Source organism: Leopardus geoffroyi, chromosome D1 (genome assembly GCF_018350155.1).
Source record: "Leopardus geoffroyi isolate Oge1 chromosome D1, O.geoffroyi_Oge1_pat1.0, whole genome shotgun sequence".
In the NCBI taxonomy this organism is placed as follows: Eukaryota; Metazoa; Chordata; class Mammalia; order Carnivora; family Felidae; genus Leopardus; species Leopardus geoffroyi.
The window spans coordinates 43,082,350-43,336,017 of record NC_059329.1 but is presented as its reverse complement, the minus strand read 5'-3'; the positions used below and the strand labels follow the sequence as shown (position 1 = coordinate 43,336,017).

At 38.6% G+C, this 253,668-nt stretch overlaps 6 protein-coding genes, 2 long non-coding RNA genes and 2 pseudogenes across 11 annotated transcripts; 5 read left to right on the top strand and 5 right to left on the bottom strand.

Annotated features, from left to right (window-relative positions):
- Positions 1-846: 846 nt before the first annotated feature.
- Positions 847-7,263, top strand: LOC123602403 (tripartite motif-containing protein 64-like). The gene is made up of 6 exons (XM_045486899.1): positions 847-1,284; positions 1,850-1,945; positions 3,106-3,336; positions 4,110-4,132; positions 5,335-5,432; positions 6,559-7,263. Exons 1-6 carry the CDS (start codon positions 862-864, stop codon positions 7,050-7,052), a joined length of 1,365 nt encoding a protein of 454 aa, XP_045342855.1. The 5' UTR covers positions 847-861; the 3' UTR covers positions 7,053-7,263.
- Positions 7,264-38,398: 31,135 nt separating this feature from the next.
- Positions 38,399-46,264, top strand: LOC123600393 (tripartite motif-containing protein 43-like). The gene is given in 6 exon segments (XM_045482461.1): positions 38,399-38,800; positions 39,467-39,562; positions 42,905-43,135; positions 44,476-44,669; positions 44,890-44,927; positions 45,608-46,264. Coding segments are annotated over 6 exon segments (1,455 nt in total). The 3' UTR covers positions 46,102-46,264.
- Positions 46,265-62,798: 16,534 nt separating this feature from the next.
- On the bottom strand, positions 62,799-85,687 carry LOC123600392 (annotated as a pseudogene).
- A 9,931-nt stretch (positions 85,688-95,618) lies between these two features.
- LOC123600391 lies at positions 95,619-102,594 on the bottom strand (annotated as a pseudogene).
- A 151-nt stretch (positions 102,595-102,745) lies between these two features.
- TRIM77 (tripartite motif containing 77) lies at positions 102,746-110,932 on the top strand. The gene is made up of 6 exons (XM_045482459.1): positions 102,746-103,156; positions 103,815-103,910; positions 106,479-106,709; positions 107,652-107,674; positions 108,600-108,697; positions 110,216-110,932. Exons 1-6 carry the CDS (start codon positions 102,746-102,748, stop codon positions 110,707-110,709), a joined length of 1,353 nt encoding a protein of 450 aa, XP_045338415.1. The 3' UTR covers positions 110,710-110,932.
- Positions 110,933-119,806: 8,874 nt separating this feature from the next.
- LOC123601038 (tripartite motif-containing protein 77-like) lies at positions 119,807-123,798 on the bottom strand. The gene is made up of 4 exons (XM_045483665.1): positions 122,959-123,798; positions 122,471-122,493; positions 121,497-121,594; positions 119,807-120,484 (listed from the first exon to the last, which is right to left on the bottom strand). The coding sequence occupies exons 1-4, from the start codon at positions 123,163-123,165 to the stop codon at positions 119,991-119,993; spliced, it is 822 nt and encodes a 273-aa protein (XP_045339621.1). The 5' UTR covers positions 123,166-123,798; the 3' UTR covers positions 119,807-119,990.
- Positions 123,799-139,380: 15,582 nt separating this feature from the next.
- Positions 139,381-180,446, bottom strand: LOC123601037. Its single transcript, XR_006713946.1, has 5 exons — positions 180,345-180,446; positions 163,260-163,364; positions 160,442-160,564; positions 151,768-151,822; positions 139,381-139,764 (listed from the first exon to the last, which is right to left on the bottom strand). It is a non-coding gene; the product is annotated as an uncharacterized LOC123601037 (long non-coding RNA).
- Positions 144,818-146,285, top strand: UBTFL1 (upstream binding transcription factor like 1). The gene has a single exon (XM_045483664.1). It carries the CDS (start codon positions 144,994-144,996, stop codon positions 146,227-146,229), a length of 1,236 nt encoding a protein of 411 aa, XP_045339620.1. The 5' UTR covers positions 144,818-144,993; the 3' UTR covers positions 146,230-146,285.
- A 3,981-nt stretch (positions 180,447-184,427) lies between the features above and the next one.
- NAALAD2 (N-acetylated alpha-linked acidic dipeptidase 2) lies at positions 184,428-253,279 on the top strand. Of its 4 annotated transcripts, XM_045483660.1 has the most exons (22): positions 184,428-184,668; positions 187,392-187,527; positions 191,814-191,944; positions 192,695-192,803; positions 202,782-202,968; positions 204,461-204,562; positions 207,153-207,278; positions 208,983-209,169; positions 213,003-213,096; positions 214,334-214,432; positions 218,957-219,042; positions 219,333-219,452; positions 219,558-219,640; positions 229,758-229,821; positions 230,518-230,585; positions 233,935-234,026; positions 235,223-235,313; positions 236,750-237,014; positions 239,535-239,616; positions 240,697-240,789; positions 240,886-240,924; positions 251,623-251,733. In XM_045483660.1, the coding sequence occupies exons 1-21, from the start codon at positions 184,557-184,559 to the stop codon at positions 240,887-240,889; spliced, it is 2,331 nt and encodes a 776-aa protein (XP_045339616.1). In that variant the 5' UTR covers positions 184,428-184,556; the 3' UTR covers positions 240,890-240,924; positions 251,623-251,733. The 4 variants fall into 4 exon arrangements, with proteins under 4 accessions (XP_045339616.1, XP_045339615.1, XP_045339618.1 ...); XM_045483659.1 differs by lacking the exon at positions 240,886-240,924 and having other exon boundaries at positions 251,623-253,279; XM_045483662.1 differs by lacking the exons at positions 187,392-187,527; positions 240,886-240,924 and having other exon boundaries at positions 184,557-184,668; positions 251,623-253,279.
- LOC123601035 lies at positions 244,057-250,637 on the bottom strand. The gene is made up of 2 exons (XR_006713945.1): positions 250,319-250,637; positions 244,057-245,570 (listed from the first exon to the last, which is right to left on the bottom strand). It is a non-coding gene; the product is annotated as an uncharacterized LOC123601035 (long non-coding RNA).
- Positions 253,280-253,668: the final 389 nt, after the last annotated feature.

Genomic DNA, 253,668 nt, shown 5'->3' with positions numbered 1-253,668 from the left:
CGCCCCTAGACTTTATTTCCTGAAAGGAGGAGTTTTGCTATTAAAGTTAGAAGCACAAATTCAACTGCTTACAGTTGCAGGAGTCAAAGTTGAAGGCAACACTGATTAAATTAAACAAGCTTAAATTAAACCTAATCAGTTTTATTTATTTTTAGAAAAGTACACCTGTCAGTTTGGAGACAGTATACATGGAGGCTGTTAGCATAGAGATGAAGTGTCTATGTGTATATGTGTGCCCGTGTTACAGTCATGAAGAGAGAGAGAGTCAGGGTGGAGAGAGGGGGAGATTGAGATTCTATATAGGCTTCTGCACCAATCAGCTAAGAAATGTAACTCTGTAATTATCCTTTCACTCCCTGTCCCAGTCTTTGAGGGGCAGTAGTTTAGCTCTGATTGGGAAATTGACTGTCTATTTGACATTTATTTATTTTTGAGAGGCAGAGACAGAGTGTGAGTGGGGAAGGGGCAGAGAGAGAGGGAGGAACACAGAATCTGAAGCAGACCCAGGCTCTGAGCTGTCAGCACAGAGCCCTACACGGGGTTTGAGTTCACAGACCGTAAGATCATGACCTGAACCAAAGTCAGATGCTTGACAAACTGAGCCACCCAGGAGCCCCAAGAACATTGTCTATTTGAAACCAAAAAGATGGTGAGGACACTTTTGTCCCATTTTTTCATTTGTAGCATAGCATAAACCCAACGTATCTATATCTACCATGCCTCCCTTTGTGCTGGAGTTAAATTAATAGGTGGATTAGATAGAACTCAAGCAGACAAGCTTTTGTCTAAAGGCTTTCCCCCACCTCATCAGGACAGAAGAATGACTTTTTCTCTCTCTCTCTCTTTTTTTTTTTTTTAAAGATGTACAGAAATATGGATTTGGACACCTTGCAAGCCTTGCACAATGAACTCATCTGCTCCATTTGTATGAACTACTACATAGACCCTGTCACCATTGACTGTGGGCACAGCTTTTGCAGTCCCTGCCTGCACCTCTGCTGGGAGGAAGCCCAGACCCTAATGTCCTGCCCTGAGTGCAGGGGAATTTCAGAGAAATCAGACTTCAAAACCAATATTGCGCTCAAGAAACTGACATCCCTTGCCAGACGGGCCAGAGTTTACCACGCCAACAGCTCCAATGAGCAGATCTGTGTGATACACAAGAAAGCAAAGGAGTTCTTCTGTGAGGCTGACAAAAGCCTGCTGTGTGGGCTCTGCTCTGAAACACCGGAGCATGTGGCTCATGGCCACAGTCCAGTCCAGTGGGCTGCTGAGGAACACAGGGTAAGTGGTGGCTCTAGAGCAGTTTGGACTCATAGGCTTCTAAGTCTGAGAGAAAGATGAGGAAAATGATCATGAAGTTGATGTGAGTGGAGATAGTGAAGGTGGTGATTTTTCAATATAAACACCAAGACCAATATCCTTTCAGTGTGTTGACCAATTTTGACACTATAATCATAGCTACGTTGAGCCTTTAGTAAGGGAAATTTCCTTAGAAACATTGTCCAAATCTGTGTGTCTGATGTAATTGTGGGGTAAGTGGCTACTACCAGGAACACTGGCTTCTGATGCAAGCTTGATGCCTTCATAGTCAGGTTACATAAAAATTTGAGTGCCAGTTTCTCAGGAAATGGATAATATTATCTATAGACTACCCTCAAATCTCTATTATGTTTGTCACCTCTGATATCACAAATATTAGAATCAAATTAGATAATGCAGAGAAATCTGGCCACTCCATGCTAACTCGAGATTACTGGTTTCTCAGCCACTGACTTTTCCCATAGATAAGGGGATGAAATCTATAATATTATCTTCTGTGTTGCTAAAGCTCATGGTTATTTTGCAGGAGAAATTTTTGAAGAGAATGGGTTCTTTATGGAACATGACTCAAGAAATGCAAAATGATCTGAATCAAGAAGCTAACAAAATCCAGTCATTTGAGGTAAGAATGAAAATGTTCTATCTGTTTTTATGCAGATTGACATAATGGTGGTTTAGATTTTTGGCTACATTTAAGTTGCCAATTAAAGGATCATTTTTTTTTTCCATGAAAAAGTAATGGTTTCAAATGATAGATCAGTAATCACAGATATACAGGCCAATAAAAGCTAGTGCAAAGAATTCTGGTATATGGGATACCCAGGGCATGCGAGATATTCCTAGTTCAACCCTACAGGTTTAGATAAACCTCCTCAGACACTGGGTTTAAGAAAACATTGTAATAGGGGTGCCTGGTGATTCAGTTGGTTAAGTGTCCAACTCTTTTTTTCTTAATTTTTTAAAATATTTATTTATTTTAGAGTGAGAGAGAGAGAGACAGAGTGCTAGCTAGCAGGGGAGGGGCAAAGGGAGAGGGAGACACAGAATTCGAAGCAGGCTCCAGGCTCCGAGCTGTCAGCACAGAGTCTGACGTGGAGCTGGAACTCATGAACCATGAGATCATGACCTGATCCGAAGTTGGATGCTTAACCGAGTGAGCCACCCAGGCACCCCAAGCATCCAACTCTTGATTTTAGCTCAGGTCATAATCTCTTGGTTTGTAAGATCGAGTCCCGCATCAGGCTCTATGCTGAAAGCTCAGAGCCTGCTGGGGATTCTCTCCTTCTCTCTCTGCCCTTCCCCTGCTCCTGCGTGCTCTCTCTCTCTCTCTCTCTCTCTCTCAAAATAAATAAACTTAAAAATAAAATAAAACATTGCAGTGAATTTGGCTGTGAAGAAGAGGAGAGCCATAGGGTAGCACCGAGAGGAAAAGTAGAGAATTTAAAGATCTGTAAAGTGTGGTGTATACATAAGTATTTTTAAACATTTAGAAAAATCAGACAAAGGAAAAAAAGAAAAGGAGGTTCAGGTAAGAGAGAAAATAATTGATGGAGCATCACAGCAAGAGAGCCTGGGACCTCTTAGCTTGATTTGAACAGGGAAGGCATCTAAGAACATAGACAAAGGGTGAACATAAAGGACTAGCAAATATTCCAGACGTTTGGAGATATGAGGTACGAAGTTTGTCAAGTACTTTCTCAATGACACCAAAGAAATAGGATTTGAAGGTTGAGGTTTTCTGTTGTGAGTGAGGCTAACCCTTTACACCTACCATCTCCTCAGGACTATGTGCTTTTAAGGAAAGTGATGATCAAAATGCAGTATCAGAAGATGCATCTGTTTCTCCGCGAGGAGGAGCAACTCCATCTGGAGACACTGGAGAAAGAGGCGGAGGAGATTTTGCAACAACTCCAGGAAAGTGCATTCAGAATGACCCAACAGAAAGCAAGCCTGAAAGAAATGTACAAAGAGCTGACTGAGATGTGCCACAAGCCTGACCTGGAGCTGCTCCAGGTGAGAAGGCAGGGTTCATCCTCAGAGACAGGAATCCTTTTTTGGGCAATGTTGCCATGACATTGAAATGCTAATAGCATATACCATTACTCTCAGCAAAGTCATGATGCTTATTGACTCCCATCATTCTGTTTGTCCAACCATTTATTTCTTCATATCCTAGTAATCTTTGGGAGATTTTTTCCCATTTAGGAGCTAACCTACGGCAAAATTATTGCTGTGTAATCAGAAGTACTAATCACATGGATAAATGATCCAAAATCAGAAAAACCCTATAACCAGAGGAAGGTTAGCTATGTTGGAGTAATTCTCAATTTATGTTCCCCTAATCCATTGTCACTCTCTGTTTCCCCCACTCCAGAAATAACTTGCTGAAGACACTGAGATTTTGCCCTCTGCCTAGGCAAGGGTTGTAGAATTTGGCAATTTTACTGCACTCCATAACTTTTTAAAATGTAATTTCTCTGTTTTGCTTTCATTGTTATCGCAAATGATCAGATCTCTTCTTGGGAATAAGACTGGGCTCTGAGTGACAGTGGAAACCTAGATCGTGTTGCATCTCTGCACAGCCCCTTCCTGACCTCCTTCTTTCCTTAATATATCCTGAAGAACTCTGTCATGCTTTAGTTTAGGTTCTATTAAGGTAGTCTCTGATTGTTCCTTAGAGGGGAATGAGAGAAAAAAATACATTATTTAAGCAAACAAACAAGAATACTAGAGAAGCAAAAAAACAAAACTCTTATGAGTAACATTACTTTTTTTTCCCCTTACAGGACTTGGAAAATGTATTGCAAAGGTGAGTTTCCACTAATGGTTACTGATTGCTGAGCAAGCCTCTTGTTCTTATTGATAAAGTGGATGGACATGTTTTGAGCTCTTAAAATCATTCTCTGTGGCTACTTTCTGTTGTTGTTGTTGTTGTTTGTTGTTGTTGAAGCTTATTTATTTATATTTGAGAGAGTGAGAGCGAGCACACAAGCAGGGGAAGGACAGAGAGAAAGAGGGAGAGAGAGAATCCCAAGTAGGCTCCACACTGTCAACATGGAGCCCGGTGTGGGGCTCAATCCCACAATCTGAGATTGCGACCTGTGTAGAAACCAAGAGTCAGACGCTTAACTGACTGAGCCACCCAGGTGCCCCTCTGTGGCTACTTTCTATTTGTTTTTAAAGAAGCCTAAAGACCTTCTGCTCCTTGGACTCAGTTTTCTTTTTGTGTGGATGAATTAAAATATACTTCAAACCATGCAACATTCTGGGCTCTGTTCCACTCACTGCTCCCAAATCCTCTCCCACCTCACCACAGTAAAACTTACCGAAGGAATTTTTCTAAGGTGTAACAGAAGGGGTTCCCACCCTAGAGAGTTGGAGGTGAAAAAGACAAGAAAGACGGATATTCCCCAAGAATGGATAGGAGGGGAGTGTGATTTTGTTCCCAGCAGTAGTAATGATCTCACCTATTCCATCACAACATATCCGGTGGTAGGCAGGGCCTCACAGGAAATGGCTTCCTGGTGCCCATTGAGGGGGGTCAGACCCTGGGGACCAAAGCTGCCAGGCTGAAAGTAGATTCTCTTGCTGGACAGAAAAGAACAAAACTGTCTGACTCAGTGGGCTCTCCCCTTTTAGACACTGAATATATCATTAGTGACTGTGCAGACCGACCTCCCAAAGGCTTTGCCTGAACATTGTGCTCTCTGTAAGACCTCAGGATCTTTGCTTTGCCTGAGGTGGAATAGAGGGAGGGAATGATCCTCAGTAATTTGCGAAATGGAATAATATCTGAGAATAATGGAGAAGTTGGAGTTTGATATAATTTAAATTTAGAAAAAAAGGTAAAGTAACATTTCTCATATTCCCAAGAGCATGGAATACAATGTATTCCCAACAAACCAAAATGGGAGAATTCTGAGGAAAACTCTTTGAGTAAACACTGCTGCTTTTGTAATCTAGTGCAATTGACCTTTGGCCCAGAAGTGTAACTGATGTCATTCTTTACAGGACTGAATTGGTGCAGGTGCAAAAGCCTCAGCCCATGATTCCAGAGCTCACCTCGCATGGCATCACAGGAATCCTAGACATACTGAACAACTTCAGAGGTAAGAATCAGCCCTTTGGCAATCAGGCCTCAATTTCTTTAGTGGTTCTTGGGGATGATTCTCCTTTCTCTTTTAATTTTGTTTTTTCTGACATGAAGGTAGTGTATGACTTTCCAAACTTGTTATCTCTTTTCTCTCTAAATAGTCATGTTACAATGATAAAGACTAAATTTTCCAACTTACACTTTACTGAAAATGCAAAGCACGATACATATTTTTTAGTTGTTTCTGATACAAACAGAGCAAGAGAAGAGTAATCAGGTTGGTCGTGTAGTTATGAAGAGCTAGAATATTTAGTTCTCAGAGTAACAATCAATATGTATGTTTATTCAGTTTACTCCAGTCTTGAAAGCTTAAATATGGCATTGGTGGTTTTTAATTTTTTCTGTATTCCAAGTGCCTTTATCACGCATTGTACAAAGACTATTACTTATAAAATCAGAAAGCTTTGACAGAGAAAGACCAAAATTGTCATTGGCAGAATAATTTTAATGTTATTAGAGCAATCTCAAAGCCACTGAAAGGCAAGGGATGTGTGAACAGGGCTGAAACAGAGTGGGCCCACAACAGAGAGTAGGTCTAGACAGCAGAGGGCTAAAATTGGGATTTGACTAAATCCACGGTCTGAACAGATAATGTAAAGCCACAACATTCTTTTCAGAAGCTTCTAAACTAAGCATACGTGGATTTCTATAAAATGTTTGACATTTGAAAATGTCACGGGTACCAGTTATATGCCAGTCAATACCCACATAATAGCTAGGTGCTATTTATTTATTAAATAGTATTAAAGATAAACAACACAGGAAGAGTTTTCTGAAGTAAAGACAAAAAATGAGGTGTGTCCTGAAATAAATTATCCAGACTGACATTAAATGACTGCTTCACACAGTTCACAATATGTCTGGATGTTTTTCCTTTTTCTGTATGATTTGAAGGGTTTCTGTGCTATAGAGGCAGTCACAACTCTTGCTCTTCATAGATAAGCCATCTGAACTCTCTTCACTCTTTTCTTTTATATTTCCTTGAAGGAGGAGAAATGAAGAGGTCATTGGTGGGTAGAAAATCTTTGCCCCTCAGGACATGGAAACCCATTCGCTGACCTAATTTTTGCCTCTCTTTGTAGTGGGTAATGTGCTGAGTCAGGAAGCCACCGGTCGTTACATGTGCGTTTCTGAGGATGCTGGAAGTGTGATGTTTGGAGTCACCCATCCTGGTGTGTCCAGAGAGCCTGAGAGCCTGGCGAGCTTTGCAGCCTGGGGACCTCAGGTCTTCACCTCTGGTAAACATTACTGGGAGGTGGATGTCACATGCTCCCCAAATTGGATTCTGGGAGTCTGTAAAGATTCCTTGATGAGTGATACTGATATCATTAGTGATCCTGAGGCAGCATTTCTTCTGTTTTCTTTGAAGATAAACAATCGTTATAGTCTCTCCACCAACTCCCCGCCATTAATTCAGTATGTGGAAAGGCCTCTGGGTCAGATTGGAGTATTTCTGGATTACGACAACGGAACTGTGAGCTTCTATGATGTTTGCAAAAGTTCCCTCATATACAGTTTCCTTCCTTCCTCCTTCTCTTTCCCTCTGAAGCCTTTCCTTTGCTTTGGTTCCCTCTGAAAAAACAAGTTTTGTGAGCATTTATTTGATGAATTCCCATGTCTGAGGAAATTCCTATCATGAAATCTTTTCATGTAAAACAACAGGATAATAAGGGTCTTGGAGCACACCGACTTAAGGGAACAGAACCATTGTACGTTTATAAAATGGCATTAACTATGTTGACTATATAAATTTGTGTATTAAATTTTCTTTTAATAAAAAATTGTTTATTTTGGAGCATTTTCTGGAATATAATCAATGCCTTTTCTTCTTTCTTTCTTTATTTTTATTTAACTTGTTTTATTTTTTATTTTTTTAAATTTACATACAAATTAGCATATAGTGCAACAATGATTTCAGGAGTAGATTCCTTAGTGCCCCTTCCCCCATTTAGCCCATCCCCCCCTCCCACAACCGTTCCCAGAACCCTCAGTTTGTTCTCCATATTTATGAGTCTCTTCTGTTTTGTCCCCCTCCCTGTTTTTATATTATTTTTGTTTCCCTTCCCTTATGTTCATCTGTTTTGTCTCTTCAACTCCTCATATGAGTGAAGTAATATTATTTTTGTCTTTCTCTGACTGACTAATTTCACTTAGCATACATAATACCCTCCAGTTCCATCCATGTCATTGCAAATGGCATGATTTCATTCTTTTTGATTGCCAAGTAATACTCCATTGTGTGTGTGTGTGTGTATATATATATATATATATATATATATATATACACCACATCTTCCTTATCCATTCATCCATGGATGGACATTTGGGCTCTTCCCGTACTTTGGTTACTGTTGATAGTGCTGCCATAAACATGGGGGTGCATGTGTCCCTTCAAAACAGCATACTTGTAACCCTTGGATAAATGCCTAGTATTGCAATTGCTGGGTCAGAGGGTAGTTCTATTTTTAGTTTTTTGAGAAACCTCCATACTGTTTCCCAGAGTGGCTGCACCAGCTTGCATTCCCACCAACAATGCAAAAGAGATCCTCTTTCTCCGCATCCTCCCCAACATCTGTTGTTGCCTGAGTTGTTAATGTTAACCATTCTGACAGGTGTCAGGTGGTATCTCATGGTAGTTTTGATTTGTATTCCCCTGATGATGAATGATGTGGAGCATTTTTTCGTGTGTCGGTTGGCCATCTGGATGTCTGCTTTGGAGAAGTGTCTATTCATGTCTTTTGCCCATTTCTTCACTGGATTATTTGTTTTTTGGGTGTTGAGTTTGATAAGTTCTTTACAGATTTTGGATACTAACCCTTTATCTGATATGTCATTTGCAAATATCTTCTCCCATTCTGTCAGTTGCCTTTTAGTTTTGCTGTTTGTTTCCTTTGCTGTGCAGAAGCTTTTTATTTTGATGAGGTCCCAATAGTTCATTTTTGCTTTTGTTTCCCTTGCCTCCAGAGATGTGTTGAGTAAGAAGTTGCTGTGGCCAAGGTCAAAGAGGTTTTTGCCTGCTTTCTCCTCGAGGATTTCAATGGCTTCCTGTCTCACGTTTAGGTCTTTCAGCCATCTTGAGTTTATTTTTGATTGTGGTGTAAGAAGCTGGTCCAGGTTCATTCTTCTGCACATCGCTGTACAGTTTTCACAGCACCACCTGCTGAAGATACTGTGTTTATTCCATTGGATATTCTTTCCTGCTTTGTCAAAGATTAGTTGGCCACACGTTTATGGGTCCATTTCTGGGCTCTCTATTCTGTTCCATTGATCTGAGTGTCTGTTCTTGTGCCAGCCTTTTCTTCTTCTTTTTTTAATAACAGTTTTAGTAAGATGAAATTTACATACCATAAAAGTCATTCCTCTAAAGTATATACATAAATCAGAGGCACCTGGGTGACTCAGTCGGTTACCCGTCCAACTCTTGATTTCGGCTCAGGTCACGATCTCACGGTTTGTGAAATTGAGGCCCACATGGGGCTTCGTGCTGACAACGTGGAGATTGCTTGGGATTCTCTGTCTCTCCATCTCTCTCTGCCCCTCCCCCTCTCTTTCTTTCAAAAATAAAAAAATATATAAAGTACATAATTCAGTGGCTTTTAGTAATATCCCAAGAGTTGTGCAACTATCATAACGATTTAATCCCAGGACATTTCCATCACCCCCAAAAGAAATAAATACCCTTTAATACTTACTCCCTTTTCACCCTCTCATCCCTTGTCAACCTCAACTCTCCTTGCAGTCTGTATGGATTTGACTATCATATACATTTCATGCAAAGTCAGTCACACACAGCATGTGGCTTTTTGTATTTTTATTTTTGTATTTTGTAAACATTCACATAATGTTTTCAAGGCTCCTTTGCATTGTGAGCAATGTGTTTTACTTGCATGTTTGAACCAGATTGGGGTAGAAGAAATGAAGTGGTATATATCTTAGCTTAGTATGCAAAAGGAATGATGCTTAATCTTCTCTTCAAGGCTGACCTAGTTGGATAAATCCAACTATCTGACAGGCATTATCATTCCTCTAAACCTTAGTCATTCATCGAATCTTGACTGAAACAAAAGCTTTTTAGGGAAGTCCTTCTGACTCCACAGATCAGGGTAGTTCCTCTTGTTCCATACCCTCTAAGCATATTATATTACCTTATTATAATTGTCAACAAACTTTCATCAAATTGGTAGACACTTATTAGATTGAAACTTATTAGACTGATACTTATTAGGTTGAAAATTCTAAGAGAGTAGAGGCAGTATTTGTCTCACTTACAACTCTATTCCCACTATTCAATGCAGTACTTAGACCATAAAATACAATAAATTAAACATGAATAAATAAATGAGCAAAAGAGTTAATGTAAGCAAATATTATTTCAGCATTGAAACATGATTTTTCAGAATACAGCTAACATAATAGGACAAAAAATACTAATGGGAAATGTCAACAACAGACAAGAAATAGATTAATTTCCAGATTCATAGACTAAGAAAAGTCCATTATTTTAAGGTATGAAATACCAACAGCATAATTTTATTCTGTAGTGTTGATTTTGAGATTTCCCTAGGATAATCAATATAATCTAGTAGAAGATGAAGACCCTACATAAAGTGATAAAGTGATAGGGAAACAAGAAATAACACTTTGAATAATGGAGACTATCAGTTTCTAAACTGACATATGTGTTAAATTACTTACTAAACATAAAGTGGTATTAACTTCTCTAAGCAGTGCATAAAACAAAACCTGTTTAGATTTGAAAAAATAATACAGATGATAGAGAATAGAGAATTCTATAATACCATGTGATATCTGTATCTTGTAAAAAAAATTTTAAGAAAGAAAGAAATACTTTGGAGTACAGTCATAGGGTAAATAATGACTGAAATATGAAGCAACCACATAATCACTAATGTGCTTAATCCCATGACATTGAGGGTTCACTTCTCATGGGTAGTTGGTGCAAGTGAAATCCTCTCTTAGGACCAGTTAGGGGATAGACTAATCTGATCTAACAAGAGCCTCCACATTGAAATGAGTTGGAAGATGTGCTCTCTCACATGGCTGCCCAAATAGCAGAGGTGGTCAAGAGGTAGACTGACATAGTCAACCACGGGCTGTTATCTAGGTGTATGTAAAATTCCAATTTGTGGCCTTGTCCCATCCAGCAGGAAAGCTGCAAAAAATATCTGGGGCAAAGGGATCTGACTTTCAGGAAATGAGTAGGTGTTTTCTACAGCTCTTGTGTTCCATTCTTATTGGTTTATGCTTAGGCATTGGAGCATACCAAGCTGTGAGAAATATCCGAGAATTCTGGATACACAGTGAAAAGGAGATCAGTTTTTATTGTTTCAGAAGAAAATATTGAAATGATTGGCAAAGTAGGAGAAATTCCAAAAGGTTGTGATTAATGAAACACAGGGGAGCCTCAACAAAAGAGATATGGTGTTGTTCAAGGTTAGGTCCAAGTCCAGTGTTCAAGAAGGTATAAACTCTGCTCTTCACATTTTCCAAGTGACAAGTGTTTACCTACTCAAAGCCTGGCTAACTGAGAGCCATGAGACAAGGAGCCTCTTTTTTGCCTTTTACTCCCTTAAATGGGTGACTAAGACAGAAATGATTCTCCAAATTTTGAAAATAGTTATCAGAAATGTTCCATTATTTTTTCACCCTAACACCCAGATTCTGTAGTTAACTTTCTTCCCCTCCCACATCTTTCATGCAGCACTGTGTTGACTAATAAAGAGACTCTATTGCGAGTTTTTTCCTGACTTGCTGCCTCTTTCCAAGTGATCTTAGATTGTATAATCTTATCTGCTGGAGCTTCAATCTAACACTCCTTTTCTATTTTTGCCTGTGGTTCCTGAGATTTTTTTACAGATGCTAACATTTTGCTGAGTAACAGCAAATACATCTGAAGTTTGACAATATTAAGTTTTCTTCCTTTTCAAAGAAAATTTTATAGCTAGCATTCTTCTTATTTCTCTCAGATTTCCTTGTATCTCCAGGCAGAATTAGCTACTTTAAAGACATTCAATATTTGCCTTCGATATTAGAAGATGGGACAGTTTGCATTTCTTTTTTTTTTAATATGAAATTTATTGTCAAATTGGTTTCTATACAACACCCAGTGCTCATCCCAACAGGTGCCCTCCTCAATTCCCATCACCTACCCTTCCCTCCCTCCCACCCCCCATCAACCCTCAGTTTGTTCTCAGTTTTTAAGAATCTCTTATGTTTTGGCTCCCTCCCTCTCTAACCTTTTTTTATTTTTATTTCCTTCCCCCCACCCCCACCATGGTCTTCTGTTAAGTTTCTCAGGATCCACATAGGAGTGAAAACATATGGTATCTGTCTCTGTATGACTTATTTCACTTAACATAACACTCTCCAGTTCCATCCACGTTGCTACAAAAGGCCATATTCATTCTTTCTCATTGTCACGTAGTATTCCATTGTGTATATAAACCACAACTTCTAATAATCCAGTGAAAAAATGGGCAGAAAACATAAATAGACACTTCTCTAAAGAAGACATCCAGATGGCCAACAGGCACATGAAAAGATGCTCAACATCACTCCTCATCAGGAAAATACAAATCAAAACCACACTCAGATACCACCTCACGCCAGTCAGAGTGGCTAAAATGAACAAATCAGGAGACTATAGATGCTGGAGAGGATGTGGAGAAACGGGAACCCTCTTATGCTGTTGGTGAGAATGCAGACTGGTGCAGCCGCTCTGGAAAACAGTGTGGAGATTCCTGAAAAAATTAGAAACAGATCTACCCTATGACCCAGCAATTGCACTGCTAGGAATTTACCCAAGGGATACAGGAGTACTGATGCATAGGGGCACTTGTACCCCAATATTTATAGCAGCACTCTCAACAATAGCCAAATTATGGAAAGAGCCTAAATGTCCATCAACTGATGAATGTTTGCATTTCTATTTGGTACATTTTCTCAGCCCTCACATCAAAAGTATCTTATTCTTGATAGTCCTGGAGATGTTTATCACATTCACTCTATCTACCTCTTAGGTTTGATTACTTATATAGAATTAATATAACCTGATGGGGCTCCTGGGTGGCTCAGTCAGTTGAGCGTCCGACTTTGGCTCAAATCGTGATCTCATGGGTCGTGAGTTCAAGCCCCATGTCGGGCTCTGTGCTGACAGCTCAGAGCCTGGATCCTACTTCAGATTGTGTATCTCTCACTCTCTCTGCCCCTCCTCCACTTGTGTTCTTTCTTTCTCTGCCTCTCAAAAATAAAGAAACGTAAGAAAAAAATTAAAAAAAAAAAAAGAATTAATATAACCTGAAACTTATGACTGAAATGAAATCAAAGTGAGGCCATTAGAAAACTTCCCAATTATTACACTCACCATCTGGGACTTCCTTGGTATCTTATCCATGAAAATAAGATATTTATTCCTTTACCTGGCCACATTTTTTTATATGGCAAGAATTTTTATTCTCTTATAAAACAAAAAGTAAAAATGACATGAAAGAAAATATGGAAAGAAAATGCTCTTATAAAACACATAGCCTTGGAGGTGCCTGAGTGGCTCAGTCGGTTAAGCAACCAACTTCCGGCTCAGGTCATGATCTCACGGTTTGTGAGTTCAAGCCCCCGTCAGACTCTGTGCTGACTGCTCAGAGCCTGGAGCCTGCTTCGTATTCTGTGTCTCCCTCTCTCTCTGTCCCTCCCCTGCTCACGTTCTGTGGGTGTCTCTCTCTGTGTGTCAAAAGTAAACATTAAAAAAATTTAAAAACAAACTGTAATTGGATAATTGTATCTTCTACAATTAACAAATGAGTTGGTGCTGCCACTCGTGCCCAAACTTGATATATCAGGCAGAGCTTGTTCTCATGTTCCTAAAGTTCCAGAAATGAGAAAGATAATTATGAGTAGACTCCAAGAAAAACTTTCTTTTTGAAAGGGGACGGGATTTTGAGTTTTGACATTATAAATTTTTAGGCTGTTTGTTTTCCCTTCTCAGTGGTAGGTATCACTGTGTAACTGAACTGCTCCAAACACTTTCATCACCTGAGATTTTAAGAAGGGACTAGTTTTTTTGCTTGTTTGTTTTGTTCTGTTTTGAGAAAGAGACAGCACAATCTGGAAGGGGAGAGAGAATCCCAAAGCAGGCTCCCTGCTGACAGAGGGAGTTCCAATTCAGGAACTGTTGAGATCATGACCTGAACCTGAACGGAAACCAAGAGTCAGATGTTTAACGGACTGAGCCACCCAGGCACCCCAGAATGGGACATATTTCAGTGATGTATATTCTCTCCTGTCCACTTAAGGAATAACTTATAGATCCTTGTACTGGAGCCAAGATCTTATCAATTAAAACTTCTTTATTTATTTAAAGTTTTTTTTTAATTCTAAAATACTTTAATAATATTGATAGGAAGACTGATATAGAATGCAATTATGCATTTTACAAGGAGACTCTGTACATCAGGGAAGCATCCTGAAGCATCAGACTTTTATTTATTTACATTTTAATTGTGAATTGTTACACAAAAGAGAACACAAAATCTCCTATATCAATGTAAATAAATATAATATTTGTAATGTATTACAAATGTAATAAATGTAAATAAGTAAATAAACTGAAAAGACTTGAGCCCCAAAGCATCTTGTTTCAAAAGAACACGAATGAGATGAAAGATGAACTAAATTCCTTAGTGGCATGGACAAAGCAGATGAGCAGTTCAGGAAATCAAATCCTGTTTCCAGCTTAGCACATTAAAAGAAAGTCAGGCAGTAAAAGCCAGGCTTGAAAATTTCATCTCAAGCCATAGAGAATGTTGCATAAGCCTAGATAACAGTCTCCAAATCAACGAGATAGAAAGGTTAGAAGTCAAGTGAGCAGGTTATGTGTGGCCACCTTACATACAGACCTCTAGCAACTTTGCAAAATTGTCAATTGTCTCCCTGAGGTCACTCAAATGTCATGAACTTCAAGGAGCTTGGACCCACTACATCTCTGTAGCCATGATGCATTTGACAGTAACTGAGAAATCTAAATACCTCCCTTTTTCCCAAACAGAGAGAAGGCACTACCTTTTTAAGGTCACTTTAGTTCTTTTGTTTTGACCAGATATTCTGATTCTTCAGCACTGCTTTCATGGACATTGAAGGAGAAAATGAGAAAAATCTACTTAACGATTACAAGTATGGGACTGCAGAAGAAATAGAAGAAATCCATGAAACAGCCATAATTTTCTTAACATTAAAGAGTAAAAGCCACATTCATCAGTTAAACAGAAACTATCTTTTTTTTTCTTCCACTTAGCGCAGATAGGAATTAGAGGGGAAAATGGCTCGTCTGCATAATTTTCAAAATAAAAATTCAAAGAAAGTAACTGAATCTTCTGTTTTAGGAAATCATGTCAATGTATGTTACCAATACACAAAGGGGTAGGGGCTGACTCAGTGCCCAGGACCCCACTACACTGGCCACAACTTGGGGGAGGAGGGGTGAGATGGAAGCTGCCAGAAAGGGTAGAGAGGGTCAGCAGGAGGATCAGCATTTGGAGGTCAGCAAGAGAGGGCAAGCAGCATGGAGGAGAAGGGAAGAAGAGGGTCATGAATACACTCCTCCCCCACTACTTCCTTCTCCAAAGACCTTTTAGGATCTGGCACCCCATGTCCCTAGGACCTTATGAGGAGCCAGCAGCATACATGTGCTCCCACAAAATTGCTACAAATCTGCTTTAAGGAGAAAGATACGTCTATTGGTCAGAATGATTTAGAATATCATTTGATACGACAAAGGCACAATTGCCTATAAAATTTAAGCCATGAGTTAGTTTTCTGCCAAGTTGCCATTGACATAAAAGCCTATATTGGTTTTGTTTTTTAAAATTTATTTTGAAAGAGAGTAGCAGAGAGAGAGAAAGAAAGCAGGGGAGGGGCAGAGAAAGAGGCAGACAGAATCCCAAGCAAGCTCCACACTGTGAGCACAGAGCCCCACACAGGGCTTAAACCCTGGAACCATGAGATCATGACCTGAGCCAAAGTCAAGAGTCAGAAGCTTAACCCAATGAGCCACCCAGGTGCTTCAGTTTTATTTTTATGTATAGAAAATATATATACTTTTTCATTTTCCCAACCTGGAATTTAGTTGCATCTCAGATTGCTTAATAAACAGAAAAACATAAGTTTCCATCCCTTCCTCAAGATTTTTTTTAACATTTACTTATTTATTTTGTGAGAGAGAAAAAGAGGGTGGGGGAAGGGCAGAGAGAGAGAGAGAGAGAGAGGAAGACAGAATCCCAAGCAGGCTCTGCACTGTCAATGCAGAGCCTTCGGGCACCCCTCGCAAGATTTTTTTTTTTTTTTCCTAAAAAATTAAAAATCAGTATGACTTGTGCCAAAAAGGAAGAGCATATCAGATCCTGAGCTGGACTGCCCGAAGAGGACTAATTTGCTGTGTTACAAATAGACTGCAATGCTTTCAACTGACCTGTCAGTGTGGTATGGAGGCGTCCCTGGGGAGGGGGCTCTTTGCTGGAAGGCTAGGAACCTCCGGAAAGTTTTCTCTGTTCAGTTTCTTTTTTATCACTTCTGAACCTAAATGGAGTAAAACAAACTCTAGAGGAAACTGGGAAATTAATAGATATGTTTTAAATCTTGAGAAATCTTAACTCCAGTTTGGAGAGATTAGGGAGGAGTTTGTGATAGGTTTATAGAAAGCCATGACAGTAAAATTTTATAAAGGCCAGTGGAAATAAAGATATTATAATAAAAAAGAATTATAATTACAATACAATTTATGACTCATCTATGATTTTAATTTTCCACAGGGGTTAGTTAACAAAATGTAAGAAAAATTATGATGCGACCATATGAGGAAAGAAGGGAATACAAATATGTGTGAAGGACGAAGGAATTAGCTAAATTTTTATTTCTCTTAAAGTTAAAAGACATTTTATTCAAAAGTGCCAAAATAAGCTTATTATTTAGTATCATGTACAGAACAACAGAGACTTACCTTTTTTGGTAGAGATACAAAGATATAGAAGACAATATATCTGTCATCAAAAGCTTACAGATATAAACAAATAAAATCTTCACAAACCAAAATTACTTCAAATATTTTGTTTGATTCTATATAACCTTCTCCCATCCATTCTTTTTTTTTTTCCAACGTTTATTTATTTTTGGGACAGAGAGAGACAGAGCATGACCGGGGGAGGGGCAGAGAGAGAGGGAGACACAGAATGGGAAACAGGCTCCAGGCTCTGAGCCATCAGCCCAGAGCCGACGCGGGGCTCGAACTCACAGACCGCGAGATCGTGACCTGGCTGAAGTCGGACGCTTAACCGACTGCGCCACCCAGGCGCCCCTCCCATCCATTCTTAATACAAGATTTCTCTTCAGTGTCAACACTTGCACATTTAAGAAATCTTAATGTAAAGGGGATCTATTGTTTAAAATAGAATATATACGCCTCAATATATTCCTCAATCATATCATACATACTATCATCCACATTTGAAAATACATAAAGCCCAAATTTAAAAGACAACTAGTTTCATTTAATAGAGTATGCTTTAAAATAAATGACCAGGGGCGCCTGGGTGGTGCAGTCGGTTAAACGTCCGACTTCAGCCAGGTCACGATCTCGCGGTCCGTGAGTTCGAGCCCCGCGTCGAGCTCTGGGCTGATGGCTCAGAGCCTGGAGCCTGTTTCCCATTCTGTGTCTCCCTCTCTCTCTGCCCCTCCCCCGTTCATGCTCTGTCTCTCTCTGTCCCAAAAATAAATAAACGTTGAAAAAAAAAATTAAAAAAAAAATAAAATAAATGACCAGAGGTAATCAGCATCCTGATTTTTAGACAAGAGTGAATTCAAAAGTCCTCATTTACAATACTCCAACATGTCACAAATGACATCTTCCCACATCACCAATTTTTGGGTAGCTATTGGCCACTTTTAAAAGGCCACAATCTGAAAAATGAGAAATCATTTTTCACATTCTATAACAAGATTTTCCAAGAAAATTCTACAGAAATTCAGTCTATTTTTACACACGTGGAACCATAAATAACAGAGTCTTATTAATTTATAAAATTCTAAAATTCTAAGCAATAGTACAGATTATTATTCCATAGTTCCAGTGAAAACTGAAAATAATAGTATATAGATACACACATAATATATACATATGTATTAGGCATTTTACCATTGGCTTTAAGAAAGATGCAAACTTCCTGGTGGTTAAATTGAAATTCTTTTTTAGAATCTTTAAGTTAAAGATAAATGAATTCTTCCCCTTGGAACTCTGTACCCACTTGAAGATTCTATAATTGGTCTCATCAACACTTGAAAGAAAAGACACCCAGTTGGATAAGTGGCTCTGTGTTCTCGGTTCAGTGGACAGAAGCTGAAATTTTCAGGTCTCCATGGTCCAGCCAATGCTTCTGAACAGACCAAATTTGATCTGAAGACTATCTTTATATCAAGATTCTTGAAGCTTCCCTGGATTAGGCTTCTGCAGTACAGAAGACCAGCAGGATATACTTTCCCATTGTTCAATGAGATTAATTCCCTTCCTAATCTCTAAAAATACTGACTACAAACACCTCTTAGTGCTGATTCAATCTTGTAGTTAATTTTTACAAAAATAATGTCTGCATGATAAATTCATGTCCTACGTTCTCTTGTTTTTACCCTTACATCTAACTGTATTTGAATATGGTATTTGAATCCTTCCCTTGTTTGATAATTTCTGCCCTCTCCTCATAAAAACTTAGGCTCTAATGTCATTGTATCTTGAAAACAGCTATTTAAATCCCTTCATTCTGATCACTTTCTAGCCACTCTTTAGAAGTTAAATTGGCATTTGAGATCAAAATATGAATGATTCTTATGGCTGGTTTGGCAAAATGAAAGTGTAAGGTCACATGCCTGTCATCCTGGATGATTTAATTATAGGTTTAGGGAAAGGGACATAGGGAATAGGCGGGAAAAAGAAAAAAAGAATTCTAGATGATTTGGTTAAGAACAATTTGTCAAACTCAAGTTACTGGAAAGGATATCTTGACTGAAACAAAGAATTACTTGAGAAATTACATTTGACATTACCTGATTTCTAACTACTAATTATCTATATACACTTAATAATAAGATGTTATTTATAAAAGCCTGTATCAGTGGAGTGCTTAAAAAATATTAGTATCTTTACAAATTGGTACATAACATAGGATTTAATTTAGGGCTTTTAAAATTATGGATATAGATGAACATAGTGAAAAACGTGTACAGAAGAGTATCTGGAGAGCTGAAACTCTTAGGATTAAGTTTGATAATAGCTTATTGGTATTCTTTTTATTAATTTATTGTCTTCTTTGTTTATGTTTTAGAATTTGTATTAGCAACAATTAACTGCTCATGTGAAAAGAAATTGTATTTTTAGACATCACATAGCTCTCATAAACTCATGTAAATATTTCAGTGCACCTAGGAATAGTTTTAAACAAAAAAGGAATATGTGTATGCTATTTAGTCAACTTAAAAATTACTAGAACAGAGGGGCACTTGGGTGGCTCAGTCATTTAAGTGACTGATTTTGACTCTTGATTTCAACTCAGATCATGATCTCATGGTTCATGAGACTGAGCCTTGCATCAGGCTTTGGGCTGACAGTGTGGAGCCTGCTTGGGACTCTCTCTCTCTCCTTCTCTCTCTGCCCCTCCCCACCTCTCTCTCTCTGCCTCTCCCCGCATGTACTCTCTCTCTCTCTCAAAATAAATAAACATTTTTAAAAAATCAAAGAAACTATGTTTCTAAATTAAACAGATAAAAAGATAATAAATACAAATAATAAATCTAATCTTTTTAGGAAAAGCATAGAGTACCATAAACTCATGAATGGGGACACCGGAATCATTTATGACAAGACAGTCAGAAATAATAAAATGATTTCTCTCTACATATTCTAGAGAGAATAATATTTCCTTCTTTATTAAAAAAAAAAAACCTAATGTAGAGGGGTGCCTGGGTGGCTCAGTCAGTTAAGCATCTGTCTCTTGATTTCAGCTCCTGTCAGGATCTCATAGTTCATGAGTTTGAGCCTCGTGTTGGGCTCTGCACTGACAGTGTGGAGCTTGCTTGGGATTCTCTCTCTCTTTCTCAAAATAAAATAAACTTAAAAAAAAAATCTAACGTAGAAATATGCTCAAACTCTAGCAAAAGGAGGACAAGATATAAACTGTCCTGTAATCCATTTCTAAGCTCTGTCATTTTGGACAGAACTTGCCATCTTTCTTTTCCATGCACGTTCCCATGAGGTAATTTATGGCAATGAGTTATAGAGTTATAAGTCTTGCTCTATGTAGGAGAAAAATCAGGCTATAATTTCTTCTTTTTTTTTTAATGTTTATTATTTAGTTTTGGGATAGGGAGAGAGAGAGAGAAAGCATAAGTGGGGGAGGGTTAGAGAGAGAAGGAGATACAGAATCTGACGCAGGCTCCAGGCTCTGAGTTGTCAGCACAGAGTCCTATGCAGGGCCCGAACTCATGAACTGTGAGATCATGACCTGAGCCAAAGTCTGACACTTAACCCACTGAACCACCCAGCGCCCCTCAGGCTATAATTTCTCACCAATTGACTATTTTCTCATCACTCAGAATTCCCGATGTAGTTGTCTAATTGAAATCTTTCAGGGGCACCTGGGTGGCTCAGTCAGTAGAGAATCCCGCTTCAGCTCAGGTCATGATCTCACGGTTTGGTTCATGAGTTGGAGCCCTACCTGTGGCTCACTACCATCAGTGCAGAGCCTGCTTTGGATCCTCTGTCCCTGTTTCTCTTCCCCTCCCCCACTCATGCTCTCTCTCTCTCTCTCTCTCTCTCAAAATTGAGTAAACATTTATAAAAAAATAAAAATAAAAACTTTCATAACTTAGATTATTTATATGAAACCAGATTAGATCTTCTCAAGTGGTTTCCTATGTAAGAAGTACAGTAGTTACTTTTGGCCTCAGTCTCCAGAGCAAGGGTTCTCAGATCTTCCTCTTACTGATTCAGAAAGAAAAAACATAAATTGAGGATTTTCCTACCCACCAAATTCAGGTGGTTTCAGTTTTATTGGGAACTGACAGTAAGATTATTAAAGGAAGAGAGACTGGGAACAGTGCGCTGGAACATGGGGATGTGGGGGATGGGGGAGGGGAAGGAGGATCTCCTGGATATTTAAACACGCCACTGGCCCCTTGGCTTTTTGGCATTTACCCTCCTGGTCCCACTTCATTCTGGTTACTATCTTCCTTTTTTCATCTAGACTTCTTATTAGCACCCTTGGTAGATTGTGATTCTCTAAGTGTGCTTTGCATGGCCTCCCTCAATGAGCTCCACATCCCTACGGCTTTAACCACAACTCTCTAACCTAAATTTCCCAATAGAAGATATCCCCCATGTTCCACATTGGTATTTCTAAATATCTAGCAGGCAATGAAATGAAATGTTTATAGATGGCTCACTCCCAATTTATTCTATAATGTCCCCAATATTTTCACCCCATCTCCACCTTCAATCATCCTCCAAATCTGTTTCTTTTTGAAGATTATGTGCAATACATTTAAATTCTAACTTTACTTTGTCAAGTATTTATGTCAAAGAAGAGCAACCAAAACACTAACAGAATGATGAAAATAACAATTTACTGTTTAAATTTTTTTTTAACATTTATTTATTATTGAAAGACAGAGCATGAGCAGGGGAGGAGCCGAGAGACGGGGAGACACAGAATATGAAGCAGGCTCCAGGCTCTAAGCTGTCAGCACAGAGCCCGACGCAGGGCTCGAACTCACCAACTGTGAGATCATGACCTGAGCCGAAGTCGGACGCTCAACCGACTGAGCCACCCAGGTTCCCCACAATTTACTGTTTTATAGTATAGAATCAACATGCTGTTTAACTAAAAGATGATTGATAGATTATCTGCAAACAAAGATCTCATGACTCTCTCCAGGCACACAGTGATGTCCTGGAAAAGGTCCCCTGTCACCTCTGGTACCTCTGGACTAGGGTGGACGGTCCAAGCATAAAGACATAGAATAAAAGGCAATTCATAGAAGATTTGGGTCAGCCTCCTGGAATTTGATAAGTGTCAGAATAACCTGATAGGTAAGAGTAGGGATTCTTTCTTCTTGCTTGTATTAAGGAGAACACTCATTATAATCTCTTCCCCACACGCCCACTTTCATCAATAGGTATCAAAACCTATTAGCTTCATAAGAGCATTCCAGGATTATAAAAGTAGAACTGTGAGCTTTGCAATTGTTGCCCAAGTTCCCTTATATGCAGCCACTCATCTTGCACCTTCCCTGTCCATCTCATGCCTATCTTTTCCATAATCACATTTGACCAGGGGCAAATCAGGAATTAGAAGGAAATCTGAGATGCGGCGCCTGGATGACTGGGTCGGTTAAGTGACTTCGGCTCAGGTCATGATCTCACGGTTCATGGGTTCAAGCCCTGTATCAGGCTCTCATTGTCAGCGCAGAGCCTGCTTTGGACCCTTGGTCTCTCTCTCTTTCCCCCTGCTCTGCTCTCTCTCTCTTTCCCTCTCTCTCTTTCAAAAGTAAGTAAACATTAAAAAAAAAATTTTTTTTTAAAGAGGAATCTGAAAAACCTCTACTTCTTGTGCAATCTTGAACCAGACAAGCAGATGATATCTGTCTTCAGATTCTCTCTAATGTAAAACAAAGTACCATTTTATATGAAGTATCATGGTTTTGGGTGGTGATATGAAGGTATGTATTTGAATTGTTTACTTAATTATAATGAAAATCATAATCTATTATATAATGCATAGAATATATGCAGTGGTTCTCATCTTAATTTCCAGACTACAAGTAGGTAAAAATAAAAATGCATGGGGGGCGCCTGGGTGGCTCAGTCAGTTAAGCATCTGACTTCCGCTCAGGTCATGGGTTTGAGCCCCTCATTGGGCTCTGTGCTGACAGCTCAGAGCCTGGAAGCTGCTTCAGATCCTGTGTTTCCCTCTCTCTCTGCTCCTCCCCTGCTCATGCTCTGTCTCTCTCTGTCTCTCAAAAATGAATAAAAGTTAATTTTTTTTAATGCATGGCTCTTTTAATTAAATTTAATGTCTAATATAAATACAATGCTCTTTTCTTTGCAAAAATACTGTCACCAGAAAGTTTTTACTTATTTTTTTCCTACTTAAATCCTACTTATCCATCACACCCCGAATTTAATAATCCATTTTGTGAAGGCTAATTTGATCACTTGTGTAGTATTTTCATTGTAATTTGCATCATAGAAATAAATACTCACTATTAGTGTTATGTAGTAATCTGTGAGTTACAACAGAGTAAGGGTAGTACTGAATATTGATAATAAAATAATGAATATTAACTCCTATCTCATGGCATAGAAATTATTTCCACACTATTGTAGTTATCATTGTGGAAAGAGTAATAAAGAAAAAAAATCTCAGAAAATTTTTGGACTATATAATCTCAGAGGAAGTTTTCCTAAGTGGGACACATAAGTTACTAAACATACAAAAAATGAATTGGAATGAATGAAAATTAGTAACTTTTGTACATCAAGACACCATTCAAAGTGAAAGGCAATAATGGGAGAACATATTTGACATTTTTTTGGAGAGAACTCCAAAAATCAGTAAGAACAAGACAAGTCAACTTGTTTGAAAAATGGGGGGGGGGGAGGGATGATTTGAACAGGTAGTTCACCAACGAGAATATCCATATATACCCCTATGCTAAAGTGTTTCACTGCATCTGTCATCAGGTAAATGCAAATTAACACCACAATGTCAACCACAAAATGACAAAAAATATCAAAACAGGTAATGGCAAATGTTGGCAAAAGAATGGAGGAAACAACACAATTATCTGTGTCAGGATATATGAATCACCAGGATGTGGTTACCGCTATGGTAACCTCTATGGTTAGAGTTGGGGTAGGGTAGACAATACTGGGGGCTGGATGTGGGAGTATCTTTACTTTGTGTTATGAAATACAGTTTTCTTTGACAATGTCCTCACCATGTTCCAAATGTTCAGAGACCTCTCTGCAGGAAGGTGTAATCTTGGGTCAGAAAGGCAGAACTGTATATTTCCACCCTGTTCACAAATATTCCTGCCGTATGGATTCCAGGGAACTCTGAGGGCATTATTTTCCTCACATGATCTATAAAAAGAGAAAGGAACACTGAACTGCATTCAGTGAACAGCGTTTTCTAAGACTTGGGAAGTCAGCTCAAGGAATCTCTTCTAATTATTTTGTTCCTCTGTGGTACATCTTTATTTTCCTTATTAAATGTGACACTTCAAAGCCACTTTCATAAATATGCTCTTTCTCAAGTGATAATAATCTTTAGATGTTACCTAAATATCAGCTGGTTTGTCCTTTGCTTTTCAACATGACTCCACTGATCTATCAAAACATTAAATTGTATGCTTAAAGTTGGTTAAATGATATGTAAATTATGCATCAAAAAAGCTAACAAAAAGCATGTCTCTACAGTAAAAACCTATAAGAACATAAGAATAAAGATACAGAGGGAATAAAAGAATGGAGATGCAGAAAAAAATGGAAAGAATAGAGAGCAAGTGTATTAACGTTTCAGGGCTACTACGAGATTCTGGACTTTCTGCAATTTTCAAGTTGATAAAATAAATTTTCTAAAAAGGAGGATGCTGGGGGCACATGAGTAGCTTAGTCAGTTGAGAATCTGACTCTTGGCTCAGATAGACATAATATAAAAAAGAAGGATGCTGGCCGTAGAGGGACGTGTTCATAGAAGTGAACAGCAATTGTGCAGCTTTTCCAGATGTGCAGGAGAAAGCCTGCCTCCTCCCATCAGCCGGAGAGTCTGCGAAGACTTGTGAGGAAGGTTTGCATATTTTGTGTAGTGTCTCTTCAGTGTTATTTTTCTCCTCTCGTATTATAATATCCTCTTGTGTCTTCTTTCTCTCTGATCCAGCATTTGCAAGACCTTCAGCCCTTTGCTAAAGGAGATGGAAATTCCAGCCCAGCAGGTATGGACTCTCAGGAACACCTGGTGATGTCAGGAGCTGAGACCACCCAGGCTTCTGCATCTGCCTCTTGGAGAACAGACCTGTTTTCCTTTCCCTGTTTGGCAGTTTTATTATTTTCCCTATGGCTTAGAGGAACCAGTCATTCTCTCCCCTGTATTTGTTAGAGAATTTGCATCAAAAACGTTGCCAGCGGGGCTACAGTACCTCTGTGGCTTCTGTCCTTCCATCCTTTCGTTTTATTCTCCCCCGCCGGACCTCAAAGGTGGAATTCTGCGTGTTCTCAACCCAGTAGCTGGAATCCAGCGCCCAAAGGGCCCAGGAGGAGGAGTAATCCTTCTGAAGCCCATGCACTTCCTCGTGTAATGTGAGGAGCTGTGAGGACCAGTGAGCTCCTCCTAATTCCGCGGGTGGGATGAGGTCAGAGGGAGCTGGCGCGCTTCTGGGCCGCGCCTTCTACAAGGTCTTAGAAAACCCGAGCAGAGGCTCCGTGGGGACGGGGGGGATGGGGAGGGGGGAGCCGCATCAGGGACTCGAGTGGGTTTCGCTTTGTTTTGACCACGCCCCGCGCTGCATTCCTCCCGCGATCTCCCGGCTTCGGTTCGGGTCTTGAGCCACGTCCCGGGGTCGCATTCCGACCCGAATGCAATCACCACCCGCACCCGCACCCGCACCTGTTCTACATCACCCCTGCCTTCAGCACCCAGAGAAAGGCTCCCGGCCGGGCGGCCGGCTGCGCGGACCCCGTCTCCCCCTAAGGCTGGTGCGCAGAGCCCGGAGGGTCCCCGAGGCTGGAAGCGCTTGGCGACGCCTCTTCGCTCCAGTCCCTCTGGCCCCGCTCGCTCTCGGGCTCCCTCCTGTGGGCCCTTATTTCCACCCCCGTCCTGTCGCCTCTTGGGTCTGTTCCCGAGGCTCCGCTTCACTTTTATGGGGTTTTTTGTTTGTTTGTTATTTGTTTTTTTTCCCTCGGAAACCGCGCCACTACCTCTAGTCGCCCCGTGCGGGTTCCCGGCCTCAGCGGGACGAGTCAGTAGGCCGAGCGAGCACCCCAGAGTCCGCGTGCAAAGGAGCCTTGGCTTCGGGACCGTTCGGGGCCGGCCCTGCGCGGTGGTAGGTGTGGTCGCCGCCGCCCTGCAACCCTGGCGGGAAAGGGTAGAGATGCTCAGCCTTTGCCTGGGGGGTTTCAGATCCAGTTTGAATCTCCAGGAATTGCAGTGTTGGTTTAGGGACCCTGGCCTTCTAGGCTTTTCTTTCACCCTGGCGACAGGGTGCCCTCCACTGCAGTGCCCTCCACTGCTCTCGAGGCGCCTAGAGTATGAACTGGGAAGCCTTAGCCTTGGGGACAGTGGGTCCCGTTCCCTCCAGGGTAGGCGACAGGTGGGCCCCACGGAACCCCAGCTTCCTCTGTAGGTGGTTCAGATGATTTTCTCGAAAATTGTGCAGTCCGTTTCAGATCACACATTTTCACCCACGCACTGCCTTTTTCATAGACACAAAGGGGAGTGCGCAGAGAGGATGTAGAATCCCCTTTAATCCTGGGGCTCTGGATTAACAAGGGAAACAAGTCTCTGCTCTGAAGAAGTTTGAGCCCCACCCTGTCCCTGAGGACCTTCTGATGTCAGGATTTCTCCGCTGACACTGGGGCTGTCCCAATGACCAGAGTTCCCTACCATTTAGCCCTAGAGGAATAGGGGAGGGTCCACCTTCTGTACAGCATCCTGTCTTCTCCCCCAGGGTAAGATGACCCCAGACATCCTCGTGCCTCCATGTTTTTTGTTTTTGTTTTTGTTTTTGTTTTTGTTTTTGTTTGGTTTTTCCCACCAGTAATGAGTAAAGATCAAATCATTTGGACCTTTGTTCCCTCCCTCCCCACTTCCCAGTGGCTGCCTTACTTGAGTCACCGCCCAAGTCCAAAACCTTTCTCTTCAGTTAATTAATTAGTTTGTTTGAGAGAGAGAGAGAGAGAGAGAGAGAGCGCTTGTACAAGCAGGGAGAAGACTAGAGGGAGAAAGAGAGGATCGTAAGCAGGCTCCATGCTCATCATGGAGCCCCACTCAGGGACTGGATCCCATGACCCTGGGACCATGACTTCTGCCAAGATCAAGAGTCAGATGCTCAACCAGCTGAGACACCCAGCCCCCTTTCCCCAAAAGCTTGCACTTTAAATCACTGACGAGGTGTTGGAGCTGCCCTGTGGTTCTCAGCGCCATATCTGAGTCTTTCATATCTCATTCTGTGTGACAACTGGTAGAGCCTGAAGAAGTTTGAACCAGCCAAGAGAATTTAGGAAAATTCCATTAGAGCTCGGCAGGCCTCCTGGAGCTCCCGTTTACAATTGTGTGCTGAGAAGATGGATCACCTGCTCTGTGCTGGTGAAGATGAGGCAGAAGATCATCGGTGAATATGGAACGGAAGGATTTGGACAATTGGATGATGGGTGGGATCATCCCAAGAGAGGAGCAGGTTTTGGGTTTGGGATGAATTCTGCCTTTGACACTTGAAGAATGGTGTGCCAGAGGAAAACTGTAATGGAGATGTCAGTGAGATCATTGATTTGTGATATGACTTTTGCAGAAATATATGGACTTAATTAATATGGGAATAACAGATAGACACGTGGGACATGATGGGTTCATGCTGGAAAGGCATATAGGCTACATGAGAATATGCAGATTTCCAAGACAGAGACAGCAGTGAAGGGAAACCAGGAGTTTATGGTACTTGAAGGAAAGGAATGCCCAATGATAAGGGTGGTAAATGTAGGAAGCAACTAATTCTACAGTCTCCTGGCCTCCCTTTGACTTGCTGCCTCCTGAGACTCAGGTCAAGAGTCACTGATATGAGGGGATGGTGTTTCAGATTCCAGGCACATAACAGCACACAGGTGACTCCTTGATATTTCCCATTCAATTTTTGTCCAATTTATGCAAAATGAAAGAGCCTAAATGCTAATCCAGCCCAGTCTATGTGTCTGCAACAGTTCTGAGGAGATTTTCCTCCCTGGTTCTTCTCCCTAACTACATTTTGTTTCAGTTTGCTAAGGAAGAGCCTGGGGAAGTCCTTCAGCTTTAATGTAATAATTAATGAGTCTTGTTCCCTCACCCTGCTGTCCCCTCTCAGGCCTTACTATTCTGGAAAAAAAAAATGAATTCAAATCTAGATCATGATAAACACTGAGTGAAGGTAACAATGTCAACATCGTTAATCATATATTAAGCTTCATTATAATTAAAACATTGAAATAATTAACTTTGGCTGCTTCCCAAAGTGGTAGTATGGAAGCTTTGTGTAAATGTCATATTTCCAACATAAAAAAGGCTGGAAAATTTGCCTAAACTCTAGTCACCATTTCAATACAACCTCAGAAAGTGGGTTTATTTCTAATAAGATGTGAGCTTAATGTTAGGTAATTCAGTAATCCAATCCCCAAATGATTCCATTCCTTCATCTTTTTCATAACTTAAGCTATTTTTACATCTGATTTTGCTATATATTTTTGGAATAATTTGGTGATTAAGTTTTGATCTGTTGTTTTATTCATTGTTGGCTGTTTATATGACTATAAAGACTCATAAATTAGTTTCTAGTCTTGTAATTTTTTAGTCTGTGTAGATCATAAAAATGAGTTAGGACAATCATATCTTCTTTGTATAAATATATTATGTTCTATTCTACAAATGACAATATGCAAGTATGTTAGAGGAAATATTTGGTAATTTATAAGTATATAAAGCACTGGATAATTTGGAAAATAACTTGTATTTGACTCTTGGCAAATGATTTCAGAAAACTCAGTTTTCTGGCATAAAGTTAGAGATGGCAAAAACGAATGGGCTTGCAGAAAAGTGACACTGGTAACTGTGAAGAAATGTGAGAAATTAGAGGGTCAGTGTGTTCATGTACAATCGAAATGAATGAATGTTTTTGCAAAACACAATTTTAAATTATGATGTTTTCTGGTGCTGATTGTAATTACATGATAGTGAAATCTTTTCACCATGACAAGGAATGCTTGGAAATAGTTCCAAAGGATTTAGAATATGTTTCTATTCTCTTCTCCTTAATGATTTTTTTTTTAATGCAGCTGTGTCTATAATGAAGACAGGAAGGCAAATTTAAAAACTTAGCATATTCCTATAAAAATATGCTGGGTGAAATCTGGTCTAATTTTACAAAGTTTATCCTGTTAACTCTCATATATTCAGAAAATGTTTTCACTGATGGATTCTGTTTGAAATAAAGAACATCAGAGGAGAAAATTTCGTTTTATGTCCATGTCTTATGTATGCACATTTTTGTGCATTTTAGTCAACACATTGCAATAAAAACATTTTTCTGGATCATGAATGAGGGACAGAAGATATACAGATCAGTGGCATTATATATATTTCATTTTATCGATTGTGGGATTTTTTTTTGTTTTTTTTTTTTAAGTTTATTTATTTTGAGAGAGAAGAGCATGCATAAGCTGTGGGAGTTGGGGAGATGGAGAGAGGATCCCAAGAGGCTCCACTGACAGCATGGAACCTGATGTGCGGAGCTTGATCCCATGAACCCCAAAATGACCTGAGCTGAAATCAGGAGTCGGACGCTTAACTGACTGAGCCACACAGGCACCCCTCAATGTTATTTTTTTTTTCTTTTACTATCCATTATATCCCCAAGCTGACAGACTGTTCCTGGAACCGTAAACTTATCAGAAAAATCTTGTTGATTGAATTAATAAAGTTGCTTAGGAAGCACAGGTTGCTTGTTTTTCCTGTTGTAGAGTCTTAGAGACTAATAGCTTGCTGATTTTAATTGGGTCAAAGGTGGGACTTCTGGCTCTGACATTTAGTAGCAGAGTGATTTGGGGCAAGAAATCATGACAGGATGGTTTTGACACTTAAATCAAATAATGAAAGTAGAAGCCTAGTGAACTGCCCTTTGTTAAACCACTTGCTGACTAGTCACATTATTGATTGATTTTTCAGACCAATTGATTTTTGGAGGAAATGAACACGTCAACAAAACTGAGGTTCTTTTAAACAGGAGGAAGAGGGGTGGAAAGGTAGATGCTTGTTGGTTAGGCAAACAAAAGAGTTTTCTTATAGGAATTTTATTTATTTATTGCAAGTAAACAAATATATTTGGCAACTGGAACCCATATCACTAGTAAGCATGGATTTAACTCATAAGGTAATTAATATGGTAATGAGGTCACCATTTGATTACACATATAAGCAGCCACAATAGTGCTTAGGTTTTAGTTGCCTGGTATATATTATATTTAGTTATGGGACTTGCTTTCAAACATATGTACAAAAAATTTAATAACATTAAAATGAATCACTTTTTTATCAACATGCTTAAGACCATGAAATTCTTACAGTCTGTGCCTCACTGACTAAAGTATCTTATTACTAGAATAACTTTTGAAGTAGAGGAGATATTCTATTTTTATCTATATAAGCTTAGTTTGCAATGGCATAAGTGCTTTCTTGAACAGGTTTTTGGAATGAATTGCTGAACTACATGGCAAATCCACACCCCCACCTTTTTTGGGGGGAGCAGGAAATGAATACATTCCTTTAAAATATTCTTGCCCTTCTGTGCTGAGTGTGGAGCCTGTTTAAGATTCTCTCTCAGGGAGCATGGGTGGCTCAGTCACTTAAGTGTCCAACTTTGGCTCAGGTCATGATCTCTGGTTCGTGATTTCGAACCCCGTGTTTGTTCTGTACTGACAGCTTGGAGCCTAGACCTGCTTCAGGTTCTGTGTCTCCCTCTCTCTCTCCCTCTTTCCCACTCTCACTTTCTCTGTCTCGCAAAAAATAAATGAACACACAAAAAAAGATTCTCTTTTCCTCTGCCCCTCTCCCTCCTTCTTTCTTGCTCTCTCTCTCTAAAATAAATAAACAAACAAATTTTAAAAAATAAAAAAAAAATATTCTTGCCTATCTCAAAGAGCTGCTCTTTATGAAGTAACATAAATAATCCACAAACATCAGGATAAAACGTGCCCAAAAGCCTTATATGTGTATATAAATATATGCTCATGGCTACCATTGACAACAGTTTATTTTTTTGGTCCTATATCTTATTATTCCTTTATCCATTTTATCCTTTTTACTATCAACTGATTTTAAACAAAACTGATACTGACTTCATTAGAGTTGATGCACTTATTAGCACCTTCACAATATAAAAATGAAAATGTACAAGTAAAATTTGGGAGTGTTAAAGTTAGGGTTACAGGTGATCAAAAATTGAGACATAGTAATGGGCACAGTTTATTCAATTACAAAACATAATGTACTTTTCTATATCAGAATAACCTATGACTTCACCATCAAACTAGACTAACAGTCTTCTGTTGTCACTCATTTAGATTTATTTGTAGAACATGCAAGAAGAATAATATCATTGTTTAAATTCTGGAGGGGGGAATTTTAGTAATAGACACATTGACCAGCAGAGGAAATACAATATGTAAAATATATTTATACCATAGACAAGCAGAGGAATTGCTTAGTATTTTCCTGTGACTCCTTAAGAACTCCTCTTGGAATTTTCCTTTTGGCTTTAAAGTGGAGTCATTTAGGTCTGGGCATTCTTGGAAGCAAAATCACTTAGAAATTAATATTTCGTGCTAAGAGAAGAAATACTTCACAAGAACAAAAAGCTTGAATTTTTCCTCTTTTAAATTTTGAAGCCACAGTTTGTATCCAATCAGATATTAAATCAACTCAGAAATTGGCCAGGAATTTTAAAACTGGTTTTGACTGGACTATTCTTTTCATTCCACAGTAAAGAGATCCTTCAATAAAGAAATAACCAACCAGGATATCAAACTGTTTGACAATGTGAGATGTTTGAGGTGTAGACATGACCATCAAAATGCATCTTTGAATTCAGAAAGATCTAACTATTGTGCTGTGTGGAGAACATCAAGACATATTATGGATGATGATTTCACCTCTGGAAAACAGTATTGGGAGCTGGATGTGGGCCAGGTCTTGGGAGTAAGCTCTAGGAGTCTATAAGGATTTTTGGATAAGGAAGAATGACTTGCTGATGGAATCTGAGGATACATTTCTTCCTTTATATGTGAAAGAGAGTAATTGTTCCACTTTCCTGTCCAGTTTCCCAGTGTTTGTCAATAAAGAAATCTCTGGGCCAGTTGGTATATGTTCCTTGACTTTTCATTCCGTCTTCTCTTGTTCCATCTTCTTTAAATTAAAATCATCTCTGTGGCCCACTTACCTAGAATACATGCTGTGGTTGCACACCTGGTTTGGGAGTTTGCTGGGGTTACAAAAATGTATGAGTGTGTGATTCCAATTCAATCGTGTAATGTAGGGTTTGATTACTGTATGCTACCCAATGATCTTTGCTACAGTTAACATACTATATACTCTGTTTACCAAATTCCACTTCTGATATGGACGTAGTTTTGAAATGCATGTGATTCTACATATTTGTGATTAATAATTGAGAATAGCCAGTAGAAGAAATGCTATCTACCACTGAAGATGACACAGTTGAGGATAATAAAGGACAAAGAAGGGACTTGACTCATGTTTCTCAAAGTTTCATTCAGTTTCCCCACCATCATAATCACCTGAGCTTCAGGGCCATGGGTGGCTCAGTTCATTAAGTGTTTGACCCTTGATCTCAGTTCAGGTCTTGATCTCAGGGTCGTGAGCTCAAGCCCTGTATCAGGGTCCAAGTTGGGCATGAAGCTTACTTAGAAAAAAATAATAATTTACCTGAACTTTGGGTGAAATGCCAATTCTTGGCTCAAACCCAGGACCTAGAGAATCAAAAATGTTGCATGTCAGGGGCCAAAATTCATGGTTTGACAGTCATTCCAAGTAATTCAGATGAATGCTGGATTTTGAGAAACACTGAATGAATCTGGTTTATACCAGCAAACTTCTTAACATCTGAGAGCTAGAGTATCACTAGACACAATTTGATCCAGTAGCATTGATTACATATTCTTTTTTGTTAAGTTTATTTATTTATTTTGAGAGAGAGAGAGCATGAGCAAGCAGGGGAGGGGCTGAGATAGAGAGAGGAAAGAGAACCCAAAGCAGGCTGTACACAGTCAGTACAGAGCTGAACGTGGGGCTGGATCTCATAAATCATGAGATCATGACCTAAGCTGAAATCCAGAGTCAGATGCTTAACCGACTGAGTCACCCAGGCGCCCTGCTTTTTATCTGCTTTTAAGAAACTATAGGGGCGCCTGGGTGGCTTTGTTGGTTAAGCTTCCTACTCTTGGTTTTGGCTCAGGTCATGACCTCACAGTTGGTGAGTTGGAGCCCGACAGTGTGGAGCCGGTTTGGAATCTTCTCTCTCTCCCTCTCTCTCTCTGCCCCTCTCCTGCTCTCTCTCTCTCTCTCTCTCTCACACACACACACACACACACACAAGTAAAAAAAAAATTTAAAAGCAGATAAAAAGTTTATATTTGGGGGGTATTTATTTACTTATGTGGAGTTCATTTAAAACAAGACCCATATTGATCACGTAGGTTAACTCAAGGTGTGGCTTCTTACTAGAGAGCGAATGTGGAAGTTTGAATAAGTTGGTTTAAGAAGGTTTCCAATCAGCCATAATCTTCAGGGTGTGTTTACCAGGCTGCAAAAATCGAATCATGTAACCCAACACCTTTCCCAAGATTCAACAACTGAAGCACTTTGGGTAAATGGGCGTGGTCTTCAAAGACTATAAAGCGTCAGGCAAAGGGCCGAGTTCATTATTCTGTAGAATCTGTGTTTGGAGTTGGCTGGGCTGTGGAGACTTCAGAAATTTACTGCTACTGAAAGGTGAGCGCCTAATCCTTGAACCTACTTTAACAGAATCACTTACTGAACAAGAATGGAAATCTCCATTACCAGTAACCATGGGTGAGTACTCAAATTCATGAAAGCAACTTCTGTTATTTTCTCTTAAAATTAGGAACGATAATCCACATGTCCGTTTGTTTAGGTTGTTTCCAAAGAATTTAATAGTAGAAATTGTTTCATTACTTTAAATTTAGTCCATTATGAGGATGCAATCTCTTCTCTTTGTATTTATTTTTTGAGTTGGTATGATTATTTTTCCTCTGTTATTTTTGTGTACGTTGATTATTCATATATAATTGTGAAGTACAGAAAATAATTTGGCACCAGATAGCTTGCAGTGTGGTAGGTAAAGCAATAAATATATGCTAATTGTATTATTTTTCTGTAGATACTAAGTCATCTATCCATGCCTACCAAGCTGTTCATGTTATGCTCTGTGTATGTGCATATTTAAGTACATGTTTGTATCTCAGGTCTATTTAAAATGCCAGTCGATTCAATGTGCCGAATTATCCCACAAACATTCATTGTGAGGTTGAGTGTTTAAAATGTCTCTTAATGTTCTCAGCTTCAGACTTGGATTTCAGTTTTCAGAAGGACATTGTCAAGTGTTTGGAGTGACTCCAAGAATTGGAGTGACCTAGAGAAGACTGTTACTTTTCCCTATGAGGAAGTTTAGATACGGGAAGTTTCTCTGCATCCAATGAACATGAAAATAAGGACTCTTGAGTGCAGCCAAATCAATTTACGGACAGTCCCTGACTTAAGATGGTGGGACTTAATGATTTTTTGACTTCACAGTGATGAGAAAGTGTTGCACATCCAGTAGAAACTGAACTTCAAATTTTGTGTTTTGGTCTTTTCACGGGCCAGCAATGGAGCCCTACTGGTTCTCTGGTGACGTTGAGCAGCAGCAGAGGCAGCCGCAGTTCCCAGTCAGCCAGGGACCATGACGGTTGACCTCTGATGCACTTAAATCATTTGTACCTACACAACCATTCTGCTTCTCACTTTCAGTACAGTATTCAATACATTACAGCAGATTTTTGACATTTTATTCTAAAATGGACTTTGAATTAGCTGATTTGGCCCAGTTTTAAATGTGAGTGTTCTGAACACTTTTAAGGTGTGTGAGGCTAAGCTATGATGTTCAGTTGGTTAGGTGTATTAAATGTGTTTCCAACTAATGATATTTTCAGATTACAATAGATTTTTTTCAGATGTAACCCCATCATAAGTCAAGAAAAATCTGTATTTTAAAATTCTTTTTTTGGGGGGCGCCTGGGTGGCTCAGTCGGTTGAGCGGCTGACTTCCGCTCAGGTCATGATCTCGCGGTCCGTGAGTTCGAGCCCCGCGGCGGGCTCTGTGCTGACAGCTCAGAGCCTGGAGCCTGTTTCGGATTCTGTGTCTCCCTCTCTCTGACCCTCCCCCGTTCATGCTCTGTCTCTCTCCATCTCAAAAATCAATAAACGTTAAAAAAATTTTTTTTTAATTCTTTTTTTTTAAGTTTATTTTGAGAGACAGAGAGAAAAAGAGCAGGGGAGGGGCAGAGAGAAAGGGAGAGAGAGAGAATCCCAAGCAGCCTCCAAACTGTCGGGGCTTAAACTCACCTGAGCAAAAACCTGACCCAAAATTGAGAGTCTGACACTTAACCAACTGACCCAACCAAAATCCCCAAGAAAAATCTGTACTTTAAAACACAATTTTTATTTGCTGCTGACAACCATTTTAACCTGAGGTATATATCATTTCACAGAGAACTGGAATTCTAGATAATGAGTCTGAGTACATTATTAGTCTCTCTTTTTTTTTTTTTTAAGTTCTTCATCTTTTTTTTTTTAATGAAATTTATTGTCAAATTGGTTTCCATACAACACCCAGTGCTCATCCCAACAGATGCCCTCCTCAATACCCATCACCCACCCACCCCTCCCTCCCATCCCCCATAAACCCTCGGTTTGTTCTCAGTTTTTAGGAGTCTCTTATGTTTTGCCTCCCTCCCTCTCTAACCATTTTTTTTCCTTCCCCTCCCCCATGGTCTTCTGTTAAGTTTCTCAGGATCCACATAGGAGTGAAAACATATGGAATCTGTCTCTCTTTTTTTTTTTTTTTTTTTTTTGTCATTAAAATCTTGAACGCATCAGGGTTCATAGAGAAGATAAATTGACTTGTTTGAAAATTTCAAAATGAAGGGAAATAGATAAGATCTGAACAAAGTATACAATATTTAACTTTAAATAGGTCAGCTTTTTGTATTAAAAATAAGGTAGACTGGAAGAGAGGATGTTCCTTAAGAAATATGCTAGGCATTAAGACAAGTAGATTTGGTTGTATGCATTGAGTGTGTATTCGTGTAGCATGGTTGCATAACCAAAGGTGAACTATCTGATGGTTCTCTCTTCTCTGTTTCCATGGCACATTACATGTTTCTCATTATTACAACATCCTTTTCTAAAAACTAAACTAAACTACACTAAACTTGGTTATATCATCCTTCAAACTCTGACTCGCTGGCTGGTCCAAGTACAGATGTGTTTACAATTAATTAATTACAGCCAGTTACAGATTTCTCTGGAGTACCTGGGGGTTCAATAGGCTAAGCGTCTGACACTTGATTTGGATTCGGGTCATGATTTCATGGTTTCTGGGATTGAGTCTCATATGAGGCTCTGCATCGAGCCTGCAGACAACAGCACTGAGCCTGCTTGGGATTCTCTCTCTCTCTCTCTCTCTCTCTCTCTCTGCCCTTCCCCCACTCATGTGCTTGCTTGTTCTCTCTCTTTTTCTCTCTTTCTCTCTCTATCTCTCTCTCTCTCTCTCAATGAATAAACTTTTTAAAAAAAATTCAAACTCTGGGGCACCTGGGTGGCTCAGTCAGTTGAGTGTCCAACTTTGGCTTAGCTCATGATCTCACAGATAGTGAGTTCGAGCCCTGTATTGGACTTTGTGCTGACAGCTCAAAACCTGGAGCCTGCCTCAGATTCTGTGTCTTCCTCTCTCTCTGCCCCTTCCTTGCTCATGCTCTGTCTCTCTCTCTCTCTCTCAAAAAAAGATAAACATTAAAAAACAATTAAAAATTCAAACTCTGACCCACTGAGTACTAGAATATTGTCTTTTTTTTTTTATCATGATGAAACAGATTACTGTCATTACAATTCAGAGATCAGTAAATGCTGCTTGATTTAATATTAATCTTGGACACTACAGCTCAGAGTTGTCTTTTTTTCCATCAGTAAGATCTATATTTGAGTATTGGATCAGTCATTTATTCAATGTGTGACTTTTAGACAAGTAACTTATTTTACTCATACTATGTCAAGCTTATTCATTATAAAGTGTTGGTAAAAACAGAAAATAAGTTGCTACCATTATTAAGGAGACTAAAACAGGTAATCCAGGTAAGAGGAGTTAATCCATGCCTAGAATTGGAAAACAGTATTAGCTTCTACTATTATCACTTTAATATTATCATTAATGTTATCAGTCTAGAAATGATTATATTGGAATGAATTCTTGGCCAGTTTCTAGGCCATTCTACACAGGGCAAATTTAAACTTTCTTCCTGTCACTCAAACTATCTCCTCCACATGGGTGGGTTTGGGTAGAAGGCTTTATGTTCCATGTCACTGAAAATCGTGTGTTCATCAAGCAGAAAGCCATGAATCTCTTCCCACAAACTGTTATTCATAAATATATCTGTCAGCATTACTGCCTCGTTGCTACCTATTTTTCAAAGAGGTATTGTAAAGCTGGTTTTATAACTGTTCAGTAAAGCAATAATTCACCTCATGTCTAACTCCAACTTATTTTGGACCCAAAATGAGTTTTCAGCCTTGCACGTATACAGCCTCTCCCATTCAAGTCCTTCCAGATGGGAAAGATAACAGCAATCATATAATTAAATATTTAGTCACAATTTATGGTAACTAAAATCATGTATTTTTAAAAATTTCAATAAATGATTTAATATATTAGCTGGCAATAAAGTGAAGAACTTATTAATAAACAATCTTTGGATGAGTCCTGTTTTAACCAATGTTTTTCATATCCATTGATGATTCTTGCCAGAAAAGATGATCATCATGATTGTAAAATGATTTTTCTATTTCCTTAATTCCTCTTACATGTATTTATGGTCAGTCCCAGAGTGGCTTACTTTAATGCCTTGATGACATTGTCACACACCCAGGTCTTCCATTTCTGTCATCCTCAGGGTGTATGCTTTGGTCTCTAGGCAGGTGGACATTGTGGTAACAAAATGACAGTCTCATGCATCACATTCAAATACTGTCCAGAGGGGCATGAAACAGTTGACTCTTCCTTATGGTTCTTCTCAGGAACCAATAAATACTTCACAAAATCCTCATAATAGCATTTCCTTCAAATTGCATTGGCTAAATAGGGTCAAGCGGCCTATGACCAATCCCTGGCAAAGGGATAAGGATGATTGCATTAGGTGAAATCTGATCCACGCTCTGTTCTGGTGGTTGGATCTGTACTACATTCCCAGGTCCATTTAGAAGGGAAGACACAAATAAACAAATTTGGAATTGTACAAGGGAGCTGGAACTCTGGTATGAAGGCCATGTTTGACAAATCAATAATCTGACCTATATCATGAGGACTGTCTTTTCCTCAGCATCTGCTATATGCAATATATAGTGTGTCCTGCTATATACACTAGGATATTCGTACATAAAGGAAGGAAATAATTTTTACACCTTTTGGTATTTTTTAATATATTTTTAAACAATTTTAATGTTTATTTTTGAGAGAGAGAGCACAAGTGGGTAAGGGGCAGAGAGAGAGGGAGATGCAGAATCTGAAACAGTCTCCAGGCTCCAAGCTGTCGGCACAGAGCCCAACACAGACTCACACTGACAAACCGTGAGATCATGACCTGGGCCAAAGTCAGGTGCTTAACCAATTGAGCCACCCAGGCACCCCCACCTCTTGGTATTTTTTAAAGTTTTGAATATTCACTTCTTTAAAAGGCCTATGACAAACTAATTTCCTCTTTCTTTCCTTTGTCTCCTCAGAAATATGGATTCCAACATCTTCCAGAATGAATTCACTTGTTCCATATGTGTGAAGTACTTCATAGACCCGGTCACTATAGGCTGTGGGCACAGCTTTTGTATGCCTTGTCTTTGTATCTTCTGGGAGGAAGCCTATCATCCTCCTTCCTGCCCTGTCTGCAGGGAAACATCCCATCAAACGAACTTCAAAACCAACATTGTTTTGAAGACACGGGTATTCCTTGCCAGACGGGCAAGACCTTACCACTTACCGAGCTCTGCAGAACAGATGTGTGAGATACACATGAAAACTAAGAACTTCTTCTGTGAGGTTATGAAGGACCTGCTCTGTTTGCTGTGCTGTAAGTCAAAGGAGCATGAGGCCCACAGACATTGTTCCACTGACTGGACCGCTGAGGAATACCGGGTAAGCAATGGCTGAGACAGAATCTGGGGGATCTGATATTTGAGAGACTAGAAAAAAATAATTTATTCATCCATTCATCTTACTGAACAGGTATTAACTGGCATCATGTGCCCGACACTTGGATAACCTATTGAAAAAAGGATGTTCTCAGTCCTACAACATTTACATTTCCACAGTTAAAATCTTACAACTCAAGCTTGATGGTGATAATAATGTTTATCATAGTTGGAACTGTGAAGACCAAGGTAGACAAATCTGTTAGTTTCAGGAATGGTTATTGTCCATTATAACCATAATTACACAAAGCCTACTAATAGACTCTATTTAGAAACACTGTCTCTCCACTAAAGTAATAGGGTATTAGGAGATGATAACTGGTAACAGGACATTAAAAGGTGAGATAGGTTCATTTATTGAAAATTGGTTTTATGATGTAAAGTTTGACAGCCAGTGTCCTCCATGGTGAGACACCCTTTCCAACTGTAGCTTTACTATGTGGTTATAAAAGTCCTCCATATTTGACATTGAGCTTAGCAGTGAAATGCATTGGCACTTTGCTCTCTTTAATAATCATGTATTTTGCATTCCCTGCCCCTCTCTGTCTGTTATGACATGGAAGTTTCAATAACAGCGTTTCTGATGCTCACATTCATGGTTCTTTTGTAGCAAAAGCTCCTGAAAGAAATGAGGTCTGTGTGGGAAAAGACACAAGAAAATCGGAGAAATCAAAAAAGAGAGAGCAGCAAAATCAGAGCATGGGAGGTAAGCAAGGGATTCTTTTTTCTTTAGTACCAGCTTCAACCACACAGTGATTATACAATAAAAACTTGAGCTAAAATCATAATGTTAATAGTCTTCCATGTGTGAGTAACCAATAGCAAATCAGTTCCACCTAATCATGTACAGGGAAGTATGTCATTTTTGTGAGGCTTTCTTCCTAAAACCAAAAAACCCACCTAAAAGATTTTATTTCCTGGATAACACCGTAACACACCAACAGGTATAGGAAAATCACTATCATAATGGGAGACAATAATTGATACATGAGATAAATACAGGGTTTCTTAGAAGGAAAAAAATCTTTGAATGTGCAGAAGATACTCTCTGATTATATTAATGATTGGACAGTTTGATATTGTAAACTCATGAGAATATAAAGCAGATAAATATGTGAGGGTTGAGCCTAACAGCTAGAGGAATCCTGAAGAAGTTGATAGCCTAAAAAGTTCATGCTGGTTAACACATGTACTATAAGAGATGCAGTGTTGAGACATATGGCTTGAAACAGTAGCATTGGCTACTTCAAAATGTGACCTAATGAATGAGAGAGGAATGCAGATCTATCATTTGTGGATTCAAAAATATGGATTGAACACCACTAGTAGAAGATGTGAAACAAAAGCCTATCCGTATTTTTGAGGAAGTAAAGATTTCCTGATGGAAATATAAACAAACAGTATGAGGGAACCCTGTCAGCACTAATAAAGGAATCAAAATGGGGCTGTGTGGGGGCGCCTGGGTGGCGCAGTCGGTTAAGCGTCCGACTTCAGCCAGGTCACGATCTCGCGGTCCGTGAGTTCGAGCCCCACGTCGGGCTCTGGGCTGATGGCTCAGAGCCTGGAGCCTGTTTCCGATTCTGTGTCTCCCTCTCTCTCTGCCCCTCCCCCGTTCATGCTCTGTCTCTCTCTGTCCCAAAAATAAATAAACGTTGAAAAAAAAAAATAACAATCAAAATGGGGCTGTGTGAATGACAAGGTGATAAAACAAAATTATCTTCATTACTTAAAGGTGATATCATTAAGTATATAACCTACAATATTTTTTCTTTGAAATATCCAGTGCCTACTGTGTCTCAGTAACTGTTCCAAGACAACATAGAAATAGACAAAAGCAACAGATTTCTTTGCACTCAAGGAGCTCATGCAGTAGTTGGGGAAGGTATTTGACAAGTAAAAATATAAAACTTAGAGTATGAGTCATCATGATAACTGCTTTTTGAGAAAAATACAGTAGGAAAGTAAATAAGGAAAGTGGCTTTGACAAAATTGAGTTTTCAATACGGTGGTCAGAAAAGACTTACTATGGAATATCACTTTGGGCAGATACCAGCATGATGTCAGAAATCAAGGCATGTGGCTATTTGGGAAAATAGCTTTTAGGAAGAGGTAATTAAACACATCTCACACTAAACTTAGGATTTCCCCACACCTGCCTGTATTTCTCCATTATGAAGACAATAAAGGAAAGTGAGTAACAGTAGAGACATTTGAAGTCAGATCTAAATATTGAGTATGGCTTATTTATGAGAAGCACAGTTGAAGTAAGCATGCTAAGTGGGTGAACTGAATGTAAGATGAACCAAAAACTCATTTAAAATACTGAAGGTTAACTGGTGTAATGAGGAGAAGTATCCAAATGGATCATAGATAAAGGCACAGAGATAATTAGGTGTCATTTTACTGAAGGTTCATCTAATATATGCTAAGAAGTTGAAACATATTGAACGCAGTTAAAAGTTGCTGAAGGAGTTAAAGCAGAGATATCACAATTCTTTTTTTAGAAAGTTCATTCAGATAGCAATTTATAAAGAATAATGATTGACTGGAAGACCTCAAAATGAAAGTCAAGGAAGCAAGTAGGCTGTTTAGGAGCCTTGAAAGGAAATTTGGGGAGTGAATTGAACACAGATAATGGGAAATGGAAGGATTCAAAGGACAGTCCTTATGGTAGAGAAATGCCAGAAAATATTATCTGTTTGAGTGTAGAATGTTAAATGGATAAAATTGAAAAATGCAACAGATTTCCTTGAATTTGGAACATCACCAAGGTTAGAAATGGAGGAGGTATGGCTGGTCTGGGTTAAGACAATGTTAGTTTGAGAAATGTGCCACTGTAAGTTCCTGTGAGATATCCTAGAAGAAATGTGCAGTAGGTAGTTGGATGTGTAAGGTTGGAGTCTATGTGAAAGATTGGAATGGGACAGGGGCATTTCACAATTGTTGGAAAATTTTAGGCATTGGAGCAGAGGGTTTTCACATGGGAATTTTTAGAAAGAAAAGTAAAAAGTTTTCACATGGAAAGATAACTGGGGAAATCCCTGTATGAGTAACTCCAGCTGGGAAACAGTAGCTGGAGAAGGCAAATTGTTAGAAAGAAACCAGGAGACAAGGATTTCCTTGAAGCCCAGGGTATGCAGGGTTTATAGCAAGAAGGACTGATGAAATCTAAAGAACTTTGTAACATGCATGTAACAACTCATGTGGATTCAGCAAAGAAGGTTCTGGGGAGATAAAGAACAATCTCATTAAAACAGGAATAAAAGAGAGATTTCACTGATTGGAAGAATGATTGAGAGATCCATAAACAAGTCCAGTGAATGTATACCTGTGAACAAGAAGTAGGCTTTTTTGGAGTACAAATGACAGCACAAAAGCCAAGACATCGGGTCAACCGAGCACGTTGTTTTAATTTCAAAACTATGTGCATGAACAAACCACGTTTAAATGTTGGGAGGAAAATAGGGAAAGATAAAGTGACAAAAAGTGAGAAGAGAGGAATTAATACTGGAAGGTGGTTGTCTGTTGACCAACGTCTCTAAGGACATGTGGAAGTCAGCTAAGAAAGGGGGTGTAGAGCCTTGGGCAGGATGAGTTAAGCTGCACTCATACACACAAGGTTCTGGTCTGCTTGCAGTTTGTGGACGTGGAAGCAAACATTTTAGAAAGGTCTTATCTTATTCTAGGAAGTAATGTTTGCTATTATTTTCAGAAAGCGAGTTAGTCTGTAGCTAAAATATCTGGGCATACAAGAGATGAAATGGATTTAGTAATGAGGATTCTTAGCATATTAGGCAAGACAATTATTAAATCACAAGTACCTATTATTAAGAAAACGTAGATATTTGGGGGAAGGAGTTAGAGTCAAGTTTTCACTTCTAGTGCCAAAAAATAACCAAATGAGCAGAAAAGGGGATCAGGGGGCAGAAAGATGTCCCTAAATTTCTGTTTTCAAGAATGTGCCCAATTGCTAAATGTCAGAGGAGAAATAGTAGATGATAAGACAGGGAGAGCCTGCTCGGTGATCTAAACAATCCACTCACCGCAGGGTTATGTGTGTCTGCGGAGGGAGATGATCCGTGCTGAATATCGGAAGGTGTACCACTTGCTTTTTGAGGAAGAGAGACGTTATTTAGAGAGAATGGAAAAAGAAAGCAACGAGATTTTACAACAACTCAGAGCAAGTGAGGACAGCATGGACCAAAAGGGAAAACTCCTAAGAGGAATGTATGAGGACCTCAAGAAAACGTGTCATAAACCAGACGTGGAGCTGCTCCAGGTAAGGGCTGAGGAGAGTCACGGGGCTGCCTGGAGAACGTCCACAATCTCTTCGTCTACCGTCACGCGTTGGCAGTGATGCTTTGTGATGCTGTGGGAGGGGTTTTACCTGTCTCGGTGATGCACAAGTCCAAACGGTATTCTTGCCATACATAACAACCCAAGTCTGAAAAAGCAGGTTAAACACAATCCTAGAGAATACCTCCTTCTCAAGTTGTAATATACATTCACTTACTGATGGACAGCCCCGAGAAGCTTGTTTGAAGACTGTGGATTTGTATGTGGACCTGGCAAAAATGAGAAATTTCAGAATCTATACAATTCATTTTCTCTTTCTGTTTCCGTGTACATGATACAATTTGCTGGAATTGGGGCTTACCCACTCTTGGGAATAAGTAATGAGGTCTCTACTGCGAATCTTGCGGCATATACTGAGTTTTTTTTTTTTTTCTGTTTCTCTTTGCAGCATTTTGAAAACACTTTAAAAAGGTAAGTTTACGCCTATATTAAAAGTTTGAGAATTGTTTAAGAGTAATCAGGCTATTGGTGCTGAAATAGGAGCGTAATTTATTATGATAATAGAACCCATTTTATAATGTATTTATTTTTCCATGTCTCGAGACGCATTTGTCATTTTGTGTAAGGTGGAGCTGGACAGGGCTCTGTGGAAGCCCGTGCGGTTGGCAGTTCTGTGCACAAGCTGCGCGTAGACAAAGCGCCATTTGCGATTTTAGTGCTTAGAAACGTAAGAACACATTGAGGATGTGGCCCAAAGCTGTGACAGGCTTATGTGGGAGAAATAGGTGTTTCCGAGAAGCATAAAGTGGGAGAAGGGAGAGAAAGCCACGGGGGGGGGGGGTGCGGGGGGAGGACCATGTAGGGTTTGGGCTCCCACGTAGCACGTGGCTGACTCCAGCTTCACGTGGAAAGGCTGTCTGTGGCACTTACGGAAGCTGGGACCTGGAAGCAGAATCTCTGCCCGGGCTAAGCTCCTCACCCCCTTGCTGTGCTTATATGGACACAGCATCTCGGTGGTGACCAGTGTGGATTAAAAATCAAAGGGCCCTTCTGTAATGTCCTCAGTTTCCAGCCATTTTGCAGAACCCCTGCTTGGCTGTGAAGAACCAGATCCTGAAATATTATGCCAGGATCAAAGTGTTAGGAGGTAGAATTGGGTTTAGTTTGCTCTTCATAAAATAAATGGATATTTGTTAAGTTTCCTCGTTTGTGGAGTTACATTCATAACTATTTACGATGCTAACTATGAGGATTTTAATGAAGCATCTTCACGGGGATGTAGATTAAATATAACCATTGTAATGAAAACGAACTCAGAAAGAGTAACTGACTATTCTTTTTTGCAGGAGTGAGTCAGTGCAGCTGCACATGCCCCAACCTGTGGATCCACAGCTCAGTTCATGGCCCATCACGGGGCTGATAGAGAGACTCAACCATTTTCTTGGTAATAGACCGCCCTTTGGGGGGATAGCCGTACGTTCTCCTCAGCTAGTGTCTATGGGTTATGTTGCTCCATTGTACGATTGATGATTTCATATCTGGCATTTTGTAACCCAATTTGCCTTTGTGGAAAAACAATATATGTGGACCAACAAATAATATCTGGAGAAAAACCCAGTACAATAGTTTATGATAAGCTACCTGGAAGTAAGCAATAGGAAAAGATAGTTGATGTGTGCATCATGCTGAGGTTTGGTGTTAACTGTGTGAAGCATGTCAATCTGCATGAACATTCAGTATATTCCAGGTTTCGGGTTATGTGGTGATTACTGGCTGTGAGGTGAGTAGAGAGTTTTGTTTTCTAGAATGTTTCACAATAAACGCACTTTACACAGTACATCCTTTATTCACATAATACAAAAATACTTTGTATAAATCAATAGTGTTAAGAACAGAAAATGAATACTTCTACACAGCCCCACAAAGTAAGCTAACCACTTATTGCATAATTTTCTTCTCAAAAATTCCATTTGCTGAAAATTCTCACAAACATTCTACTTGTAAAAGATATGAATTTTTCTTTCCGGTTATTTTATCTTGATATATATTGGTAAAAAATACTTAAATACGAGGCAAAGTGACCACTCTTTAGGAATTACTATTATTTAGAGTTATTCTTATTTTCCGAGAAGAGAAGTTGGCTACTCCTTTCTGTTACTGTCAACTACTAATGATGTCCCAATTTTAAAAGTTTCAGAGGAAAAAAACCAGAGCTTAGCAATATCCCTCTTCTTTATACATTTTAAGAAAACTCATAAATGTCTTCTATTTTGTCTCATTAATGATTTGCTCATTATGAAGACAGGCCCTGGCATACAGTAGATTTCTAGAGCTTCCTCACTGCCCTGGCCCTTGTTTCCAGGGAAAGCTAGAAACCCAGACACGATATAAAGCCCACGTCCACCAGGAATTGGTAACACTCCATGTTAATGTGACTGTTTCCTTCCTCCTTCAGTGCCCTTTTTTTTTGAAAATGAAACAACGACCTGTCACATGCCGCTGTTTGAAGATCTGAGACGTTGGCTCTCCAGTCGCGATCATCCTGACGTTGTCACTAATGCAACAAGATCAAAATACTTTCTGGCATGGGGAGCCCAGACATTTACCTGTGGTCAGCATTACTGGGAGGTGGATGTGGGGAACTGTCAGAACTGGGCCCTTGGATTTTGCGATGATTCTTGGACAATGAGGAATGACATGGCGCTTGACTCAGAGGGGATTTTTCTACTCTTTTGTATCAAAGAGGACAACCAGTGTCATCTCTTTAGCTCCTCCCCACTGTCGCCTCAATATGTAGAAAGGCCTCTGGGCCACGTGGGGGTGTTCCTGGATTATGAGTGTGGTGTGGTGAGCTTTGTGAACGTGGCCAATTGCTCCCTCATTTGCAGTTTCCTCTCACGTTCCTTCTGTCTTCCTCTCCGACCCTTTCTATGCTCTGCACCCTCGTGAGGAGGGACATGTCAGAAAGTGACCGCAAGCGTCAGCTCAGCGAAGTGCCTGCTTGATGGTCTTCAACGTCTTCCTTTATCCAACCCATTGACTATTTTTAAAGGTTGATAATTACAAGCGTATACATTTGTTTCCATTGTATTTAAATAAAAACAATCTCTCTTAGAGGTTGATGCTATCTTTATTCTAGGTAGTGTCCTTTCACTTGATTCTAAGGTAGCTGGAGGCGAAGAATGCCTGAGTGGGTTTACTCGGCTGCATGGGTTAAAGCAAGAGCACAGGTTTCTTCTCACTGGCAGACCTGGAATTCTCTCCTCTTTGCTCTGCATCTGCTAAGGTGTGTTTCTTCACCAAGTGTCAGCTTTAAAATGTCTTCTTCATGGAACGGTTTTTTAAAGCTTCCGGACTAAATGAGGTCTCCTAATTGTATGGACTCAGAAGACCTTATACTCAGGAAAGTCCACAAGCTAATATTGTCCCTCTCCTCTTGTTTACCCATTATATGAGAAGATACATGCCAGGCTAATGTATAGATATATTTCAGCAGGTAGCACTAAGTTTGACATGTAATTGACATTTAATAAATGTTTGAGTAAATTCATACATATTACACAGTAGCAAATCAGGACATGGGGTACCACTGTCAAAAGCATACTAAATGTAACCAAAATTAAATGGGACTACTGAGGAGTATTATTTAAATGTATAGTGACCTATATCTTACGTTCACACACAGTATAAATCTGCCTCTCAGGCAGTAAGGCAAAGATTAAGCATCAATGCTACCTAGCCCTCTCTCTGAGAGACATGAAAATTATTGATCCTAATGAATCAGATTCCAGAGCATGAAAGTTGAAGTTCTTTAACAGACACACCATATCAATGCCAGTTGGGAAACAGAAGCAGGATGTTGTCACTTTTTCTTCAACTCAAAAAAGATTTATATATTGATGTGCCTGATAAAATTTGACGCTTAATGAAAGAAAGAAAATATCATGGCAGCCCATGTCATATATATGTTGGCATGGAACTATTTCAATTTTCACCTGTAACCTGTCTTCTTCTATATCAAGTTTTAAGTAATCTAATTTTAAAAACATTGTGGAATGATGAGCTGTACATATGAGAAAAGAATAACACTTTAGGTTTAAATTCAAACAATCATTCTCAAACTCAACTACACATTAGTATCACCTGGATAGATTTTAATTCTCTGGGATGTTGTTCAGGCAGTGGCACTCTTTAAAGTTCTTCAAGTGATTTCAATTTAGAGTCAAGTTTGAAAGTATTGATCGAGAGTAATAGTTCTTAAACTTGGCTATACATTAAATACACCTGGGGAGATCTCCAGAAGCTGGGTTGCAGACTTACATGGGAGTCTAATATAACCGTGCCTGTGCCTAATGTGCAAACCCCGTGCTCCTGTGTTCCCTGTGTTTGGCCATTCGGGTCCGATCACATACTCATGTATTTTGGTAACTCCCGCAGGCTCACAAAATAGGTGAGCAGTGATGACACAGTATTCCAGATAAGAGGCCCACAGGAGATGATTCTGATATCCAAGAAGGTGGAATGAAATGGCAAAATTCTGGGTTTCACGACCCCTTTATTTGAAGAGCAGTCAAATGAACTTATAAAGTAGAAAAGTAGAAAAGTCAATCAAGTATCATTGATTTGCTTTGATGGATGAGGGCTCCCTCAGGTACTAGGTTCCTGGTCCCCCAGGTCAGGCTAGTGACTTAGCCCAAATCTGTGACCAGAGAATATGAAGGACTTTACAGGACATTTCAAGAAGCCATCATTGTATGTCCAAATGATCCACTGCTTTGTCACATCCACAAAACTCAAACTTCCACTGTCAAAATCAAGGAACACACCAATGAACAAGTAGTTCAGTTTCTCATAAGTAGGAACAGTGAAGTTTCATGTTGATTCACAAAACACTGCAAGGACACCGATTAACTAAATCAAAATACTCAAGTCCATCTCACCGCTTGCCACTTAAAACAGCACCCAGATGGCTCTACCACTGAGTTCCATACATCCAAAAATTCATGAACTCCCCCTTCTCAGAAGCCTTTCATTCCTCTTTCCTTCATGTTTTGATTCTTCCAAAACTATATGAAAAGCCAAAACCACATTCCCTCAAACTACTTGCATCCACTTTATGAATTCCTGACACTAGTGAAAAGCTTGTCATTGATAATCTCTTTCAAACCCAACCTCTCACATCAGAAACTGGGCAAGAAATTGAAATGTATGAGTGATTCAAATCATGCAATATTCTGCTATGGGTTAGGTTAGGAAACTCACCTCCAGTCTCAAACCTCCCTCCTCCACAGCCTGACGTTTCTCTCTTCAGGGCAATGTTGCATTTGACTCTCTGGTTTGGAGGCCACCAGAAAGGATCTTCCTAAAATTCTCACTACCTGCTTTCAAAATGGATGTCTGGGGGCGCCTGGGTGGCGCAGTCGGTTAAGCGTCCGACTTCAGCCAGGTCACGATCTCGCGGTCCGTGAGTTCGAGCCCCGCGTCGGGCTCTGGGCTGATGGCTCAGAGCCTGGAGCCTGTTTCTGATTCTGTGTCTCCCTCTCTCTCTGCCCCTCCCCCTTTCATGCTCTGTCTCTCTCTGTCCCAAAAATAAATAAACGTTGAAAAAAAAAAAAAAAAAAGCTCTTCAAAATGGATGTCTGTCCTCATAGCTCTATCTTCTGCTGTCCACCTTCGAAGGAGAAGGCCCTCCGTATTCATTAAGGACACTAATCCTTACTCCACTGCATATTCTCTGCCGGGATTTAGGGTCTGTCTCCCATTCTGCATGTCAGCTTTTTCTTTCGCTTTTTTCCCTCATTTTTTAAGTTTTATTTTTAAACCTAACATTTTCTCCTATTTGACCTGTTGCATTCTCTACCTCCTACTGTTTTCACCATCAGGGGCACACTTGTTCCACTGCTGTTCATGTTTCCTTTTGATCCCCGGATCAAAGGTCCTCACTGGACTAATCAAATGGAAATACCTGCAGTTCCCAATGATACGCTCTTTAATACCTGGAGTGTATAAACGTAGAAATCTCTGCCTCAAATATCCAATGATTTTTCACATCTACTTGACCTTGAGAACTCAGATTGACCTTCAGCCTGAGGAATTTGTCCTGAGAGCCTGAATAATGGCTATTGAACTGATCTAGATCACGCTCTGTGCCTCCATCTTAACACTTGTTGAACATTCTTCTCATAGTTCTTTTTTGTAGTTACTGGGATAGTAGAGCCTAAAAATCCTAAGAGGCATGCTTGCTATCTTAGGTTCAATAGATGGCTGGATCATTTCTCCTGATGTTCTGTGGCAGAATTGCATGACACATGATTTCAGCTGAAGTTCCTAATGGCACAGTTTCTAGGTCATCTGTCTCACCCTGACTCAGAGGGAAATACAGTCTCATACTTACCATCCAAGGTACATTCATACTGCCATATTTATGGAGGCTCTCTTGGATTCCTTGAATCTTCTTCCATAAATATCTCATCTGGTTTGAGAGCTTATTCTGTAAAAGAACTATGGATTGTGGCAAATACATCCAAGTTTCAGAACTCCAATGGTGGGAAGGATGTAGGGATACTAGATACATATACTTCAGGGAGAGCAAAAGGATCATCACTTTTGCCTGTTTGCCCCCACTACTGATCAAAATTTAGGGGATTTCCAATTGCAGAACCATGCAATGTCAGGTTATCATTTGCCTGGTGAAACTGGTCAGCATCTTGCTTGGCAGGGTCAGTCTTCAGAACACATGGCATCTTCGATCCCAATATACTTCCAGTGATGCTTTTCCCCTGCTAATGCCAATGCACTTTATCCCACCTGTGCCCACTGTTGGGGATATATGTAGCCTATAAGAAAACCTTTCTGTACTTTTGTAGTTTTCACAGCCAGTGGCTCTTTCTCAAGGGGAGAGCTTTATAGTACCTTGAGCATGATGACATCTGTCTCACCGATGGACATCATGACCATTTACTTAACCACCCTGCCATGAGGAGCAGTAGACTGGTGTATGATTTTTTAAAGTTTATTTTGAGAAAGACAGAGAAAACATGATCAGGAAAGGGCAGATAAGGAGAGAGAGAATCCCAAGCAGGCTCTGCACTCTCAATGCAGAGCCCTGTGCAAAGCTTGATCTCACAACCTTGAGATCTGAGTCATGTTCAGTTAGATTTGAGGAACTGAGCCAACCAGGCGCCCCCTGGTGTCCTGGTGTATTTCCTTCACAGCCTCCTCCTGGGTACCCAGTACCTGGCATTCATGAAGGAGGACTCAGGCACCTTCATACCCCTTATGTCCTTACTAAAATCCCACCTGTCAAAGTGTTCCCAGTGCCATCACTTATGTGCTGTTCCTCAGCAGCCTTGTCAACAGAGCAGTATTTGTGAGCCTCATGCTCTGGAGAGTCAGAACAGAGTAAACAGTGCAGACTCTGCTCCTCACTACAGAAAATCATCTTTGTCTCTTTTTGGCCCCACACATCTGCTCCTCAGAGCACAAGAATTCCCTTAGACTGGCTTTTCTGGCAATGGACAGCAGATTCTTCAGAACAATATTGGTTTTGTACTCTGTTTGGAGAGTTCACTGCACACTGGGCACCTGGAAGGGAATTCATCTCCCCTCTAGGAAAGGCAGAAACAGGACCAACAGAAGCTGTGCCCACAGGATATGGTGACTGGGTCTGTAAAGGAATTCAGGAAGAGTGGGCAGATGAGTTTTTCATGATGGCGTCTGGGATATTGGACTCCAGGTTTCTGGGGGAAGAAAATCATATAGGTTATCTATTCCTCTTCCTTAGAGAAATAAAAGGTCCAAGCAAAATTTCACTCGGGGTGTTACTCTTATTACACTGGGTCTGGAGCATAATAGGTTTGATTTTGTAGAGGACACACAAATGGAAAACCAAGACTCAAGAGAGCTCTGAGATCTGTAGAAAACTGTCTTGGCTGCCTAGCCAAAACTATCCACTTCCAGCTCCCCTTCCTTTGCTCCTAAATTGAGAGAGGGACAGAGAATAGGAGAGGGAGAGCACACACAGTAACCCCAGTCTTGCCGAGGTCTCATTTTTCACCAAAGAGATGGAACTGGAGGAGGTTGACATAATTTATAGCTCCAGTAAAGGGTCCCGAATGCTATTAAAAAAAAAAAATGGTAATGCTCATTACCAGTCATTGATTTAGTTCAGGGTATCTAAGCCTGCATTTCCATTACCTTATGTAATTGTCAGGCAATTCTCCTAGTATGCCCTTCTCTTAATTAGAACCCACGTGTCACATCTGTCTTTCCACAACAATTTCTGAATGTTAAGTTAATGAAGAGGAACTAAACATTGTTGAGTGGGGCCTGATCCTAAATACAGTTTACCTTCATAAATAGACTCACCATGTGAAATTTTCCACCCTCATATTTTTGTTATCTGTACCACTCTAATAAAACAAATGGAGAATTAAACAGAATGGCTATCTCTTCCAGGTCTTTAAGACTATTGCCAAACAGCCCTTCACATTGTGATAAGATATAATCTAAATGAGGGGCGCCTGGGTGGCGCAGTCGGTTGAGCGTCCGACTTCAGCCAGGTCACGATCTCGCGGCCCGTGGGTTCGAGCCCCGCGTCAGGCTCTGGGCTGATGGCTCAGAGCCTGGAGCCTGTTTCCGATTCTGTGTCTCCCTCTCTCTCTGCCCCTCCCCCGTTCATGCTCTGTCTCTCTCTGTCCCAAAAGTGAATAAACGTTGAAAAAAAAAATTAAGATATAATCTAAATGAAACAATAATCAGTACCAAAAACAAATCCTTCCCCATGAAATTTATTCTGCATAAAATTTGGGTCCTTCTGTCTATATCAGTCAAATACAGATGTTCTTCAAATTTCTCATATTTCTATATACTCACCAATATCACTTTTCTATTTACCCAATCCTTTCCTAACTTCTTGAACATCAAAGTCAAGATAATTCATATGTTTCTTAAGAGACAAGCATTTACTTCACTTAAAAACAATATTCTCTTACAAATCATTGAATGCCCCATCTAGTCCCATATTATAGACTATTACCTCTGTTGTGAATCCAGGCATGCAGCAGAGTAGACCATCATAGGTACTCCATGTCTAATCAAACACTCCTAAAACCCTTTTTAGCATCCACCCAAGTACAAAACTACAAGACAGGTACAGCTTGGAAACTACTTTCTTAGTCTTTCTAGTATGTATAAATGACTAACGGATGCATAAAATAACAGAACTAAAACTAATCATCATATTAACTCCATATTAACACCCATAATGAGGCTAATAGAACACGGATGGCTCTAAGTAGGCAAACATCACTTCACAGATACACCTCAGGTCCCTCATAGGAAAACAGGAAATCTGATTTGTTTTCCTTTGGGAAAGTCGCTGCAACCAGCCAACCCTCTTCTGCTACCTTGTGTACTCACTTATAGAGCATGCCTCTGATCTCACAGATGCTTGCTGTATGTAGCAGTGCTGATAGGAAGTCAGCTTGAGGACCAGGGCTTCCAGGTGAGAGCTTTCAGAGGTCTCCACAGCCAGGTGAGCTCCAAACATATTCTCCTAGTTCTGGAGGAGAATGAGTCTGGCCCCTAGAATCTCCTCATAGTGAGTCTCTGAAGACCACCAATTTCTTCCAAGTGATAGCACTTCAGAGGTCTTCAGAGGGGTGTTCCTATGGATGATGGGATTTCTTCAAACCAGAGGAAAAAATGGATTTAACATCCTGGCTAATCTCCTCCTGGCTAATCTCCATAAACCCATCTCCCCAAATGTCATCTCACCAAGGGCCACCTGATTTCACAACAAGCCAACTGGTAAATGTGGTCTTCATATCTAAATTTCTGTACACCAATGGCTTTTGTTCTCAACTTGCAAAGAGATAGAGAGGATTAGTTTCATCAGTTGGTGATTTCATCCAATGTCTTTGAAAACTGGTTTGAAATTGGTTTCATGAGGTGTGTGCAAATATCTTCCTTTCCTCATGGAGGTAGTGCTTTCATTGATTGATTTACTGTTGTTGTTTTTTAAGGTCAGACTTTCATGTAGAACATCTCTGGCCACCGCTCCAGGATGGATGTTTCTTCTGTCCCTCACACTCCAGATCAAGCCCCCCTAGGCCTCCCAGCCGCAGCAGGACAGGAGCACTCTGCCTAGTGCTCCCCAGTCCAGTTCAAGGGAGACAGTAAAGAATGGCCCCAGATCAGACACCCCCTTAGGTCAACTTCATTCATAACTTGCATTGCAACAGAACATAAAAAAAACAACCAGGATGGATGGGAAAAGGACAGTAAAAAGAAATTTCTTCTTTTTTTTTAAATATTTGTTTATTTTTGAGAGGGAGAGACAGAGTGTGACCAGGGGAGGGGCAGAGAGAGAGGCACAGAATCTGAAGCAGGCTCCAGGCTCCAAGCTGTCAGCGCAGAGCATGACCCAGGGCTCGAAGTCAGGAGCCCTGAGATCATGACCTGAGCCAAAGTGGGTGGCTTAATGGACTGAGCCACCCAGGTGCTCCAAGAAGAAATTTCTTTTTAAGGAATAACTGATAGCCCCACTCTATCAGAACTGGATAATTCAATCTGAAAACCTAGCTTTTCTGATGTATTTCCCACCTAACAATCAGCCCGGCGATGCATTTCTGGAAAGAGTGGCAACTATGACCCAGTCTTCAAGTCTTACAAAGTATATGTTTATATACATGTGAAGAGGATGATGCTCCAAAGTGTTCATATGCATGGTTTTTAAAAATCATCTTGAATTCCAAAAGCACATGCACTCTCTCACTGGGGCCTACTATTGTCAAAAGCACCCCTAAGGGCTTAATTTCTCACTGCGTCACCAATTTGACAGCGCCCTCCAGTGCTCCCGGCAACATCGAAACATACGTCACTTAGGGCAATAATATCTCTTTACCCCAAATGGTCATAAAGTGTTGCCAGGAATGAGGACGTTAAAGGGATTTTGTTTTATTGTGGGTTCTTGCATGCTTCCCATGCTGGAAGTGGTGGAGACACTGGGGGCGCCCACACTGGCCCAGGCACACCCCTGCAGAAACTGGCGCTGTGCCGGGAGGCACGGGGGTGCCACCAAAATCACTTGCCCTAGCCATGCAGGTCCACAGAGAACATTAACCCTCTGTCCCTCAGGCAGCAGCTCTGCAGATCTGCTAGTTGAAACTCAGCAGTTTAACTGCAAATCTGCAGAATCCGTCAAGGTAGCCCTTACATTAGCAGCTGGATTCAATAACCAGGGGAAACTGGGTGTAGGCTAGGAAATGGCTGCCACCCTCTTTTCCCTCGGGGTAGTTTAGCCTAAGCCCCCTGGTATGTCAGAAAACCAGCATGATGTCGATGCCATTAAACCTGCAAAATATGAAAAGAGGACTCCTCCTTCTATTCCAGGTTGACCAGGCAGCAGCACCTACGGGGTGAATGCCCTGGATATATATTCTCTTTAATTCAACAGATTTCCATGTCAGTCAACATTTCAGATTCTCTGGTCAGAAATGGAAACTTTGGGCTTTAAGATCACTCACTGTGAATTTGAACTGAGGTCAGTGAATCTTTATTTTTCATGTTTTCTCAGTGGTGTGAATTGGCTTGGAGTGGTTTTGGGTTGTCAGGTGGAAGCATTTGTTTTTGAGTATTCATTGAATCCGTTAGCTAAGAACACACGAGATAGTGTGGGCCGAGTTTCTAATGACAGAATGCCATCACTTAATGAGTTGAACGATTTGTAGCCTATTTTATCAAATGATACCCCGAATTTCAGAACGTCTGTTTACTGTTAATTTATTTAGCCTTCGGAAATGCTCCACAGTACACCCTTGTGTGTATATCATTGTTTGTGAGAGAGATTGCTAGACGTGATGTTGCTCTGGTAAAGGACATGTGAATGCAAGATTTTGAGCGTTACCACTGCACTGTCCTCTTACGGAGTGGGATGGTCTGCTCTGGCTGGATGGATAGGGATGGGGGACGCTGAGCACGTTTCCTAAACCCCCGCTGAATGAGAAGTGTGTTGGGATGGACACAGCTCAGACCAGGGAAGGGGTGGGGCTACAGGGCTACAGAGGTTCTCTCACAGGGGCCCACTATTGTCCAAAGCAACCCCAAGGGCTTTATTTTCCTCCCAATGCTTCACAATTTCCCTGTTACCTCTGAGATTTTGGCATTTCCTCATTCTGCTCCTTTCTCAACTTTTTTTTTTTTTAATTTTTTTTTCAACGTTTATTTATTTTTGGGACAGAGAGAGACAGAGCATGAACGGGGGAGGGGCAGAGAGAGAGGGAGACACAGAATCGGAAACAGGCTCCAGGTTCTGAGCCATCAGCCCAGAGCCCGACGCGGGGCTCGAACTCACGGACCGCGAGATCGTGACCTGGCTGAAGTCGGACGCTTAACCGACTGCGCCACCCAGGCGCCCCCTTTCTCAACTTTTTAAATAAGGTTCCTTTTTTTAACTATTGTCCCAGCCTTGCTCAGTATGTATGTCATTCCCAATAAGGGAAGATTTTGGAAGGTTCTGGAAGGGAGTTCTGGCTGGTGATGTTTGAGAGTCAAAGGAAGCAAATGGTTCAAACCCCTTCACACATTATCATTAACTCCTTGCATTTAAAGTGTGCAAACTACCCTCTTCCCTAGTTTCAGCAGCTCTCCTTAAATTGACTTGCCACACTTCCTAATGAATCCCTGTTGATGACTTTTGGGGTTCTCAAGTTCATTTGATAGCCTTGTTTCCTTCTTCTGTTTCCCCCTACACTGAATTTGGTACCCTACAGATCATGTAGAGGTCTTGGTTTGTCTGTACCAGTTCCTTCTGGACATCACTGCTCCTTCCCCTTTTCTTATGTAACACTTATTTTTAAGACCAAACTCTAGAATAATTTCCTTCCAGTAAGTTTTTTACATTTTAAATAATGTGCTTCACTTCCTATCAAGTGCTTTGCAGCCAAGGACCTGTCCTGCTGTTATTACCTACAAGAATATATTAAAACAGACCCGATGATATTAAAAAAAATTGCTAGTGATATTTTGGGTGAAAGTTGCATCCAAATTCCAGCACGATTATAGACCTCTCTGATATATGCACTCTAATATATATATATATATATATATATATATATATATATATATATATATATATGTTTTTTGTTTGTTTTTTGGGTTTTTTTTGTTTTTTTAGAGAGAGAGGGAAAGGGGCAGAGAGAGAGGGGGACAGAGAGAATCCCAAGCAGGCTTCATGCTGTCACTGGAGGGGCTCAACTTACAAACTTACAAACCTGGAGATCATGACCAGTGCCAAAATCAGGAGGCAGATGCTTAACCAACTGAGCAACCCAGGTGCCCCTGATATGTACACTCTAGAGTAATTTTGTTAGTTGAACTTTTATTCATTTTAAAGTTATTAATTTTGTTATAAAAATTTCATTACATAAAGACTTTTTATTGGACTTAAAGAAAAATATAGCTGGGTGGAAAAAATAAAAGACAAAAATTAACCTACCATTATTCAAAAGTTCCTAGGAGGCATTTTATTTTTTAAATTTTATTATTATTTATTTTGTATACATGGTTCCATTTAATTATTTATTTATTTTTATTTTTTTCAGGAGTAGAATTTAGTGATTCATCACTTACATATAACACCCAGTGCTTATCCCAACAAGTGCCCTCCTTAATGCCTGTCACCCACTTAGCCCACCCCCACCCATCTCCCCTTCCAGCAACTCTCAGTTTGTTCTCTGTATTTAAGAGTCTCTTATGGTTTATCTTCCTCTTTGTTTTTTATCTTATTTTTGCTTCCCTTTCCCATGTTCATCTGTTGTGTTTCTTAAATTCCATATATGAGTGAAATCATATGATATTTGTCTTTCTCTGACTCATTTAACTTAGCACAATACACTCTAGTTCTATCCACATTGTTGCAAATGACAAGATTTCATTATTTTTTTATCACTAAGTAGTATTCCATTGTGTATGTGTTTGTGTGTGTGTGTGTGTGTGTGTGTGTGTGTGTATACATATACATACCACATCTTCTTTATCCATTCATCAGTTGATGGACATTTGGGCTTTTTCCATAATTTGGGCTATTATTCATTGCACTTCTATAAACATTGGGGTGTATGTGCCCCTTCAAATCAGCATTTTTGTATTCTTTGAATAAATACCTAGTAGTGCAAGTGCTGGGTCGTAGGGTAGTTCTATTTTTAATTTTTTGATGAACCTCCATACTGTTTTCCAGAATGGCTGCACCAGTTTGCATTCCCACCAGCAGTGCAAAAAATGTTCCCCTTCCTCTGCATGCTGGCCAACATCTTTTGTTTCCTGAGTTGTTAATTTTAGCCATTCTGACAGGTATGAGGTGGTATCTCATTGTGGTTTTGGTTTGTATTTCCCTGATAATGAGTGATGTTGAGTATCTTTTCATGTGTCTATTAGCCATCTGGATGTCTTCTTTGGAAAAGTGTCTATTCATGTCTTCTGCCCATTTCTTCACTTGATTATTTGTTTATTGGGTGTTGAGTTTGATAAGTTCTTTATAAGTTTTGGGTACTAGCCCTTTATCTGGTACATCGTTTGCAAATATCTTCTCCCATTTCATCACTTGCCTTTTAGTTTTCTTGATTGTTTCCTTCACTGGGAGGCATTTTATAAGTGCTAACTGCAATATTCACTTATAAGCTACATGAATGTGTAAACAATGAAATGGATATACAAAGAGGTAATTGTTTTTTTGTTTTGTTTTTTGTTGTTTATTTGTTTGTTTTGAGAGAGAGAGGTAATCTCTCTGGAGAATCTAGCTGGAGCAGGGGAGGAGCAGAGGGAGAAGGAGAGAATCTTAAGCAGGCTCAATGCCCAGTGCCAAGCCCTGTGTGAGGCTCAATCTTATCACCATGAAATCATGACCTTAGCAGTAATCAAGAGTTGGATGCCTAACTGATTGAGCCACCTTACATGCCCCAACAGGTAATTGTTTTAACTAGTGCCATCTTATTTTAGGAGAAAATTCAGAATTCCAGTCCACTTTTGTTGAAATCCAGCATTATTGCTTTTCTTGACCAAATTATGTAGCCTCTTGACATTTCCTGGTCAGTCTTTCCTGCTAGACTATGAGTGTCATGAAGTCAAGAATTGTAATTTTCATCTGTTACCCATGTAATTAGGACAAAGGTTAGAAAAAAGTATTAATTCAATTAATATTAATACAAACTAGATTGTTATGAACTAAATATTAATTATAATCCCCAGGACACCACCAAGGGAAATAACTCAAACATATGTAGCAAAATAAACAACAAGGAAATTAAAATGGTACACTAGAAAACTTTTACCATCTGAATAGATGAGTAAAATACATTTGACAAAATTCCGGAAACCATTAATGATAAGAACTTGTACCTGGCAAACTAGCAATAGAAAAGGAACTTCCTCAATGCAATAAAGGGAAACTTTAAAAAAACTACAGCTAACATAATAAAGATGAAATATTGAAGACTTTTCCTTGAAAAACAAGAATAAGACAAAGATGTAAGTTCTATTTTCTTTTTTTAGTTGACTATACACCCAATGAGGGGCCTAAAGTCACAACCCCTAGTTCAAGAGTCACACACTCCACCAACTGAGCCAGTCAAGCACTCCAAAGGTGTAAGTTTTCACCACTTTTATTTAATAGCATACCAGATTTCCTAGACATTGAAAAAAGGAATAAAAGAAAAGAAACAAAGATAGAACAAAAATAAATCATTTTTAATTATAATTGGCATGGGGCGCCTGGGTGGCGCAGTTGGTTAAGCATCCGACTTCAGCCAGGTCACGATCTCGCGGTCCGGGAGTTCGAGCCCCGCGTCGGGCTCTGGGCTGATGGTTCAGAGCCTGGAGCCTGTTTCCGATTCTGTGTCTCCCTCTCTCTCTGCCCCTCCCCCGTTCATGCTCTGTCTCTCTCTGTCCCAAAAAAAATAAATAAACGTTGAAAAAAAAATTTTTAATTATAATTGGCATGATTGTATACATTGAAAATATAGAGTATTCAAAAAACTTACTAGAATTAGTGTATAGAGTCAATATATGTAAAAAAAAATTTTTTCTCCCACTCCAACACAAAAATCATTTGTGTTTCTATAGAGCAGCAGGAAAAATGGGGGAAAACGTAAAATTTTTAAAATAACATCAAAAAGCATGAAATATTTAGGAGTAAATGAAACAAAAGACATGTAAGCCCTCTACTTTTACACTAAAAATTATTAAACATTACTAAAAACAACGAACATCTAAATTAATGGAGATACCATGTTCCTGCTTTGGAATACTCAATGTTGTTGTCATTCTCCACCAAAATAATCTATATGAATTCAATACAAATGTAGACAAAAATCTTGAAATCTTTATTGTACACATATATGTAAAAAAAAATTGTGGGAGGGGTGCCTGGATGGCTCAGTTGGTTAAGTGTCCAACTCTTTTTTTTTTTTTTTTTTCAACGTTTTTATTTATTTTTGGGACAGAGAGAGACAGAGCATGAACGGGGGAGGGGCAGAGAGAGAGGGAGACACAGAATCGGAAACAGGCTCCAGGCTCCGAGCCATCAGCCCAGAGCCTGACGCGGGGCTCGAACTCCAGGACCGCGAGATCGTGACCTGGCTGAAGTCGGACGCTTAGCCGACTGCGCCACCCAGGCGCCCCAAGTGTCCAACTCTTGATTTGAGCTCAGGTCATAATCTCATGATTCATGAGATCGAGCCCTGCATTAGGCTCTGTGCTGACAGTGTGGAGCCTGCTTGGGATACTCTTTCTCCCTCTCTCTTTCTGCCCCTCTGCCTCCCCTGCTCACTCTCACTCTCTCAAAAATAAATACATAAACTTTTTTAAAAAATTCATTTACTGTGCTTGAGAAGAATTGTTGTGCCCTCCATAGATGCATTCTCGAAAAATTACTTTTTTATAAAAGCTTTTAGTAGACAGAAATGAAAGATAAACATTCTTAGGGCTTTGTTGCAGTAGTAAATCAAGAACTTGGTTTGCAAAGAGAAGAGCTTCATTATATCAATTTGGTCTTTGTATTAATATATTTTAGTGAAGTTGAATATCCATATAAATTAACTGACTAATGCTTATTACTTACCTCTGTGTAATTTTAAGCTTGATAATTATTTAAGATGAGAGTGTAGTGAACTGACATTTTCAGGAAGTTCTGTGAAAATAGGGTGCCATTCCTAATACACTCAAAATAATCACTCACTAAAATCATGTGTGATGCATTAATATGATTTGGTCTGTGATGCTATTAGGTACTTCTAGGCACAATGAAGTCTGATTATCACTGAGCCAGAGCACAAGGAGGGAGAAAACAAACTACATGTGGGGATGTCTCATCATTATCCAAGCCTTCCAACTTTGAGGTGAGTAAGGGATGTGTGGAGAATTTTATAGTATTGGTTCTCAAACTTGCTCAAATGTTGGAATCATCTGAGGACTCCTGGGAATGGTAATGCCAGAGTTTCTCTCTGAGAATTTTTGGTAAGTTGTTCTGGGTTATAATCTTAAATTGGGGAGTTTCAGGATCTCCCCAGATGCATCTAATTTGTAGTCAAGCTTAAGAACTACTACTCTAAACCAATACTGTTCAAACCAATACTTGACTCTACATTGAAATCACCTGAAGACCTTTAAAGAGTGCCACTATCTGAGCAGCACCCCAGAGATTTAAAATCTATCCAGGTGATTCTAATGTGTAGTTGAGTTTGACAGCGATTGCTTGAATTAAACCTAAAGTGTTCTTCTTTTCTCATATGCACAGTTCATCATTCCACACTGTTTTTAAAATTAGATTACTCAGGGGGCGCCTGGGTGGCGCAGTCGGTTAAGTGTCCGACTTCAGCCAGGTCACGATCTCGCGGTCCGTGAGTTCGAGCCCCACGTCAGGCTCTGGGCTGATGGCTCAGAGCCTGGAGCCTGTTTCCGATTCTGTGTCTCCCTCTCTCTCTCTGCCCCTCCCCCGTTCATGCTCTGTCTCTCTCTGTCCCAAAAATAAATAAACGTTGAAAAAAAAAATAAAATAAAATAAAATTAGATTACTCAAAACTTCATATAGAAGAAAAAAAGGTTACAGGTGAAAATGGAAACAGTTCCATGCTGACATATATATGACATGGGCTGCCATGATATTTTATTTCTTTGATTAAGTGTCAAAAAATTTTTGTAAGAATTTATTTATTAATTTACATCCAATTTAGTTAGCATATAGTGCTACAATGATTTCAGGAGTAGATTCCTTAATGCCCCTTACACATTTAGCCCATCCCCCCTCCCACATCTGCTCCAGCAACCCTCTGTTTGTTCTCTGTATTTAAGAGTCTCTTATGTTTTGTCCCCCTCCCTGTTTTTATATTATTTTTGCTTCCCTTCCCTTATGTTGATCTGTTTTGTCTCTTAAAGTCCTCATATGAGTGAAGTCATATGATATTTGTCTTTTTCTGACTAATTTCGCTTAGCATAACACCCTCTAGTTAATTCCACATAGTTGCAAATTGCAAGATTTCATTCTTTTTTATTGCCAAGTAATACTCCATTGTATACATATACCACATCTTCTTTATCCATTATCCATCGATGGACATATGGGCTCTTTCCATACTTTTGTTATTGTTGATAGTGCTGCTATAAACATTGGGGTGCATGTGCCCCTTTGAAACAGCACACCTGTATCCCTTGGGTAAATACCTAGTAGTACAATTGCTGGGTCACAGAGTAGTTATATTTTCAACTTTTTGAGGAACCTCCATACTGTTTTCCAGAGTGGCTGCACCAGTTTGCATTCCCACCAGCAGTGCAAAAGAGATCCTCTTTTTCTGCATCCCCGCCAGCATCTGTTGTTGCCTGAGTTCTTAGTATTAGCCATTCTGACAGGTGTGAGGTGGTATCTCATTGTGGTTTCAATTTGTATTTCCCTGATAATGAGTGATGTGGAGCATTTTTTCGTGTGTCAGTTGGCCATCTGGATGTCTGCTTTGGAGAAGTGTCTATTCATGTCTTTTGCCCATTTCTTCACTGGATTATTTGTCTTTTGGGTGTTGAGTTTGGTAAGTTCTTTATAGATTTTGGATACTAACCCTTTATCTGATATGTCGTTTGCAAATATCTTCTCCCATTCTGTCAGTTGCCTTTTAGTTTTGCTGATTGTTTCCTTCACTGTGCAGAAGCTTTTTATTTTGATGAGGTCCCAATAGTTCATTTTTGCTTTTGTTTCCCTGGCCTCTGGAAACATATTGAGTAAGAAATTGCTGCAGCCAATGTCAAAGAGGTTTTTTCCTGCTTTCTCCTTGAGGATTTTGATGGCTACCTGTCTTACACTGAGGTCTTTCATCCATTTTGAGTTTCTTTTTGTGTATGGTGTAAGAAAGTGGTCCAGGTTGATTCTTCTGCCTGTTGCTGTCCAGTTTTCCCAGCACCACTTGTCTTTATTATGTTGGATATTCTTCTTTATTTCCAATTTTAAATACAGTTTTAAGACATTGCATTTTCCACTTAACGATACAGTGCTTATAAAGTGCAATGTTGTATTTCCTTTTCTTGTGCACATATTCCATATTCAAGTATCAAGAATGCCCAGTTTATTAACTATATCAGCTCAACTTCACTGCCATAGGATTTGTTACAAATTTGGGTCCTTCAAATGTTTTGTGTGGAACAATGCTAGACCTATTCTCAGGTTGGCTTAATCAACCTCTTCAATGGTGGGCCCAGAGGAGGCACCACCAGAGGGGGGAGCTCCACCACCAGCAAAACCTCCAGGCATTCCTCCAGGCATGCCTCCTGCACTCTGGTACAGCTTCATAATGATGGGATTGCAGAACTTCTCCAGCTCTTTCTGCTGATGTTCAAATTCTTTTTCTACAGTGTGGTTCTTATCCAGCCAGTTGATGATTTCATTACTCTTGTCCAGAATCTTCTGCTTGTCCTCATCATTGATTTTACCCTGAAGCTTTTCATCTTCAACAGTTGCTTTCATGTTGAATGCGTAAGATTCAAGTGAATTATTGGAGGACACCTTGTCTCACGGCTTCTCATCTTTAGCTTTGTACTTCTAAGCTTCCTGGACCATGCGCTCAATGTCTTCCTTGCTCAAGCGACCTTTGTCATTTGTGATGGTGATCTTGTTCTCTTTTCCTGTACTCTTATCCACAGCAGAGACATTGAGAATGCCATTAGCATCAATATCAAAGGTGACCTCAATCTGAGGAATGCCATGGGGGACAGGAGGTATGCCTGTGAGTTCAAACTTGCCAAGTAGGTTGTTACCCTTGGTCATGGCTCGCTCACCTTCATAAACCTGAATGAGCACACCAGGCTGGTTGTCAAAATAGGTAGTTAAAGTCTAGGTCTGTTTGGTAGGAATGGTAGTATTGCGCTTGATGAGAACAGTCATAACTCCACCAGCAGTTTCAATGCCAAGAGAAAGGGGAGTGACATCCAACAGCAGCAAATCTTGAACATTTTCAGATTTGTCTACAGAAAGGATGGCTGCCTGGACAGCTGCACCATAAGTGACAGCCTCATCAGGGTTGATGCTCTTATTCAGTTCCTTCCCATAGAAAAAGTCTTGTAGAAGTATTCCGTTGGATATTCTTTTCTGCTTTGTTAAAGATTAGTTGGCCACACATTTGTGGGTCCATTTCTGGTTTCTCTATTCTGTTCCGTTGATCTGAGTGTCTGTTCTTGTGCCAGTACCATACTGTCTTGATGATTACAGCTTTGTAATACAGCTTGAAGTTTGGGCTTGTGATGCCTCCTGCTTTGGTTTTCTTTTTCAAGATTGCTTTGGCTATTAGCAGTCTTTTCTGGTTCCATACAAATTTTAGGATTGTTTGTTCTAGCTCTATGAAGAATGCTGGTGTTATTTTGATAGGGATTGCATTGAATATGTAGATTCCTTTGGGTAGTACTTACATTTTAACAATATTTGTTCTTCCTATCCAGGAGCATAGAATATTTTTTCATTTTTTGGTGTCTTCTTCAACTTCTTTCATAAGCTTTCTATAGTTTTCAGTGTATAGATTTTTCAACTCTTTGGTTAGATTTATTCCTAGGTATTTTATGGGTTTTGGTGCAATTGTAAATGGGATTGATTCCTTGATTTCTCTTTCTGTTGCTTCATTATTGCATTGATTTCTGTGCATTGGTTTTATATCCTGTGACTTTGCTGAATTCATGGATCAGTTCTAGAAGTTTTTTGGTGGAATCATTTGGGTTTTCTGTATAGAGCATCATGTCATCTGTGAAGAGTGAAAGTTTGACCTCTTCCTGACCGATTTGGATGCCTTTCATTTATTTGTGTTGTCTGATTGCTGAGTCTAAGACTTCCAATACTATGTTGAATAATAGTGGTGACAGTGGACATCCCTGTTTCATTCCAGACATTAGGGGGAAAGCTCTCAGTTTTTCCCCATTGAGGATGATATTAGAGTTGGGTCTTTCATACATGGCTTTTATGAACTCGAGGTATGATCCTTCTATCCCTATTTTCTTGAGGGTTTTTATCAAGAAAGGATACTGTGTTTTGTCAAATGCTTTCTCTGCATCTATTGAAAGAATCATGTGGTTCTTGTACTTTCTTTTATTGATGTACTGTATCACATTGATTGTTTTGCGGATATTGAACCCAACCCTGCATCCCAGGTATAAATCTCACTTGGTCGTGGTGAATAATTTTTTAAAATGTATTATTGAATCCAGTTGGCTAGGATCTTGTTGAGGATTTTTGCATCCGTGTTCATCAGAGAAATTGGTCTATAGTACTCCTTTTTAGTGGGGTCTTTGTCTGGTTTTGGAGTCAAGGTAATGCTGGCTTCATAGAAAGAGTTTGGAAGTTTTCCTTCCATTTCTATTTTTTGGAACAGCTTCAAGAGAATAGATGTTAACTCTTCTTTAAAAGTTTGGTAGAATTCTCCTAGAAAGCCATCTGGTCCTGGACTCCTTTTTGGGGAGATTTTTGATTATTAATTCAATTTCCTTACTGGTTATGGGTCTGTTCAAATTTTCTATTTCTTCCTGTTTCATTTGTGATAGTTTATATGTTTCTAGGAATTTTTCCATGTCTTCCAGATTGCCCATTTTATTGGCATATAATTGCTCATAATATTTTCTTATTATTGTTGGTATTTCTGCTGTGTTCATTGTGATCTCTGTCCTCTCTCATTCTTGATTTTATTTATTTGGGTCCTTTCCTTTTTCTTTTTGATCAAACTGGCTAGGGGTTTATCAATTAAGAATTTTAATTCTTTGAAAGAATCAGCTTCTGGTTTCATTGATCTGTTCTACTGTTATTTTGGTTTCGATAGCATTTACTTCTGCTCTAATCTTTATTATTTCCTGTCGTCTGCTGGTTTTGGGTTTTATTTGTTGTCCTTTTTTCCAGCTCTTTAAAGTGTAAGGATAGGTCTTGTATCTGAGACCTTTCTTCTTTAGAAAGGCTTGGATTGCTACATACTTCCCTCTTATAACCACCTTTGCTGCGTCCCAGAGGTTTTGGGCTGTGGTGGGTGGTATCATTTTCCTTGCCTTCCATATATTTTTAATATCCTCTTTAACTTCTTGGTTAGCCCATTCATTCTTTACTAGGATGGTCTTTAGTCTCCAAGTATTTTTTATCTTTCCACATTTTTTCTTGTGGTTGATTTTGAGTTCTATAGCATTGTGGTCTGAAAATATGCACGGTGTGATCTTGATCTTTTTTACTTGTTGAGAGCTGATTTTTGTCCCAGTCTGTGATCTATTGTGGAGAACATTCCATGTGCACTGGAGAAGAATGTGTATTCTGCTGCTTTAGGGTGAAATGTTCTGAATATATCTGTTAAGTCCGTCTGGTCCAGTGTGTCATTCAAAGCCATTGTTCCCTTGTTGATTTTCTGTTTAGATGATCTGTCCATTGTTGTAAGTGGGGTGTTGAAGTCCCCTACTATTATGGTGTTATCATCAGTGAATTTATTTATGTTTGTAATTAATTGATTTATATATTTGAGTGCTTTCACATTTGGAGCATAAATGTTTACAATTGTTAGGTCTTCTTGGTGGATAGACCCCTTAATTATGATATAATGCCCTTCTTAATCTCTTGCTACAGTCTTTATTTTAAAGTCTAGATTGTCTAATATAAGTATGGCTACTCTGATTTCTTTTGTCGACCATTAGCATGATAGATGGGTCTCCATCCCCTTAATTTCAATCTGAAGGTGTCTTTAGGTCTAAAGTGGATGTCTTGCAAACAGCATATAGATGGATCTTGTTTTCTTATCCATTTTGTTACCCTATGTCTTTTGATTGGAGCATATAGTCCATTGATGTTTAGAGTGAGTACTGAAAGATATGAATTTATTGCCATTATGTTGCCTATAGAGATGAGTTTCTGGTGGTGTTCTCTGTCCTTTATAGTCTTTGTTGCTTTTGGTCTTTTTTTTTTTTTTTTTTTCATCTTTTCTCCCCTCAAAGAGTCCCCCTTAAAATTTCTTGCAGGGCTGGTTTAGTGGTCACAAAGTCCTTTAGTTTTTTGTTTGTCTGGGAAGTTTTATCTCTCCTTCTATTTTAAATGATAGCCTTCCTGGATAAAGAATTCTTGGATGCATATTTTTCCAATATACCACAGTGAATATATCCTACCACTCTTAGAATTCTGGCGTGCCACGTTTCTGTGGATAGGTCTGCTGTGAACCTGATCTGTCTTCCCTTGTAAGTTAAGGACTTTTTTTCCCTTACTGCTTTCATGATTCTTTCCTTGCCACAGTATTTTGTGAATTTGACTATGATATGCCTTGTTGGTGGTCAGTTTTTGTTGAATCTGATGAGAGTTCTCTGTACTTCATGGATTTTGATGTCTGTCTTTCCCCAGGTTAGGAAAGTTTTCTGCTATGATTTGCTCACATAACCCTTCTGCCCCTTTTTCTCTCTCTTCTTCTTCTGGGATGTCTATGATTCTGATGTTGTTTCTTTTTAATGAGTCACTGATTTCTCCAATTCTTAAATTATGCTCTTTTGCCTTAGTCTCCCTCTTTTTTTCAGCTTCATATTTCTCCATAGGTTTGTCCTCTATATTGCTGATTCACAGCTCTGCCTCATCCATCCTTGCCACTGTGGCATCCATTTGAGATTGCAGTTCAGTTATAGCTGATACATATAGCTAATTATATATATATATATAATTACATATATATAATTTATATATATATAATTTATATATATAATTTATATATAATATATATAATTTATATATTATATATAAATTATATATATAAATAATTATAAATATATATATATAATTAGCTATATATATATAATTATTTTTTATTTCATCCTGACTATATTTTACTTCTTTTATCTCTGCAGAAAAGGATTCTAATCTATTTTCAACCCCAACTAGTATTCTTATTATTGTGATTCTAAATTCTGGTTCAGACATCTTGCTTTAAGTCCCTGGCTGCCATTTTTTCCTGTTCTTTCTTTTGGGGTTAATTGCCTCATTTCATCATTTCCTTAATTTCATCATTTTGAAGGAAGAAAAGGAATTAATAAGGTAAAAAAATTAAAACTAAGAAATAAAAAACAACACACAAAAAACAAGTAAATGATGCTAGTTCCTAGTGTGTTTTGGTCTGCTTGTTGAAAAGAGCTTGATAGATTAGAGAAAAAAAGGTAAAGATAAAAAAAGAAAAAAAGAAAAAAGAAAAAAAAGGAAAATGTTTGAAAATTTGAAAAAATAAATACAATGAAATAGAATAAAATAAAATGATGGAAGTAAAGTAGAATTTGAGAATTTTACAAAACATATAGTAGAAAAAAATTAAAGAAACATATTTATTCTTTTTTAAATTTTTTTTTTAACGTTTATTTATTTTTGAGACAAAGAGAGACAGAGCATGAACGGGGGAGGGGCAGAGAGAGAGGGAGACGCAGAATCTGAAACAGGCTCCAGGGTCTGAGCGGTCAGCACAGAGCCTGACGCGGGGCTTGAACTCACAGACCGCGAGATCGTGACCTGAGCCGAAGTCGGACGCTTAACCGACTGAGCCACCCAGGCGCCCCAAAGAAACATATTTAATAAAAATGAAAAATAAAAATGAATATTTTATCTTTCTGTATCAAGAATAAGAAAAGAAAAAGAAAAAGAAAAAAATTGAATAGATGGACCAGCAAACAGACTGAAATATGATTGAAATTATATCAGTTTCCCCTAGAAGTCAAACTATGAAGCACTTTATAGTCCATAAACTAAGCAGGCAGAGAGACTTATGGTGTTCCTGAAGAACGAGTTTGGCCCAGTTGTGTGGGGCTCAGTGTAACGGCTCCATTCTCCACTAGATGGTGCTGTTAGCTTACTGGAGTGGATTGTTGTGGCACTTGTAGGTGTGTATACACATGTGCAGGGGTTGGGGGGTTGTGAAAATGGCATCACCTAGCTTACCCAGTCTCTAGTATCAGAATTCTGTTCTCCCTGACCAGTGATTGCGTACCCCTCCTTTGTCTCCAGCTTCTGTTCACTCCCTGCTTTTACACTGTCCATGACCAAGCCGTCAGGTTGCAGGTGGCACCTCCCTCCTGAGTTTTATCTCAGATGGGGCTGTTTCCCAACCCCTCACTTCTGAGGGACTGTGGCTTTGACCTGTTCTGTCCCTCTGGGGGAGGGTCTCACCGAGCAATGGCCAGGTGCTGGACGCACCCAGGAACATTCACGGGACTGTGCTGTTGCCGATGCCCAGAGACTGCAACTGGTTGCCAGCCCACCCCAGAAAATATTCACATGATATTGCAGCAGCAGCATTTCAGGGATTATAGAAAATCACCACACACGTCTGGCACCAGGCTTCACCATAGTGAATGGGGTTGTTTTCCAGGGTCCGCTGGGACCTTTGCCTGTGGGGTGGCCACACAGCCTCTACCAAATGTCCTCCCAGCAGGGGAACTGCCTCTTCCTGTGTGGCCCAAAGACCCCTTGGACCTTGCTCTCTGCTCTTGGGTATTTGTTCTTTCCACCAGAGCACCACCAGGTATCTAGCTGTGGAGTTGCAGACTCTGTGCTCCCCCTGTTTATAGAGTCTTAATTGAATTTAGACCCTCTCCTTTCTCCTTTTTACTTTCTCTCTTTTTTTGTTCAGTCCCTTGTGTATTTTCTCTCCAGCTGCTTCTGGGAGGGGTGGGGAATGCTTTCCCATACTCCCCTTCCCCCCACCACTCCATCTCCATCCTCTCTCCACAAGCAAAAACAGCTCCTTGCCTTCTGTGCCTCTCTCTCCCCTAGTTCACCTCTCCACACTGCATACCTGCCAAGTTCTGTGGTTCAGGTTGTGCAGATTGTTGTGTTAATCCTCAAATCAGTTTTCTAGGTGTGCAAGATGGTTTAGTGTTGATCTGGCTGTATTTCACAGACAAGAGAAGCAAAAAAAACTTCCATGCATTTCCACCATGTTGGCCCCTCCAAGTACCAAAAAATTTTTAAAGTTTATTTATGTATTTTGAGAGAGAGAGAAAAAGATCATGCACAAGGTGGGTTGGGGCAGGGAGAGAGACAGAGAGTGAGAGTGAGAGAATCCCTCTGTGCACTGTCAGCACAGAGCCTGATGCAGGACTTGAACTCACCTGAGCTCAAATCGTATGCTTAACCAACTGAGTCATCCAGGCAGCTAATTTTATGTGTCAAATTTTATCAAGCATACCTATGTATTATTCTTTTTTGAGTTGAAGAAAATGTGACAACATCCTGCTTCTGTTTCCAAATTGGCAATGACATGGTGTGTCTGTTAAAAGACTTCAACTTTTATGCTCTGGAATCTGACTCATTAGGTTCAATAATTTTCATATCTCCCAGAGAGAGGGGTAGGTAGCATTGGTGTTTATAAGAGAAAATGGCTGCTTCTACATCAGAAAACATTTCTGCTCTCAGCTCAACTCCTGATAGAGGTGTGTTTTGGTCAAATTTCCTCATATCTCTTTGATTTTTTATTGCCCGTTTGAATAGAATTTTAAAAATATCTATGTCTTTGAGGTCTATGATTTTATAAGATTTAACTTTCAGTCACCAAATACATATTGGTCTTTGAGACTTCTAAACCTTTTGAGCTGTTAGGGGCTCTGAAACCTATAAGCAAGCTCTTTTGTTAAGGTGGGGAGGGAGCTTAAATTCAACATCTCCTTACTTGAGAAAATCTGAAAGGAAATATTATGAGAAACAAAATATGAGCAGAAAATCTAGGGAAATCTGGGAGAGGAGGGGCATGTACTTTGAATATGGAAAGGTAACAATGTAACAGTAACAGTACTATGATTTCCTTCAATCCAATCATATTAGAAAGAAAAAGATCACTCCTCACTCAGCATTTATCATGGCACCTTGGAACTCTTCCTTTATGAGTCTTTCCCCTGACCTAAGTCCACTGCCAAAGGCATCTGGTAATCATGCATAACACTGCATTAGTCTAATCCTATGAAAAACAAAAATCACAGTTACAGAAAGAATGCAGCCTGCAAGAATCAAAAAGAATCAAGAAAAATCGTGTGATTTTTGTAGCCTTGTGCTTGGAAGATCTGTACAGTTTCAGAGAGCTAGGGTAGTCTAGGGATGCTCCTTATATGGAGGGAAGGGAACATTGCCTCATGAAGGTTCAGAGTAATCTGACACCCTTTCTCAATAAATTTGTACTAACATCATTCTTCAAATGATAGTAAGAGCAAACTGTAAAGGCTATTATTTCTCTCTGGCATCCTATCCTTAAATACTGATATGTAATTCTGTATATATCAACAAAAGTATCTTTTCCTAGAAAATGGGTACTAGACTATAGCTAATTTGTTCAAAATATTACCTATTCACTGGTATGCTTATATTTTCCAAAGCAAGTTTTCTATGGACTCTCTTTTATGTTACTCCCCCTTATATGTTCTAGATTTTCAACACCAGTTAGAATATCTAAACAATTTTAAAGATCTTATCCAATGTAATATATGTGTGTGTATATATATATATATATGTATATATATATATCTATATATATATATCTATATATGTATATGTATATAAAGTATGTATCCATATGTGTATATGTATATAGTTCCTAGTACAGTATTTCCGGGGGGGGGGGAGTTTTTCTTTCAGGGTACATTTGTTGATGTCTGGAAATATTTTTGGTTGTCACAGCTGGAGGTCACTACTAGCATTAGTGGGTAGAAGTGTCACAGATTCTTCAAACATCCTAAAAGACAAAGGACAGCCCCACCAGAATGAATGATCCCATTGCCAATGTTGATAGTTCTGATTTGAAAAATCCGTGGCTGGAGGATTAATAATAACACTTTTAACCATCCAGTAACTGGAGACAACAGGCAATAAGTGGAAGTCATGCACAAATGGAAAGCTAAGAATGAAAATTAAATGCCATAGGCTTAAGGTTTCTCTAGGATTCCCTGATGTTATAGATGATTAATTTCAATTCCAATCTACGAGAGGACAATATTTTGACCTGGGATTATTGTCACTATGATTTGAGATGTCTGGTCTTTCAATGTGTAAATATATTTTCAATGCTGCAAATAATACATCTGAGGGCATTCTTGGATTACTTCATTGCTTATTTCCTTATTAACAGTTTGTTCTGGGTACAGAGGGGTAGCCAGGATTGAGACAGGCTTCATTCCCACCCGCTAAAGGCTATCGCCAGGGAAGGAGGCACAGAACAGATAGCTACAGGAATTGTAGTTACAATTTGGGTTATGGCTATGAAGAATAAAACAGGGGGAAGGACTAAGGGAATGGATAATGAAGGACAATCTAAGACTAGGGTGAGGAAGTGGCCTTGGAAGGCAGACTCCAAAGGAAATTAGGGTGTAGTGGGTGGAGATGCTAAAGTGGGAAGACTAGTGATAAATTCAAGTTACTAAATCCAGTGGGAGCAAGCAATAAACGTGGAATGAAGTAAGCAAGGAGCAGAAATTGAGGGTTTTTAGGTTTCAAAAAATATTGAGTGCATTTTCCTACCCGTTTCCCATTTTTTCCATTGGTTTGTTGGTATATAGCTTGTTTTTGTTAATACAATCTTCTCCTAAAGATCTCATTGTATGAACAGTTTTATTGTCTTCCTGCCAGTCCTATACTTTTGTGTTCTTCACTCCTCCCACCAATATGTTTATAAATTGTGTGGGCTAAGACTTCCATCCAATATTGGGTGGAAGCGGTGATAGTGACTATCTTTGTCCTTTTGTCTCGTTTTAAAGAGAATGCTTCCAGGAATTCCCCCATTTACAATGGCATTGCTTATATTCATATAAAGAGTATGCTTTCTCAGATTAAAAATATTTCCTTTTAACCATGACTCTCTCCCTAATATTTTTATTGTGACAACACGTTGCATTATTTTTTACTTTCTTTAGGTCCTAGTGGTGTGTTTTGGAGTGTTGGGGTTCAAAGCCAATGGCTAAGAAAGATTTCTTGAGACATCTTCGGTGCAAAAAGATGGTTTTATTAAAGTACGGAGACAGGACCTGTGGACAGAAAGAGCTGTACTGAGGTTATGACAGGTGATTGATTATACATTTTCAGGTAGGGAGGGGGTTAGGGATAGCGTAAGTCTTCAAGGTATTTTGGAAGCAAGGTTTCCATGACCTTGAGGGGCTAGCTGTTAAGAAAGGTCATTTATGGGGCATTTATGGGACACCTGGGTGGCTCAGTTGATGAAGCATCTGACTCTTGATTTTGGCTCATGATCTCAGTTTTCATGAGTTTGAGCCCCCCATCGGCACTTCAAGGGCTCTGTACTGACAGTGCGAAGCCTGCTTGGGATTCTTTCTCTCTCCCTCTCTCTGATTCTCCCTCGCTCTCTCTTGCTTGCTCAAAATAAAGAAATAAACTTTTTTTTTTAAAAAAAGGAAGAAGTCATTTATTGCTTTTTTTAAATATGAAATTTATTGTCAAATTGGTTTCCATACAACACCCAGTGCTCATCCCAAAAGGTGCCCTCCTCAATACCCATCACCCACCCTCCCCTCCCTCCCGCCCCCCATCAACCCTCAGTTTATTCTCAGTTTTTAAGAGTCGCTTATGTTTTGGCTCTCTCCCTCTCTAACCTCTTTTTTTTTTTTCCTTCCCCTCCCCCGTGGACTTCTGTTAAGTTTCTCAGGATCCACATAAGAGTGAAAACATATGGTATCTGTCTTTCTCTGTATGGCTTATTTATTTCATTTAGCATAACACTCTCCAGTTCCATCCACGTTGCTACAAAAGGCCATATTTCATTTTTCTCATTGCCACATAGTATCCCAATGTGTATATAAACCACAATTTCTTTATCCATTCATCAGTTGATGGACATTTAGTCTCTTTCCATAATTTGGCTATTGTTGAGAGTGCTGCTATAAACATTGGGGTACAAGTGCCCCTATGCATCAGCACTCCTGTATCCCTTGGGTAAATTCCTAGCAGTGCTGTTGCTGGGTCATAGGGTAGGTCTATTTTTAATTTTTTGAGGAACCTCCACACTGTTTTCCAGAGTGGCTGCACCAGTTTGCATTCCCACCAACAATGCAAGAGGATTCCCGTTTCTCCACATCCTCTCCAGCATCTATAGTCTCCTGATTTGTTCATTTGGCCGCTCTGACTGGCGTGAGGTGATATCTGAGTGTGGTTTTGATTTGTATTTCCCTGATAAGGAGCGACGCTGAACATCTTTTCATGTGCCTGTTGGCCATCCGGATGTCTTCTTTAGAGAAGTGTCTATTCATGTTTTCTGCCCATTTCTTCACTGGATTATTTGTTTTCTGGGTGTGGAGTTTGGTGAGCTCTTTATAGATTTTGGATACTAGCCCTTTGTCCTATATGTCATTTGCAAATATCTTTTCCCATTCCGTTGGTTGTCTTTTAGTTTTGTTGATTGTTTCCTTTGCTTTTTATCTTCAAGAGGTCCCAATAGTTCATTTTTGCTTTTAATTCCCTTGCCCTTGGGGATGTGTTAAGTAAGAAATTTATTGCTTTTTAATAAAAACTCAGTCATGAGACCTGTGAGATGTATATCAGGGGACCATAAGCTTGGCGTATGATTGCCAACATATATCTTGGGGGGTGGGTGGTGATGGGGAGAGATAAATGAAGTTTCCAAAGGAATTTTTACATGTTAAAGTAGACTTCCAAGATTGCAGCAGTTGGGATAATGTTAAGCTAAGATTGCCTTTTGCCCTGAGCAAAGTGTCATTGTCCAGGCAGCTGAGGTCCCAAAGGAAGCTCACTCTCAAGGACTTGTCAATGAGCTGTAAGTTGTAAGGAAATTTAGTTTTTCATTTGCCTTTGTTTCACACATCATTCTCCCCTGCACAATTTTGACCCTTAAATCTTCAAGGTTGCTGAGGGTAGAAGGTCTCTTTTCATGTAACTTCTTCCTGGTGATGCGGAGCTTAGAGATGTCCCTAATTATGGGTCAACATTTGTCAGTGGGGGCTTATACATGTAAGAGTTATGAAAGGCAGAAGCAGTTGAATCCCAAGGAGACTGAATGTATGTATCTTCCCGAGTAGAAAGCATTCTCTGTCTGTTTGAAGTTATGGCAGTGAAGGAGTCTCAGCACCAAGGGAGAGACATAGGAGAAAACAGCAAAACATAATTAGAATAAGAAAAAGAAAAGCCCAGATACAAGTCCTTTGATAGTTGACAAAAATCCTCCTCCAGTCCAGGAGTTTAACAAATCAATAAAGGAAAGAGAGGGGTGGTTTTTGAGTATTCATGTCGGATAGAAACCCAGAATTATTTCTGTGGTTGTCTGGAATGTACACACAGCATTCTGTGTTTATGAGGGCAAGTTCCACCTTATGCTGCAGCTAAAGCATCTAATGCCATTCCATTTTGTAAAACTGCTTTATGCATTTGTGTTACTTTAGTGTTTATTAGGGAGATGTTATTTTGAGTGTCATCTAGGCCTTTGACTGTGTACAAATGAAGAGCTTCCTGTGCCAAACAACATCCTCTAATCCCAAAGAGGGAACAAAGATAGATACTAGGTGGTCATGCCAATGAAACACAGAACATGTCCATCGTTGTTTTAAGTGTGGAAGGTTGGCTGGCTGATAATGGTTTTAATAATGCATCTGTGCATCCAGGCAAAACCCAGAGGACAGCAGCCTATCCAGCCAGGGGGAGCTATGGCCACAAGTAAGAGCTGCATAGCCATTGGATCCCCTTAGGAGCCAGTCCATTAATTCTGGGCCTCCTTCACTGCAGTCAGGATATTGAAGGCCATTGGTTTTGGAGGGCCTCCTTTCCAGGGGATTGTGGATGCCAGGCTGAATGCAAATAGTCATTAATTTTTAAGGCCCTATCTATTTGCTGAGTTATGTTTACAATAAAAAGATGGTCCATTGTCATTCTGTAGGGACCAAGGGAGATCAAATCTAGGGGCAATTTTTCTTAGCAAGGTTTTTGTCACCTCAGTGGCCTTTTGGCTCAAATAAGTGAACTGGTATAAATCCTCTATTACCTTCCATTGGTTATTTTTTGGGTATAAAGATTTTCCCCTCATTATTAACAAGTCAGTCCTGTTCATTTTTTAATATCCTCATTCCTGCACTATGTGAATTTCTTGGTCTGAATAGACTGGAGTTATGGACTTTATTGGAGTTAAAACTGGTATAAGACTTAATATTTGCTATTTTGTGCTGTCTTCTGGGCTGCACAGTCTATAAAATATTGTTTCCTTTATATTCTAAGGTCATATTCTTTTGATGTCCTTTGAGGTGAATTATAGCTACCTCCTTAATTTGGTGTACAGCCACAAGAAGAGTGACAATTTTGGACCCATATTTGATTGGAGTGTTCAGGCTTGATTATAATCCCCTTTTCTTCCAAATTACCTCCTGGGCATGTAGGACTGGAAAGGCATATTTAGAGTCAGTACAGATATTAATTTTGAGGTCCTTTGCCAGTTGTAAAGCGCAAGTGGGTGTTATTAAGTCCGCTTTTGTGGGAGATATATTTTCTGGGAGGGCTTTGGCCTCAACTGTCTGAGTTAGACTGACTTTGGCATACCCAGAATTTCTAATCCCCTTTCGCCTAAACTATTGCCATCAGTAAACCAACTGTCATCTGCATTTTTAATAGGGGAGTCTTTTTAATTTGATTGCCTAGAATAAACAAGATCAGTAATCTCTGAGCAGTTATGTTCTAACATGGAATAATGATGGTCAGCCCCAGGCACAAGGGTAGCTGGATTTAAAGTTTGACAGTTTAATTTTTAATTCAGGCATACATATAGGCATAGCCTGCTATTTAATAAGTTGGCCTCCTATCATCCATTGGCGGCCTTTAGTCTCTAAGACACTTTGGAACAGATGTGAACTCATTATTCTTAGGGACTGTCCCATAGAAATTTTTGAAGCTTTGTCTATGGGGGGGGGGCTGTTATACACATGGCTAAGGCCTATATTTGCAATTGTACATCAATAGAGGTAGTTCGTGGGACAAATATGGCTAAGAGATAAAACCATCAAGAAGACCTCATTTTCGAGGCCTGATGCTAACAATATCCTAATTACAAGGAATCACTAGCAAATCACTTATCTTGAGAGACAAGGGCATCCCCAAGGCATCATCCCATCCAGTTATAAGGAAAGTGGGGTCACCCATTATCTCCACAAGTCCATAGTTAACCTGATGGAGTAGGGTATGCTCTGGCTTTTAAGGAACAAATTTATCATTCCAGCCACATAGAATTGGTCAAGGTGATAGTTGAATTATACGATTGTTGGAGAATACATCTCATTTTCCAGCTGTTCAAATAATCATATGTCCATAGGTCCTGTTAGTATCCCCACAGAATAACAAGCATGAAGATTGTCTATATATGAACCTTTGTAGCAATTTCTCTGAAGTTGACCTCAAATTGTCTAGTTTAGGCAAACAAGAAACACTCAAAAGATAATCAGAACTAGAATTTAACATCAGCAAAGGTGTGTTATTGAACCATAATTTTTCTCTCTATAAACACCATTATTTCCAGTGGTAGTCAAATCAAGACTAATTCATTTGTAAAATAAGTCCAGTTTTAGCAAACTTGGCCTAATTATTTACATAAGCTCAGCAAGAACACTGATTGGCCATATAGATCTTTTAAAATTTGCTTTGCTGGAATTTTTCATAAGGAATCTAGATTTAACTTTTAGTAGCTTCTCTAGGCCAGAAACCAAGCCAAGTACTTGCCACCAGACATGTCTGCAGTACCTGTAGATTTGGGCAAATTCCTCTTCACAAGGTCCCCATGATATCCAGACCTGCCAGGAAGTGACATTCTTTACTCACTTGGCATGGCTACTGGGTAAGCAACATATCAGGCCAACAATGGAATTTTATGGCTCCATTTCATAAAGCCAACCTCAATTCCTTAAAGCTGTCTGGTCATATCTGGGTCTATGCATGTCTCTCTCAACTATGACATTACAGTCAAAGCCTTGGTAAAATAGTCCGTGTTTCCAGTGGTGTCCTGTTGCAAAGAGAACTGGTTATTATTAACTTATGCAAATAACTGTGATTGCCATGGAAGAAGAATACTCACTGAGACTTTTTGAATTTCAGAGCATTCAGGTAGAGAGAAAAGTTAAATGCTTCAGTTTGTTCACAAATATTTTGTCACATTTTTATAAGTCTTAGATATCCTAAGAGAAATTTCCTTAATCTGGATGAACAAACATTATAGAACCAGCAATGTTTCAAACAAAAGTCACAAAACTATAATCATCTTCTGCAGTTCATTTAGTTCCATGTTACTAATTCCTGCTCAGTTTGAATGCAGCTTTTAGTTAGTTGTGGAAACTCTTACCCACTTCAGTTTTATGATCTTAAAGATATAAAAATAACTATAAATGATAAATAACTCAGAAATGGAGATAAGAGAGTTCATTATGATGCAGTTGACAAGGAAATTCAGTTATTTCTGTGACATTTAACATTTTATTTATTTAAAGTTTATTTATTTCAAGAGAGACACACTGCATGCAATCAAGGGAGGGGCAGAGACATAGGGGGACAGAGCATCCAAAACGAGCTCTGTGCTAACAGTGGAGAGCCCCATGTGGTGCTTGAACTCATTAACCGTGAGATTATGACCTGAGCCGAGGTCAGACAATTAACTGACTGAGCCACTCAGGAGCCTCTGTGACATAAAACATTTTAATATTCAGAATAGAGTGATGACCTTATACAAGAACATAACATACCAAATAAACAAGCCTAATTAGTCAGAGACTTCATTTACAATCTAAATCGGGGAAGTTTGTTAAAACCTTGGAAAGTTTTAAAGCACATGCCTAAATAGGATTACAGATCATTGAAAACCTGATAATGTCACACCATAGAAACTGGTTTTTCTGGTCAAAGAAAACACAATTTTGTTTACATTTTCTTGTCAAGAGCAGACCAATGATCCAAGAGCAGATCCAATGATCCAAAGCAGAATTTTGAGCTCTTAGAAACCTTAATCTCCAATGAAAACTAAGTAGTAACCAATTGTGAACTGTTAAACCAGAATTCTTTGGAAGGCAAATTTGTGAATCAAGTAAGCACAAAGCATGTTTTCCAATAGACCCAAATATCCTTAGTTTCTTTACAATAAGTCAAAAGTGCAAACCTCTGTTCAGTAATCAATGCTTTAGCACTTTATCCTATTTGGAAAATACCTAGAGGTCCAACTAATTCAATCCAATTTATTATCCAAGCAAAACTTTAAAGTTTCAGGTTCCAAAGACTATCTTAACAATCACCCATGAAAAATTTGAGAGAGGCAAAATTAGCCATTATTTTAAGTCATCATTTTGCTGACAAATTGCAAAAAAGATAACATGAGCTTATTTGACCTTCAGCAAACCTTGGTAGAATAAATGTTTCATTTAGATTAAATACCAAGATAGAATTCTTGAAGACGTCTTTGGTGCAAAAAGGTGATTTTATTACGGCATGGGGATAGGACCTGTGGGCAGAAAGAGCTGCACTGGGGTTGTGCAGAGTGACTGGTTATTTACTGTGGAGTTGGGGGAGGTAAAGTCAAAAGGAAGTTTCTTAAAGCGATTTCCATATGCTAAAAAAGATTCACAGATTACTGGAGGCATAGCTATTGTCAGGCTAAGGTTGTTTTTCCCTCTAGCAAAGCATTATCATTAAGACAGAGAGTTTCTGGAGATTAGGCTATTGATAAGATTGCCATTTTCTTGTAATATTACTAAAATATTTGTAAACTGATGGAGATTCTATCAGCTTAACCCTTTGTTTTCTGTCCTCTCCTTTTTTCTTGGGCAGCAAGGAATGCCTGAGAAATGTCACAAATATCCCACCTGGGAGAAGGGGGTTGTGCTAGCTTATGCTTGGCCCTCAGCTTGCCTTATGGTCCTTCATCAAATCTGTTCCCATGTCAGTTTTACCTGGCGCACCTGTGAGGAAATCTGAAGTGTACAGTGTAAGTCCAAGAGGGTGTTTTTTGCTCCTTGACAGCAAGGGTAGAAGGAAGAGTCAATGGCACCAGTTACCAAGGATGGTATAGTAACTGGTTATAGGCCACACCAAAGATGGTACAGAAAGAGGAGGAAAGAGAGGGGGAGGCAAAAGAGGCGAGGTGCCTCCAGAAGGCAGAGAAAGAGGGTTCCTGGTTCTAAACCTCACTGCTTGAACAGAGGAGCAGATGCCATTTTGTTTTTTTCCACAAAATTGGAAATATGCAGTCCATGTTGAGCCAGAGAAAACAGGGAATTTCCCCAAAACAAAGGGAGTCTCAGCAGCTGCTTCACAATGTTAACTAAAGTCCCTGTCCAAGGGAGACTAACCTCAGTTGGCTCCAGTTATAGCCATTCACCCAGGAAATGAATGAGGGAGAAGCCCCCACATCTATTAGAAGGAGGAACAGTGAGAGAGTCAACATCCTTTTTGCTAGGAATGGCCTGTATTTCCTCCAGCAACCTGGCTTCTATCAGGAGGAGGCCTATTTAGATAATTATCATCCAATATATCAGGGGGGGAGTTTACTGGTCTGGTTACTGACAAAATATGTTCTGCAAGAGGCCCTTAGGTCCAGGTCCTGATTTACAGCCCTGAAGGCCTGGACCTAGGGAACCTCCATCCATTTGCCCTGTTTCCTACAGAAGAGATCCATTGATAGATCTTACAGAGGTCGTGCAGTGTTGCAGAATATCAGTCTTTTTTTAAATTTTGCAATCTGAATTGTTTCCAGTGGGTTAAAAGACATTCCAAGGATGAGTACTCGAGAAATGAAGAAGAGAAGGTTCATTACCAAAAATCCCCTCCCCCCAACTCCTGGATGGTGTTCTGGCCTTCTGGAGGCACCTCGCCTCACACAAGATAGAGCAGAGGTTCTGTGTGTCAAAAATGACCAAAGGTGTCCCTTGGATGAAAATCACTATTGATCACATTCTGCCATAAAGCCTCCATAGGAGGGATGCTAGAGTCTCCCCAAACTTCCCCATGGCATCCTAGGCCTGGTGGGTGCCTGGTGAATGGAGTGAAATACCTTTCGGTTCGTGTCTAAGCCTTCCCATGAAAGCCTCACTATTGCCTTGCTGTGAAGGTTATGCTGTTTTTTAACACATGGAAAACACTAGAAAAGTTTTACAAGGAAAAATTACTCAATTTTGTAGGGGACATTGACAGAAAACAGTAAAGATAGAAATCCATTTTGGTCTAAGTGACATTCCAGCACATGTAGTCTTTATAGCCAACTCCTTAGGAAACATTCCCCATTTGGGTTTTAATTGAATCGGATACTGTTTTTGGCTGGCTCCCAGTGGAGGTCTCTTGGTCAGAAGTAGCTAGACCAGAGATGTGGAGGTGATCCACATTAGACCAATCAGGAGGACTCATCACATAGGAGTCTTAAGATTGGCAGTTATGCTGGTGACCTAGGTGGCTGCCCCATGCCCAAGACAGACAACATTGTATAAGGACAGGAATAAAAAGAGGACATCAAGTTTCTGGATATTATTATGATTCCAGCCATGGAACTAACTTCCAGCCAACAGGCAGCCTTTCCTTTCTGTAGAGTAGCCAGGGCTAGAGGACTGCAGCCTGAGCAATGGACATGAAAGTGTTCCAAGAAGACCATAGTCCTTGAAAAGCCCCTGAAATGAAAGTAAAGGAAGAGAAGAGAAAGCACTCACCAAGTTTGCACCAAGGCTCAGAGTCCAAATGAGAAGGCTCAACCCAACATTAGAACACCAAATGATATTGTTGGAGTGTTGGAGTTCAGGGTTGACAGCCAAAAAAGAATTCTTGAGACATCTTTGGTGTGAAAAGGTAGTTTTATTAAAGCAGAGGACAGGGCTCATAGGCAGAAAGAGCTGCACTGGGGTTGTGATGGGTGACTGATTATATACCTTCAGGTTTGGAGGGGGTTAGGGATAGCTTAAGTCTCTAAGGTATTTTAGAAGCAAGGTTTCCAGGACCTGGAGGGGCAAGTTGCTGTTAGGAAAGGGTCATTTATTACTGTTTAGGAAAAGCTCATTCATGAGACCCATCAGACATATATCAGGGGGGCATAAGCTGGGAGTATGATTGCCAACATGTATCTTTGAACAGGGTGGGGGTAGAGATAAAAGAAATTTCTGAAGGAATTTTTATATGTTCAAGTAGACTTACAGAATCCTGGGGTCAGGATAATGTTAAGCTAAGATTCCCTTTTGCTCTTATCAAAGTGTCATCATTGAAGCAGCTGAGCTCCCAGGGGAAGGTTACTCTTTCTGTCCAAGGACTTATCAATGGGCTCTAAGTTGAAAGGAAATTTAATTTTCCATTTTCCTTGTTTCCAACATCACTAGAAAATGACCAGCCTATGTTTGACAATAATGTGATTTGGTGTCTGATAATAAGCTTAATCTCATTAATGGAGTCCTTCAATTCCCTGACGTCCTTGCTGAACTTCCTGTGCACTTGACTTATCCATAGCTGAGATAAATGTTTACTGCTTCATGTAAATGTGTATATGTCGATGATCTCCAATGTTTCTTTTAATTCTGAAGCTTCCAGTTGTCTAAATGTTTAGATTTAGTACATATTATTGAACTGTTTTTTTTTTTTTTCATTTTTGAGACAGACAGAGGCAGCCTGAGTGGGGGAGAGCCAGAGAGAGGGAGAGAGAGAGAGAGAGAGAGAGAGAGAGAGAGAGAGAGAGAGAGAATCCTAAGCAGGCTTCGCACTGTCAGCACAGTGCCCAACACAGGGCTTGAAATCCTGAAACTATGAGATCATGACCTGAGCCCAAACCAAGAGTTGGACTCTTAACTGACTGAGCCACCCAGGCACCCCTGAATTGGATTTTTTTTTTTATTGTATATTGTCCCTCCAAACACACTGGAACTTTTCACTTAACTTTTTGTTTGAGAACAAGCCAAGGTTTCTTTCACTGAGTATTTTCTATTATTTCATTTTTTATTTTTTTATGATTATTTATCTTTGAGAAAGAGAGACAGAGTACAAGCAGGGGAGGGGCAGAGAGAGAGGGAGACGGAGAATATGAAGCAGGCTTCAGGTTCTGAGCTGTCAGCACAGAGCCCAACGCAGGGCTCAAAGTCACGAACCATGAGATCATGGCCTGAGCCAAAGTCAGATGTTCAACTGACTGAATCACCCAGGCAGCCCTCTATTATTTAATTTTCAAACTTCTCCTGTCATTATTTACTAGTGTCTCTTCTAAATAATAGCCCCCATTTATCCTCTTTTTGTCTAAGATGAAATATGTATTTCATAACTGGTAAACTGAATCCATTGATGTTAATTCCAATTAACATAAGCCTTTTCAGATTGACTTCTCTCACTTAGTAATCTGCATTTAAAGTCTCTGTCTACTGCCTGCTTGGCAGCGCATTTCATTTACTGTTAAATAATAATGCTAATCCATTCGTGGTAGTCATTGATTTTAGGTGTGAAATCACAGGAAAGTATTTGAAGATATTTTCAGAGAACAGCTTTATTGTGTTAATCTAATCATTAGGGACAGCCTTCTCAGGACATCACAAAGAAATCCAGTGTCTTAGGGCTTTCCGAAGAAATGGGTGTGGGAATTTGTATTTAAAAAAAAGATTGTAATCACTAGAAAGTTTACCAAAAAGTCATTCTTAAAAGAAACATTTTTCCAATTTTAATGGCCTTTTCAGATTCTTCAGATCAGGGTACTGTGAATCACAACAGCCTCTTGTCCTTCAGGGAGGCACAGCCTAAAGTGGCAAGACATGTGATGCCAACAAAGTTATTTCATTTTATTTTATTTTATTTTACTTTATTTTATTTTATTTTATTTATTTTTGCTTTAAATATTTATTTTTGCTTCAAATATTTATTTATTTTTGAGAGAGAAAGAGAGAGAGCATGAGCGAGTGGGGGAGAGGTTGGAAGAGAGGGGGGCAGATGATCCAAAGTGGGCTGCACAATGACAGCAGTGAGCCCAATGCAGGGCTCGAACTCTCCATCATGAGATCATGACCTGAGCCAAAGTCGGATGCTCAACTGACTGAGCCACCCAAGCACACCTATTTTATTTTCAAAGTTATTTATTTGTTTTGAGAGAGAGAGAGCAGGGGAGGGGCAGAGGTTGAAAGAGAGAGAGAGAGAAAGAGAGAGAGAGAGAGAGAGAGAGAGAGAGAAAGAGGATCCCAAGGAGGCTCCACACTTTCAGCACAGAGCCTGACTTGGGGCTCAATCTCATTACCTGTGAGATCATGACCTGAGCCAAAATCAAGAGTCAAATGCTTAACCAACTGAGCCACTCAGGAACCCCAAAAGGGTCCTTTTAGAACAAAGTTTGCTGCAATAATTTTCAAAGCCCGTCTGGCAAGCACCAAAGTTAAATAAATAATAAAAATTTACTCACAACCACTTACAAATGTTCTGTCATCTAGAATCAGTGTCTGCTGCACATCTCCCTCCAGCATATTAAAAGCTTGCCTAAATGCCACTAGTTTAATTAATATTTTGAACAGAATTATTTGTATTTTACTAATTCCAAGCACTGATTTTCATAGCCTTTGCTCACTGTTTGCCATATGCTCCATTTCTTACCCTATGTTCTACTTGCACTCTAGATTGTGAGATTTGGGAAGTGGACTATCCAGGCATTTTTGGTTTGTTTGTTTGATTGATTTTTTTTTTTTATATTCCCTGAAAAATACCCTTCTCTCAATCACAAAATGTCATTTATCGTGGCATGTCTTGTTCTCTCCAATTTACTACCTACAAATGAAGTTTTAAAAGCCTTCTAAAAAAATGCTAAGAGATCACACAGTTTCTACTGAAGGCCATGCTTTGAAGGAAACACACATGAGATTTCCTGATTTATTTATTTTTACTCTGGACTGTTTCATACTATTGAACTTTATCTACTTTCAAATAACTTGTTTCTTGAATCTCACTCATATGTGGAATTTAAGAAACAAAACAAACAAGCAAAGGGAGAAAAGAAAAGAGACAGAGAGAGAGGCAAACAAGAAACAGACTCTTCAGTATAGAGAATAAACTGATGGTTACCAGAGAGGGGGTGGGTGGAGGACGGGTCAAATTGGTGAATTTCTGGTTCTCCGATAAATTTATGTTGACATTTTAAGAAATGCAGAATTTCTTTTCCAAGGGTGCTGCATAGAAGCCATCCTGCACCCCTCCTAAGGCACTGGGGCCACATAGGCAAAAGGGCCTACATTTCCCTCCTCTCTCTTCTCCCCAACATAGACTTCAAGAAGCCACAGCAACAGATCCACAGCCTGAACTTCCATCCCTGTGCTTTCCGAGGTATACTCTAAAAGCATATTATTAATGAATATTGGCCTAAGTTAGAGGTTCTCAGACATCAATTACATTAAATCAGCACCAACACCAGCATCTTCCAACTTGTTAGACAGGCAAACTCTCCAGCCACACCCCAGACCTACTGAATCAAGAATCTCTGTGATGGAGGCCCAGAAATCTGTGTTCTAACAAGCCCTGCAGGTGATTCTGATCCACCTCCTAAGTTAAAGCAGTCTTGATGGTAATTGCTGAGAAGGGTTCTTGCTCAGAAAGGAAACAGCACAGATGAGAAGGGAAGCTTCTCTTGCCCTCTCCCACCCAAATCCTCCTCTTCCTGAACCTGGACAGTTTAGGTAGAGATACAGAACATCGGTTCTGGGTGGTGGGGGCAGACAGGAACAGGCAAGGGAGCTTCCCGGAGGAGAAGACCGACAAGAAGGTGAGAAAAGTTGAGTTGTGTAACACAAGATTACCTTGCTTCTGGTTACTATTTGCTTCTCTTTCTGTGTAGTTTTCCTGAAGCCTTTAATCAAACTTCTAGCCTCATCTCCACCCCCTGTTTGAAAAGAAATGGGACCAACTTCAATAAGCATATTAATGTGGAACACACACACCCATGGTCACCTCAGTGGTGACAGTGGTGATCCCGAACGCCTTCAAAGAATAGAACCGGAGAACCACCTTCTGCACCTGGAGACCTGCCTCCAGAACACCTTGCCAGGTTCTGAGTTTCATTTCTGCTAATGAAGGAGGCTTCATATTAGTCCCGCAAAGGTCTATGAATACTGTAGAGACAGCGGTCTACCTTCTGTCTCCTAACACAACTGTGCACACGTATTTTTGCTACTTGCAAAAAGTTCATAAAACATGCAACAAGAGGAAATCACATTAAATCACAGTAACCTATAATACAGAAAGTTTTTAATAATTTTGTTAATATTTGGAAGTAATTTTTTAAATTTTGTGATCCATTGAGAGGAAATGTTATTAAGGAAATTAACCAAAAAATTGGGATTGGTTGGTAAGATTGTTTTTATATATATTGAGAGAGGGACTGAGGGGCACAGAGAGTGAGAGAATATCCCCATGCTGTGAAATCGGTTGCACTTTTTTGCTAGCCTCCTTGGGAAAATGCAGAATGACAAAAATTTCTAGGGGATAAATAATGTTTTGAAATATATTTCACTATTCCCTAATCACAGCAGTGTGTATTTCCTCTTGAAAAAGTCTGAGAGTGAGTGTGTGAGTGTGCACATGCATGTGAGGAGAGAGAACAAAGACAGATATTCCCATCCCTCCCAAAAGATTTGTAATTTTTGAGGCGTTCTTGAACCTGGAGAAAAAAGGCAAGAAAAAGGCCATGTTTTTCAAGGCTGAATGAGATCCAGGGTTCTCTCTTTCTTACCTTTCATCATTGTGAGAAGCTGATTTGAAGTAAAGGCTGGGCTAAGCAGAAGTGAATATTGAAGAAGACTGTCCCTTAGTGGCTTTAAGAGGAACAGTACAGATGGTTATTTTGACTGTTACCTTTCACAGCTTTGGTTTATATAAATCAGTTGCTATAAGGGAGGCAATTCATCCCATTTCCTTTTGTTGCCGTTCCCTCCCTGCTTTTGAGAGGCTACTACTTCTCTCTGAGGGACAGAGGAGAGAAGTTCCCTCCCTAGAACCTTTGACCCTAGGAGGTTGCTTAAATGCCTATTTTCAGGAAAACTAAGATGGAGCCTGAGGGTGTGTGATTAGTACTCCACTTAGGAATATTACACTCATGCTGTGGGGGCCGCATCTCCCAGAAAACGAGGAAGGGGGGGGCAGGAACCTATGAGGAGCTCTGTTCTGTATGTCAGGTGCTTGCTCTCAAAGCTGGAACAGGGACTAATCTACATCCAGACCTCCCTAATCTAGGGAGCTATATTCCAAGGCACCTGACGAGCTATGGCTTCATTAAACAATGGGAACATTGAGTTCTGGATGTGTGCTTAGCTGGGTGCTTGGTGATAAAGAGGATCCCAGGACTCATGAACTCACTTCTCCATGCTTTACGATGCCTAGAGTCCTCAGACAGCCCCATTAATTTTCCCGTCCTTCTGTGGCTCCACTATGAACCTGACAGGAGTGCCTGATCTCAACTATATCTAAAGGCAGCTGACACCCTCTGTGACTCTTTTTAAAGGAGCCACAGGAAAGCTCCAGAGCATGAGGGAGCAATTATGGATTCATTCTAGGGGTTGTAGGAGCCCAAGGTAGCATTGTGCCCCAACCCACACGTTGAGAGGTAAATGAAAGAGGTCACACTGTCTAAACCCCAGCTTTCAGATTGTGAGTTTGTTAGCTGAGACCTTTGCCCATTCTCTGCTGTGATTTTTGCCAGGTTGGGGTGCTGCAGGTAGTGACACTTGAGACGTGTTACTATTGTGGGACGTGACCATGGTGGCGGGGGGGTGGGGTGTCTTGGAACCCTGAGTGTGAGAAACATATGAAATCTCCACCCTGAGTTACATCCAATGTGTCTGTTTTCCAACATCAGTTTTCCCTTACCAGTTTTAAAGTTAAAAAACCTTATAGGGTTTTTCCTGGCCCTTTCACTTATTACTGTCTCAAACGTGGATTTTCTCTCAATCTTATGCTAGATTTTTATTGTTCCCTACTTAAGTCTCTACTTTTCCTCTCATCCCTCTCTTTTTGCCCTTCTCTCAGATGCTCCCTCTCTCTTTTGTTGTCATCCTGTTCATGTACTTAACAACAGTGCTAGTGAACACTTGTGCAAGGCCCTGGTCCAGTTTCTCCCCCAAGACAGACACTTTGTTTTGCAAACAAGGTAACTGAGGGGTCTCCAGGTGTCTGGGCTGGTAAGCAGTGGGTCTGGGACTCAAACTCATTAGCTGGGTCTCAGGAACTGCACTCTCCATGACAGCACTATATTACTCTCAACTGTCTTGTCCCCTTTGGGTCTTAATGAACAGCAGAAGCTTTGTGCCAATTCTATGAAATAGAATTTTATACCACCTGAGAGTAATTTTGAAATATACATGAATGTTGTCTGTCGCTTCCTCTATCAGCATGCCATATCGTCTACAACTTGGCCACTGTTCCCCAAGGATTGTCTTCCTCCTGGATTCATGTGTACGTTCAGTTAAAGTAAGGGAAGTTTACTTTGTGTAGGCGCTGTTTGAACCTCTTTTTTTCTCTCTAGCTGCCCACAGTGTCACTGGAAGCCTTTTTGGCTCGAACTCCATTTCTCCTTGGCATTGCTTCCCCTAAGTTCCTCGCTAGTCCTGATGCTTCTCTTGTCCCACACTCAGTTTTATTTATTTACCTGGACATTACTTTCCTCTTCTTCTCTTCCTGTTAACACAATCCCACATACCTCCTGTCTTATTAGACATGATCTCCTTACATGTTTGTGGGATCAATCAGAACAGAAGAAACTTCATTCTAGTTATTTGCTTTTTTTTAAGTTTATTTATTTTGAGAGAGAGAGAAGGAGAATGGGGTGGGGGGCAGAGGGAGGGAGAGAGAATCTCAAGCGGGTTCCATGTTGTCAGCACAGATACTGATGCAGGGCTCAATTTCATGAACCGTGAGATCATGACCCAAGCTGAAATCAAAAGTCAGTTGCTTAATACCCAGACACCCCACACTCTAGCTATTTTGAAATGAAGTCATGCCATAGGAATAGGACTGAACATTTTGAGAACCCTCACCTTTTGCCTTGTCCTCCTCCCCTTAAGATCTTACTTTTTTTTTTTTTTATGTTTTTATTTATTTTTGAGTGAGAGCAAGACAAAGTGCAAGCAGGGGAGGGACAGAGAGAGAGAGAGAGAGAGAGACAAAGAATCTGAAGCAGCCTCCAGGCTCCAGGCTGTCAGCACAGAGCCTGATGTGGGGCTTGAACTCATGAACCACGAGATCATGACCTGAGCCAAAGTTGGACGCTTAACCAACTGAGCCACCCAGGCACCCCAGGATCTTACATTTTTATTGCTAGGTCTCACGCAAGAACAGCAGTTCCCATTTCGGGATATTTAGATGATCAACTCATCTCATGTCATGAATGTGAAGAGCAAGAACAGAGCCCTGGAATGTGGGTAGAGACACTCCAGACATTTACACCGGGATCTGGACTGAAGGAGAAGGACTTCAGTGTGATTCTATCAGGCATCATGGTTCAGTAGAACAAGAGGAGAGGTGAATATAGGGACACAGCCAGTGGACCATGGCAAGGACAGGGTCTTCTCCTTTAGAACAAACTCTTAATATAGACACTAGATGTTAGCAAATAAATGACATGTCTCTGAGCTAGCATCAAAAACCTTCATGATACAGCAGAGCTGGAGGTCACAGGAACTAACCTGATTGTCCCTTCAGTGTATGAGTGGCACAGGGACCATGAGAATAGAACACCACCGTCTGAGGGTGGGACCAAGTTTCTCTCTCTTCAGTCCACACTCACTGGTAAGGTCCAGAGTCCAGTAGTGTGATTTTTTTCCTCCATATCCTTGGCAGTGCCTGGCATGGGTCTGTTTTGTTGTTTTGGTTTGACTTTAATGTTAGCTATTCCCCTGGGTGTGTAGTTGGATCTCATTGTGGTTTTAATTTGCATTTCCTTAATATGATGTTTAGCTAATGTAAACTAGATGTAAATTAGATGTAAACTAAGTTTAGCATCCTTTCCTATGCTTATCTGCCCATTGTGTATTTTCTGGGGTGAAGTGTCTGTTGAATCTTTTGCCTACATTTTAATTGGTTTGTTGCCAGATTATTCAGGTTTGAAATTTTTTAACAGATTTTTGGACAGAAATCCTTTATCAGGTATATAATTTACAAATATTTATTTTTATGGAACATGATGTTGGTGTTGTAGCTAAGAAATCTTTGTGTAAATCAGAGTCACAAGGATTTTTAATCCACATCTTCTAAAAACGTTTAAAATAATTTTACATTTTACATCTCTATGATTCATTTTGAATTAATTTTTACATAAGGGGTAAACTCAGTTGGAAGTTAAGTTTTTCTTGTATTTGCACGCTCCATTATTCCAACATCATTTGTTGCAAAAACCTATCTCCATTGAGTTGATTTTACACCCTTGTTTGAAAGTCAACCATCCATATTTGTGTGAGTCTATGGACTCCAGTTTATGGACTCTATTCTGTTCCATTGATCTATGTGTGTGTCTCTTTACCAACACTACATTGTCTTGATTATCATAGCTTTATAGTCAGTTTTAAAATTACAAAGTATGAAAAAAATGAAATTAGAAAGTATGGTTCTAACTTTATTCTTTTTTTTTCAAAAATTATTATTGCTTTTAGTTACTTTGCCTTTCCACATAAATTTTAATAGCAGCTTATCTAAACTACAAACATCCTACTGAGACTTTTGTAGGAATTGTGTCATATCTATCGATCAAATTGAAAGGAATTGACATGTTTCCTATGTTGAGTCTTCCAACTACACGCCCCCCCCCAAAAAAAAAAAAAAAAGATCTCTCTCTCCATTTATTTTGGTCTTCTTTGATTTCTTTCATTAGGACTTTATAGATTACACCATACAGATTTCATATGTGTTGATAAATTTTCCTACGTTTTTTTTCTTTCTCTTTTTCTTTCTTTCTTCTCCTTTAACATAGTGCAAATGGTTACCTTTACTTTGGCTTTCAAATAATACACTGATGGCATATGGAAACGTGTTTTTGTTGTTGTTGTTGTTTGTTGTTATTGTTGTTGTTATTGTTTCTTTTATATAAACTTTCTATTTTGGACTTGAAGAAAAATTACATGGATACTTCTGAGAGCTCTTGTACACCCCTGAATTTGTTTTCTAGGGCTGGCATAGCAAAATATCACAAACTGAGGGGCTTAGAGCAAGAGAATCATATCGTCTTACACTTCTGGAGCAACTGAAATCAAGGTGTTCACAGGACCAAGCTACCTCTGAAACCTATAGGGAACAATTATTGGTTGCATCCTCCTACTTTCTGCTGTTGGCTGGCAATCTTTGGCATTCTGGTGTGTAGATCCTTGCCTCAATCCTTGGTCTTCACATGGCTGACCTCCCCCTGTGCATGCTTGTCCCTGTATCACATTTTACCTTTTTGTAAGGCCAGTATAATGTGGGGTGAGGACTTACCCTAATGACCTCTTTTTAACTTGATTTTCTCTGTAAAGACCCTATTTCCAAACGATCACATTCTGAGGTACTGAGGAATGGGATTTCAACATTTCTTCTTTAGAGGAGACACTTCAACCCAGAACAACCCAGCACCCAGGTGTCCCCATTGTTAGTGTTTTACATTGGCATGGTGCACGTGTCAAAACTAAGAAAAAACTGACGCTAGTACATTACTATCAATTATACTCCAGGCTTTATTTAGCTTTCATCAATTTCTCCATTATTATGCTTTATTTATTTTAGGATCCAATCCAGAGTACCATACCAAATTGAGATGTTAGGTCTCTCTATTGTCTTCTGATCTGTGGCATTTACTCAGTTTTTCCTTGTTTTGTTTTTTGTTTTGTTTTGCTTTTAAGTTTATTTATTTATTTTGAGGGGGCAGGGAGAGAGAATCCCAAGCAACCTCTGTGCCATCAACATAGAGCCAACACAGGGCTCAATCTCACTAACCTTGAGATTATAAACTGAGCCAAATCAAGAGTCAGATGCTTAACCCACTCAGTCCCATCTTTCCTTGTTTTTAATGATCTTGACAATTTTGAGGTATGATGGCCAGGTGTACTATAACAGTGTCCTCACATTAGGGTTTGTCTGAGTTTTTATTTCATGATTAGGCTGTGGTTATGGGTTTGGGGAAAGAATACCACAGAGTTTAAGTTCCTTTTCATCTCATCATATAATGCTCTATATGATATCAACAGGGTTTTATCATTGATAAGTTAACTTTCATCACTTGGTGAAGGTAATTTTTACTTACTGTAGAGTAAGTTTTTCTCTTCCCCTACTCTATTCTTTGTAAGTAAATCACAGAGGGGAGGAAGGGAGGAAGGGAGGAGAGGAGGAGGGGAGGGAGAACTGCCAAATTGTCTTCCAAATTAACTGGTACTGTTCATTCTCAACAGCACTAAATGGGAGTTCCTGTCACTCTGCATTGTCACCAGCATTTGGTGTTATCAGTTTTATTTTATTTTATTTTAGCCATTGTACTAGATACATAGTAATATGTAATTATGGTTTTAATTCCAATGTCTCTGATGATTACTGATTCAGAATATTTACATATGCCTATGTGCCATCCAGATATCTGCTTTGGTGAAATGTTTGTATCTTTTGCCCATTTTAAAAATTGGGTTAGTTACTTTCTTATTTTTGAGCTTTAAATGTTTTTTGTGTGTATCTCCTGAATACAAATATTTTATCAGTTGTTTGCAAATATTTTCTCACAGGATGTGTCTTGGTTTATATTCTTACAATGATATCTTTCAGAAAGCAAAAGTTCTTATTTTGTATAAAGTCAGATTTAACAATTTCCTTTCATGAAGTGAGCTTTTTTTTTTTTTTTTAAAGAGAGGTGACTTTATTTATTTATTTATTTATTTATTTATTTATACATGTTTGTTTATTTTGAGAGAGAAAGAGCATGAGCAGGGGAAGGACAGAAGGAGACAGAGAATCCCAAAGCAGCCTCCACACTGTCAGTGCGGAGTCCAACACAGGGCTCAGTCCCACAAACTGAACCCAGAGATCATGACCTGAGCCAAAATCAAGAGTCAGGCGTTTAACCGACTGAGCCACCCAGGTGCCCCAGAGCTTTTGGTGTTTTATCTAAAGTTGTTCTTTCTCCATTGAAGTGCCTTTATACTTTTGTGACAAATCAGCTGACCCTCCTGGGCAGGTCTCTGTTCCACCTTCTCTCTGGTTCTGATGATCCCTATGCCTATCTTTTTGTCAATACCACATTGTTATTGTCCTTGTCCTGACTACTGAGCAATTCTAGTGCTTCTTGAAATCTAATCATGTATTTGGATATTTTTATTTTTAAGATTGTTTCAAGCTATTCTATTGCTTTGGTGTACTATAATACACTTGATTTTTAAAAACTATTAAAATAAATTTTTCAATAATATACTTTAGAGCCAGCTTATTTATAACTACAGAAAATTTTCTAGGATTTTGTTAAAGCTTACACTGAATTTATAGATCAAATTGAGAGAATTGTCATAACTGTATAGGTTGTCCATTCTATGAACATAGTTTATTTTTCCATTTGGATCTTATTCCTTTCATCATTGCTTTATAGATTTCACTGTACTGATCTGCATATGTTTTAAGTTTATACCTAGTTAATGTATTTTCTTAAAAGTTAACAATTTTGTTTTTCTCTGACTTATTTCTCTTAGCATAATACTCTCTAGCTCCATCCATGCTGTTGCAAATGATGATTTCATTCTTTTTTAGTGCTTGAGTAATATTCTGTTGTGTGTGTATATATATATATGTATACACACCACATTTTCTTATTCTGTTCATCAGTCAATGGACTTTTGGGCTCTTTTCATAATTTGACTATTGTTGACAATGCTGCTATAAATATCAGGGTGAATTTATCCCTTCAAATCTGTAGTTTTGTATCTTTTGAATAAATACCTAGTAGTGCAATTGCTGGATCATAAGGTAGTTCTATTTTTAACTTTTTGAGGAACCTCTATACTGTTTTCTGAAGTGGCTGCACCAGTTGGCATTCCCATCAACAGTGCAAGAGGGTTCCCCTTTCCCCACATCCTCACCAACACTTAGTGTTTCTTGTGTTTTTAATTTTAGCTATTCTTGGGGCGCCTGGGTGTCTCAGTTGGTTAAGCGTCCGACTTCGGCTCAGGTCATGATCTCGCCGTTCATGAGTTCAAGCCCCGCGATGGGCTCTTTGCTGACAGCTCAGAACCTGGAGCCTGTTTCAGATTCTGTGTCTCCCTCTCTCTCTCTGACCCTCCCCTGTTCATGCTCTGTCTCTCTCTGTCTCAAAAATAAATAAACATTTAAAAAAATTAAAAAAAATCTTAGCTATTTGACAGGTGTGAGGTGACATCTCATTGTAGTTTTGATTTGCATTTCCCTGATGATGAGTGATGTTGAGCATTTTTTCATGTGTCTGTTGGCCATCTGTATGACTTCTTTGGGAAAATGTCTATTCATCATTCAGATGTCTTCTGCCCATTTTTTAATTCTTTGTGTTTTTGTTTTGTTTTGTTTTGTTTTTTGGTTGTTGAGTTGTATAAGTTCTTTATATATTTTGGGTACTAATCCTTTATCAGATATGTCATTTCCAAATATCTTGTCCCATTCCGTAGGTTGCCTTTTAGTTTTGTTGATTGTTTCCTTTGCTGTGCAGAAGCTTGTTATTTTGATGAAGTCCCAATAGTTTATTTTTTCTTTTGTTTTCCTTGCCTGAGGAGGCATATCTTGTAATAACTTGTTGCAGCCGATGTCAAAGAGGTTACTTCCTGTGTTATCCTCTAGGATTTTAATGGTTTCATGTCTCACATTCAGGTCTTTAATTCATTTTGAATATATTTTTGTGTATGGTGTATAGTATATGATTTCACTCATATGTAGGATTTAAGAAACAAAACAAAGGAGCATAGGGGGGAAAAAAAGAGAGAGACAGACAGAGAGGCAAACCAGAAAACAGACTCTTAATTATAGAGAACAAACTGATGGTTATCAGAGGGGAGGTGGTTGGGAGATACGTTAAATAGGTGATGGTGATTAAGGATTGCACTTATTTCAATGACCACTGAGTATTTTATAGAAGTGTTGAATCACTAAATTGTACATCTGAAACCGATACTACATTGTATGTTAACTAACTGGAAAAAACGTTAATTTTATTGGGACATATTTGACATACAATAACCTATAAATACTAAAAATGTGCAATTTGAAGTTTTTCGAACAACTGATAACAACTGATATGAATTTGCAAACAACTGATAACAACTGATATGAAACCTTCACCAAAATCACGGTAATGAATCTGTCCATCCATCATCTGTAAAAGTTTCTTTTGCCCCTTGTTTTTGTTTTTGAGTTTTGACTTTGGTAACAACTCTTAACATGAGATGTACCATTTTAACACATTTTAAGTATTGGTAATGATCTCTAGAATTTATGTGTCAAGTTAATTCACTTTTTGAAGCTTTTATAAATGAGGGCTTTTAACATTTTTCAAATACAAATTTTGAAGCTATAAATGGATTGTTAAAAAAATTTTCATATACAACTTTTTCACTGCAAATATGTAGGAATCAAGATGACTTTTATATATTGACCTTTTATCCTGCCACCTTGCCTAACTGACTTATGAGTTCCAGGATATTTTTAGTAGTCTTTGGGATTTCCTACACTCATAATCATGTCACCTGTGAACACATACACTTTATTTTTTCCTTCCCAATGTTTTTCTTTTTTTCCCCCTCCAACCAGATTTATTGGACATAACAAAATTCTACATACAAAGTGACCTGGACCTGCTATTTCAAAACATGGTCCTTTCTTAAATATTTTGATAAATCCATCTATTGAGTGTTTCTATTCATTTCTCTAAAATGAATAGAAAAGTACTCAATGCAGATAATATACATGACCCGCCTACTGGAACTTTAATAGTTCTACAAGATAATTAATGTAGGTAAGATGCCATCCCTATGACAAACTGTTGGAGAACTGACAGGAGATGTTAAGAGGCCATTTCACACACTGCCACTGTGATGCTGTCATGTTTCTGAATCGTAGAGCTCCCATTATCTGATTCCAGAGACACACCACAGGAATGTGGGGTATGAGGTTACCTTGCTGATTGCTAGGCTAGAACAGATATGACTCTAGCATGTGCATCTGATAGGGTCCCACAGAAGCCCAGATTAAGTCCTTGTGAATCTGTGCTCCAACAATGGAAGAGTTCTTCACTATGTCCTCCAAGTGCCGTGCCAAGTATGCTCCTCCATCCTGCCCACTGTCCCCTGGTCCAGGATCCCACAAGGTGTCCAATGTTTGTCATTTTGTTTTTTCTTGTTTTGCTGCATTACCTAGGACTTCCAGTATAATGTTGAATAGAAATTGTGAGAGAAGACATCTACTATCATCCTAAAATTAGAAGAGAAGAATTTGGATTCTCATTACTAAGAATGTTGTCAACATGAGATTTTTCATAGAAACACTTCATTGAGTTAAGGAAAGTCCTTTCTGTTCCTAGGTTACTGGAACTTATTATCATGAATGGATGTTGTATTTTGTTGGATGCTTTTTCTGCTTCTATTAGTATGTTTTTCCTTCTTTAGCAAATTAATAAGGTAATTTACATGGATTATATTTGAAATGTTGAAGTAACCTCATGTTTTCTTGAATAAAGAAATTTCAACATGCTATATTATCTTTTTAAATATTGTTGGATTTGTTTTGAAAATGTTTTGTTGAGGATTTTTGCCTTTATGTTCAAAGGGGATATAAGAATTTAGTTTTCTTTTGTTGTAAAGTTTTTGTTTGATTTTTGGATTCAATTATTTTCTCAGTTGCCTTTCTGTTTTCAACTTCACTCCTTTCTGCTGTAATTTTATTTGTTCCTTCTTTCTGTTTACTGTATGTATAACTTTTTCTCCCTCTAGTATCTTTTTTTTAATGTTTGTTTGTTTATTTTGAGAGAGAAAAGGGGAGAGTGAATAGGGGAGGGGGGACAGAGAGAGATCCCAGTCAGGTTCCACTGCAGAGCCTGATTCAGGGCTATATCTCATGACCATGAGATCGTGACCTGAGCCAAAATCAGGAGTCAGATGTTTAAATGAGCCACTCATGTACTGCTAAAGAACTTCTTTTAACATTTTTCATGAGGTGGGGTTCCTGGTCATATATCCTCTCAATTTCTTTTTATTCTTTCCATTGTATTTTAACCTGAGAAATTCTTTACTTCTCCTTTACTTTTAAAGAATCTTTCTAGGTCAGTGTTTATTTTTTCTCATGCTTTAAATATTTCATTCTACTCTTTTCTTGCCTACGTGGCTCCTGATGAAAAGTCAGATGGATTTCTTATCTTTGATTTTCTGTCAGCAAGGCATTCTTTCCTCTGACTTCCTTCAAGATTTTTTCTTTCTACTTGATTTTTTAAAGTTTAAATATTATAATTTTAGTATTTATTCCACTTGGTGTTCTCTGAGTTTCCTGATGTGTGGTTTTGTGTCTAACATTTCTTTGGGGAAATTCTCCATCAGTATTCAAATATTGTTTGTTTCTTTCTTTCTTCTCCTTCTGGTATTCCCATTACATGTATATTATGCCTTTTGTACTTGTCCTACAGTTATTTGATATTCCAAGGGTGTTTTTTTTTTCCTTTTTCTCCTTGTTTTTTAATTTTGATATTTCTATGGAGATATCCTCAAGCTCCAATTCCTCAACCATACCTAGTTTACTACAGAGCCCATCAAAGTCATTCTTAATTTGTTACTATATTTTTTTGGCTCTAGAATTTTTAGAAATACTTTCTTAGTATTTTCATCCCCCTGCTTCATTATGTGTCTGTTCTTGTATGTTGTCTACTGTTTCCATTAAACTCTTAGCATATTAATCATAGGTTTTAGAATTTAATTTTGTAATCTGATATTTCCACCATTCTTGCCATACGGGACTCTGATTCCAATGCTTCTTCCATCTCTTCAAGCTGTTTTATGCTAGTTTGTTAGTTGTAGTTTCTTGATGAAAAGCAAACTTGATACACTGGACACAAGGGATTGCAGTAAATAGGCCTTCAGTAATGTGGTAGTAAGGGGGTGGGTGAAGAAGATGGATTCTGTAGTGCTATGATTAGGTCTGTCTTTTAGTGATCCTGTGTCCCTGGTCCCTGTGTCCCTGCGACCTGGAGGTCAGCAGTGCTTCTCAGTCCCCCACCTCTTGGATTTAACACAACAGTGTCTAGAGGGGCTGGAGTTAGGTAGTCCCTTTCCCAGGGAAGTTGGCTCTGGTTAAATAGTTTCTCCTTTTAAAGGAGGACAATCCTTTTTAAGGACAATCCTCTTTAAGAAGAACAGAATGCTCTGACATATTTCAAAATAATTAGTTTTCCCCTCCTCCTGCCAGAGCAGCAGCGATTTTTTCCCCCAATATTCACTGTGAGGACCTGGTAAAGTTCCTACAGGTGAAACTCATAAAACTGTGGGTCCTTCCTATGAGTGAGTCCCCCTGGAGTTTTTAACTCTCAGACTTGTCCACACTGAGCCTCCAGCCATTCATCAACTACAGTACAGGTTTCCTACCCCAGCACCATGTCCCATGGACTATTCTGCTATGGTAAATTGAGACTCTCTGTATCTACCTATACAACCCTCTCCAATTGGGGGGAGCAGCACTTTGCCCTCTGACCTCAGGGAAATTCTGAGGTGAATTTAAGAGTTCTTTGATGAATTTAAGAGTTGTTGATATTTCAGTTTTTCAGATTTTTATTTGTTAGGACACAGTGTGATTTCTGAGCTTCTCACATGTTGCACCAGAAACTGGAAGTCTATGCCTCTACTTTTCAAGTTTCATTTTATTTCTTCAAGTGACTCACTCATTATTTATACCTCTATTTTCATTATTTTTAGTGTCTTAGAGTTTAAAATACAGGCATACCTCATTTTATAGCGCTACACAGATACAGAGATTTTTTACAAATTGAAGGTTTGTGGCAACACTTTGTCGAGCAAGTCTATCGGCACCATTTTTCCAGTAGCATCATCTCACCTCATGTCTCTATCACATTTTAGTAATTCTCAAAATGTTTCTAATTTTCTTATTACTATTATATTTGTTATGGTGATCTGTGATCAGATAATATGACTCACTGCAAGGTCTGATAATGGTTAGCATTTTTCAGTAATAAAGTAGTTTTTAATTAAAGTATGTAGGTTTTGGGTGGCACCTGGGTTGCTCAGTTAGGTTTTGGGTGGCACCTGGGTTGCTCAGTTAGTTAAATGTCCGACTTCAGCTCAGGTCATGATCTCACATTTTGTGAGTTTGAACCCCGTGTTGGGCTCCATGCTGACAGCTTAGAGCCTGGAGCCTACTTAGGGTTCTGTGTCTCCCTCTCTCTCTGCCCCTCCCCCTCTCGTGCTCTGTCTTTCTTTCTCAAAGATAAATAAATATTTTTAAAAAATTTAAAGAAGTATGTAGGTTTTTTTTAGACACAATACTATCACACACTTAATAGACTACAATACAGTGTAAACCTAACTTTTATATGCACTGGAGAACTAAAAAATTCATTTGACTCAACTCTATTGTAATATTTGTTTTATGGCAGTGGTTCAGATCCAAACCTGCAATATTTCCAAGGTATTCCTACAGACATCTTTAAGTGATTTTATCCCCCCTTCAGTAATACTGTACCTCTTCAGATGTGATGTCAAAAGCTTATCATTGTCCTAATTTCTCTTTCCTGTGTCTTATGTCGTTGTCATTTCACTTTTACGTATGTCATAAACACATAGTACATTGTGGCTACTGTTTCTTTAAGCAGTTAGTTATCATTAAAGAAAATATGATAATACCTTACATTTCATCATTATTTATTGCATTTCCAGTGTCCTTCATTTCTTTGTGTAGATCCAAGTCCTCCCCCCTCCCCCATACACACACACACATGATCTGCTTTCCTCTAAAGAATTTTGTGTGTATTTTTTTTTTTTTTTTGTACATTTGATCCACTGGCCCCAAATTCCCTCTGTTTTTCTTTGTTTGGAATAGAAAATATCTTCTATTTCTGAAGGATATTTTCACTGGATATAGAATTGGGTGTTGACTCTTGTTTTCTTTCCATGCTTTAAAGATATCATTCCATTGTCGTCTTTGTTGCATAGTTTCTGGAAAACTTATTGTTATAATTCTTATTTTTTATTCCTCTGTATGTAATTTTTTCCCCTCCTAATACAGTGGCTGCCTTCAATACTTTCTCCTTGTTATTACTTTCAATCAGTTTGAATATGACTTGCCAAGGTGTGGGGTTTTTGTGTTGGTTAGTTCAGTTTTTATTTTTTTCTGGTTGATATTTTCTGAATATCATGGATCTTTTTTTGATGACTTTAACAAATTTTGGAAATTTTTCTAAAATTATTTCTTTAAATGTTTCTTCTGCCATTTTCTTTCTCTTTGTCTTTCTGGGAATTCAATTACACATATATTATGTCTTTTAATATTGTCATACTGCTCTTTGCTCGTTCAGTTTTTATTTTCCACTCATGGTACTTCCTCTTTCTGTTTTCCTTGTGTGTTTTGTATTCGCCTATTTTTGTGGTCACTCATACTTTTCTTGACTGTATTACGTGTACTATGAGGCCTGACAATGACATTTTCTACAGATTTTGTTCCTGGCTTATCTGAGTCTGCCTTAGAGTTTTTGTCTCTCCTGAAATTACCCATGATTCTTGCATGATGTCTACATATTTCATCAAAGACTTTAATATACTAATCATAGTTATTCTAAAGTCCTCATTTCATAGGTCTAACATCTGTGTTGTATCTAAGGCTGGCTATGAGGAGTGCTTTGTCAGTTCAGGTGGATTTTTTTTTTTCCTTTTGATATGCCTCATCACTTTTTATTGGATACCTGATATATATGCAGGAGATACTATGCTATGACACTAGATACTGTAAGTCTTTTTCATGTTTTTTGTGAGCACAGTTTCTTCTGCCAGGCCTTTAGTATGATGATTTGTGTTAACCTAGTCTATATTTGACATGGGTTTGAAGTTTGTTATGGCTATGGTTACCAAAGTAAGACTGTGTTAGTGCTATGGGTTCCAGAGACCTCCAGTGCCTCCAATAGAGGTTTTCTCATCTTCACACAGTTAGCAACTCTTTGCTGTAAGAGTTATCTTTCTTGTGTTGTGCATTATGGGATATTTAAAGGGATTTGTGGCCTCTCCCCATTAAATGCCAGTAATATGCCTCAAGTTGTGACAACCAAAATTGTCTCTAGATAGTGCCAAATTTCCCCAGTTGTGTCAGGGGAGCCCTCAGTTGAGGAGTACTACTTGAAAGATATTCTGTTTACTTCTTGGTTTGGCTCTAGGTCCTCTTCCCAAAGAGACCCTATCTCTTTCATCTCTCTAGCTGTATTGCTCCCTACAAATGTCTGTCTATGATCTTTTTTTTTTCAGCGTTTATTTATTTTATTTTATTTTTGGGACAGAGAGAGACAGAGCATGAACGGGGGAGGGGCAGAGAGAGAGGGAGACACAGAATCGGAAACAGGCTCCAGGCTCTAAGCCATCAGCCCAGAGCCTGATGCGGGGCTCGAACTCACGGACTGCGAGATCGTGACCTGGCTGAAGTCGGACGCTTAACCGACTGCGCCACCCAGGCGCCCCATGTCTGTCTATGATCTTAAGGGGCTTTGCACACTTATCCTTGCTCACATTTGGTTTTTAGCAGCTAATTAAACTACTTTATCTTCACAGAGATTTCTATGGGCTCCAGTGGAATCTGCCCCAGATAAACATGAACAGGTCCTGTTTTGCTCTTTCCTTGTGCTCTCTATGCAGAATCTATCTTTGCTGTTTGACTTGCTACCTCAATTCTCTAACAGTTTCAACACAGGTCATTAATGTTTCATTTGTCTAGCATTTTTTCTTGTGGTAGGAGGGTGGCAACAAGCTTTCCAGCTCTCTACATTTCTAAGCTGAAATGGAAAGACCCCCTTATTTTTATCATGTCCCTGCATGTCCCAAAAATGTCCTTATTGGCTGGTAGGTTTTTTAATCTAGGAACAGGTCAAAGATATCCTATCCTAGTTAATTTTCATATTTTAGTCACCTCCTGTACAATCATTTCGAAACATTTTCTCCTAAGAAACTAAGATGATTTGAATAAACCAGGATTGTTGTTTTGTGTAATGTCTCCTAAATGTATTTGTCTAACTTTCTGCCATGGTTACTTGCAGATTAAATGTTTCTGGGAGGGATACTACAGGTGTGCCATAGTCCTTAAGTGGTCCACATCTATAAATGCATGAAATTCATGGCCATGGTTTGGTTACCTGGTTAATGTATCTGCTAAATATTTACCTTGAAAAGGTACTATTTTCTCTTTTGCATTTAGGAACAATATTTTTAGTAGAACTTTGTTGGTATACAAATACTCTCTTCCCAAAGTCTTAGTTATTTTAGCATCTACTGATGATTCTTGCCAGATTCAATTATTGTTATGGTGTCTTTTTATTTTTTTGAGTTAATCTCTCCAGAAAAGGTAAGTAAGTGTTCAGTGTCATTCTTGCAAATCCAGAAGGTTTTTCCCCTCCCCTTGTTAGGCTCAGAGTATTGGCTGTTGTACTTAAGCTAGTTCACTTTGATATCATAAAATGGGAATGCAAATGAGTACTGTATCCATATAATGTCCAGAAACAGAAAAAGCAGATTTTTCTTCCATGTTTCTTCTAGAACAAGAAAACCTCTTACAGACTCTTCTGGGAGTCTTTCTTTCTCTTATTTCATTGGCCAGAATTGGAGCACATACCTGTGCTAACCAATCAAAGAAGAGAAAATAAGGGGAACCCATGATACCTTTGGACAAAAACAATGCCCCCTACTATGACTAGGGGTGAGCCAAAACCTCTGATGTCTTTGTAAAAGAGACAACATGGCTGACAAATCCTGAATTTCTAATGGAAGCTGAAAAGCAGGGCTGGAGGCCATGGCTGGAAAACAAGGACACAGGCTCTCAGTCTGGAAGACTCTCCTTCTGCCTCACCGTCTTACTCCAAGGACCACCCATCCTGTTATCATGCATGTGTGTATTAGTGAGCAAAAGCTTATTTATTTTATTTCCGTTTATTTCCTCAGAAACATGGATTCTACTTTTGTGCGCTACGCCCCCAGTCTGCTTATCTGTTCCATCTGCAAGGACTATTTCACAGACCCTGTCACCATTAACTGTGGACACAGCTTTTGTACTCCGTGTCTCTGCCTCCTGTGGGAAGATGCACAGCATCCTACCCGCTGCCCTGTATGCAGGGCAGTATCTCCACGCATGGACTTCAAAAGCATTATTTCTGCTGAGGGACAAGCTCGTGCTAAAAAAGAATCAGTTGCCAAGAAGTTACCGAGGTCTGCCAGGCAGGTGTGTTGGATACACCAAGCACCGAAGAATATCTTCTGTCCAACTGACAAGAGCCTGCTGTGTTTGCAATGCTCTCATTCGCCAGGGCATACCACTCACATACACTGTCCAGTTTCACAGGTTGCTGAGCACTGCAGGGTAAGTACTGCCTCTGAATGCATGTGAAATGTGGAGGACTTGATATCTGATAGGCAATGAGCAAAGGTGATTTTATTTTTCTTCTCTTATGCCTTAAACAAGTAGAATTTGTAAACACCATTTGCCAGGCATGGTTCTAAAACCTATGGATACAGCACCCAAGAAACTAAACAAACATTCTTGCTCCTCTGAAGTTTAAATTCTATTAGGCTGGGGGAGAGGAATGATGATGACTTGAAGAGGGTGCTGGTGTTTCAGTGTAACTGGCCAGGTGGATAATCTCTAGTGGCAGTTGACAGTCATTGGCTACTTCTGCCATGATGACAGTAAGGCTCTTCAATATGTTCTAATCATGCCATAGAAAACATGATGGCTATCATTTCAAAATTAATATGAATTAAGATCCATTTCTGAAAATGTTCCATGTTACGTATAATATCAGTACTAGATTCCTCAGATAATGGATTTCATTTCCAAATTCAGGAACTCTACTTTTGGTCAGCCTCCCAGTTTTGACTTACTTGCGTTCCCAAAGAAACTCACTGACATCTCTGCTTCCTTTTTTATTTTTCTCATGTCTATCCCTTTATCACTTTTTGAGGTATCTGAAAATTACATATTTGTTTTTCTAGTGCTCAAATTTGTAGTTCTTTTACAGGAGAAACTTCTGATGCAAATGAAATCTATTTGGAAAAACAGGCAGAGAAATCAGAGAAATATAAACAAAGAGTACAACTTACTTAGAGTATGGCAGGTAAGTGGGAAGCCCTGTTTCCCATGGAACCAGCTTGGGACAGATACCATGGTAACTGACAGTGGAAGAACCTAAGTTAAATCATAATGTTCCCTGACCAGATGATCAGAAAAAGAGCTACATGTAAGAACTGTATGAAAACATGACCTTCAGTGCAGGATTTCACATTGAGTCCATTGTATAACTAAAAGCCTTTCCCTGATTTTTCTGGATAAAGCAATATGTGCCACTAATACATTATCAGGGACAAGAAAATGCACTCTCACAAGGCAGAATGCAATGATCAGTAGGATGGAGGTAAATACAGACTTCCGTAGGAACTTAGTAAACTTCGAATGTTAACAAAAGCTTCTCAAACCAGTAAAACATCAGTGTGATAAAATAAGTTATTAGAATTTAATTTCCTGAGTATTGATGGCAAAGAGTTCTGAGGGACAAGAAAACTAAAGATGAGACAAACCAGATAACCCATGGAATTGTTTGAGATCTCGGTGCTGGTCCTACTGATTAGTAGATAGGGTATGAAGCAGAACATAGTGAGAAGTGTGGCTAGAAATTAATCGTAGCCGGGTCAAGAATGCAAATGCCTAGTTAAGGATTTTTGATTGTGTCATTTATTGATTCACAAAGAGGAACAGAGAACCTGATCTAAAGAAGAAAATGACACCATTATTTTCAAAGAACTTGAGCAGTACTAGAGGAGACCTAGAGACCTATAAAAAGGCAATATTAGGGAATAATAATTCACTGAGCAGGAATCTGTACATGGTGCTATGAGAGTGCCAAAGAGGAATAAGAACATTAGCTTGATTGTTTAGGATGGATTTCTGATGAAACATTCATTCATATGAGGACCTATGGTATGTTGCTCACTGTTCTAGGCCAACAAAGAGATATATAACTGGACAAAAAGAGAAACAAATCACTGACCTCAGTAGTTTATAATCTAGTGAGAGAACTCAATCCAGAAATTTAAGAAGTAAAATTTAAGCTATATGACATTTATGAAGTCCTTGCAATAAAATGAAAGCAGAAAATGAGTATAAAGAGTGCAGGCTGGGATGTGCTGGTGTAACCATTGCCAAGATTACATCTGGGCAGAGATCTGAGTGGTTGTTAGAAGATGGTGGGAGATGAGCACCTGAGAATGCAGCTTCCCAGAGCAGAGGAGACAGAAGAGATTAGTAAAAGAAATGAGTAGTAAACAGGATCAAATGTGGAAAGAAGGTGAAGTACTATAAGAATGAATCATATTATTTCAATTTAGTAAAAAATAGGCTCTTGGTTGGAACCTATTGTTGGAATGTGTGGTTCAGGAACGGGTAGGAGACAGAAGGGAAGACTCATTGCTTGGATGAATAGTTGAAAATTGCATCCCTGGGCACAGTGAGTTTGATCACATTTGGTCAATAGTCTGGCTTTGATGGCAATGAAAGTGTTAGCATAGAAGGTGGATAAAGTCATTATAATAACGATATTTAGTTTTGACATTTCCAAAATAATTTGATAAATGTGTATATGTTTAAAAGCTGTGTGAAAAGAAAGGGAAAGAGAGTGTGAAAAAGTGTCTGAATGAGAGAATAAAATGGAGACAGGTCCATAGGACAAGGGAGAGAGAGACACAGAGACATGAAGGCAAGGCAAAAACTAGTATTGTGGGATAGTAATGTAGACCAGTAATATCTCTGAGAAAACAAGACAGGGGGACCAGTAAAGAGGAGATGGGTTTAGCCCTGGTAGTAAGAGGCAGGCAGAGACCAGCACTGGTGGAAGAGTGTGTGTAAGGAATGGAGGTAATTTAGAAAGATCAGGTGTGATGTCCTCTGTTTTCCTGAGGAAGCAAATTGTTGCTTTTTCCTGAGAGCAGATAGTCAGTTTGTAAGTACGAGCATTGAAAAGAATGGATTATGATTTTGAGATTGTTAGGAATCCTGTAAAACAACAAAATTTGATCTTAAATTTCTATTTTCACATGAAAATATGGAAGTTTGAGAGTAAGTAGTTGGAAGCAGTGGTGCAGGCAAACAAATAAATGAAAAGGAAGAAAAGGAAGGAGGGAGGAAGGTAAGAAAGAAGCCAAATATGTGGTTTCTTAGAAGGAGAAAGACCTAAAAATGTATGTAGTACTTCTATGATCTGAATTGCTTCCTCCCCCACTTTGTATGTTCAAGCTCTAACCCCCAAGGTGATGGCAATAGGAGTGGGGGCTTTGCAAGGTGATTAGGTCACGAGGCCACAGTCCTCAGTAATGAGACCAGTGCTCATCTAAAAGAGACCCTGGAAATGTCCCTTGTGCCATCTGCCATTTGAGAACACAACGAAATGATGGCTATCTAGGAAGTAGACTCTCACCAGATACCAAATCTGCCAGCATCAATCGTAGACTTCCCAGCACGCAGAACTGTGAGAAATAGTTTCTGTATTCATTACGTACCCAGTCTGTACCTAATGTAAAAGCAGCCCAACAGACTAAGACCAGAACATTGGGCATTGCATGCAAACTGTAGATAATGAGAGAAGAGTAAAACTGTCCAGATACATGACCTAATTAAACCAATGTCACTTCAGGGTTTTGTAAATCTAAGGATGGTGATGATCAAGGCTGAATATCCTAAGGTGTACCAATACCTCCACAAAGAAAAGCAAAAACATTTAGAGAGCCTGGCAATTGAAGGCAAGATAATTTTTCATCGACTCCGGAGAAATGTAGCTAGAATGCTTCAAATGGGGAAACTCCTGAAAAGAATCTATGAGGAGCTGAAGGAAATGTGCCTCAAAGCAGATGTGCACCTGCTCCAGGTAAGGACTGAGGAAGGATGAACATGAGCCTGGCTGGAAATCATTTATATCCACTGAGATCCATATCCCTTTTGACCTCCATTATTTTTCTGGTTCCAAAGTTCAAATTCTGCCGCCTCTGTGCAGTAGCAGGCTTTGCTCCTCCAGTATAACCCAGAGATCCAGGGTCACATCCACCTTATACAGGAAAAGGAAAACTATATAGAAATGTGAGGAACAGATCCAGAAAAAAATCATCATCTCACTTTCTCTACTAAGAGTTTCTAACCAACTGCCACAAAGCAGCTTTTAAATACATAATTCAGTTTTGTATCTGGACTTGTCAGTATGTGGGATGTATCCATTCTTTCTCTTTTGAAATCGTAGATTTAGAGCCCACACACCCTTGTAAGAACTTTGAAGAAACCCTTCGTGAATCTCACTGTATATTACAACCAAAGAGCCATTGTTTGCTCTAAGAACATCTTCTACTTTAAATTTTTTTTTTAATTTTTTTTTCCAACGTTTTTATTTATTTTTGGGACAGAGAGAGACAGAGCATGAACGGGGGAGGGGCAGAGAGAGAGGGAGACACAGAATCGGAAACAGGCTCCAGGCTCTGAGCCATCAGCCCAGAGCCCGACGCGGGGCTCGAACTCACTGACCGCGAGATCGTGACCTGGCTGAAGTCGGACGCTTAACCGACTGCGCCACCCAGGCGCCCCATTCTTCTACTTTAAATTTTATCATGATCATAATTTAATTTTATCATATAATAAATAGAACACCATATAAATAGAAGACCAAATCTTATCTTTTTAAGGATAAGGAAAAGGGCAAATGATTTTACCAAGGAAGAAAGTGGAGATAGAGAATTTTCCAGTTCAGTCTCATAGCCTCAGACTAGACTAAACAGGGGAATATCTTTTGCTCAAAGCTAAGCCTTCCTCTTTCTCTTTACAGGATTTGGGAGACATCATGAAAAGGTAAATTTGTCCCTCCATCCAAGTTATGGCATCTGTGACAGTGGTCAGGTTATTTCTGCTGAGATGGACCCACAACTTTTTATGACAAGTTTCTTTATGCCCTCATTTATTCCTTGTCTAAGACACTTCTCGGTTTTATATTGACCACTCAGGTAAAAGTGAGGGTTGAAGCAGGGTGTGGTTTCAGCTGCAAGGCTTAATGCAGAAGTTGCCAAATATAATTGTTTTTCCTGCCTCTAATTTTCAAAATCCTAATTATTTGAGGATTATTCCACATATTCTATGGGAAAGGCAGATAAGCTCAGAGAGAGATGCCTGGGTGGCTCAGTCCGACGACTTCGGCTCAGGTCATGACCTCTCAACTTGAGGATTCAAGGGTTCGAGTTCCACATGGTTTTCTGTGCTGACAGCTCAGAGCCTGGAGCCTGAGTCTGTCTCTTTCTGACCCTCCCTTACTTGTAGTCTGTCTGTCTGTCTCTCTCTCTCTCTCTCTCTCTCTCTCTCTCAAAATAAATAAACATTAAAAAAAAAATAAGCTCAGAGAGGCAGCAGGTGGAAGGATGATGAGAAGAGAGGGGAGGGAAAAAGATGAAAACCCCTACAGAGATTAAGGTCTATATACTAGGCCCTATTAAGCTCTATTTGACACCTATTGGGTTTCAGGAACTAAATGAGAACAGCTGTGTGCCTTCCACAGGGAGGGCAAAGGGAGAAAACACATTTGTGAGTGATCTATCTTACTGAGATTGAAGTGATAAGAGCACAGTAGCTAGTTATAAAATACAAGAACAACTACAACATCCCTCAGTTTGTGGAGTTAAACTCTGACCCTTTGCACCCAGTTGTGAGGATTTTGAAGGAGCATCTTCAAGGCAGGCTTATGATGGGACTAGAGGGGTCAGTAAGTGTTTCTGTTTCTTCGCAGGAGTCAGTTAGTGCAGGCACACCTGCCTCAGCCTGTGGACCCACAGCTCAGTGAGTGGACAATCACCGGGATGTCTGAAAGGCTTAACAACTTCCGAGGTAAGAGGTGGCACCCTGGTGAGACCCCACTATTTCCTCCATGAGGAGATACACCTGGAGGACCTCTCCTCATTGCTCTATTAGTCTTTGCAGAGAACTGGGAAGCAGATAAATATGCAAACCCTTGTAACTAACCATATTTTATTATTAGATACCTGAAGCCAGTCAAAAACAATTAAATATAACATTTATATGACAATTTACAGTGAGTTTAAAAAAATGAAGCACTTGACATATAAATAGTTATTTGTTGGGGGACAAGGAGGCAAGCAGAAAAGGAGCAGAGAGAGAGGGGGAGAGAGAATCCTGAGCAGGCTCCACACTGTCAGTTTGATGTCAGCGCAGAGCCCGACATGGGGCTCCATCTGATGAACCGTAGGATCATGACCTGAGCCGAAATCAAGAGTCAAACGCTTAAACAACTGAGCCACCCAGGCACCCTGAAAGCACTTGACACATAAAACTGCATATTCATTCAGTGTATTTTAACTTATAGTTGTTAATTGTAGTTATACGTAGATGTTCAGATTCCTAGAAGCACCTTAAATTGTTATTTAAATGTTTATGTAAAAATTTAAGTTAGTGAATGTATTTGAAAAATCATTAGATTTTAGATTTAGAAAGGGATAAAAATGTTTATAAAAAACAAGTACAACCAGAAAACACATGGAACACATGATTTGCTGTGTGGATTCGCTGTCCCTAAGAAAGAAGTAGACAGTAAGCCTGGCTGACAGGAGAAGCAGGCATGGGATGGGATAGGTTGAATTCCGAGTCCGTGATGCCTGAGTTAGAAATTCAGCAAAAGGAACCACCTCTAAAAAAAAAAAAAAAAAAAAAAGGCAAATATGGATTTCCAATTTCTTTTCCCTTTGCTTGTTGACATGTTACATCTTTGTGTTTGGACAAAGTTATCACTATTTAAGACTAATAAGAATAACAGTATCATATTTTTGAAATGATATATAATATTTATTACTGTTACTATATTTATTTGATTTTGTGCAAGTTGATAAATGAGAAAGCTTAAGTGAGTGAAGGGCCATCTTGGTATTTACTTGGCATCAATGAGCAGGCTCCCAAATTTTCAATGAGCTAATGAGAATAAAACCAGATCCTGCCATCCTACATCTTTAATTATTCTCAGAATTGTTTTTCATCTAGTTGTATGAATAGAGATTTACTTGCTTAGGCAAGAAGCCCCTTCTCCCGAATGGGTCTCTGGATTTCCAATGACACACACCCTGTATAGTCACTTGTGATAAAGGAGTGTTCTGGGGCAGTTAGTGTGGACTCTGCCATGAAAGCTGTTACATGTTCCAGAATTTTACGAGGAATTACTAAGTGGTAAGTACCTTGAAACTGGCCATGGTGGTGTGGGAGTGTTCCCAGCAAACAAACCAGTTTTGTTTGGTTTTAGAGATTTGGTTGTTCAGCATTTGCTAGAACACTATTGCACTTGTCCCACAGAAATTTTAAACTCTGTTCTTTGACTTCACTGTTTTCATTTTACTTAAGTGTATATTACATTTGATGATAAGATAAGGAATTACCGTGTGCCTCTGTTTGAAGACCTGAGACGTTTGCAGTGCTGTCCCGACCATCAAGACCTGCCCCACAGTCCAGCGAGTCCACAGTATAAGCCTTCCTGGGCAGCTCAGACCTTCACCTCTGGCAAATATTACTGGGAGGTGGATGTGGGAAACTCTCAGAATTGGATTATAGGACTTTGCAGGGAATCCTGGACAAAACGCCATGACATGCTGCTCAACTCTGAGGGTATCTTTCTACTTCTGTGTGTCAACGTGGATGATCATTGCCGTCTCTTCTCTGCTTCCCCGCCACTGCGCCACTACATTCCAAGACCCCAGGGCTTGGTAGGGGTGTTTTTAGATTATGAATTTGGTATAGTAAGCTTTGTTAATGTTGCCAAAAGTTCCCTCATTTGTAATTTCCTTTCCTGTTCCTTCTCCTTCCCTCTCAGACCTTTCATTTGCTATGGACCCAAATGATCAGGAACAGCTCACAAACCTGACCAAGGTCTTAGCAATTTTAATAGCTGGGGAGGGTTCTATCCTGGTGACTTCTTGAGTGGGGAAAATCACTGATGCCTCATGGTCTTGAACTTCATTTTACCTTCAGGAGATACATTTGTTGTATTATTTTTTAAAGTGGTGACACTGTGAAGGATGTACATTTGTCTTTTCTATTTTATTGAAATAAAAGTACTCGTTTTTATTATATTGTGTGGGATATGTTCACTTTTCATTGCTATCTGGGCTTGCTAGAGGTGAAAGAATGCATTGATGTGGAAACTAGCTAAATAGATGAACACAGAGCACAGAGGATTCTCCTTCCAGACAGTTCTTGTCAAAACTCAGTATCATGTGGAATTCTCTTCTCCCTGAATTCATCTGGCTAACTTCCTCCTCCATAAGTTCTCAGTTTACTGGACTAGTTTAGGTCACATTATAACAAAGCTCAACAACAGCTTATCCCTTCCCTTTGTAAAACTCACAACAGAATTTGGATCTTTTCTAATTTGCAAATCACTAGAAGGGACGGCCAATGTCACTCCTCTTCGTAGCACATTCCAAGAATGAAACACCAGTCTGGGGACGTGAGAGATACAACAAAATATTTGGATAAATAAAGGAATGTGTCAGGGCACCTGGATGACTCAGTCGGTTGAACGTTGGACTTTGGCTCAGGTCTTGATCTCATGATTTATGAGTTCAAGCCCTACATTGAGCTGGCTGCTATCAGCACAGAGCCCACTTCAGATCCTGTCCTTCTCTCTCTGCCCCTCCCCAACTTGTACTCCCTCAAAAATAAATAAAACATTAAAAAAGGAATGTGTCAAAATTATTAAAAGCAAAAGCTATATATATAACCAACAAAGGGTAAGGTAATGTAGACACAGTAAGATAGGAAGTGCTGAGAAATATTGTTGAATAAAGAAATGAATTATGTTACTGTTCAGATTCATGGGTCAGAAATGACTTTTAACTGAAAAGATATAGATTGTATAGAATTTGACTGCCTAGTGTTGCTGTAGGTCATTCTTGGTGATAAGCACAGTATTCCAGGAATGTAGACAATTTTTACCAGAGTGATACTTATACAGACAATAAGACCTAGAAGTTTGGATACTGCAGTATTTTTAAAGAAATTACATATAGTAAAAATATACATAATTACATTTTGGAGGATGCATAAACCTCAATCAACCTCAGTTCTCAACCACATAAAATATCAAATGGCCAACAGTCAAATTTCACTTCAAAAAATGCTTCAGTCTTAGATCTTAGAAGTTTGCAAAATAGCCAGACAGTAAAGTCAAACTCTCTAGGGATGTGAGGTACAAAATGATGACTATAGCTAACACTGCTGCATGGTATATGGGAAAGTAGAGTAAATCCTAAGATTTCTCATCACAAGGAGAAAGGTTTTTTTTTTTCTTTTGTGTAAAGAAGGAATCGATCTCTGTCTCTCCCCCTTCCTTTCTCCTTCTGTCCCTTCCTCTTCTCTCCCTACTCAAGATTCTTTTGGAAGAAAGGTAATATTCTGGCAATTAAATTCACTTCTGTGAAGATGTAGTAGTGAAGAAACTATCCTAAATTTCAAAGAATTGCCTAGGGATTATTTAAAGCAATATGATGATGTTCTCATCTCTTGGAAGTTTCCAAGAATTGCTGCATGCTTAACAGTTTGGTGTTGACCTCTGGCACTGGTCAAAATGGAATAAATCTCCAAAGTCTCACCCAGAGATGACAAGTAGACATGCTGAGCAGAGCACCAAAAATAAGGACTTGGTATGTGAGGACTCTGAGGCATTAGGAATAGAATGTGAAATGAGATGACTTAACATTGGAATAATTAATTACCCATAATGGCGGTGAGTGTTAAGGAGTTCTTTTTCCTCTTCTCTTCCCTAGCATTGACTGGATGAAAGGAAGATCCACTTCTCTGAACTTCACAGCAGGAGCATATGGCAAAAGCCCCCAAAGAAACACCCCCTTCTAGCCAAAGGACCAGGAAGAGAGGCCCCTCATACATCAAAGTGTGGGGGAAAAAAATCCTTTTCTTCTTCCTTTTTCTCACCCAGCCCTGACGCAAGGTCAGCCCCAGTGACAAAGCTGCGATGAGTGGCAATAGGGAAAGACCTTTGCCCGAAGAAAGAGCCCCTTTTTTTTTCCTCTGGGGAAAGGGCCTCTGTTGTCCCAGTTCAGGGGTTAAATCCCCTTTCTTGTTCTCTTTTCTGTTGCTTCTTTGACTTGAGGACATGCACAGGACCTGTCTGGGTGGTAGGATTAACTCTGGGAGAGGCTCCAGCTTTGAAGACTTGCTCTTAAACTGTGTAAGAAGTAGCCAGAGACTTCTAACATGGGCTGGATGTCCCCCACCACTGGCACAGTACTCTCCTGTGTATTCCACCAGGTCTCCCCCTAGTGTGTGGCTTGTCCTCTCGGGATGATGAGAACCATCTGTAGCCCTGACTGTGCACAGGTACTTCTCCATCAGCTCTCTGGGGAGGTTCTTTCCCTGACCTGCAGTGTTGTCCTCACAAGCATTCACTGCTCTGCACCCAGCTGTGGACTCCAGCTGTGGGGTCCTCCACGACCCTCTAGGGTGCTTCCTCTGTGCAGCTCTACCTTCCACAGTATTCAGTCTTGGGAACTCCAGCCACTTTGACATTCTTGACTTTCCAACCGTCTCCTCAATTCAGGGCGACCCCTGGGCTGTCTGACCTCCTCCCCACTGTGCTACATCTGCAAATCTCCAGGGAGTGAAATGGGACCATCTTTGAGGTCTCCTCATTTGTTCCCTCTCTCTGTTTACTCTCCTCTGCTACTTATGAAACTTGGAAAAATGTTGTTTTATACCACATTTATGGCTTTTTCTTGTCTGGGGTAGAAGAGCAAATCCCATCCCTGCTACTCCATGTTTTCTTAAAACCCAAGTCAGAGGGGGAATTTATTAAACCACAGATTCACGTTCTTTGATAGAGAACTATTGATTTTCTTTTCTTTTCTTTTTAGCTTCAGTAGTGTGTATCTTTCTTTGAATTTACTCATTTCCTCTTGGCTGTCAGATTTGTTAACATTGGTGTTTGCTAGATATTTGTTTTGCTGAATAATCTTTGTAAGCCAGGTTTGGATGTTGTTGGGGTGAAGGGCTTCCACCTGAGTTTCTGGAGATAAGGCTCTCACCTTTTGTTGTACTTCAAGGAGTGGACCCCATTAACAAGTGGTATGGGATGAGTGCCCCTCCATCACATCCCCATGGCAAGAAGTACTTAGTGGAAAGAAAACCTCTTCTGATGGGTTCTAAGTACAGATCTGACTCAAAAGAAACGGGAGCCCATGAGCTTTGGGGCAAACTGCTCAGTGATGGGCCAAGAAAGAAGAGAGGGTCAGGGAATTCCAGGATCATAGTCACAGTGGTCCATCCTGGCTCTGCTTTGCCTGGTGATCTCAGGTTTAGATCTTTTCACTCTGGGGCTGAGGAAACCTGTCCTCAGTCTCCTCGCACCTACCCTTTGTGTGTCGACTGTTTTAGAAGTGGCCAACCAGGACTGCCAGGCACTAACATAAGAGCCTTCCTGATTCCTTTGAGCCCTACCCATTCCTGGTGATGCACGAACGCTGCCCTATGCATGAAGAACCTTGAATGCCTCTCCCTAATATCACTGGCTTCTCTTCACTGTACTCTAAGTACAAGAAGCCAAATGCCCGTAGGCACTGTCCCTTTAAGAACAAATACAGCAAAAGCTTTCAAAACTCTCGGTGTCAGCCACCTTACCTCTCTGCACTGTCAGGCATTCCTTTCCTCACTGTGTTGGGCAGAAGAACCCATCTCCATGGCCCCAAATCCAGCACAGTGCTGGTCTACTGTGGGTGGTTAGGGCTTCAGGGATGTGCAATTCCTGGTCCCAAGGGAGTCAGGGAAAAGACACTGTCCTAACAGAAACTGAGGCTAGAACAGGAGAAAAAGTTTTTAAAAAGGTTATTGAGGGGCTTCCAACTCTTGATTTTGGCTCAGGTCATGATCTTGCAGTTCCTGGGATCAAGCTCCTCATTGGGTTGTGAGCTGACAGCACAGAGCCTACTTGAGATTCTCTCTCCCTCTCTTTCTCTGGTCCTCCCCTACCAGAGCTTTCTCTCTCTCTCTCTCTCTCTCTCTCTCTCTCTCTCTCTCAGAATAAATAAATAAACTTTAAAAAAATAAGTGATTGAAAAATTGAAGGATGGGAGCTAACTCCACCACCATCCCTGCTGTAGTTTCCTAAGTGTTTGGCAAGGGAAAGCAAAGCTGGGAAGCTCATAATCTATATCGTACCATGTTTGACTGCAGCACCCTTGAAGGAACAAGTGGTCCTATGGCTCTGAACCAAAGTTGTGTCAGCACCAGAGGCATTTCCCTCTCCCCAGTGTGTAGTACTCCAGGAGCTGCAATGAACATGCAAGTGCAGATTATCTTTTCAAATTAATATTTTAATTTTCTTCAGACAAATACACAGAAGTGTAATTGCGGTGTCATGTGGTAGTTCTATTTTTAATTTTTTAAGGAACCTCCATACTGTTTTCCACAGTGGCTGTACCACTTTAACATTCCCACTAGCAGTCTACAGAGTTTCTTTTTCTCCATATCCTCCCCATCACATTATTAAATCTTGTCTTCTTGATGATAGCCATTCTAATATATGTGAGGTGCTATGCCATTGTAACTTTGGTTTGTATTTCCTTGATGATTAGTGATGTTGAGCATCATTTTGTATACCTGTTGGCCATGTATATGTCTTCTTTGGAAAAATGTCTATTCAGATATTTTGTCCCCTTTTTGAAAAGTTTTTTAAGTTTATTTATTTATTTTAAGAGAGAGAGGGAGGGAGGGAGAGAGCAGGGGAGGGTCAGAGAGAGAGGGAGAGAGAAAACCCAAAGCCAGCTCCTCACCATCAGCACAGAGCCCCAGGCAGGGCTCGAATTCATGGTCTGTGAGATCATGACCTGAGCTGAAACCAAGAGTCGGATGCTGCACTGACTGAGCGACCCAGGCACTTCTGCCAATTTTTAGGTCAGATTGTTTTATTTGTTTGTTTGTTTGTTTATATATTTATTTGCTATTGAGTTGTATGTGTTCTTTATATTTTTGAACATTAGCCCATTCCCAGATATATTGTTTTTAAATACTTTCTCCCATTCAGTACATTGCCTTTTCATTTTATCAATGGTTTCCTTTGCTGTGCAGAACCTTTCAATTTGACGTAGTCTCATTTGTTTTCTTTTGCTTTGTTGCATTTGCTTTTGGTGTCAGATCCAAAAAATCATTTCTGAGGCTGAGGTCAGGGAGCTTACTGCCTATGTTTTCTTCTAGTTTAAAATGGTTGCAGGTCTTATGTTCAAGTCCTCCATCCACTTTGAGTTTATGTTTGTGCATGATGTAAGATGGTGGTATTGTTTCATTCTTTTGTATGTGGCTGTCCAGTTTTCTCAGCACCATTCACTGATGAAGCTGTTTTTTTCTTTATATTCTTGGCTCCTGTGTTGTAACTTAGTTCGCCATGCATGGGTGGGTTTATTTTCATGCTCTCTATTCTGTTCTGTTGATCTCTGTTTCTACTTTCAACTCCATACCATCCTGTTTTCATCACAATAGCTTTGGGACATAGTCTGAAATCAGGGAGATGGATGCCTTTAGCTTTATTCTTTATTCTCAAGATTGCTTTGGCTATCCAAGGTCTTTTGTGGTTCCACACAAATTTTATTATTTGTTCTGTTTCTGTGAAAAATGCCATTGGAATTTGTATAGGTATTGCATTGAATCAGTAGATTGCTCTAGGTAGCATGGACACTTCAACAATATTCTTCCAGTCTATAAGCATGGATTCTCTTTCCATTTATTTGTGTCTTCCTCAATTTCTTTCACCAATGGCTTATGGTTTTCAGTGTACAGATTTTTCACCTCCTGACTTAAATTTATTCCTAGGTATTTCATTCCTTTTGATGCACTGTAAATGAGATTATTTTCCTAATTTCTCTTTCTGATACTTCATTATTACTATATAGAAAGTACAGAATTTTCTTTTAATTTTATTTATTTATTTTGAGAAACAAAGAGAGAGCACAAGTGGGCGAGGGGAACAGAGAGAGGGAGAGACAGAGAGTCACAAGCAGGCTCTGCACTGTCAGCACAGAGTAGGACACGGGGCTCGAACCCACAAAACTGTGAGACCTGACCTGAGCCAAAACCAAGATTTGGACAGTTAACCAACTGAGCCACAAAGGCGCCCCAGAAAGTTAACAGAGTTTTGATATTGATTTCATATCCTGCTTACTGAATTTATTAGTTCTAACAGTTTTTTAGTAGAGTCTTCAGAGTTTCCTATGTATAATATCATTTGCGAATATGACACTTTTCCTTTTTCCTTTTTAATTTAGGTACACTTTATTTCTCTGTCTTGAATAATTGCTGTGGCTAGGACTTCCAATACTATGTTGAATGAAAGGGTGGAGAGTGGGTTTCCTTGTCTTGTTCTTGATCTTAGAGGAAAAGATTTTAGCTTTTCACCACTGAGTATGTTACCAGCTTCAGCCTTCATAGATGGCCTTTATTATGTTGAGGTACATTCCATCTATACCTGATTTGTGGTGAGTTTTTATCAAGATTGGATGTTGAATTTTATCACATGTTTTCTCTCCATCTATTGAGATGGCCATATGATTTTTATCCTTCAGTTTGTTAATGTGGTATATATGACATTGATGAATTGTGGAATGTTGGACCATCCTTGTATCTCTGGAATAAATACCACCTGATCATAGTGTATGGTCCTCTTAATGGATTGTTGAATTCAGTTTGCTAATATTTTGTTACAGATTTTTGCATCTATGTTAAACACAGATATTTGCTTGTATTTTTTTTTTTTTTTTCTTGTGGCATCTTGTCTGGTTTTGGTATCGCGGTAATATTGGCCTCCTCATAAAATAAGTTGGGGAGAATTCCTTCCTCTACAATATTTAGGGAGGTAGAGGAAGATTGTTATTAGTTTTTCTTTAAATGTTTGGTAAAAAATTACCATTGAAGCCATCTATCTGGTCCTGGACTTTTATTTGTTGGGAGGTTTTTGATTATTGTTTCAATCTCTTTACTAATAATCTAGAAAGGATTAATCTAGTAATCTGGCATTCAGATTTTCTATTTTTTTATGATTCTGACTTGGTAGGTTGTATGTTTCTAAGAATTTATCTATTTCAGGGTTCCAGGTTATCATATTTGTTGGCCTATAATTGTTCATATTATGATTAAACTCATTTCTTACTTCCTTCCTCATTATCCTCATCTAGAAATATGAATCGTTTCTCTTTATTCTACTTATAATTATTGTGAGGACTGAAAGAGTAATTAATTTAAGCTCCTGACATTCATGGAATTAATTTAAGCTCCTGCCTACACATGGAATGCTTTCTATAAATGCTGGTTGGTTTTTTATGATGTATCCTCACCAATATTTTGGTGAATTGTTAAATATTAAGAATTAATGTCAATTCATTTTAAGACACTTTCATAAAGTAATTCATGCTCAAGAACACATTCTATGCTACTGATTTTCTGCAATATAAGGAAATGAAACACAAATTATTTACACGTCATTTCAATTTAGCTGGTTTTATTTATCTCTCTGCAATAAAAGTTTGCTACTCCTCCTTATTGTTGTATTTATCTTAATCTTTTTATGCTAATACACAATTAAACATATAAAATATAAGTGTGATTAAGTGTATGATGCTATTAAAAAATATAGTACATTCATATGTATGCATATGTGTGTTCATATTGCTTCTGTCAAACGATCCATCATGCAAATCATCTGTCATTAAACTCCTGGGTGAGATTTACCACCCATGGGTGGGCTCAGTTATTCTCAGACTACCCTAGATATCCTCTCATTAACAAACACATTGCCAGACTTTTAATCAAACCTATAGATCTGAAATACTGATTCTATTTATTGTATCCTATAACTTCCAGTAAGTGAATTAAATATCATAATATTCAACATTATGTATATGACTCAGGATAAAAAATATAATATGTTTATTGTTATAATAGTTTAATATACCATTTCTTTCAATCTTTTATGATTTGATTAACTTTAGAACCATTTTTAATGAAATTTGTCTCTTCATTATTATCATTAGCAAAAACTTGCATGGGTACATAAAAATTTAGGCTATCCATAACTACAGGTATTTTCATTAAAATTATTAAAATTTCTAAAATATGCAGTCTTATTATCTCTGTCAAAGTTCTGTTTCAGTAAGTATCTTTGTGTCTAATTTGCTGAGCCTATCAATTTTAAAGGCAGCCTAATTCATGTTTCTATTAAATAACACTCCTGAGTATTCTCATTTGATTTTGGTTACATTTCATACATTTTTTGGCAGTGATAGAGCATATTCTTATTTGCTGCCTTTTAACATCTATGAATTTACCCATTTATTGAATGTCAATTAATGTTAAACTCAGTGCTACCTACTGAAATATATCTATACATTAGCCTGGCATATATCTTCTCATAATGGATAAACAAGAGGAAGAGGGGCAATATTAGCTTGTGGACTTTACAGAGAGTATAAGGTCTTCTGAGATCCTACAATCAGGAGACCTCATTTAGTCCAGAAGCTTTAAAAAAGCGTTCCATGGGGGCGCCTGGGTGGCTCAGTCGGTTAAGCGTCCGACTTCGGCTCAGGTCACGATCTCACAGTCCTTGAGTTCAAGCCCCGCGTCAGGCTCTGGGCTGATGGCTCGGAGCCTGGAGCCTGCTTCCAGTTCTGTGTCTCTCTCTGCCCCTCCCCCGTTCATGCTCTGTCTCTCTCTGTCTCAAAAATAAACGTTAAAAAAGCGTTCCATGAAGAAGACATTTTAAAGCTGAGACTTGGTGAAGAAACACGCCTTAGCAGATGCAGAGCAAAGAGGAGAGAATTCCAGGTCTGCCAGTGAGAAGAAACCTGTGCTCTTGCTTTAACCCATGCAGCAGAGTGAACCCACTCAGATATTCTTCGCCTCCAGCTACATTAGAATCAAGTGAAAGGACACAACCTAGAATAAAGATAGCATCAACCTCTAAGAGAGATTGTTTTTATTTAAATACAATGGAAACAAATGTATACGCTTGTAATTATCAACCTTTAAAAATAGTCAATGGGTTGGATAAAGGAAGATGTTGAAGACCATCAAGCAGGCACTTCGCTGAGCTGACGCTTGCGGTCACTTTCTGACATGTCCCTCCTCACGAGGGTGCAGAGCATAGAAAGGGTCGGAGAGGAAGACAGAAGGAACGTGAGAGGAAACTGCAAATGAGGGAGCAATTGGCCACGTTCACAAAGCTCACCACACCACACTCATAATCCAGGAACACCCCCACGTGGCCCAGAGGCCTTTCTACATATTGAGGCGACAGTGGGGAGGAGCTAAAGAGACGACACTGGTTGTCCTCTTTGATACAAAAGAGTAGAAAAATCCCCTCTGAGTCAAGCGCCATGTCATTCCTCATTGTCCAAGAATCATCGCAAAATCCAAGGGCCCAGTTCTGACAGTTCCCCACATCCACCTCCCAGTAATGCTGACCACAGGTAAATGTCTGGGCTCCCCATGCCAGAAAGTATTTTGATCTTGTTGCATTAGTGACAACGTCAGGATGATCGCGACTGGAGAGCCAACGTCTCAGATCTTCAAACAGCGGCATGTGACAGGTCGTTGTTTCATTTTCAAAAAAAATGGGCACTGAAGGAGGAAGGAAACAGTCACATTAACATGGAGTGTTACCAATTCCTGGTGGACGTGAGCTTTATATCGTGTCTGGGTTTCTAGCTTTCCCTGGAAACAAGGGCCAGGGCAGTGAGGAAGCTCTAGAAATCTACTGTATGCCAGGGCCTGTCTTCATAATGAGCAAATCATTAATGAGACAAAATAGAAGACATTTATGAATTTTCTTAAAATGTATAAAGAAGAGGGATATTGCTAAGCTCTGGTTTTTTTCCTCTGAAACTTTTAAAATTGGGACATCATTAGTAGTTGACAGTAACAGAAAGGAGTAGCCAACTTCTCTTCTCGGAAAATAAGAATAACTCTAAATAATAATAATTCCTAAAGAGTGGTCACTTTGCCTCGTATTTAAGTATTTTTTACCAATATATATCAAGATAAAATAACCGGAAAGAAAAATTCATATCTTTTACAAGTAGAATGTTTGTGAGAATTTTCAGCAAATGGAATTTTTGAGAAGAAAATTATGCAATAAGTGGTTAGCTTACTTTGTGGGGCTGTGTAGAAGTATTCATTTTCTGTTCTTAACACTATTGATTTATACAAAGTATTTTTGTATTATGTGAATAAAGGATGTACTGTGTAAAGTGCGTTTATTGTGAAACATTCTAGAAAACAAAACTCTCTACTCACCTCACAGCCAGTAATCACCACATAACCCGAAACCTGGAATATACTGAATGTTCATGCAGATTGACATGCTTCACACAGTTAACACCAAACCTCAGCATGATGCACACATCAACTATCTTTTCCTATTGCTTACTTCCAGGTAGCTTATCATAAACTATTGTACTGGGTTTTTCTCCAGATATTATTTGTTGGTCCACATATATTGTTTTTCCACAAAGGCAAATTGGGTTACAAAATGCCCAGATATGAAATCATCAATCGTACAATGGAGCAACATAACCCATAGACACTAGCTAAGGAGAACGTACGGCTATCCCCCCAAAGGGCGGTCTATTACCAAGAAAATGGTTGAGTCTCTCTATCAGCCCCGTGATGGGCCATGAACTGAGCCGTGGATCCACAGGTTGGGGCATGTGCAGCTGCACTGACTCACTCCTGCAAAAAAGAATAGTCAGTTACTCTTTCTGAGTTCGTTTTCATTACAATGGTTATATTTAATCTACGTCCCCGTGAAGATGCTTCATTAAAATCCTCACAGTTAGCATCGTAAATAGTTATGAATGTAACTCCACAAACGAGGAAACTTAACAAATATCCATTTATTTTATGAAGAGCAAACTAAACCCAATTCTACCTCCTAACACTTTGATCCTGGCATAATATTTCAGGATCTGGTTCTTCACAGCCAAGCAGGGGTTCTGCAAAATGGCTCGAAACTGAGGACATTACAGAAGGGCCCTTTGATTTTTAATCCACACTGGTCACCACCGAGATGCTGTGTCCATATAAGCACGGCAAGGGGGTGAGGAGCTTAGCCCGGGCAGAGATTCTGCTTCCAGGTCCCAGCTTCCGTAAGTGCCACAGACAGCCTTTCCACGTGAAGCTGGAGTCAGCCACGTGCTACGTGGGAGCCCAAACCCTACATGGTCCTCCCCCCGCACCCCCCCCCCCCCGTGGCTTTCTCTCCCTTCTCCCACTTTATGCTTCTCGGAAACACCTATTTCTCCCACATAAGCCTGTCACAGCTTTGGGCCACATCCTCAATGTGTTCTTACGTTTCTAAGCACTAAAATCGCAAATGGCGCTTTGTCTACGCGCAGCTTGTGCACAGAACTGCCAACCGCACGGGCTTCCACAGAGCCCTGTCCAGCTCCACCTTACACAAAATGACAAATGCGTCTCGAGACATGGAAAAATAAATACATTATAAAATGGGTTCTATTATCATAATAAATTACGCTCCTATTTCAGCACCAATAGCCTGATTACTCTTAAACAATTCTCAAACTTTTAATATAGGCGTAAACTTACCTTTTTAAAGTGTTTTCAAAATGCTGCAAAGAGAAACAGAAAAAAAAAAAAACCTCAGTATATGCCGCAAGATTCGCAGTAGAGACCTCATTACTTATTCCCAAGAGTGGGTAAGCCCCAATTCCAGCAAATTGTATCATGTACACGGAAACAGAAAGAGAAAATGAATTGTATAGATTCTGAAATTTCTCATTTTTGCCAGGTCCACATACAAATCCACAGTCTTCAAACAAGCTTCTCGGGGCTGTCCATCAGTAAGTGAATGTATATTACAACTTGAGAAGGAGGTATTCTCTAGGATTGTGTTTAACCTGCTTTTTCAGACTTGGGTTGTTATGTATGGCAAGAATACCGTTTGGACTTGTGCATCACCGAGACAGGTAAAACCCCTCCCACAGCATCACAAAGCATCACTGCCAACGCGTGACGGTAGACGAAGAGATTGTGGACGTTCTCCAGGCAGCCCCGTGACTCTCCTCAGCCCTTACCTGGAGCAGCTCCACGTCTGGTTTATGACACGTTTTCTTGAGGTCCTCATACATTCCTCTTAGGAGTTTTCCCTTTTGGTCCATGCTGTCCTCACTTGCTCTGAGTTGTTGTAAAATCTCGTTGCTTTCTTTTTCCATTCTCTCTAAATAACGTCTCTCTTCCTCGAAAAGCAAGTGGTACACCTTCCGATATTCAGCACGGATCATCTCCCTCCGCAGACACACATAACCCTGCGGTGAGTGGATTGTTTAGATCACCGAGCAGGCTCTCCCTGTCTTATCATCTACTATTTCTCCTCTGACATTTAGCAATTGGGCACATTCTTGAAAACAGAAATTTAGGGACATCTTTCTGCCCCCTGATCCCCTTTTCTGCTCATTTGGTTATTTTTTGGCACTAGAAGTGAAAACTTGACTCTAACTCCTTCCCCCAAATATCTACGTTTTCTTAATAATAGGTACTTGTGATTTAATAATTGTCTTGCCTAATATGCTAAGAATCCTCATTACTAAATCCATTTCATCTCTTGTATGCCCAGATATTTTAGCTACAGACTAACTCGCTTTCTGAAAATAATAGCAAACATTACTTCCTAGAATAAGATAAGACCTTTCTAAAATGTTTGCTTCCACGTCCACAAACTGCAAGCAGACCAGAACCTTGTGTGTATGAGTGCAGCTTAACTCATCCTGCCCAAGGCTCTACACCCCCTTTCTTAGCTGACTTCCACATGTCCTTAGAGACGTTGGTCAACAGACAACCACCTTCCAGTATTAATTCCTCTCTTCTCACTTTTTGTCACTTTATCTTTCCCTATTTTCCTCCCAACATTTAAACGTGGTTTGTTCATGCACATAGTTTTGAAATTAAAACAAACGTACTCGGTTGACCCGATGTCTTGGCTTTTGTGCTGTCATTTGTACTCCAAAAAAGCCTACTTCTTGTTCACAGGTATACATTCACTGGACTTGTTTATGGATCTCTCAATCATTCTTCCAATCAGTGAAATCTCTCTTTTATTCCTGTTTTAATGAGATTGCTCTTTATCTCCCCAGAACCTTCTGTGCTGAATCCACATGAGTTGTTACATACATGTTACAAAGTTCTTTAGATTTCATCAGTCCTTCTTGCTATAAACCCTGCTTACCCTGGGCTTCAAGGAAATCCCTGTCTCCTGATTTCTTTCTAACAATTTGCCTTCTCCAGCTACTCTTTCCCAGCTGGAGTTACTAATACAGGGATTTCCCAAGTTATCTTTCCATGTGAAACTTTTTAATTTTCCTTCCAAAAATTCCCATGTGAAAACCCTCTGCTCCAATGCCTAAAATTTTCCAACAATTGTGAAATGCCCCTCTCCCATCCCAATCTTTCACATAGGTTCCAACCTTACGCATCCAACTGCCTACTGCACATTTCTTCTAGGATATCTCACAGGAACTTACAGTGGCACATTTCTCAAACTAACATCTTAACCCAAACCAGCCATGCCTCCTCCATTTCTAACCTTGGTGATGTTCCCATTTCAAATCAAAACCTGCCTCATTTTTAAATTTTACCCATTTAACATTCCACACTCACATCACATTTTCTGGCATTTCTCTACCATAAAGGCTATCCCTTGAATCCCTCTACTTCCTGTTATAGTGGTCAACTCATTCCCGATCTTTCCTTTTAGGATTCCTGAACAGTCTCATATTGCTTTCTTGATGTTCATTTTGAGGTCTTCCAGTCAGTATTGTCTTCACCTTGCAATCTAAATGAGCTTTCTAGAAAGATTTGCGATAATAGCTCTTCTTTGCCTAAACCCCTTCAGAAGCTTTTAATTGTATTCAATATGCTTCAACTTCTAAACATATATTAGATGAACCTTCAACAAAATGGTACCTAATTATCTGTGCCTTTTTCTGTGTTTCACTTGTATCCTTCTCATTACACCAGTCATATTGACCTTCTGTATTTTAAATGAGTTTTTTATTCATTTTACATGCAGTCCATCCACTTAACATGCTTACTTCAACTATGCTTCTCATAAATAGGTCACACTTGATTTTTAGATCTGACTTCAAATATCTCTACTATCACTCACTTTCCTTGATTGTCTGCACAATGGAGAAGTACAAGCAGGTGTGCGGAAAACCTAAGTTTAGTTTCAGATGTGTATAATTACCTCTTTCTAAAAGCTATTTCCCTGAATAATCATATACCTTGATTTCTGACCTCATGCAGGTGTCTGCCCAAAGTGACCTTCCACATTGTCTTTTCTGATCGTCATATTGAAAATTCAATTTTGTCAAAGCTACTTTCCTTATTTATTTTACTACTGTATTTTTCTTAAAAACACTTATCATGATGATTCATACTCTAAGTTTTCTATTTTGACTTGTTAAATACCTTTCCCAACTGCCTCATGAGCTCCTTGAGTGCAAAGAAATATGTTGCTTTTGTCTATTTCTATATTGGCCTGGAACAGTTACTGAGATACAGTAGGCACTGAATATTTCAAAGAAAAAATATCCTTTAGGATACCTTTAAGTAATGAAGATAATTTTGTTATATCACCTTGTCATTCATACAGCTCCATTTTGATTCCTTCAAGGTTCTTTAATAGTGTTTGTTTATATTTCCATTAGGAAATCTTTACTTCCTCAGAAATATGGATAAACTTTGTTTCACATATCCTATTAGTAGAGTTTGATCCATATTTTTGAATCCACAAATGATAAATCTACCTTCCTCTCTCATTCATTAGGTCACATTTTGAAGTAACCAATGTTACATTTCCAGCCATCTCTCAACACTGCATCTCTTATTTGTTAACCAATATGAACTTTATAGGATCTCAACATCTTCAGGATTCTTCTAGTTCTAGGCTTCAACCTTCACATATTTACCTTCTTAATATCCTCATGAATTTACAATTTCAAATTGTCCAATCATTGGAATAATCAGATAATATCTTCTAGACAAAGATTTTTTTTTTATTTTTAAGAAATCCTGTATTTATCTCATGTACCAATTACTGTCTCTCATGATGATAGTGATTTTCCTATACCTGTTGATGTGTTATGGTGTTATCCAGTAAATAAAATCTTTTGGCTGGATGTTTTGATTTTAGGAAGAAAGCCTAACAAAATGACATACCTCCCTGTACATAGTTAGGTGGAACTGGTTTGCTATTGATTACCCACTCATGGAAGACTATTAACATTATGATTTTAGCTCAAATTTTTATTGTATAATCACTGTGTGTTAAAAGCAGGTACTAAAGGGAATCCCTTACTTATGTCCCCTGTTCTGAACTTCCTGTTCTCTCTTTTTTGATTTCTCCAATTTTCTTGTGTCTTTTCCCACACGGACCTCATTTCTTACAGGAGCTTTTGCTACAAAAGGACCATGAATGTGAGCATAAGAAAAGCTGTTATTGAAATTTTCATCTCCTAACAGATGGAGAGGGGCAGGGAATGCAAGACACATGATTACCGAGAGGGTAAAGTGCCAGTACCTTTCATTGCTAAGCCCAATGTCAAATATGGAGGACTTTTATAACCACAGAATAAAGCTACAGTTGGAAAGGGTGTCTCACCATGGAGGAAACTGGCCCTCAAACTTTATGTCATCAATACAATTTTAATTAATTGAAAACTGTCTCAGATTTTAACTATCCTGTTGCTAGTTATTATCTCCTAATATCCTATTATTTTAACGAAGAGACAGTGTTTCTAAGTCGACTCCATTAGCTGAGGCTTTGTACAATCATGGTTATCATGGACAATAATCATTCCTGAAACTAACATATTTGTCCACCTTGGTCTTACATTGAATTGTCACAGTTTCTGTTCAGTATGATGCACAAATAAAAATTATCTTTATTTCCTAGCCTCTCAAATATCAGATCCCCCAGACTCTTAGCCATTACTTACCCGGTATTCCTCAGCAGTCCAGTCAGTGGAACAATGTCTGTGGGCCTCACGTTCCTTCAACTTACAGCACAGCAAACAGAGCAAGTCCTTCATAACCTCACAGAAGAAGTTCTTTGTTTTCATGTGTATCTCACACATCTGTTTTGCAGAGCTCGGTAAGTGGTAAGGTCTTGCCCATCTGACAAGGAATACGTGAGTATTCAAAACAATGTTGGTTTTAGAGTTCAATAGATGGGATGTTTCCCTGAACACAGGGTAGTAAGGAGGATGATAGGCTTCCTCCTGGAAGATAGAAAGATAAGGCATACAAAAGCTGTGCCCACAGCCTATAGTGACTGGGTCTATGAAGTACTTCACACATATGGAGCAAAGTGAATTAATTCTGGAAAATGTTGGAATCCGTATTTATTAAGAGAGAAAAGAAAGAGAAAATTAGTTTGTTATGGGCTTTGAAAGAAGTGCATATTCAAAACTTTTAAAAATCCCAAGAGGCATAAGAATTATTTTCTTTGTGTATGTATGAATATCCTAGTATATACAGCAGGACATGCTATGTATTACATATACCAGATGATGAGGAACAGAGTCCTCATGATGTAACTTATTGATTTGTCAAACACGGCCTTCCTACCAGAGTTTCAACTCCCTTGTACAATTTCAGTTTTGTTTATTCATGTCCTGTCTTCTAAATGGACCTGAGAATGTAGTACAGATCCAATCACCAGCCACAGAGAATGGGTCAGATTTCACCTAATGCAATCATCCTTATTCCTTTGCCAGGGATTCATTATAGGCCACTTGACTCTGTTTAGCTGATGAGATTTGAAGGAAATGCTATTAGGAGGATTTTGTGAAATGTTTATTGGCTCCTGAGAAGAAACATTAGGAGAGTCAACTGTTTCATGTTCCTCTGGATGGTGTTTGAATGTGATGCATGAGACTGCCATTTTGTGACCACAGTGTGCACGTGCCTAGAGACCAAAGCATACACCCTGAGAATGACAGAGAAATGGAAGACCTGGGTGTGTGACAGTGTCATCAGGGCATGAACGTAAGTAACTCTAGGATCGACCATCAATGCATATAAGAAAAATTAAGGAAATAGAAAAATTATTTTACACTCATCATAATTAATCACCTCTTCTGGAAAGAATCATAAATGGATATGAAAACCATTGGCTAAAGCAGTACTCATCCAAAGATTGTTTGTTAATAAGTTCCTCACTTTATTACCAACTAATATATTAAATCGTTTATTGAAATTTTTAAAAGTATGTAATTTTAGTTACCATAAATTGTGACTAAATATTCAATTATATGGTTGCTGTTATCTTTCCCATCTGGAAGAATTTGAATGAGAGGGGCTGTATATATGGAAGGTTGAAAGCTTATTGTGGGTCCAAAATAGACATGAGGGGAGTTATTACTTTACTGAACAGTTATAAAACAAGCTTTACAATACCTCTTTGAAAAATAGGTAGCAATGAGACAGTGATGCCTACAGATATATTTATGAATAACAGTTTGTGGGAGGGGATTTATGGCTTTCTGCTTGATGAACACACAATTTTCAGTGACATGGAACATAAAGCCTTCCCTCAAACCCACCCATCTTGAGGAGATAGTTTGAGGGACAGGAAGAAAGTTGAAAGTTTAAATTTGCCCTGTGTAGAATGGCCTAGAAACTGGCCAAGAATTCATTCTAATATAATCATTTCTAGACGGATAACATTAATGATAATATTAAAGTGAATATTAAATGATAACATTAATGATAATATTAAAGTGAAATATTAAAGTAGAAGGTAATACAGTTTTCTAATTCTGGACATGACTCCTCTTACCTGGATTGCCTGTTTTAGTCTTCTTAACAACAGTAGTAACTTATTTTCTATTTTTACCAACACTTTATGAGGAAGTTGGACATAGCATGAGTAAAATAAGTTCCTTGTCTAAAAGTCACACATTGAATAAATGATTGATCCCATACTCAAATATAGATCTTACTGACAGAAAATGAAAGAAAAAAAAAACCCTACATTTTGGTGTCCAAGATGAACACTAAATCAAGAAACATTTACTCATCTCTGAACTGTACTGACAGTAATCTATTATAAGATATCATGATAGTGGAATTTAGGAAACAAAACAGATGAACCTATGGAAAGGGAGAACAAGAGAGAGAGTGAAACAAACCATAAGAGACAATAGAGAACAAACTGAGGGTTGATGGAGAAAGGTGGTGGGGGATGGGCTAGATGGGTGATGGGCATTAAGGAGGGGACTTGTCGTGATGAGCACTGGCTGTCGTGTATAAGTGATGAATCACTGAAACCAATACTGCACTGTATGTTATCTAAATATAATTTAAATAAAATTTTAAAAAGAAAAGAAGATAAGATATCATAATAAAATACACAATATTCTGGTATTCAGTGGATCAGAGTTTAAAGGATGATATAAAACAAGTTTTGTTTTTTTTTTTCAACGTTTTTTATTTATTTTTGGGACAGAGAGAGACAGAGCATGAACGGGGGAGGGGCAGAGAGAGAGGGAGACACAGAATCGGAAACAGGCTCCAGGCTCTGAGCCATCAGCCCAGAGCCCGACGCGGGGCTCGAACTCACGGACCGCGAGATCGTGACCTGGCTGAAGTCGGACGCTTAACCGACTGCGCCACCCAGGCGCCCCAAAACAAGTTTTTTTAAAACAGTATATTCTTTTAATGAGAAATGTGTAATGTGCCATGGAAACAGAGAAAAGAGAACCATCTGATAGTTCACCTTTGGTGACACAACCATGCTGCACGCATTGATACTCAGTGCGCACAAAGAAATTTACTTGTCTTAATGTCTAGCATATTTAAGAACATCCTCTCCTCACAGTCTACATTATTTTTATTTTCATTTATTTTTATTTTTATTATTATTTTTTAATGCTTAGCTATTTTTGAGAGAGACAGACAGACAGAGGATGAACAAGGAAGGGGCAGAGAGAGTAAGACACAGAATCTGAAGCCGGTTCCAGGCTCCAAGCTGACAGCCCATAGCCCAACATGGGGCTCAAACTCATAAACCGCAAGATCACGACCTGAGCTGAAGTCAGACGCTTAACAGACTGAGCCACCCAAGTGCCCCAACAGTCTACATTATTTTTAATAAAAAAAACTTGAACTACTTTATTATTTTTTAATTTATTTATTTTGGGAGAGAGAGAGAGACAGTTGGGGGCGGGGGCAGAAAGAGAGGGAGAGAGAATCCCAAGCAGGCTCTGTGCTATCAGTGCAGAGCCTGACATGGGGCTCCATCTCACAGACTGTGAGATCATGACCTGAGCCAAAATCAAGAGCCAGACGCTTAACCAACTGAGCCACCCAAGTGCCCCAAAGTTGACCTGTTTTAAACTAAATGTTGTATAGTTTGTTTGGATCTTATCTACTACCTTCATTTTGAAAATTTCAAAGCAAGTCAATTTATCGCCTCCATCAACCCTAAAACATTCAAGACATTAATGATTTTAAAAAGAGACTAATATTGTACTCATAATTCAATTGGACTTATTATCTAGAACTCCAGTTCTCTATGAAATAGTATATACCTCAAGTCAACATGACTGTCAGCAGCAAATGATGACTGTGTTTTAAGATACAGATTTTTCTTGACTTACTATGGGTTACATCTGAATAACGCCACTGTAAATTGAAAATATCATAAGTTGAAAACACATTTAATACCCCTAACCAGCTGAACATCATAGCTTAGCCTCACGTACCTATAAGTGCTCAGAGCACTTACATTTACAATTGGGCCAAGTCAGCTAATACAAAAGTCCATTTTACAATAAAGTGTTGGGGCATCTCGGTGGCTCAGTTGGTTAAGCCTCCGACTTAGGCTCAGGTCATGATCTCACAGCTCGTGTGTTGGAGCCCCACGTCAGGCTCTGTGCCAACAGCTCAGAGACTGGAGCCTGCTTCAGATTCTGTGTCTCCCTCTTTCTCTCTCCCCCTCCCCCACTCACACTCTGTCTCTCTCTGTTTCTCAAAAATAAATAAACATTAAAAAAAAATTAGAATAGGGGCGCCTGGGTGGCTCAGTCGGTTAAGCGTCCGACTTCAACTCAGGTCATGACCTCGCGGTCCGTGAGTTTGAGCCCTGCGTCGGGCTCTCGGGGCTGATGGCTCAGAGCTGATGGCTCAGAGCCTGGAGCCTGCTTCGGATTCTGTGTCTCCCTCTCTCTCTGCCCCTCCCCCATTCATGCTCTGTCTCTCTCTGTCTCAAAAATAAATAAACATTAAAAAACATTTTTTTTAAAAATTAGAATAAAGTGTCAAAAATCTGCTGTAATGTATTGAATACTGTACTGAAAGTGAGAAGCAGACAAATGGTTTAAGTGCATCAGAGGTCAATCGTCACGGTCGCTGGCTGACTGGGAACTGCGGCTGCCTCTGCTGCTGCTCAAGGTCACCAGAGAACCAATGTTAGGGCACATTGCTGGCCCGTGAAAAGACCAAAACACAAAACTTGAAGTTCAGTTTCTACTGGATGTGCAGCACTTTCTCATCACTGTGAAGTCAAAAAATCATTTGGTCCCACCATCTTAAGTTGGGGACTGTCTGTAAATTGATTTGGCTGCACTCAAGAGTCCTTATTTTCATGTTCAGTGGATGCAGAGAAACTTCCCGTATCTAAACTTCCTCAAAGGGAAAAGTAACAGTCTTCTCTAGGTCACTCCAGTTCCTAAACACTTGACAATCTCCCTCTGAAAACTGAAATCCAAGTCTGAAGCTGAGAACATTAAGAGACATTTTAAACACTCAACCTCACAATGAGTGTTTGTGGGATAATTCAGCACATTGAATCGACCGGCATTTTAAATAGACCTGAGATACAAACATGTACTTAAATATGCACATACACAGAGCATAACATGAACAGCTTGGTAGGCATGGATAGATGACTTAGTATCTACAGAAAAATAATACAATTAGCATATATTTATTGCTTTACCTACCACACTGCAAGCTATCTGGTGCCAAATTATTTTCTGTACTTCACAATTATATATGAATAATCAACGTACACAAAAATAACAGAGGAAAAATAATCATACTAACTCAAAAAATAAATACAAAGAGAAGAGATTGCATCCTCATAATGGACTAAATTTAAAGTAATGAAACAATTTCTACTATTAAATTCTTTGGAAACAACCTAAACAAACGGACATGTGGATTATCGTTCCTAATTTTAAGAGAAAATAACAGAAGTTGCTTTCATGAATTTGAGTACTCACCCGTGGTTACTGGTAATGGAGATTTCCATTCTTGTTCAGTAAGTGATTCTGTTAAAGTCGGTTCAAGGATTAGGCGCTCACCTTTCAGTAGCAGTAAATTTCTGAAGCCAACTCCAACTCCAGCCAACTCCAAACACAAAGATTCTACGAAATAATGAACTCAGCCCTTTGCCTGATGTTTTATAGTCTTTGAAGACCACGCCCATTTACCCAAAGTGCTTCAGTTATTGAATCTTGGGAAAGGTGTTGGGTTACATGATTCGATTTTTGCAGCCTGGTAAACACACCCGGAAGATTATGGCTGATTGGAAACCTTCTTAAACCAACTTATTCAAACTTCCACATTCGATCTCCAGTAAGAAGCCACACCTTGAGTTAACCTATGTGATCCATATGGGTCTGTTGTTTTTAAAATAAATGGATCCCCAAATACATTCTTCCTATCTGCTTTTAAGAAACTATATTGCAATCCTAACTGCACCAACCCATTACTACACACTGTATTTGGTTATCTGTGTGAATCTGTATGCATTCCTTTTTTTTATGTCAACAAGTAGTAGTTGTTTTTTTTTTTTTTTTCTTTTTCACTACTTTCCTGATATTTTTTCAGAAAGAAACTTATCCACATTTGGTTTATCAGTACAGTGTGATCAAGCCCCTGGCCAATAATACCACTTGCTGGTCTGGCAGAACTATCCTACTGTTTTATGGATCGTGCCAACCTCCACTGAACTAAAATTCTCTGAAATTTTATATTTTTCAGTGAGTCCTCCACAAAATTCTTCCCTTTTAAAAGTTGTTTTCTTTTTGGAAACACAGTACTTTTTTTTTTGTTTGTTTTGGTCTAAAACTGCACACACAATAGCTTTTGCTGGTTTTTCTTTAAGACTCTGCTTTTTTTCTTATTACCTCACATATTTTCTCATATACTCCTTTTAATATTCAATACATATGCATAATTGAAAGATTTATGATCTTTTGTGGATTTAATGATCACACAGTTGGCGTGTACTACATGATTGACTCCTAGAAGGCATCATACACATTTTTTTAAATGTTTATTTATTTATTTTGGGGAGAGAAAGAGAGAGCACAAGCAGGTGAGGGGCAGAGAGAGAGGAGAGTGAGATATAGAATCCGAAGCAGGCTCCAGGCTCTGAGCTATCAGCACAGAGTCCAACTCGGGGCTCAAACTCACGAACTGTGAGATCATGACTGACCTGAAGTCAGAAGTTTAACCAACTTAGCCACCCCAGGCACCGTAGGCATCGTAAACATTTTTGTAAAAGAAATGCTATATTTTCTGGTAAGTTTAGGCAACTATCAAAGTTTTCTCCATATTGACTAGACGTGCATCCTATTCAGTCTTTTTTTTTTATTTTTATTTTTTTATTTTTTTTTTAGACGTTTATTTATTTTTGAGACAGAGAAACAGAGCGTGAACAGGGGGAGGGGCAGAGAGAGAGGGAGTCACAGAATCTGAAACAGGCTCCAGGCTCTGAGTGGTCAGCACAGAGCCCGATGTGGGGCTTGAACTCACAGACCCTGAGATCATGACCTGAGCCGAAGTCGGATGCTTAACCGACCGAGCCACCCAGGTGCCCCTATTCAGTCTTTTAAAAACATTTTCATGTTTAGTCAATGATAGATCTTGGTGCTTCACCCAGGGAAGGATCTTAGAATGAAAACAGTCTACTTTCACTACATCAAATGATCAGTTATCGCAAATCTGCTCTTCTAATGTAGGCCATGGCTAAAAAAGTGAATTATAGTCTTCAGATTCCAAAATGTTTTTCTTTAATATTATCTTCTCTTGGAAATTACATAAACACATTTACCCTTGACACCCCTTCATTCTCTTGTCTACCCCTGCACATACAGCAGTATAGTAAATGCTTTTTACTTAAATGTAAGTTTCTTGAGGAAAAGATCATGAGTGATCAACTTTTGCAGTGGTATTACCCAAAATATCACCAGGTCTATAGTGGGATGTGAAACCCTTTTTGTTGCCACAGTTCTATGGCCTGGGAGTGTGGAGGGGGGTTAACTCTGGGAGAAATCCTGCTTCAAGGCTTTATTTTAAACAGTGTAAAGTAGGACCAGAGAAAAAAATTTTAAGTTTATTTATTTATTTTGAGAGTGGGAGAGAAAGAGAATGTGTATGCATGTGTGTGCAAGTGGGGGAGGGGCAGAGAGAGAAGGAGAGAGAGAGTATCTCAAGCAGGCTCCGCACAGTCACTATAGAGTCCCACGGGTGCTGGTTTGATCTCACAACCTGTGAGATCATGACCTGAGCCAAAATCAACATTTGGATGCTTAACCAACTGAGCCACCCAGGTGCCCCAGGACCAGAGAAGTTTTTAATCTAGGCTGAATCTACCCCCCTGCAGTGAGACAATACCCTTCTGAGTACTCTACCCTATATCCTGTGTAGTGTAAGGACTTTCTGCTGTGGATGAGGGGAACATCAACTATTCCCAGCCCTGTGAGAGCTGCAGGTATTGTTTCGTGGGTTTTGTCATCTTTTCTCGATCAAGTATTTTCCTAATATGACTTAACTGATCTGCACTCAGCTATAGATTCTAGCTGTGTGCCCCTTTACAGATCTGTGTGTGTGTGTGTGTGTGTGTGTGTGTGTGTGTAGCTCTCCTTTCAACCAGTACTCAGTCCTGGGAACTCCAATTGCCTTGAACTCCCTGAACCCACAACTCCACTCAGGATTTCCTGTCTCAACACTGAGGTCTAGAAATCGCCAGGCGTTAGGCATGGATCTACACTGAATCACCTCATTTCTTTCTTCTCTGTGCTGCCTGTTGGCTAATGTCTGAAAGCTGTTGTCCTACAGCTTTTTGTGCTGTTAATGTTGTTATTAATTGAGATAAAATCGGAAAGAAATGTAAGTGATGAATCACTGAATTCTAATCCTGAAACCAACATTGCAGTACTAAAATTTAAATATAAAAAAAGGAAAGAAAAACAAAACAAAAAACATTTTTTCAGAGAAAATAAATATAAAAATAGGAGAGGCAATAAGGTTCCCACTACTCCCTTTTGCTTAAACATAAGTCTGTGGGAAGACTTATAAACTAAAATTTCAAATTTTTTAATGGATATAGAGGGTTTATTTTTATAAAACATTTTTGAAAATGTATCAGTTTTTATCTTCAGTGAGTGTTGGTATTGTGTCTCTTTCCTTCTTTCTTTCTTTCTTTCTTTCTTTCTTTCTTTCTTTCTTTTTCTTTTTAAGTGTTTTGGTTTTTTGAGTGAAAGCACAAGAGGGGGAGGGGCAAAGGGAGAGAGAGAATCTTAAGCAGGCTCCACACCCTGCATGGAGCCAGAGGCAGAGCTCAATCTCACAACCGTGAGATCATGACCATGACGTCCTGACCTGAGCCAAAGTCGTGAGTCAGATGCTTACCTATCTGAGCCGCTTGACCCACGGAGCCACCCAGACACCCCAGGTATTGTGTCTCTTTCATCAATATTGCCCATTTCATCTAAGCTGTCGAGTTAGTTGGCACAAATGTGCTTCTAATATTACCTTCTTTTCATTAAGATGTCTGTTGATCTCCACCTCTTTTGATATGTTTTAGTGTCTTCTCTTTCCCTCTCCCCTCCCCCCCTCCCCTCCCCACCAGGGTGTGTTTGTGTCTGTCTGTCTGTGTGCTTAGAGCTGCTAGGCTTGAGAAACAATGACTCCCTTTGATTTTTACTGTGTATTTATTCTCCTGAGTGAGTTAGGTAAGCAGGCTTTGGCAGTGGTGGAGTGGGGCTGGGGTCTTGCATAAGAGTTTCTGGAAACTAGGTTCTAGGCACTTATAGTGTTGTAAGCACTGGGCCCCACTACAAGGTGTCGGGGTGTGTATGACAAGTATCTCCAATATACCCATTATTAGGAAGTACCTGATGGGAAGAGAATCCAGTATGGGTCATCACTAAATACCAGATTCTACTCAGAAGGGAAAGAAACAGGGAATGTACAGCTTTTTTAGGGTAAAAGGGGCAAATGTCAGGCCTTTCGAGAAGAGGAGGCCAGGAATCTCCAAGCTCTTGGCCACAAAGGTCCATCATGACCCTGTCCCCTGTCTCATCTAGTGTCCCCTCAGGTGTGAGACCCTCCCATGCAGGGAATGAGTACCCCTGGCACAAAGCCAGCTCCCACCTCCCTTGTCGGGGGCATCAGGAGCTCCAAATCCTACCTGTCAAGCATGTCAAGCAGGTACTGCCCAGAGCCTTTGGACAAGAGTTCTCAGATTCCTTTGAGTGCTGCCCATTCCTAGGGATTCCTGGGCCCTGTCTAAGGTTGGCGGGGGGGGGGGGGGGGGGGGGGGGGGGGGGAGCTGGAAATACTCTCCCCAGATTTCACTGATCTTTCTTGGGTGTGGAACATCCCCCACTGTACCCCAAGTGCCAAGGGTCAGTTCCCCTAAGGAGAATTCATTCTGGAAATAAATACGACCTAAGCCTTTAAAATCCTCAAAGGGCCGGCCACCTGATGTCTGCACTGTCACTACCAGACATGTGGCAAGGTAGGGACCCTGGTTTTGGCCCAAAGCCCAGCACAGCCCTTGGGTAAAGCCAGGGCCTGGGCTCCAGGAAGGTGCCATCCAGGGTCCCGCGTGTGTCTAGAAGATGCAGAAGTTAGAGCCACTGAGGCCAGAACACGAGGGAAAAATCATTTTTCAAATAGGTAACAGCAGGGTGTGGCAGGAACTGCAAGCCACTTCTCCAGTCTTCCTGCTGTAGCTTCCGGAATTGTTAAGAGAGCCTCCCTGCCTGTCCTGCTCAGTGCAGCGCCCTTGATGCCCTGTGGGGGGCGCGTGGCTCCGTGACTCCAGCACAGGCATGAGAGGCAGCCCTGGTCTCCAGCTTCTGGAATAGCCACCCTCTGGCCTCCAGCTCACCCTCTGCCTCCAGGCGAGGTTGGGGAAATGTTGGACCCAGAGCACCCAAACCTTGCCTAGAACCCCCCCACCATTGTAACCCCCCCAGACCGGTCCCCCCTCGTCCTGCAAATATCTCTCATCTCAGCCAGGAGAGTTGCTTCACCTCATTACCAAAACTTAATATATTAACTTTTAAATGCTCATCTGATGGTAGTGATTGTCATTTTAATTTTATGTCTCTAACTATGAATGAGGTTGAGAAGATCTTCACGTTTATTGCTTCTCCTCCTGTGAAGTAACAGTTTCAGATGTTTTTCCTAGGGGGAAGGCGCTGTCTCATTTTTCTTCCAGATTGGAAGGAATCTTTACATATTTTGGATATTCATCCTTAACTAGTTTTATGTCTTACAGTATTTTTTTCTCATTTTTTTTCACTTCCATTAGGGTGTCTTTTGAGAACAGATGTCCTTAAAAGTTTTGTAGTTAAATTGATCAGTAGTTACCTTGTTTAAATTGTGTTTTTTGTTTCTTCACTGGGAAATCCCTTTCTAACATAGAACCAAAAAGATATTTTCCTGTATTCACATCTTTTAAAATGATGAATTTGCTTTTTCATATTGAACGTACCTGGAATTAATTTTTGTGAAGTGTCACAGAATACTCACTGGGAAGTTTCTCTTTTTTAATCCATTGGCAATGCCTACCTATTCAGTCAAAAATCACATTTCCATATAACAAGTGAGTCTTAGGCTTCCTCTTTGGTTTCTGTGGGTTTCTTGTCCATCTCTGTACCAGTGTCTCACCTCTTAATTGTGTGTCAAGACCATAACATTTGTCACTGATATCTCAGAATGCCTAATGATGTTTTGACCCATAGAAGAATGCTGCTCTATTGTTGCCAACATCCATATTTAGTATAAAGTGTATATGCATAAGTATCTAGTATGTATTTGCATGTAATACATTGCGATCTTCTCATCACGTATTTCCAGAATTTGAAATACACCCAAAAAACAACATACCTAAAAATCTGATTGCAGTGTCTTTTTTGAGTAATCTTCAGGAAAATAAATTAAACTCACTACTTTTTCAACTACATACATACAGTATTTTTTCAATGCTATGTGGTATCTGAATTTTCCAAGATACAGAAAAAATTTTTTTCCTCTATTTAAGTAGTCAAGAATCCAGAAATATGACTATCCAACTTTGTTTTTGAAGTCCTCAACATTCTCTTCAGGATATTAATCTCCACTATTATACTTTTTTCATTAAAGAATATTTAATCAATATTACTGAATCAAAGTGTGTCTAGTGATACTCTAGCTCTCAGGTGTAAGAAATTTACTCGGCCTTCATATCTGTAAACCAGCCTCATTCAGTGTTTCCCAAAGTTTGGCATTCATCTGAATTACCTGGAATGACTGATAAACCACGGATTTCATCCCCCGTCATGTAACATTTTTGATTCTGTAGGTCTTGGGTTTGAGCCCACAACTGGTATTTGAAACAAGGCTCGGGTGATTATGATGCTGAGGGAGCCAAATGAAATTTTGAGAACCGTGGACAGTCTTTTCTTCATTCCCTATTATCCTCAACATTTCATATCCTCTACTGATCTATGTCATTTTCAATGGTTGACAGAATTCCTTCTAATGGCTATTCTCAATTATTAGTCAGAAATGTGTGGAATCATATGTATTTCAGAACTACCTTTCAGATATGGACTATGGCAAACAGAGTATATAGTATGTAAACTGTAGCAATTATTGGGTAGTGTAGTGTAGTCAAACCCTGCTGCCAATAAGGCAATCATGTCACTCATTTATGAATTGGCTCACTCATCAAATATCTGTTAAATGCATGTTATCTCCTAGACACGAGGTTACCTGCTGGGGTAATGAACACTTTCTATATTTCTTGCAGTTTCCACTACTGGAAAAGATACAGTCAAATATATTTGGAGTTCATATAAAGAAAGACCTATCTTGGTCCTGAGGGTCAGGGGAGATTTCCCCCTAAAACAGATTTATTTTTCTTCTGAGGGTGAACTGAAGTGTAGGACATACTAGATTAAGAGATGGGAGAAGTTTCAGAATGACATGGGCATTGTAGATAACCAAGTCTGTCTATGATGGGCAAACTCTGTGTTCCTACTTTACATGATTGAGCTGGAATCACACACTCGTGTATTTTTGTAACTCCAGCAAACTCCCAAACCAGGTGTGCAACCACAGCATGTATACTAGATAAGTGGGCCACAGAGATGATTTTAATTTAAAGAAGATGGAATAAAAAAAAAAAAAAAAGATGGAATCAAAAGTCAAGGAACATATACCAACTGGCCCAGAGATTTCTTTACTGACAAACACTGGGAAACTGGACAGGAGACTGTAACAATTATCCTTTCACACATAAAAGAAGAAATGTATCCTCAGATTCCATCAGTGGGCCATTCTTCCTTATCCAAGAATCCTTATAGACTCCTAGATCTTACTCCCAACAGTGGCCCACATCCAGCTCTCAATACTGTTTTCCAGAGGTGAAGTCATCATCCATAATATGTCTTGATGTTCTCCACACAGGACAATAGTTAGATCTTTCAGAACTTAAAGATGCATCTTGACAGTCATGCCTACACCTCAAACTTCTCACACAATCAGTTTGATATCATGATCAGTTATTTCTTTATTGAAGGAAATCTCCACTATGGAAAGAAAAGAATATTCTAGTCAAAACCAGTTTAAAAATTCCCAGCCCATTTCTGAGTTGACTTAATATCTGAATTCATATAAACTATCTGTGATTTCAAAATTTAAAAGACAAGGGCGCCTGGGTGGCGCAGTCGGTTGGGCGTCCCACTTCAGCCAGGTCACGATCTCGCGGTCCGTGAGTTCGAGCCCAGCGTCAGGCTCTGGGCTGATGGCTCAGAGCCTGGAGCCTGTTTCTGATTCTGTGTCTCCCTCTCTCTCTGCCCCTCCCCCGTTCATGCTCTGTCTCTCTCTGTCCCAAAAATAAATAAACGTTGAAAAAAAAAAATTTAAAAGACAAAACATTCAAGCTTTTTGTTCTTGTGAAATATTTCTTCTCTTAGCACAAAATATTAATTTCTAAGTCATTTTGCTTCCAAGAATGCCCAGATCCAAGTGACTCCACTTTAAAACCTAAAAAGGGGCACCTGGGTAGCTCAGTCAGATACACATCTGACCCTTGGTTTTGGCTCAGGTCATGATCTCATGGTTCATGAAATCAAGACCTCCGTTAGTCTCTTTTGTGCTCACAGTGTGGAGCCTACCTGGGATTTCTTTCTCCCTCTCTCTCTCTGCCCCTTCCCTGTTCTCTCTCTCTCTCTCTGAAAATAAATAAACTTTTTTAAAAACCACCAAAAAAAAAAAACCCAATAGATTTTTAAAAATTAAAAAAAAATAATAAAACCAAAAGAAAAAAACCAAAGAACAGTTCTTAAAGGAATCCGGAAAAATACTAAGCAATTCTTCTACATATCAACAGTATTAATATGAGTCTATTACTAAAATGCCCCCCTCAAATTTAAACAAAGATATTTTTCCCCTTGCAATTTCTCTTACAAATAAATCTAAATGATTGAGAACAGAAAGTTGTTAGTCTTACTTGATGGTGAAGTCATAGGTTATTCTGATAGAAAAATGTACATCATGTTTTAGTAAACTGTGTTTGTTACTGTTGAGATAAGTGTCAATTTTTGGTCACCTGTAACCCTAACTTTAACACTCCCAAATTTTACTTACTATTTTAATTTTTAAATTGTGAAGGTGCTAATAAGTGCATCCACTCTAATGAAGTATCAGTTTTGTTTAAAATCAGTTGATAGTAGGGACACCTGGGTGGCTCAGTCGGCTCAGCGTCCGACTCTTGATTTCTGCTCAGGTCATGGTCTCATGGTTCATTTTCTGGGATCAAGCCCTGTGTGCTGACAGTGCAGAGCATGCTTAGGATTCCCGCTCTGTCTCTCTCTCTCTCTGCCCCTTCCCCACTTGCACGTGTGTGCACACATTCTCTCTCCCTGTCTCTCAAAACAAATAAATAAATATTTTTTAAAATAAAAAATAAAATCAGTTGATAGTAAAAACAATAAAATGGATAAAGAAGACTAAGATATAGGACAAAAAAATAAGCTATAGTAGATGACAGGCATGAACATATATTTATATACACATATAAGATTTCTGTGCATGTTTTGGTCTTAATATTTGTGAACTATTTATGTCACTTCATAAAGAGGGGCTCTTTGCAATAAGGCAAGAGGAACATATTCATTTCCCAAAAAAGGGGAGTGAGGGTTTGCCATTCAGTTCAGTAATTCGTTCCAAAATCCTGTTCAAGAAAGCACTCCTGCTATGTGCAAACTAGCCTTATATTGATAAAAAGAGAATATCTCCTCTACTTTGATACTCTTGGGGCACCTACGTGGCTCAGTTGGTTAAGCATCTGACCTCAACTTAGGTCATGATCTCATAGTTAATGAGTTTGAGCCCCGAGTGGGGCTCTCAGCTGTCAGCACAGAGCCCACTTCAGATCCTCTATACTCTCTCCTCTCTGCCCCTCCCCCGCTCTCTGTCTCAAAAATAAACATTAAAAAAGAAAAGAAAAAGAAAGTTGTTTTAGTAACAAGATACTTTAGTCAGAAAGGCACAGATTACAAGAATTCCATGGTTTTAAGCATGTTGATAAAATTATTCGTTTTAATATTATTAAAGTTTTTGTAGATAAACAATTGAAAGCAATTACCGTAACTAAATATATACTAGGCAACTAAAACCTAACTTCTATTGCAGCTGCTTAAACATTGACCCAATGGTGACCTAATTACCACATTAATTACCTTACTAGTTAAATCCATGCTTGCTAGTCATATGGGTTCCAGTTGCCAAATATATTTGTATACTTGCAATAAATAAATAAAATTCCTGTAAGAAAGCTTTGTTGCGTAACCAACAGACATAGGCCTTTCCAACCCTCTTCCTCCCGTATGAAAGAGTTTTGGTGAGTATTGTTTTGTTGATTTCCTCCAAAAAGCATGCACTTCAGGACTTTGATCCAATCTATAGCTGCAGGGGTGAGTCCTGATTGGTCTGAAATATCAATCAATAATGTGACTAGCCAGTGATTGGTTTAACAAAGGGCAGTTCACTAAGCTCATCTACTTTCATTTAATTGTCAAAACCATCCAATCATGATTTCTTGTCTAAAATTACACTGCTACTAAATGTTGGAGCCAGAAATCCCATCTTTGACCCAATAAAATCAGTAAGCCATTACTCTCCAAGACACTACAATAGGCAGAAGCAAGCAATCTGGGCTTTCTAAGCAACTGAATTAATTAAATCAACAAAAATTTTCTGATAAGTTTACAGTTCCAAGAACAGTCTGTCAGGTTGGGGATATAATGGTTAGTAAAATAACATCATTATAAGAGATAATATTTTTTTTAAATTGATGAAGAAATCTATACAATGCCACTCATCTGTATGTCTTCTGTCCCTCATCCATGATCCAGAAAAATGCCTTTATTGCAACCCATTGATTAAAATGCACAAAAATGTGCATACATAAGACAGTCATAAAACTAAATTTTCTCCTTGATGTTTTTTATTTCAAACAGAATCTGTCACCGAAATCAATTTCTGAATATGAGTGTTAACAGTATTAATCTTTGTAAAATTGGACCAGATTTCAACTTGAATCTTCTTACATGAATATACTAAGTTTTTTAGTTTGCCTTCCTATCTTTATTACAAACACACTTGCATTGAAAACCAATTGTGAAGGAGGAGAGAATGGCAGCGTATTCTAAGTCCTTAGGAATTATTACCAAGCATTCCTTGTCATGGTGAAAAGATTTAACAATCATGTAATTATAATCAGCACCAGAAAACATATCATAATTTAAAAATTTTGTTTTGCAAAAACATTCATTCATTTCTGTTCCAAGTGAACACACTATCCCTCTAATTTCTGACATTTCTGCACAGTTACCAGTGTCACTTTAAGGCAAGCCCATTCGTTCTTGCCATCTCTAACTTTATGTCAGAAAACTGAGGTTTCTGAAATCATTTGCCAACAGTCAAATACAAGTTATTTTCCAAATTATCCAATGTGTTATCTACTTGTAAATTACCAAGTATTTCCTCTAACATACTTGCATATTGCCATTTGTAGAACAGAACGTAATATATTTATACAAAGAAAATAAGATTGTCCTAACTCATTTTTATGATCTACACAGAATAAAAAATTACAAGACTGGAAACTAATTTGTGAGTCTTTATAATCTATATAAACAGCCAAGGAATGAGTAAAACAACAGACCAAAACTTAAGCACCAAATTATTCCAAAAATATATAGCAAAATCAGATGACAAAGTAGCTTAAGTTATGAAAAAGATGAAGGAATGGAGTCATTTTTTAAATTTGAAAATGAAATGATTTCATAGAAACAAATGCAGTTTGCTGGTACATTAAACTTATGATACTGTATTTGCTTTATTTTGAGAAGAGGCAGGAACTCCTCTCATGTAAACTGTGTTCACCAAGGGAATAGAGCTATCGTCTCACCAATGTTTGCTGTAGAAGTAAAACTAAGTCATTCTTGCAATCATGATCTCCTGGTAGCCAATTTAACTTTGATCAGATTGCTTTCACAAATTCTCTGTAGTTTTTGTTTAGAGATTACATCTCCCTAAACCCAGAATTCAGTATAATGATTCACATTTTGATATCGAAGGTCACCTTAGCCTCGGTAGACTAAGAAGAACTTGAGCAGCACTGAAAGGATTTAGATGGCCTCCTGAAGATGAGAAACTATCAGATCCTAGACCACAAGAAAACACTGAAATTAACACTGAAGAGAAGGACCTACATTCAAATTCTATACTGAAAGATAGTCAGATGTGTAAGCAGGAATGGGAGAAGAATGTGGGGACCCAGAAACCCAGACAAAAATTTGCCATGTGCACATTGTTTAAAATTAATGGCAAGGATAAACCAACAACAGGAGGGTAATTTCAGTATATGGTTTCTGGAGACTGAGAATGGAATTATTCTAATCAAGGACAGAAAGGTACATCTTCCATTGGTCCTGCCTACTGCAGAAACCTAATCAGGGAAGAGCTTCAGGGATCTCAAACTAAAGGCTTTGCAAGGGCAAGTAAGTTTGTTTTGTTTGTAAGTCTGTGAAGTTGGCTGGACTGTGGGAACTCAGAAAGTTACCCGTTTTCTAGTAGAGAGCCCAGAGAACACAGAACTCCTGACCCAATTGGGTGGATCTTCCTATAAGTATTGATGAGACCATCAATTTATATTTGGCTTGGCCCTAAAACTTAATTGGAAAATCTTGTTGCAGTATGGTAAAAGGGACTGAGGCTTAAAGATGAGAAACAGTGGGGTGCCTGGGTGGCTCAGTAGGTCAAGTGTCCAACTCCTGATTTCTGCCCAGGTCACAATCCCAGGTTTATGGTATCTTGCCCAATGTAGGGTTCCTTGATTAGCATAGAGCCTGCTTGAGTTTCTCTCTCTCTCTCTCTCTCTCTCTCTCTCTCTCTCTCTGTGCCCCTCTTTCAAGTTTCTGAGCTCTCTCTCTCAGAAACAAAGCAAAACAAAAGAAAAAATGTGAACATAAATTTCAACACAGAAGTGGGCAATTTTCCATTTCTGTTTCCATTTACATTGTTACATTGTTTACATCGTTAAGGATGATTAAATTATGAGGGGGAGGGGGCATATCCCAAGTGGGTTGTAATTATTCATTGCTTCTCTCTCTCCTCAGAAACATGGACCTCCCCACACTTTAGGACTTCCAGAAATAACTCATGTGCTAAGCCTTGAAAGTGAGAAAGTTTGAGCTCCTGCTGAAGTTTCTGAACTGCTAGGACCAGATAAGTGCCCCCAAGAACTAGAAATGGCGTTGTCTAGAGGCCGAGGTCACTGGTCCAAAGAAGACATTGTGAAGTTACTGGACCGCATGGAGACTAACCTTCCATCCAATGACAGCCACACATTCAAAACAACCCAGTCACAGATGGACTGGGAAAAAGTAGCTTTTAAGGATTATTCTGGAGAAATGTGCAAACTCAAATGGTTGGAGGTTTCTTATCACCTGAGAAAATTTCGCACTTTGACAGAATTAGTCCTGGAAGCCAAGGAACATGTTGAAAAGCCTGACAGAAGCAAAAAACGTAAGAAACATCCGGACTTGCCCAAGAAGCCCCTGACTGCTTACCTTCGCTTCTTCATGGAGAAGCGGCCTCAGTGCTCCCAAAAATATCCCAACCTGAGCAACCAGGAGCTGACCAAGGTCCTGTCTAAGAAATACAAGGAGCTCCCAGAGAAGATAAAGCTCAAATATATTCAAGATTTTCAGAAGGAGAAACAGGAGTTTGAGGAGAAACTGGCTCAATTCAAGGATGACCACCCTGATCTATTCCAGAACCCCAACAAATTGGATGTAACCAAGAGGAGCCCAAACGGGGCCCAAAAGAAGTTTCCAAGTCACGTGCCAGAAGTGAAGTCTCCCCTAGGAAGCTGTTTTTCCAAGAGGATCATATTCCATGGAGAGCCCCGGAAGCCCCCCATGAACGGATATGAGAAGTTCCACCGGGATTTGTGGTCAAGTAGGGAGCTGCGAGATGTGCCCCCAAGGGAGCGCAGGGTGGAGATTGGCAGGCGCTGGCAGCGAGTCCCGCAGAGCCAGAAGGACCATTATAAGCAGCTGGCTGAGGAGCTGCAGAAACGGTACAAGGTGGATCTGGATGACTGGCTCAAGACCCTGTCTCCTGAACAGTATGCTGCCTACAGAGAGGCGACCTATAGTAAGCGTAAAAACATGAGCATGAGGGGAGGCCCAGATCCCAAGGTCAGACGGACAGATCTGCAGTCGCCATCAGCAAGGAGTCTGCAAGAAGGGCTTGGACAGGAGTCAGGGCTGCAGGCTCCAGAGACAGAATCACCAGAGACCACTGGGGGCAATGCTCATGCCTCTGGGGGATCAGGAGAAGATGAGGAAGGGGAGGAAGGGGAGGAAGGCAGCAGCTCCTCAGACTCCAGCAGCGGGAGTGAATGCGAAGATTGTGAGTTTGAGGACAGTGGCTCCAGCACATCTTCCTTAGGTGACTCCTCTGATGCAGACCCCAACTGAGTTTTGTTCAGCCACTAAAGGGCGGGAAAAAGAACTTCCCAGCAAAAGTCCAAGGTATCTGTGTCAATTGGAAGGGCTCTCCTCTCTGTCCCTTTTCATTTCCTTCCTTTTTGCCTTTCCTCCTCAATTCAGAGGAGGACTGGTTGGAAAGAGGGGATCTGGTGCAGTATTTTCTGGCTCCCCTCTGTACCCCAGATCCACCCCCTAGAAACTCCATGCACTGAGTGCTCTTGGAATAAACAGTGAGATGACAGAGCTGTGAGTAGAACACTGGATTAGACTGCTTCCTGAAGTGAGACGTTTTCCTCTCATCTGCATGCCACAGCTGGCAGAGGACGCCTAGGAGCCTGGGTGACCCTGACATTTCCTGTGGAATCATGCCTCAGGACTCCTGCACCTCATCTGTGATGAGGAAGGAGTAGGAGGCACATATGTGTATGTATATCGAACTCCTATATCTCCGTGAGACTTACTAATATCAAAAAATAGGGGCGCCTGGGTGGCGCAGTCGGTTAAGCGTCCGACTTCAGCCAGGTCACGATCTCGTGGTCCGTGAGTTCGAGCCCCGCGTCAGGCTCTGGGCTGACGGCTCAGAGCCTGGAGCCTGTTTCCGATTCTGTGTCTCCCTCTCTCTCTGCCCCTCCCCCGTTCATGCTCTGTCTCTCTCTGTCCCAAAAATAAATAAACGTTGAAAAAAAAATTTAAAAAAAAATAAAATAAAAATTAAAAAAAGTAAAAATAGGGAACTCAAGACAGAAACAGTCCTTAAGATAACTGTCCTTATTAAAGGGAGCATGTCACTGGCTGTGATGGATATGGACACTGTATTTCCAGAGAATACCAAAATTCTAAAACACTTAAAATTGCCAATGCTTGCAAAATATATATTGTTTTATTTTAGCCTCAAATATAACTTCATGATTTTGCTGCCATAATGTTGCTTTCAAAACTTAGTTGACTAAAGTTTTAAAATGTATTTTCTAAAAGTAGCCATGAGTTGATCATTGTAATGGTTTCATGATCAGTTAGTTCAGTTTTCTCTTCTTTCTACTTTTGTGAATAGTTTTTTTCTATGAATAAAATATTGAAAGCAGAGAAGAACAAATCTATATTTTTTTAATCTTTGAAAAACTTCATGATTTCATTTGAATGAGCGCCTCTATGGACTCAAGGAATTATGATTTGGATCACCAATCCTCTAGGTGGTTTCTGCATTCGTTCCTGGCAGAAGCCTAAACTCCTTCCTCCTGCTCCAGGCACAGGTGAGTCTCAGCTTTAACATCCAGGATAGATGGATGGATGATGGATGGATAGATAGATGAATTAGATAAATAGATAGGTAGATACATACATACATACATACATACATGGATAGATATATGGAGACACAGACATAGATGTATATACTCTTCTACTGGCCTTTCTGTGAATTCTTGTCTCAGTATTATACTGTTGTCATTATTTATCTTATGGTTATGTTTGGAAATGTATTTAAGGCTAGTGTCCTCTAATTATACTCTTTTCTCCCTGTATATTCCTGGATGTTTCCATATTGTGTTCTCATGAATATTAGTATCATAGAATTAGTCATATTGTTTTATATGAAAACCATTAAGGCTTGAGGGTTTAGGTAACCAGGTGCCTTAGTGAATTTTTGTGAAGGGATTTTCTAAGTAAATCATATTTAGAAAATAAAGGCAATAATTACAATTTTATACCTCTAATTCCTCTTTCTGAATGTGTTGGTTGGAATATCCAGAACAATGTTAAGTCAGAGAAATGTATGCCTGTCTTACTTCTGAATTTCAAGTTGATAGAACTTGCAATGACAATTATGCTGACTAATATTTATTTGAAATAACTATAATGTATTCAGAAAATGCATGTTTACTTACGTTATTGTTCTTCTTAATCCATAATGTTAATCATTGTTTAAAAAATCACTTATCTCATGTATCAGTGTAATTTTTCCATGGCTATATTCATACCGGGAATTGGGTTATTGAATTAACTAATTTTTTTAAGCTTTAATTCTATTTTTGAGAGAGATGGAGAGAGAGAGAGAGTGGGGGAGGGGCAGAGAGACAGGGAGACTGAGGATCTGAAGCAAGCTCTGTGCTGGCAGCAGAGAGCCCGATGCCAGGCTAGACTCACCAACAGCGAGATCATGAATTGAGCTGGTCAAACACTAACCGAACGAGCCACCCAGGTGCCCCAAGTTAACTGATTTTAAGCCCACATCATATTGCAGACACCCACATTTGAATACTGTGTTAAAGATGACTACAGTTTAGGCACACTTCCTTTCTTATGGATATTTACACAAGCTTCTGGGTATTTATTCACTTCACCAACGCTTTTTCATGATCTAGATTTGGATTCATTGCTTTTCCAGTTTAGTAAGATCCAAGTGGGTGTGGGAACAGGATTCATTAATTATTACATCGAAGCTGAAGGAATTCCCTAGGCTCCTCCCTAGAAAACTGAAACAAAATGTAGTTAGGGAGAAGTACCAGGGAGGAAAATCTCCTCAGAACTGTTGCAGACACATAGACTGGGCTGGATTAGCACCTAGGCTCTTTCATTTTGCATGAATTGGACAAAAATTGAATGGGAAATATCAAGGAGTCACCTGTGTGCTGTCATGTGCCTGGAATCTGAAACACCAGAGGAAGGGCGCATATTTCCTCATATCAGTGACGCTTGGCCTGAGTCTCAAGGGAGCAAGTCAAAGCAAATCAAAGGGAGGCCAGGAGATTGTAGAATTAGTTGCTTCCTACATTTACCACCCTTATCATTGGGCATTCCTTTCCTTCAAGTACCATAAACTCCTGGTTTCCTTTCACTGCTGTCTCTGTCTTGGAAATCTGCATATTCTCATGTAGCCTATATGCCTTTCCAGCATGAACCCATCATGTCCCACGTGTCTATCTGTTATTCCCACATTAATTAAGTCCATATATTTCTGCAAAAGTCATATCACAAAGTAATGATCTCACTGACATCTCCATTACAGTTTTCCTCTGGCACACCATTCTTCAAGTGTCAAAGGCAGAATTCATCCCAAACCCAAAACCTACTCCTCTCTTGGGATGATCCCACCCATCATCCAATTGTCCAAATCCTTCCGTTCCATATTCACCGATGATCTTCTGCCTCATCTTCACCAGCACAGAGCAGGTGATCCATCTTCTCAGCACACAATTGTAAACGGGAGCTCCAGGAGGCCTGCCGAGCTCTAATGGAATTTTCCTAAATTCTCTTGGCTGGTTCAAACTTCTTCAGGCTCTACCAGTTGTCACACAGAATGAGATATGAAAGACTCAGATATGGCGCTGAGAACCACAGGGCAGCTCCAACACCTCGTCAGTGATTTAAAGTGCAAGCTTTTGGGGAAAGGGGCTGGGTGGCTCAGCTGGTTGAGCATCTGACTCTTGATCTTGGCAGAAGTCATGGTCCCAGGGTCATGGGATCCAGTCCCTGAGTGGGGCTCCATGATGAGCATGGAGCCTGCTTACGATCCTCTCTTTCTCCCTCTAGTCTTCTCCCTGCTTGTACAAGCGCTCTCGCTCTCTCTCTCTCTCTGTCAAACAAACTAATTAATTAACTGAAGAGAAAGGTTTTGGACTTGGGCGGTGACTCAAGTAAGGCAGCCACTGGGAAGTGGGGAGGGAGGGAACAAAGGTCCAAATGATTTGATCTTTACTCATTACTGGTGGGAAAAACCAAACAAAAACAAAAACAAAAACAAAAACAAAAAACATGGAGGCACGAGGATGTCTGGGGTCATCTTACCCTGGGGGAGGAGACAGGATGCTGTACAGAAGGTGGACCCTCCCCTATTCCTCTAGGGCTAAATGGTAGGGAACTCTGGTCATTGGGACAGCCCCAGTGTCAGCGGAGAAATCCTGACATCAGAAGGTCCTCAGGGACAGGGTGGGGCTCAAACTTCTTCAGAGCAGAGACTTGTTTCCCTTGTTAATCCAGAGCCCCAGGATTAAAGGGGATTCTACATCCTCTCTGCGCACTCCCCTTTGTGTCTATGAAAAAGGCAGTGCGTGGGTGAAAATGTGTGATCTGAAACGGACTGCACAGTTTTCGAGAAAATCATCTGAACCACCTACAGAGGAAGCTGGGGTTCCGCGGGGCCCACCTGTCGCCTACCCTGGAGGGAACGGGACCCACTGTCCCCAAGGCTAAGGCTTCCCAGTTCATACTCTAGGCGCCTCGAGAGCAGTGGAGGGCACTGCAGTGGAGGGCACCCTGTCGCCAGGGTGAAAGAAAAGCCTAGAAGGCCAGGGTCCCTAAACCAACACTGCAATTCCTGGAGATTCAAACTGGATCTGAAACCCCCCAGGCAAAGGCTGAGCATCTCTACCCTTTCCCGCCAGGGTTGCAGGGCGGCGGCGACCACACCTACCACCGCGCAGGGCCGGCCCCGAACGGTCCCGAAGCCAAGGCTCCTTTGCACGCGGACTCTGGGGTGCTCGCTCGGCTTACTGACTCGTCCCGCTGAGGCCGGGAACCCGCACGGGGCGACTAGAGGTAGTGGCGCGGTTTCCGAGGGAAAACAAACAAACAAACAAACAAACAAACAAAAAACCCCATAAAAGTGAAGCGGAGCCTCGGGAACAGACCCAAGAGGCGACAGGACGGGGGTGGAAATAAGGGCCCACAGGAGGGAGCCCGAGAGCGAGCGGGGCCAGAGGGACTGGAGCGAAGAGGCGTCGCCAAGCGCTTCCAGCCTCGGGGACCCTCCGGGCTCTGCGCACCAGCCTTAGGGGGAGACGGGGTCCGCGCAGCCGGCCGCCCGGCCGGGAGCCTTTCTCTGGGTGCTGAAGGCAGGGGTGACGTAGAACAGGTGCGGGTGCGGGTGCGGGTGGTGATTGCATTCGGGTCGGAATGCGACCCCGGGACGTGGCTCAAGACCCGAACCGAAGCCGGGAGATCGCGGGAGGAATGCAGCGCGGGGCGTGGTCAAAACAAAGCGAAACCCACTCGAGTCCCTGATGCGGCTCCCCCCTCCCCATCCCCCCGTCCCCACGGAGCCTCTGCTCGGGTTTTCTAAGACCTTGTAGAAGGCGCGGCCCAGAAGCGCGCCAGCTCCCTCTGACCTCATCCCACCCGCGGAATTAGGAGGAGCTCACTGGTCCTCACAGCTCCTCACATTACACGAGGAAGTGCATGGGCTTCAGAAGGATTACTCCTCCTCCTGGGGGGCCCTTTGGGCGCTGGATTCCAGCTACTGGGTTGAGAACACGCAGAATTCCACCTTTGAGGTCCGGCGGGGGAGAATAAAACGAAAGGATGGAAGGACAGAAGCCACAGAGGTACTGTAGCCCCGCTGGCAACGTTTTTGATGCAAATTCTCTAACAAATACAGGGGAGAGAATGACTGGTTCCTCTAAGCCATAGGGAAAATAATAAAACTGCCAAACAGGGAAAGGAAAACAGGTCTGAACGTTCTCCAAGAGGCAGATGCAGAAGCCTGGGTGGTCTCAGCTCCTGACATCACCAGGTGTTCCTGAGAGTCCATACCTGCTGGGCTGGAATTTCCATCTCCTTTAGCAAAGGGCTGAAGGTCTTGCAAATGCTGGATCAGAGAGAAAGAAGACACAAGAGGATATTATAATACGAGAGGAGAAAAATAAAACTGAAGAGACACTACACAAAATATGCAAACCTTCCTCACAAGTCTTCGCAGACTCTCCGGCTGATGGGAGGAGGCAGGCTTTCTCCTGCACATCTGGAAAAGCTGCACAATTGCTGTTCCCTTCTATGAACACGTCCCTCTACGGCCAGCATCCTTCTTTTTTATATTATGTCTATCTGAGCCAAGAGTCAGATTCTCAACTGACTAAGCTACTCATATGCCCCCAGCATCCTCCTTTTTACAAAATTTATTTTACCAGCTTGAAAATTGCAGAAAGTCCAGAATCTCGTAGTAGCCTGAAACGCTAATACACTTGCTCTCTATTCTTTCCATTTTTTTCTGCATCTCCATTCTTTTATTCCCTCTGTATCTTTATTCTTATGTTCTTATAGGCTTTTACTGTAGATACATGCTTTTTGTTAGCTTTTTTGATGCATAATTTACATATCATTTACCAACTTTAAGCATATACAATTTTTTTGGATTAGTTGTTTTTTTTATTTTTATTTTTTTAAATATGAAATTTATTGTCAAATTGGTTTCCATACAACACCCAGTGCTCATCCCAAAAGGTGCCCTCCTCAATACCCATCACCCACCCTCCCCTCCCTCTCACCCCCCAACAACCTCAGTTTGTTCTCAGTTTTTAAGATTCTCTTATGCTTTGGCTCTCTCCCTCTCTAACCTCTTTCTTTTTATTTTTTTTCTTCCCCTCCCTCATGGACTTCTGTTAAGTTTCTCAGGATCCACATAAGAGTGAAAACATATGGTGTCTGTCTTTCTCTGTATGGCTTATTTCACTTAGCATCACACTCTCCAGTTCCATCCACGTTGCTACAAATGGCCATATTTCATACTTTCTCATTGCCAAGTAGTATTCCATTGTATATATAAACCACCATTTCTTTATCCATTCATCAGTTGATGGACATTTAGGCTCTTTCCATAATTTGGCTATTGTTGAGAGTGCTGCTATAAACATTGGGGTACAAATGCCCCTATGCATCAGCACCCCTGTATCCCTTGGGTAAATTCCTAGCAGTGCTATTGCTGGGTCATAGGGTAGGTCTATTTTTAATTTTTTGAGGAACCTCCACACTGTTTTCCAGAGTGACTGCACCAGTTTGCATTCCCACCAACAGTGCAAGAGGGTTCCCGTTTCTCCACATCCTCTCCAGCATCTATAGTCTCCTGATTTGTTCATTTTAGACACTCTGACTGGTGTGAAGTGGTATCTGAATGTGGTTTTGATTTGTATTTCCCTGATAAGGAGCGACGTTGAGCATCTTTTCATGTGCCTGTTGGCCATCTGGATGTCTTCTTTAGAGAAGTGTCTATTCATGTTTTCTGCCCGTTTCTCCCTGGATTATTGTTTTTTGGGTGTGGAGTTTGGTGAGCTCTTTGTAGATTTTGGATACTAGCCCTTTGTCCGATATGTCATTTGCAAATATCTTTTCCCATTCCGTTGGTTGCCTTTTAGTTTTGTTGATTGTTTCCTTTGCTGTGCAGAAGCTTTTTATCTTCAAGAGGTCCCAATAGTTCATTTTTGCTTTTAATTCCCTTGCCTTTGGGAATGTGTCAAGTAAGAGATTGCTACGGCTGAGGCCAGAGAGGTCTTTTCCTGCTTTCTCCTCTAGGGTTTTGATGGTTTCCTGTCTCATATTCAGGTCCTTTATCCATTTTGAGTTTGTTTTTGTGAATGGTGTAAGAAAGTGGTCTAATTTCATCCTTCTGCATGTTGCTGTCCAGTTCTCCCAGCACCATTTGTTAAAGAGACTGTCTTTTTTCCATTGGATGTTCTTTCCTGCTTTTTCAAAGATTAGTTGACCATACTTTTGTGGGTCCAATTCTGGAGTCTCTATTCTATTCCATTGGTCTATGTGTCTGTTTTTGTGCCAATATCATGATATCTTGATGATTACAGCTTTGTAGTAGAGGCTAAAGTCAAGCATATATGATTTAATGTTTTGATAAATCAGTGCAGTCATGTTGAAAAGCAAAGGACAAACCAGTTGATATTTAGGTAACATCTAGAGGTTATTATCACTTGAGAAGGAGCATATTTATGAAATTGGCTTGAAAACTTCATGTTTAATTAGGAAAATAAATGTGTATCACAAAGGAACAAAATAATTAGAAGAGATCTGTTGAGGTAATCATGAATCTTAGAAAATGCTATTCACTGAATGTAATTTATGGATCATGTGGGGTTCAGAGGTCCCTGAAATCCATAAAGCAGAAAATTATATATGAAGGAATATTTGGGAACATAGTGAAAGTGCACAGTTCCACATTTCTGACTCAAGAATGTATCTTCCTGCCCAGAGGTCTGTAAACATTATGAAACATGATAAAGGCATTGTCAAAGGAAAGATGCATTTCATAACACAAAGTAAAGATACTCCCACATCCGGATCTCAGTATTGCCTACCCTTTCCCAACTCTAACCCCTTCTCCCATAGAGGTGACCACATCCTAGTGATTAATATATCCTGACACTAATTATCATATTTTTGAAATTTGTGTAAACTCAATCCCATAACACATGCTCTTCTGTGTGTGATTTCATTTGTTTAAAATTATGTTGGTGAGGGGCGCCTGGGTGTCGCAGTCGGTTAAGCGTCCGACTTAGGCCAGGTCACTATCTCGCGGTCCGTGAGTTCGAGCCCCGCGTCGGGCTCTGGGCTGATGGCTCAGAGCCTGGAGCCTGTTTCCGATTCTGTGTCTCCCTCTCTCTCTGCCCCTCCCCCGTTCATGCTCTGTCTCTCTCTGTCCCAAAAATAAATAAACGTTAAAAAAAATAAATAAATAAAAAATAAAAATAAAATTATGTTGGTGAGATTTATCCCCCCACCGATGCATATAGCAATCATTTTTTAAAATTTTGTTTCATAGTATTCCATTATATGAGAATACCATCATTTACTCATTCTACTACTGATGAAAATGTTCACTTCCGTTTGGGTAAGCATAAATGCCTCTGTCATGAAGAAATTGTGCATGTCAAAGATTATTTGTCTAGGACCACACAAGTTATCCAAAATATAATTGCAATATCATAGCTTCTCTAAAGTGAAAAATGTGACCATGAATATGATCATATGAAGGCAAGCCTAAGTCAGATGCTTCAGACTGTGTAGACAGCAATAGCACAGCTGATAGTAACTGTGTGAAAAGCACATACTTTCCTGGGATGACACATGATTTCAATAGAAGGGCACAGGCATTTTAACTGTACCCAGCTGGCCTTCTGGTAATGTGATTGCTACCCAGCAGTGACTCTTCTCAGCCTTCAATGTAGATGCTATTATTTTCTTCTTTAACTCACTGTTACCATTTCTACTTCTAATCATATAAAAGTGGTTTCTTTACATGTTCAAATACACTAGCCATGTAAACACCTTTCAAATAAACTCGCACCAGTGCGAACACCTCCACCTGTTAAGTGTAAAAACGTGAGCACATACATCAGGTGTTCACCTTCTGCTCTGTTAATCCATAAAGAAATCCTTTTGTCTGTTACTCTTTTATTTGTCTTCTGTCCTTTTAACCTTTCTGATATATGTCTTGCATTCAGCATGGAATTGAGTTTTGCTTTTATTGATATGAGAATTTTGTGTGGTTTTATTTTGGTTATAGTATTTTCAATAGTTGTATGCACGTATCTGTCTTTCACTAACTTATTTGTATTCATTGCTTTTGTTCTGGTGTGAAGGTTGGATAGGAAGGCGGGATTTTGTTCTGATGGCTTCCTGATATAATTTGCAAAATAATCTTTTTCTTTAGATATTGTCTCCAAACTAAGACAACACTGGCTTGTATTCTCTTTCTTCCCCTCCCCATGCTCTCCTTCATCCTCCACTTTGATATCATAATACTAACATTAAGGCTTTTCCCTTTGCAGTAGTAAATATGCCTACAGCCTACACCCATGTCTGCACACAAAATCCTGCGACTCCCGGGCATTATAGATGAGGTGGTCCATAAGCTCGTTCTATGCAATGCCTTTCTTCCTCCCCTTCTCCCATCTTTCTTAGTCCTGTCATTTCTATATTATCAGAGCACCTACTAATTAGATTCCTTTCTGTTCATTTGTCCTGCACATGTTTTTGTCTTTGAGGCTAAATATATTCTGTGCTCACCACCACCACCACCACACTAAAATTAGGAGGTTTAAAAAAAGTGCTGGAGAAAGCAAACAAAAAGGTATCCTCTGGTAGAATCCAAGGCAGAGGGAGAACGAAAGAGAGGGGATGAGAATGAAAATGTTCATTCTGGGCGGGGAGGGGAGAATACACTAAGCACTGTCTCTATGATAGCAGGATTTGATGGTTGACTGGGAACAGGTGGAGTTTATAGCTTTTCGTGGGAGGAGGGAAGCCCTGCCCCTTATAAAAAGCTGAACCGGCTCAAGAACCTGTGATATTTCAGAGCAATGTTTTGACCCACAGGTAGGAGTTTGAGAACACTCTTCAGCGTTTATTTCCCCAGAAAATATTTAGATACGATTTGCTGAGCGTCTGTCTGTATTGTGATGGATTTGAGAACAGATACTGACTAGATTAGTAAACAGGGCCAGAAGATTCAATCAAGTTGCACCAAGCCTTCCTATTTTACCTGCACAGCATCTGGTATTTCTGGAACTAGAAGGTAAAGAAATTATCTGTACTTGGAGTTGTTGAGACTGGCCTTCTCCTCCTATATATCTAATCTTTTCTTGGACCTCAGTGTCCTTGTCCAGCTCAAATTATAATTAGCTTCCTGAATTTTCTCCCCAGGTCAGCACTTTGTCCTGGAGGTGGTTAATTTGCTGGATTCACAGGGTAAAGACCACTTTCTCCTTCAGCTCTTTCCATCCTCACTGTCCCCTACAGGTTGACAGCAGGGGGGAGTCTGCTGCTCTAGGTTATGGTTATGCTACTGAGCTCTTTGCACCAAGCAGGAATCTCCAGCTCTGGGGGTGCCCATCTGTTACCAATTGCGTTTCTAAGCTTTCCAGTACTTAGAGTCTCTGGAAATACTGTTGCCTTTCTTTCATGCTCTTGGAGACAATTGGTGATTTTCTCTGTGTCCTGGTGGTCTTGCTCCTCTTGCTCAACCTGGGCTTCATGGGATTACCTCACTCATCACGTTGTTTCGTCATAGGTTTTGTCTTGTTCTCCTTCTTGATCTGCTGGTTCTTGCGGTGGACTCGGGTATTGAAAGTATGCTGTTGCTACTAATATCTTGCTTATAAGTCCTACTGATTAAAATGTTTCATGTGCACATGATTTAAAGCTATTTTAATTCAAAGTTACTTGACAGAGATACGGGAGAGCCTCCTTATATTTGTATCTTTGAATAGATACAAATAGAATAGGAAAACATAAATTACCAAAAACTAAACCTACCCATCAGCCATTTACCATAAATTGAAATGCTATGCAGCTGTTAAAATGAGGGGATACAAACTTACATGGGGTAACTATATGCTAAATTTTTAAAACATAATTTACTCATGTGACTGCTTTATTTAAAAAAAATGCAACTATACGTGCACATATCCTCAAGCAAATGGATACAGACATTAAGAAATAACTAGATTGAGTAAATAGTTCAGTAATTTGAATTTATGTAATTTTATGTTCTGTGGATATTTTGTTTGCTAGAAGCAGGCATTCCTGTTTTTATCTTATTTCTAACTTTGAGATAACTTTAGATTCACATGCGGTTGTAAACTATTGATACACAGAGGTTTCTAATGGCCTTCACCCATTTTCCCCCCAGTAGTAGCATCTTGCATGACTATGGTACATTATCACAATGTGGAAATTGACCTTGATACAATTCACAGGCTTTATTCAAATTTCACAAGCTTTTTTTTTTTTTTTTTTACATTTTTTTTTTATTTTTTTTTATTTTATTTTATTTTTTTTGTGAAACTGAGAGTGTGTAACAGTGTGAGGTGGGGAAGGGGCAGAGACAGAGACAGAGACAGAGGATCCCAAGAGGGCTTTGAGCTGACATCAGAGAGCCCAATGAGGGGCTTGAACTCCCGAACTGTGAGATCATGACCTGAGCCAAAGTCAGATGCTTAACCGACTGAACACCCCCCGGTACCCCCAGATTTCACAAGTTTTACAGTTACTCCTTTATGTGTTCATTTTCTTTCATTATATGTGTACGTTCATGTAACCATCAACACAACCAAGATGCAGAACATTCTACACAAAGATCCCTTGTCCTGTCCTTTATAGTCCCAGCCAGCCTTTAACCCATACCACTGACCAATTTAACCCTGCCTTTAACCCATACCACTTCCTGCCTTTAACCCATACCACTGACCAGTTTGTTCTCCATCTCTACAATTTTGCCATTTCAAGAACTAATGAATGGGATCATATGTTTCAAAACCTTTTTTTTTTCTTTTTTTTTTTTTTTTTTCAACGTTTATTTATTTTTGGGACAGAGAGAGACAGAGCATGAACGGGGGAGGGGCAGAGAGAGAGGGAGACACAGAATCGGAAACAGGCTCCAGGCTCTGAGCCATCAGCCCAGAGCCCGACGCGGGGCTCGAACTCACGGACCGCGAGATCGTGACCTGGCTGAAGTCGGACGCTTAACCGACTGCGCCACCCAGGCGCCCCTCAAAACCTTTTGAGATCAACTTTTAAAAGCCTCATAATTTCTTTGGGATCACTTCTGATTTTTGCAACTATTGCTATTTTGTTTCTATAGCTGGTTTTATTGTTGAGTAGTATTTCTTGGTATGGATGTACCATAGTTTGTCAACCATTCACCCGCTGACAGATTTAGGTTGTTTTCAGTTTAGGGCCAATATAAATACAGCATATACACATTTATGTGTATGTTTCTGTGTGAACATAAACCCATTTCATATCTCTAGGACAAATGCCGAGAATTTGGTTGGTGGCTCCCCTGGGTAGCACATAGTTTTGTAAGAACCTACTACGCTCCTTTCCAGAGTTACTGTACCCTTTACATTCCTCTTAGCAATGTATGTGTGATTTTGTTCCCTTGCATTCTTGCTAGCATTGGTGTTGATACTTGATTTTAGCCATTCTGAAAGAATGGTGATTTTCATTGTGGTTTCAACGTGCACTTCCATAATGGCTAAAAATAGATGAATATGTTTTCCTTATTTACCATCTGTATATCATTTTCAGTGAAATGTCTATTTATGCCCTTTGCCTATTTTCCAACTGGAAAAGTTTCTTTAAAACTGTTTCAAGAATTCTTTATTGTGGATATAAGTCCTTTTTCAGATATGTGGTCATTCACATAAATGATTTCTTGCAATATGCAGTTTGTCTTTTCATGTACAGCTTCTTCCCCAGGGAGAAGTTCTAACTTTGATGAAATTCAGTTTTACAAATTTCCTTTTTGGGGATTGTGCTTTTGTTTGTCAGGCCTAAAAAATTCTTTACTGAATGCCAAGTCTCAAGAATTTTCCTCCTGTTTCTTTCTGAAATTTTCGTAGTTTTATGTCTGTGACGTGAGTCAATTTTTGTAGAAGGTGTGAATTTAGGTCAAAGGTCATCCAGTTGCTCTAGCGCCCTTAGTTGAAAAGGTTTTCCTTTGAACTGCTTATCCACCCTTTTAAAAAAATCATTTGGGGAGGGGGGGGTGGGTTGCTGGGGGTCTGGCGGTCTGGCCAGACTGGCTCGGTCAGTTAAGCATCTGACTTTGGCTCAGGTCAGGATCTCATGATTCATGAGTTCTGTGCTGACATCTCAGAGCCTGGAGTCTGCTTCGGATTCTGTGTCTCCCTCTTTCTCTGCCCCTCCCTTGCTCATACTCTGTCTCTCTCTCTCAAAAATAAATATTAAAAAAATTTTTAAAAAATCAGTTGGGCATATTTGTTTGAATCCATTACTTTTTAACAAAGTAAAAACAATATTCATCTATTCATCAGCTATGAAAGTTTAACCTTTTTTTTTTTTTTTTTAGAAGACCTACTTCTGAAAACAGAATAAAACACTTCACTGGTCAAATCAGTCAATATGCATAGTACCCTTAAAAATATTAAGATGAAAACTAATCAAGCAACTAAAATGATAGCAGACTGTAAATAATTAAGGCAATTTGAATTAATAGGTTTTTTGCATACATTCGAATGAGTTCAGAAAGGCCTGTGTTAGCCTTAAATAAGAAAAGCTTAGCTCTTGCGATTCAGAGACTGGAAATGATGTGTTACTGCCCCCTTGTGGAAGCTTTCTTCCATTAAGGCTATTCTAAAAAGGAATGAAAGCGTGTAATCCTCGCAAGAGCCATTTTCTGCGTTCCCAATTTCTCAAATATGCAACTTTAGAGAGGCTTTTTCTCCCCTCTCTTAAAAATAGTTGTAGATATTTGTCTCAAGGAACTTCATTTGTGGTAAATCTGTTAAATGCCTGCCAGATAATCTGATTAAAATCTACACTAGAACCAAGCAGGGTGGTTTTTTTTTTTTTCTTTTTCTGTGAGAAATGAAAGTTGATTCTAAAAGTTAAAAAAAAAAAAAAAATCAGGGTGTCTTGAAAAACACACTTTGAAGGACTTGTACTCGAGATCACTTACTTTAAGGATGAGTCCCACTGGAGTTTGTATGTTGGGACCAGTGCTTCTCCAAATTGAAGTACACTTAGGTCACCTGGTGTGCTCTAAAACTGCTGTCAGCTTTCTGTGACCATCTCAAGTGACCTCAAGGAGATAACAAAAACAAGAAGAACTGGAAAGCCAGTTAAGTAGAGGCATGCAGGCAGCAATTTTGAAAAATCAGATATGATAGAAACAATGTATTAAGATGACCTAAGGGTCTTTCATGGGTCTACGGAAGTCAGTTAAACCTTAATATTGACAACCAGGCAAATAATACCTTTTGATGCACAAGTATTTGGAGAACTGCTTATAAGCCCATATATCCCTTGCCCATTTTGCATATAATCCCTTGTAAACTAACAAACTTCAGAGCAATCTGAAATACTGTCTCCCAGGCTATACTCCTCAGTAATACAACAAATAAGGCATTTACTAACCTATTTTGAGATTGGCTTTTTTTTTTTTTTCAGTCGACATTATTATCACGTCAAAATGAGTAAATTTGACAATGAGTAAATCAATAATGAATCTGAGAAGGCTCACAGGTGATACTTAGGCTGCTGATCTTGACCAAACTTCGTGTAACAGGTTATGGACTAGCAGTTTGCAGTCCTATCTGCATATTCACCTTGGGAGTTCTTAATTTTATCAGTACCCAGATCAGATCAATTAAATTACAGTCTCTGGGATTGGGATTTAATCATTAGCATGTTTAGGGACATCTGGGTGCCTCAGTGGGTTAAGTGTTTGACTTCAGCTCAGGTCATGATCTCATGATTAGTGAGTTCGAGCCCCAGTTCGGGCTCTGTGCTTGCTGACAGCTCAGAGCCTGGAGACTGCTTGGATTCTCCCTCTCTCTCTCTCTCTCTCTCTCTCTCTCTCTCTCTCTCTCTCTCTCTCTCTCTGCCCCTACCCTGCACTCACTCTCTCTCTCTCTCAAAAATAAAACCTTAAATTAACCATTAACATGTTCAAAGTTCCCTGGTGATTAACAATTTCATTTAATGTTTATTTTTGAGAGCGAGAAAGACAGCACGAGTAGGGGACGGGCAGAGGGAGGGAGACACAGAATCCAAGCAGGCTCCAGGCTCTGAGCTGTCAGCACAGAGCCCAACGTGAGGCTCAAATTCAACAAACCTTGAGATCATGACCTGACTCAACCTCGGACATTTAACTCACTGAGCCACCCAGTATCCCCTTAATAATTTTTTTTAAAGTTTACTTTTATTTGAGAGAGAGCAAGCAGGGGAGGGGCAGAGAGAGGAGACAGAAAAACAAGCAGGCTTCAACTTAGAAACCACGAGACGACCTGAGCTGTGATTAAGAGTCAGACACTTAACCAACTGACCTAATCAGGCACCCCAAACCTCCCTAGTGATTCTAATGTGAAGTCATTATGGTGCAAACCTAAGAGATCCAATATTTAGGGAGAAGCAGACCCCTGGAAATTAAAATTATAAGCAGTAGCATTGTCTTTATCCTCCACCTGGAAATCTGAACTTAATGTCAAAGTTGAGACAGAGAGTAGGGCGCCTGGGTGACTCAGTCAGTTGAGTGTCTGACCTCAGCTCGGGTCATGATCTCATGGCTCATGAGTTCAAGCCCCGCACTGGGCTCTGTGCTGACAGCTCGGAGCCTGGAGCCTGCTTTGGATTCTGTGTCTCCCTCTCTCTCTGCCCCTAACCCACTCACATCCTGTCTCTGTCTCTCTCAAAAATAAACTTAAAAAAAAAAAAAAAAAGTTGGGACAGAGAAACCATACAAAAGTGATCCTGAAAATACCTAACATGAAAGGTTATTGATAGACATTTATATACAACCTGATGCATATGGCATGAGGTCAGTTTCCTTAAACCATTAAGAAATGAAACAAATAAAAGATATTGTGTGTTCATGGTTTGGAAATATTGTTAAAATGTCAATACTACCAAAAGCCATTTATAGATTCAATGTGATCCCTATGAAGATTTCAATGGCATTTTCTTCAAAAGTAGAAAAAAAATCTAAAACTTACATGAAACCACAAAAAATCCTGAATAGCCAAAGCAATCCTTAAAAAGGACTAAACAGTAGGGATTATACTACCTGACTTCAAGCTATATTACATAGTTACAGTCCTCAAAATAGTATATGGTACTGCCATAAAAATAGACAAATCAACAGTATAGAATTGAGAGTTTAGAAATAAACCCAAGCATAAACGGTCAGCTAATATGACAAGAGAGCCAAGAATACTCAGTGGACCAAAGAAAATCTCTTAAATGGTGCTGGGGAAATTGGATATCCAGATGTAGGAGAATGGACCCATATCTTACACTACTAAGAAAAGCCAGCTGGAAATGGATTAAAGACTCAAATATAAGGCCTGAAATGATGAAATTTCTGGAGGAAAACATGGGAAAAGAGATCCTTCACCTGGATATTGGCAATGATTTTTTGGAAAACACATAAAGCACAAACAACAACATAAAAAACACGTGGGACTACCTCAAACTGAAAAGCTTCTGCACAGAAAAACCATTAACAAAGTGAAAAGACAGCCTACAGAATGAAAAAAAAAAATATTTGCAAACCATTTATCTGCTAAGGGGTCAATATCTAAAATATATGAAGAATTCCTACAACTAAAGAGTAAAAAAATAATCCAATTAAAAATGGGATTTTTTTTATATCTGAAACCTAAATAGACATTTTTCCAAAGGTACACAAAAGGTAAACAAGTACATGAAAAGATGCTCAACATCACTAGTCATAGGGGAAATGCAAATCAAAACCACAATGAGATATTATCTCATACCTGTTAGAATAGCCATCATCAAAAAGACAAGATAACAAATGTAGAGGCACATGTAAGGGAGAAGGAGCCTTTCACTGTTGATGAATTTGTAAACTGGTGCAGCCACTGTGGAAAACAAAATGGAGGATCCTCAATAATTTAAAAATAGAACTACCAAATGACCTAACAATTCCACTTCTGGGAATATATCCAAAAGAAAAACCACTCAAAAAGATCTCTGCATCCCCATGTTCATAGCAGCATTATTTATAATAGCTAAGGCATGGAAACAACCTAAGTGTCCATTAACAGATGAATGGACAAAGAAGTTGTGGTATACTTGGGCAATGGAATTTTTTTTTTTTTTAATGATTATTTTTGAGAGACAGAAAGAATATGAGCAGGGGAAGAGCACAAAGAGAGAGAGGGAGACACAGAATCTGAAGCAGGCTCCAGGCTCTGAGCTGTCAGCATAGAGACCAATGTGGGGCTCAGACCCACAAATGGTGAGATCGTGACCTGAGCCAAAGTTGGACGCCTAACCAACTGAGCCACCCAGGCACTCCAGGCAATGGAATGTTATTCCACCAAAGAAAATGAGGAAGTCCTGCCACTCACAACATGCATGGACCTTGAGAATATTATGTTGAATGAAATTAATGAGAAAGGCAAATACTGTGTGATCTCATTTATAAGTGGAATCTAAAAACCCAACTCCTAGACAAAAGGATCAGATTTGTGGTTACCAGAGGAGGGAGTGAAAGGAGGAGGAATTGAAGTAAGGTGGTCAAAACGTATAAATTTCAGTCATAAGATAAATAAGCACTTTAGGAGTGCAATGTACAACATGATGACTATAGCCAACACTGCTGTACAATATATAAAGAAGTAAAGAGAGAGAATGAGAGTTCTCATTCCAAAGAAAAACATTTTTTTTCTTTTTTTGCTTCCCCGCTTTATTGTATCTATGTGAGATGATGGATGCTACATAAACTTAGCACTGTAATTTCATGAAACATGTTAGTCAAATCATTATGCCATCTACATTAAACTTATAGAGTGATATAGGTCCGTTATATCTCAATAAAACTTAGAGTGATCTATGTCAATTATATCTCAATAAAAGTTGCAGCAAAGGATAAAAAGTTATATAAATCTGTTTCAATATTTTTCAAAACATTGTTTTGTGCTAACCAATTTTTTAATATTTGTTTTTTGAGAGAGAGCAAGCATGCATGCGCAAGCAAGGGAGGGGCAGAGAGAAAGGAGACACAGAATTTGAAGCAGGCTCCAGGCTGTGAGCTCTCAGCACAGAGCTGGACACGGGGCTTGAACTCACGAACTGTGAGATCATGACCTGAGCCAAAGTTGGATAATGAGCCACTCAGGCGCTCCTGTGCTAACCAATTCTCAAACACGATGTACATGATGTATTCTTCTGATTGTTAAATAAAAATGTATTTCTGTAAAAATAAAAAGACTACCTTTTGAGTAAAGCAAGTTCTTATCCAGTCTTGCTGGGGCCCCGGTAAACCCCATGCTCAGAGACCATGTATTTGATGACATGGTTTTTGTGTATAGGACAGATAAGAATTTTCCAGATATCTTGTACTGAGTAGGAATCAAGATTTTTGAGTAGAGAAGCAGGAAAAAAAAATCACTGTTGGTCCAAGAGGAATAAAAATGTACTCTGAACTTTCTTACTTGGATTCTGTAAACTTAAGCCTGTAATTTATTATGTCTTACGTAAATATAGTAAGTGTTAACATAGTAATTAGTCATAATATTGCCAATATATGAAAGGGAGAAAATGCTATTTTACCTATAATACTTTTGGGGAAATGGAGACTCATGTATAAGTCTCAACTTTCAATTCATCTTTCAGTTTACTTTCAAATCAAATCAGGTTACTTTTCAATTTGGATTTGAAGTATATATGCTATAAGTATATAGTATAATATATATATTATATATATGTATATTATATATATATTATGTGTATTATATACATATATATGTATATATATGTATATGTATATATTATATATATTATATATATGTATAATATATTCTATATTATGCTACATATATATAGCATATAAGTATATATACTAATTGAGATATAATTTCTAATGTCTATAGAGGAAGAAAGAGGATGTTGGTTGAGTGTAGTTTCTGGTTAAGTGACTGTGTCTAAAGTTTAGGAAAACAGTGACTTCTTTATCTTTTTTTAATCAAATTATTGAAATCAACATATGATAAACTGCACATCTTTAAACTGTGCAATTTGATAAGTTCTGACCTATGTATACACGTCTAAAACTGCCACCCCAATCATGATAATGAACAACCATACCCAAGAGTTTCCACCTGCCACTTTTAAATCTTCCCAACTGTCCAGATTGCTCTTTTCTAGGCAACCACTGATCTGCTTTTTGTCGCTAGAGATGAGCTTGCGTTTTCTTTCTAGAATTGTGTATGGATGCATTGCATAGTAGACATTTCTTTTTGCCCAGTTCTTTTCACTCAGCATTTATTTTGAGATTCATCTTTGTTGTTACGTGCATAATTTTTATTGCAGAATACTACTTGAGTAGATGTAACATAGTATAACCATTTATTTGTTAATGAAAATATTGTTTTCAGTTTGAATGATCTGTAAGCATAAAATGGGTGAACTTCAGGTCTCTGCTTGCTGACAGCATCCAATTAGAGCAAACCTCTTTTTCCTTAGATTCTAATTCGAATCCATTAGCCAAAGCTCAAATCCTATAATAGGTACTTTTTAATGTTCTGTTCCTGAGATTCCCTCATGGCTCCCCTTGGAATATGTTTTCCCTCATTGAAAGGAGTTATAAACCCAACTTGTTCAACTACAAGTGTGTTCCTGATGGTCTTTGGCTAAAGTTCCTTTCTAGGGTCTTTTCTATGTCCTCTAAGTCGCCTAACTTATTGGCAGAAAGTTCATATTATTTTGTTACTATTTAATATCTGTACAATCTATGCTGCTGTCACCGAGTTTACCAAGTTTATTGATCTTCTCCAAGATCAATAGGTTTGTTGATTTTCTTGTTTTTCTTTTCTATATCATTGACATCTGCTAATATTATTTCTGTGCTTCTGTTTACTTTGGGTTTAATTTTCTTTTTTTTTTTTTTTTTTATTCTTAAACTGAAATCTGAAGTCCTGGGTTTGAGACCTTTCCTTTTTTTCTAATTGCAGAGGATTTTAGTGCTAGACATTTCTCCCTCAGGTACTGTTTTACAGGCATCCCACAGATTTTGGTTATGTTGTGTTTTCATTTTAATTGAGCTTCAAACACTTTTCAATTTCACTTTATATTTCTTTTTTGAATTATAAGCTGTTTAGGAATGTTACTTAGTTTCCAAATAATTGGAGATTTTCCAAATCTTTGATATTTATTTCTAATTCAATTCCAGTACGCTCAGAAAATCTACTTTGTGCAGATTTTCATCATTTCAAAGTTGGTTAGATTAGTTTTATGGCCTAGAACATGAACTACCTTGTTAAGGGTACACAACTGAAAAGAATGCATAAGCTGCTGTGGTGTGTGTTTCCCAAATGTTAATTAGCTCAAGTTGGTTGACAGTGTTGCTTCATCTTCTATACATATATTTTTAAATATACTTAATATGAAATGGTTCTCAAACTTTAGCATGACCAGAATATACCCAGAGGATTTGTTAAACACAGATTGCTTAGTTTCTAATTCAGTAGTTCCAGGTTTGGCCTAAGGATTTGCACTTCTAACAAGTTGCCAAAGTGTTAGTCTGGTGACCTCACTTTGAGAACTCTTTCTCAGTACTCTACCACATTTTCTTCTGTCTGCTTAGAGAAGGAATGAGTAGAATCTTGTTAAGTGTGAAAATTATAAAACTAATTTTCAGTTTTGTCGTTGGTTTTTTTTTTGTGGGCTTATTGTTTTGGTGGGAGGAGATGTAGCTAAAGGAAGAATAACCTATATGAATGTTGGGTAGGCAAAGAATGGACTACATGATTATTTGTTGACATGTTTTTGGTTATCTAGTATTTGAAACCCTTATCTATGTTCGTGGAATGTTCCACCCTGTGATTATTCATGGTTTCAGAATTATTGTTAGCTAGAGAAGCAATAAAGTCTAGATATTTATTTTCCCTGACGGTGAAAGCTAGGGCACAGACACATGATCTAAGTGTTTTCGTGGTGGTGGTAAGGATGGTCTCTTCAACAAAGTGTTACACAGCAGTAGGGTTAATGTGATCTGATGTTCTGCTGCTACAGCCACACTATCTCTGCCTTATTGCTACTATGACATAATTTTTGCCAACACTGGGTGCCTTGATTTCTGCCCACTTTATTTATTTATTTTTAATTATTTAAATTCAAGTTAGTTAACATACAGTGTAGTATTGGTTTCAGGAGTAGAACCCAGTGAATCATCATTTACATACAACACCCAGTGCTCATCCCAGCAAGTGCCCTCCTTCATGTTCAGCACCCACTTAGGCCATCCCCCTGCCTACCTCCAGCAACCCTCAGTTTGTTCTCTGTATTTAAAAGTCTCCTTTGGTTTACTGCCCTCTCTCATTTTATCTTTTTCTTCATTCCCTCCCCCTATGTACATCTGTTGTTTCTTAAATTCCACATGAGTGAAGTCATATGATATTTGTCTTTCTCTGACTTATTTTGCTTAGCATAATACACTCTAATTCCATCCACATTGTTGCAAGTGGCAAGATTTCATTCTTTTTGATTGCCAAGTAGTATTCCATCGCATCTATATACTGCATCTTCTTTGCTCATTCATCACTAGGTGGACATTTGGGCTCTTTCCATAATTTGGTTATTGTTGATAGCACTGCTATAAACATTGTGGTATATATGCCCCTTCGAATCAGTATTTTTGTGTCCTTTGGTTAAATACCTAGTAGTGCAAGTGCTGGGTCATAGGGAAGTTCTATTTTTAATTTTTTGAGGAACCTCCATACTGTTTTCCAGAGTGGCTGCACCAGTTTGCATCCCCACCAAGAGTGCAAAAGAGATCCTCTTCACATCCTCGCCAACATCTGTTGTTTCCTGAGTTGTTATTGTTAGCCATTCTGACAGGTGTGAGGTAGTATGTCATTGTGGTTTTGGTTTATATTTCCCTGATGATAAGTCATGTTGAGCATCTTTTCATGGGTCTGTTAGCCATCTGGATGTCTTCTTTGGAAAAGTGTCTATTCATGTCTTCTGCCCATTTCCTCGCTGGATTATTTGTTTGGGGGAGGAGTTGAGTTTGATAAATTCTTTATAGATTTTAGATACTAACCCTTTTTTAAAGATTTTATTTATTAATTTTGAGAGAGACTGAGAGCATACATGAGAGTCAGGTAGGGCGCGCGTGCGCAAGAGAGAGAGAGGGAGAGAGAAGATCCCAAGCAGGCTCCACATTGTCAGCACAGAGCCCAATGTGGGGCTTGAAATCATGAACCATGAAATCATGACCTGAGCTGAAATCAAGAGTTGGGCAGTTAACCTCCTGAGCCACTCAGGTGGCCCTGGATACTAACCCTTTATCCAAAATGTTATTTGCAAATATCTCCTTCCATTCCATCAGTTGCCTTTTAGTTTTGTTGATTTGTTCATTTGCCACACAGAAGCTTTTTATCTTGGTGAGGTCCCAAGTTCGTTTTTGCTTTTATTTCCCTTGCCTCCAAAGACATGTCTGGTAAGCGGTTTCTGTGACTGAGATCAAGGAGATTGCTCCCTGTTTTTTCCTGTAGGATTTTGATGGTTTCCTGTCTCACATTAAGGTCTTTCATCCATTTTGAACTTATTTTTGTGTGTGGTGTAAGAAAGTGGTCTAGTTTCATTCTTCTGCATGTCACTGTCCAGTTTTCCCAGCACAATTTGCTGAAGAGACCATCTTTTTTCCACTGGACACTCTTTCCTAATTTGTTGAAGATCAGTTGGCCATACATTTGTGGGTCTGGTCACTTTAAATAATTTTTTATTTTCTAATATCGCCAGAGATTGTGAGCTACTATTGCTTTTCTGCTAAAGTTAGTCAGTGCATATAGCTTGCAAAACAAAACCTGATCAATGCCAAAGACATGAGCTGGTAATGATGTAGGTTACAGATGATCTGGTTCAGTTTTATTGCTTGTTTTCTGATTGGTCTTTTAAGTTCCTTGTCTTGCATAACTGTTTTGGCTATGATTTCCAACTCTCTTCAATAAAAATGACAAGAGTGGGCATCCTTGTCTTATTCCTGAGCTTACAAGAAGAGTTTTCAGCTTTTCACCATTGAGTGTGACGTTGGCTGTAGGCTTGTCATATATGGCCTTTATTATGTTGACGTACATCCCCTCTACAGTTGCTTTGTTGAGAGTTTTTATCAAAAATAGAAATTGAAATTATTTTTAAGTAGGCTTCATTCCCAGTGCAGAGCACAACCCCAAGATCAACACCTGAGCTGAGATCAAGAGTTGAACACTCACTTGACTGAGCCACCCAGGGGCCCTGTGTTTTGTCAAATGATTTTTCTGCATTTATTAAGACTGACCATATGATTTTTATCCTTCATTTAGTTAATGTGGAGTATCATCTTGACTGATTTGCAGATATTGGACCATTCTTACATCCCTGGAATATGTCCCACCGCATCATGATGAATGATCCTTTTAGTGTATTGTTGAATTTGGTTTGCTAATATTTTGTTGATGATTCTTACATATATATTCATCAGGAATATTGGCCTGTAGTTTATCTGGGTTTTGTTTTTGTTTTGTTTGTTTGTTTGTTTGTTTTGTAGTGCCTTTGTCTGGTTTTCATATTAGGGTAATAGTGGGCTCAGAATGAATTTGAAAGTATTCCATCTCTTTTATTTTTTGAATAGAGTGGAAAGGATAGGTAGTAATTCTTTTTTAAATGTTTGGTAGAATTTACCTATGAAACCATCTGGGTCTGGGCTTTTTGTTTGTTGGTAGGTTCTTGTTTTCATTTTTTACCAATTCAGTTTTATTGGTAGTAATCAGTCTGTTCAAGTTTTCTATTCCTGATTCAGTCTTGGAAGATAGTATTTTTCTAGAAATGGATCCTTTTCTTCTAGGTTGTCCAATTTGTTGGCAAGTAATTTTTCATAGTAGTCTCCCATAATCCTTTGTATTTGTTATGTTGATTGTAACCTCTCTTTCATTTCTGATTTTCAGTCCTATTTTTCTTGATGATTCTGGCTAAAGATTTATCAATTTTGTTATCTTTACAAAGAACTAGCCCTTAGTTTCATTGACGTTTTCTATTTTTTTGAAGTTTCTATTTCATTTATTTCTGTTCTGATACTAATAACTTCCCTCTAATGACTTTGGGCTCTGTTTGTTATTTTTCTAATTCCTTTAAGGTGTAAGTTTAGATGGGTTTGAGATTTTTGTTTCTTGAAGTAGGCCTGTATAGCTATAAAACTACTTCATAAAACTACTTTTGTTGTGTCCCAAAGATTTTATACTATAGTGTTTCCATTTTTGTCACCAGGCATTTTTTTTTTTCCTCTCTTCTTTAATTTCTTCATTGACCCATTGGTTGTTTGGTAGTATGTTGTTTAGCCTTGACATGTTCGTGTTTCTTCCCATTCTTTTCTTGTAATTGACTTCTAGTTTCATACTATTGTGGTTGGAATAGATGATTGATAGGATTTCAGTTTTCTTAAATTTATTAATACTTGTTTTGTGGCCTAACATATGATCTATCCTAGAGAATGTTCCATGTGAACATTGAAAAGAACACTTGAAGAGATTGTATGTACTCTGCTGTTTTTGGATGGAATGTTCTGAATATATTTGTTAAGTCTAATGTGTCATTCAAAGACATTGTTTCCTTATTTTCTGTCTGGATGATGTATCCATATTGATGTAAGTGGGTGTTAAATCCCTACTATTATTATATTACTGTCAATTTTTCCCTTTATGTCTGTTAGTATTTGCGTTATAGGTTGAGTTGCTCTGATGTTCAGTGCATATTTACAATTGTTATATCCTCTTGTTGGAATTATCACTTTATCATTATGTAATTCCCCTCTTTGTCTCTTGTTACAGCCTTTGTTTTAAAGTCTATTTTGTCTTACATAAGTATTGCTACCCTGGCATTTTTCTGCTTCCGTTTGCATGAAATATCTTTTTCCATCCCTTCACTTTCAGTCTGTATATAGCTCTAGATCTGAATTGCAACTTGTAGGTAGCATATAGATAGGTTATTTTATTTTCTTTATTTAATTTTTTTAATTTTAATTTTTAAATTAAATTAAATTTTTAATTTTTATTTTATTTTATTATTTTTATGTTTATTTTTATTTTATTCCATTCAGTTACCTTATGTTTTTTGATTGGAGCACTTAGTCCATTTACATTTAAAATAATTATTGAACATTTAAAATAATTAGCTATGTACTTACTGCCATTTTGTTGTTTTCTCATTGTTTTTTTAGTTCTTTTCTGTTCCTTTCTTCTCTTGCTCTCTTTCTCTTCTTATGCTTGCATTTTTTTTCTCTTTTGTATGTGTGTTTCTGTATCTATTATAAATTTTGGGTTTGTGGTTGCCATGAGGTTCACATGTAACATCATCTGTATATAGGATCCTGTCTATATTAAGTTGATGGTCACTTAAATTTGAACACATTCTAAAAGCAGTACATTTCTACACCTCCCTCCCCTCTGCCTTTTGTTTATATGATATCATATTTTACATTTTTTAATTTTGTGTATCCCTTACCTAAATTGTGTAGATAAAATTGGTAACACTACTTTTGTGTTTAAATAAACATTCATATTAGCTTTATAAGTGATTGATCTACTTCTGTGTTTGTTTCTGCTAGTGTAATATTTTTCTTTTCATAATTTTCTTCCATGTATAGCCTTTTATTTTGCATTTTAACTTCTTTCTTTCTTTCTTTCTTTCTTTCTTTCTTTCTTTCTTTCTTTCTCTTTCTTTCTTTCTTTTTCTTTCCTTTACTGTTTATTTTTGAGAGAGCGTGAGAGACAGCTTGAGCAGGGGAAGAACAGAGAGAGGGAGACACAGAATCCAAAGCAAGCTCCAGGCTCTGACCTGTCAACACAGAGCCCAACATGGGATTGAACTCATGAGCCATGAGATCATGACCTGAGCTAAAGTCAGATGCTTAACCAACTGAGCCACCCAGGTTCCCCTGCACTTTAACATTTCTTATAAGGCCCATTTAGTAGTAATGAATTTAACTTTTGTTTCTCTGGAAAACTTTCTCTCTCCTTTAATGCTGAATGATAACCTCGCTGGGCAGGGTATTCTTGGTTCTAGAATTTTTTCTTTTAGCACATTGCAGGTCAGAAGGGAGTAGCATAATATATTCAAAGTTTCTGCTGAAATTTCAACTGATAGCTTTATGGGGTTTTCCTTGTACATCACTATTTGCTTTTCTTTTGCTGCTTTTAGGACTTTCTCTTTATTTTTAATTTTTCCATTATAATCATTATGCCTCTTGGTAGGGACCTTCTTGGGTTCATCTTATTCAGGGACTTCTCTGCTTCTTGGACTTGATTATTCCTTTCTGAGATTAGGGAAGTTTTCAGATATTTTTTTCTTATTTCTGACAATATTTTCTTTTTAGTTGAAATATTATGTTCATGTTTTAATGTAATTACATATATATTTAGGATTAATTACCCACTATTTTCTTTATACTTATTTTAAAATTTGTTATTAAATATAATTGATATACAATGTTATATTAGTTTCAGGTAGACAACATAGTGATAAGTGTAGTCCCCATCTGTTACCACACAACATTATTACAATATTATTAACTGTATTCCTTATGCTGTACTTTTCATCCCTGTGACTTACCTATGACTGGAATTTTATACCTGTTAATCCCCTTCACCTATTTTACCCATCTCCCTCAACCACATCCCTCTGGCAACCCCAAGTTTATTCTCTGTATTTAAGAGTCTATTTGGGGGTTTTTTGTCTCTCTTTTTTTTTTTTTTTTTTTTTTTTTTAAGATTTCACATATAAGTGAAATCATATAGTATTTGTTTTTCTCTGACTTATTTTCACTTAGAATATCATCTTCTAGGTCCATTCATATAGTCATGAATGACAGGACCGCGTTCATTTTATGGCTGAGTAGCATTCATTGTACATATATACCATATCTTCTTTATCCACTCGTCTATCAGTGGACACATTTGTCTCCCTATCTTGGCTGTTGTAAATAATGCTGCAATAAACATAAAGATGCATATATATGTTCAAATTAGTGTTTGCACTTTTTTTTTTTTTTTTTTGGGCAAGTACTCAGTAGTGGAATTACTGGATTGGATGGTATTTCTGTTTTTAACTTTTTGAGGAAACTCTGTGATGTTTTCCATAGTAGTTACACCAATTTACATTCCCACCTACAGTACATGAGGGCTCTCTTTTCTCCACATCCTCATTAACACTTGTTATTTGTCCTCTTTTTGATACTAGGCAATACTAGGCGTTCTGTCAGTTATGAGGTGATATCTCATTGTGGATTTGATTTGCATTTCCCTGATGATTAGTGACGTAAAGCATCTTTTTATGTGTCTGCTGGCCATTTGTATATCAACTTTGGGAAGATGTCTAGTCAGGTACTCTGACCATTTTTTTAATCAGATTTTTTTTTTTTTTTTTTGGTTGAGCTCCCTAAGTTCTTTATATATTTTTTATTTTAACCCCGTGTTAAACCTATCATTTGTGAATATCTTCTCCCATTCAGTTGGTTTCCTTTTTGTTTTGTTGATGGTTTCCTTTGCTGTTCAGATGGTTTCTATTTTGGTGTAGTCCCAATAGTTTATTTTTGCTTTTGTTTCCATTGCCTGAGGAAACATATCCAGAAAAATGTTGTAAGGGTGATATTCAAAACATTACTGCCTCCATTTCTTTTTAGGAGTATTATGGCTTCAGGTCTCCCTTTTAGGTCTCTGTTTTAAGTTTATTTTTGTGTATGATGCAAGAAGGTCGTCTAGTTTTATTCTTTGATATGTAGCTGTCCATTTTTTCCAGCACTATTTGCCAAAAATATGGCCTTTTCCCCATTGTATATTCTTGCCTCCTTTGTGCAGGTTGACTATATAAGTGTGGAATTATTTCTGGACTTTCTATCCTGTACCATTAATCTACGCATCTATATTTGTGCCAGTACTGTACTGTTTGGATTATTATAGCTTTGTAGTACAGTTTGAAATTTGGGATTGTGATACTTTCAACTTTGTTCTTTCACAAGATTGCTTTGTTATTTAGTTTTTTTTTGTGGTTCTATACAAATTTTAGAATTATTCTAATCTGGTAAAAATGATTTGCTATTGGTATTTTTGATAGAGATCACATTGAATCTGTAGATTGTTTTGGATAATATTGTATTTTTAACAATATTTATTCTTCCAATCCATGGTATATCTTTCTTTTGTTTGTGCTGTCTTGAATTTCTTTCATCAATACCTTACAGTTTTTAGAGGACAGGTTTTTCAGCTTGTTGGCTAAATTTATTCCTAGGTAGTTTATTATCGTTGGTACAATTTTAAATGGGATTGTTTTCTTATCTCTTTCTATTACTTTGTTATCAACCTTTAGAAACAACAGGTTTTCTGTATATTGTATCATGTAAACTTACTGAATTCATTTGTCAGTTCTAATAGGTTTTTGGTGGAACTTTAGGGTTTTCTATATAGTATGTCATCTACAAATAGTAAAATTTTACTTTTTCCTTATCCATTTGGATGACTTTTATTTCTTTTTATTGTTTTACTGCTGTGACCAGGACTTTCAGAATTATGGTGAATGAAAGTTGTGAGAGTGGACATCCTTGTCTTATTCCTGATCTTAGAGGAAAAGTTTTTAGTTTTTCACCATTGAGTATAACATTAACTGTAGGTTTTTCATATGTGGCCTTTATCATGTTGAGGTGTGTTCCCTCTAAACCAACTTTATTGAGTGTTTTTATCATAAACGGGTGTTGTATTTTGTCCCATGCTTTTTCTGCACCCATTGAGATGATCATGTGGGTTTTATCCTTTCTCTTGTTAATGTGATGCATCACATTTGACTGATTTGAGGATGATGAATTACCCTTGCCTCCCTGGAATAAAGCCCACTTGATCATGGTAAGTGATCACTTTAATTTATTCTTGAATTCAGTTTGCTAATATTTTGTTGAGGATTTTTGCATCTGTGTTTATCAGAGATATTTGCCTGTAATTTTCCCTTTTGTAGTGCCTTTGTCCTGTTTTGGTATCAGGGTAATGCCAGCCTCATAGAATGAATAAGGAAGTTTTCCTTTTTATATTTTGTGGAATGTTTTAAGAAGAATAGGTAGGTATTAACTCTTCTTTAAATGTTTGGTAGAATTCATCTGTGAAGACATCTGGTCCTGGACTTTTGTTTGTTGGGCTTTTGGTTTTGGTTTTTTGATTATTGGTTCAATTTTGCTACTAGTAACTGGTCTGTTAAAATTTTCTACTTCTTCCTGATTCATTGTTAGAAGCTAGCTATTTATCCAGCTGTTATTTCTTCAAATAAGTTTTCTCCCACCTTCTCTCTCTTCTCCTTCTGGAACCCATATAATGTAAATGTTATTTACATATGTTATTGATTTTGCTGCAGAGGTCCTAATCCTCATTTTAAAATTCTTTTTCTTTTTTGCTGTTCAGCTTAAGTGTCTTCCAGATCGCTGATCCATTCTGCATCCTTTTAATCTGCTGTTGATTTTCTCTAACATATTTTAAAATTCCAGTTATTCTTCAGCTCTGATTGGTTCTTTGTTATATTTTCCATCTTTTTGAAGTTCTCACTAGGCTCATCCACCCTTCTCTCAAGTCCAGTGAATATCTTTCGGACCATTACTTTGAATTATTTATCAGGTAGATTGCTTATCTCCATTTTATTTCATTCTTTTTCTGTGATTTTATCTTGTTCTTTTATTTGGAACATAGTCTCTGTTTCATTTTCTCTCTCTGTGTTTATTTCTATGTTTTACATAGTTCAGCTACCTCTCCTGGTTTTGAAAGTGGTAGCCTTATGTAGAAGGCATCCTATGATACCTTGGAACACAAAACCCCCTGGTCACCAGAACCAGGAGCTCAAAGGGTGTCCCTTGTGTGCTCTGTGTGTGCCCTCCTGTTGTGACTGAGCCTCAACTCTTTGGATGCGCTGGTGGGCAGGTCTCTGTCTCCTGCATGGATGGCTGAGAAGCCCTGCTGCAGCCCCAGCAGGTGTGCTGGTGGGTGGAGCCAGCTGTTACCCCAGCTGACTGCCATGATCAGCTGTATCTGCTGCTGGTGCACTGGTGGGCAGGGTCTGCTCCTGGCCCAGCTAGCTGAGAGGCCCAGCTGCAACTACTCCAGGCACACTGGCGTGTGAGATTAGCTTTCCCATCCTTTTGATGGGACACTAGTCCCAGCTGAGGCCACCTGCCCAGTGTTGTGGGGGCAGTAGTCACTTTGGAGGGGTGCCAGTCCTGGTGAGGCTGCCTGCTAGGTGAGGCAGGGCTAGGTGAGGCAGGGCCGGCGTGGTTTGGAGGGGTTGTCTGCTGAGGTAAGCAGATTGGGTGGGGCAGGTCTATGGGGGCAAGCACTGGTATCAAGGTAAATGGAGAGTGTCAAAACTGGTTCTGCAACCATTGGTGGTCTAGGCTGAAGGAGGAGAAGAAAAATGGCACCTGCCAGCATTCCTGTTTCCAGACAAAGCTCCCACAGATCCCTGACTCTCTGGCACATGTCCTAAAATTGTCCATAAATCTCCTTCATGTATAACTCAGGTGCTATTCAAACTGCTTCTGCACTGGGTCACCTGCCGAAATGCATCTGTGGTAGGTGGTGACTCAGGATCACTCTACTCTGCCATCTTCCTTCTCTCACATTTTCTTCATCTATTCATCAGTGGACGTTTAGGTTGTTTCCATTTCTTGACTATTGGAAATAATGCTGCAATGAACATAGGGGTGCATAGATCTTTTTGAATCAGTGTTTTCAATTTCATCAAATACTCAAAAGTGGAATTGCTGGATTGTATGGTAACTGTATTTTTACTTTTTGAGTTGTTTTAAATATAGGTGCTTCCCGATGCCTGCAGAGCAAGTATCCAAAGCAATTTTTTATTTTATTTATTTTTAAACATTCACTTATTTAAGAGAGAAAGTGTGAGCAAGGGAAAGGGTAGAGAAAGAGGAAGAGAGAGAGAATCCCAAGCAGGCTCTGTGCTGCTAGCACAGAGCCCAATGTGGGGTTCAAACCCACAAACCATGAGATCATGACCTGAGCCAAAATCAAGAGTTGGACACTTAACTGACTGAGCCACCCAGGTGCCCCCAAAACAATTTTTAACGTTTATTTATTTTTGAGACAGAGAGAGACAGAGCATGAACAGGGGAGGGGCAGAGAGAGAGAGGGAGACACAGAATGTGAAACAGGCTCCAGGCTCTGAGCTGTCAGCCCAGAGCCCGATGCGGGGCTCGAACTCACAGTCCGCGAGATCATGACCTGAGCCAAAGTCGGACACTTAACCGACCAAGCCACCCAGGCGCCCCAAAACAATTTTTAAAGTGTAAGGTAAATAGGAATTACCTCATTCTAAATTTTGTATTTATAGATTAGTTTTAAATTTGGTTTCACCAAAACTAATACATATAAGAAATAGTATAAAATTCATGAAAGCTGATTATCCACTAGGATAGTCTCTCTCCTTGGCTGTATTTTGCCTGGGGGCAGAGAAGGGGATCATGTGTCTCTTGAGGCCAATAAATTGCAAGGTCAGTCTTCTCTAAGCAATATGCAAAACACAGTGTTTTGTTATTAAGAAGCTGGCTTTATAGAAAGCCCACTCACCACACCCCTTTCCTTCAAAAGATGGCAACAGGAATGACCAGAATGATGGAGCTGATATCTGTTAATCTTTTCAAGTTTATCGAAGTTTAGTGCTTCCTAAATCTTTTTGAAGAAAAAGTCATAAGGATGTCTTGTAATTTTTCCTGCATTTTAAGTCCAGTTTTATGTGTTTAGTTCTAGGGGCCTTTTTCGTCTTCTGCAAGATGTAAGCTACATTTTGTTCCAGTGTAAAGTAACTTTTATAAAGTATTCTAATACCATTCTTCTTTAGGAAAAGAAGCTTTAAGGAAAAGTAATAGAATGTCTATATTGGTTAACAAATTTAGTGTTGTTGTGTTAGGATGACCTGTGTTTTATTATGTTTTTTAATGTTTATTTATTTTTTGAAAGAGAGAGACAGAGTGTGGGCGGAGGGAAGGGCAGAGAAAGGAGACACAGGATCCGAAGCAGCCTCCAGGCTCTGAGCTGTCAGCACAGAGCCTAAGGTGGGGCTGGAACTCACAAACAATGTGATGATGATCTGAGCCACCCAGGTGCCCCTCCTTAATAGTTAGGATAGATAGGTTGTTAAAATTTGGGTCTTTGTCAGAGCCAGAGAGCACTCACGGAAGCAGTTATTTCACATCCTTTTGAACCACACCATGGTTCTTTTACCCTTTGTCTCTTCTCCCCCATTTGATTTTACTTTTTCACCCTCTTTCTATGTGTGAGCCAAAGTCTATAATAACTTTGCCACTCAATTATCTGAAAACCTCTTTCACTTACTCCTGAATAGCCTTGCTTGTCTGGGTCTAATAAGGCATTCTACATGAAAGCCAGTAGTAGTGAAAAGCCTGGCAAATGTCTGGATGACTTTCTCGGGTTGGTCTGAGATTTAGCAGAGTTTAAGCACTGAGTCCCAAATACCAGTAATGCAATTTAGAAACTGTAGGATTGAGCTTCATTATGGCTAGGGCTTGCAGAATAGTGATTATTTTGTCATTGTGATGAATTGTATTGTCCTCAGTCAGTTTGGGTGCTCAAGAAGAGTTATCACTTAATTACAGTGGAATGAAAACAAAAAATGTTAGTTTTTCCAATACCTGCATCCACTTCTAAAATTGTTGAATACCCTTTTCTTGCTGTTTTACCTTGTTAGGGACCCTTTGGACGATGCTGTGGAAGAAGGCCAGGAATTTTCTTGGCCATTTTCTGTTTACCAAGCCTTCTTCATTTGTAAGCATATGGACATGCTACACCATCACTAGGAGAGCCATAGTACCCCAGGCCTCCCTTTGGGATTGTCTGGTTCTTTGTGATGCTGGTGATCTCTGCTGATGCGGTGGTTTCCTGGTTTCTATGTGTTTGGATGTGTTTCCTTAGTGTTGTCTTACTTTGAAGGGAGGGGAGATTTAAAAGCTAGATCAAGTGGGTTTGGTCGCCCCTCTGAGTCTGAATTTTGTTTTTAAGTTTAATGAGAAAACTTTGAAGGATAATAACGCCATCTGATTGCTAGTTTAGGAAGAAAACTCCGCTAAGTCAGAGATGGTCTAAACAGGAGTAATAGTGGAGGCGGAGACCACTTAGGGGGCTGATGCAGAAGTCTGGATGAGAGATGATTGTGGCTAAGATTAGAATACTGGTGAAGCAGCTGGATTCAAGCTATATTTTAACTGCTGAGCCAGCAGAACTTACGGGTGGATTGGATACAAGTGTGAAAGAAAATAAAGAGTGAAGGCCCAGAGGTTCACCCAGAATCTACAAGGAAACCATTAAAACCACTGCCAAAGGTGAGAGAACTCATTGGTGTTCAACTGGGGCCAAGGATGAGAATAGGAAGCAAATGATGTAATCAGAGGGTAGCAACTTCAAAAAAGACACAGTGGAATAACGGTGCCGAACAAAGGTGCATCCTTCCTCTCTGACCCTGTGAGTCTCCATGGGACCCATTTCCACTTCCCCATGAAGTGGAAAACTATCTGGTTTGAGGAAAGTGGTATCATCCACTAAAAACAGGTGTCAGGTAGGATAGAATAGAGAAAGGGCTGGAAGGAAGATCAAAAATCTAGAGAGATTTATTCATAATTAAATGATACTGAAGGCACACAAGGATAGAGGCTATAAATGAGGCTGGATGATGCAAGTGTGTTGGAAGATCTTAGCACTATTAGGTAAAAGCTGTCATGGAAAATGGGCTGAAGGCACATGTTAATGATACAGGGAAAGAAATACTGAGCGGGAAAATTTGCTTTAAAGGCCAAATGATATACTTACCGTTGCCAAACCTCTGTCTGGAATGTTAGCATCATGGTTACACACATCCTGTATTGATGAGAAGGCATGCATAGGGGCCCTGTCTCTGTTTTATACTTTAACTTGATGGGCCATTTCTAATTTCTACATTTACTGTTGAGTAATTGTGACATCAGAAGAAAGTCATCCAATCATGGTTTTCTGCTTTTCTTTTCAAATGTCTTCCCTCTTTTATTAGTCTTGTACCCTTTTCTCACTATCTGTACTACTTCTCACTTCTCACTTGCTTTATAGGTTATGGTATACTATATAATGTACTGACATTCTAACATCTTATTTTAAGTTTGAAACTGATTTTTGGTGGTTTTTCCACCAGGAGTTTGAAAATACTCAACTAGGATGTATCTCTTGTCACAAATCTCAGCCATCATGATATCAACCATTCTTTTATTTATTTATTTATTTTGGAAAGTGAACCTTGTTGTCTGGACGACCAGACATCCTGTCACCTTGAGACATCATTAATGGCATAAAGTCCATATCTGTATAGTTAGCATCTAGGTGATCCCTCTCATATGAAACATAAGACAACATCATCATACAAAACATGAAATGTGTGACAAAGCTAAATGTTGTTCCTTCTCTATCAAATTTTAATTACTGGTATGTTAATGACTCTACATGTACCACCTTATTAGTACATGTCACACTTTGTTTTCAAATCTCTCTGTGACTCGTTTGACAGGATTTGAGGTTTGAAGTTATAAGATTAGCTCTTTGAGGATGTGAGACAAGGGAGGGGAGAAAAGATTATATAAGAACAACTTGACAATGAATTTGTATTTGTATCAACAAAAGGCCAAAGACTTGCTAAACCAGCTAACCAGACTTTTATACAATGGATTGGCAAGATAAAGATGGCAGATCCCACCCATTGAGGCAGCGAAGACGTTCAGAGTTAAGGTAATACTGCTTCTTCTTAGAACTGTTCACATTTAATTACATATTCAATATTTGCCTTCTTCTTGTATCCTAGCCTTTCTAAACGCCAGGATCATATCCTCAATTTTTCATAATGTCTGGCATGCTATAACCTGTCAAATATTGGTTGAATAAATAATTTGGGAAGATTAATCACATTGGGAAATTGTGCTGGTGAATACACTGATTTCTTCTATTAGTCAAACTTTAATTAGCAATAAAAGTTGAGGTAGGAGTACAAAAACAAATTTCTCAAATAAGTCCTTATAGTCATTAGTTTCTACCTTCTCTTTTGCCAACAAAGAGATGAGAATGATGTAGTCAATAGCAAATGGTACCATGGATGAGATAAATTATGTAAGTCCTTAAAAGGTATATGCGTAGCATATATTTGTGTATACTGACACATAAAATGTTTGATATTGTTTGTGACCTAGAGAAGACCCTTGTCACCCCACTGTTAAAACAGAGACTGGATATTTACTAAAATTCCAATACTTTTTAGTGATGAAAATAATTATAGATGTTCTGGGAAAATGTTTCTTAAATTATGAGGAGTACAGCTACTTCATTGGCTATTGTTTCTGTTTGAAGAACTTCATTCCAGTTAGCCATATACACCGCTGCGGTGGTGGGGGAACTTGTTATGAAAATATCTTTTTGCAGGTGTTTACTCTAAAATAGAAAAGCTGGAGGCATCAGTTAAGGTGTGTCAAATGGCTGGAAGAGCCTGGCTCTATCATGTTAGGGCTTTTTAGCAATATAGAAGTATTCTAAAAATCTTTTTTATTGAAATATAGTTGACATACAGTGTTATATTAGTTGCAGATGAACAACATCTATATTCAAAGACTCTATACAGTACTCAGTGCTCACCATGGTAAGTGCAGTCTCTATCTGTTACCATGCAGTGTTATTAAAATATTGATCATATTCCCTGTGCTGTGCTTCTCATTTCCCTGACTTACAACTGGAAGTTTGTACCTGTTACTTTCCTTCACCTATTTTGCCCATCCACCTACCTACCTTCCCTCTGGCAACCATCAGTTCTCTGTATTTAAGAAACATTTTGTTTTTTTAGATTCCACATAGAAGTGAAATCACATGGTATTTGTCTTTCCCTGACTTATTTCACTTAGCATAATACCCTCTAGATATGTCCATGTTATCACAAATGACAAATTCTTTCTTTTTAAACTTTTTTAATGCTTGTTTATTTATTTTTTTAAGAGAGAAACAAAGCATGAGTGGGGGAGGGGCAGAGAGAGAGGGGTGGGGGAGACACAGAATCCGAAGCAGGGTCCAGGCTCTGGGATGTCAGGACAATGCCCAATGCAGGGCTAGAACCCACAAGATGTGTGAGATTATGACCTGAGCCAAAGTCAGACGTTTAACCGACTGAGCCACCCAGGTGCCCCACAAATGACAAATTCTTTTTGTGGTCGAGTAATCGGTCATGATATATTTATACCACATCTTTATCCATTCATCTATGGGTGGACACTTGGATTGCTTGTATATCTTAGCTATTGTGAATAATGCTACAGTAAACATAGGGGTTCATGTATTTTTTCAAATTAGTGTTTGAGTTTTCTTTGGGCAAATACCTAGCATTGAAATTTTTGGATCATATGGTATTTCTATTTTTAATTTTTTGGGAAACCTCCATACTGTTTTTCATAGTGGCTGCACCACTATATTCCCACCAACAGTGAACAAGGGTTTCCCTTTCTCCACACCTTTGCCAACACTTGTTATGTCTTGTGTTTTTTACTTTGGCCATTCTGACAAGTGTGAGGTGATATCTCATGTGGTTGTGGTTTGCATTTCACTGATGAAAGTGATGCTCAGCATTTTTTTCACGTGTCTGTTGGCCATCTGTATGTTGGCTTTAGAAAAAATATTTATTCAGGTCCTCTGTCCATTTTTTAATCAAGTCATTTGTGAGGTGTTTTTGTTGTTGTTGAGTTACAAATATTTTGAAATCAATTAGTTGACTAAAGATATTTGGTTCAAAGTTAACTCTCAGGGATTCTACGAAAGTTCCAAGGGAAAAGTCTATCCAGTACATCTATCATCAATTACAGTGCAATAAAAATGAATTTAGACTCTTTTGGCAACCTGTTAGGACCAAAGAGAGGTGTCTTAACTATGATCATCAAGGAATCAAACAGTGCAATGAAGATTGGAAGTATAACTGTAGATGTACTATCTCCATTATTTACTCAGTAGGCATGTTTGGTTTGGCTGCAAAACTGTTTTTGGTTGGATACAAGGAATTCAGTCATGAATTGCTAAAGATTTTCCTTTGGGATGAAATGGATGGATGCAGAAGTCCTATTTTGCAAACCTTCTAAACACTTCTAAAGAGAAATGCTGCATAACTGACATGAAGGGGAGGGCAGGGAAGATGCCATTTGTTGAGAACCTCTTGTTCATTATGGTGCAAGGCACTTACAGTGGTTAATCTTATTCATTTGAACCTACAGTATTTTAATAAGGTAGGGAAAAAAACCCAGGACAGAAAAAGAAACTGAGAATTACGGAAATTTGGAGCCTTGCTTAGGTACAGAGGACAAAAAGAACTCAATCTGATTAGTTTTGATATTGATGCGTGGGTTAAGGAACTAATGGGTTATAGTGGAGCAGCCTGGGTCAGAAATGTTTCCCAAGTGTATCCAGTTAGAACTTAGGACAGAATCTGGCAGCAGAATGATAAACAGGGAAGGAAAAGCAGTTTTTATATGCACTTTGCTGCTGCTGAAATTCAGCAATTGAATGGAGGTGGCAAAGACACAAGAAAGAAAGTAGTGTGGAAATTAACAAAGAGAAAGCTCATGAAAATAGAGTGGGAAGAACAGAAGAGGGAGCTTTCATGCTGTACTACTCATCACCAATTGCAGACCCTAACAGGGATAGACTTACCTTTCTAGTCCTATTACTTGACCCAGCAGAAGGGAGAAAGGTCATCCCCCTCCCCAACAGCCCAGCCAATGAAATACTGTCACAATCCAGCCAATGAAAAGCCACTATACTTCAGACTCTCAGTTTACTCCAACAGACTGTTTGATTATAACAGCAATCATTCTCCCTCCCCCTTTGCCCGCCCCCAGAAAAGAACATTCTTCTTTGTTCTCTGGGAGCTTGCATGTCCTGAACTGGAACTCTCTACAACTCCCGAAATAACCCATATTTGTTAGTGAAATAAGTGACAGTTTAACTTTTAAGATTAACATTCCTTGGTGAGCGGATATGGGATCTCAAGAAGACCCCCCAATAACTCCAAGGCTAGTGAGCAAACAGGTGCTAGACCCCAAAGAGCCAGTTGAGCTCACTGCTTTCTTGCCGACCCTGGAGTTTGAGGGTAAGTTTTCTCCTGGATTTGGTCTCTGCTTTCTTTGTGTTTGTAGTGATCTCTACAGGCTTCATTTGGGATCTACTTTGGTCTGGGTCTTTCTGAGAGTACTTGTTCAGCTTTTGGTATGCCTCCTCTTTGGAACCAGGCTGTGCCTTTTGGAACTCTGCTGATCTTTGGTGAGACTCCTTTTTGGAACCAGGGTGTTCCTATTGGAACTGTGCCACTTAGGAACTTTGCTTTTTGCTTTAGAGAACACTTCTAAAAAAAAAAAAAAATGGAATTCTAGTCATCAAAATGCTTTGAAGGGTCCCTTCCTTCTCGAACCCCAGATGGTTTTATGTTTAAAAACTGTGGTCCCTCCTCATGTGCATGTCTAACTAAATGGGCCAACTTAATCAAAAGCAATTTAGAACTTTAATGGCCATTATGAGGAACTTCTGATTTCCCCAGTTAGAAAGTCACAGCTAAAAGAAAAACAACAGAAACTGGGGTGCCTATTTCATTGGTACCTTGAGGCTTCCAAATGTTTTTTAGAATTCTAATTCTGCTTCTTTGTGAAATACTATTTCTAAGTTAACTGAAACAAACAGTTGAAAGGAATCAAAATGGCTTCTGAGGACTATTTTCCCCCTCCCCCTCATTTGTACCCAGACACCTGTGCACAGGGCCTTCCTCCAGTACCACTTTTCTCTATTCCTTTGTGCCAGCCTTTCCTCCTGTATATGTCCCCTCTCTCTTCTAATCCTTTTGCTTAAGTTCCTTTTTCCTTTGAATCCTTTCTCAGTCCTTCCTCTTCTGAATGTATTAAAATCAGCCCCTATAAAGTTAAGTTTTCTGAGGATCTGAATGAACCCCAAGTTTCTTATGAAGACCTGAATTTTAAGCTGTAGTTTTCTAAAGTGACTGAGGACCCCTTTAGGTTTGCTGAAGAATTTAGCATAGTTATTCAAACGTGCAACCTGGTTTCTCAGATTTATATCAGTCCACCTGCCTGTTGGTGAGGCCACATGCCTGTTGGTGAGGGCCAGGCCAAATATTGGATAAAACTAACTCAATGGGGACATCTTGAAAGGGATGTAGAAAAATAAACCCCTAACTTTTGGCAAAATACTTGAACTTTCATTGGAAATCTCCACCAAACAATTACAGTAGCTTTTCATAAACGTGTTGATGAGAACAAAATTCAGGTTTGTGCACAAAAACCTGGTGAAACTGTTTATGTCTATTACAGTCCACTCCAAAATGTCTGTAAAGGAAGTTTTGGTCTTTGTTTTGATGTTGAATCCACGTGGGTAGCTTTTAATTTTATTAATGCACTGAAAGGGGATCTTTCCCTTTTAGTTAAAAGAAACTTGATGGAATGGGGAACTGTGTCCACTCCAGATTTAGGCAATTTGGCAAACTAGCTTGTTCATATCCCACATAAGTCACCTAAAAGAAAGATGGCTACAGTTCCAATTTTCAGTTCTGGAAATCAAAGGCTCCTCTACAGAACCAAAAACCTAGTTTCTGGCAGCTTTGCAAAGGGCCAGGACATTGGACAAAAGGATTGTTACACATTTAAGCATTCCAGGTGCCATCAGCCCCCTAGCCAGTCTTTCCAATGTCCTCTTCATTCCCAGTAATGGCACACCGAGGAACTACAGGGGCTCTTCTCAGTATTCCTTCCTAATTGGCTTAGAGAAACCACTCTCCAGTTTGGGAATGACTCTCTCTTTGTCCTTATTGACACCAGAACAACACTCCCAGTGCTTACCCCCACTGCTTTAAATCAGCCCCATCTCAGAGTACGAGAACAGTTCAGATAGTGGGGGTCTTAATAAATGCCAACAGGTTCCTTTCTGTCTGTCTCTCCTTTTATCTAGGCCTTCGTGACATGCACACTCTTCTCCTTAGTTCCTCCACCACTATTCATTTATTGGACCAAGATTTCTTAGAAAATAATCATGCTGGAATTTCTTTCACCCAAAAAGAGGAAATCTAGAATTTGATAGTAGTAATCTAAATAAGCAACCAGGGAAATTAAATGACCCTTTGATATCTTTTATCTGCTCTGTCTCTGATGTCACTATAGCTGAGTCTGGAGACCATGATCATTTATTCGTCTTGGATCAGCTACCATCCTCTTATGGGCAAAATGTCTAAATGACAATGGTGGAGTCCAGTGGACTTCCCATCAAGACTCAGGTGGATCCCTCAAAACTTCTCAGAATTAATAAAGATTTATTAATCAATTTTAATAAATTAACCTACAAATAAAGAAGTCCTTCTAAGGCATTAGCTCCATAATATAAGATTGCAAGGCTCAGGGCCCCATTTCCCCTGCCCTAGTCCCTATTCCCGTCCCCTAGTCCCTATAATACCCCTATTTAACCTGTGGGAGAATGCAGTGGTAGAGGATGGAGATTTGTCCAGGACCTCTGAACAATAAATAACGTTGTCGTCCCTTGGCATGTTGTTATTCCTGACACACATTGCTACCGAAAGCAATTTTTTCACTATAATTGCACAGCATTTTTTAGTATTCCTGTTAATAATGATAGCCAGTATCTCTTTGCTTTCACTTGGGAAGACTGGAAATACATCTGGACAGTAATGCCCCAGGGTGAGAGTCTTTTCTTTTCACAAACCTTAAAGGCTGATTTGGATGATGAAGTTTTCTGAAGGTTCTATTTGTTATGATACATAGGTGATTTGCTTCTCTGCACCCCTCTCACACCTCTTCACAGGAAGACAGCATCCATCTGTTAAAACTTTTGGCCTCAAAGGGGCACAAAGTCTCCAAAGAAAAAATGCAGTTTGCTCAAACTCAGGTTCGATACTTAGGGTACCTGATCTCAGAACAAGGACTACATTTGGATCCAGGTAGGCTTCATGGCATCCTGAACTTCCCAAAACCTAAAACTAAGTGCTATTTATGAAGTTTTCTTGGACTGGCTGTCTACTATTGAAATTGGATTCCAAACTTCTCTCTTGGGGCTCAACCTCCATATATTTTATTTGAAAATGACCCTATTATTTGGAAGGATTACGATGACATAGCTTTTGGGACATTAAAGAAAAGCCTAATTAAGTCCCCTGTCCTCAAACATCCTAATTATCAACTTCTTTTTTCCCTCTTCGTATGTGAGGGGGAAAGCCATGCCCTTGGAATACTCACCCCAAAATACGGGGAGCACTATCAACCAATGGGGCATTACAATCAACAGTTGGACCCTGTAGCATGGGGATAACCCCCTTGTCTTAGAGTCATTCCTGCTACTGCTCTTCTGTTTTAAGGCCTTGGGAGAAATAATCACAGGATTCTCTAACCATTCTGTGTTCCATGTAGCAGAAGCTCTTCTGAATTCTCATCACCCTCAACACTTCGGTTACTTCCCTTCTGGGTCATCATCCTGCTAACTGCTCCTTTATATGACCTTCTCCTACAATACCTTTAGTCCTGCTATTCTTCTCTCCATCATGGAGGAAATCCCACGTGACCGCTTAATGCTGATAGATCACCTTTTGACTCCCTGTGACAATTTATAGGAAACTCCTCTAACCCGTGCAGATTTTTCATGGATTACTAATGGTTCTTTTCCTTTTTAATTTTTTTTTTTTTACATTTTTTACTTATTTTTGAGAGAGAGACAGAGCACAAGTGGGGGAGGTGCAGAGAGAGGGAGACACAGAATCCGAAGCAGGCTCCAGGCTCTGAGCTGTCAGCACAGAGCCTGACACGGGGCTCAAACTCACAACCTGTGAGATCATGACCTGAGCCAAAGTTGGACGCTTAACTGACTGAGCCACCCAGGCGCCCCTACTAATGGTTCAATTTAAAGGATTAAAATGATAAATATTGTGTTGGGTATGCTATTGCAACTCCTTTGGAAGTCATTGAGTCAGCTCCTTTCCCTTTGGCTATTTTGGCCTAATAGTTTGAGTTATATGCATTTACCCTTAGCCAAGGGTAAAACCACATTTATACCAAGAGTTGGTGTGCCTTTGGAGTATCTCATGACTTTGGAATGTTATGGAAACAATGAAGTTTCCTCACCAACAATGGGAATAAAATAAAAAATGGCTCCCACTTTCAAAATTTATTAGGTACTATACTTTTTCAGGCAACTCTGGCTATTATTAAGCTTCCTGGGCCTTCCAGACTGGACCCCTGGAGTCCAAAGGAAACTGCCTCACTGATATTCCCACCAAAACACTGATCTCAAGGAAACCAAGACCCAAACCTCTCTCATTGTTGAAAGAGATGTTCTCTCAAATGATGATTTGGAAATATTGACAAGAGCAATCCAACAATTGGCCTCAGAGAGGGAAAAATATTAGAAATCTAATAATTGTTGGTTTAATAAACAAACAAACAAAGATAACTCTGGTTTAGATCTAACAATCCTGCCTTGCCAGAAGTCCTAGAATTCCCACTACTTACCATTGCGCATGCATTAAACGATTGGTCTACTGACAAACTAACAGTGTTTGGGAATGTTGGTGGGGAAATATTAAAAAGGCTGCAAAAAGTACCTACCTTGCTTGTCCCACCTGTCCAAAGTATAATCCAAAAAAAAAAAAAAAAAAAAAACACCTATTGACACAAATGGGTTTCATACAGCATCCCTGTCTCATGGATATAAATGTGTTGTAATTATGGTTTATTTTCTCATTGGACCAAAGCTTTTCCCTTGTAGATAGTCCAATGCTTATTCTGTCACTAAAAGTCTGTTAGAAAAGATTATCCCTCCTTGGGGAACCCCTCTTAACCTTCATAGTGATTGGGGAGGTCATTTTACCAGTCAGGTGCTTCAACAAGTCTGTTGGACAGTTTTACAACTTCCATTGTGAATGCTATCTTCAGTCCTCAGGGTTAGTCAAATGCACTAACAGCACTAGTTGGCAAAATTTGTACAGACCCTCCAAATACCTCCAAAGCATTGCTGTTGGTCCTCTAAATCTCAGATCCACCCCCTTTGGGACTTAGAGACCCTCATCCTTTGTAGCACAGTGATGAGATGGTCACAGGATGTCTTATGTACTTGGCCCTTGCCTCCTCTGACTCACAGTTGATAAAAGGAGATCTACTTTAATATTGTAAAGGCCTAGTTGCTTCTATTAAAAATAACCATGCTTTGGTAGAGCAATCTTTTCACCATGTACTCCTGGGAGACCTCAAATATTCTGCAACCTGGAGATTTCATCTATTGGAATAGACCCCTCCAGAAAGGCCTCACTGGAAAAGCCCTTATCAGAAACTGCTAACCAACCCTTGGGCCATTAAACTCCAGGGAATAGATTCTTGGATTCACATGACCCATGCAAAGAAAACATCAAACCCTGACTGGAACTGCACACCAGCTGGTGGTGACATGAAAGTAAAGATTCGAATCGAAACAGACAACATCTGACGAGACAGCTTTCCCAAGATGTCCAGACCAGGCCTGTAGCCCTTTTTCTCGCTGTTTGCTGCTGCTCGATCTCTTGTGGAAAGAAAATGCTCTGTCTACATTTCACAAATTCTTGCAAAAGGAGGAAACCTGTTCTTTTGTTTATGGCCTTTTGGAAACAATCTTATCACGATCCCGTGAGCTTTCTCTGAAGGGTTAAGGTTCAGAATTCACAAAAGTCTTTTATCTTGAACTACTGACTCCTGATTCTAACCCAGATTCGTGGTTTCTGAATGTACAACTTTACATCTGTATTATCGGTAACATATTTGCTTCCAAACAGTTCATTTTAAAACATCTTTGAACTTTTGCAACAAGTTCATCAGCTACTGCTTCATATTTACACCTGTACTGTATCTTCCAAAACGCACTCAGTTAATTCTTTCAGTGTGCTCTTGCTGTATCCACTAATCTGCTTTCGTGGTTGTTTTAAGTGGGGGACTTCCAGGAGACATACATGACTTCAGTTCTGCCTTCCTAAGGCGGAACCTTGCTCCCCTAAATTGAAATAAGAGCCAATAAACCTTTTCGTTGGCTACTTTCTGACCTAGAGTCTTGGTTGAGGGCAATCCTACAGTTTGGAATTGTCACGTTACTACTTTTGCTTTGTATAGTTATTTTAAGTGTTGCGTTTTGTTCCCCGTCAAACTTTTGCATAAACGGTGTTTTGAAAAATGCGATGCTAGCTCAGTGCTTCAGAGATGATTTCCAATGCTTATGACTTTGAGAAGATATGGACTTGAGCGGGGAAGTGCCTGAGAATTCTGCCTCCAAGTCTTTTCTGTTACCATGTGGTCTTTAGTGGCTTCCGACTGGTATGTTGTACTTTCCCTCGGACATGGGACATGACAACCAGGAAAAGTCCTTCCTGGACCCAAGGGACAAAACCACTAAATATGGAAAACCTGACTCTTGCTCAATGATGCTTTTGAGGAGAGATATTGGTCAAAGAGAAGAAATGTAAAAATTAATAAAGGTAAATTTAACTAAAATGGAGTGAAGAGGCCAGAAGAGGGAAGCTCTCACACTCTGCCACTCATCACCAATTGCAGATGCAGACCAGAAGAGCCAGAAGAGATGAACCTTGCAAGGGGATATACCCCAGCACAAGGAAGGAAGGAAGGTTTTCTCCTCCCCCAGCAACCGCTCAGCCAATGAGAGACCGTCATAACTCAGCCAATGAAAAGCCAGTAAATTTTAAACTCCTACGAAGTAAACTTCGTACTCCAATGGACTTGTTTAAAGCAGCCCTCCCAAGTGCCCCCACCCCTCCATAAAAGAGCATAAATCTCCTTGGTTCTCCTGCCTTGCCTATGGTTTTGCTGTAGCAAGGCATGTTTGGAGTTGTAATTTTCTGCTATTCTTGACTCATTTTTGTTGGCAGATTAACTGTTTTATTTTCAAGGTTGACAATTGAGTTATTTAGGAAACAATTAGAGATGTTTTCCCAGCAGCCACCCCCTCCCCATCCCCCCAGAGCAGACTGTCCCGGTTTTTACAGGATCAACAGAATGGAAGTTGCCTGCCAATGGGAAGGCTCTGTCTCCTCCCCTCGCAGGAATTCCTCTTTCCCCGGGAAGGCCCCCTGAGGACCAGAGGGGCAACGAGTTGTTTGGGCCTGGTTGGGAGGGTGGAGGCAGTGGCCAGGCTTTGCAGAAAGCCTGCGGGTGGGCGGGCTCTCACTACCTTCCCGGGGTGCTCTCTGTTGGTCTGCAGGCTAGAGGCCTGCTCTGGCCAGCCCCCTAAGCTCGGTCCTCAGGGAGGCATGGCGAAGTCCAGGGGCCGACTCTACCTTTGGATGTGCTTGGCTGCGGTGCTGGCATCTTTCCTGGCAGGATTTATGGTGGGTAAGTACGAGCCCCGTGTCCCCAGAGCCCCGTGTCCCCAGCGCGGGGCTGGCGCTTCTGGCTCTGATGCTGGGGAGGAGACACAGAAAGCCTGGAGGCCCTGGCGGGGCTCCCTGAGCTGTGGCCAGCCCCGCGGAATTCAGCCCAGCTGGAACCCCGGTGGGATGACTTTGACCTTCTTAATAAAGTGCGACTGAAATCCACATTCATTAAAGTTTACAGCGAGTTGAGGATACTGCCAGGAGCTGTTAGGAAAGCAGGTCAGAGCTGTCACTATCTACCTATCCACAGGGATGAAAAGATGGTTTCATTTACAAGCACGCTTAACAAGCCAAAACTAGCAAGGAATGTGGACAGCACTGCAAAAACTGCCCTTCCTTCCTCACTTACTAAATAGATATTCGTGGAATGTTCCTTGTGTGTCAGGCCCTGTGCTACAAACTAGACCACCCCGAGGAGAATGAGAAAGACAGGCCCCGCGCCTTGATGCAGAACGTGTAGAAAGAGAAGTTCTCTCTCTCTCACATAAAACTAGTTTTAACCCACCCAAAATTACATTGCACAGCAGAATTTGAAGGATTTCTGAATTTAATATGAACATTTTTGTAAAGCCTGCCGTGAACTGTTTCTTATGCAAGCACTATTTTTTGGCTTCTAATGTTTATAAAAGCTAAAAACAATTATATCTGTATGTAACATGTATATATGTATATATCCCCCCCCCCCTCCTTTCCCCACTCCCCACCCCAGGCTGGTTTATTAAGCCTTTCAAAGAAAGCACTTCACTGGGCTATCATCAAAGTATGCGGTGGAACCTGGTATCTGAGATGAAAGCTGAAAATATTAAATCATTTCTTCGGTAAGTTTGTCTTGATGTTTATTGCACAGCGTTTAAAAACGTTTTTTTGCAGAGTGGGAAGTCTATTACAAGTGGTTATATTCACATAAGTAAACTTTGTGTGAAATTACGTGATATCACATTAATTTATGGTAGCTTAAAATGTCCCTTTTTTTTTTTTAATTTTTTTTTTTTTCAACGTTTATTTATTTTTGGGACAGAGAGAGACAGAGCATGAACGGGGGAGGGGCAGAGAGAGAGGGAGACACAGAATCGGAAACAGGCTCCAGGCTCTGAGCCATCAGCCCAGAGCCCGACGCGGGGCTCGAACTCGCGGACCGCTAGATCGTGACCTGGCTGAAGTCGGACGCTTAACCGACTGCGCCACCCAGGCGCCCCTTAAAATGTCCCTTTAAACCACTCAGCGTACAATGTATTTGAATGTTGTAGGAGTGGGTTTTTCTTCCCTAACTTCATCTACAGAAAAAGTATGTGGTTGCTTTATTCTGAGATGTTTCAACTTCATGTAACTTTAGACTGCAGCTGAATGTTATTTCTTCCTCATGCTTAATAAGCAGTTTTAATGAACATCGCATTCTGTCAGGAAGACTTAGATGGTTGTAAACTCAGATTTAAAGGAGGCGAGATAAAAGTTGCAGATTCTGTCTGCCACAAATTAAACATTTGTCCCACGTTGCAAATAGAAGTCACACGGATAGGACAAAATGAGAGCAAAGGATCAGTGTAAATCCACCAGCCTCTAAGCATGGAGAAGAGTGACATTTGGGGGAGTGGTGATGAACTCCTTGAAGGCAGTCACCATGACATTTATGTGTCATTAAACAAATAAAAACAAAACCCAGCTTTATTGAAGTATCATTTACATAAAGTGAACTGCATCCTATAAAGCCTAAAATTTGAGAGTATTGACAGATGTGTAATATTCCCAACATACCACTTCTTCAATCGAGATTCAGAAATTTTTACATCATGCAATCTTCACTTTTAGCTCTAGGCAATCATGGATCTTTTTTTTTTTTTTTTTTTTTTAAGTTTATTCTGTGAGAGAGAGAGAGAGAGCATGAGTGGGGAGTGGTAGAGAGAGAGAGATAACGCCAATCCTATGAGGGGCTCTAACTCACCGAACCATGAGATCATGACCTGAGCTGAAATCAGGTTCAACGCTTAACCCACTGAGCTACCCAGGTGCCCTCCAGTCACTGATCAGTTTTATGTCACTATGGCTTCTTTGCATTTTCTAGAATTTTATGTAAATGGAATCATACAGTATGCGCTCTTATGTGTGTGCCTGCTTTCATTCAGCATAATAATTTTGGAATTCATCCAGGTTGTTGCATGTATCCGGTCATTGCTTTTTACTGCCGAGTAGTATTCCATTGTGCTCATATACTGTAATGTGTAGTTGTTGGACACTTGGGTTGTTTGTAGTTTTTGATTATTATGAACAAAGCTGCTGTAAACATGAGTTTACAAGTATCTGTGTGGACGTACATTTTCATTTATCTTAGAATAGCTGTATTGGATGATAAACATGTTTAACTTTTAAAGAACATGCCAAATAGATTTCAAAAATAATTGTAATGTTTTACATTCCTACCTATTATGTGTGAGTGTACCAGCTCTTCCACAACCTGGTCAGTACTTAGGATTGTCATTTTACTTATTTAAAAAAAAATTTTTTTAATGTTTATTTATTTTTGAGAGACACAGCCTGAGTGGGGGAGGGGGAGAGAGAGAGGGAGACACAGAATTTGAAGAAGGCTCCAGACTCTGAACTGTCAGTGTAGAGCCTGACATGGGGCTCAAACCCAGAACTGTGATCGTAATCTGAGCTGAAATCTGACACTCAACCAACTGAGCCACCCAGGCGCCCCAAATATTGTCATTTTAATTTTAACTATGCTAATATATATGTAGTGGTACCTTATTATGGTTTCAGTTTGCATCTTTCTTATGACTAGTGATGTAAAGCATCATCTCATGCTTATTAGACATTTCCATATCTTTTATAAAGTTTCTGCTCACATATTTTCCTATTTTAAGTTGTTTTCTTATTATTGAGTGGTAGGAGTTCTTTATGTATTCTGGGTACAATTCCTTTGTCAGACCTGTACTGTGAATATTTTCTTCTATTATATGGCTGGCCTTTTTTTGTTCATGGAGGTTTTGAAGGGCAGAAAAGTTTAATATTGGTAAAGTTCAGCTGACCAATTTTTGGTTTTCTGTTTCATACTCTGTGTGCTCTCTAACTTTGCCTATGAGAAGTTGTGAAAATTTTCTTCTATGTTTTCTTTTAGAAGTTTTATAATTTTAGCTTGTATACTTAGGTCAATGGTCTACTTCAAGTTAATTTTTGAGTATGGTATGATGTAAGGGTTGGCAATTTTTTAGATACAAATATTCAGTTATTCCTGCAACATTTGTTGAGAAAAAAACCTCTATTTCTGCCTTGAATTGCCTTGACATCTTTGTCCAAAATCACTTGACCATATATGTGAGGCTTGGTTTTAGATTTACATTTTCTTCTATTAACCTCTATATCTCAACACTACACAGTGCTGGTTAGTGTAGCTTAATAATATGTCTGAAAATGAGGTAGAGTTAATCCTACAAATTTTTCTTTTTAAAAATTGTCTTGACTATTTTAAGCCATTCGTATTTCCAAGTTAATTTTAGAATCAACTTCTGAATTCCTACAAAAAAAAAAAAACCCTGCCGAAATTATTAAAATTGCATCAACTCAATAGATGAATTTAGAAGAGAAGCGCATCTTTAAAATATCGAGTCTTTCAGTCTCTTTATTCATTTGTCATAGGAAGTGTCTACAGTTTAACTTTTCACCCACGGAGAGATTTTTTACATTCAGCATTTCGATATTATGATTAATGCTGCTATTAATATTTGTGTATAGGTTTTACATGATCATAGGTTGTCATTTCTTTTGCATAAATCCCCTTGCTAAGTTGTATGGTAAATATATTTTTAGTTTTAGAAGAATTTGCCTAACTGCTCTTTAGGGTGGCTGTATCATTTTATCTTTTCCATTGACATTATCATTATTTTTAATTTTACCCCTTCTGACAGGTATATAGTGATACCTCATTGTGATTTTAATCTGCAGTTCTCTAAGAGTTAGTGGTATTGAATAACTTTTCCCATGTTTATTCATCATTTGTATACTCTCTTCAGTGAAATGTCTATTCATGTCTGAATTTTTTTCTATTAGGATAGGTTTTTTATTGTTGTTGCTGCTGTTCTTTTGTTTTTCTGCTGTTGAGCTTTGAGAATTATTTATATTAAAAAAATTTTTCTTAACATTTATTTTTGAGGGAGAGCGTAAGGAGGGTAGGGGCAGAAAAAGAGGGAGACACAGAATCCGAAGCAGGCTCCAGGCTCTGAGCTGTCAGCACAGAGCCCAATGCAGGGCTCGAACCCATGAACCATGAGGCCATGACCTGAGCTGAAGTCGGAGCTTAACTGATTAAGCCACCCAGGCAACCCTAGAATTCTTTATATCTTCTAGATAAAAGTATTTTGTTGGCTTTGTGGTATTCGGATATTTTACTCTATTATTTGTCTCTTCATGTCTTAACAGAGTCATTTGTAGATAAGAAGTTTTTAATTAATGAGGTCAAATTTATCAGTTGTTCCTGTTATGGATGATGCATTTAGGTTCATATCTAAGAACTCTTTGACTAACCCTAGATCCCTTTTATCCTCTTTCCCCTGCCCCCAAATTTTATACTTTACATTTTACATTAAATTTGTGATTCATGTAGAGTTAATTTTTACATAAGATGTAAAGTTTGGCTGAGGTGTATTCTTGTGTCTATGGATGGCCAATTGTTCTAGCACCATTTGTTGAAAGGCTATTCTTCCATTTAATTGCTTTGCACCTTTGTCAAAAATTAGTTGGACTTATTTGAGTGAGTCTATTTCTGGGTTCTCTATTCTCTATTACTTTGTATGTCTACTTTCTGCTAGTACCACATGGTCTTGATTATTGAAGCTATATAATAAGCCTCCGCAATGTGTACAATAACTCTTCCCACTTTGTTTTTCCAAACAATTGTTTGAGCTATTCTGTATCCTTTTCCCTTTTATAGAAAACATAGAATAAACATACTTCTGTCTGCAAAGGCATTGCTGGGATTTTGATTGTAATTGCACTAATCTTATAGACCAGTTTGGGGTTTTGACATTTTTCCCATGTTCAATCTTCTAATCCATAAACATAGCAAGTCTCTCCAATTATTTAGGTCTTTTTTGATTGCTTTTACCAACATTTTGTAATTTTCTGGATGCAGATCCTAGATCTGTATGGTCAGATTTATATCCAAGGATTTCATTTTCTTCAGAGAAATTTTAAGTCATCTTGTGTTAAATTTCAGTCGCCACATATTTGTTGTTAATATATAGAAACACTGTTGATTTTTATGTTGGCCTTGCCTCATGTGGCCTGTGGAAACCCGTGTGTTTGGAAGTTTTTTGTAGATTCATTGGGATTTTCTATGTAGACAATTATGCCATCTTTAAATAGGGACAATTGTATTTTTACCATTCCAAACCATACACTTTTTACATGCGGATTTTTATTTGTTTGTTTTGTCCTTATTGTGCTGACTGGAATTCCAGTAGTATGTTGAATAAGAGTGAGAGCAAACATCTTTTTGTTTCTAGTCTTAGGGGGAAAGCATTCAGTTTCATAATGAAGTGTGACATTGTCTATAGATTTGTTGTAGATGCTCTTTATCAAGTTAAGGAAACTCCCCTCTATTCCAAGATTGCTAGGAGTTTTGTTTTGTTCTTGTTTTTGTTTTATCATGAATGGATGTTGTTACTGTCAAAAGGTTGTTTTCCTGCATCAACCTATATGATCATGATTATTTTTCTTTATCTGGGTTATTCTTTTGCTTTTTTACTGATTTTGGCAGGGTGGGGATCAAGTTATATCAAGAAGGGAGTCACAATCACTAGGAATGTGAAAATGTATATTTTTCCCATTAATTATGTAAATTTTTGCTTTATATATTATGAATTTCATTGATTAGACATATATACCTTAAGATTGTTGTGCTCTTAAGACAGAACTACCCTTTTATCTTTATGAAATATCCTTTCTTATCTTTGGTGATCACTATTTTTAAGTCTATTTTATTTGGTATAAATATTACTCCGTCAACCTTCTTATGCTTAAATTTACATGCTTCCATCTACTTTTAATCTATCATTTTCTTTAGAATTCAAATGTACCTTCATCAGAAATCATTTAATTGCAACTTGATGTTTAATACATTTTGATAATCTTAATTAAAGTGTGTCCTCTGTAGGCAGCAGATAGTAGCAACTTGCTATTATATTCCTTCTGGTAATCTGTTGCCCTTTAATTTCAGTATTTAGTCCATTAACATATAATGTAACTATTAACATGGTTAAAACTTAGGTCTACTAATTTATTGTTTTCTGTTTGCTGTGTTTATTTTCCTTTACTTCTCATTTTCTGACCTATTTTTGGTAGTGGGAAGAGTAGTTAAAATTTTATTTCATTTCAATTTATCTTTTGGCTATCCGTCCTTGCATTGGGTTTTTTAGTAGATGCTGTAGTGATTATATCATACATCTATAACTCTTCACTCAATTATTTATTTTATTTTATTTTTTTATTGGAAAGAGAGAGCATGTGAGTGGGTTTCATGCACATCCCAACCTGAGGCTCAATCCTACAACTCTGGGATCATGACCTGAGCCAAAATCAAGAGATGCTCAACCAAACTGAGCCACCCAAGCACCCTACTTCTCTCAATTCTTAGTTATTTTTGGTACAGCTTAACATACAATATGAAAAACTCAGATTTCTATATTTCCATTCACCCTTTCCTCTATCATTCTTTATATTATAGTTGTCAAAAGTAGCATATGTGCACTGCAATATTAACCTTACAAAACAATTATCAATTTTTCTTTGAAAATTATATGTATTGAAATTCATTTAAGAGCTGAGGTGCCTGGGTGGCTCAGGAAGTTGATCATTGGACTCTTGATTTCATCAGGGTCATGGGATCAAGCCCTGCCTTGGGCTCTACACTGAGATCTGAGCTTAGAGCCTACTTGAGATTCTCTCTTCCTCTTGTGCTCTCTCCGTAAGATAAAAGAGTTAAAATAGTATTTTGTATTTAATTTCCAATGATCTTCATTTGTTTCTGAAAAATTTTGGTTTTGCTATGATATTTCTATGTAGTCTGTGAAATTTTCTTAAGCATTTACTACAATATGAACTCTGGTGATAACAAATATTCTGTAATTTTTTTCTATGTATAAAATCCTTATTTGATCTTAATTCTTGAAGCATACTTTTCCTGAATATAGATTGCTAACATGACCTTGTTTTCTTCCTCTTTCATAACTTTAAATGTTTTTCATTGTCTTTTGTCTGGTATTGGCATCTGATGAGAACTTTACCGTCATTTAAATTTTATAACATATGTCATTTTGTCTTTAATTTTGAGCAGTTTTACCATGTGCCTAGTTTTCCTCAAATTTATTCTGTTTATGGCTCTCTGAGATTCTTGGCTTTGTTAACTTCTGTCTTTCACTAATTTAGGAAGGTTTTATTCACTGTTTCTTAAAGTTTTCTGCAGATTCTCTTTTCCCCTTCTGAGACTCCACTTAAACCCTAGAATCAAATAAAGTGTGTGCAGTGTGGTATATTTCCTCCTTATCAATTCTGTGATTTAATGAGGTCATGAAGTTCCATCTTCATCTCTGGGTAAACTAGAGCGAGCTGTAGTAATGAGGAATGAAAACAGCTACATTGTCGTCAAATTTGAGCTGATTTATGATTGAGGTGCATTAGAGATTAGGAAGCAAACTCAAAATGTCTGTTGAGGTGCTTCTTTAGAGATAAAGGAAAAGAATCAGGCAGTTAGGATGCATGTTGTTTAAAGAGAGACTCAGTCTTTATTTTTCCTGCAGTACAATATAAAGGCAAAATGTCTCATCCGTTGAGACAGAATACTTGTATTTAAATTGTGTAAGTTAAAAGATGAGATATAATGTTAATACTATCGAACTCTGTCTGCAGCATATTATGAAGTTGCTGAAAAAAGTCACCTAGAAAGATGTCAGAAGCAAAACTTAGTAATATTTTTGACCATTAAAATTTGTTTATCTCTATTTTCCTTTAATGTGTAGTATAGCATAAGGTGATTAGTTATGTATAAATAGTTTATATAATTATATTTTTGGAGTTTGCTTTTCTTTCCTTTACATCCAACTGAATACAGAAGTTGCACATGAAGAATGATGACAAGAGTAGAAATAGAGTGAAAAACATTGAATTAGGAACTCAACACTCTAATGAATGAGAAGTTTTGACAATTTTGACAAGTACCCAGAAGGTGTAGTACGTGGTAACTTTTGGTATGAGCTATAATAGTTGTGTTTTTTTGTTAAGAAAAAAAAGGAAAAATATTTGTAAGAGCCAAGGGAGAGTAAAAACTAGTAGCAGATCTTCTAGCCCTGTGATATGTGGGGGCATGTGAAATAAAACAACTTGCAGGTGAGCAGGGTCCTCTGAGGAAACCAGTTACAGCAAGTAAGTCAAGCAAACATTCAGAGAAGGGGCTGAGGATACAAAATTGTTGATCATGGATATACAGGGTTTATGATCAGTGAAGGAGCCTAGGAGGGAAAGGTGATCAAGATTGGGTTAGCAGTTATAATGTAATAAGAACAGTTTGATTTCTCCCTACCCACTTTCTTGTTGACAGTGTCTGACTGATGACTGTTGAGTGTTCCTCATCCTTCATGTATTCAGTAAGGGTTACTTCCTTCCAGCTCAAGAATCTCTTGATTGGTCCATAATCCAATCATTAAAACTCTTCCCTTTGGCAGTGATTCGTTTAAGAGGTATATACCCTATTATGATGAAACGAAAAGAATGTTTAGCTGGATCTTCTACAAAAAATTTTCCTCTGTTAAAAGAAACACAGAAGAGGAAATAGATATTCCTGTTTGTACTTGTTTCTCCTGAGCATTACAGTGTAAATATTTTATGCCTGGAACTGTACCCATCTTGGGGACCATAAGGAGAAATTTTAAAATAAACTAAAGGATGTTACACACTGCTGCTCTTTTTGTTTTGTTTTACTTTTGCACTTCGGTATTTCATTTCAGTGAATTCTTTAAAAGATGGATAGCAGAAGTTGATGGCCAACCCTCCATCTTAATTTAAGGAAATACATTTTGTTCTTAGTTATAAGGATATTATCTGCTCAATGTAGAAAATAAAACAATAATAAATTATATAAAGTAGAAATTAAATATCTTGAGCCTCACTGTTTTCATATATATAAAATAACTTCTTTCAAATAAAGAAAAAAATAAAATTGCTTCTTTCTATAAACACAATAATGCTTTTTAAAACATATCGTAAGATGTTAAATGTCTGTAACCTGTAGTTTTCATTTAATGATAAAGGGAAAGCTTCACAGAGGAGAAGATGCTGGAGGGGTCCTAATGGATGATGGGTAGTTTGCAAGTGGGAAAGGAGAATAAAAGAAGTGGTGACAGAGGGAGATTCAGGTAGATGGGAGAAGATCTTGTGCAAAGGGAACAGGTGGTCACTGCAGAAGGAAAATGAGTCTACCAAATGCTGCATGGTGGAGAGGGATGGGAAATGGAAAGGAGAAGGGTGAATCAGATGGAAAAGGACCCAATACGCCATGTTTGAGTGTGATAATGGAGAGTGCAGGGAGCCATACAAGGAGTTCAAGTAGTTAAATAATATGAATGATTTCAAATTATCACTATTTCTCAAAGTCAGACAACTATGACTTTCATATTTATTTAATGTTTATTTTTTTATTTTTGAGAGAGAGTACACGTGTTTGAGTGGGGGAGGGGCAGTGAGCGGGGAAGACCCAGAGTCCAAAGCAGGCTCCAATCTATGAACTGTCACCATAGAACCTGATGCAGGGCTCGAGCCCACAAACCGTGGGATCATGACCTGAGCCAAAGTTGGACACTTAACTGACTGAGCCACCCAGGAGTCCCATGATTTTCATATTTTAGCCCCAGCATTTAATGGCTATGAAATTGTGAGCAAGTTATTTGCCCTCTCAGCTTCCTCATTTGCAAAATGAGGACAATGGAAGAAGGGTTGTGAAGATTCAATGAGGTAACTCAGATGAAAGTACCTGGTCACATGCCTGACATATAGTAAGTTTTCTGTAAATATCAACTTTCCTTTACTGCCTATATTTTTTGTTGTTGTTTGGTTGTCGTATGGTTGACTAAAAAGCCGATTTACAAAAGCATTATTATTTTACTGAAACTTTTAAAAATATGGTTTTCACTCATGTAAAGTGAACCAATATAAAAACCTACTTTTATGAGGCTACTTAAATGCTACAACCCATTTACCCTCAGAACCAAGAGAACATTGCCCAAATTCACTTCAACAACCTGTATTGTATTATTGCTGGATAACAGGCAGGAACTAAGCAGTAGGCAATATAAAAATAAAAATGCATGGACTTTAACTTCAATAAAATCAATAAACAACTGAATAAATATGACAAGACTCTAGTAGAAGTATATGTTAGACTGCCCAGTTGGTCTCTGGAAAATATTATGAACTCCCCTTCCCCCAAAATGTCCTCCTCTACTGATGATCAGCAAGAAGAAGCACCACTGGTATAGAGGCATGACCTTCCAAGGTGCCTTCTTATAGCTGCATACATGTATTTACCATGGAATATGTTCTTTTCTGGGGAAGTATAATGTGAAAATTATAGTGACACACAAATAGTTTTTATTGGCATACCTAGAAATTGGTATCACTACCTGTTTTTTTTTTTAAATCTCTGATGTAGAAATAATTTAATATGTAAATGATGAGTGATACCTCTAGAACAGTCCTTAGCACATTGTCTGAATATAGATTTAACACCCACTTGTATTTTATTTTCATTGTAGTTCTTTTACAAAGCTCCCTCATCTGGCAGGAACAGAACAAAATTTACTTCTTGCCAAGAAAATCCAAACCCAGTGGAAGAAATTTGGACTGGATTCAGCCGAGTTGGTTCATTATGATGTTCTCCTATCCTACCCTAATGAGACAAATGCCAACTATATATCAATCATGGATGAACATGGAATTGAGGTGATGTGGAATTGCTGGTACTTGCTGTATTTTCTGACCCCACTTGTTTATGTGAATTGGGATGTAGGGTCAAGTAAAAATAGAAATTTGCTAATAGTGCAGTGGAACTCATATTTCTTAGAAAAGTTGATAGGTTACAAACTAATTATTCAGTGTCTGCTGTGTGTTAGGCACAGTGCTAAGTCTTGAAGCCAGAATGAAGTCTAGGAACATGGTCTCTTTGCTTTAAGTAAGGTATGGCAGACGTTGGAACACATCATTTTAAGTTAATACGGTAAGTGTTAGGAAGAGTATGGTTTCGGTTCTTTACACAGAAAAGGTTCACTTAGCCAGACACGGACTTAGAGAAGGCTTTCTGAAAGCAGACCTCCCTGATATGTGAGTTATGAAAGATCCGAAGGGGTTAACCACATGAAAAATCAAAGTAAAAGAATTCTAGGCAGAAGAGAAAATTAAGGCAAAGGTTTGGAGACCTATACTAGCTTAGTATTATTGAGGAACTTAAAATTTTTCTGTATTTCAAAAATTTAAAGTACGAAGTGGGCCACTGTAAGAGATAAACCAGGATAAATGTTTTGGGAACAGGTCATAAGAGGGCTTATACATTGTCGTAAGAGGCTTAGAATTCAACTTCAGTCAGTGAATACCATTTGCAAGTCCTAAGCAATGGAAGGATGTGACTAGAGAGGCATCTTTTAGATAGTTTAGGCTGTCTTCAGATTAGACCTTGACTAGGCAAGAAATTCAAATTGGAGTCTTAATAATAGTCCAGGTGAAAAATGATGATTCCCTGAATCAGGATGTTAGCAGGAATGAGGAAGAGGGATGATTGATCTAAGAAACAGTTAGAAAGCAATATTAGTAGGAATTGATTAGTGATTGACTGGAGGCAGGAGATGAAGACAGAGTTCAGGGTGACTCCTAGTGTTTGGAATGGGTTGCTGGCTACTGATGCTGCTGGTAATCGCAGGGAATGCCAAACCAGAAGTCGGCCTGGGGTGAGAGATAATAAATTCAAACTTTGACATACTGAGTTTGGACATCCAATCTGAAATAACCATCTGGCCCTTAAAAATACAAGTCTGGAAATATGGGTATTAAAAGTATATTGGTTAAGGTTAAAACTTTGAGAGTCAATGAAATTTTACGGGAAGGAAGTATAAAATGAGGCAGACAGTGGACTGGGGATAAAACACAGAAAATATCATTTACATGGAATTGAAAGGAGTCACTGGAAAAGGAGGAGGAGAACCATGGGGATGCCATCTTCAAAGCCCTGTTTTTATATGGGAATTTCTAGTCACCTGAGATGGCATTAATTTGCAGAGTTGCTACTATTTTGAAGGCGATAATAATGATAAAGCTCTTTTTCATTGTTGCCAGTAGAATTTACCTGTTTAATTATTGAATCTAGTTTCGGAATGCTTAATCTTGATAGTGGGGAAAATCTGGAATATTTCTCTCCAACTTTATGTGTTTCGATTCTCACTAGATTTTCAATACATCATACCTTGAGCCACCACCAGATGGATATGAGAATGTTACAAACATTGTTCCACCTTATAATGCTTTCTCAGCCCAAGGCATGCCAGAGGTAAAATAAGACTTTTTTTTTTTTTTTTTTTTTTTTTTTTTTTACTAAACTCTTTAAACCTCCCTTTGTTATTTAAAGCCTATGTTGAGGACTAAAACTAAGGAGGAAAGGCGAATCATACATGATCCATACTTTGAGATTCAGTGCTATGAGCACCCTGTGTAAAAATAGTTTAAGAAAAAGGAAAAAAAAAAGAGAAATACATAAAAATCAGAGCCTGATGAAGTGGATGCCACTCTGAAATGACAAGCTACTGAACATATCTTTAACTCAGTAATGTCAATAGATGTTTTTTACAAGCTTTTTTCCTTTGTTCATAGTCTTTGTCATAGATTTATAGATTACACCACAGAAGTTATTAACTTAATACTATGCTTGAAAATTAAACACGGTTGGGATTTCTTTTTTCTTTTAAAAATCTCCTTTATTTCACCCATCCCCCATCCATCTCCCCTCTGGCAACCATCGGTTTGTTGTCTGTGTGTGAGTCTGTTTGTTTGTTCATTTTTGCTTAAATTCTGCATGTAAGTGAAATCATAAGGTATTTGTCTTTCTCTGACTTCTCTTAACATAATACCCTATAGGTCTATCCATGTTATTGCAAATGGCAAGATCTCCTTCCTTTTTCTGGCTAAGTAATGTTTCATTATACACACACACACACACACACACACACACACATTATTTATACATAATGTTCATCTGTCAGTGGACACTTGGGCTGCTTCCATACCGTGGCTCTTGTGAATAATGATTCAGTAAACATAAGGGTGCGTATATTTCTTTGAATTACGGGTTTTGTTTTCTTTGGGTAAATACCCAGTAGTATAATTACTGGATCATATGGTATTTCTATTTTTAATTTTTTGAGGAACTTCCATGCTATTTTCCACAGTGGTTGTACCAATTTACATTCCCACCGATGGTACCTGAGGATTTCTTTTTCCTTTTGTGAACACTTGTTATTTCTCATTTTTTTGATACTAGCCGTATCTGACACATATGAGGTAATATCTCATTATGGTTTTGATTTGTAATTCCCTGATGATTAGTAATGGTGAGAATGTTTTCATGATTCTGTTGCCCATCTGTATGTGTTCTTTGGAAAATTGTCTATTCAAGTCTTTTGCCCATTTTAATCAGATGATGTATGTATGTATTTATTTTTTGGTATAGAGTTGTATAAGGTCTTTACATATTTTGGATATTAATCCCTTACTGGATATATCACTTATAACTATCTTCACCCTTTTTAGTTTTGTTTATGGTTTTATTGACTGTGCAAAAGCTTTTTATTTTGATGAAGTCCCAATGGTTTATTTTTGCTTTTGTTTCCCTTGCCCAAGGAGACATATCTAGAAATAGATATGTTGTTAAGGCTAATGCCAAAGAAATTACTCCCTATGCTTTCTTTTATGGGCTTTATGGTTTCAGGTCTCACATTTAGGTCTTTATTCCTTATTTAGTTTATTTTTGTGTGTGGTGTAAGAAAGTATCTTGGTTTCATTCTTTTGCATATAGTTGTCCATTTTTCCTAGCACCATCTATTGAAGAGACTGTCTTTACATTTTTGCCTCCTTTGTCATAGATTAATTGACTATGCAAGTGTGGGTTTATTTCTGGCCTCTATTCTGCTCCATTGATCCGTATGTCTGTTTGCATGCCAGTACCATGCTGTCTTGATGTAGTATATCTTGAAATTTAGGATTATGATTCCTCCAGCTTTGTTGTTCTCCTCATGCTTAGTTTGGTTATTCCAGGTCTTCTGTGGTTCCATACAAATTTTAGTATTATTTTTTGTAGTTCTGTGACAAGGCTGTTGGTATTTTGATAGAGATTGCATTGAATCTGTAGATTGCTTAGGGTAGTATTTTAATATTTTTACAGTCTATCAGCATGGAGTATCTTCATCTGTGTCATCTTCGGTTTCTTTTATCAGTATTTTACAGTTTTGGGCGGTAAAAGTCTTCCAACTCCTTGGTTAGATTTATTCCTAGGTATTTTATTATTTTTGGTGTAATTATAAATGGGATTGTTTAAAACATAGCTGGGATTTTTAAAATGACTTTAACTGGGGTGCCTGGGTGGCTCAGTTGGTTAAGGGTCCAACTTCAGCCGAGGTCATGATCTCGCTGTTCCTGAGTTTGAGCCCCTTGTGGGGCTCTGTGCTGACAGCTCAGAGCCTGGAGCCTGTTTCAGATTCTGTGTCTCCCTCTCGCTCTCTGCCCCTCCCCCACTGACGCTCTGTCTTTGTCTCTCTCTCTCAAAAACAAACATTAAAAAAAAATTAAAAATAACATGACATTATTTCCTGTGGCCCAGTATATGCTGATAATCTCTTCAAAACAGAACACACTGGTTAAAGTGTTACATATTGGCTTTTTTTTTTTTTAACTTCTCAAAGTATTGAAATATTTTCTAAAAACTTATACAGAATTAGCATGGATCTGTTTATTAAGCCCAAATCACAAAAATTAACTTTTGATGATGTGGTATGGTGGAGCAAACTTATTGTTTGGTTTTCTCTTTAATTATAGCAGTATTACATATTTAATTTTTTTTTTTTTTTTTTTTTTAATTTTCCTTACAGGGAGATCTTATATATGTGAACTATGCTCGTACTGAAGATTTTTTCAAACTGGAAAGAGAGATGAACATCAATTGCAGTGGAAAGATTGTTATTGCAAGATATGGAAAAATCTTCAGAGGAAATAAAGTATTGTATCATTTGCTTTTCTAGAGGGAAGAGGATAGTATGTATCTTGTAAATGTAAATGATCAGCTTGTGTCATGTTTTCCAGAATTACCTCAATATACATATTAAAAGTTTTTTCCCCCTATTGGCCATGGTAGCATAGGAAATCCTGTTTTTTTGTTAACCTCCCATATCGAGAAAGGGAAATTACTTTTATTATAGAAACAAAATCTGCTTTTCAAAAAATTTTGAAGGAAATTTTGTATGTAAGCTGAAAAATTAAAACTTCCTTGCATTACTCAGTTTCCTTGCCCAGACATGATCAATCTTAACAGCTTTTCTTAGAATATATGAATTCTGTGAAATATGAATATAAATATCTTTTTGTATGTACTAATTTTATATATATTATACCTTTTTATATAAAGATAGGATCATACAGTATATGTAGCTTTACTTTTTCACTCAGTTGTAATACAAAGGTATTCCTCTAAGCTAACGCATTGAAAGTTGTATAATGTGTGGCTAAGAGTCTAGGACTCTAGATCCATACCACATGGGGTCTAGTCTAGTCTAGGCTGTTTTCTAGATCTTTTACTGCAAGCAAGTTATTTAACCTTTCTCTGCCAATGTTTCCTCGTATATAAAGTGAAATTAGTGCTATCACTTTAGAATGCTTACTGAGATGAAATTATTTTGTTTGAAAGCACTTATGATAGTAACTGGTACTTAGCTAATTATAAACACCTGGCTTCTTATTAAGTAAATATTCTAGATAGGTGCGTAATACTTTATATAAGTATTATGCATGCATAAGACTTGATAAGCAGTTTAACTATTCCCGTGTTGACAGATGCTTGGCTTAAATTTATCACTATTACAAATAATTACATTGTGAACATCTTTGTCCATAAACACTTGAACATTTATGTAAAGACTTTTTAGTATAGATTCCTAGAAATTGAATGGCTGAATCAACATGTATGTTCTTTCAAAATTTTGAAAGCCATCATCAAATTGCCTTCAAAAAAGTTGTGACAGATTTCATTCGCATTCATATTGTAAGAATGATTTTCTGAATATTGGAATGTGTTTTAGTTAATCAAGACTGATGGTTATCTATCTTTTGCTATAATACTTCTGATAGTGAAGAATTCAGAATCTTGCTTGGAAAGGTTTTCCTGTTTGTGGTCAGTTTGGATTGTTAAAAAATGTTTACAGAACACGATGGGCAATTTTTCACACACTACAACTATTTTGTATAGAAGTTTAAATTAGTTTAGTTCCACAAATATTTGTATGATGTGCCAGACTTGGAGGGTGGGTAGTTAAAAGTGAATTAAGACATGGTCCCTTTTCTAAAACCACCCTCAGTCTAGCAGGGGAGAAAGATATTTTAAAGATATTTAAAATACTATGACCCATCCTATAACAGAGATGTGTACAAAATAGAAGAGGCAGAAAGAAGGGAGACATTAATTTTGTAGTTTTAGGGACAATAGAAATGTTTAAAAGAAGAGACAGTCACTTATTTGGAGTTGTATAGAGTAAATGAGAGTTGTTTGCTCTCCCAGGGGAGAAATTATATCCAAGACATAAAGGATTGAATGTGTAACAGCATGACAGAAAGCAGTGCCTTAAGTTTCCTTACATTATTAAATTGATTTTCACTTAGATGAATTAATTTGCCAGTACTACTTTATGGATTGCACATTGCCCCTGCAGGTTAAAAATGCCATGTTAGCAGGAGCCATAGGCATCATCTTGTACTCCGATCCAGCTGACTACTTTGCCCCTGGGGTACAGCCATATCCTAAAGGATGGAACCTTCCTGGAACTGCAGTGCAGAGAGGGAATGTGTTAAATTTGAATGGTGCTGGTGACCCGCTCACTCCAGGCTATCCAGCTAAAGGTAATGGACGGGCCTGCCATGGTCCACCTATTTTTACAAAAATATTACTTGACCTTTTAGAAGACATAAAAGCAAACATCTATAGGATAACCTTAAAACGTATGTAATTGTAATGTTTTGGATTATTGTTGCTAGGAATTCAAAAATCTTTCCCTCGTATTACTTTTTTTTTTATTTTTTAATTTTTATTTTTTTAATGTTTGTTTATTTTTGGGAGAGCGGGGTGGGGGGGGGGCAGGGAGAGCAGAGAGAGAGAGACACAGAATCCGAAGCAGGCTCCAGGCTCTGAGCTGTCAGCACAGAGCCCGACGTGGGGCTTGAACCCACGAACCATGAGATCATGACCCAAGCCAAAGTTGGCACTCAACTGACTGAGCCACCCAGGCCCCCCTCCCTTGTGTTACTTTTGTTTCAAATTTCCATGAGGTGTGGACATGGAGAGGGAAGGGTGGTTGAATTTCTCTTTAAATTTTTTTTTTTTTTTTAGAGAGAGATGGGGCACGAGCAGGGGAGGGGCAGAGAGAGAGAGAGGGAGACACAGAATCTAAATCAGGTTCCAGGCTCCAAGCTGTCAGCAGAGAGCCCAATGGGGGGCTCAAGCTCATGAAGATCATGAGCTCAGAGATCATGACCTGAGCCAAAGTCAGCTGCTCAACCTACTGAGCCACCAGGCACCTCAATTTCTCTCTACTTTTTTTTTTTTTTTAATGTTTATTTAATTTTGAGAGACACAGTGACAGAGTGAGAGCAGGGGAGGGGCAGAGAGAGACGTAGACACAGAATCCAAAGCAGGCTCCAGGTTCTGGGCTATCAGCACAGAGCCCAACGTGGGGCTTGAACCCACGAACTGTTAGATCATGACCTGAGCTGAAGCTGGACGCTTAACCGACTGAGCCACCCAGGTACCCCTCTCTCTACTTTTAATAGAGGTCCAGAAACACAGGTCCCCATACCCAAAGTAACATTGCTTTTACCAAACTAGGACTTTGGTTTTCTGAATTGCTTACTGATTTTATCCTTCTTTAGATGATACATTTGTATTTTTTTTAAATACCAATAAGTTTTTCATGTTGTTTAATATGTAAAATGTAAAACATTTTGACATCTGTGTAACTACCTCCACAATTAAGGTAATGAACATATCCATTATCCCAGAGTTTTCACTCATCTCTTTGTAACGCTTTCCTCTCAACCCTTCCTCACCCACTCCTTGCCAATTCCTAGGCAATCACTGATCTGCTTTCTGTCGGCATAATTATTTTGAGATCCATCCACATTTACGTCTGTGTCAATATTTCATTCTTTTTTATGCTATGTAGTATTTCACTGAATACACTATAGCTTGTTTATTCATTTATTTGTTGATGGATATTTGGATTGTTTTTAGTTTGGGGACTCCTGTATATAAAGCTACTATGAACAGTTGTATAGAAGTCTTTACATGTACATATGCTTTTAGTTCTCATGGATAAATCTATAGAAATGCAATGGCTGCATAATATGATGCATATTTAACCTTTGAAGAAATTTTCAAATTGTTTCCCAAAGTGGTTGTACCATTTTACACCCTAGCATCAGTGTGTGAGTATTCCAGTTACTGTACCCTTGCTACATTTAGTTTGGTCAGTCTTTTTGATTTTACATTCTAATAGAGAATCCTCCAACTTTTTTTTTTTTTTCCCCAAAGTTTTGGGGCCATTCTAGGTCCTTTCCATGTGAATTTTAGAACAAGCTTATTTCCACTGAAAATGGATTTTGAGATCAAATGGGAATTTGAGATTGAATTAAATCTATATGTCAGTTTGGGTAGAATTGACATTTTAGAAGATACTAAATATTTTGATCTGTGCACATGACACAACTCTTCGATTACTTAGGTATTATTTAATTTATCTCAGCATGTTTGTAGTTTTATTGTACAGATCCTGTCTTTCACATTTATCCATATGCATTTTCTAGTTTTATGCCTTTTAAAAACACATTTTAAATTTCAATGTCCATACACTTATTGCTAGTAAATAGAAATGCTTTGTATTTGTAGAAGAAATACATTGATCTTGTGTCCTGCAAACTTGTTAAACTTAGTAGTTCTAGCAGATTTCTGTAGATACTATCAGCTTTACACAGATGATCATGTTTTCTGAGAATACATTTTATTTCTTTGTTTCCAGTATGGATGCCTTTTGCTTTTTAGTATACTGGCTAGTACCTCTTCTACACTGCTGAAGAAAGTTGTTTAGAGGAGATACCTTTCCCTTTGTTCCTGCCTCAAGGAGAAAAAAAATCCAGGGTTTTCTTCTTAAGTCTGATAATGCTGTAGGTATTTTTTATAGATGTTTTTTGTCAGGTTGACAAAAGTTGTCAGGTTTGTCAGGAAGTTTACTTCTAATGTGCTAAGAGCCTTTATCTTAGCATATTTACCTAGGAATGTACAATGGATTTTGTCAAATGCTTTTACCGAGTCTTGAGATGATAATAAGTTCTATTAATTTTGTTAAGTTATACTCGTAAACTTTTGAATGTTAAACCAACCCTGCCATCCTGGGATAAATTCTACTTGAACACATTGCATTATCCTTTTGTTAAGAATATCTTTCATGAGGAGTATTGGCCTATGGATTTATTTTCTTGTGTATTTCTATCTCATTTTGGTTTCAGAGTAATGTTGGCCTCATGGGATGAGTTGGGAACTATTTCATCTTTTTTTAAATAGGAGTTTATATAGAATGGGTTTGATTTTTGCCTGTAAACATTCAGTAGAATTCCCTAGCAAATATACCTGGGCCTGAAGTTTTGTTTTATAGGAATGTTTTTTAACTACAAATTCAATTTTTTAAACAGATAAAAATGTGGCTAGTTAGGTTGTCCATTTATTCTTGAGTGAGCTTTGGTAGTTTGTCTCCTAAGGATTTTGTCCATTTCATCTAAGTTGTTAAATTTAATAGAGTTGTTCATAATCTTCTCAGTCTGTGTGTGTGTGTGTGTGTGTGTGTGTACATACATGTACAAGTATGCTGTTCTTTATTCCTGATTGTGGCAATTTTTTTTCTTTTTTTTCCTGAACTGTCTTGCTAAAGGTTGATCAGCTTTATTGATATTCTCAAAGCACCAGCTTTGGATTTTATTAATAATTGCTACCATTTTTCTATTTCATATTTCTTACTTTTCTGCTCTGATCTTTATTATGTCCTTTCCCTGCTTATTTTTGCCTCATTTGCTCTTCTTTTCTAGTTTGTCAAGGTGGAATCTGATGTCATTTGATTGAAACCTTCCTTTGTTTCTAAGATGGGTGTTTTAGTGCTGTACAACTATTTTGGCTGAAAGCCAAAGTCCCAGTGAGGTTGTAAGTCTGACAATAGTTTTCAGTCTTCCTTTAAAGAGAATATTGTATTACTCTTTGAATAGGATCTTTATTATTCCCAAGATCTCATAAGTTCCCTTTAATTTTTTTTCAGTTATATCTGGTTTCAGAATTTGGGACACATTTTCCAGGCAATTGGTTAACTGAGGCTTCTTTAAGAAGGATTCAAGATATCCTTGAAGAAATAAAATATTCTTCTAAAATTCAAGAGAAATACATGAAGTGTCAAAACAAGTTTGGAAATTTTTAATCCCAATGGTTGATTTTACATTAAAATATAAATGATTTAGTTTCTTACTGTTGAACAAAATAGGCCATGTTAGGCAAAACAATCATTGGCTTGGGGGGAACTTTCAGTTTTTGATATAACTTCAAACATGTAATAGATCTGCAATAGTAATAAAAGAAATCTCTTTATACCCTTGGCTCAGATTCTTCAATTATTTTCAATTTGCCTTATTGATTTCTGCAGAGTACACTTTTAGACTTGATGTCAAAGAAGGAGTGGGAATCCCCAAGATCCCTGTACATCCTATTGGGTATAACGATGCAGAAGTATTGTTACGGTATGTTTTTTTAATTGGATAGGAGATTAAGATATTTTGTACTAATATGTCCATTTTCTCATCTAAAATCAATGTAATCTAATTATGTTGAAAGTTAAGTCTGGCTGTACACCTGAAACCAATGTTATGTGTCACTTATATCTCACTAAAAGTTTTTTAAGTAAAAATTCAGGAAACAAAGTAGGAAAATGAGTTAAAAAAAAGAAAAGTCTTGTGTCAAGATTCTCCTGAAGTAGGAATAACAGAGCACACCAAGAAATGGCAAGAAACTATTAGTTTGCTACAAATGAAAGTCTCAAGTGCAAAACTGTCCAAAGATAGAAAAATACTGATTGGAAATTTTTCAAGTAGTTGGATTTTCTTAGGTATTAATTTGATGTTTATACCTGACCTGTATTTTAAAAATATTATAATGTTCACTACTTATTAGATTTGTGAACTTGGACCAGCTACTTAATCTTTCTCTGATTTAGTTTCCTTGTCTGTGAAATGAGGATAGTAATTGTTTCTCCCTGATAGAGTTTTTAGGAGGAGGAGATGAGATCAAGTACATGAAGTATCTAGAATATAGTAAATATTTAATTAATGTTTGCTATTCTTGCATTCTGTTACTGATGTTCTTTTACAAACATCCAGACTTTTTTTTTTTAAGATGTCTATACCAATACAATTAGTGATTGCTTTGTGAGTACCTACTAGATAATCAGCGCCTCTAGAAATTAATTTATTCTCCTTAACACAGTCATGAATTTCCTATTTTCAGTATTTCTTAAAAAAAAATCTTTAATGTGTGTTTATTTTCGAGCACGAGTGGGGGAGGGGCAGAGAAAGACACAGAATCCAAAGCAGGCTCTAGGCTCCAGGCTGTCAGCCCAGAGCCTGTGGTGGGTCTCGAATTCACAAATCATGAGATCATGACCTGAGCTGAAGTCAGTATTTTCAGTATTTCTTCATCTTAAGTCTTCACTAGTCAAAAGTAAAGAGGCCGATGCTTCTCCTTTCCTCTCCCTATCTTTTTCCTTAAGCTGTCTTATCACAAACATATTAAATACTTTATCTCAATTATGGCTTTCTCGGTAAAATGTCAGTTCCCCAAGGAGAGGGAACGCTAGCAGTACCTAGCTCAATAAATATTTGTTAAATGTATGATGAAATATCTCATTGTCAGACTTCATGATTTCTTCTAAGAAACTGTGACGTCAGCCTTCTTTCTGTCATTTTCATTTTCTCTCGACAGTCACATGGGAGGAACTGCTCCACCAGATGACAGCTGGAAGGGAAGTCTTAATGTGGATTACAACATTGGGCCTGGCTTTGCAGGGCATGATTCCTTCAGGTAATTTTATATTACTTTAATAGACTGGAAAAGTTTTATATGTTTAATGGAAAAATGTCAAGATAACTGTTCTGCCAGGTAGCTTTTGCTTGTCTCTTTCTCATTTTTCATAGTGAACAATCGATACTTACAGGGGTGCTTGGGTGGCTCCAACGTTGGATTTTGGCTCAGGTCATGATCTCACAGTTAGAGAGAATGAGCCCCGCCTTGAGCTCTGTGCTAGGCGTGGAGCCTGCTTGGGATTCTCTCTCTGCCCCTCCCCATTAGCTCATGCTGTCTCTTCCTCTCTCAAAATCAATAAATAAACATTTTTTTAAAAATTGAAAAAAAGAAGTACTTACAGAGTGATGTACTGAATTATTATTCTTATAGTGGTATCAGAACATTTGTTTTATAAAGTCTTAAACATGACTAAATTTGAGTTTAGTGTTTAACATTTAACTTCCTTTTTCACCTTAAATTTTAGAACAATGTTTGAGATAACCCAGTATTTCAAATGTATAACATTTTGAAAGTTGCCTTAAGGGAAGGAGTACAAGAGAGGAGACAAAGGAGGGTAACATATATTGCTCACCTACTATGTAGGGTAAGCACATAACTATGGTAAGGCTCAATGCATTATCATTCTCACATGCACTATTGTAGAGGAGTGATCACAGAATATTTGTTCATTGAGCTTAAGTTATACAGAAAGGTTAAGTTGAACACTGGATCAAGGCAGGCAGGAAATTGCAGTTTGAAGAGATCATTTTGGGTAGAGTTGTGAAACAACATGGCATGATTACAACTTGAAGTAGTTTGATTTGCCTGAAAAAGAAAGGGAGATAGAACACTGATAAATCAGAGAACATATAGCTCTTTTTAATAAAATCAGTCTTGTTTGGTAACACGTTACCATAACAATGTGAAATTGGATTCTTAGTGGTTTTTAGTTTTTGTAAGAATTTTTCTCCAGAACTTTTAAGGTATTAGAAGTTTAATATTTTATTTTATGGGAACTTTAGAAATACTTTATGTAAGTGCTTATTTATCTTTATAACTTAGAGCAGAGTTACTTTAATATAAGAGAGTTTATCATCTAATTTATTAATACCTTAACAGCAGCAGGAAAACCTAACATACACAATGAAAGATCAAGGCTGTTTGTTTGTTTATTGAGTGTGAGCAGGGAAGAAGGGCAGAGGGAGAGAGACAGAATCTCAAACAGGCTCCATTCTCAGCATGGAGCCTGATGCAGGCCTTGATCCCATGACTAAGGATCAAGACCTGAGCCAAAATCAAAAGTCAGACACTCAACCAACTAAGCTATCCAGGCACCCCAACAAAGGCCTTTCTGATTTAGAAACAGAAACATGATGACACAGAGAACACAGAAAACCTAGAGCTTCAGTTCTATAATTGTAGTTCAAGAGTAAATCAGAAGCATACAAATCCCCTTGTCTAGATATCAAAAAGCTGTTCTTCACCATGGGCACAAAATTATTAATTGATTTGAGCTCAAAACGAACAAATACACAAATAAAAATCTCTGTCATTTTTCACCCAGAAGAGTTCTTGACAATCTATTTACAGATATTCAACGTCATTTTTCACTCAGATAAGCCGTCTAGATTCTCTGTCATTTCTCACCCAGAAGAGCCCTTGACAATCTATTAATCCATTTACAGAGATTACCGAGTGACAAGACATGAAACCACATTCCTGGAGGGGGAGATGGGTGGGAGGATGGGCTAAACGGATGACGGGCATTAAGGAGGGCACTTGTAGGGATGAGCACTGGGTGTTATATGCAAGTGATGAATCGATGGGTTCTACTCCTGAAATCCTGAAACGAATACTATGCAGTATATTAAGTAACTTGAATTTAAATAAATACATTTTTAAAAAACACGTACAAAAAAACCCAAAACACGAAATCAGTAGGAAAAAGAGTATATAGTTAGAGATGCACAAAAAAGAGACAAACCAAGGAACAGACTTAACTATAGAGAACAAACTGATAGTTACCAGAGGGGAGGTAGTTTGGGGAGAATGGATGAAACAGGTGATGGGGTTAAAGAGTACACTCATCATGATGAACACCAAGTAATGTACAGAATTGTTAAATCACTGTATATTGTATGCCTGAAGCTAATATAACACAATATGTTAACTATACTGGAATTAAAAAAAAAAAAAAAAAACTTAATAATAAAAAAAGCTAGAGGGGCACCTAGCTGGCTTAATCAGTAGAACATGAGACTTTTGATCACGGGTCATGAGTTCAGGTCCCACAAGGGGCATAGAGCTTACTTAAAAAAAGATAAAGTATAATTTTTAAAAAGTTGGAGATACAGATCATCAGCAGAGTTAAAATTCTGTCACTGCTTCTGATTTACCTCAGAGCCAAAAGAAGACATGTCTGGGTTTATGCTACCCACACCTGGTTCTGTGAGGTGAATCTATTGCACATCTCAATGGAACTTCCAAAAATGCTAAAGGATGATTTTTTTAAGTAAAACCATAATTCGCCTACAGATATAAAATGAACATGTGTCAAATATTTCATTTAATTCATTAATAAGAAAGCCGCAAAAGAGTTTAAGATGGTTCAAAGGAAAATTCAATGATACAAAAACAGAATGCTGAAATGAACGTACAGTACTCAATAGCAGAAAAACTGTTTCTTCCACTCTGAAGGAATGAACTAAATATTCACTAGACAGATTGGGTGTTTCAGTCGAAGTGTTGTTTCTACAAATTAACCTCAATCTCTACAGAGTTGTGAAATCTTCTAATCAAAGACAGTGATAGGCAGAGGTAACTGATGGATGAGCTAAGGTCTTTCTTGCTTTTTCCTTAAAGGAGTTTATTCATTCATTTCACAAATATTTACTGAGCACTTACTATAACCTAGGTACTATTCAGCAGTGCACAAAACAGGCAAAATTCCCTCCCATGTGGGGCTTACATTGTCGTTTTTGTTTTTGTTTTTTTGTTTTTTTGGAACATTATGAATTTGAAGTGATAGTAGGACAAATGGATATTCTTTTAGAAACTTCTGGAGTCAATGGTATTAAAACTAGGAAGACTTAAGGATTAAATATGTGGATAGTCTATTTTCAGGTTTTGATTAAAATAGATTTTTTTTTCCGGGGTGCCTGGGTGGCTCAGTCGGTTGAGCGTCCGACTTCGGCTCAGGTCATGTTCTCACAGTTTGTGGGTTCGAGCCCCAAGTTGGGCCCTGTGTTGACAGCTCGGAGGCTGGAGCCTGCTTTGGATTCATTGTCTCCCTCCTCTCTGCCCCTAGCCCACTTGCATTCTGTCTCTGTCTCTCTCAAAAATAAATACACATTAAAAAAAATTTTTTTTTAAATAGATTTTTTTTTCCTCATTTGTAACATTCGTATTTTCTTCATTTAATGACATAGTATCAATGGCTTGGGGTTTCTTACTAATCTTGGGCTTCTATTTTTAGATATACATGCTAAAAGTGTTTCTGCTTTTTTGCTATTAGTTTTTATCTATTTGATATTTTAAATGAACATTTAAAAATATTTTTTTTATCTGAATATGCATTCAGAAACACAATATACTTCTGGTGGGGAAAAACCAGGATCTGTAGTTAGCAGTGTAAAGGTTTTGACAACCTCTTAATTCCTCCATTCATAAATAAACATAAATTAGAAACTGCTGAGATTCCTCTATCTACCCCACCCCCCAAGGATAAAGATTTATTTTGTTTACTTCTGAAAAAAATGGCTCAGCATTTTCCCATATCATTTTGGGTTCATAAAATGTGAATGGCTTTTTTGTTTGTTTTTCTATTTGAGATTGATTGAATTTTCCTTTGAGTTATAGTTTGGGAAGTTGTATTTCATGAATGGATATTTAAAACGCTGGCCCAAATCAGAATCAACAGTGATGGGCTAGAAAAGTTTCATCATACAGTTGTCTTATGCATTTTAGCAGGTGCTTCCCAAATTCCTATTTCCTTCCCAAATTTGCCATGTTTCTTTTTGGCAACTCTCAGCCAGCTATTTAACAATGTACTGACTGAATAACCTTGAAGAAAGGTCAATAACCTTGAAGAAAGTTACTCACCAGCAGGAATTAATGTAAATACAAAGACCTACTTAAAAAATGCTTATTTGTTCTTTAACACATAATTGGCTGTCTTATTTTTGTAATTCATACAGTATACTTACAAAGTTTAGAATGGATACCCAAGACATTTTGAATAAGTATTTTGGACTTTATTAACAATATAGCTTTGTGGGAGGAGTAATAAAAAATATTGACATTCTATTTTCAAAATCTGACTTCAAGCATGCTTAAGTACTTAGGAGTAAAATACATTAACCATTTGCAAATTGCACACATCAACAATATTAATGATTATAGAATTTAGGTTGTGGATGTATGGGAATTCATGGACTTATTAGAGTTTTCTGTAATTTTGAGATTTTTCATAATAAAACATTGGAACAAAACTGTTAGACATAATGCTCTACGTGAAGTAATTTATTCCCTTTGTAATCCTAGGAAGGTTAGAATGCATGTTCATAACACCAATAAAATTACAAGGATTTATAATGTAATTGGAACAATCAGAGGATCTGTGGAACCTGGTGAGTATGAATTTTTTAAACACTTCATTTTCACAAAGATTAAAAGAGTAAGAGATAAAAACCTTTAGTCAATAATTCTTTATTTCCCTTGAGTGATTAGAGACAACTACATTTGAAAAAAAAAAAAAATTGCACAACGCTAAAAGAAACCTGTACTTTATAAGTGTTGATTTTTTTTTTTTTTTCTATAGAAGAAACACAACCAAAAGGGAGTTTAATTTAAAGACACAAGTCACAAGTATTTGTAAGGTATTCAAAATTGTAGTTCTTTTGAACACATTATTTTCCAGACAGGTATGTTATTCTAGGAGGTCATCGGGACTCCTGGGTGTTTGGAGCTATTGACCCAACCAGTGGAGCTGCTGTTTTGCAAGAAATTGTCCAGAGTTTTGGAAAACTGATGGGTAGAGGTAAATGATGTTTCTTTAATAGTTGATGACAAAACATGACTCACTTAATTTTCCTCTATTTTTAGGCACATGTGCTTAATTAATGTATGTTAACAATGATTGCAGGCTGGAGACCTAGAAGAACAATCATTTTTGCCAGCTGGGATGCAGAAGAATTTGGGCTGCTGGGCTCCACAGAATGGGCTGAGGTAAATATGGCCAGAGGTTCTTGTTCTTGATCAACAGGGAAACAAATACATGTATTTCAGGGTGATCACAAATAGATTCCATTAGCTAAAAATGGTTTTAGTTTGGAGAAAGACTCAAAAATTTAAGAAATTTTGTAAATGGAATTATTTTAGTAAATTGCCTTTCTGATTTCAGATATTTATTTCTTCTTTAGGTATGATTGATTTTCATTTCACACTGGTCCCAGATGCTTTATCTTTAAGTGTCTCTCCTAGACACCCTTCTTTCATCTTCCCTTAGCCTCCATGTTGAGTAAGTTCTTTAACGTACAAGGTAAGGCCACACATTTTTGTCAAGACATGAACACGGTATATTTGCTTTACCTGCACCATCTATTTATCTTTGGGTTGATATTTTATAGAATTGTTTTAAAGCATGTCATATATTTCTTGTTATTGTCTGGTTTTAAAATACTTTCCTCCTGACTCCTCCCTGTTTATTTTGAAATAATGTGAATGAAATAAACATGGGGGTGAAATCATAGTTATTTCTCTGCTTTCTTATCCGTATATTCAATTGACATTGGCAAAGTTTTGTTATAATTTTGGTAATTATCAATATGCATTTTGGAAGTAGACTGTTCATTTGGATGAATCAAATTTTCTCTAAGAAATGCAAATTCTTGTGAATGCATGTGTATATAAATACGTGACTCTGTTTCTCTAATTTTACCAACTTAAAGATCAAAAAAATCTCAGATATAAAATAAAACATGTACTTCACATTAATCTAAATAAATCGGGGTTAAAAGACAATTTCAACACTGCTAATTCATGATAATATTCAGCAGCATACTTTTCTTAAAAATAGTTAAGGAATCTTTATTTGTACTCAAAATGTTATAATGGAAACTCTGACTCTATCTATAGAAGAGACAGCTACTATTTGGCCATTATGGGCAAGGGGAGAGAGGAAATAGTCCTCACTTGTGCCATAACCACTCACAGCTTTACATTTTTTATTATAATATATTCTATTTATTTAATTTAAGTTTATTTATTTTGAGAGAGAGAGAGAGAGAGAGCATGCATACTCAAGAGCAGGGGAAGAGTAGAGAGAGAAGGAGAGAGAGAGGGGAAAGAATGAGAACATAACCCAAACTAGGCTCTGCACTGCCAGCATGGAGACCAATGCGGGGTTTGAACGTGAGATCATGACCTAAGGCAAAACCAAGAGTCAGATTCTCAACTGGCTGAGCCACCCAAGTGCCCCTATTCTTCTTTTTAAATTTAAGTATAGTTGACATACAGTATTGGTTTCGGGCACACAAACTGTGGATTGATAATTTTATACATTATTCAGTGCTTGCCACAATAAGTGTAGTTACTACCATCTATCACCGTACAAAGTTATTATAATATTATTGACTATGCTGTACTTTACATTCACGACTTGTTTATTATTTATAACTGGAAATTTGTACCTCTTAATCCCCTTCACCTATTTTGCCCATTTTCCCACTCCTCTCCCTTCTTGCAACCACTAGTTTTTCCTCTGTATTTATTAGCCTTTGTTTTTTGTTTGTTTTGTTTCTTAGATTCCACACATAAGTAAAATCATGTGGTATTTGTCTTTCTCTGACTTAATTCAGTTAGCATAATTCTTCCTAGGTCCATCTATACGTCCATCTACAATGTCACAAATGGCAAAATTTCATTCTTTTTTATGACTGAGTAGTATTCTCGTGTGAGTGTGTGTGTGTGTGTGTGCAGAGAGACACATCACATCTTCTTCATTCATCCCTTGATGGACACTTAGATTGCTTCCATATCTTGGCTATTATAAGTAATGATGTAATAAATATAGGGGTGCATATATCTTTTTAAATTTGTGTTTTTATTTTCTTTGGATAAGTACCCACCAGTGGAATTTCTGGATCATATGGTAGTTCTATTTTTAATTCTCTGAGGAACTTCCACGCTGTCCTGTAGTGACTGCTCCAATTTCTGTTCCTACCACCAGTGCACAAGGGTTCCCTTTTGTCCACGTCCTCACCGATACTTGTTATTTCTTATCTTTTTGATACTAGCTATTCTGACAGATAGGAGGTGATATCTCATTGTGGATTTCATTTGCATTTCTCTGATAAATGATGTTGAGCATATTTTCATGTGTCTGTTAGCCATCTGTATGTCATCTTTGAAAAAATGTCCATTGAGGTCCTCCACCCATTTTTTATTGGCTTATTAGGGTTTTTTTGTTGTTGTTGCGTTGTAGCGGTTCTTTATACGTTTTGGATATTAATCCCTTCTTAGTACATAATTTGTAAATATCTTCTCCCATTCAGTAGGTTGCCTTATTGTTTTATTGATGTTTTTATTTGTTTGGTTTTTTGTTGTTGTTGTTTTGCTGTGCAAAAGCTTTCTATTTTGATGTAGTCTCAATTGTTTGTTTTTGCCTTTGTATCTCTTGCCCAAGGAGACAGATCCAGAAAGATATTACTGAGGCTGATATCCAGGAGATTACTGCTTATGTTTTCTTTTAGGAGTGTCATAGTTTCAGGTCTTACATTTAGGTCTTTAATAAACTTTGAGTTTGTTTTTGTGTATGGTATAAGAAAATGGTCTAGTTTCATTCCTTTGCATGTAGCTACTCAGTTTCCCCAACACCATTTATTGAAGAGACTGTCTTTTCCCTATTGCATATTTTGCCTCCTTTGTCATAGAGTAATTGCCATTAAGTGGGTTTATTTTTGGCTCTGTATTCTGGTCCATTGATCTATGTGTCCTGTTTTTTTAAGAGTTTTTTTTTTTTTTTTTAAGTTTATTTATTTTGGGAGTTAATTTATTTTGAGGGAGAGAGAGAGAGAATGGGAGAGGCAGAGAGGGACAGAGAGAGAATCCCAAGCAGGCTGTGCACTGTCAGCACAGAGCCCGAAGTGGGGCTTGAACTCATGAACTATGAGATCATGACCTGAGCTGAAATCAAGCCAAATGCTCTACCATCTGAGCCACCCAGGCACCCCAATGTGTGCCATTTTTGTGCCAGTACCATACTGTTTTGATTACTATTGCTTCTCAGTGTAGTTTGAAATGTGGGATTATGATATCTCTAGTTTTGTTCTCTTTTCTTAAGATTATCTTGTTTATCTATAGTCTGTTGTGCTTCCATACAAATATTAGGATTATTTGTTCTAGTTCTGTGAAAAATGCTAAGTTACTGGTATTTTGATAAGGATTGCATTGCATCTGTAGATTGCTTTGGGTACTATGGACATTTAAAATATTAATTAATCCATTCCACCAGCATAGTATATCTTTCCATTTGTTTGTGTTATCTTTGGTTTCCTTCAACAATACTTTCTACTTTTTAGAGTACAGATCTTTAACCTCCTTGGATAAATTTATTCCTAGGTATTTTCTTTTTGGTGTAGTTGTAAATGGGATTGCTTCTTTAAAATCTCTTTCTGCTACTTTGTTATTGGCATATAGAAACAACAGATTTCTGTGTATTAATTTTACATCTGGCAACTTAATCATTTATTAGTTCCATTAGTTTTTTGGTGGAGTCTTTAGGGTTTTCTGTATATAGTATCATCTACAAGCAGTGACAGTTTTCGTTTTCCTTACCAATTTGGATGCCTTTTTTTTTTTTTTTTTTTTTTTTCCTTGTCTGACTGCTACAGCTAGGACTTCCAATATTATGTTGGAGAAACTGGCAAGAGTAAGCATCCTTGTCTTGTTCCTGATCTGTAAAGGAAAAGCTTTCAACTTTTCACCATTGAGTGTGAGGTTAGCTGTGGGTGTGTCGTTTGTGGCCTTTATTATGTTGAAGTATGTTCCTTCTAAACCCAGTTGCTGAGAATTTTTATCATGAATTTTGAATTTTGTCAAATGGTTTTTCTACATCTATTAAGATGATCTGATTTTTTATTCTTCATTTTGTTAATGTGTGTCACATTGATTTGCAAATATTGAACAACCCGTACATCCCTGGAATAAATCCCACTTGATCATCATAAATGATCCTTGCATTTTTGGTTTGCTAATAATTTGTTGAGAATTTCTGAATCTATGTTCATCAGGGATATTGGCCTGTAATTTTCTTTATTTCTATGTATTTATTTTTTTGTAGCGTCTTTTAGATGGTTTTGGTATCAGGGTAATGCTGGCCTCACAGAATGGGATGTTTTACTTCCTCTTCTCTTTTTTGGAATAGTTTGAGAAAGATACATATTAGCTCTTCATAAGTGTCTGGTAAAATATATATGTGAAGCCACTGGGCTGGCCTTGTGTTTTTTGGGAGTGTTTTTGTTACAGATTCAATTTTGTTACGAGTAATTGACCTGCTCAGATTTTTGATTTCTTCTGATTCAGTTTGAGAAGATTGTATGTTTCTAGAATTTTATCTGCTTCTTCTAGCTTGTCCAGTTTTTGGATATTTAATTTTTATAGTCTTTTATAATATTTTGTATTTCCATGGTGTTAGCTTTAACTTCTGTTTTGTTCATGATTTTGAATCCTATTTTTCTTCATGGGTCTGGCTAATGGTTAATCAATTTGGTTTATATTTTCAAAGAACCAGCTCTTAGTTTCACTGTTACTTTCTCTCTTTTAAGTTTTTTTTTCCTTTATTTCTGCTTTGATCTTTATTACTTCTTTTTTTCTACTAATTTTGGGTTTTGTTTGTTCTTTTTGGGTTTTGTTTGTTCTTTCTTTCTTTTAAAAATTTTTTTTTTAATGTTAATTTATTTTTGAGAGAAAGAGTGTTGTGAGCTGGGGAGGGACAGAGAGGGAGACACAGAATCCAAAGCAGGCTCCAGGCTCTCAGCTGTCAGCACAGAGCCTGACCCGGGGCTCAAACTCACAAGCCATGAGACCATGAAGCCTGAGCTGAAGTTGGCTCCTTAACCAACTGAGCCACCCAGGCACCCCTGTTCTTTTTCTAGTAAGGTTAGATTGAGATTTTTCTTGTTTCTTGAGGTAGGCCATAATGTATTGCTATAAAACCTTCTTCTTAGAACTGCTTTTGCTGTGTGCTGAAAAATTGAACCATTGTTTCCATTTCCATTTGTCTCCAGGTATTTTTTTATTTACTCTTTGATTCATTCATTGATTTATTCATTGTTGATAGCATATTGTTTTAACCTCAACATATTTGTGTTTTTACCAGTTCTCTTCTTGTCATTGATTTCTAATTTTTACCATTGTCATTGGAAAAGATGCTTAATAGGATTTTAATCTTAAATTTATTGAGATTTGTTTTGTGATATAGCATATGATCTGGAAAATGTTGCATGTGCCGTTGTAAAGAAAGGTGCATTCTTCTATTTTTGGGTGGAATGTTCTGTATTTATCTGTTAAATCCATCTAGTCTAATGATTCATTTGAAACCACTGTTTCATAATAGATTTTCTGCCTGGATAATATATCTATTGATGTAAGTGGGGTGTTAAAATCCCCAACTGTTATACTATTACTGTGGATTTCTACCTTCTTATGTCTGTTAACATTTGCTTTATATATTGCTTTATATGTTAGGAACATAGATATTTACCATTGTTATATCTTCTTGTTGGATTGATCTCCTTATTATGTGATGCCTTCTTTGTCTCTTGTTATAGTCTTTGTTTTAAAGTTTATTTTGTTTGATAAAAGTATTGCTACTCCAACTTTTTTTTTTTTTTTTTTTTTGCTTCCTCTTGCGTGGATATCTTTTTCCATCCTTTCACTTTTTGTCTCTGTGTGTCTTTTGATCTGAGGTGAGTCTCTTTTAGACAGCATATAGATGGGTTTTGCTTATTAATCTATTCCGTCATTCTCTCTTGATTGGAGCATTTAGTCCATTTACATTAAGGTACTGATTAATAGATATATACCCATTGCCATTTTGTTAATTGTTTTCTGTTTAGTTTTTTTCTGTTCCTTTGTTCTTCTCTTGCTCTCTTTCTTTGTGATTTGATGGTGTTCCTTTAGTATTATGCTTGGGTTCCTTTTTATTTTTGTGTATTCTAGGTTTGAGTTTGTGGTTATGGTAAAGTTGATATATAACCTCTTATGTATTAGTACTCTATATAAGTTGATGGCTGCTTGGGTATGAATACATTCAAAAACACTAAATTTTTGACCCCTCCCCCCCATTTTATTTATATGATGTCATATTTTACATATTTTTCATACTGCCTACCTAATATTCTAAATATAGTTGACTTTATTATTATTGTCTTTTTAACCTTCATACTAGCTTTATAAGTAACTCATTTACTACCTTTACTATATGTTTGCTTTTACCAGTAGAAATTTTTCCTTTCATAAATTTTTTTCTAGTATGACCTTTTCTTTTCTAAAGAAGTCTCTTTAATGTTTATTGGAAGGCAGGTTTAGTGATGATGAATTCCATTAGCTGTTGTTCATCTGGGAAACTCTTTATCTCTTCATCAATTCTGAATGGTAAGCTTGGTGGATGGAGTATTCTTGGTTATGTTTTTTTCGACCACCTTTAGCACTTTGAATGTATCATGCCCCTCACATCTGGCCTGCAAAGTCTCCAATAAATCAGCTCATAGCCTTATTGAGTTTCCTTTGTATGTAAGTATTTGCTTTTCCCTTGGTGCTTTTAAGATTCTCTCTTTGTTTTGACATTTTAATTATTATGTTTCTTGGTGTGGACTTCCTTGGGTTTATTTTATTTGGGGATCCCTGGTATTCCTGGATGTCTCTTTCCTTCCCCCAGTTAGGGAAGTTTTCAGCTGTTATTTCTTCAAATAAGTTTTCTGCTTCCTTCTCTGTTTCTTCTCCTTCTGGGGACCCTGTAATGCAGAAGTTGTTATGCTTAATGCAGTGATACCTTAGCCTGTCCTAATTTAAAAATTTTTTTTTTCTTTTTGCTGTTCAGTTTGGTTGCTTTCCACAATCCTGTTTTCCAGCTCACTGATCTGTTCTGCTGCCTCTATTCTGCTGTCATTTTAGTTACTGTATTTTTCAGTTCTGATGGTTCTTTTTTATATTTTCTGTCTCGTTGTTGAAGTTCTCACCGAACTCACCTATCCTTCTTTCAAGTCTGTTGAGCATCTTTATGACCATTACTTTGAACTCTTTCTCAGGCAGATGGCTTATTTTTGTTTCATTTTGCTGAGGTCCAGCCCTAGCAGGTCCAGGGGTTCCCAAAGGATGAATGGCGTCGGCAAAAATAACAAATGGACACAGACAATAGCAGTGTGTTAGACTGGTCACTTTATTGTGGCAAACATGGCATTTTTCTGTGTTAGCAATTTCCTTGTAGAGTGCATCATCTATGTTTCTCAGCATTACCTAATTCTAAATATGTTTCTTTGTGTAATCACCCAGTAAGGAACAACATAGTTATTTTCTTGTAACATTCCCTCCTGCCCTTTTGCTTATTAATTTCTTCATACTATTTTCATTATGAATCTACATTTGTCTATAAAGCGTTTGCTTTGCTATTTTCATGAAAGGTCATCTATGTCTCAACACCTCAAGTGTAACGTTTACAGGGATATGACTTCTTAATTGTTTCTTTGAAGCATTTGCAATACAAGGAACAAAAGTATTCTCTTTGGTCTGGGGTGCCGGGAGGGAGCCAAGAGGGCCCCGGGAACCCACGCCTTATGCGTTCCCAGAGAGACAATGTATACCTAGGAGCTAATGAACCATTCTGTACCTTAACCCACCAGGTCCAGTTATCATCTGGAATGCCTCCTGGGGGCCAAGTGGGTCTAGGGTTTGGAGTAACTTGTATCCACGGATACATTCCTTTGTTGGCCGGGTGGGGATTTCAAAACCATTTGTCCCCCTCCTTGGCTGGGAAATATATGGGGCTATCCTTCCTTTAGGTGGGGGACAGGCAGGCAGGGGTGGCACCGGCTGGGTATAAGGTTTCATTATCCATCTTCGGATTCTCATGGTTTTTCCCAGGGGGAGTTTATATATCCCCAAGTTTGCCCCCATGGATTTATTTTGAATCATCAATGCTAATTAGACCATGGGGATGGCCATGATGAATAACAGGAGGGATTCTGGTAGCTTCCCATTCGAAGGGTCGCTGTGCGTTGCCCTCTGCCAACCACCCAGGCTGTGCCATCAGGAAGGCTGGATGGATTGGCTCCCGGCATCATTTAGTTCTTTTTTTGAGGTCTTGTTCTTTTGTTTAGAACATCTTCCTCTGTCTCCTTTGTCTGACTTTGTTTGTTTCTATGAATTATGTGGAATGGGTACCTCTTCCAGTCTTGAAGGAGGAGCCTTATAGAAGAATGTCTCCTGTGTAGACTGTGTACTTGTTGGCTTTGGCTGGCTGGTTGGTGCTGGATGGGCATTGGCTGGGGCCCTCTACACAGAGGCACCCTGTCAGGTCAGCTGGAGCAAGTGTAACCCATGGTTCCTGGAGTGCTTTGCACTATGGTCACCTTGGAGGGTCAGCTGAAATGAAGCAGACTCAGGCCAAGGGTTTTTGGGGTGCTCTACATTGGGGCTGCCTTGGTGGGATGGCTGGAGATGGCATGGGAGCAGGCCAGATATGACATGGTGCTTTGTGCCTGGGTCACCTTGATGGGACAGCTGAAGCTGGTGTGGGTTAGAGGACTGAGTAATCTGACCCTGGAGAGAGTTCTAGCAGTTACACCCATTTGGCAGACATTCTATGGTTGGTAAATGGATTTCCTTCACTTAATAATCTAGTTTCCCTTTATTTTATTAAAAAAATTTTTTTAAACATTCACTTATTATTGATAGACAGACACAGTGGGTGAGCAGGGGAGGGGTAGAGAGAGGGGGAGACACAGAATCCGAAGTAGGTTCCAGGCTCTGAGCTGTCAGCACAGAGCCCGATGTGGGGCTCGAACTCACGATCTGTGAGATCATGACCTGAGCTGAAGTCAGTCGCTCAACCAACTGAGCCACCCAGGTGCTCTCTAGTTTCCCTTTAAATTACTGTTTGTTTTGTTTTTCTGTGTCCCAGGGTAGGTGACTCTGTCCATCGGCTCCTCAGTGATATCTCTCTCTACTCTAGGTTGCCACATCGGGTGGTTGTTCTCAATGTTATTGTGTGTCTGTCTTTCCTACCCTTCTTTATGTGGTCCCTCTATTCTTTGTCATGCAGAAGTTGTTCTGTCAGCCCTCAGTTCTTCTTTAGGAAGAGTTGCTCTGTTTGTAGGTGTAGATTTGGTGTGTCTGGGAACTGAGTTCAAGGTATTTACATGCGTCTGTCTTGGACTGTGTCCTATTATAGTGTGTTCTTATGAGGTAGCAAGCTAGAGAGAAGTAAAAGCCTCTCTCAGCATATCCCATCTGTGTGATAGTTGTGTGTGTGTGTGTGTGTGTGTGTGTGTGTGTGTGTTATAGAGAGGAAGAGACTATCCTAATGGCTTTCCTTCTCTCCATTTAGTTTTTTTTCTATCCTCCTTTTGAAAATTATTTTTCTTTGCATCTCCTCTTTTAAAAATAGATAAATGGAGGGGCACCTGGGTGGCTCAGTTGGTTGCATCCAACTCTTGATTTTTGGCTCAGGTCAGGATCCCAGAGTCACGGGATCAAGGCCTGTGTCAGGCTGTATGCTGATAGTGCTGAGCCTGCTTGGGATTCTCTTTCCCTGTCTCTGTGCCTCCCCTGCTTGTGTGCACGTGCACTCTAAAATAAAATACTTTAAAAAAATAGATAAATTTACTCTATTTCTGACTTTTAAAATTATCCTTGGGTTTCCAGTCTCAGTAGCTCTCTCAAACTTCAGTTTATGTAAGGATTTCCAGGGATACCTTTTAGAAAATACAGATTTCCAGGCCTTTCAGAAAATTTTAATCAGTACATCTGCAGTGGGGCCCAAAATCTGGGAGCCTCACCCCTTCATATTCTAATGCAAGGAGTCAGGAAACCACACTGTGAAAATACTTTTTTTCTGAGAATCCTTGCTATTGCTATATATAGCAGCTACACATATTTTTCTTTTTACTTGTGTTAATGTTGTCAACCAACCAGTTATCTGCATTTTCTCATAAATTATGGCAAAGGCATAGATATTGGATTCATGAAGGTATCTGTAGACCACCTTTATACTAAATTAATTTGCTTATTTATTTCCACAATTGTAAATATTGTGAATTAAATAACAACTTTGCTTCAACTGTAGGAGAATGCAAAAACACTCCAGGAGAGAAGCATTGCTTATATCAATTCTGATTCATCTATAGAAGGTAAATCTTACTTCAGATTATTAAACAATGCATCATCTTTTCAGTCTGCAAATTGTAACTAACTTGTAAACTGAGATTATTCTCGTCCTATGAAATTCCTCAATAGTACCTCCATTTTCCACTTGACCACAGAGAAAATGATTATGATTCAAATGAATCAGTATGAGTCATAACTAAACTACTGATTGTAATTTCTTTAGTATGTTTGCCTTTTGCCTATCTTGAATTACTACTTAAAACTCTAGTATTAACCATATTCTTCCTGTGGAGATATTAAAAGAATTTGGCTACAATATTTCAGAAGAATGTTTTACGGAATATTCCACATAGAAACACTTTATGGGAGCAATTTGAAGTGAGTTCATACTACAGACTTTGCTTGGAAGCTGACATGCGACACTTGTGTCTCTAGGCTTTCTTTGTATTACTTCTAGATGAATGTCAGAGCATACTTCCGAGGTACTGAAATGCTCTGGTCTAATGTCTTGATATACACTGTCGAATTGATGGAGTAAATGTGAATGGCATAGCCTTATCACTTCCTTTGCCAAAGCCCCCCTCGAAAGATACCACCTTAAGAATGATGCTATTTGATTTCAAGACTATACATTGTTTATAATTAGAGATAGTTAGAATTAGACTTCTCTTGGAATTTCACCTGGAAGTATTAAAATACATTGTATTTTATTTTTTCAGGCAATTATACTCTGAGAGTTGACTGTACACCCCTTCTTTACCAATTGGTGTATAAACTGACAAAAGAGGTATATAAATAGATGTTTTAATGTTTTCTGATGAATAGATAAGTGGATAACACTTGTTTTCTTAATTAGTGGTACTGATTTTTAAACTGGTAACTGATTTGTAGAAGTAAGAAGTCAGAACAAAATCTTTAATACACTATTTATATGACCTATGTATAAAAATAGCATTGCTAATCTTTCTAATAGTAGTTATTGTATACACTGTTGCCATGTAGAGGGTATACAGTTTCATTTGGCAGAGGAATTTCGATACAACAGAATGAGCTGGAATGGAGAAAGCCTTGGGTTTAAATCCTATAAAATGAATTCCAGCAGCATCAATGATAAAAGGACATGGTCACTGAATCCAAACACTTAGCAATCTAGAGAGGATACACACTTGTAAGTGAGGAATTACACGTCAGTAGAATATTGGATACTACAAACAATGGAGAAGAATTATGGAATAGAGAAGCTGAAATCCTGGGGTGGTTGGGGAAGCATCAGAAGATGTTTACAGAATAATTAGTTCTTGGGTTGTAAAATGGAAGGGTGTGAAAGTAAGAGAGAAGGCATTCTCAGCAGAGAACACTGTAACCTAAAAAAGATGTGGAGACATGAAAGAAAATATTTCCTGAACTGTAGGTGGTTCAGGGTGACATAAGTATAAGGTTTTGGTGGATAAATGGTAAGAAATGGAGCATGACAAATATGCCAAGGTCAGAAATATGGTGATGGGAAAATTAGAGAATCTTTTTTTTTTTTTTTTTTTGAAGAGAACTGGAAGATCATTTCTTCCTTTTATTTGTTTTATCTTACTTATTTTTAAATGTTTATTTTTGAGAGAGCACGTGCACATGCATGTGCATGCACGTGGGGCAGAGAGAGGGAGACACAGAATCCAAAGCAGGCTCCAGGCTCTAAACTGTCAGCACCTATCTGATGTGGGGCTCGAATTCATGAACTGTGAGATCATGACCTGAGCCAAAGTCAGATGCTTAACCGGCTGAGCAACCTAGGGGCCACAGAGAATCTTTAACAAGGTTATACGTTATCATATTTGTTCATTAGAAAGACCACTCAGTATCAGTGTAGTGAATAGATTAAGCTGTAGCAAGTCTAATAGCAAAATGGAAATAATTCTTACAGGAATTTTGTGAATATTATTGATAAAAAGTACTTTGCAATCTACTCTAAAAATGACATAGATCTTTAATTTTTGTGTACTTCATTTAAATGGTTCATTATAGAATTTAGTTACCAAATACAAATCTTTAAAGTATGTTATCACTTAGATTACAACGTGAAGTAGGTGTCACTTCTCTGTAGGTACTATTTTCCACTCTCCCTTAATATTACCCTTTCCTTTTTCCCATTAAATGCCTTTAAAAACCAGTTTTCCCAAATGGGAGTGCTCTCATCATTCCCATCCCAACTCTCAACATATTGGGTAGCCTTGAAGTGAGTTCATACTACAGACTTTGCTTGGAAGCTGACATGCGACACTTGTGTCTCTAGGCTTTCTTTGTATTACTTCTAGATGAATGTCAGAGCATACTTCCGAGGTACTGAAATGCTCTGGTCTAATGTCTTGATATACACTGTCGAATTGATGGAGTAAATGTGAATGGCATAGCTTTATCACTTCCTTTGCCAAAGCCCCCCTCGAAAGATACCACCTTAAGAAGCATTGCTTCTTGAATTGATACTTTTATTGGAATGTCCCATAAAAACATCTAAAGCAAGCTGTAAGGAAAATTCTGAGAGAATCCTGCTCAGGACATGCATTTATGCTTTGTGCTGTCCTCCAGAGATGGCTCCTGCCTTTGATATCAAGGATAGTTAATAATTTCAGGGCCAATAGGGAGAAGTTGAGGTCTATGCCCCTTTGTACACAGGCAGATGCTTCTCCATGGCCATACCAAAACCTGGTAGAAAAAGACTTCTGTGAACGGACTATTACCATTTCAGCAACCTCTAGAATGTGTTGGCAGAGGCAAACCATGCTGGTGGCAGGAGTGCAGGATGGGAGTGGTAGAGAGGGCAGAGCTTAGAGACTGGGCAGCTGCCCGATTTAAGAACTGGGACAAGGTGTTGAAAATACCCAAGGGTCAGCATTTGTGACAAGACAGCAGAGACAGCAAGTATGCTCTAGGGGGTACAGGCTAGAAGGACTCAGTTCTGGGTAGTGCTAGACTGAAATTGTGATTCCAGAAAAGGAGAGGGTGTTTCAGGGAATTCGGTCTAAGCAGGATGTAGGAATTGGAGCAGGTTCTCAGCTATTGCAAGTTGGCGGGAGCAGAGTCGAGTAGAACCCAGTCAGTTGGCGGGGAAGGAGTAGAACGTCCCTGCTGATGCAACATGCTGGTGGGCAAAGGAAGGACGTGGAGAGCCAGGACTGCCTTTAAGCTGCGGGCTCATGTGCAATGATGAGGCAACAACCCACTCTGTATAAAGGGCACAGAAAATATCAGAGGAATTGATGTTTATGTTAAGATGGGGACCATTATCCCCATTTCCACAGCTGAGAAAACTAGCGTTTGAAGAGGGGAAGCAATGCACCATAGGTTATGATGCTTTCAGAGTTGCGTGAGGAGGGTATGCCTTTTTCTGAACAAAGCAGAGCTACAAACACAAAATTCAGGCAATACGTGTGTTCGTGAGGATCTAAAACAGGCACCTCAGCCTTCACAGTCCACACTCTACCTTGTGGCCCTGCCGAAGATTGGAGAGAGCAGAGTGTCAGTTAATGGCCGCCTTTAATGGGGGCAGTAAAAAAGGTTCTTGTATTCATAGAAGCTCTTAAAATCCCCAAAGAGAAATGTGAGGTTATGCAGAGCTTTTAAAACCCATCAGATTCCAACTTGGTTTGAATACAATCGGACTTTCCAAAACAGCAGTTCCTCCTTTCCCCTAGGGCTCTGCAAAACCAGGACTTACATTGCCCTTGTCAGGCTTAGATGCTTCAGCCACGTCTGCCACCCTGAGGCCTCTCTTTAAAGGTCTTTTAGGACAGAAGCAACTTACTTATGTAAATCTTGTATCCAAGTTTTCCCCCAGTGACTTACTCAAGGACATCTAAACGGCTAAAAATTAAAGTGATAACATTTGTTATAAATCTGCAACTCTATTAAAAAAGTTTACCAAAATAAGCCAGAGATTTTTATCTCACGTACATGGCAAAATTATCAATAGGCAGGCAACAAAAATGAACATGGATTTGGTTGTATTTTTTTGTCATTTGCTTGTTTTTCTATAAAGAACATGATATATGTCCATATAGTTAGAAGTTGATAACCTATGGTTTTATTATCGACATAAATTTAGTTGCTTCTGCCTCTAATTCCCAATATTTGATGTTTCTTTCCAGATATCCAGCCCAGATGATGGTTTTGAGAGTAAGTCTCTTTATGAAAGCTGGTTGGAAAAGGACCCTTCATCTGAAAATAAAGATTTTCCTAGGTGAATTACTTGTATATTTTCTACCGTTAGGATCAATTGTGAATTCCCCGTTGCCCGTTGTTTCTCCAGAAATGTAATTCTCAGCTGTGTCAACAATGTGAGTAGAAGAAAGATAATCCCAAAGAATCCCTGTGTAGCCTTCAATTTGCTAATGGGACAGAATAGCCAAGTCTTTGAATCTATAATAAATTCTAGTTTTGCAAATGTTTAGCCAAAATTATTTTGCCACATTATCAGGTATTATTTTGCATTTTTGTATTAAATTTTAGATATGTATTTAATGCATTAATGTGACACCAAATGATAATGATGAAATATGGATTATTTGCTTCTAAGTTTAAGGGGCATTATAAGTCACTACCAAATTGTGTCTTTACCTGTAATGAATATAGAATGTATTATTTTTAATTCTCATTCACAAAACAGTTTTCTTCAGTTTTTTTTCTCCTGCAATACTATTTCTATAAACCAGCAGATGACGGTAACAGTTAATAGCTCCATTACATACTCCAAATAAGTCTTGTGAAAGTTTGTTTCCATTGTAAAAGTTTTACATGATTAAAAAAAAAAAAAAAAAAAAAAAAAACTAGAGTCAAAAAAAAGGTTTTAAAATACCTACATCTCAAAAACACATTGGAAATATGTATTTTCTAATACACCTATAATTTTCTTCTTTGCTTACCATTATAAATTTTCCCATGTTATTGCATATATATTACATATGTATGTATGTAGTGGTTTCTTAACTACATGCAAAAAAATATATTGTAATTTCATTTTCTAAATAAGGCATAGATTCTTCGTGATCCTAAATACACTTTATCATGGCAGTTTTCTTACTATAGTTCTCTGAGGGTAGTGACCGAATTTTATTTTTCTCTTTTTCCCCTCTATGTAAATATTCTAAAAGACTGACGATGTGAGAGAGACCACAGTCACTAGGCTGCTGTCTTCGGTGGCACTGTTCAACTGTGACTGTAGTCAGTGCAGATTTACAGGTTTAACGCAGCAATTTCCGGCATGTGACAGGAAAGTAGCTTGGGGTGGTGTACCTTCTAATTTTTGTAAATGTGCTGTGCAATTCCTTGCTATCCCTGGGACAGGATTCATTTTTCTATTTCTTTAACTTCATATTTTTTAACTTATGTATTTATAATATCCTTGTGTGTGTATATACACTTATATTCTACATCTAGAATCAACAAGCTGGGATCTGGAAGTGATTTTGAAGCTTACTTTCAGAGACTTGGGATTGCTTCAGGCAGAGCCCGTTACACTAAGAACAGGGTAAGCCATTTCATTATTTTGGATACATAGCATTTTATCCAGCTTCTTGTTAGGAATTTTAAACTGTTTAGTTGTTTGGTACCAGGGCACCGGGTCATGTGGCCTGGGAGGCTGACTTCATGTCTTTTTGTAGATGGACTAGGAATTAATTTGGGTTATTCAGTGAATTTTCCTTGCAGGATTATTCAATGAAATGGTAGCTGGGAGATTATTGCTAAGTGCTTCGCTGGTTAGCAGAACCAAGTAGTGCACATCCTGTTCTCATTCAGGCTTTATTGGAAAATCCCGTTCTCCTCCACTTTTCCTGAGGAAAATGTGCATGTGAAGAACCTGTTTTAGTCACAGGGAATGCTAGGCCACGAGTCTTTACTGTCAGTAGCCCCTCTTCACATCCTCACTCCTGCCTGTCATCTGAGTCCAGGGCTCCTGAGTAGGGAATAAAACAAGTTCCTCCTGATTTTTAAGTCGATTAACTTTTCTGATCAGTTTGCACCATTGCCATTCAAACACACTGACGATATGTGAGTGTTTGAATATGCCAACATGTGCCGTGTTTGCTTGTCTAGGTTATAAATTATGTGATAAACCAAACTGAAGATTACATCAGCAAACCCAGATTTGTCACAGATTTTAATAATTTTCAAATCGTAATTGCAATACAGTCTTGCTTGCCTAGAATACATACCTTTTGTAAATCTGATTCTCCAGAATCAGAACAGAGATGAAAGCAAAATAAATCTGTATCCTGATACTCATTAAACTCTTTCAAGGCCTGTTCACTTCTATATTCTGTCATCAATCTGAACACAGTTGTCTAGTTTCTAAGAAACTGCAGATTAAAAGCAGGACATTAGACAGGAGAGAGACGGACACAAGGATTCGCAGTAAAAATGTTAACCTTATAGCAAAGTAGCATATAGGTAAAACTAAACTTAGGAAAGGCAGACCTAAGGAGTAAAACAAATATTTATATAAAATACATCTATGTAATAGTTTACAATGGTAGCCCTTAACTGCATAGTAAAGGTTAGATGGCATTTGGTTATACAGTTTGGGAAGGCAGAGAAGGTGCTTAAATGCAGATTCTATAGAGATCTTAGCTGCCCAGAACCTTTCATTTCCAATCAATTGATAGATAATTGTAAACTGTGTTAATATGCAATTTGAGTATGTATGCCTTAATTTCAGTTATCAGAAATACAATAACAATTTTGAAGTATTTTGAATGAAGATTATGTGAATGATAAATAACAGTAAAATTTTAAATGGGTGAATAGTTGGTGAAACTGTTAGATTTTAACTTTTTGCTTCATGATAAAACTCAGAGTTCCACATGGTTGTATTTTTTTCTGCATTTTTAAGATTACATAAATATTATAATTGGAGTATTTAATGTTTGTCTATATTCAGTACCTACCCATATTTTGTTTCCCCAGAAAACAGATAAGTACAGCAGCTACCCGGTATACCACACAATTTATGAGACGTTTGAATTAGTAGAGAATTTTTATGACCCTACTTTTAAAAAACAGCTTTCAGTGGCTCAGTTACGAGGGGCACTGGTTTATGAGCTTGCAGACTCTATAATCATTCCTTTCAATATTGAAGACTATGCAAAAGCTTTGAAAAACTATGCAACAAGCATCTACAATTTATCTAAGAAACATGACCAACGATTGAGAGACCATGGAGTATCATTTGGTAAGAATGGCTGGGTATATTTTATAATCTGAGTTAGAGCTTTCAGATATCGTCTCCGACTGTCATCACTGCACACTCTTTCATCCTAGAATACATCCTTGCGTTACTTAATTTTGATTTCTAGGAAAAAACTTGAAACACCTTTAAAGAATGTCATTTAACCTGGTATTTGTAGGATGATTTTGTTTTGCTAAGTTAGTGCTATGAACATTGGGTTGGTTAATATTTTCCCTATATTGCTGCCTTTAGAAATATTTTTGCTGTTAAAAGAACAATACTATAAAAATACAATACTGCACAAAGATGGGAAAATAGAGAAAACCAATTCCACTACATATATAATTATTGTATATTTTTGTTTACATGGAGATTTTTTTACCTGGTTTAAGCATTGTTTCATTTTGTGTATTTTATATTCATTTTATATTCACATTGCCATTTTGTGGTTACTGTTACGTACTATGCTATCTCCAACAAAGCAAGGATGAAATATAGTATGGTGCAAAGGACTGAGCATTGGGTCTAGAAGCAGTTACCTGGTTCAAATCCCGGTTCTAATATTTAGTCATTGTGTGATGTTGGAAAAGTTACATGACCTTTGTCAATTTTCCTCTGAGTGAAATGGTAAAGAATATAACGTTTCCAAGACTGCTGTGGGACATTCAGTTGGTTGGATATATAGACACAGTGGTAAGTCTTTCTTATAAACGTTACCTACTAGTACTGTTTTACTATAACCATTTTCTTTTAATCTGGGAGTATTCTTAGTACATACCAAAATTATCAAGTATGTACTCAGTTGTCTACTGTGTTATTTCCTGGGAGATACCAGAATGTTTAAAAAATAATCATTGTCTTCAAAGAGCACAGGCTCTCACATGAGGAAAAAGACAAAAATGCCAGGGACAAGCTGTTACAGTACGCTACAGAGAGTACTGTAGGGACACAAAGTAGAGAGAAGTCAGCAATGGCTTTGGAATATTGCATACAAATTAGTAATCTTCAAAGTCATGAGCAGCAGGTACTACGATCTAGATAAAGTGATACAAAGAAAATCTAGGAAATTGTATTTACATCAGTGATTGGAGTCTCTTTAACGAGGCAAATGAAATCGGAATAAGCAGAGCTGACAGCGATAGACATTCACAGTTGTGTGGCTCGCCAGCATCCTCTTCTTTTCCTAGACGCCCCGATTTTCTTTTGGTGAATTACCTTTTATCACTTTAAGTCAGGATCCAACCGAGAGAGAAAGCACACAGTTACAGGGGAAGGCCACTCTTCACACAAAGTGACTTAACCTACTCATAAATGCCCCTTTCCCCCATATTTTCACCCTCTCCACCTCAGTGGCAATATTCCATCCACGTTAAACCATCTTGTAACTTTCTTATAAACATTTCTTCTACCTAATGTACCCTACTCCCTTCCCAATCAAAATTTTTCATTTAGTGCCAGGCAAAAAGCAGTCCCTAACATGTTTTAATGAATGAATGATGGATAGGATGGATATGTAATTTACATGGTCTCCAGTTCTCTACTTCCTTCTACCAATCTAGTACTGTCCTATCTTCCTAACACTCTACTGAAATTGCTTTTGCCAAAGTTATTCACCTGTTACTAAATACCAGGCACACTTTTTATTTCTTATCCAATTTGATTATTGTGGTTCAATGGAAATTTAAAATTCTTTCCTCAACACTCTTTGGCTTCAAAAATATCTATTATTAGATTATTTTGTACTTGGCTTTAAGAATAGCAACAATAATTAGAGCTTACAGGATATCTAGGGCTAAAAAAGACCTTGTCTTTTATATTGAAAGTAACTATTTACTAGCTGTGTGACCTAACAGAAATCCTGTGGAGCAGTAAGTGCTTTCTCTGCCAAATGACTATTGTATTCCCTGTATCACAGGATTAATGAAGGAAATCAATGATTTATGCTAATGTTCAGTTTAGAAAAGATGGAAAATGATATAGGTTGTTGTAATAAAAAAATATGTTGAGAATCTTCTCACTTCTTAGAATCTATGTTAACTAAAGAAAAGCTTGACTAGACCAGACCTGATCCTGTTTGAGTCCACATACACCAGCTTGTCACAGGTTGCATTTAAACAAGATCTTAAATGCACTGCTTAAAAAGAGGGGTTGGTTAACATTGATTTCTTCTCTAATTATTGCAGGAACACAGCTCAATTTATAGCTGTATCCAGTATCTAGCATATAGAAGTTGTATTAATATATATTGAATGAGTATCTACATGAATGGTAAATTAGGAGTTAAAATAATTATGTCCTAGACTCTTGAAAGTTCCTTTATGAAGAACCAATTTAGAAATGTTTTCTCCATTGTCTCTTTGTTACAATATTTTCTGATCTTCATGGATCTACAAGAAGGCTCAGTAGAAAAACAGTTTTAATATCTATTCAGTCCTGTCAGCCTGGAATTTGGAAGGCAGGGAAGTGAACATCTGAAATAAGAAGGATTTACTAATATACCTTCCACTTTTCTATTTTTAAAAGATTCTTTATTTTCTGCTGTGAAAAACTTCTCAGATGCTGCTTCAGATTTTCATAGAAGACTCACAGAAGTTGATCTTAACAAGTAAGTTTCAAATGTAAAGTTTCCTATTTTGAAAAGTAATCTAGTTACTAGAGTGAATCGTGTACACTTGCCTAGGCAGGCAGCTCTAAGTCACTGCTACCCAAATTAAGGTCTGTAACTACAGCATCAGAATCACTTAGGAGCTTGTCATCAAATGTACAATTCTGCACTTTAACAAACTCCGAAGATGGTCAGTATTCACACTGAAGTTTGAGAAGCAGTGCTCTATCTGGTAGACTAAAAACCCCTCCCAAGACAAGGGCCAGCCTCATGCCTTCAGGAGTCTGCATAAGAATTTTGAGTGTAATTCATCGTTCCGTGGGTAAATGCACTTGTAGTATATTTTACTAATGTCCCAATACTTCTATGACCAGTGTAGGAATTCTTTTACTGATAGAATTTTTGCCACTTTTAGATTGAAATATAATTTGAAAAGTTCTATTCAAAGCATTATTTAACAAGCATAAACTGTCCTATCACATTTACTTTTTCAGATCCAATTAGAGTAAGCTCTCCCACTACCCATATAGGCAGAAAGATTACCCTTCATTCTGAGGGGCTTCTCTCTCCTTTGGATTGTAGGAAAGCCCAGAGAATTTGTGTAGCACCCCAGGAAGAGTTGGCAGATGCCAAGTGTGAAAGGGGATTCCCAGCCCATGATGGGCAACTTCCTGCAGACTGGCACCCTTCCTGCAGACTGCTGCGACCTTCCTTCATTTGTTGTTCAGCCTTTATTCTGCAACTTTCTTCCACAGTGGAACTGAATGGCTTATCAACAACTGATAGTACACCCAGTCAGCCTTTGCAGGAGGCCTGGCTGTCCTAGAGAGAATTAAAACTTTTAGTTCTTTCTGTGGTCTTGAAAAACAAAACAAGCCATCTCCAGTAGGTCTCTTACTCTGAATATTAGGAAGATGACCCTCTTGTTATATGTAGCTTACATATAAAGCATTACTGTTAATATGTATTTTCTTAAAAACCTATGTATTTTACAAGTTTATTTTTCCATGCCTTATGCTATATTATTTTAAACTATAGTTCCATGAAAGAGTTACAGTTACCTATTTCTTATTTTCAAAGTCCTATTGCAGTGAGAATCATGAATGACCAATTGATGTTCCTGGAGAGAGCATTCATCGATCCTCTTGGTTTACCAGGGAGGCGGTTCTATAGGTAAGGAAGCAACATGTGTTCCACTAAAGGATATTAAATACTCCAGTGTGTCCAAAACCAGCATATCCAAAGTCTGCTTTAAACTGTTGCCATCAGATGAACAGAAGGTGAATATGTATGCTGAGAAGAATACGGGTAAGATTATGCATTAGAACAGCGTAACTTGTAGTATCAGAAAAATTAATTTCATGTTGTTTACTGCTTTGCTACAGATGTAAATGATAGTTGAAAAATAACCTGTAAATATAAAGGCTATTAGTATCTTAGAGCTTGTGTAGTTCAAATTTCTACATTAATTTCTATAGGATCTGAGGTAAGTAGCTTGTCTAGCCTCTGAATCTTCCAATTGTAGGAAGCTTACCACCTCATGAGGAAGTCCATCCCATTTTGAGAGGTCTACTTTAATAGAATTTTTTCTTCATAAGATCTTTTTCCCTGTAATTTTCACCTTCTAATCCTATCTACTCTCCAAAATCAAATAGAATAGATCTACTTTCATGTAACATTTTAGGTTTTTAAAGATGGCTGCCATGTTCTGAAGAAATATCCTTTTTGTTTCTGTATTTCTATGTCAAGTTTTCTTTCAGTATCTTGGCTGTGTGCTTGGGCAGACTCCAGTTTCTAAGATGCCTCTTAAACTGTGGTTCCTTGGTGAAAATTTACGAGGCTGTTTATCATCAGATAACCTATGCCAGAGATAGTTCTATATGTTAGCTTTCTTATAAATATTAGTGACTGGTATTAATATTTAATTAGAAGCACAGGCTTTTTTAGAGCCCTGCTCTGGCTCATACTAAGTAACCTGGGCAAAATACTTCTCTAAAGCTCATTTTCCTTAGCTGTTAAAGGAGATAACTGCTTTCACCCCATAGGTTTATATATTTCAGGCATGTGGAAGATTGAGCTAGAGAGGGATATATTCAGTAAATGGCTGCTATTTTCAGAAAATGATAATTCATATAAATAATAGCAGCCATCAGTTAAGTATTTACATGTCAAATTAAAAGCGAAAAGCAGTTACATGTTAATCCTCTGCTGCCTGTATTTGTATTTTATAAGCAAAATGTCTCTATTTTGTCAAAATGAATGCAGCCTTGTAGAATAAAAAGGGACAGTGATCCTTCAGCATTCCCTTCTATAACCCATACCCAGCCATTTGCTAGTCTCTAAAGAAAAGGTTTTATATACACACGTGTGTATATGTATGTGTGTGTATACGTATATATATTCATCCAACTGTATTTATATAAATGGGCCTACACATTATTTTTCATCTTGTTCTTTCTTCGTAACAATTTATATCCAAGATCCTCCTGTGTCGGTATATATCCGGCGTGTAGTGTTCCACTGTATGGCTTATATATGTAATTTTTAAAGTCCTTGTTGAGTTTTTATTTACTATTGGGGTAAATACTGTAGGATGCCCCCGTGTCCTATTTGAACATGTCCTAATATCTAATGAGTATGTGGATTTAACACATTTTAAATTTAAGTAACTGCCACACTGTCTTCTAAAAAGACTGCACTGTATTTTGAAAATATGTTTAGAACTATTACCTGAATATTAAGACTATATTCTAAAGCCCAAGCAGTGCAAGAGCAATGCAGGAAGACCCTGAACTCGCCCCCTCCCATGGACACACTTAAGCTACAACTATGTGTGAACCACATTTCCTCCGAAGGAGACCTGAAGACTGGCTGAGCAACCCCTTCATTATCAAACAAGAAAAAGGCCTGACTGAAGATGGTAGGAGAGTCTGAGAACTAATTCTGCCATAAACCTGGCCCAAGGCACACAACCCACAATTGGGAGGGAATTTATAAACCCAGAACCTCTCCTTGGGGAATGAAGGGCTCATACTTCAAACAGGACTCACCAGCTTTTCAGACGTATGCCTGAGATGCTTGAATGTGTGCTCACATTCAAGAGACCCAAAGGGCTGTGGAGAACTGAGGCACGGCTCTTGAAGGGCTTAAATGGACTCACTTGCCACAGGATCCAGTGCACAAGCAGCACTTTGAAAAGCAGACTTCACGTGAAACATTCACTTGCTAGCTTTAACGCATCATGTGGAGGCACATGCTGGACTGTTCTCTGGGACGGAGGCTGGTGGGTGCCATCTTCGCATTCTTCCTCTGCTGAGCTCCAAAGTGCCAGTATCTCCTGGAAGGGAGCCTTTACACTTACATTTTAAAGCTGCTGCCCAGGGATGCCCTTTGACTGGCTCTGGAGCCAGAGGGTCTTATATTCCTGGGTCCCCTGGGACTGGGACAACTGGGAGATGGTTCTTGGCTAACTACCACCTACAGTGTACTGCACAGATAGTGGACTGAAACCGGGCATTTTGTCCAGGAGCTCTGGCCTCAGGAGAAAGCTTCTGGTCTGGCATGTATCTAGGAGTCTGTGGCTGAGAAACCTCTTTGCACTCTCCCCCTGCTTTCCCCAGCTTGATGGCATATCCCCAAATGGAGTTTGTACCTTCGTCCAGCACCCCAGTTTTTGCAGCTGCTGCAGGTGACACCTGTACATTGTATGGCTCTGGTGGCCAACAGGGCAAGGCTGATGGGTCCCAAAGGACAGTAATCAACGGAGAAGCAGCTACCCCCAGGGCACAGCAAGAGACAGCAGATCCAAGAGCTCAGTCTTCCAGTGAAAGAGGTCTTAGAGGTCTTAGTTTATCATCATGGCTACAGCCTGAGGGGCAGGCTTCTAATTAAAACACGCATCTAAGGATTAGTTATCAGAGGCCTCAGAGGGCAGGTGCTCTGTGCTCTCACTCTGCCTGTTCCAGAGCACCAACATCTCTGGGAGGGGAGTTCTCACACCCTGGTGTTTGTGACTCGCTCGGTGGGGGTGGGGAGCCTCCTGAAACAGATGCCACTGCACAGACAGTGGACTGAAACTCACATCCTCTTTTTGTAGAAGAAGCATATTTATCCTGAAGCTTCAGCCTAAGAGCAGGCTTCAGATTTGGCACTCATCTAGAGGCCTATGGAGATACTCTCAGGCAATGTGGATGAGGGCAGTGCCATCTTTGTGCTCGTAACTACAGCTTGCTGGTATATTCCAGAAAACAGCTTATGTTTGCAGTCTCACAGAAAGTTTGGAAACCAGACCCTCAGGCAGCAGCTTTCAATCATCCTGAATTTAGGTGGCGAGAGATTCCCCTTTTGTACACTGACAGGTCTTGGCACACCCTCAGCTACCAGGAGCTCTTAAAAATAGTATGCTTGGACAACCACAAGTTTGAGAAGCAAATGATAGGGCAAGGTTGAATGAAAAGGTTTATCTTCAACATTGGGAGAGGTGGCTGTTTCATCTAAAGCACAGAAACCAACAAAGAGAAAAAAAAAAAAAAGAAACAGGAATATGTTCCAAATGAAGGAATTATGATAAAACCTTGGAAAAATACCTCAGTGAAATGGAGATAAATAATCTACTTGATAAAGAGCTCAAACTATGGCCATGAAGATGCTCACCAATATTGGAAGAATGGATGAACACAGAAGTTGGAAAAAAAAAAGTACCAAATAGCAATCACAAAGCTAAAGGATACAATAACAGAACTGAAAAATTAGAGGGGTTTTCCAGCAGACAAGATGAAGCAGAAGAAAGGATCACTGATCTTACAGACAGGGTATTAGAATTCACCCACGGGGGAGGAGGGGGAAGCTTAAAAGACTTAGAGGAAAACATCAACTAACATTCACATGACAGGGATCCCAGAAGAGACAGAAAGGGGCTGAAAACCTAGAAGAGGAACCCAACATCCAGAAACAGGAAGCCCAGAGAGAATTCCAAATAAAATGAACCAAAAGAGACCCACACCAAAACACTAATTGTCAAAAGTTAAAGACCAGGATAAAAGCAGCCAAGGGAGGAACTTCTTATATACAAAAGAAACCCCATACAATAATTAGCAGATTTTACAGCAGGACTTTGCAGGCCAGAAAGGAGTGGCATGAGAGAGTGCAAGTGCTGAAAGAAAAAGACTCCAATCAAGAAAGAATATACACTCTTGCAAAGTTATCTTTCAGAACTAAAGGAGAAAGAGTATTCCAGAACAACAAAAGCTAAAGGAATCTGTCACCATTAACTGGCCTCCTAAGAAATGCTAAAGGGAGCTCTTTGAGTTGGAAAGGTGTGGATTAGTAACAAGAAAACAGGAAGAGTGAACATTTTACTGGTAAAGATAAACATTAGAGTAAAAGTAATGGTATGAAGATGAAGACAAAAGTAGTAAAAATAACTATAATAATTAAGGGATACACAAAACTAAGAGGAAGTAAAACCTAAACCATGGTGGTAGGATGGGTAAGAGTAAAAAGGCAGAGCTTTAGAATGCCTTCAAAGTAAAACTGTCATATTCATGAAAGTCTACTTTAAATTGGTAGTTCTATGTAAGGCTCATAGTAACCACAAACCAAACAGCTACATAGGCATACCTCTGATCTACTGCAGGTTAGGTTACAGAGATCTGCAATAAAGCAACTTAAATGAAGTTTCTGGTTTCCTAGTACATACAAAAGTTATGTTTATACTGTATTATAGTCTATTAGGTGTGTGAAGCACTTCTAAAAACAAAGTACATACCTTCATTAAAAAATACTGTATTTCTAAAAATGCTAGCCATCATCTCAGCTTTCAGCTAGTTGTAATCTTTTCCGCTGGTGGAAGGTCTTGCCTCCAAGTTGATGGCAGCTGGCTGATCAGGGTGGTGGCTGCCGAAGTTTGGACTGGTTGTGGCTAAGTCTTCCATTCAGGTTTCTCTGTTGTGATGCTGTTCGACAGTTCTATTTCAATAGTCAATTCTCTCAAAGCCTGCCGCTGCTTTTTAACTAAGTTTATGTAATATTCTAAACCCTTTGTTGCCACTGCTGAATCTTCACAGCATCTTTACCAAGAGAAGATTCCATCTAAAATTAACGACTTTCTTTGCTCATCCATAAGCAGCAACTCTTCACCGATTAAAGTTTTATTGTAAGATTGCAGCAGTTAAAATATAATGATTATGAAAATTAAGGCCAGTATCTGATGAGCAGAGAAGCAAAAATCTTCCATAAAACAGTAAATGGAATTCAACAATATACTAAAAGGATCATTCACGATGATCAAGTCAGATTTTAGAGATACAAGTGTGGTTCAGTATCCACAAATCAATCAATATGATAGACCACCATTAACAAAATAAATGATAAAAATCACACAGAAAAAACATTCAACAAAATACATCTGTTCATGATAAAAATTACCAGTGAAGTGGGTTTAGAGGGAACATGCTTCAATGTAATCAAGGCCATTTCAGATATACCCACACCTACCCTATTACTCCATGGGGAAAAGTTGAAAGCTTTTCTTCTGAGATTAGGAATAAGACAAGGATGCCCACTCATGCTATTTTTATTCACCATATATTGGTAGTCCTAGCTGCAGCAGTCAGACAGGAAAAAGAAATCAAAGGCATCCAAACTGATAAGGAAGAAGTAAAACTGTCAGTATTGCAGATGACATGACACTACATACAGAAAACCTAAAAACACTAAAAAATTAGAACTAATGAATTCAGTAAAGTTGCAGGGTACCAAACAAATGCACAGAAATCTATTCTGTTTTTATATACTACTAAACAAAGCAGAAAGAGAAATTAGGAAAACTCATTTACAATTGCATCAAAAAGAATAAAATATCTATGAAGAAATTTAACCAAGGAGGTGAAAGACCTGTACTCTGAAGAGTACAAGGGAGCACAAAACAAGCAAACACAATCCGTATCAAAATATCAATAGCATTTTTCACAAAATTAGAATAAATTATCCTAAAATTTGCATTGAAACAAAATGCACCCTAAATAACCGAAGCAACGTTGTGAAACAAGAACAGAGCTGGAGGTATCACAATCCCAGATTTTAATATATACTACAAAGCTGTAGTGATGATACAGGAAGAAAAATGGACATATAAATCAACAGAACAGAAGAGAGAGCCCCATGCTTATGTGATTAATAATGTACAAAAAAGGAGGCAAGACTGTGCAATAGAGAAAAGACAGTCTCTTCAATAAATGGTGCTGGGAAAAATGGACAGCTACATACAAATGAAATGGAACTACTTTCTTATCACAAAAATAAACTCAAAATGGGTTAAATACCTAAGTAAATGTGAGAGCTAAAACCATTAGACTCAAAAAACAAAAAAAAAAACAAAACCGCAAAAACAATAAACTGGGAGAATAGCACACTGAAAAGCTTTTGCACAGCAGAGGAAACCATCAATAAAACAAGGAAATCTAAAATGGGAAGGGATATCTAAAATAAAGAACTGCTACCACTCAACAAAAAAAATTGATTAAAAAAGGGCAGAGAACCTGAATATGTATTTTTCCAAAGAGAAAAAGACATGAAAAACAATGGTCCCCACCACTAATCATTAGGGAAATGCAAATCAAAACTAAAATGAGGTTTTCACCTCACAATGTCAGAATGCCCAGTATCAAAAAGACAAGGGTTGGCAAGGATGTGGAGAAAAGGGAACTCTTATGCATTATTAGTGGGGATGTAAACTGGTGCATCCACTACAGAAAACAGTATGAACATTCCTTAAAAAACTTAAGATAGAAATACTACACGACCCAGTAATTCTATTACCGGGTATTTACCCCCCAAAAAACAAAAACGCAAATTCAACTAAATATATGCATCGTTATTTAATACAGTGTTATTTACAATAGCCAACATAGGGATGCAACCTAAGTGTCCACTAACAGATGAAGAGAGAAAGATGTACACACACACACACAATGCAACAGTAACCATAAAAAAGAATGAAATCTTGCCATTTGCAACATGGATATACCTAGAGAGTATTAAGCTAAGTGAAGTAAGTCCGAGAAAAACAAATCCCATATGATTTCACTTCAAAACAAATGAACCAAGAAAAAAATTGGTGGTTGCTAGAAAGGACAGTGGGGTTGGGGGGGTGGGGAGTATGGACAAAATAGGGGATTAAGTGGTACAGACTTGAAGTTATAAATAAGCCATGAAGACGAAAAGTCCACCACAGGGAAACAGTCAATTATATTGTAGTAACTTTGGTGGCAGATGGTACCTACACTTATTGCAGTGAGCATTCCTAATGTATGTAACTGTCAAATTACTTTTATACACCCCAAATAACACTGTATTGTCAAGTGTGTTCCAATAAAGAATATAATAAAGTCTGAAATATTATAAAAATAACCAAATTGTGACACAGAGACAAAAAGTGAAAAAATATAGTTGGAAAAATGGTGCCAAAAGACTTGCTTGATGGAAGGTTGCCACAAACATTCAATTAAAAAAAAAAAAAAAAAACAACAACAAAAAACGTACTGTCAGGCACAATAAAATGAGGTAAGCCTGTAGTAGATACAAGAAAGATACAAGAAAATCTAAGCATACCTACCATCAAATCACAAAGGGTGAGAGCAAGATAAGCAACAAGCAAGAACTACAAACAGCAAGAAAACAATTAACAAAACAGCAATATGTACATTCCTATTTTTAACGTAAATGGAATAAATGTGCAATGGAGAGACAGGGTAGTTGAATGAATAAAAAAACAAGACCTATCTATATGATGTCTAGGAGAGACTCACTTCATTTTTTTTTTTTTTTTCTGAGAGCGAGTGAGCGCAAGCGGGGGGAAGGGCAGAGAGAAGGGGAAACAATCCCAAGGAGGCTCTGCACCACCAGCTCAGAGCCCAATGTGGGGCTCGAACTCATAAACTGTGAGATCATGCTGAGCCAAAGTCAAGAGCTGGATGCTTGACCAAACGAGCCACCTAGGCGCCCAGAAGAGACTCACTTCAGATGTCAAGACCCACACGGACAAAAACTGAAGGCATGGAGAAAGACATCTAATGCATAATGGAAAACAAAAGAAAGGAGGAATACCTATCCTAGTATCAGACAAAATACTTTAAAACGAAGACTGTAATAAGAGACAAAGAAGGAAATTACATAGTAATAAAAGGGTCAAACAAGAGGATACAACATTTGTAAATATATCTGCACCCAAACATATAAATTAGGTATTAACACACATCAAAAGAGACAGGAATACAAGAGGAGGAGACTTTAACGCCACACATCAATGGTTAGCTTCTAGACAAAAAAATCACTAAGGAAACGTTACCCTTAAATGTAACATTAGACCATATGAAATTAAAAGATATATACAGAATGTTCCATCCAAAAGCAAACCACACATTCTTGCAAGAACATGTGCAATGTTTTCCAGGATTGGTCATATGTCAAAAAATAAGTCTTGACAGACTTAGGAACTATTAAGCATCTGTTTTGACCACAGTGATATGAAACTAGTAATCAACTACAAGAAAAGTGGAATATTCCCAAAAAGTGGAAATTAAACAATGTTCTACCAACTATAGGGCAGGTCATGAAATCAAAAGATAAAATACCTTGGGAAAAATGAAGAGGGAAATACAGATGGCAAAATGTATGGGATATAGCAAATGCACTTCTAAGATTGAAGTTCACCAGCAATAAACACCTACCCCAAGTAAAAAGTAAAATTCTCAAGCAACCTAACATCCCACCTCAGTGAAGAAGAATGATAAATGAAGCCAAGTTAGTAGAAGGAAGGAAATAAAGAGGAAATCAAGGAAATAGAAATTAAAAGGTCAAAAGAAAAGTTCAATGAAATGAAGAGCTGATTCTTTGAAAGAAAATTTATAAACCATTCACTGGATTCACCAAGAAGAGAAAGGGTTCGGATACATAAAAGAGATGTTACAACTAATACCACAGAAATACAAACATACAAGACTATCAACACTATTATGCCAACAAACTGAAACACCTGGAACATATGGACAAACTCCTAGAAACATACAGCCTTTCAGAACTGAAGCATGAAGAAATGTAGATGTAAAAAGAAAGGGAGGATACTGAATCAGTAATCCTCAATCTCGCAACAAACCAAAGTCCAGGACCAAACGGCTTCACTGGTAACTTCTCCAAACATTGAAAGAAGAATCAGTACCACTGGTTTTCAAATTCTTTCAAAAAACTGAAGAGGGAACACTTCCAAACTCCTTTTAAAAGGCAAGCATTACCCTGACATGAAAATCAAACAAGAATGCCACAAGAAAATTACCAGCCAATATGATGAGCAGAGAAGCAAAAATCCTTCACAAAATATTAGCAAACCAAATTCAACAATATATTAAAACAAGATCACGTACCACAATCAAATGGGATTTATCCGAGGGATATAAAGATGGGTTCAATATCCACAAATCAATGTCATGCCATATTAACAAAATGAAGGATAAAGTCTTACATAGAAGCAGAGAAAGCACTTGACAAAAATTCAACATGCATTTTTATTAAAACTCATCAAAGTCATGTAAAAAAATGTAACTTAACATAATAAAGGCCACATATGACAAACCTCCAGCTAATATCATACTTAAGGGTGAAAAGCTGAAAGCTTTTCCTCAAAGATCAGGAATATAAGAATGCTTACCTAGTCTTGCCACTTTTTTCCAACATAGTATTGGTAGTCCTACTGAGAGCAATTAGGCAAGAAAAAGGCATCCATACTGGAAAGAAATAAAACCATTACTTATTTGTAGATGACATTATATATAGATAAACCTAAGGAATCCACTAAAAAACTGTTAGAATGAATAAACTCATCGTATGGTGAAGACACAAAATATACAGAAATCTATTATATTTCTATACACTAATAATGGCCTATCAGAAAGAGAGATTAAGCAAACAATCCCATTTCCAACTGCATCAAAAAGAATAGAATACCTAACAATTTAGCCAAGGTGAAAGGCCACTTCATGTCGAATATCTCAAGTCATATATAGGTCAGAATATCAATGTTTATAAGCAGTTCAGTATGTAACACTGGCTCTAAGAAAGATCCATTTGAGGCCATGTTAAGATTTAAAAGCCAAGAGAAATAAATCCTGATGTAGTTTGGATAATCTAAATGATTTACATCATAAATTTCTATTTGATCGTTAATATTAACTTACATAGAGTTTCATACTGTCTCAGACAGTAGATTTACATCTTAAAGAAGCTGTAGGATTTTGACCTAATTCCGTATCATGGTATTCAATAAAATATGTCCTTTTCTGGAAAGCAGCATTCCAGAGGAAGAGAAGTAGCTTGATTTCTTCAGGTAGTTATAAGACAAAATAAAAAATCAAATGCAAAACTTTCCTTCTAGATTACAAATTAAATGTATCTGTAGGCAATTCACATGGACTTCATTCATCATCCTTACATTTATGATATATTGGCAATACACGCTTTTTTAATTATTGATTTTTAATGTCTAAAGAGTATCGGAACAAGTGTCATTCTTGTTGAATCTCTGAAAAAGGTAACGCACAGATAAATTATTTTTTCAATCTCTTCTCACTCTCAGTAAATATATCCATAAAGCATACTTGTTTTCACTGTTCGGGTGTCTTGGCAGTCGACAACTGATGTACACAACTTATGAGAACGAACCCATTTTCTTCCAACTGGAACGGGTAGCAACATGATTTATGGGAGTAATCTTAGTGAATGCATATGGTCAACTTTCTTTATTTAAAATTATACTGTTATATAACTATCTTAAATTAATTATAGGTCTTCATTTTGGAGTAAAAAAGTGAATGCCAGGAGGAGACACAGTATTCTTAAGATGTCATCTAAGGAAAGGGAATGAAGACAGAAGTGTGTAAAATGTAACATATGTACATATACTCTTTAGCTCAACCTGCCCTATGTTGTTGTTTTGTTTTTTTTTTTTTCTATTAGGCACATCATCTTTGCTCCAAGTAGCCACAACAAATACGCTGGAGAATCATTTCCTGGGATCTACGATGCTATGTTTGATATTGAAAATAAAGAAGACCCTCCATCAGCCTGGACAGAAGTAAAGAAACACATTTCTATTGCAGCCTTTACAATTCAAGCAGCAGCAGGAACCCTGAAAGAAGTGTTATAGGAAGGTCTCAGCCAAATGGCCATTAAAAGTGTTACTGAAAGTCTCAGGATAAAATCCTTCCTTGTTTTTTGATAACTTATGAAGCCAGAGTATTCAATAATCTTGCTTTTCATGTTCTATTTTGATTTAGACTTCCATTCTGTTCATCTGTAAAGAGTTTTTTGGCTTTTTAAAAATTCAAAACTTCATCACCAAATCGTTAATCTAATAAAACAAAAGAACTCCAGTCTTGGGGCAGAAAGACATAAAGTAACTGAAAATTCCCACAAATAAAATATGACAAGGAACTTGGAGCTCTCAGACATTGCTAGTAGAAATGTAAAATGGTACAACCATTTTGGAAAACAGTTTGTTAGCTTCTAACCAAGTTAAAAAATACAGTTAACCCTTGAACATGGGTCTGAACTGCACAAGTCCACTTATAATTTTTTTCTAATACAGCATTTTATGATTTTAACATTTTTCTTCAAGTTTTACTGTAAGAATACAGCATATAATACATATATATAAAATATGGGTTAATCAACTGTTTATATTATTGGTAAGGCTTCTGCTGAACAGTAGGCCATCAGCTGTTAGATTTTTAGGGAGTAGAGTTATATGCATATTTTTGTCTGCCTGGTAGATTGGCACCCGTAACCCTCACACTGTTCAAGGGTCAACTGTAGTAACCCTTGCAAGTTATTGTTTCATAAGTTATGTTGTTTTTATCATCTTTAATCAACAGCTGATAATTAGAACAAGTGATTATGTGCCAAAGCCATGTAATTAAGCAAGGATGTTACATATATAATGAGCTATTTTTTTTTAATTTTTTTTAATGTTGATTTTTGAGGCATACAGAGTGCGCGAGTGAGCAGGGGAGGGGCAGAAAGGGGGAGACACAGAATCTGAAGCAGGTTCATGGCTCTGAGCTGTAAGCAAGAGCCCAACGTGGGGCTTGAACCCACGAGCCGGGAGATCATGACCTGAGCCAAAGTTGGACGCTCAACCAACTGAGCCACCCAGGCGCCCGTGAGCTATTTCTTAACGTTTTCCCTTACGAGTACTTTACCTATAAGATGTTTTATGTATGCCACTTGCTAATGACAAAACAAAAATCTAGTGATGAAACAAAAAAAGGGGAGACTAAGGAAATCACCATGGAAATCCACTATACAAAGGTAGAAACAGAGGGAAAAGGAAACACAGGAGATAAAAAAAATAACCAGAAGGCAAAAAAGAAGACAGCAGTAGTTAATTATAAATGGATTGAATTCACCAAAGGGCACAAAGTGGCTGGATGCAAAAAACACCTAACTATATAGCTGTCTAAAGGAAACTCATTTTAGTTCTAAAAACACAGACTCAAGGTGTAGGGACAGAGGAGGATATTCCATGCATGTAGATACCAAAAAAAAGTAGGCATCACCATATTTATGCCAGAAAAAATACACTTCAAGCCCAAAACATTAAGAGACAAAGAAGTCACTAAATGATAAATACATCAAGAAGATAAAACAATTATACATCCAACATCAGAACATCACAATTAAGTGGATTCAACAGTCATATACAGAACATTCCAATCAACAGCATAATCCACGTTTTTCTCAAGTGCATATGGACATTTGCCAAGGCAGATCACATGATAGGGCACAAAACAAATCTCAGCAAATTTAAGATTGAAATAATACCAACTATCTTTTCTGACCACAATAGTGTAAAATAGAAATCAGCAAGAGAAAGTTAGAAAAATCTACCAATATGTGGAAACTAAACATACTTCTAAATAATCCAGGAGTCAAAGAAAAAAATGGAAATATGACACATCAAATCTTATGGGGTGCAGCAAAAGCAGTTGAGAGGAAAGTTTA

Excerpts from the sequence above, each read along its gene's own strand:
- LOC123602403 (XM_045486899.1), top strand. The coding sequence starts at position 862 with ATGTACAGAAATATGGATTTGGACACCTTGCAAGCCTTGCACAATGAA. Across the intron at positions 1,285-1,849 it reads GGGCTGCTGAGGAACACAGG|GAGAAATTTTTGAAGAGAAT; the intron begins GTAAGTGGTGGC and ends GTTATTTTGCAG. Across the intron at positions 4,133-5,334 it reads TTGGAAAATGTATTGCAAAG|GACTGAATTGGTGCAGGTGC; the intron begins GTGAGTTTCCAC and ends CATTCTTTACAG.
- TRIM77 (XM_045482459.1), top strand. The coding sequence starts at position 102,746 with ATGGATTCTACTTTTGTGCGCTACGCCCCCAGTCTGCTTATCTGTTCC. Across the intron at positions 103,911-106,478 it reads ACTTACTTAGAGTATGGCAG|GGTTTTGTAAATCTAAGGAT; the intron begins GTAAGTGGGAAG and ends ATGTCACTTCAG. Across the intron at positions 108,698-110,215 it reads AAGGCTTAACAACTTCCGAG|TGTATATTACATTTGATGAT; the intron begins GTAAGAGGTGGC and ends ATTTTACTTAAG.
- LOC123601038 (XM_045483665.1), bottom strand. The coding sequence starts at position 123,165 with ATGATCCGTGCTGAATATCGGAAGGTGTACCACTTGCTTTTCGAGGAA. Across the intron at positions 122,494-122,958 it reads CAGACGTGGAGCTGCTCCAG|CATTTTGAAAACACTTTAAA; the intron begins GTAAGGGCTGAG and ends TTCTCTTTGCAG. Across the intron at positions 120,485-121,496 it reads GAGACTCAACCATTTTCTTG|TGCCCATTTTTTTTGAAAAT; the intron begins GTAATAGACCGC and ends TTCCTCCTTCAG.
- UBTFL1 (XM_045483664.1), top strand. The coding sequence starts at position 144,994 with ATGGCGTTGTCTAGAGGCCGAGGTCACTGGTCCAAAGAAGACATTGTG.
- NAALAD2 (XM_045483659.1), top strand. The coding sequence starts at position 184,557 with ATGGGATCTCAAGAAGACCCCCCAATAACTCCAAGGCTAGTGAGCAAA. Across the intron at positions 187,528-191,813 it reads AGGACTACATTTGGATCCAG|GCTAGAGGCCTGCTCTGGCC; the intron begins GTAGGCTTCATG and ends GTTGGTCTGCAG. Across the intron at positions 191,945-192,694 it reads CCTGGCAGGATTTATGGTGG|GCTGGTTTATTAAGCCTTTC; the intron begins GTAAGTACGAGC and ends TCCCCACCCCAG.